This window comes from Rhinolophus sinicus, linkage group LG03, assembly GCF_036562045.2.
Source record: "Rhinolophus sinicus isolate RSC01 linkage group LG03, ASM3656204v1, whole genome shotgun sequence".
NCBI lineage: Eukaryota > Metazoa > Chordata > Mammalia > Chiroptera > Rhinolophidae > Rhinolophus > Rhinolophus sinicus.
The window spans coordinates 97048628-97336985 of record NC_133753.1 but is presented as its reverse complement, the minus strand read 5'-3'; the positions used below and the strand labels follow the sequence as shown (position 1 = coordinate 97336985).

The 288358-nt window shown below is 46.1% G+C and overlaps 4 protein-coding genes, 1 long non-coding RNA gene and 1 pseudogene across 10 annotated transcripts; 4 read left to right on the top strand and 2 right to left on the bottom strand.

Moving 5' to 3' along the window:
- Window positions 1-26739: 26739 nt before the first annotated feature.
- Window positions 26740-39960, top strand: INSYN1 (inhibitory synaptic factor 1). The gene is made up of 3 exons (XM_019736042.2): window positions 26740-28148; window positions 28540-29262; window positions 39131-39960. The coding sequence occupies exons 2-3, from the start codon at window positions 29107-29109 to the stop codon at window positions 39851-39853; spliced, it is 879 nt and encodes a 292-aa protein (XP_019591601.2). The 5' UTR covers window positions 26740-28148; window positions 28540-29106; the 3' UTR covers window positions 39854-39960.
- A 30256-nt stretch (window positions 39961-70216) lies between these two features.
- CD276 (CD276 molecule) lies at window positions 70217-99944 on the bottom strand. 4 transcript variants are annotated; one of them, XM_074328260.1, is made up of 9 exons: window positions 99807-99856; window positions 97864-98072; window positions 82841-82960; window positions 79941-80282; window positions 79483-79779; window positions 76211-76345; window positions 75219-75260; window positions 73717-73752; window positions 70217-71630 (listed from the first exon to the last, which is right to left on the bottom strand). In XM_074328260.1, exons 3-9 carry the CDS (start codon window positions 82905-82907, stop codon window positions 71608-71610), a joined length of 942 nt encoding a protein of 313 aa, XP_074184361.1. In that variant the 5' UTR covers window positions 82908-82960; window positions 97864-98072; window positions 99807-99856; the 3' UTR covers window positions 70217-71607. The 4 variants fall into 4 exon arrangements, with proteins under 4 accessions (XP_074184361.1, XP_019591598.1, XP_019591599.1 ...); XM_019736039.2 differs by lacking the exon at window positions 97864-98072 and having other exon boundaries at window positions 99807-99944; XM_019736040.2 differs by lacking the exons at window positions 97864-98072; window positions 99807-99856 and adding an exon at window positions 99214-99591.
- On the top strand, window positions 72860-76768 carry LOC141570635 (uncharacterized). The gene is made up of 3 exons (XR_012494866.1): window positions 72860-73423; window positions 73732-73776; window positions 76639-76768. It is a non-coding gene; the product is annotated as an uncharacterized LOC141570635 (long non-coding RNA).
- A 39300-nt stretch (window positions 99945-139244) lies between the features above and the next one.
- On the top strand, window positions 139245-202659 carry NPTN (neuroplastin). Of its 2 annotated transcripts, none has more exons than XM_019735938.2 (9): window positions 139245-139614; window positions 170196-170543; window positions 175345-175522; window positions 179410-179504; window positions 189399-189529; window positions 192888-193161; window positions 200343-200364; window positions 201150-201224; window positions 201659-202659. In XM_019735938.2, exons 1-8 carry the CDS (start codon window positions 139524-139526, stop codon window positions 201208-201210), a joined length of 1200 nt encoding a protein of 399 aa, XP_019591497.1. In that variant the 5' UTR covers window positions 139245-139523; the 3' UTR covers window positions 201211-201224; window positions 201659-202659. The 2 variants fall into 2 exon arrangements, with proteins under 2 accessions (XP_019591497.1, XP_019591498.1); XM_019735939.2 differs by having other exon boundaries at window positions 139380-139614; window positions 200355-200364.
- A 94-nt stretch (window positions 202660-202753) lies between these two features.
- REC114 (REC114 meiotic recombination protein) lies at window positions 202754-266368 on the bottom strand. 2 transcript variants are annotated; one of them, XM_019735926.2, is made up of 6 exons: window positions 266210-266368; window positions 253417-253506; window positions 215463-215546; window positions 209917-210108; window positions 205370-205453; window positions 202754-202918 (listed from the first exon to the last, which is right to left on the bottom strand). In XM_019735926.2, exons 1-6 carry the CDS (start codon window positions 266366-266368, stop codon window positions 202754-202756), a joined length of 774 nt encoding a protein of 257 aa, XP_019591485.2. The 2 variants fall into 2 exon arrangements, 1 of the variants encoding a protein (XP_019591485.2); XR_012494865.1 differs by lacking the exons at window positions 202754-202918; window positions 205370-205453; window positions 209917-210108; window positions 266210-266368 and adding an exon at window positions 253835-254366 and having other exon boundaries at window positions 215396-215546.
- LOC109449585 (large ribosomal subunit protein eL8) lies at window positions 241945-242733 on the top strand (annotated as a pseudogene).
- Window positions 266369-288358: the final 21990 nt, after the last annotated feature.

Genomic DNA, 288358 nt, shown 5'->3' with positions numbered 1-288358 from the left:
CATTAAAGGGAGGAGTTTGCGGTTTGTATGCTTATCACAAGGGAGGTTGGAATTTTTTTAAAGTTGAGAAGCACTGCCCAACGGGATTAATCATCATAACCGTGGTAGCTAACAGTTGTGAGCATTTGCCCCATGCCACGAATTATGCTAAGCAGTTACATACGTTATCTTTATTAATCCTCATAACAAATCTACGAGATGCTGTTACGCTCCCCATTTTACAGCTGAGGCTTAGAAGTGTACAGCGACTTACCCAGGGTCACACAGCTACTCAATGGCGGAGTGGGCTGCCGTACCCAAGCAGCCCCCTGGCTCCAGCTGCGGCTCCGGGAAAGAGTAGCCCTGGGGGGGTGGGATGTTCAGGCACCCCGTTCCAGGCGGAAGTTCTCCCTCAGGCCCCTCCCCACCCATCCTGCTCTGGAGGTCGCATGGCAGACAACTGGCATCCGTTTACTCAAGCCTGGTGGCAGCCCTGGGGCTCAGACCCTGCAGTCAGGGTCTCCATGGGCTGAGTTCAAGAACATTTCCAAGGAAAGGGCAGAGAAGTGTCCCCAACTCAAGGCACAGCGTCCAGCGCCACCCACAAGGAAGAATGCTGGGTCTGCCCTGCAAGGAAGTTCTTGACTTGTCTGCCCAGCTTCCTCTCCCTCTCCCTTGTCACTCTCGCTCAGACACTCTTGGCACCTGCCCTCTTTCTCTTCCCCTCCCCTCCTCCCTGTCCCCTGAGAGCCAAGAGCACACCCACAACTCTGCAATGGATAGAAGGGAGTTGCCGAGCCCAGCCGTGTGGTCCCAACTGCAGGTCCCTGCTGGGCCCCAGGGGAGGCAGGCCCAGGCCCCGCCCCCCGACTCACCTCTGTGAAGTCTGTACCTGGCTTCCCATTCCATCAGAATTTCATCGCACAAACTGGAAGCCCTCGTGTCTGGCTGTCACTTCCTCATCCAAAACGGTCCCAGGATTCCAGTGTGATTAAGAGATCTTTTTTTTTTAAATTAAAGTTTATTGGGGTGATTAGGAGACCACTGCCTCTACATGAGGGGGGGCACTGTGCTGAGCCCGGGGTATGTGTTACCTCACTTGTAAAAGCCTCACTGCTGTCCTCTTGAGGCGGACAATCGGAAGGCTGGAGAGGTTAAACCACTTGCCCCAATTAGAGTGCTAGAGTGCAGACAGGAAGGCTTCCTGGAGGAATAGCTTTTGAAGGTTGGGAGGGTGGCAGGAAGGCCTGGGTGGAGGGTGGCAACGCAGGAGGTGTTGAGAAGGGTGGGCATCCAGGCAGGTTGAGGCAGGTGATGTGTGAGGGGAGGGTGGGTGGAGGGGAGACGACAGTGGGTCCTGAGGTGATGGGGAGTCACTTACCGTTTAGGCCTCAGCAGTGTTGTAGGGTGGAGAGAAGGGGCCACTGTACAGCAGGGTCGGGAGTCTGGTCTGGCCCTTGACCTCAAAAGCCATCATTTCTGGCTCTGACCCAGCAGGGGAGGAGCCCAGCAGGGGGACCCTGGCCCTGGATAAGATAGCGGCCTGGCCAGGCCTCAGGCTACGCACCCAAACTCATGAGCGGCAAGCGGCCCTGACACTTGCCATGGTACAGTGGACTCAGCCACACCCCGCTGAGCCTGTTTCCTCGTTTGTGAAATGGGACAATGGTACTGTCCACGTCAGGGGGCTGGAGAAACCCACGTGACACAGCGTGTGTGTCAGCACAGGCCTGCTGTGGGTTGCCACAGGTGTCTTCCGGCCAGAGGAGGGCCTTGGATGGGCTCCTGGCCTTTTGAGGGGCTCTCAAGTCTCAGGGATGAGTACATTTATTAGGAGGGTTTCAGGCTTGCCTCCAACTTTCGAGTAGTAAGCACTTTGCCCAGAGCAGCTATCAGTTACCCTTAACCTTGATAATGGAGCTGGGCCAGACATTGCAGGGCCCCAAACCAGGGTTCCCCTGTGCCTAGACCTCTTCCCTATGACCCCCAGATGACTGTGTGGGGATGTGGGGATGGCTCAGGAAAGCTTTCACTCCTGCCCAAAACTGCTTCCTCATGCCAGTGGGTCAGACCAGCAGGCTGGAAGAGAAAACGTTTTGGGCCGCAGAGACCTGGTTTGAAATTCCACCATTTGTGCTTGGCTCTGGGCCTGGAAGGCCCATCTCAGCCTGTCAGTCCCCTCTGGGTACCCTGATTAGTCTGGAACAGCTGCCTCTAGGAGTGATTTAGATCCCTTCCCACTAGCACGTCTGTGGGTACGAGCAGGTTTGATGGTAGGAGAGCCGAGCAGAGGGTATCAGTCTCATGGGGCGAGAAATGAAGCCAAGGGTACTAAGCACTCACAGCCAGCTGGGCTGGGGCACTAATCTCAACAGCCAGCCCTCGGGTCCCTGCCTTCCCCCTTGAGTTTGGGTTGAACGTATCCCACTGCAGGAACCCCAGGAGGAAGTTCCCGGGGTGCATCTCACACACGTACATACTCACACACGCACACGCGCACAGGCACACAGGCACACACACACGGGACTCTTCCCGACTACTTCTGGGCTGAGTGAGACCCTACAGCCATCAGAGAAGAGAGAGAAGGAGAGAACAGGAGGCTGAGGCTGGCAACCCAAGTGGAGCCTCACTTGGCTATGGACTCATTTTCTCTTTCTGAAAAATGGGGAGATTTTCTGATTTCATGTGATCAGCAAATGTCCCCCACATCCTCTTCCCGGAACTGATGAAAGCACCACGAAGGACAGAGCCCTGAGACCTGTAATTCAAGACTGGGGGACTGAGCTGCGGTTGCTTCCCTGGGGAAGTGTGGCTAAATCGTGACTGGCAGGAGAGCGGACAGAAAAGGTCTGGATCCAATGTGCTGGAAGGCTGGCCTTCTGCGTTGAAGGGAGGCAGGGCTGACCTTGGCCAAAGGGGACTGGTGGGAGTGCAATATGGGTTTTTCTCTTTTCACCCAAGCACTTTGGTTTCAAGCAGATGCTGCCACAAGGTGTCACTAAAGGCCCAGAGAGGTTGACTGACTTGCCCAAGGTCACACAGGCCTTCTGATGCCTAGCCCTGGGCATTTCTCATCACACCTAGAGCGGATCTGCCCTCCAACCGAGGTTGGGTGAGGGAGCCTGGGGAAGCTCAGGGAAACCTGAAGGACCTTGCTCTGCTGTGACGTTGGAAGTAGCTTCCTGAGCTCAGGGCTCTGAGCAGTAAAGATGTGTCATATAACAGTGGAAAGAGATCTTAGTGGGGGAGGTGGGTACACACCTGGGCTCCCCGACACTGAGGGCCCCCTGCTGAAAGAGCCGTGACCACCTCATGTCATACCCAGTTCACGGTGTAACTCTACTAACCCCACTTGTCTACACACCTTCTCCAACTTCCAATGGAAGCCACTTCATAATTGGTCAGATGAAGAGGCCCAGAGGGTCTCTGCTGCGGTTTTGAGGCTTTCCTGAAACCTCTTTTCTTCAAAAGCAAGAAAGGTTCATGCAGGCTCAGGGCTCACTGCCATCTAGCACTCCTGGCCCCTCAGGGAGGCACTCAGTTTGGTCTCTTGCCTTCCTTTCTGCCTGGCTTTGGGTGGAAGCTCATTCCCCACTGGGCTCCAGGCCTCAGTTGCGGGGCACAGCTGGGCAACCATTAACACTGGTTGAATGACTGCTCAAAAAAGGTCGTTTCTGGATTGGCTGGCTCCCATGCCCGGGTCCTGAGGGCTCTGTGTTCTGGCGTGAACACCCACCTGTAGCAGACACTGCTAGCTGGTTGACCCAAGCCCCTCACACTCCTTTCTCCCCAGCTACCTTCCAGTGATTGGTCCAGAGATGGCCATGTGACCCATTTCTGGCCAATGAGATGTAAGTGAAGCACAGGGTAGAGTTTTGGGGTGCTCTTTTTAAAAGTTGCAGAACTGGCATTCCCTTTAGCATTCTCACATTCTTTCTGCTTGGAACGTGGAGCGAGGTCTGGAGTTGCTGCAGCCATCTTGCTATTATGAGGCAACAAGCATGAAGACAAAGGCTTTCGCACTACCAGTGGTGGAGGGGACGAAGGAAGGAAGCTGGGGCCTGGACTGCCCACCCCTGAACCAACTGCTGTATAGAACAGACACCTCCCGCCCCTGCTTAAGTATTAGGACACTGTTCATTAGAGTTTCTCTTACTTACAGCCATGTGCTTCCTTAATTGTTATACCACCCTCTTCCAGTTCCAAATCTGAGCTCAGGGGGCAAAAAAGGATCTCTTTCCCCGACATTGGAGTGTGCCAGGGAGGTTGGGAACCTTGGACAGCCCCTCTGGCCTAATGGGTCAACCTTTCAGGGCCTTTCTGCCCTAAGCCAGGTGTCTCTGGCAGGCTCCACACTCAACGGGGAGGGGCTGGCTTCCATCCTGGCCCTCTTGGGCTCTGATGGAGGGAGGGGTGGGCATCAGGATGCCCAATCGCAATGTCAGGACACCTAGTGTGTTCCAGGCCTACAAGGTCACAACACAGAGCAAGTGGGAAGCTCTGATATTCTACCCAATAACCCTGCCTGGCAGGGACTGGTATTACCTTCTTAAAGAGGAGGAAAATTACCAAAACTGACACAAGAAGAAATAGTAAATAGGAATGCTTCTATAAAACTCCAAAAGACCTTGAGTTTGTAAGCAAAACTTTTCTCACAGAGAAAACTCCAGGCCCAGGTGATTTTCCTGGTGAATTCTATCTAATATTTAAGAAAAATAAATAAACCTACTGTACAATGTCTTCCTGATAATAGAAAAAGATGGAATTCTTTCTAAGTCATTTTATGAGGCCTGTATCATGTTGGTATCTCAATTCCCACATCTGTAAAGTGGGGGTAATACTAAGTAGTACCTGTCTCAGCGGTACTACTAAGGGGGTTGTAAGTAGAGCCGTGGCCCCTGGCATGTGCTCAGTGTATGGTAATCATTCCCATGTGGTCAAGCCAGGATTCAGGCCCCAGCCTGTGTCCTGTCTGCTTCCCTTAGACAAAGAAAGAAAGGAGAAGAGAGCTGGTAAACCAACATGAACAGAGCCCCTATCCTATGACAGCCATGTAGCAAACTTTGTCGCATCCAACCCTCAAAGAAACTCTTCATGGTAGGTGTATCGATCCCATTTTACAGATAGGAAAGCTGAAGCTCAGAGAATCTATGACAGACTGTGTAAGGTCAAAGCCAGACCTGTCTGAAGATAAATCTCATGATTCTCTGAGCCTTGCCAATTAGGCAGGTGTACTAACCAACAGCAGTGGGGAGTTCTGAACTGGGGCTAAGCTGTCTCTGGATTTAAGGGTCCCCATCTATAAAATGGGTGGAGGAGCTGCTCCAGGTTGTTGAAAGACGGATGACATGCATTGAGTCTCCTGACAAAAACCTGCCACATCTCTCTGAAAAGTGCCCATGACCCAGCCCACTTGGGCTGTGGGACCTACCTCACACACCAGGGCTATGCCCAGCTCACCACTACCCCCTGCCCTCACACAGCAGTGCTCAGGGCATGGGGAGATGGCTCACCGGGGCAGAATCATGCCTCCTGGGTACAATGTCTTTATTGTACAAACAAAACATGAACAAATTCTCATTGCAATAAAACCAGTTCAGAAATATACTGACTAATAAGGAAGCTTGCCCTGTCCAGCCCACCTCCACTCCATTCCCCCAACCTGAGATGAACACGGTTCAAACAGCAGGACAGACCTCCTTCCAGATCTACTTCTGTTCATTCTCTCATATACATACGCATATACATATATGCACATTTGAGTTCAAGGTGATTTTCCACATGACTACAACTGTCTTTACGTATTGTTCTGCAACTCGCTTTTTGCACTTCACAATCCCATGTGTTATTTATATCATCTCTACTTCCCAAAGGATTTGAGGAGTTCCAGAGGGGTGCAGAGCAGGGTGAGAGCGGGGGCCCTGGAATGACGTGGACCTGGACTGATAACCTAGCTCTGCCGCCAGCATCTGGGTGACCTTGCGCCAGTCCCTAAACTCTCTGAGCTGCAGTTTCCTCATCTGTGAAATGGGGATAATAATAATAGAAGTTAGCCCACAGGGTCAGAGTGATGTCACTATGTGTGGTCAAAGAGGGTGTTCAGTCCTTTCAGCTCCCCAGCCTCCCTGGGCTTTGAGCACAAGGACCTAAGTGGTCTGGAGGCCAGAGCTGGCCAGACGGTCCTTAGAGCTTAGAATCCAGGGACTCGAGTCCTCCCCTTACCCCAAACAGGAGATAGAGACGCAGGGACAGCAGCATAGGGGCACGCATGGCAGACCTGGCATTGCAGCTCCGCCTTGGGTCTCTCCAGCCATACTGGATATTCTGAGGGAGGGGCTGTGTCTCCTGCTCCTCTGTGTCCCGTGGAGGTGGTAGCTGTGACATCAGTCTGGCCCTACTTTCCCTAAATAGGGGGCAAAACAAGCTTCACTTAACTAATATCTGCTGATGCTCTTTGAATGATTCCAGGATCCATCCTTCACTTCTGAAACCTGTTGGAACTTTCTTCTCCCTGTCTGGAAAGTGAGGAAACTGAGGCCAAGAAGAAGTGCTGGGCCTCTAGACATCATCTGGTCCAGCCTCCTCATCTGACTTACGGAAACAGAGCCTGAAGGGAAGAAAGTAACTGGCATGTAGACAGGTGTGGTATGTGGTGAGCTGGGGCCAGATGCTTTAGTTAATTCTCACGCAGCCCTGTGAGATGGGCGTTGGGGTTGCCCATTTCATAGGCCAGACGGCTTAGGCTGCTTTCTCAAGCAGACACCACTAGTAAGAGCCCCAGTTAGAGCTCTGCATGTGAGTGTCAGCAACCCGTGCCCTGGGATGCCCGGCTGCATTGAATGCCCTCTCTGCCCCCGATTGGCACAGTCTGTACCCGCCACGTCGTCCTGTGTCCCGCGGCTCAACCCCGACCTGCAGGACCCCTGAGGTGCTGACTTGATGTTGAGTCTGTCCTCTCACCCCAGACTGTGAGTCCCCAAGGAGAAGGGTCTGGTTCTCACTCCTCTCTGTATCCCCACCCCCAGCACGCAGCCTGGCACAGAGTGAGCCACTGTGAATGCTCATGGAAGAAAAGGAGGGAGGGAGGGAGGGAAGGAGGGATTGCAAAGCGCATGTTCTTTCCTCCTTCCCCCAGTTTCTTTGACAGTCAAGGTCAGGAGACAAGGCCCCCAGGTTTTACACCAATTTGATCTCCTTTCCCCTCCCATCACCACTGCCCCTTCCCCTCTTCCCGTCTCCCTCTCCCATATGCTACTGCCCTCCACGGCCGAGGGCAGCAGCCCCTCCCGGCCTCCCCTGCCACACTGCCCACAGCTCAGGAACTACCCTGCCAACCTCACTCCCAAGAGGGCCCAGGCCTTAGTAAGGGCTCCCTCACCAGGCCACTCGCCTTGAACAGATGACAAGGTCTTGACCACAGGCCAGGGAAGGGCTCAGGGGCCCAGACGTGCCTGGACCTTTGAAGCCGCTGATACAGTGGGACTTCCTCCACTAGTGCCACCCTCCTGCCCACTGGGAGGGCCACACTGCCTCTCCAAGGTGGGGAGGGGGCTGGGGAGACTCCCAGTGTTTGTCAGCTGGAGTACTGTAGTTGGGAAGGACTATGTTTCCATGGATACAAGCCATGGAATCTGCTGGGAGATGGGGCCATGGTGTGCACAGACACAGATCCACACGGACCTACGAGAAAAATAGCAACAGATTTGCTGAGTCATTGGCCCCACGTATTTATAGTCTCTGGCAAAGGCAGAACTGCCTATCAGAGGCTAATAATACTGCAGCAGCGTGTTAATTGCAAAGACAAGTCTTCAAGCATCCATTCAGATACCCACGACCGCTCCTTGAATAAAGAGTGTGGCCCTCAGCATGACAGCTGGCATGCATGTGAGTGTGCGTGTCTAGCAGTGTGTGTGCAGGTATGTGGAACCCAGCTAGGCACATAAAGGAAGCTCAAGCACCACATCACCCCGTCTGAATCCACCCCACAGCACTGTTACAAAGCACTCTGCCGTCACCTAAGGATGTCTAGGACCCAGCGTGCGTGGAGAGACAGGCAGGAGAGAAGGGGCTGCTGGCTGCCTCCCAGGATGGGCGTGGGGCCAGGGTACTGGTGTGCAGCCCCCAACCTTCATCCCACAGCCTGCGGGGACAGCCACAGTCCTCCAACTCTGGGCCATTGGGTAGTTAGAACGAAGGGAGGTGAACCCCACGGGGTCCCTGTACACGAGATCACACAGAGACCCCAATATAGGGAATGGAGTCATGGGAGATGGGTGTCCAGGCACCCAAGTGTTCTCTTGAATAAACACCCAAAGGCCAAATTCAACTCTGGAGGAGTCTTTGCAGCCTTACCTCTGGGAGCCAGGAAGCCCGTCTGGCTCTGACGCAGGCGGGTCACGTCCTCGCCTCCCACTACTGGCATCAGGGCCTCGTGACTCCACCCCTGACCCTGCCTTACAGCGGCACTGGCTATGCTCTTGTCCTTCACTCTGCCACTCTGGGGGCTCCGAGGACCCCAGGGCCACACGTTCCCAAACAAGGCCCCCGTGAAGACTTGTGGGTGAGAAACCAGATCCCTCCACTTCTTAGAAGGCAGTTCTCAGGTCCCCCCACGTCTGCTGAACTCCAAGCGAAATATTCCCCTGGCACAGGCTCAGGGCTCCTTGCTGGCTCTGTCCCTCTCTGGACGTGCGCCTTCTCACACAGCGCACCCCCTGGATTCAGAGGGCAGAAGATGGGGGCCCCTGAAGGGATCCTGGCCTCACTGATCCCCATCCTTGCCCAAGGCCCTGAGACCAGCCTTCCCTTTGCTTCCACTGCAACATGGCCCCTCGCCTCTGGCCCCTGGCCCAGCCTGAGGACAGAGCCTTCCAGGGGTGTGACAGCAGAGGACTGGTGTCCTCCAGGGACCCACAGAACAGCAGAGCGAGGCTGTGCAGGGAGCAGGGGCAACTGGGGTCACTGTGTGAGCGAAGCCTCAATGTCTCCCACGCCAACCCCCAAACAGCTCAGTCATTCGTGACTGAATTCACCGTATTCCAGGGAAGGGGGGAGGAGGGAGGGAGGGGAGACAAGAAGGGGACAGGCTGTCAGTCCTCACTTCTCTTCAAGAGAAGCTTGACTCAAGAGCTATTATTAATAGTAAATTAAATAGTGTGGTTATTCTGAATAATAAAGATCTCTCCTGTCCCAAGCTTCCACTGTCCTCTCTCCAGGGAAACACCTGCTGGGGCTGCGGTGTGGCATCCAGTGATGGGTGTTTGTAGGACAAAGCTGATGCCCCCTCTATGCCCAGCCCCCCCAAGAATGACTGTGGGGAGACTGGCTTTGGCTGCCCAGGTGCCCTCTGTGCTCCTGCCGAGGAGCCCAGTCTGTGCTCACCTACGGGTGAGAACCTCGGTGATGGCAACCCTGCTGGCAGAAAGTGGCTGTTCTGCTTGCGGGCTGGGTGACCTTGGGCAAGTTGTAACTGGTCAGTTCCCTCACCTGCAAAATGGGAATAATAATAATACCTACTTCAGGCTGTTGTTACAGGACTAAAGTTAACAGTTATGATACATACGAGGTCAGACAATTAAGTTCGGGAACTCATCCTAGAAAACGTGCTACATACCTCATTGCTGAATATCACTATGGTCACCCTTGAAGTACTCCCCTTGGGAAGCTATGCACCGACGCCAGTGCCTAGTCCACCCTTCAAAGCAATTTTGGAACTCTTTCTGGAATGGCCATCAGAGTGTCATTGTATTACCCTTGATGTCCTGAATGTCATCAAAATGCCTTCCTTTCAATATTTCCTTTCTCTTCAAGGAAAGAAAGAAGCCATTGGGGGCCAAATCAGGTGAGTAGGGAGGGTGTTCCAATATAGTTATTTGTTTACTGGCTAAAAACTCCCTCACAGACAGTGTCGTGTGAGCTGGTGCATTGTGGTGATGCAAGAGCCATGAACTGTTGGCGAAAAGTTCAGGTCGTTTTCATCTAATGTTTTCATGCAGCCTTTTCAGCACTTCCAAATAGTAAACTTGGTTAACTGTTTGTCCATTTGGTACAAATTCATAATGAATAATCCCTCTGATACAAAAAAGGTTAACAATATCATTGTAACAAGTTTGTGGATGTAATTGTCAGAACGCCTATACATGTGCTACACATAAAGGGCTTATAACGCAACCAGGCACCTGGTAAGCACAATGCAGGGCTGTTAAATGAGTAAGAGGCAGCCTGGCTGTTCATAGGCAGACCTGAGACCCAGGACCTCTGTGACTGACACCATTACTCACTGCAGAAAATGCCCAGGCTGAGGAGGGGATTCAGCAACTTGGTGTCTTGCTCTTCTCTGGGCCTCAGTTTCCCCACTCACCAATGGGAGACAAAGCTGCGAGGTGACAGCTATATCCCAGCCTGCTCTGACCTGTAATTCATAATATCAGCTAACATTAATTGAGCACCTACTATGTGTCAGACCGTGTGTTAAGTGCTTTCCAGTTGGTCAGTCATTTCATTTACTCCTCACTACAGCTGTATGGTGGGCACTCTGTTCCACAGATGGAGGTACTGAGGCTCAGAGAGGTTAAGTAATATGGCCAAGATCACACAGCTAGCAAGGGGTGGAGCTGGGATTTGAACCCAGGTCGGCCTGACTCCACAACCTGACCCCAGTGCCCTTTACGACATATCACTTCACCTCTCATCAGATTCTTGTCCAGGAACATGTTGTGTAACTCAAGATTAATGATGGGGGATGGGGGAATGCACAGAAGAGAAGGAGCAGGTCTGGGCTGCCCCCACCCTACCCAGGCTTAGTGGCCAAGCAGCCCTCTATTTGATATCAGCTCGTCCCAAGAGGGGAGAACTCTAACTGGCTGCCTGGTGCTGGGGGAAGGCACAAATCCTAGAGACTGGGGAGAGGAGACCCTTGGAGGAGGCCCCATGGAGAGGCAGAGGCAGAGCTGGGGCCCAGGCCCAGATCAGGTACCAGCAGGAAAGCTGAGGGGCAGGGCCCTCCCACTCGCTCCCTCCCATCTGTCCCATCTGGTCCCTCCTGGGCCCACTTGGCTGCCCTCTCCTGCATCTCCAGTGGCAGCAGCTTTTGGAGGGAACGCTCTCCCCTGGGCCCTGATGCTGTGCTAAGTCGCTGTTTATGAGGAGGAAATAAGTCCGACTGCATTTTCTAAAGAGGCTCCAGGGAGCTGCAGTCGCCTGTGAGGCCCGGACTGGGACCTCTCAGCATTGAACTGCTGCGAGTTGGGACAGTGAGCCCCGGGGTCACTGGCAGGGCGGGGCTCAGCAGGGTGTGTTCATGGACTGGTGTGGGGTACATTCAACCTAGGGTTGATGAATGGAGCCATGCTGTGGGGCTGGGAGATGGGACCCAAGAGGGGACTGGGCTGGGGCTCCTAAAGATAGAAGTGCACATGGGAACTACCTGCTGCCTGGCAGGCACCAAGGAGGGGGTGAACTCAGGGATGGTGGCATCTGGAGAGGGCCTCCTAACCTAGCCTGCCAGGCCAGGAAGCCTCCCTGCAGGGACCGCTGCATCCTGCCTGGGGAACGAAGGTGGGAAGGGCATTCCAGGCAGGGAGCAGCATGTGAGGGGTGCAGAGGCCCAGGAGGAGACACGAGTTGCCACCTGCCAGCATTTCCGCGTGCTTAGCGGGGAGAAGGTGAAGGTAACAAGGTGGGGTATTGGACAGGGCCAGTTGTAAGAGGCCTGGGGAATGAGTCTAGAAGCTTGGGTTTTCTGCTAAAAGTAATGAGGGGCCACGGAAGAGAGTCATCTGATCTGACCGGCCTTTTAAAGATCTCTCTAGGACCAGCTGCCACCCCGTCCAGCTCTCCAGAGCCCCAGCTCAAGCCCCGGGCGTCACAGCGAGCCTGCCTGAGATTGCATCTTGGATGCAAGGCCACCGCAGGGCACAATATAGATCTGTTATCCAAACCGATTTCTCTGGGGCAATGGATCTCCTTCCCATTTCACAGATGGCTACTTAAAAGTCAACAAAGTAAAGACAATTACATGTCAGAAAATCAGTCTAAATAATTAGTCATGTCAATTACTAAAAAGAGAAAAGTCACATGACAATCTTAACAGACACCAAAGACGCGTTTGATAGAATCGAACTCCCATTCTGATGAAAACAGTAAAATAAAAAGAGAACGTTCCCCTGACGTAATAAGTTTGCCACCCATAGTTGACATCATTCTTAACAACCAAACACCAGCAGGAGGCATTCGTATTCAAGTCAGAGTGGGGCAAGAATGCCTGCTATTAACACAATTGGTTTACATTGTTCTAGAAGTTCTAGCCAATGCAATCGTGCATTAAAAATAAAAAGAAGCATAATGTTCAGGAAGAAGGAAACATTGTTATCATTATTTGTTCATGATATGATTGTTTATCCAGAAAATTGAGAGAGTCTACTGAAAAATTAATGAGACCCTGAGAGAGGTCAGTAAAATGGCCAGCATCAAAATAAATGCACTTGCGGTGTATTCCAATTAGAAAACACAAAATAAAGAAATGCCTAATGTAGGTTCTTCAGTGACTCCCTTTGCCCTGAGCAGATGGAGTGAGGAAAGCACTCCAAGTTCAAGAACAAGCTCCAAGTACAGGGCCCTGGTGGGGGAGGAAAGGAAAGTGGGGCACAGAGTGACGCTGTAGCAGGCAGGCGAAGAAAGGAGGAGAAGGGTGTCCTGGAGCACCTTCCCGGGCTGGTCACAATTGGGCCCTGTTAGGGGAAGACCCAGCCATTTGGGCCTGGTTCCCAGGAAGCCTGGCAGACAGCAGCTCAGGACAGTGAGACCAGGGCAGCTCCCTATGGTTCAGTGAGCCTGTACTCACTGAGGGGAAGGACCCGCCCACTGCGGGCTCCCGGCTGGCTGCACTGGATACGAGGTAAGGGGACTGCAGACCCTGATGGAGAACCTTCATCCACTGCAGGGCACAGACTCCCAGACAGCGAGATTCTAGCTAAAAGCGTGTTGCTGAACATTTGATATGCTGATTTACAAATTGCACCTCTGGATTCATTAAAGCAGATTTCCTAAGAGAACCTATCTGTGGCAGAAGCATACCTAGCCCACCTCCAAGCCCCACTCTGATGCCAAGGGCTTACTCCCCACATCTTGGCAATGGGGTCCTGACTATTTGGGGTGGCCTGACTCCCCTGGAGGCACCCAGCAGGACCACAGGTGTGAGAGCACCGGCTCAGTCACTCCCAGGGCCCATTCTGAACAGGTAAAGCTTGTAGATTTCTCTCCTATTTCCTGTGGTGCGAGTATGACGATTCGCGTGCCTGGGTCACCTTAGAGAATGTCTGGGTTCTCCATCACTCTCCCTCAGAGAAGCCCCAGAGCGAAGGCGTGACGGCTGGCCAATATTTCAGGGTAACAAACTCTCTTGTTCCCGCCCCCTTTTCCTTTTGTCATCACTCACAGGCTCTAACTGAACTTAAGAAAATCCCTGGCCCCAAACCCAACAGTACTGCTTCTCCCGGGGGCAGGGACATCACCACCCAGGGGAAGTGTTGCCCTTTAGAGAGAGGTTTGCTGAAAAGCAGTGGAGCTTCTGTGGTGGAATTTTAGGCATGGAGACAATGTCTACGGGGCATTGAGTCCCTGAAATATGCGAGGATCACATTATTGAGTGCTTGAAAGCAGGAATTAATGAGGGGCAATGTGGCCCCTTCAGGATGGGGCCGTCTAGTGGCGGGGAGAAGGGAAGGGCAGGACAGAGGAAACAAACCATACAGAGCACCTGTCAGGTGCCTTAACTAAGATGTCCCATGAAATCCACAACCAGAGTGCGTGGGTATTTACACCTGGATTCAAACCCTGGTCACTCGAACTCCACAGCCCGTGTTCTTAAGTGCTGGCCTCTGGCTGCTCCATAGAAAACCAAGTGTCATGCAGGGTCTCAGCTCCCGTTTCCCCACACAAAAATGCAGGATATGGTGAGGCCAAAAAGGAACACCAACGAAGACATCAACGGAACTAAATTCTCACTGGCGGCTGGATTGGAGACACAGGAAGCAGGAGCCGCACGATCTGCAATCTGCCATCCACTTCTCTGCCAACCAACCCACCAATGTAGCCACGGCAGTTATATCAGTGGCTAATGGCTAACGGTAACAGCCGATGACCAACCAGTCACAGCTGATGGCCATCTACCACCTGAGCCAGCACCTTTCCACATGAGGCTGAGAGCCTGGAAACTGCTCTCTGGGACTCTGTCCCCACACCAAGCTTCTAGATGGCGAGCACAGAGTCCTCACCAGATGCCAGTCTCCTCCTCCTCCCTCTGCTCTACCTCCCACCTACCTCGGTCTTCTCATCAGTCTCGGAGCCTAGAACTACCCCGTTAATTCTTCCTACTCTTGGGGTCAGAACTGCCCTCACGTGGGTGCTCTGTGGCCATCCAGATCTATCTGTCAGGCCACACTCAGCACCACGCCCTCTGCCCTCCGGAAGGGAGTTTTTCAGGCAGGACGGGGGGGGGGGGGGGGGCACAGAAAGGCAAGGGGAGCACAGATCTCTTTTGCAGGCTCTGTCTTTGTGCCCCAGCCCCACCCTTCTTCTTCTGCAAGTTCAGTGATTAGCAAGAGCCCCCTCCCCAAGCGCAGGGCTGGGGAGAAGACTCGCCATAGGGGTGTGGGTTTGTTTGGCTTAATTCACCAAGTACCCCTGGATCCTTGGTCTTGTCACCATGGAAACCATGTGAGGTCACTGGTATCATTAAAATGGAGTGCCCAAAGTGAGTGCCCACTTGGCTCCAGTGGTCTCTGTGTAGGAGTAAGGACAGTGGGCAGTCTGAGGGGAGAGACCTAGCCCGTCCTCAGGGGTGGGTTAACCCCTTGTTGCCCAGGGTGCTGGCTGTTCAGACACAAGCTGTCTGCCTCCCTGAAGTGTTTCAGGTGTCCTCGCCTAGTAAGCAAGCATCCTGCAGCTTTGTGCACATGTGAGCAGGCGTCACACTTCACCTGGAGAAGTCAGGAAGAGCTCTTCCCGGGCAGTGGTTCTGGGTGAATGCTTGTCTAGCAGGCGGGGGAGCTGCTGTGGGAGAAGAGAGAGGGAGCCAGCGTTCTGGACCACTGCTCTAGACCCTTCTCCCTTTCAACCAAAGATGAGAGGGGGGCTGACGGTGAAGGCTGGCACAGGAGAGGAGAGCGTCAGGGCCCCTCCCCATGCCCGGGGTGCTAAGGTTGGGTCAGGTGCCACAGACCCTTCACACCTTCTTCCTCCATGCTGCCAGCAGAAGGCGGATGCCCGCTTGCATTGGAGAGGACGCAGTCCACCTGTGAGGCCGGCAGCGGGGCTGACAGCTCAGCTCCTCGTACTCTCATCCTCTGTCCTGTAGGCAACTCAGCTCCAGCCCAAGTTCCTACCAGGATCCAAAAAGTCTCTCTGTGCTACCCCCCTGGAGTCCGAATTCCTCTTGTGACTTTCAAGACCCTTCCCAGTACCCACCACACTGGGTTTCCCTCTAGCAGGTGGGTCGCCTGGCTGTTCTAGACTCCTGCTGCTTCCTTTATTCACACTGCTCCCCACACCTACGACAATCTCTCCCCCGTCGGTACCTATTTAATCCTATATGGTAGTCTTCATCCTCATCTACGCCATTTTCACCTTCATGTTTCCACAGCGCCGCAGCGCTACCATCAGAAACTTCTCCGTCACTCCATCACCACTGCCTTCAGCACCAACACTGCTCTCACCACCACGGCCCCTTCCATCACTCACGCTGTCTCTCACCACCACTATCACCCCTCAGCACTACAGCCACGGCCCCCCTGTCAGTGCCGCCACCACCATGACCATCACTAGCACTGCACTCACCACCACCACCCCTGTCACCTGTCCCTACCACCATCCTCACCACAGGACCACTCATCCCTACCGTCATGACCACTGCACTTATCAGCATCATTTGAAGGGAAATGATGCCTTTCTTCATAAAATTAACTGATCAGTCAATTAATTGATCCATTAATTTCAAATCCTCCAGTGGAGGCCGTGGAAGAACCCACATGGGGGCCCTGGATGATAAGGCCCCCATTCTTGCTCCCTGAGATTTTTTCCTCCTTTGAAGAATCTCTCACCAGTTGCCATTGTTGCCACCAAAGTGGCCATGGGGGCTGTTTCTCGACTACCCCAAGGTATAGCTGAGACAAAGCTAGAATATGTATAATAAGTGGGACGATAATATAAACTGCTGATGAGAGAGTATAAATTGGCACAGACTTTCTGAAGAGTAGTTTAACAATACGACAAAGCCTTTGGAAAGTGCATTCTCAGAAACATTACTTCTAAGAAGCTACCCTAAGAAAATAATTAGATAAATGTGAAAAGATGATGTGTAGGTGTTATAATAGCAATAACTGGAAACAGCCTAAATTCATAGAAAAAAAAAGAGATGGCTTAAAGTAACCATATGGACGACTGTGCAGCCATTTAAGCAGAAAATATAGACGTATCTATTGCTATAAAATATGCTGACGCTATACTGTTAATGAATAAAAGCAGGTTTCATATCAGCATTTGTAGAATATCTTCCTATTTCTAAAAGCATAAATGTGTTCAAGAAACAAGGGGAAAACATTTTATTTTAACAGCTGGCACTAGACTCCTTCTTAGAGATGTAACTATCTGTGTTTGGAAAAAGAAAAAACTTTCATCAGCTGTTTAGACAGATGATGGCTGCACACCACTCAGCACAAGAGAAGGAGAGGAATTAATTTTGCCCCTGAGGAAGATGGCACAGAAAGGCGCAATGATGAGAGAAGGGATGGGACAGGGAAGTGGGCATGGGGGAGCAAGGCCAAGACGGGTAACATGCCAGGACCCCTGCCCCCTGCTGGTGTGGGGGGTGGAGGATGGCCTTTCAGAGCTGTGATCATTGCCCTTTGCTGTGTGGCTGCAGGGTGGGTCATTACTTCTCCGAACGCCAGTTGGTTAGTGAAGTCTACTAAGGGCTCAGACTTTCTGAATGAGTGGCTTTCCGTTTACTGAGAATGGAATTGGAGTTTCAGGTCTGATCTACCCCAAGGTGGTTATTTCTGGTGGGGTAAATTATGGTGGTTCGCGTAATTTTTAGTTTTATGTGTATTTTCTGATTTTTCTAAAATAAACTTTAAAGCAAAAAGTAAGTTTCAGGGACCATGTTGGGAATACACCAGACAGTCAGATGGAACTGGATGATCTGGGTTAAAACGTATGGCCTATGTCTTCCCACCACAGACCCCCAAGCTGCTGCACATTGTAGGCATGGTCTTAATGCCCCCCAGCACCACCCAGGCACATCCATCTAGATGTCTCAGCATTTTGAAACCTGGTCCCCAAAGAGTAACATTATGGGAGACACAGGGAATCCCCACTCTGGTGCCTAAACTTAGACCCATCTTCTTATTCTGCTCTCTGCTCAGAGGACCCACATCTTCCCATGTGGGTAACAAAAGGAATGACCCTTCTTCAGGGGGTGCCCTGCAACTCACAAGGACTTAGGCATGTGAGCTTGCAGGACATAGTACTAAGGAACCGCCCCAGCAGTTCTACTGGTCACACAAAAGACGCACACACAACAGCAGTGGTCTCTAGGTGCACCACCGTCACCACCATCATCGTTACCTCCACCACGGCCAGCCTCCTTCCTATGCCATCAGTGTACATACATCCAGCTCTGCCTACATTCAGGGTTAGCTTGACGTGGGCCTGAAAAGGCACAAAGAAAGGAAAGTGGGGGGAGGGCTGTTTTGTCCCCATCTCCTGACATGTCTCTGATCCCCACAAAACCGTGTGCAGTTCATTCACTTGGTATTCAATGAAATAATGTAGCTGGTAACGAATTTGCTTTGCATTCAGTTGGATAACACTGTTAGTTATGAATGTACAATTTGCAGAGGGATAGGCTTTTTTTCCGAGGCGTCAGAGAAGCTGTTGCTTACAAACTTGTAATTTGCTGCTGCAAATCCATCTGTAAATGACACTATGGCAAGCTGAAAATCTCCCAGGCACAAGGAATACAACCTCAGAATTAAATTGTGTGTTTGACAAGAAGCTGCTGCTCTGTCCTGCCCTGGCCGGGGGAGCGGGGTGGAGGGGGAGGGAGGACCGACGCGCCCTTCCTCCTGGGTTCAGCCTGAGCCTGGCCTGTGTCTTCCATCAGTTCAGCTCCCACCCCTGTACCCACCAGCAGTCCAGGACCCCGCCCCTGCTCTTCTCCTTCCACATCCAGAAGGGGGTGGGGCCAACGGCCCAGCCAAGTTCGCACAGCTTCCTGGGGGAAAGCGCAGACTGGCTCAGCCAGCGTGGGCATAATCTGGGCTGTGGAATGAACACAGAACCCCACTGTCCACTTTTCCTAACTCTTTATGGGCCTTTGTCTCCCATCATTGATGAAACCCCAACCCTCTTAGGAGTGTTTCCCCCAGATCTGTCAGCCAGAGTATGGATAGGCAGTCTGTTTAGGAAAGTGCCCCCTTAACCAGGATTGAGCCCAGATGAGGGGTTAAGAGGATGGGCAAGGAATTGAGCCAGGGCCCAAAAGGACAGAATTGGGTGGGTGGGTGGGGGGCAGTGACCTGTGAGAGCTCAGCCCACAGACTACATGGGGCCAAACCTCTTTGCCTCAACTCTTTCTGGGCTCTTGTAGTTTACACCTTTTGTTTTGTCTTATTTCCTTTTGTGCTTCTCTCACTTATTTGCCGATTTATTCTTTTTTAGTAAAAATTTCTTTTAAACTTTAAGCTTCTTTAACTTGGGATGAAAATAAAGAAGGGGCTCAATCCATAGATGGGACGAAAAATAAAATTGGTGGTTGGTAGGAAGGCAGAGCTGGAAAGGAATTTGGGGCACGCATCAGCAATCAATCAATACACATTCACACTACTCCCTCCCCACCACGTGCCAGACACTGAGCAAGAAGACAGGAACCAAGGAATAAATAAGAGGCTTAGCAGGGAGGCAGGCCATTGTATAAACAGCTAAGGGAAGGTGTGATCACTGCTTTGCTAAAGAGAATCTCTGTGCTATGGGGCCCCATGGCAGAGTCACCAAAAGTAGTCCAAAAGGGTTTAACATGAGACCTGCTACTAACAAGCTATGTGACCTCAAGCAAGTTGCTTAACCATCCTGAGCTCCTTCAGTTGTCAATCAGTATTTGCTGAGCATTTGTATTGCAGCCAACAAGAGGGATGTATATACATTCTAGCAAGGAATGCAGATGTGACAACCCATGGGGCATGGGCTCGTCTAGGGGAGGCTTCTGGGAAGGCTTTCCTAAGGATTGAAATTTAAGCCAAGGCCTCAAGGATGAGTAGTTGGGCCGAAGAAGGCGTAAGAGTGCACCAGACAGAGGGAACTGTATGTGCCAAAGTCCAGGGGCAAGAAATGTGTGCGTCCAAGGCCCTGAGAGGTCAGTGTGACTGAAGGGCAAGAATGATGGGAGGTGAGGCGAGAGGGCCGGTGGGAGAGGGATGGGGCAGTATGACCCAGGGACTGGGGATACTGAGAATTTGGGACTTTAGGAAACTGTGGGACACGTGAGGGATTTTAAGCAGGGGAATGATATGTCTGACTCAAAGCTCTTCGAAATCCTTGTGTCTGTGGTGGGACGCAAACCTTGGAGAGGACCTGAGAGCATGGGTAGGGACTGGATTTCATTGTCTGGGGAGAGATGAGGGTACCTCAGACAGGGGCGGCAGCACAGAATCAAGACAGGAGAAGGATCCAGGAGGCAGAACGAGAAAACAGGCGGATTCCAGGTTGAGGAGTGAGGGAAGGTATAAAGAAAGATTCCCAGAGTTTCTGTAAGAGCAGCTGAGATGGGGGCCCCAGCGGGAAGACATGTTTAGGAAACATCCCAAGTTCAGTTTGGAATCTGAGCAGCCCAGGAGGCAGGAGGATCTGTGAGTCTGGAACTTGGAGGGAATCCAGGCCGGGATGTGTATTTGAAATGAGGGCCCTATAGGTCGTAACAGCAACCACAGGAGAGGAGGAATGATAGAGGGGGAAGAGAGAGGGGTGAGAATGAAAAGGCATAGTACTGAGCCTTGAGCAACACGGCGTGCACAGATGGGCAGGGTGGGACACCGGCAGAGGCAGCTGAGGGCCAGCGGTGACTCGGCAGCGAGTAGAAACTCATGGAGGCTTGGCATCCCTGAAGCTAAGGGAAGAGAGGCGGTTGATTGTCCCGAATGCAGTGGGAAGACAGGTCAGATCAGGACTTGTGGACAGAGCACCTCGGAGGTCACCAGTGACCTTAGCATTGAAGTTTTGTTAGGGAAGGAGTGGAGGCGGACTCCAGACCACAAAAGGACAAGGAATGAATGAGCTGGGGAAAGAGAGGCAGGAAATGGGGACAACTCTTGGGGTAAGGCTGGCAGGGGAAAGAGGAAAGATGGAAAGGCAGGGGAGATGGAGGGGGGAGGGAGAGGGAAGGGGTGGGGGGTGGAGAGAGAGAGAGAGAGAGAGAGAGAGAGAGAGAGAGATTTAACTGACAGGAGAGCAAAGAGTGAAGGATAATGGACAGCATAAGATTCCCCAGAAGACAGGAGGGGACGACAACACTGTTCTCCCATGCTGTGGGCAGACTAATTGAGGATTCTTTGTGTGAAAATACTCTGCAAAATATCATCCTCCTAGAATATCCCAACATCCCATTTTTGGAAGAGGAAGCAGAGGCACAGAGAGGGTATATGAATGGTCTAAATCACACAGCAGGGCTTTGCATACAGCTTCTTTCCTGAGAAGAGCAGGGTCTGAGCATTAGAGGTTCCAGAGAGAGGTGTGAAGGCTCAGGATGTGTCTTGAGGGGACCCCTGAGCTCTGAGCCCTGCTCCTTCCCTCAAGATTTTCCCATCTCAGGTCACCTTTAAAATATTTTGTTTAAAAACAAATAGGTATTTTAGAGATTCGATATTCAAAAAAATCTGTCTTGAGAACTGACTACAGCAGGCGCTGCTACACATTGAGGACATGGCGGTTTCTGCTCTCCAGCGGCTCATGGTCTGGTGGGAGAGTGTGAGAGTCACGAGACAGTGCAATGTGGCAAGTGCTGTCCTTGCGGTGGATGAGGGCTCTATGGTGGCACACAGGAGGACCCTCACACTGGGAGAAGATTTCAGGGGGACCTAGCGGTTAGCCTGGAGGAGAAAGGTGAGAAAGGGAGCATTCAGGGCAAAGAGGAGAGCAAGTATAAGGAGGGGAGCAGGGAAAAGCTGCACATAGCTCAGTCTGGCAGAAGCAGAGGGAACCAGAGGCAGCAGAGAGGAGGTTGGAGGGATGGATGAGGCCAAGTGCCTGAGAAGACATGAATGCTAAACTAAGGGGACTGGACTTGCCTTGTGGGGACCAGGCTCCACGGAAGGTCATAAACAGGGAGCTCAGGAAGCTGATACCAGCAACAGTGGACTCTGCAGGGACGTCTGAAGGTGGGCAGACCCATTAGTTGGCCATCAGCTGATACAGAAGGTGATGGGTACAAAAAGGGCCTGGTCATCAGTAGAGAGAAGAAGAAATCTGTCTACACGATGTGAAGTGGGTAGAATCAAGAAGAATTAGTGACAAATTAGACGTAAGAGAATGGGAGTTTAGGGTGACCTCAAGTTTCTGGCCTGTGTGGAGGGGTGGAGGGTAACGCCATCCTTTGCGACAGGGAAGACAAAGAGGACATGTTCGGGGGGGAGTGATGGGTTCTGACTTGGGTACGCTGAGTTTGAGGTGCCTGGAGGACATCCTCATGGAAATGTGCAGTGGCAGGTGGCAATATAGTCGAAAGCTTTGGAGAGGTCTTTTCTGGAAATAGCAAATTGGATGTCAAAACTTTTAGGTAGTGTGGAAGAGCTCCTTTGAGGGAGGTCTGTGGAGTGACAAGAGCGTCTAGGTGAGACTCCCACAGATCACCAACATTTAAGGGACCGAGGCAGAAGAAGGCCTCTTGAAGCTGGCTGAGAAGCAGCACCCAGGCAGGCGGAAGAGAATCGGGACAAACCCGTTGTGATGCCCCAGAGGAGAGGGCGCCAGGAAGCAGGACAAGCTTAGCAGGGTCAGACACCAGAAAGGGCTCACCTTGGACAGAGGACAAAAAGTGTCCTCTGGTCTCAGCAAGACCAAGGTCTTGCTCGGTGAAGGTGATCCCAGCAATGGAAGCTTATCAGGTTTGAGGAGTGATACAAAGTGAACAAGAGGAAGCAGCCAGTGTGGAAACATCTTTGAAGAACTTTTCCTCAACAGGAGAGATTTCAGTGGGCAGGAAGCTGACAGAAGTGTCCCCAGACCTGGCTTCCCCAATATAAGCTCCCCACTGCCCAACCAGTCATTTTCTCCTCTGTCTGAAAAGGCCTTTCCTAGGAGGCTCAGGTATAGATTCTCTTTTATTGGGGGATTTTTTCATGAACAATTTGCTTATGGCATTATGCACTCATCCCACCTTTGTGTTCAGAAAATTTCCCTAGGCCCCAAATGTCAATAATAATAGCTAATATTTATGGAACACCTACTAAGCCCTGTGCTGAATATGTGACATGGACTGTTTTATTCAGTCCTCAAGACAATTATCAGGAAGGTATTTACAGAGAGGGAAGATTCAGTGAGTCACGTGGTCGTGGGAAAGCTGGCCAGATCCTTCCAACTCTATCACCTAAATGCTAGCGTCTCTAATGTCTCTATTGTCTCTTTCAGACGGCTAAACATGCTCATTCTAACTCAGGCACCACCTCTCCGGTGCCAGGACCCACTCCTTCTGAGAATTCAGCCTGTAGATGGGATCTGTGTTCCTTCCCAACCTGCGTGCCAGTCTCAGTCCAGCACAGTCAGCCACAATGGATGGCAGGCTAAGATAAAGAGCTGCCATTTTTCCAGCTCCTACCTCCCTGCACCCTCACCTCGGGCATGTGCTTGATGCATCTTGTTCCTCATTTTATTCCATTTTCAAGGCAACTGTATGCAGTCACTATTATTTTGCCTACTTTACAGATAAGGAACCTCAAATTCAGAGAGGGCAGGTAACTTGCCCAGGATCACACAGCCTGTGAATGGCAGAACTGGGACCCAAATCCAAGTCTGCCTGATGCAATAACCTCCCAAATACCCACCCTCCCCTCCGCGGCCACAGGGCAGCGGCTCCTTACCCTCTGGTTTCAGGATCTTTGGACATCCTCTCCCCCATGTGGAAGTTCAATCATTTAGTAGATCGTCTGTTCATTTAATATTCCCGGAATGCACTCATCAGACTCCCATTGGCTGTGCGAGACAGAAACTGACCAAAGCAGCTGGGGCAATGAAGAAATTTATTGGCTCTTACAGATGGATAGGATGTTATTGCAGCTCCCAGGACTGAAAGAAGGACTGCAGGAACCGAGGTATAAGAGCCAAAATCAGGACTCGGTGCTGCCATCATGCTCTCTAAATTTCTCCTCCCTCTGTAGCCTTGTTTGGCTCTTACATTTAGTGGGAAAGATGCCTTGTCCACAGCCTCAGGCCCATAGCATCCAGCTTTGTGCCCTGTAGGAAGGAGGCTCCCTCCTCCCAGCATCTACATATCAATCCCAGGGAAAGCCTCTGATTGGCCTTGTTTGGGTAATGTGCCCACCTCTTGGGCCAATCACCAGTGCTGGAGGATGGGCTTCCATGATTGGTGCTGTCTGGGTCACATGCCGACCTGCTGACACTGGTGTGGGCACAATGGGTGTAGTGGAACTTTAACAAACAACCCATCAGGTCTATGTGATGACAGGGAGGAATTTCCCAAAGGAAGGGATGCCAGAAGTGGGACGACTGAAAACAGGCCAAAGTAAATTCACTGGCTGTCACACTCCACTCCACTGGTCTATGTGAGAGACAGAACAGACACAACACAGACACCGTCGTGGGAGCTCACAGTCTCATAAGAAAATAAGGCTTACAGACAAGAAGCTATTAATAAGAGCTGAGAGCAACTACCATCTATGGAGCACTTACCAGGTGCCCAGTTTTGGACCAAGTACTTCCACGTTCATTGTCCTATTCCTACTCACAATGACCCTGGAAAGTAGGTACGCTTATTTTTCTCAGTCAAAGAGACAGTAGAAAACAACCTTTCTTTTTTCCCTTTTTTGGCATAATAGTAAATACGGGGGGAAAAAATGTTTATGGGCTCCTTATGCTCACTCAGAGAGGTTAAGTGACTTGCCTAAGGTCACACAGCTAGCACGTTAAATGAACATCCTGGGAAACACTTGGTTAAGGGCCAAGAGTGCTTCTGTTTCTTTCTGTTGACTAAAGGGCCAGGGAAGGCTAACGGGTGGTGGGTAGTGGATCTAAGCAGAAATCTGAAGGATGGGACATCTGGGTCGGTAGACACAGAGGTTGGAGGGAAGAGAGGATGGGTCAATTTTCAAACACTGAGGAAGGCAAGCCTGAGAACCACCCAGAACCTATCTGTTCCCTCTCTGTGGTAGCCCTGTGGAGATTTACAATTAGAGACCCACTCTGAGATTCCTCTTCTCCAGCCTGCTCTGACCAGCCCAACCCTTCTTCATAGGACATATGCACCGGTCCCTCCCCTCCTCTGGATATACCCAGTGAATTGAGGTCTTGACAGTTTGATCCACACAGATGACAGAAGAAATGTCACCTCCCTTTTTAAAAACACCTTACTTCTATTAATGAGATCCAAGATCAATTAGGTATTTAGCAGTCACATCCCATCCTCTCAAACTGAATTCATTGTCCCCTAACACCCCCAGTTCAAACCCACCTTCCCCAAACTGGACATGGGCAGATGGTTTCATGGATCTAAGACTAGAAACTCATTTTCTTTCCTCAGGTTCAGCCCATTTTGATGTTGGTCATCCCTTAACATTACAGCTTCCACAAAAGCCATCAGTGGGACTGTATGGTTCCACTTATATGAGGTACCTAAGAGTAATCACACTCACAGACACAGAAAGTGGAATGGTGGTTGCGAGGGGCCAGGGGCAGGGAGCAAGAATGGGCAGTTATTGTGTGTACTGGGTGTAGAGTTTCAGCTTTTCGAGATGAAGAGTTCTGGAGATGGATGGTGGTGACAAATGCACAACAATCACTGCCACTGGAATTCCAGTCGCCCGTGGGCCAGCCTCAAGCCACCACCCAGCCCCATCGGCCTTGAGTCCTCACCCATCACCAGTTCAAGATCTCCACACCCCTGTCATTTGAACTTTGGACGATGACACCTCTGCTCACTAACTCCTATTCTTCACCAGTCACTCAGCTCTCAATGTACAGTGATTTGACTGCTAATACTTTCCTTTCCTTCCCCCCAAAACCTACCAGTGGCCTCCTACGGACCAAGGCCAGTGGACACTTTCCATCCCTTTCTCACAGCTGCTTCCTTGGACACTTGGGCACATGATTTCTCCAAACCCTCTCCTCCTGGACCTGTATGATGTCCTACTCTCCTACCTCCCCGACTGCTCCTGTCCATCTTCCTCAGAGATTTCCCCAAGGCTCTAGCCTGGATCTACTGCTTTTGTTTCTACAAAAGCTAGATTCTACAGACTAGTCTACACAGTTTGCCTGCTCAAGCTCATCCCCTCTAATGATGATTTAAAAAAAAAAAAAATACTCTCAAGCCCAGGCTTAGACTCATATACTCAACTGTCTTCAGGATGTCTCCACCTGTCCCAAATTGGACTCCTCTTCACCCCAGACCTGTTCTTCCCTCCCTGTTCTCTAACTCAACTGCTGGTACTACAATCTACCCAGGCTCCCAAGCTATCACCCTGGGGCATCCTGGAATCTCCCTCCCTCTCAAAGTTCAACCAGTCTCTAAGTACTGCCATGTTCTCCTCAATTGTTTCTCAAAGCATCCCCTCCTTCCCACCCCTGCTGCTGCCCCAGCTTCTCCCCTCTCAGCTCCATTCGTGTAACAGCCTCCTAACTGGGCTCCCCACTGTGGCCTGGCCCTCAGGTCCACCAGCCACATGCCCTGGAGGGATATCTTGGGAGGACAAGCAGGGCAGGTTCCCCTCTGCTCCAGGAGAAAATCCAAGCTCCTAACCATCGCCTTGCCTAGGGGTCTCTCCAGGATCTGGTCTTCCTTTAATCCACTTTCCACAGAGCTGTCAAAATGGTGTCTCTAAAGGGCCACAATTGGCTCAAACTCGTGCTCCCCTCACTTCTGCTTCTGAGCTCTGCTCTCCCCTCCTCCCTGCTTGGAATGCTCCACCCTACCTCCCCCAGGACGACAGTCACCAGGGTGACTCCTACTTCCCTTTGCCAAGCGGCTCAGGGTTGGCTCCTCAGACAGCATGCCAGGCCCCGCCAAAAGGTTGCTCCCTGCCCTTCCCTGCCCTCCCCCCACCCCCTACCAGTGCTTCTAGAACTTGCCTTTGTCCCGTATTTACCACCCCTCAGTTTACTCAGGAATGTCCCCCCATGAGCTGTGAGCTTGTGCAAATGCTGCTTTCCTTCCTGTAACCCCAGAGGTTAGTTTGGGGTCTGGTACACAGAAGGTGTGGAATACATGTTGAGTAAGCGGATGAATAACTGAACGAAGTGACCTGTGTCTAACGCATAGCTGTCATCTGCCGAGCTCCCAACTCTCAGCCGCTCCCAGCCCAGAGCTTGGCACCATAGGTACTCGGTAAAGGTTGTCCGTATTTTATTTTCTGAATCAATCTGATTTAAGGCAATATCTAGGGTTGTTTGAGGTATGGTGGGGGAAGGGGAGAATCTGGATGTGGGAAACTTAGCCAAAAGGGAAGCGTGGGGTGCACTGCAGTGGGGGAAGGGGCAATGGGGGTGTCTCGAAAGGTAGGAAGGAACTAAGTCTGTAGCCCGCTGACTGCGGGGCACCGAGCTAATCTGTCTCTAGCCCCGCCAACTCAGGACATCTCCCCGTCACCGGGGTTGGAAGAACCCGCTAGGCGCTCGCGATCGGTCCTCGGAGGCGTGTGTGTCGCTTTAAAAGCTCCCTCCCGGAGCGCGGGGCCGGCCCTTCCCTGCCGGCACCGAGCGCTCGGAGCCGCGGAGCCGGGCGGCCTTGGAGGGAGCAGCGCCCGCCCGGGCGGCCAGTCGGGCGGGGAGCGCGGGGCAGGCGGGGGACTGCCGAGCGCGGGCGGCGGGCGGCGGGCGGCGCGGCGCTCGAGGAGCGGGCCCAGGCCGCGCAGCCCGGCGGGGCAGGACAGGGAGAGGCCGCAGAGGGAGGCCCAGCTCCAGCTGGCGCCTGTGTGCCCGGCCGGCAGCTACCTGACGCCCGGGGCTGGCGAGGCAGCGAGCCCGGAGGGAGCCGGCGGGAGGCGGCGGCCGCGAGGCGGAGGCTGCGAGCCCCGTGCGCCCTACCCGGCTGGGCGGCCGCGCGCCCTCTCCTCCCTCCCCTCTCCTCGCCGCGCCTCCTCCTCTTGCTTGTGTCGCCTCCTCTCTTCCGCCCGGCGCCGCTCTCGTCCGCGCCCCGGCCCCGAACCCAGCTGGGCCGGGCCCCCTGTCTTGCGCGCTCTCGGCCAGGCCCCGCGGGGACCGGTCCCGCGACGGACGCCGCCCCTCCCTAGGGGCCCAGCGGCTTCTGGACCTTTCCGACCGTGGACTGAGAGGTGGGAGCGCTCTCGCCGCCCGCGGAGCCCTGGGCTGGGCTGCGCGGACCCTCGCTGCTGCCCCGGACGCCGCCGGCGCGGGAGCGCGGACATCCTGGGTCCAGGCTGAGCGCGCGTCCCGGGCGCCCAGCGGTGCCAGCTCACTCAGGGCAGGGCAGACCCCGCGGGGCCCGGCGCCGGCGGTTCTGGACTGGACAGAGCGAAGCCCGGACTGTGCCGAGCCTGGGGAACGCCGGGCGCGGGTTGAGGGGATCCCGGCATCTTCGGATCCCTCCGACTTTGGCTAGCGAGCTGGGACCGGCCCGGCGTCGCCTCGGTCGCCCTGCGCCCGGGTCACCTGTGGCCTCGGAGCCCCGGGCCCGCCGGACCCTCGCTCCCTCCCCACCCGGAGCCCGACGGGGGTTAGGGGAGATTTTTCCGGCCCCCATTCTGGGAGCGCAGAGGCCCCGCCCCCTCCCACCGCCCAGATGTCTCCCCGGTGGGTTCTGAGGACCTCCCTGAGGGCAGGGGCTGAAGGGTCCAGAGAGAGAAGCCCGCCCTAGGGAGCCTGGGGGGCCCCCCAACCTCGTCTTGGGGCTTGGCCCCCGACGCTGCTCGGAAGGCAAGCCGGTGCCCCCACCTTCGGTGAGTCCTGGAGCGGCGCAGGGGTTCTGAGAGAAGGCGGGACTGGGGAAGGGAGGGTCTGCTGGGAACGGGGCCACCCTGAGAGCACTACCAAGGAAAATACAAGACTGGAGAGACCCTCTGGTGAATCTGACGGGCCAGGCCTAGCTGGGGAGGGGTGGTTGGGGGGAGCTGGAGTGCGGTGCCCCATTGCAGGCTGAGGACTTCTGCCTTTAAAGCAGGGGCTCCCTCTTTGCCTTCTGTAGACCATCTGCCTCTACCACCCCTCCCCACAAAGGAAAAAAAATCCCCAGAGAGGAAGGGTGCAGGCTGGGGAGAGGAGGGAGGCAGCAGCATTGCTGGCTGGTGCTGCAGCCTAGGAGGGCTGACGCCAGGCTCGCTCTCTCTGCAGGGGGCTGCCCTCCTCCAATCCAGTTCCCTTCCCAGAGCTACCTACGTCTGGAGCCCCTTCCACCTCTGGAAGACCCCAGCCACCATCCCTCTGCAGGTGTCAGTTGCATCCGGAGACCTCCACCTTGCAACTGCCCAGGAGTTGTGAGAGGATTGCTGCTGCCTTCCCCCGAACCCAAGGGCATCTCTTACCCTTAGTCCCTGCAGAGTCATCCCCCTGCCTCTGTGTCCAGGCTCAGCCAGACATCAGCCCAGCACACCCACAGGCACTTCAAGTCCTGGAGGCCACTCCTGAGACCATAGGCCCCTCCCCCTGCCCTCCTGTGTCCTCACCTTGACCCTCTCTGTCAGATTCTGTCTACCTCTGGGTGTCCCATTCCCCACCCAGAGGCAGAGGAGGTGGAGTGACAGGGGCCAGGGGCTGGGTGAGGGCCACCCAGGGCCAGGGTGGGCTGGGGGGCCGTTAAGATGTGGAGCTCTGCCTGGCCGAGGGGGGCTCCGTGGAGGCAGACGCAGTGTGTGCCCCGCTGGGGGGAGTATGGGCAAGCCTGCGGCCACGTGGTAAAGGATGAACATTCGGGGCACCCCGGACCTCGGGCAGCCCAGTGACGACCCCAGCAGTGGTGGTGAGCGCGAGCGGATTCGACAGCGCATGAAGATGGTCATCGGGCAGCTCGAGGGCATCCTGCGGGAGCTAAAGGAGGTGGCCACGGAGCTCAGGGAGGTGAGTGAGCGGCCAGACGGACCTTAGGCCAGTTTTCCTGGGCCTGGCACAAAAATGTCCTCTCATATGTATGTTTCAGTGTGTGTGTGCGTGTGTGTACGCAAACTGTGCACGCGTGTCACTCTGCTGCGTGCCTCCTCCTTGTTCTCCTTTCCCCAAATCCACTTTGCTAAAAACCTTCCCCTAGCCCAGAGCTGGAAGGGTCTTGATGTTGCAGAGACTGCTTGAGCAGCATGTTGTGGGCCCTTGGCTCTGTGGTTAGTACTTGCGGATGCCAGGGTGCCCATACCACTGAGTGCCACCATAGCTTCTTTATGGAAGACCCTCCTCTGGAACCTAAGATGACCTTTGACCCCACCATCTGCCTTCCAGATTCTGAGCTGGTCACAAGGGGCTCTGGAAAGTGTCGATGGCTCTAATGGGGCAGTCCCCACTGCTTGGGGGCCCAGCTCAGAGCAGTCCCCAGAGATCTTAGATACTCAGAACCCTTGATCCTGGAAATATTAAAACCAGCTACTGTCTTTCCCCAAAAATAAGACCTAGCCAGACCATCAGCTCTAATGCATCATTTGGAGCAAAAATTAATATAACACCCCATCTTATTTTACTATGATATAACGCCAGGTCTTTATAATATAATATAATATAATATAATATAATATAATATAATATAATATAATATAATACCGGGTCTTATATTAATTTTTGCTCCAAAAGATGCATTAGAACTGATGGTCTGGCTGGGCCTTATTTTCGGGGAAACACGGTGTGTCCTCCCTGCTCTGAGGCAGGAATGGGTCCAGGGGGTTGCTAGTGGGTATCAGAGTTCATGTCTACATTGGCAGGGGCAGGAATCTCCTCTAAAGGGATGTATTCCCATCCCACAATTCTGAATGTTTTTTCCAAGGCTGAAAAGTTACCAAGAGACCGAGGGATGTGTGCCCCTTTCTGTCTCTCTAAGTGGAGCCTGGTTTAATTACCGCTTCCCACATTGCGGGGGAATGAGGTACACATGTCCTTGGCCCTGCCCCTTGAGCTGTGTTTGAGCCCAAAATGCATGACCAGCGTTCTGAGCCGCTGGCCTGAATTTGCACACTGGGTACCATTACGCAAGCCAGGTGGGCTTTAGGCAAATTTCAACTCCTCGTAACCAGGGCCCCTGCAGAGATGGCAGGGAGAGTGATTGAACCAGAGTTATGGGCTCGAGTTCTCCCCAGCAAGCTGGGTGGGAAAGATGGGGGCTCTGGGTACCAAATCCGGACTGGCAAAGTGGCCTTCCAGCCGGGCCCGAGAGCCAAGGAGCTGGGGGTGTTTGGAGGGAGGTTGTCGGGAGTGGAGATGCCAGGACCGGAGCTGAGGTTGGGTGGCAGCCCCTCTGCCCGTCAGCCTTGTGGAGCCTGCCAGGAAGGCCTTCTTTAGGAGGCAGGAATGGGTGCTGCTGCAGGTGGAGAGGTGGTGGTGCTTCTGCGTGTGGACTGGGCTGGCCAGGATCTGGGCTGAACATCTCTGGGAAATAGTGGTGGTCACGGCCAGATGCCTCTGAGCAACCCCTCCTCTCCAACCTCATTGGTCCAAAGGACAACCATCACCTCTTCGTCCCTCCGCCACCCCCATCTTATTTCAGATGTTTTGTAGTTCTGTCAGTCATGGGAACTGTCCAAAGTTTCCGTTTGGGGCAGGGGCATGGGTCCTATGCCCCAGCAGGCCCACCCAGAAAGAGCCAGGACTGACTCTAAGCCTGGAAGTCAGCTTTGATACAGCACAGAGCCTACTCCTAAGTGACCAACTTCCAGGCATCTGCCCCCCGCCCCAGCATAGCCAGCTAGAGCTGGAAGGCATCTCACAGGCCATCCGGACGAGCCCTGTCCATGTACTGCTGATGAATCTGAAGCCCAGACAGGAATAGGGGCTTGTGCAGAGGCCACAGAGCCTCTGACCTAAGAGGTTGCAGATCTAAGCCTAGAACCCAGGTTCCTGGCGCCTGCTCTGGGCTTCAGCAGGTGGGCTAATGGGCAACCTTTGCCATTGTGTTAGGGACCTTCTAGAGCTCATACTTTATGCCCATGCTGCAGATGCTCTGAGAGGGGGCCCATGGCGGGGGGGGGGGGGCAGAAAGATCAAAAGCACTAGGATTTACTTGCAGATCTTTGAGCTGCCCCCTCCCTCCCTTCTCAGCGTGCACCTCACCCACTCCCATGTCCTGAGCAGCACAGCTTCAGGTTCAGGCTGTGCAGCCCAGAAGCCTGAGCCAGGACAGAGAAAGACGAGTCCCCTCCCCCATACCCCCTGGAGGCCATGTGCCTTCACCCAAGACTTTGGCAGGTTGCTAAGGCAACCAGAATCTACCCCGTATGCCACCACATGCCTGCTGCCAATGGCACCCAGCTGGGAGGGGGGACAGGCCTCAGAGCTTCCCCACCCCCTAGGCAGGGTCTGGACATGGGGTGATGGCCAGAGGGAAGTGTTGGGGAAGGTGAGGCCCAGGCAGGAGAAGAGATGCCATCGCTGACTTCCTGTGGGATGGGATTTGTTGGGAATGGGGTTACTAAGTAGGGGCGCCCGGCTCTGGTTTGGGGTAAAGGGCTGTAGCCTCCCTGGAACCTGTGATTTTGGCTCTTGATCCTCCAAGGGGGCTGTAAAGCTGGACCTGCCTGGCTCTCCTGCTCAGTCCCTTTGTGTGGCATTTTTCAATGGGGGTGGGGGCGTGGGGAGGCCCCAGGTTGAGAGGGTTGTCTCATCACACCCCACTCCCCAGGCAGCACCAGCTCAGGGCTCACCAGCCAGGTTCCGATCCCCAAGCAAGTCAGGTGGGGGGAGGAAGGCAAGATGCACATGCAAGACTGCCAGGGAACAGCACAGGGTGCCTGACGGAGGTGCAAGGCCAGCAGAGGCACGGCTTAGCTGTACCCCTCTGCCATCTGCCCCCTTCTCCATCGGCCGCTCTCTTCCCCAGGCACCACTGATCATGGCAGAGCCCCCTCATCCTCGAGCATGTCGCCTGAGATCCATAGAACGATAACAGGCACTAAAGCCCTTCCTCCCCAGGCCCCTAAGCTTCAGTCTGCTCATCTCTGAAATGGGGATGATGATAATTTACACCTCAGAGTGATCTTACAAGGATTTATTGGGAGCTTGGCATGCAGTGGGGGGGCCAACACCTACTCACACCCCTAAAGTATTTGGAATTCCCTCTCCATATCTCCCACCATCCTCCCAAATCCTTCTGCAGCTCTGCCTCCATCTCTCCAGGTGGACAGGGAGCAAGTCCTGTCCCATGGTGGGGAGAGTAGTTTTGTGTTCTAAGGGAGGTGAGGAATGTAAAAGTGCCTTGAAAGCTAAAATTGTGCTGCAGAGGCATGTGACGGTCAATTGTTAATGAGCCCTCATTGCTCCGAGGTTCCCCAGTGTTCCGGGACGCCAGGCCAGACCCAGCACGCTCTCTAAGCTCCTCAGAATTCTGTGGATCTTATTTAGAGATGCAGCACAGCCTATGGGCTAAGAGCATGGAATTTTTTGCAGCCAGATGTCTCTGGTTCAAATATGAGCTCCGCCCCCTTAGCTGTGTGAACTTGGGCAAGTTACTTTACCTCTCTGTGCTTCTGTTTTCTATCTGTGAAATGAGGATACAGAAGTTTATGCCTCCCATCCCCCACCAGCCCTAGGGTGGGTGTGAGAATTAAATGAGAAATTATATAAAATGAACTTAGCACAGTGATGGGCCCAGAACAAACTCCATATCTGTTAGATATTATTGATGACCTATTCTAGCACTGCCCTGTTCCTCAGCTCCTTATAAGGCCTTGCTCTTTTGGAGTCACATCGGCTTCTTGGCCATGATCAGGGAGGTCAGAGCCAGGACCCTGGCCTCCTGGCTGGCACCCTGAGGTAGGCAGTCCCACCGTCTTCCATCAGGGAAAGGGAAGAGAGAATGAGGTGGGAAGTGGGTCTCCAATAAGATGGCTTTTGAACAGAGACCCAAAGAAAATGAGGGTCCAAGTCAAATGGATATCTAGGGGCTGAGCCTCCAGGCAGGGGGCGTAGTCAACGTAAAAGTCCTGGGGGGGAAGTGTGCTCGGCATGGTCACGAGCAGCAGGAAGCCCGTGCCGCTGGAGTGGAGTGAACGTGGAGGAGAAGAGTGGGAGGTAAGGTCGCAGAGGGAGCAGGGAGGCCGGGCACAGAATCTGGATTTTGTCCTCAGTGAGAATCCCACATGCTCTCCAGGAATCTCCTGGCTGTGTTTCAGGGTGGGAACCTGTCTCCCACTGCTCTCTCTGTCCCTTACCAACCAGGAGTCCCCAAGGGCAGGGGTAGGGGCCCTCATCCTTGGCCCCCCAGATGTTGAGCGTACCTTGAGCAAGTACTTAGCCTCCTCCTCTTGGTTGCCCCCCCAAAGATGTCACTCAGCATGGGGACTCACGATATTCCTGTGTCTACCGCTGGTGTCCCTCGCCCCTCACTGGCTCTTGGGTAGGACGTAGCTTAAGACATAGTTGCAGGCTGTGGCCTAAATACCTGAGGAGGTGGCGGAATGGACACAACCCTTCTGTAGCCTGAGTGCTGGGGCTGACCCCCCACCTGATTTGCTTCGGGACCAGGCACAGTGGCAGTTGTGCCAGCCTGTGGGCAAGGTGCTGCATAGGAGGTGGCCAGGGAAGCCAGAGGCTGTGCGGGCATGAGATAAATAGGGCCCAGCCAGGAAGCAGCTGGAGCAGGAGAGGCTGGGGACCAGGAGCTGTGCCAAAGTGGGTCAGCTCCATCACCCGCAGCTCAGCAAGAATTGTGCGGAGTTTTTCTTCTTCTTTTTTCTCGCCTCCCTTTCCCCTTTGCGTTGTCCTCCTCCTCCGGACAGATTCCCGAAGCTCTCTGGCCAATTAGGCCAAACTGCAGGAGGAGAGTCATGAATCACAGTCAACGCACGCCCCCTCCCCCACACCACAGCCCCCAGAAAGACAATAAATAACGTAATCGCAGAATTAAAAAATAATCAGTGGTCATAAATAATGCAGAATCCCCAGTTATGTAACCAGCTGCTTGGGGAGCTGGGAGGGAGGGGAGGAGCGAGCAGCTTGTCAAACAAGGTGAGGGGGCCAGAGGGGAGGTGGGAGGACAGGAGATACAGGTTGTGGGACTCCCAGGTCCTTGGTCCTGGCTCCTGGGCCTTATGGAACACAGATACGTTTTTCTTGAAGGAGGGCTCAGCCAGGGCTGGAGGGAAGGCTGGGGCAGGCAGTATTGGGGTGTCCAGGACCGTAGAACTCTCTCTGAAAAGGAGCCTCCAGCAGTTTGTATTAAGCTTTCTCAACTCATCCACTCAGTCAATGGCTGTATTTGTAAAGAGGGTGCCCATCCTTGTACCAAACTGGGATGCGGTGGTGAGCAACGCATGTCCTGGCCCACCCGCCATGGGACTCAGTGTCTCACGAGGAGACACACATCAACCACATTATAACACGCACACTCATAACACGGTAGCAGTGATAAATACTGGATATTCTGTTAAGGATGGGAATGGGGTGTTTTGAGAGCTTTTCCCAGGGAAGCTGTCCTCAATTGGGGTTCAATGAAGCCTTCCTTATGGAAGTGAGATGGAGTGGGAAAGGAAGGAGGCATTCAGGTGAGGCCAGAGCAGAAGTGAGCTCAGTGCGGTGTCCAGCGGCGGTGAGGAGGCAGGCCTGCCGGGGTGGAGAGCAAAGGGCCCTTGGCCAGATTTGGTGTGGGGTGGTGTTTGGGAGGCTCAGGAGTTTGGGGAGCAGTGAAGTGCTGGAAGCAGAGGGGTGCTGTGGTCCTGTCAGCTGACTAGGAAGTTCCCTGGATGCAGCGGGAGCCAGTGGGGAGACTAGATGGGTGTGGGTGCAGTTGTTCAGGCGAGGGGAGCTGAGGCTGTGAGCAGGACAGAGATGGGGACACACTTGGGACAGGACCTGGGACCTCCCAGCAGGTTCTGTCTCAGCCCTCAGCCCTGCCCTTCACCTCTAGTGTCCCTCTTGCCCCCTCTCGAGCAGGTAATTCATGTTCTTAGGGACCAGGCCCAGGAGTCAGGACTCCCGACTTTTGGTCTCAGCTTGGCTCCTTCTACTGTCCAGGCCTCAGTTTCCCTATGAGCAAGCACAGTGAGATGGCGCACTGACCCAGACAGTGAGAAGGTGGACTTAATGTGATCTCCAGTCACTCTGGCTTTGAAGCTCTGGGATTCTGTCATTTGTATGGTTCCATTCTCTCTCTCCCCCTCTCTTTCCTTCTGTGTATATAATTATTTTCCCTGCACTCCAAGACAATCTCAAATTACATGTAGGCAAAATGATTATTAAATCTCAGAGAGAAATCACAGATTTCAAGACATCCAAAGCAAATAGGCAGGTAGCATGGGGCCTGCCTCACCCCTGCCCTCCCACTTGCCCCATGAAATAAGGGACCAGGAACCACTGAACTGACCAGGCCCTGCATATAATCTGGGTACCCACCTCACTCCCTTTTCTGATCCTTACGTATGTCATTTATCAAGTGGCCATGAGCTGTCCCACCTAACGGACTGAGCTAGATTTGCCTCTGGGCCTCAACCATTTGGCTTTTAGAAACTCTTCTACTTTTGTCCAGAGACAGCCTTATTGTAGGGAATGTAGTGCCACTCATGTGCTGAGGTTTGAAAGGTCCACTACGTCCCCTAATTCCACCATGGGCCCTGGAAATGTCCCCATCAGGGCGTCATTCCTTTGGTGAAGAACTGACTGCCTCCAGCTCCTGGGCCTGTGCCAGGGGTCTGGTCATGTGTTAGCATGCTGGGTATTGGGAGTCTGCGTTGTTTTACAGTCTTTCTGTGCATCGAGTCACCTCACACAGCCCTAACACTAGGTACTAATAGAGTTCTTTGATGAAGAAATGTGCACACAGAGACACTGAGTAACTTGGCTAAGGTCACAAAGCCGGTAGGCTGTGAGCCAGGGCCGGACCCTAGGGGAGGTTCCAAATTCCCAGGTTCTTAGGTGCGCGCGGTGCCGACTCTGCAGCTTAATACACATTCAGCTCTGTTGGATCCCCAGCCCCCGGGTGAGGAGAAGAACATCATCCCACTCGACAGGGGAGGAAAACGAGACCTGAAGAGGGGATATTACCTGCCTCAGGCTGCTTAGCCAGGATGTGGCAGACTTGGGACTTGAACCCAGGCCCCGGTCTTCCTCTTCCATCCACACCCCTAGGGTGGAACCAGAGAAGGGCATTCTCAGACAGAAGGGGAGGGCCCAAATGTGAAGGGCACCTGCGCAGGTGGCCAGCAAGCGCCTCTTGGCTGGGGAAAGTGTGTCTGCACCTAACGGCTTCAGGGCGCCTGGCCTGTGCACCCTGGGTCTTCCTCACAGGGCATTGGGACCCCAGCTTTTCAGCCTGGACTGGCCTCAGCCAACCCTGGGAGGGAGGGAGGGAAGGAAGGAGCGAGCAGCTTTGTCAAACCAGGGGAGGGGGCCAGAGGGGAGGTGGGAGGACAGGAGATACAGGTTGTGGGACTCCCAGGTCCTCGGTCCTGGCTCCTGGGCCTTATGGAACACAGACGCGTTTTTCTTGAAGGAGGGCTCAGCCAGGGCTGGAGGGAAGGCTGGGGCAGGCAATATTGGGGTGTCCAGGACCGTAGAACACTTTGCCATCACAGCCAAGTCATTTAGCTCCAGATTCCTACAGGCATTGCCCCCTCTTAAGCAGCAGAAGGCGCTCAGCAGCCGGCTTGAGCAGGGGAGTCTAATTGAGGGCGAGGCTGACCAGAGGTGCAGGGCCATGCCCAGTACTAGTTCTTCATCAGCTAAAATCCCCACGACCTAGGCCCGTGGTTCTCAGAGTGTGTCTCCAAACACCAGGAAGCCTGTTAGATCTGCACCTTCTCGAGCCTCACCCAGAACCTACTGACTCAGAAATTCGGGGAGTGGGCTGATCTCATACACTCCAGTTTGAGAACCCCCACTCTAGGCCAGGGTCCCCACCAGCTCTCAGGTGGGGCTTAGGTTGAACGAGGGCTTCTAGGGGATGTGCGCTTCTCTGTGGTGGGGGAGACACTGGGTTGGGGGATGTCAGAAGAGGTGGCCAGATTGGAGGGTGGGGCCCTATGCCCGTTGCCTGCCCAAGCCTGGAAATCGCAGCAGCACTCAGAGCGCGGTGCAGTCTTGCAGGACATGGCGGAGGCAGGGATCTCAGCACCCCCAGTGCCTGGTGCCCCGGAGATGATGATCTCAGGCGGAAAGCCTGACACATAGTAGGTGCTCAGAGATGGGAGATGATGTCCCTTTCATCACCAGCACCCACAGAGCCCTGTCACTGCCCTTCGCATTGTTCCTTATGAAGCTGTGGTGAGGTGGGCAGGGCTGGGGTTATCAGACCCACTTGGTGGCGAATGAAGTTGAGGTCCAGAGAGGTTGTGACTCACCCAGAGACACACAAAGCAGTGTCTAAGCTGAGTCTGGAACCCAAGTGTCTTTTCTGCAGGCCTCAGCCAAGTGTTCCAGCCACCCTGGCCTGGGGCTGTGGGCAGTGGGCATCCCTCGGCATGGACACCCCAAAACAGCTCCTCAAGTCGCTCCTATAAACAGAGTCCTAGACTCTCAGAGAGGGAAGGAACCTTGGAGATCAACTAGTTCACCCAACTCCCCATTTACAGATTGAGGAACTGAAACCTGGATATACACAACCCTACACGCCCCCACCCACATCTCAGAGCTGCCCAGGAGACAGAGAAGGAGCAAGAGGGAAACTGACTGACCAGCTCATCTGCATGGGACCCCCTGACCCCAACCAAGCAGATGGCCGGCTGACCCAGACTCCTGGCCCTGCAGTTTTGCCCTCGCTTTCCTCGTTAGCTTTGGGGCACTCCCTACCCCCACTCCTCTGCAAACACCTAGCACATCGCTGAACAGCAGGAGTCCTCAGCGAAGTTTTCTTGATTAGGGACTTCATTAAGTAATTAATTCATTGACTGTTCTGACCCCAGGTAAGAACACTGGAAAGCTGGCCCTGGGCTTGGTGACTCACTCTGAATGGCTTTGTGTCTGGGTGTCTTGGCCCCCGCAGTTTACTTTTGTTGTTTTGCTGTTTTTGTATTTGGCCTGAAGCTTGTCTCCTCGTCTTGATTGTGTCTGACGGGGTCTCCCTATTTCTCTCACTATCTTTGTCCCTGATTCATGCGCTCACAGTGGCCTAGGCCAGGGGGTGCCCTGAGGCAGGGCTTCCATGTGTGGGTGGGCAAGGTGCAGTGACCTTGAAGCTGAGCTGCCCCCCTACGCCAAGAGCATTTAACAGGCAGCTCAGGCCCAGGATGGATTTGATTTTTATTGCTTACCAAACAATGCTTGTTTTATTCTTTCCCTAACAAGCCAGATTGCTCTCTAGTGGGGTACATGGGGGTAGGGTGGTGGAGACTCTTGGGGACAGTCACTGATGAGCTGCACAGGCTGGTCCAGGATGCTTCCTGGTCACCCCATATCATTTTCTCTCTGAGAGTGGGTGGACCTCTCATCTGTCCACTGAGTGGACTGGCTGGAGTCTCTCAGCCCTCTTTAAATTGTCCCCTCTCAGTCAAAGGAAGATAAAGCTCTGAGCAACAAGGCTAGCCCCAGAATAGCAACTGGCTTTGGGGGGCAAGGGTGTGTGAATGGATGGAGTGCAGGGCTGGAAGGCAGTCCCCCCAAGAGACTGAGGAGTAGAAAATGGGAATGACCCCAGAATGAGCTGTATTTACTCTGGTCTAGTTTGGGCCCCTCACAGGGCACACAAGCCTGTGACCTCCAGTCCAGTCACCATCCTGTGGGGTCATGAGCCCGGGGATGGGTGCATGCTCACCCCTAGGTGATATCTGGCCTGGCTGCTCTCACTCCTCTGCCCTTCCCTGGCCAGGTGGTGAACCAGATTGACAAGCTAACGTCAGACTTTGACTTTGAGCTGGAGCCAGATGACTGGACCACGGCCACTGTGAGCAGCACATCCAGCAGCGACAAGGTGGGCGTGGGCGGCCCCTTTGACCTGGGCCACCTGGACTTCATGACGGCCGACATGCTGTCAGACAGCTGGGAGTTCCACTCCTTCCTAGACGTCTCCACGCCCTCTGACTCTGTGGACGGCCCCGAGCCCACGCGGCTGGGGGCTGGCCCTGACTACCGGCTCATGAACGGTGGCCTGCCCATCCCCAATGGGCCACAGGTGGAGACCCCGGACTCGTCCAGCGAGGAGGCCTTCAGCACTGGCCCAGCCAAGGGCCAGCTTCCCCAGCGGACCCCGGGCACGCGGGAAAGGGTGCGCTTCAGTGACAAAGTGCTTTACCATGCTTTGTGTTGTGACGATGAGGAGGGCGATGGCGAGGAAGCAGCGGCAGAGGAGGAGGGGGGCCTGTCCCTGGAGCCTCCCCGCACAGAGGCCCATGCGGGTCCCCTCAAGACCTCCCCAGCCCCCTACAAGCCGCGGCGCTCTCCACTGACTGGCCGCCACTCAGGCCCCACCTTGGCCCCTGAGCAGACCCGAAGGGTCACGAGGAACAGCAGCACCCAAACGGTGTCAGACAAGAGCACGCAGACGACGCTGCCCTACACGGCCACCAGACAGAAAGCCAAGGGCAAAAACTAGGGGCCAGGGAGGGCACTGAGAGGGTGGGCACATAGAGTTATAAATATATATATACATATATATATTTAAACAAATGCAGTCATAATAAAATGTAAAAATGCTAAGGATCCAGCCCCGCAGACCCCATAGCTTCCCCAGAGTTCATTGTAGACACCAAGATACCTCCTAGGTCCCAGATGCTGTGCCCAGAAACTCCCTCCCTCCCCACTCATTGCAGGGCTCCTGAAGGGGGTGTCTGAAAGGAGGTAAATTAGGTGGGGGAGGTCTAACCCGGGGCTCCTGAGTCTAGCTGTTGGCCTGGGCCATGTCCTGGGGGATTCATCCCGGGGAGGGTAGGCTCTCAAGCAGCGGTGTCCGAGACGGGGGTAACAGCATGAGTGGAGGAGACCATAGCACCCAGTGTCGGGGGTGGCATCACTCCAGCTGGGCCAAAGACCATTTGCCTTCTACTCTATGGCAGGCTTTGCCTCTCCTTGCCAAAGGCAAACCTACCCGGATATGTACAACCCCACCCACCCCTACCCCCAACCTCAGGGTTGCCCAGGACACAGAGAAGGAGCAAGCTGCTCTCATGGGGTGACCTTCTGTGCTGGGAACCTCGGCCTGCACAGATCCTGGAGGACCAGGCTGGGCTGAGCAGGAGTTTGGAGAGACTGGACATCTCCCAAACCCTTCCACTCCATGCTCAGCCTGGTCTCTAGGGATCAAAGACTCACGGCAGAGCCTCAGTCAGTCCCTGACCTTGCTGGGAACACTACTGAGGTCCATGTGAGAAAACAGGCAGCAGCCGCCATGGGGCCGTGAGCCAGGGCCAGAGAGGCTCCTGACCCCTGTCAGCAGGCAGGCAGCCCCAGGGAGGAATGGCCTCACTCTTCCCTTGCTCCTCCACACTGGGACCCTGAGCCTGCCTTGGCAGGTCTTGAATGACACCAACAGGGACAAGATGAGAGCCTAGAGGTACCAGGGCTTCACCTGGGGCAGGTCCACACAAGGATGACATCTGAATATCCTCGGGATAATAATCCCAATCACTGCTCACATTTATTGAGCAGGTCTCTATGCCACTACTATGCCGAGTCATTTTATAGCATCATCGCATTTAATCTTCAACCTGACAAGACAGGAAATATTGCTATCCCCATTTTTCTAAATGAGAAGACTGAGGTTCAGAGAGGTTAAGAAACTGGCCCAAAGTTACAGAGTCGGTTCCACCCTGCCCTCCATAAGCCTGTTTTCCAGGCTATTCCTGGCTCTGCTATCTAGTAGCTGTGTGACCTTGGACAAGTCCATTTGCCTCTCTGAGCCTATCTACCTCATCTATAAAATGGGTCTGATAGTGTTCACCTACCTCACCAGCTGCTGTGGGGCTTCGACAAGATGGGGAGTGTGAAAGCACTGGGTAAATGCGTAGTCTCTGGTCCTGTATTGTGGTCAGTGGGCCGAGCCCAGATTCCAATATCTTCCAGGACAGTGAGCCTGAGTGGGGTGGGAAAGAGGCCAGTCCCACCTCCTGGGAGCCGTCTCTGGGTCACTGCTTGGCCTTGTCCCCCACAGCAGCTGAGATGGCCACACCGTGGTTCTCTCCCACTTGCTCGGAGCAGGGAGGTGGTGGCGGTGGCACTGCGAAGGCATCACTCCTCAGGGCGTACCTGCTGCACATTCAATTAAGGCAGATTTACAGCCTGCCAGCGTCTGTCGGTGTGTGTGTGGGGGGGCTCTCTGCTCCTCACGTGGGGGCCCCGGAGAGCCTGGCCAGCAGCCTGGCAGCACCACCATGGAGCCAGAGGAGGTGCTGTCCCACCCCGTGGGTGGGGAGACAGACAGACTGCACTGGCCACTCTGGAGTGCATGCTGAGGGTGCTGTCAGGATGAGATGGGCCAGGCCTAGGAGGCCTGCTCTGCAGTGTAGGGCTCTCCCTCGGGCCCTAAAAAGCCAGCCAGGGTGCAGCCTGCAGGGTGGAAATCCTACAGGGTAGGGGTGTGTGGCTAGCTGTTCCCACCCAGGCCTGAGAGCCAGGGGTCAGCTCCATCAGTCCCAGGACACTCTCTGGCAGTTGGTGTTGATCAGGGATAGGACACTGGCTCAAGGATGAATGCTGAGGACCCCCGAGGGAGGGCCAGAGGACAGTGAGAAGGGGTGGACGAGGGCAGGTCCCACCTGGGTATGGGCACAGCTGGCTCGAGAAGAGATGTGTGGGACTTGCTTTTGCTCTCCAATGGCAAGCCTGTAGACTTACAGTCTCTCAGCTTACAACAGTCAGGGAGAAGAAATCTACAGAGTAGATTTCTCCCTTTCACCAAGGAAGAAACTGAGGCCCAGGGCAGGGGTGTCTGAGAGGGCCCTGGGTAGGGCACTGTCCTCTCCTGGGAGACCCCACCCCAGTCTGCTCCATGTGACTGCATGTGGCTATGCTAACGTTGGCCACCTGACTCCTTGCCCCAAATGGGGCCGTGGTGCGAGGGTGTCCTAGAGGAGTGGGGGCTGGGTCAAGGTTCTAGAAAAGCCAAAAAGTTTATGCCACACCCAGCCTGGGCCTGTGACAGAGGCAGATCCCCGTGGCCTTCTTATAACTCGAAAGGCAGAATGTCGCCACTTAGGCCAAGAACTGTGGCTGTGAGAGCTGTGGAGCTGAGTACGCTGCTTAGAGTAGTGAGCTCCCTGTCCTGCAGGCAGAAACAACCCTCGGGCGTCCCCGGCCTGCCTGCTCCTCCAGATACATCCCTCACCGCTCTTCCCCACTTCCAGCCTCTGCCGGTTTCTGGGTTTCCTCATCCCGAACGTCTCAGCAGGTCTCCCTGTTTCCAGGAAGTCTTATTTCACTGACCGCCTACTTGAGCTCAGGCTTGAGACAACCGGTGCTGTGGGGAGGCAGCGGCTGGTGGGTGCTGTGACACAGAGAGGACTCGTAATCATAGTAGCTCACGTTTGTTGAACACGTACTATGCACCTAAGCATGTGACTTATCTCATTTATTCCTCACAGCAAATATGAAATTAGTAATTATATTTATGCCTGTTTTCCAGATGAGGAAACTGAGGCTCTGAGACGTTAATAGATTGCCTAAGGGCACAGGCTAGATTCAGCACCAGAATTCACCAAACTCAGTGCCTTGGCTCTCAAACATCCGCTGCAGTCAGATCCGTGCTGGAGCCTGTGCTCTGGTCTCTGGGTATGAGGGAGGGGCTGGGGGTCTGACAACCAGGCAGCCGTTGGCAGGGTGTGGGTGCTGGCAGCAGCAAACCTGGAAATGCCATTCATTCTTTGGAGAGCTTGGCTACCATTAACGGCCCTTGACACAGAGCCTGGCATTAAGTGGATTAAGGGTTCAATAAATGTTTGTTGAATGAATGAATGAGCCCTATTTGCAGAGGGAGCATTCATTCAATCAGCTTTTATTGCAGACCTCCTACATGTCAGGTCTCATGTTGCTTGTGCACACACACAACTCTCCTGGGAGGGTCTGGTCTGGTGTAGCCCAACACCCAGATGCAGTTAAAATGAAGGGGTGTGGGGTTTCAGTGCTGGGAATCCAGAGAGGGGTGGTAGGTCTAGCCTGTGTCCCTGGGAAAGAAGCCATGAGCATGAGATAGAAGGCTGGCTTGGTGAGGAGACCACTCTGGGACGTGGGGAGCGGGGAGTGGTCCTCAGCCTGATACCACTTGAATGGGGTGGGAACACTGCAGTGTCTCCAATGTCTGAGAATGAGGAGGCCTCACTGTCTCCATTTTATAGGCAAGGGACAGTCTATGTAATCCACAGAAGTCGGAAGGGACCGAGGGGCAAAAAGTGGGGCACACTATTCAGACATCCCAGCACCATCCCCCACCCTTAGAGACACAGTGAGGCCCTCTTAATGGAAGGGAAATGAGCAGGGGGAAGCTGGGAATTCAAGGCAGATCCAGCCCTCCACCCTCCTAGGTTCCCTTTCTCTGTTTCCCCCTGTTTCCTGCCACCCTCCCACCTATCTCCCATCCTCCAGCTGGAACTTGTGTAAAAAAACTGACACGTATTGACCACCTGGTATATGCCAGGCACTGTGCCGCATCCTCTGACTAACACAGATTTAGTTGTGCCCAGCACATAATAGGTTACTCAGTAATTACCTGTTGAATAAACGGATGAACCACAATCTCCATTTTACAGGTGAGGAAGCTGATGAACAAACAAGGAATGTTCAAAGTTGCAGAGTCAGAAATCAGTGGAACTGGGGATTTGAGATTGTTATTATTTATTATTTATACTGCATCAGAGCTGCTATTTCTAGAACACCTACAATTTGATGCATTAAGCACTTGGCATAAATTATCTTACCTACTTTACCACAACCTTCCAAGTAACTGAGACAATTACCATTTTACGAGTGAGAAAATGGAAACTCAGAGAGGTGTGCTATCCTGCCTCAAAATAACCAGCTCCTTAGTGCAGAAATAGTATCTAAATCTAGACTTCACCTTGCTTAGCACACTCGTATTTTCAGGGCACTGAGAATCCCTGCGAGTAGAGACACTGCCAGAGTTCACGTTCGCCCTCCGCACAGCTGAACAGTGTTCACCAGGGCTCAGGCCCTGCTTCTCCGACTCAGACCTGGGGCCCCGGAAGCATTAGCCCAGACTCCTAGAACCCACCCTAGGTTTCCTGTGGGCCTGGGGCCCTGACCAGATGACCAGCCAATCTGTGGCAGACCCTAGAAGACTAGGCTGCCCTCAGTCCCTTTCTGGCCTTCACTGAACTGGCTTTAGTTAGGGACCAGAGTATCCAGGAAAGCTTCTGGGAGGAGGAGGGATCTGAAATGGAATTCCCTTGTGATAGAGTAGAACTTGGGCGCCTGGAAGTGGGAACTAAGGGCAAGTGGAACTTTACCAAGGAGGCTGGGGTGGCTGTCCAGTGGACAGTGGAGAGGGGCCTTGCTGAAGCAGAGGGTCGAAGACGGGAAAATATGAGCATCTGCAGCAAGGGACGTGAGAGTCCCACGGCACCCTCAGAGCCACTCCATCCTCTTGACTGTAGGAGAAGGAATTGGAATTTCCTGTCTAGTCTGAGGCTGGGAGAAGAGATTTAAGAGAGCTCAGCAGAGAGGGACCCACTGTAATGAACAGATAAGAATAGCACATAATTAGCACATTGGTAAGTCAAATAGATATGCTAAAGCCCTTGAAAGTCATTGTATCTTACAAGTAGGTTAAACATCTCTCCTGCAGCGCATTCTCACTGGACCTCTCTTTCCCCAGTGGGGGTGGGGCGCTGGGGCCACACCATCCTGTTCCAGGTAAATAGCTGAGATCTAATGAGACCTGACTCTGCCCACCTGCTTGTCCTAAATCCCAGCTACAAAGGGGAGCCCAGCTGCTGTCACCTCCTGCCTCTCCCACTGTACCTATCTACAGCCATACCAGCCAAGGAGATTGAGGACGGTGACCCCAGGCCCATGCCGTCCACTGTGCTTGATCAGATATGACTCTCTGCCAGGAATGCTCAAGCTCATGTACCTGCCAGCGGCTCTCAGTTCCCTGTTTACGCTGTTCCTTCTCCTGTCCCTGCTGGGTCTGTGTCACCATACTGTGGCCCAGCAGGCCATCTTAGAAGCACCATGGAAACCCTGTCTCCAGGTGTCAGCTCACCTGCCAAGTCACTCTACTCTACCCATGCTCTACCTCAAGAAGGCAGGATAAGTTGAGGGTCAACCTGAGGAAGAACTGTGGAAAGTGGCCTGGGAGCCCTGATTTTTTCAAGGTGTCCTTGTGGCCACTGGTAGGGCCTTCCCCAGAGACCTCCATAAGGATGGAGAATTTTCCCTGAGCCAAGTGGTAGACTGCTTGTGGGAGGGGTCCTAAAGGCGGTAGTAATGGCTACATCCGCCTGCTGTAGATCCAGGCATCCTCTTAAAAGGGCCCAAGCACAGACTCATTTGGTGAGGTGGCGAAGGGAAGGAACTCACTGATGACCCAGGAGTGCAGGAATGTGTGTGAGGGTGGGGGAAGGACAGGTCAGGGAAGCCCAGGGGGCACTCTGAGAACTTCTCTTGCCCAGAGACACCCCCCCCCCCAGACCAAGCTGACCTTATTCACCCTCCAATTTCCTGGGTATTTTTCTTCCTGTCATCCAGAGGTTGCAAATTGGTGGCCTGCACACCTGTTTTGCCGCCCACACATAGTTTTGTTTTAAAGAGAATTATACAGAGACTTCTGGTCAAAATGGTGGAGTAGGTAACTGCTGTGCTTGCATCCTCCCATGATCACATCAAAATTACAACCAAATTATAGAAATAACCACCCTGGAGAGCCACCTGAAGACTAGCTGAACAGAACTCTTATAATTAAGGATATAAAGAAGAAGACACACCCACAGTGGTAGGAGTGGTGGCGAAGTGAAATGAGCTGACCCATGAGGCAGTTAAGAATTGGGAGGAATATCTCCACTGCAGAGGCCCCTGCTGAGAAGCAACAGGTCCCAGCCCTACACCAGGCTCCCCAGCCCAGAGCCCCAGTGTCAGAAAGAGAAGTCCCCACAACATCTGGTTATGAAAATTATCAGGGATTTCATCAGAGTGAGATGGAGGGCTGCTGTAGATCCAGGAATCCTCTTAAAGGGCCCAAGCACAGACTCATTTGTTCATGAACACTGGCCCTAAGTTTCAGTGAAGGGACAGCAGCTCTAAAAGGGAGGAACTGAATTGTCTGACTTCAGGGCTAGGGATGGAGAGGCAGCTCTCTTCCAGAGAGAAGTGGTGGCAAGCACCATTGCTTCTTTGTTGAGCTCTCCCTCCACCCAGCTGGCAGGCAAGGTGGGCACCAAATCTGAATCTCCATCAACCTGGTTAACACTGCTTGCCTAACTCTGGTGATTCCCTGAGACCTCACCTGATACAACTCAGCACTGACCCAAACCACTTTCAGTGGCTGTTCCTCACAAGCAGCCTGATTCAGCTGCTTCAGATGAAGACTACAATAACTGAAATGAAGAATACATTAGATGGCATCAATGGCACATTAGATGAAGCAGAGGATCAGATTAGCAATTTGGAAGACAAGGTAGCAGAAAACATCCAATCAGAACAGCAAAAAGAAGAAAAAAATCCAAAAAATTAGGATAGTTTAAGGGACCTCTGGGACAAAATCAAACATAACAACATTTGCATTATACAGGTATCAGAAGGAGAAGACAGAGCAAGAAATTGAAAACCTATTTGAAGAAATAATGACAGAAAACTCCCCTAACCTGGAGAAGGAAATAGATATACAAGCCCAGGAAACACAGAGAGTCCCAAACAAAAAGAACCCAAAGGGGCCCACACCAAGATACATGATAATTGAAATGCCAAAGTTTAAAGAAAAAGGGAGAATCTTTAAAGTAGCAAGAGAAAAGCAGTTAGTTATCCACAAGGGAGCTCCCATGAGACTGTCAGCTGATTACTCAACAGAAACTTTGCAGGCCAGAAGGTATTAGCAGGAAATAGTCAAAGTGATGAAAAGCAAGGACCTACAACCAATATTACTCTACCCAGCAAGGCAATTTAGAATCAAAGAAGAGATAGTGAGCGTCTGAGACAAGAAAAACAGAAAGGACTTCACCATGAAACCAGTATTATAAGAAATATTACATGGACTTCTTTAATAATACGAAGAAGAAGAAGAAGGAGAAGGAGAAGGAGAAGGAGAAGGAGAAGGAGAAGGAGAAGGAGAAGGAGAAGGAGAAGGAGAAGGAGAAGGAGAAGGAGAAGAAGAAGAAGAAGGAGAAGAAGAAGAAATAAAAAATATGAATAATAACATGGTAATAACTACACACCTATCAATAATCATTTTAAATGGAAATGGAGTAAATGCTCCAATCAAAAGATAGAGGGTGGCTCAATGGATTTAAAAAAAAAGAAACCCATACATATGCTGCCTACAAGAAACCCACTTCAGATCGAAAAACACACAGATTGAAAGTAAAGGATGGTAAAAAAAAATATTTCATGCAAATGGAAATGAAAAAGAAAAAAGCTGGGGTACCAATAGTTATATCAGACAAAATAGACTTTAAAACAAAGCCTGTAACAAAAGACAAAGAAGGACATTTCATAATTATAAAAGCATTAATCCAACAAGAGGATATAATCATTGTAAATATTTATGCACCCAATATAAGAGAACCTAAATATATAAATCAAATACTGATAGACTTAAAGGAAGAGATCAACAGTAATACAGTAATAGTAGGGGCTTTCACACCCCATTGACATCAATGGATAGATCATCTAAACAGAAAATCAAGGAAACCGTGGCCTTAAAGACACTTTCAATCAAAGATGGATTTGATAGATGTTTTTAGAACATTTCTCCCAAAAGCAGCAGAATGTACATTATTTTTAAGCACACATGGAACATTTTTCAGGATAGAATAGACCACATGTTAGGCGACAAAACAAGTCTCAGTAAATTTAAGGTTAACATCAGATCAAACATATTCTCCAATCACAATGGTATGAAACTACAACTCAATTAAAGAAGAAAATTGAAAACCACATAAACACATGGAGGCTAAATAACATGCTACCATAAATACTAATGGGTTAATAACAAAATCAAGGAAGAAATCAAAACATACTTGAGACAAAAGAAAATGAAAACACAATGACTCAAATCTGTGGGACACAGCCAAAACCATTCTAAGAGGGAAATTCATAGCAATAAAGGCCTACCTCAAGAAACAACAAAAATCTCAAATAAATAATCTAACCCTACACCTAAAGGAACTAGAAAAAGAAGAACAAAAAAACCCAAAGTGAGTAGAAGGAAGAAAATAATAAGTATCAGAGTGAAAATAAACAAAATAGTCTAAATAAAGTACAAACGATGAATAAAATCAAGAGCTGTTTCTTTGAAAAGATAAATAAAGCTGATAAACCTTTAACTAGACTCATCAAGAAAAAAGAGAGAGGACCCGAAAAAATAAAATCAAACGAAAGCAGAGAAGTGAGAACCAACACCACAGAAATACAAAGGATTGCAAGAAAATGCTGTAAACAATTATATGTCAACAAATTGAACAACCTGGAAGAAATGGATATATTCCTAGAAACATAAAATCTTCCAAGACCAAATGAAAAAGAAACAGAATATCTGAGCAAAAATACTAAGAAAACACTAACAAAATCACATCAGTAGTCAAAAAACTCCCAACAAATAAAAGTTCTGGACCAGATGGTTTCACAGGTGAATTTTACCAAACATCCAAAGAAGAATTAACACCTATCCTTCTCAAACTATTCCAAAATTTTCAAGAGGAGGGAACACTCTCAAGCTCATTTTATGAGGCCAGTATTACTCTGATTCTAAAATGAGAGAAAGACATTACAAAAAAAGAAAATTATAGGCCAATATTCCTAATGAACATAGATGCAAAAATCCTCAACAAAATATTAGCAAACTGAATTCAGCAATACATTAAAACGATTGTACACCACAATCAAGTGAGATTTATTTCTGGGATGCAAGGATGGTTCAATATCCACAAATAAATTAATGTGATACACCACATAAACAAAATGAAGGATAAAAATCATATGATCATATCAATAGATGTAGAAAAAGCATTTTGTGAAATCCAGCATTCACTTATGATAAAAACGTTCAGCAAAGTGGGAATAGAGGGAACACACCTCAACATAATAAAAGCCATATATGACAAACCCACAGCTGACATCCTACTCAATGGTGAAAAGCTAAAAGCATTTTCCTTAAGATCAGGAACAGGATATGAATGTCCACTAGCACCATTTCTATTCGACATAATAGTGGAAGTCCTAGCCACAGCAAGCAGACAAGAAACAGAAATAAAAGGCATCCACATTAGAAAGGAAGAAGTAAAACCATCATTATTTGCACATGACATGACACTGTATAGAGAGAACCCTAAAGATTCTACCAAAAAACTACTAGAACTGATAAATGAATTCGGTAAAGTAGCAGGATACAAAATTAATACTCAGAAAGCAGTTGAATTTTTATACACTAATAATGAACTTTCAGAAAGAGAAATTAAGGAAACAATTTCATTTACAATTGAATAAAAAAAATACCTAGAAATAAATCTAACCAAGGAGGTAAAAGACCTGTACTTGGCAAATTATAAGACACTGAAGAAATAAACTGAAGAAGATACAAATAAATGGAAGCATACACTATGCTCATGGATTGGAATAATTAACATTGTTAAAATGTCCATACTACCCAAAGCAATCTATAGATTCAATACAGTCCCTATCTAAATTCCAATGGCATTTTTCACAGAATTAGAACAAATAATCCTAAACTTTATATGGAACCACAAAAGACCCCAAATAGCCAAAACAATCTTGAGAAAGAAGAATAAAGTTGGAGGTATCACGCTACTTGATATCCAACTATACTACAAGACTACAATGATCAAAACAGCATGGTACTGGCATAAAAACAGACACACAGATCAACGGAACAGAATAAAGAGCCAGAAATAAACCCATGCTTATATAGTCGGTTAACCTGTCATGAAGGAGGAAAGAATATACAGTGGGATGAGGGCAGTCTCTTTAATAAATGGTGTTGGGAAAACTGGACAGATACATGCAAAAAACTGGAACTGGACCACTTTCTTACAGCATATACAAGAATAACTCAAAATGGATTAAATACTTCAATATAAGACCCCAAACCATAAAACTCCTAGAAGAAAATGTAGGCAGTAAACTCTCTGATATCGCTCTTAGTAATATTTTTTTCAGCTATATCTCCCTGGGCAAGGGAAACAAAAGAAAAAATAAACAAATGGGACTACATTAAACTAAAAAGCTTTTGCACAGCGAAGGTAACTATCGACAAAATGAAGACAACCTACTGAATGGGAGAAGATATTCACCAATGATACATCCAATAAGGGGCTAATATCTAAAATATATAAGGAACTCATACAACTTAACACCAAAAAAACCAAACAATCTAATTAAAAAGTGGGCAGAGAACCTGAATAGACATTTCTCCAAAGAGGACATACAGATGGCAAACAGACATATGAAAAAATGCTCAACGTCACTAATCATCAGAGAAATGCAAATTAAAACCACAGTGAGATATCACCTCACACCTGTCAGAATGGCCATGATTGATAAATCAACAAACAACAAGTGCTGGTGAGAATGTGGAGAAAAGGGAACCCTTGTGCACTGTTGGTAAGATTGCAAACAGGTGCAGCAACTATGGAAAACAGTATGGAGTTTGCTCAAAATACTAAAAATAGAGCTTACTTATGACCCAGCAACTCCACTTCTTGGCATTTATCCGAAGAAATCTAAACCACGAATTTGAAAAGCTATCTGCAGCCTTATGTTCATTGCGGCATCATTTACAATAGCCAAGATATGGAAGCAACCTAAATGCCCGTCTACAGATGACTGGATAAAGAAGAGGTGGTACATATACAATGGAGTAGTACTCCGCCATAAAAAAGAATGAAATCTTACCATTTGTGAACACATGGATGAACCTAGAGATATTATGCTAAGTGAAATAAGACAGACAGAGAATGACAAATACCATATGATTGCACTTACATGTGTAATCTAGAAAACAAAATAAAGGAACTGTCATGCGGGAGACTCTGCTCGCTGCGCCATTTGTCATGCAGGGCAGCCTGCGGGGTCTCTGCTCCCGCTCCCCATACAAGAACGCAGGATATGGTGAGGCCAAAAAGGAACACCCACGGAGCCATAGATGGGGGAGTCATACCACTATATTCTCTCTGGAGGCACTATACTCTCACTGGAGGCTGGATCCACACTGTCCGCAAACCGCCATCCACGCTTGCCAGCCCAGCCGCCATCTTCTTGCTAGCCCCCATTCTTTCTCTCTTCCTCTCTCTGCTAGCGTAGCCACAGCAGTTATATTAGTGGCCAATGGCTCACTGGTTACAGCTGACGGCCAACTAGCCACAGCTGATGGCCATCCAATCACAGTTGATGGCCATTTACTACCTGAGCCAGCACCTGTCTATGTGAGGCTGAGAGCCTGGAAACTACTTTCTGGGGCTCTGCTCCCACAGGAACAAACAAAACAGAAACAAAGCCATAGATACAGAGAACAAACTGATGGCTGACAGATGGGAGGGGTTAGCGGACTAGGTGAAAAAAGTGGCCGTTAAAAGTAGTCATGGGGATGTAAAGTACAGCACAGGGAATATAGTCAATCACATTGTAATAACTATGAGTGGTGTTCGGTAGGTACCAGACTTACTGGGGGATCACTTTGTAAGGTATACTCATGTGGGGGCAGAGCCCCAGAAAGCAGTTTCCAGGCTCTCGGCCTCACGTAGACGGGTGCCTGGCTCAGGTAGTAAATGGCCATAAACTGTGATTGCATGGCCATCAGCTGTGGCTAGTTGGCCGTCAGCTGTAACCAGTGAGCCATTGGCCACTAATATAACTGCTGTGGCTACGCTAGGAGAGAGGAAGAGAGAAAGATGGGGGCTAGCAAGAAGATGGCGGCTGGGCTGGCAAGCGTGGATGGCGGTTTGCGGACAGTGTGGATCCAGCCTCCAGTGAGAGTATAGTGCCGCCAGAGAGAATATAGTGGTATGACTCCCCTACCTATGGCTCCGTGGGTGTTCCTTTTTGGCCTCACCATATCCTGTGTTATGTGGGGAGCGGGAGCAGAGACCCCCAAGGCCGCCCCGCAGGACAAATGGCGCAGCGAGCAGGGTATGGTGCCGGCCAAAGCTCTCCAAAGGACGGTGGAGCAGTTTATGCGTGTGAACACCCAGTCTGAGGAAGACCAGGAGGAGCAGCTGCCAGAGAGCTGGACCCCCGTGGAGGGGTGGGAGGACGTGGACGGTTCTCCCACCAGCACAGGAAAAGCCATGCAGCTGCTGGAGAGATGGAGCCCCGTGGAGAGGTGGAAAGATGTGGACGGTTCCCCAACCAGCACAGGCCGGAGAAAGCGAAGGTCGTTGCAGCCCTGTGGGCCGGGGAAGTTCCTGCTCAGGCAGCCCGGATGCAGGACTTATAGTCCCAGGAGGTAACGCTTGCTGAGTCCTCCGTGGGAGATAGGGTGAGGTCAAGGTCATCCCTCACCCCAGGACAGCCCTGGTGAATGACTATGGACTATGGGGAATTGCCTTCCATCCCTAATTTAATGGACCGCTTGACTGTTTGTTTGGGAACTGTTGTTAGTGGAACTGGGGGATATTTGCTTTTGTCTCTTGACTGGCCGCCATTGAGAATATGTAAGCACCTTGATTGTGAGTCGCTGTTGTTCCAGCAGGGTACCCTGAGAGGCACAGAGAGAGTGGCAGTGCCCTGAGAAGCCCTGGCTGTGTCCAGGAAGTCTGGCTGATCCCTGAAGATACCCTGGCTGTGCCCAGGAAGTCGGGCTGTTCCCAGAGAGAGTGGCAGTGCCCTGAGAGCCCTGGCTGTGTCCAGGAAGTGTGGCTGTGGCAGTGCCCTGAAAGCCCTGGCTGAGTCCAGGAAGTGTGGCTGTGCCCACAGAGAGTGGCAGTGCCCTGAGAGCCCTGGCTGTGTCCAGGAAGTGTGGCTGTGCCCACAGAGAGTGGCAGTGCCCTGAGAAATCCTAGCTGTGCCCGGGGAAACTGGTGGTACCCTAAGAAGTCCAGGAAGTCTGGCCGTGCCCAGAAGTACTGGTGGTGCCCTGAGAAACCCTGGCTGTGTCTGGGAAGACAGGTGGTACCCTAAGAAGTCCAGGAAGTCTGGCCGTGCCCAGAAGCACTGGTGGTGCCCTGAGAAACCCTGGCTGTGTCCGGGAAGACAGGTGGTACCCTAAGAAGTCCAGGAAGTCTGGCCGTGCCCAGAAGCACTGGTGGTGCCCTGAGAAACCCTGGCTGTGCCCAGAGAGCCTGGCTATGTCCAGGATATTGCATTCACCCCCAGGCTCCTCGCACAGGTCCCCTCGCGGAAGACGCTTGTCACGTAGATTGTGAGGCGAGAGCCTGTAGGGGTGGAGTGTGGGGGCAGAGCCCCAGAAAGCAGTTTCCAGGCTCTCGGCCTCACATAGACAGGTGCTGGCTCAGGTAGTAAATGGCCAACTGTGATTGCATGGCCATCAGCTGTGGCTAGTTGGCCGTCAGCTGTAACCAGTGAGCCATTGGCCACTAATATAACTGCTGTGGCTACGCTAGAAGAGAGAAGGGGAAAGGAGGAAGAATGGGGGCTAGCAAGAAGATGGCGGCTGGGCTGGCAAGCGTGGATGGCGGTTTGCGGACAGTGCGGATCCAGCCTCCAGTGAGAGTATAGTGCCCAGAGAGAGAATATAGTGGTATGACTCCCCTACCTATGGCTCCGTGGGTGTTCCTTTTTGGCCTCACCATATCCTGCGTTCTTGGGTGGGGAGTGGGAGCAGAGACCCTGCAGGCCATCCCGCACGACAAATGGCGCAGCGAGCAGGGTCTCCCGCATGACACTCATATACGGATGTTGCCAAAAAATGCATATGCATTTTAAGAAAGGAAAACTGTATTAAAATTGTAATACTCGATATATACCGATAACGAAAGATAAATACAAGTCACGTTTGACGTCTGTGATTACAAGAGGTGCTCAAAGTGGTTACCATCAGCGTCCAGACACTTCTGATTATGGAGAACTACTGCTTGAGCAACACTGACCAAAGTGTCCACTTGTATCCATTTTTTTGGTACCCCCCGTAGATAGCTAATCACTATGTGTCGTGCGGGGAAGCCTGCGGGGTCTCTGCTCCCGCTCCCCACATAAGAACGCAGGACATGGTGAGGCCAAAAAGGAACACCCACGGAGCCATAGGTAGGGGAGCCATACCACTATATTCTCTCTGGCGGCACTATACTCTCACTGGAGGCTGGATCCACACTGTCCGCAAACCGCCATCCACACTTGCCAGCCCAGCCGCCATCTTCTTGCTAGCCCCCATTCTTCTCTCTCCTCTCCTCTGCTAGCGTAGCCACAGCAGTTATATTAGTGGCCAATGGCTCACTGGTTACAGCTGACGGCCAACTAGCCACAGCTGACGGCCATCTACTACCCGAGCCAGCACTCCTCCACGTGAGGCCGAGAGCCTGTAAACTACTTTCTGGGGCTCTGCCCCCACACTATGTTGTTCACCTGGAACTAATATAATATTGTATATCAACTGTAATTGAAAAAAATTTTTTTTAATTCTTAAAATTCAAAAGAGAAATGGTTTGAAGCCCAGCTCTGGCCAGAATCATGTCGGGAACGGGGCCAGGCCTTCACCCATCTGGGCTGTTCATTTCAACACACGTTACTGAGCACCTGCTATGCATTAAGTGTGGGGCAGGGCACAGGTAGACTCTGACACAGCCCTCAGGGGTTCAGGATCCAGTGGGGAGACAGATAAGGGGGAAGGGCCCTCAGTGCAGTGATGGGGTTATGAGGGAGGGGAGTGAGCACAAGGGCTGTGTGAGCCCGGGAAGGCTCAGGGGAGCGTGAAGAGTCACATCAGAAAGGTGTCACGGAGGCAGGACCAGCCACATAATCTGTAAGGTCCAGTGCAAAACGGGAATGCAAGGCCTCTTGCTCAGATTTCAAGATGGCAGTAGCAGAGCGTTAAAGCCCCCACGGGGCCCTTCTCAGACTGGGGCCTGTGGGACTGGGCGGATTGACACGCAGGAAGTCGCCTTGCTTACATGACAGGTGGTGACACCTGAGCGGAGTCGGAAGGATGGGCGTGAGCATTGTGAATGTGCTGGCGGCCGTGACCCAGCCCAGTGTGTGCTGGGACCTGGCCTCCCTGTACTATTCCCAGAGGCTCGTTTCCTCAGGCCTGGGTCTGAACCTGTCCAGGGGCTGAGGCAGCCCACACGAGGTTTCCCAGGCTGCAGGAATCACGTGAGGGTACCAGCTGTCCTTTCCTGGCAGGGGCCGGGGCTGGGAGTGGGGGACACAATCATTTTAATCTGACATTACAGACTTCCCACTCATTGGGAGTTAAAACAGCCTTTTTTCTTAAGAAATAAAAATAGTTGGGTATCTTTTTTTGTAATGTATTTGGTAAATAAATAAACATACAAAAGCGAAGTGAAAAAATAGAGAATTATGCATAAAAACACAAATTTCAGGTTTCTTGGGGAAAATTCCCTCATTTTTGCTCTAAAAAATTAAGCCTTAAAGCAATCAGTAGATCTGACAACAGTGGGCTGGAATCCCACAGAGAAAAGTCAGCAGAAGCTGAGCAGCAGGCCCCTCCCGGTGGTGTAGGCACTCAGTGGCCCCCCAGCCCCCCACTTCCCACCTGCCCACCGGGGCCTTCACACAGTTACAGTGGCTCCTGCAGGCGGCTGAGTCTGTTTCCTCTGCTGCTCCCACCTGCCCTCAATTCATCTCTCATCGTGCCCTTTCCTTTCTGCCCCTGCTGAGTCTTGAATATACCTTCCCTCCACCCTCGTTACTGCACCGAGATTTGTTTCCCTGTACAGCTGTCTCCTCCAGTGGATGGCGAGCCCTCTGAGGGCAGGAATCGTTGACGTGCTGCCTGGAGCTGGCTAAGGCTTGACACAGGAGGTGCTCACTGAGTGCATATGCTCAGGCCCTCAGCAGCCCTCCTTCACCCTCGGGACTTAGCTCCTCTCCAGACCCAGAGTGGGGGCCATGATGCCCAGTCTTTCCCAAAGGAGGGGGTGTCATTGTGGGTCTCAGGGGAACAAGGGAGCTGAACTCCCTGCTCTTTGAGGCGCTGACCTCTATTGGAAGCGCTGACCTCTATTGGAAGCGCTCACCTCATTTTTCTTTGTTTTCTAATTCAGAGGCATCATTGCAGGGCTGAGGGATGATTTCATAATTTTTAATAAAGGAATCTTGGAGTCAAATAGCCCTTGTAGCTATTCCATCAATCCACTGGAGCACCAGCCGCAGAGACAACTCATTCACCAAGTAATTGCCATCGTTCAAGTGTTGGATGGAACATTGTGAGATGTCAGTTAAGTGAAATTTTGCTTTATCAAGTGCTTTTGTCCCGTAAGGCTTATATAGTCTAAGGCCCAGTGACGCTTCAGATAAGCAGGTCTACTTAAATACACCAGTATCTGCATTCCCCAGCTCTCCGCTGCTGGTGGCTTTGGGGGGCTGCCCCAGAAGACCCCCTGGGACAACCTGCTGCCAGCCCTGCCCCTTAGCCCCCTCTGCCCCTGTCCCAGCCCTCTCAGAGCTTCCTTCACTGGGGACTGTCGAGGGCACCTGCCAGGACAACTGCACAACTCCAGGGACACCCATCCCGTGTAGAATGTTCCCTCAGCACAGCTCCCGGTAGTATAGCACGGGAATGGTGTCCCTTAGAATTGTGCAATCTGGTGGTTCTGGCATCCGCAGGGGCCCACAGGGACATGTGGCCAGGCCATCAGGGCGTCCCAGACCCCAGATTCAGTGCGTGCTCATGCTTCTGAGCTCCAGCTGCCAGGATACCCTCACCTCACACTCTGTGGTCCAGACAGTTTCCAATGTGGGACAGAGCAGGGGGCAGGGTGGCGAGTAATGGGGTTCCTGTCCTAGCCACAGACTAGTCCCAAGAAGACCATAATTCGCACCCCACTCCCACCCCTGGCAGAGACGGCCTCCCCAAATTCCAGATGGCAGAGAATAGGATCGGTGGCAACCCGGGCCCAGGAGAGCACCGTCCAGGGTCTGATGCCCACGGCCAGATGTATAAACCTCCGGTACCCTGAAATGGCAGGTGGGGCCAGACCAGAGGAGCTGTCCTACAAGTGACACAGGGTGAGGTCACAGGCTTTGCAGCCAGAGACACCTGGATCTGAATTAAGGCTCCATCTCCTACTTGCGCTATGACTTAAGTTACTTAACTTCTTGAAGCTTTATTTTCTTCAGCATAAGACCCACCCAACAGCTCTGCTGTGAAGGCTCAGTGATAACACACGTGAAGGCCCTGTCTGGGGCCTGGCAGGATGTGCACCAACAGTGCATATTTTCTTCCCTCTCGAGGGTCTCAGCCTCCCTGTCTTACTGGGCCTAGGAAATGACCTGAGCTCAGGAGCGAGGTTCTCGTGAGACCTTCCTGTGGCTACTCCTGGAGTCAGTTTTTGAGATCCAGAGGGGGATGGTACCTGCCCGTATATCATCACACAGACGTGAGGAAGGTGGTACCAGAGCAGACCATCCCCAGATGGCTTTGCTGGAAGTGGGCCCAGCAGAGCCTGTGACATCCTGGGGTTTTAATTAACAAGCTGTCTGTTAGAAAACATTTATCTCCCCCACCTTGTAGATGACCACTCTTGTGGGCAGAAACCTCCCTTGTGCCCTAGAGACTTCAGGGACAGGACAGAGGCCTACTAGCTTGGACTCAAAACAGGAAATCTACACTGTTGTGGGGGGCAGAAAGGCATGGCCTAAGCAGCCCCTGGAGATGGAAGGGGAAAGTGGGAGAGGTAGGGTGCAGAGGGCAGTGCAGGGGCTCTAGCACACACCGGAGATTTACCTCATCTCTGGTGACCTTGGGCCACTCCCTGTGTTGTGAGGACCTTGTGCCCACCTGCCATCAGACAAATGGGTCATTGTGTCAGGGTCCCTTCCCAGGGTCCATCTCTGCCTGCTGCCTCCTCTGACTGGCAGCCTCTTGCTGCCTCCATCCTCTGACTGGCAGCCTCTTGCTGCCTCCATCCTCTGACTGGCAGCCTCTTGCTGCCTCCATCCTCTGACTGGCAGCCTCTTTCTGCCTCCATCCTCTGACTGGCAGCCTCTTGCTGCTTCCATCCTCTGACTTGCAGCCTCTTGCTGCCTCCATTCTCTGACTTGCAGCCTCTTGCTGCCTCCATCTAATGTTGCCTGTGCCTCACAGTGGATGCCAGTGATGGATGGGCGAGGCCCGCCCTGCTTACCAGGGCTCCTCAGCTCTCTTCTCACTAAGACCTCTAGGGGTGTGGCTGTAGGAGGGCCTGGGGTCTGATCTCCCTGCTGGAAGCCCAGAAAGCACACCTCACTCCAGGTTGTCACTACATGCTCCTGCACCGTCCTCTGGATGTCAGGGAGCTCCAGGTCTGTGATGAGAGGGAAAGGGAGCTTCCCGTTCTAGGAACTCACCTTCTTCTGTCCCCAACCCCACCTCCTTTATTCCTCCTCGATTCATCAGATGCAAAGCAAGCATGGTCCAGTCACCCTTCCCCAGGAAGCTGACACTTCTCTGCTTTTTAAAGATGTGCCTCTGGGCTGTGGATACAGCAATAGAGAACGGCTGGCTGTAGGGAGTGAATCACTCTTTCACCTGATGGCCCCAGTGAACAGTGGTTCCTCGGGTGGCTGGATGAGATAAGGGCTTAGTCTACATGCAGAGCTGGGGCTCAGGGAAAGGCCAAGGGTAGGACTCAGTCCGTGACCAGGGTCAGAGCTCAGTCGGCTCTCCCAGACTCAGTTGCCTGATCTCTAGTGTAGACCATTCTTCACATACAAAATGCAAAACGACTTGTCACTTTCCTGCCTTAAAACCTTTTGTGAACAAAACAAACTTCAGTGGTTCCTTGTGGCCTCTAGGACTGCAAAGCGGGGCATCTGAAACCCTCCGTAGGCTGGTGTCCCATCTGTGCAGCTTTCGTTCACGGCAAGCCCTAACGAGCCTGGCTCCTCATGCATGTGTGTTCCCCAAGGCTGTCTCCCCTCATGGGACTGACCTGCTCCTGCTCAGTGTTATGTAGTGGTTTGAATCTCGAGCTCTGAAGTCCAGCAAGGCTGGGTTCAAACCCTTGTTACTGAACAGAAAGAGTTCGTCCACCGGCCCGAGCAGAACCGAACACTGCACACAGAGAACCACAGTGGGGAAAGACTGGCTATTTTACTATGAATGGCGCCACCAGGGGACCAGGAAGTCATTGCTCAAAAGCTCGAACTCCATGATGGTTTATAGACAAGGGGTTTCATAGAGCAAAGTCAGAGTTGCCATGAGTCAGGAGTTTGGGGTCGTGGGTTTTGCTAATTGGTCAAGAGTGAGGTAAGGACAGTAAATCATAATTTCAGGTCTTGAGGTCAGCTTCGGTGTCCCCCAGTCTGGTTTCATGGGGACATGGCCTTGGGTTGCTCTGCTTTAGGGCTCAGGAGCTGAAACAAAGCTTAAGCCCTGGTGTTAGTTTTAGCTTAATAGAAACCCATACCTGCTTAGTCAAAGCCTGGCCACTGTTTCTAGCTGCCTCAGGGGGTAAATTACCAGTAAGGCCAATGGCTGAGGCTCACAGGGCGTGCTGGGAAGAAACTGAATAGAGGGCTGGGGCTATGTATTAACTCAAAATCATATAACAACTCAGGAGCCCTGCCTTTATCGCCTGCTTGCCGTGGGACTTCGGGCAAATCGCTGAGGCTCACAGGGCACAGTTACAACGCCCATGCATGGGCCGGGGTGAGGCTTTCAGGGGTAGCCCACACACAGGTTTTAACACATATCACTCATTTGAATCATTCCTGCTTCCCCATTGTGTTGGACATATCTCATTGGCACTCAACGTCCCATTCCTTCCCCTCTTAGTGGTCTTGCTGTGAACAATGGCTGTGGCCAGAAAGCTAAAAGCAACACTTCTTGGCCCCTTTGCAGCTGAGGCTCTGTGTATGAGCCAGGTTCCAGCAATTAGAGACAATTTGGCAAGACTCGACTCATTTGGGGGGCTCTCTGGCTGCTGTGGGCTCTTTTCTGCCAAGAAAGCTGGTTGCAGAAATACAGCAGCATTTCGGTGTTCAGTCTTCAGACTCCTGGGTGTGGAGAGGCAGCGACAGCACCAAGTCCTTGAAACCAATGGTTCCAGTGATTTCTCCCCTATACCCTGTATTCTTTTTGCTGCTAAGGGGATTGCCACAAATTTAGAGGCTTAAAACTACTCAGATTATTCTCCTAAATCTCTGGAGGTCAGCGTCAGTCCCACCAGATTAAGATCAAGGATGGCAGGCCTGCATTCCTTCTGGAGGCTCTAGGGGAGAATGCACTTCCTGGCCTTTCCCAGTTTCTAGAGACCCCTTGCATTCCTTGGCTCACAGCTTCTTCCTCCGTCTTCGAGCCAGTTCCTACTTCTATCATCCGATCTCTTTTTTTTTTTCCCCTTGGCTCTGCTCTTCTGCCGCCCTCTTATAAGGACCCTTGTGGTTCTATTGAGCCCACCTGGATAACCCAGGCTACTCCCTCCATCTCAAAATCCTTAGTTAACCACACCTGCAAAGTCTCCTCTTCCATGTAAGATAACATTCCCAGATCCCGGGAATCAGGATGTGGATATTCAACCTACCCCATGTCTTTCTGACTGTGGCCAAGGTACGTACCAGCCTGCTGGCTGGTCAGTCTGTCGTTCTCTGGGAAGTCACTCCTAGAGACCCAGCCTCAAGCCTGCTCCTTCAGCCATGCCCATGATTTTTGAACATCCAGCACTCTGTATTCAACCCCTTTCTGCCTGAAATACAGTAGCTTCTGTTTCCTGCTCCCAACAATGACTAAAATACTAAGTATCCTTCAGGACACCATTTAAATATCACCATCTTTGGGCAGCCTTCTCCACTTCCTCCAGGGTTCCTTGCTCCCTTCTCGGGACCCTATGGCTCCTCCAAATCAAATTTGTATCAATGTTCATGTCCCTAGTGGCTCACGACCTCTCCATCCAGCTACAGCACAGGAGCTCTCACAAAGGAGGCCCTCAGCTGAGAGCAGCTTCCTGAGCACCGAGTCTTGGATGCAGGCAGAGGCAGGCATGCCCTGGGGAGGATGGGGGTCAGCCGGGGACGGGGAAGGGGTGGCAGCCAGGCAGCCAGCCACACAAGGAAGGAAACCTGGGAGAGGAATCCATCTCGGCCTCACAAACCACCCAGGCTCAGAGGCAACACAAAATGTGAAATTGTACGTCCTGTGGCTCCAGGGCTGTTGCCCAATCTGGGGCATCATGGGCCTGAATCTAGAATGCAGAAACGCTGTTGTGTGACAGAAGGGACAGGTCCCCATACACAGGAGAGTGTGGAGGGTCAAATCTAGAAAATAACCAATGAACAGAGGGGTAAGTCTCCCTTGACTAGCGGCAGAACAGGCAACAAGCCAAATGGTGTCCTCACCCGCGGTAGGCACTGAGACACTTCACCTGGGACAGGACAAGCGGTCCAGCCTCATAACCCAGATGGGCATGCCCATATCTGGGTGTAAATAGGGCAAGGAAACTGTTCCTTGAAAGTGTCAGATGAATGCGACAAATCAAGGAAAACGTTGCAAGCCACCTTCGATGACATGGCTATGGAGAGGGGATGCAATAGGGGAAAGCAGCCCCGCAGAAGGCCAACTCTGCTGACAGACAGGAACGGAAGAGCCCCGAAGTGGAAAACCCCAAGGTCCTGCCCTCTCTGTGGCTGTTGCATCTGTAACATTGGGCAGACACCTGCCCCACCTGGGCCTCAGTCTCCTCCACCGTATAGTGGGAACAGTAGACTTTGCGCCAAAGGGCTTATGGAAATATAGAAAACAGGTAAGAGCTGTGCAAAGTTAGGGGTCAGGAAGGGAGGAGGAGTGGGAGGTACAGATCCTGGGCCATGGCAAGAAAGGGGCTCTGGCTGCGGCTGGAGGCTTGGGAGGCCGGAGGCATCACTAAGGAGGTTTCACAGGCAGGGCTGGGCATGAGTGAGCTTAAGGGACTGGTCCTCCCCCATCCCAATGCTCAGCACACTTCAAATTAATAATTAAAATGCTTCCTGTCAGATTCCAGCCTGATACGTAATTAGAGCAGCTCCAGGCTTTAGGCGATGATAATGAAAACAGTTCCTGTTAGAAAGAGACTTTTCTGGGGATGAGCTGGGTGAGGATAGAACCCTCCTCCCCAGATTTCTCCATGAGGTCCTCCCGTCCATCTGCACCCCAGATAGATAGGACAGGGGTTCTCCTTCTACCCTGGGGAGGGGCAGGGCTGTGGGCAGGAGCATCCATTTCCCCACCTGTACCAGGAGGAGGTTGGACAAGGTGCCATTCTAGCTGACATGAGAGGCCAACACAGGGATTTGTGCAAGAAGGGCAGGTAAGGGCTCCTTGGCATTTCAACAGTCAGACAGACAAATCTGGGGACCATCTACAGATCCCGAATCCCGTCTCCCCAACATGTGCACATAAGGTGTTGCTATCACAGCCTTTCCTCCTCAGGAGGAGCCCAGCTCAGCCACCTGCCAGTCAAGGCACCCCAGTCCCCTTCCCCCAACCCATGACATCTGTCACTTCCTTCTAGAGCACAACACTTCCCCACTCCTATCGACAAGAGGGGACACAGACCCAGCAGTCCAAGCTCTCAGCTTCTGGGCTTCTCAGTTGCCCAGGGCCAGCGCTTGGACATGCTGTCATTGGTTTTAGAGAAACTTCCAGTTTTCAGGCTCTTCCCTGGTCAGGAGCTCTTCCAGAGTCTCAGCCAGACTGCTCACTCCCTTGACCCCTTTCCCCAGAGTCCAGTCCTCGAGCCCTGTCCAATGGTCACCAAGCCTGGCCCCGCCAAGCGAGGGAAGGGGTCCCCACTGCTTAGCTCATTCAGGGAGAGCCCTGAGCACCCACTTGGGGCTTCACTCTGTGGACCAGCCGTGAGGAGCCGGGAATCAGAGCTCATGCCAAAGTTACCTCTTAGAAGAAAATTGTTTTAAATGTTGTGCTACTTCGTCGAATTTGCCTTCATACATATTTTAAAGGCGTTTATTAGGAAAACCACAGGAGAAGAGAGGAGGCTGCCGAAGGTGGGAGGAGGGGTCCCCGCTGCCGCCACCACCACCAGTAAAGCTTTTACTCCTTCAGAGGGGCTGACCTGGTGGGGGCTGCAAAAAGGAAGAGCCCACTTTGTTGGGCGACCCCACCCCTTGCAGGAGGCTGAGCCAACCCCATGTTCCTGTCCTTGGATGGAGCCCCACAGGGCTGCATAACAGAGTCCTATGGACATGGCCCTGAGAGGGGGCGGGGGCTTCCTGGGTCCTCCTCTGAGCTCTGCTCCCAATTGCTGGGCGTTTCCTCCGCTTCTCTGAGCTCAGTGATACAGCGGAGGAGACCAGGAGGTCCCTTCCTGGGCAGGCTGATGTTTCGAGATTTGTGGATGCTGTCTTATGCTCTCCTCTCCCACGCCCTCATCTACTCCCCCTGCCCCACTCACAACCATCCATGGCCCCATCAGACCAGCAGCTGCAGAGCCAGGTGCACAGAGCCAGGCAAACATGCCCAGGAGCACGTTGGCCTGCCTCACCCCACTACAGCTGGCATGGAGAGCCCGGCTCAGGCCGGGAGGGGGTAAGAATGGTGTCTGCCTGCTGCCCCATCTGCCCTCTGCTGGGGGTGGGGCAGGGAGGGAGGCACCATGGCTGACCGATGCAGCTGCTCTCCTTGAGAAAGAGCCTCCTTCTCTTCCCCAAGCCAGAGCCAACAAGCCAATTAAAGCCTGAGAACGCAGAATCGATCTGCAGGTCATGGGATGACATTGATCTGTAGGGCTGGTGCCCGGGCCGTGGCTGCTTCCTTGTGTGCCTGGAGTGTCTCCATTGCTTTCGTCCTCTGAACGGTGAGCAACCTCCCACCCCATCTCCACCCTACCCACACATCCTGTTTCACTGCCTTTCCCCGTTCTGTTGGTCTCAGGGCAAATCTCTCTGTTTTGCCCGGGCTGAGGCTGATGCCATCTGCTCAGACCTAGCCACTCACACTGGGTCGTAAGTGCAGGTGGGGCCTCTGTCTTGTGGGTGATCTCTTTCCATCTCCGTCAGCCGGGGAAGAGGGGCACCGCTCTTGGCCCTGTTTTACAGACGCAGCCTGCAAGGTCTCAGCATTCAGCAGCCAGCTCTCCAAGGGTTAACAGGTGGTGTTGCCCTCACAGAGGCGCAGCCAGCGGCCACACAGAGCTTAGGGAAGCTTCTCTGATAAATATAAATAGAGAATGACTTGCAATTACCGTATCAATTGTTTCTGGGCAAATCGGGGCTTCTAAGAGATTTTAAAATAGATTATTGCATAAAATAGGTTAAGCACCCGTTTACATCACTCATTCGCCGGGAAGTCCTGTTTTCAGGGGTAGTGCACTTGCAGAAGCAAACAGCAGCCTGGTCCTTTCCGTTCAGACACTGGATTCACATGGTTTGGGTGCTTCCCTGTCTGCACTGTGTCCAGGACAGGGGCTGCTCTGGACCCTGGGCTGGGTCGGGCAAATCCAGACCTGCTCTGGGGAGAAGGAGATCAACTCCCAGAAAACAATGAAGGAGCCAGCGCTTGGTTGTGGATGTGAAACCCCGGGAGCTGCGTGGAAGGCAGTGTGTAGGATTTGCATGGGCAGAGGAGACAGAGGGCAGATCCAACCAGGGGAAGAGCTTGAGCAAGGGCTTCTAGCCAAGACTGCATATGGTCCCTGCAACTTCTTCCCTCCGTCACTCACCTCTGTCCCCGTGCCCCTCATCAGCCATCCTCCTAACAGAGCAGAACGCACTCTTCTCCCAGCACTGCAGAGCCCATTTAACAAATGCCCAGAGTCCAGAATCCCTGAGTGCAAGCACATTCTCCTGTTGGGCTGACCCAGATCCTCCTGGCTTCAGCGGGCAGGCGGACACTCAGATGGGCAGCATTGATAGAGGCGCCAAGAAAATCAGCACCCCAGTCAGACCTCCGGGGTCACCAAGGCCCTCGGCATGGTCACTCAGAGACACTGAGCTCCCTCTGCGACCTGGCCAGCTCTGGGGTCCCAGGAGGTTTGCCATCATGAGCACATGGACTTTGAAGCAATCCTGAAAGCTAGAGGAACAAGAAAGCAGTGTGTTCATTCACTAGCAGCAAATCACACTAAATTATTTTAGCAAATAAGGCAAAATGTCAGTTCCGTGGGGCTGGCAGAGAAACATGCTGGCCCTTCCTCCCAGCACCCCGAGACTGAGGGTCACATGCCACAGGAAGTGTTTAGGAGAGGACAATGAAACACAAGAGGCAGGAAGGGAACTAAACAGGGTGCCTGGGGAGCCTGATGGCCTATGAATTAGGGGACTAGATAGGTAAACCCTGGACAGACAAATTTTGAGCCTGAAGAAGGACGAGAGGCCAGAGACCCTGCAGGAGGGTGGCGGGGACAGTGACGAAGGACAGAGGTTCTGCTCTGGTCACTCTGGATGCAGCAGGTCTGAAGAGCAGTGGAGGCCCCAGGACATCCTGGTGCAGAAGCAAGTGTGAGAAAGGGAGGGAAGAAAGCAGGATGAGCGCGAAGCCTGCTTTCTTGAGGCTGGCACACGCGCACAGCCTGACGGCTGCCGGGAGCAGGACAGATGGTCCTTCCGTCATAAAGAACACGATGTTAGAGGGAGGGAGGGAGCCAGACCCAGCCGCATGACCGCACATCTGGAGGCCTGGGGGCGACAAGGAAGAGGACAGAGAAAGGGAAGAGGATGGGGAGGACCCCCCATTTCCTATACTGAATGAAAGGAACTGAGCCAGCATTCATGGCACCCCATCCTTCATCTCTTCTCCAGAGCCTGGGTGCCTGGTTGACTGAGGGCAAGGATTCGAGGTTCCTGCTCTCCCCTGGGCCCCACAAACAGGGAACAGGGCCCCCTCTTCTCCACACTAAATACAATTGTGTCCCTCAACCTTCCTTGCACCTGTATTTTCTGTGCATCCTTTAGTGAGAAAACAAACACCCCTTCTTGGTCTGATTCAGTGATCCCTGAGAACACCTGGCTTATTTCAGGTGCCCGGCCTCAAAGGTCTCTGCTCAGGGCTGTCCTCCAAATCCCACTGTGTGTTAACTTGTAAGGTAGGCCAGAGCCCCTGGGCTATTCCCATGACATATTTAGCGATGATCTCAACCAACTGCACCAGAACTTCCAGGCATGGAACCCAGGCACCTCTATTATTCTAAATCTCCTAAGTGACTCCAATGTGCAGACAAGGTTAAGAACCACTAGACTAATGGGACCCAGAGCCATATCACTAGGAGCATAGTACTCATGATCAAGGAGGTGAGAGGCTGATCTACTATGAGCTAAAATGTTGCAATCCATGCCAGGGCTTCAATCTGAAAGGACAATGATGAAACATGTCCAGAGCATGGCAATCAGGGGATGGAGAAATCATATCAGCTGAGGGAGGTTGAAGGGAGGGGTCTATTTTGCTGCTCGGATGCTGGGGAAAGGCTGGGGGCAATGGCCACAGGCGCTCTGTCTCTGCAGGATGAGATGTGTCTGCCCCATGAGCCCCAAGGTTTCCTGAACTATAACAAGCACCACCTCATTAGTGGTGAAATAGCACCACCATAAATCCCTGCAGCTGGTGGCATCAGGTGGTGGGTTAGGAACGCTCTCAAACACAGTGCAGGGGATTTCATTTGCCCTGAGGCACCTGTACCCAGCGAGGAGCTGACGAACCTGCCCCATCCATTACGATCAGGTGTTCCAGGTTAGAATGCAGGACTCAGCCCAGCCCCAGCTCACACTCAGATGGCAGCTCTGCTCCCACCTGCCCAGCAGGAGGCAGACTCACTGCAGAACCAGGGTCCACAAAAAGTGAAGTTAGCTCCAGGGGGACTGAGGCAGTTGCTGAAGGGGCAGCGGTCCAGAGAGAGGAAGGGGAGGAAGAGATGGCGTCACTGCTGAGTCAGGCTCCACGTCAGGTCCCTGAGCAGCTGGTGTGGGAATTCCCAGAACCTTTTCTGCCGTGTCTAGAATTGGCTTTGCTGGTGGCCGTAAGCATTCTTTGCTTTCAGATTCTTGCTGCCACAGGGACTGGCTAAAAAGGCAGCCCAAAAAATTGGCAACTCTACCCACATTTAAAATGCACAGGCCTGTGACCCCGAGATCCCACTTCTGGGGCTCCATACTGTAGAAATTCTAGCAGAAGTCTGCATTGTTTGTATTCAAACTGCACATAGGAACTGGCAAAACAGTCTAGAACGGTAGTACTATGTAGCTATTTAAAAAGAATGAGGGAGGTCTTTGTAAGAAGCTAGACACAAAATAGTATATACTATAGGACCCCACGCATATGAAGTTTAAGAACAAGGAAAAAGAATCCATGGTGTAGGGGCCAGAATAGTATCTCTCGTGGGCTATTGACTGGGAAGTGACACCAGGGAACTTTCTGGATTCTGAAAGTGTTTTATATCTTGACCTCGGTGATGGTGACACAGGTAGAGGTACTTGTGTGAAAATTCACAGAGCTACACACTGAAGACTAGTGTCTTTTAAACACTAGGTGTATGTTACATCAGGATATAAAAAAGTAAAGGAAGCGAAGCACTGACTTGGGAAAATGGTAAAGAAAAACCAAGAAAGTTGTAAAATAATATGTATGACTTCAGTTTGTAAATGTGTAAGCCTGGGGAAAAGTCTGGAAAGACAGCAAACCTTTAATCGTGCTTCCCTCTGCGTGGGGGGCTGGAGGCGAGGACCACTTTACACATTTCTCTGTCGTGCGCATTTGTAATGTCTGACTCTGCTGCCCCCCCCACGCCACTCCCCCCCCCCACCCCCCCCACCCCCCGTTTCTGGCTCCGCACTCCATGCCAGCCCTCGCTCCTGCTTCTCTGTGGGTCCCTTGCCCGTGGAGGCCTGGGTTTTAGGCGTCTTGGGGAAAACTTTGGCTCCACATCTCAGTTTAAGACTTGGGCTTTGCAACAGGATTTGTAGACATTCCCCTGCTGAGTCCGCCAGGGCCTCTGCTCATGGGCCCCCACGGACCAGCGTCCTGGAACTCAGCAACCACCTCCTGGGAGGAGCAAGGTCAGGTGCCTCCCCCTGAACAGACCCTGTGCAAGGCTCCGTTCATGTCTGAGAGCAGAAGCAGAGCCCTCTGAAGGAAGAAACAAGCAGGTGGGGAAAGGCAGGGTGACTCAGGGCCATTAATTGGCCTTCACAGCCTTGGTTACAAATGATCCTGGAGGTAAATTCCGGTCACACCTCAAGCCAGGCAAATGAACCTTTGCTCTGTCCCCTCTTTAATATGGATGTGACACCTGCAGGTTACAGCTTGTCGCACTGTGAGAATTATTTCTCCATTAAAATGCAGGAGTTGGAACCTTGCCCAGAAAGGGCAGCTAAAAATACTGCTCTCTGGGGCACTTGTCACTGGGGACTTAGTGGCCACTTTCCTCACCTTTCAGCACCCCCAACCCTTCCCAGCAAGTCCCTCACCTGCTGGGTGGCTCCCACAAGCCTTGATACAGCATCACATCTGAGCCCTGACCCCGCCCTGTCTGAAAGCAGCTGCACTGGCCACCATGCCTGTTTTACAGATGAGCAAACGGAGCCTTTCAGACAGCGAGTTCTGGGTCATGGTGCTCTATCACAACGTCGCCCGCCTGGGTGAGAGCGTGGGGTCCTGACCGCAGGGAAGGAAACACAAGCCCTCCCGTGTGCCCCGCACTTTACAGAGTTTGCAGTGTCTTCCTACCCAACCCTCACGGTGATCCAGTCAGAACTATCACCCCACTTCCTAGGGGTAGAAGCCCAGGGAGGTGACAAACGGGGAGTGGGAGGGGCAAAGGCAGAGCCTCCCGTGGATTTTGGCTCTAAAACCCACCAGGAATACCACTGGCAGGACTACAAGCAAGTGGTGGGACCGTCTCACTCCCAGAGCCATCGACTTTATACCAAGTGCTTCCTCCAGTTTGTCAAGAATGTCACATAGTTTTCAGAAGAGGACTCATCACCCCTGCTTAATGCATAAGGGAATTAAGGTTCAGACGTATGAAGGACCTAGTCACACGTTAGTAGCAGACCCAAGAACAAAAGTCGTGTCCGGACCCTGTCCTGGCTCCTCCTACCACTCCAGAGCCTGCGCAGCTCGGGGACTGACTGGCTGAGACCCCAGGAGCCCCCACGTCCCTGAACCTGGTTCTCTGGAAGCCTGCTTGCCTGCCACATTCACCCCTCGTCTCAAGTCTTTGGAGGTGAAAGGGGTTGAAAACCTCAGGCCCACTTTTTATGTAAGAAAAGTAGGGTCAGGCAAGCTAAACACCTTGCTCAGGGTCACAGGGCAGAACGAGGTACTGGAACAGGGCCTCTGCCTCAGGCCCGGTGCCCATTCCCCTGGGTCAGCCAAGAACAGCCGCAGAACCTCTTTCCTGGTGTCAGCTTCTCACTGCATCTCAGCCTCCCCATCTGCAAAATGGGTCCTTAACAGAGGCTCTCAACAAGCCCAGGGCCGGAGTCTTCAGAGACAAAGAAATTAGGGGGCGCTTCCAGGAGTGGATGGAGCCTACAGAGCGACCAAAGGGCCTGGCTCTCTGCACTGCCAACTTCCCTTTACCAAGAAGGAAACTGAGGCTTGGGAGGGGACCACATGGCCGCAGAGACCCAGAGTAGTAAGGATGGTGAGAAAGGAGACCCAGCTGGATGTCCGGGAGGGAATCCTTCCTGCCGAGTCCTGATGGCCGCCCTGTTTCCTCACACTTGGCAGAGAAAACACTTTCCACAAAGACATTTATTTTTCCCCAAATACACCCCCAGTTAACAAAATTCCTCAGAGTTCCACATTTAAATTAGAAATTTAATTTCCCTTGCTGGTGCAGGGAGATGTCAGTAGGAGATCAGAACGTCAGAAGTGTACTCCCCTGGAGGCTGGGGCTGGCCAGGGCCAAGCCGGGGGTCCTGCCGGGCCCCAGAATAGCACCGTGGTGGGGAGGAGGGGCTGCCCTGCCCCTGAGGCCCCAGGCGTCCCCTGTGCTGGGCTCTAGGCACCTGCTGGGCCTTGACTGCCTGCCCACCTTCTCATCCCGGAACCGTCATCTTTTCCAGTTGTGGAGAGAAGGTCCATCCCTCTCTGCATTTCTGCCCCTGTCCCACCCCACCCCCACCACTCTGGGGAAGGCCTAGGGAGAGGATGGAGGTGAGCTACCCAGGGAGCTGTGGGCACAGAAGGGGGATACAGTAGGGAACAAGGCAGGAGCCCCCCTCATGAACCGTTGTTTCCTCACAGGTTTCCAGCTGAAGGGAGAGCTCCTTGAGGGAGCAGCTTGTCTTTTCACAAAGGGTCCCCCACACCTAACAGTGCTGACACCCATGGGTGCTCAGTGAACATTACTTGAATGGCTAAACAAAAGGAAAGGCAGGAAAAGCAGAGGGACAGAGGCCCAGTGTGACCAGCACATAGTTCCCGTGGGGAGGGTGGGCAGGGAGGGGCTCCAGGACACAGCCCAGGGGCCATAGGAGACCAGGACAGGGGATGTCTATACGTGTTCCAGCACGTGCCCCTGTGTGTCTCCACGTGCTTGGGGAGGGGGCCTGTCCTCACTTAGTGGGGAGGCCAAGGCCAAAGTTGGGGCCAGATGTGGGAGGAGGCAGGGGAGATGCCGACGGACTCAGGAAATGCTGAGGCTGCAGGGACCCCTCTGAGGGGACGGGATTAAGGTCGGGGAGGCTGAAAAGTGATGATTAGTGTATCAGGGCCACTGGAGAAACAAGGCCAAGGGTGACCTTGTATCATGTCTTTGGAGAAGTGTGACTATTCTGTCCTCTGGAGAAAAGAGGCAGCCAGATGGTCCATGTGCCATATCCCCTGGAGAAATAAGGTGGTGGGGTGGTCCGTGTATTGTGTCCATCAGAATAAGGCAGCAGGATGATTTACGTGTCATGTCACTGGAGAAATAAGGCAGCAGGATGACTGGGAGTCGTGTCCATCGGAGAAATAAGGCTGCAGAATTGTCTGTGTGTGGCGTCCTTTGCAGAATGAGTAGGCCCGCTAGGGTGGGAACCATCTAGTGGGGGCAGGGAAACCCCAGCCCGGGGCTCACACTGAGGCCCCACTGCAGCTGTCGGTGGGACCCCAGGGCAGGGGCAGCAGCTCCCCGGTCCTTGTGGTCAGGCTATTTCTTGTCCATCATCTGTATTTCGTCATGGGAAGAAAAAGGGGGGGAAGCATTAAATGCAGGCATTCTACTCTTGGGAGTATGCCAGAACCCCAGGCATACAGTCACAGGCTTCAGGGTTGGCGGTCTGTGAGTGGCCACAGCAGCCCGACTAGCACCCCCAAGGCTAAGTGCTGCCCTACAGACCCAAACAGACACCAACACAGGAGCTGAGTGGCAGACCGACCACGAAGGTGTCTTGGGGGACTGCCCGTGCCTCGCTGGCGTCACTCAGTCCCCGTGGTGGTCTACTCACCCTGCACACTTCCCTCCCACCGGCCCCTCTGCCGGGCACACTTTTCCCTTCCCATCTCCCCCTGCCTGTCCAGTGATCCATCTTCCCCAGCCAGGCCCACTTCCCTCCGCTAGCAGGAAACCCTCTGCCACTTCCCCTTCCCCCACTGATTTCCCCAGGAGCCGTGCTGTGCAGAGCCTCCTTCCCCTAACCCGCTGGCCCCATGTGGATGGCTGCCCTGTGGATCTATAGCCCGGCCTCACTCCCCCTCCTGGCCTGGATGGAGAGTTTAGAAGGAGGACCTGGGCATGTGTGAACCTGCCCCACCCTCTCCCATTCTTTGGACTCTGTCGGTCCAGGCAAGTAGCTCTCCCTTCTGGGGACAGTGGGGGCCAGGCTGCCACGCTGAGGGCAGGACCAGGAAGCCACTGGTCTGCACACTTAGGCCACATTTTCCAGCAGACCCCTTCAGAAACCAAGCTGACATTTTGATCTCCATCTACTTAACCCACCTATGCTTCATTTGGTTCCGAACAACAGGGAGAGGGGGACCTCATCTCCACCCCTCCGGACCCCAGCCTAGGCCTCCACTACTGCCGCGGAACATTCTACAGCGTTTGAAAGGCCTTGCTTTACAGAGCATTTCTGCACCACCCTCACAAGCATCTTGTGAGGGAGGTGTGAGGGATTTCGCTGCATTCCACAGATGAGGAAACAACCCCAGAAGGTCAGGGGCAGAGACTAGAACCGAGAGCTCCTGTCCCACCCAGGGGACTCTCCCTGCTGTACGGTGCTGCCTTTCTGAAGACCTCTTACTGCCTCTCATGACAGTCTGTCACCCAGCTTTTCATCATAGATTTTGCGCAGTTCCTGAGGTCCCCTTCCCCCCACCCCCCACCCCTGGAAGTTCTCTGACGACAGGGCCCATGGTCTTCCCTCCTCCTCAGAGGAAAGCTGCACCAGGGCTGAGCATCCAGGAATTCCTAACAGGGACACCAAGCGACCTGAAAATGATTTAGGGGTCTATAACCCGCGGCAACCAACTTTGGTTTTCTAGGTGGAAGCCACTCAGATCTAGTGGCAAGTCTGCATCAAAGAATAGATTATTCAAAATACACGCAGATACATATATACATACACACACAAACATAGATACATAAAGGTGGCTGTTGGTTACTTTCAGTAAGGAAGAAGCTCAAACTAACGGCATACCAACCAATTCCTAATGTAACAGCTTGTTATAATAATATGAATAATAATAATTAGCACTTACTAACCACCCACTCTGTACCAGGTGGCTGCCAAACTGAAAACCACATTTCCTAGTCTCACTTGCGTTAGGAGTCATGTGGTAAGTTCTGACCAATGGGGTGTAAGCAGGAGTGCCATGAGCTATTTCTAGTCAAGCCCTAGAAACAACTGTATCTCCCTTTCTTCTTTCCCCCCTGGTTGGGGTGGGCAGAGGGCATGGGAGCTGAAGAAGCCACGCTGGACTTGGGGGTGGAAGCGTCGAGCTGAAGGGGGCAGAAACCAGGTAAATGGGAGCTGGTTCCAGGGCACCGGAGACTTAGGATGCCCTGTGCTTAGACTGTAAGACAAGGGAGCTGCTGTCCTGGCTAAGCCTCTGTCATGTCTGTATCCTCGTAGAGCGGCCGGGACCTTAGTTACTCTGCCCTCTGCCGTTTCACCAGGTGGGGTCGAGGCTGCTCTTCTGGGAAGGGCGCCTCAGGTCCCCAGGGAAGGGTGGTAACCACCGCCCACAACCTTCCCTGCTCCCTACACACAGGTGCTCAAACACACACAATCTCAAGCACCACGTGTCATTACCTTCTTTGTTTTCAGAGTGCTTCAGAGGCCGCAGAACTGCAAAAAAGGAAGGAGCACACGGTGAGGAACCATGGAAAGTGGTGAGCTAGGGGTGGGGCAGAGGGACAGGAGCTGAGGCAGAAGTGACGGGGAGTGGGGCTGGGAGGAGGAGGAGGCGGCAGGAGGGAGTAGTGAGAGGGCAGGGACAACATCGCAGCACCAGGACCGGGCCTTAGGCTGCTGTCCCAAGCCCCAGCTTCATTCTGCGGCTTGTTGCTCCCCTCTGTGGGTCTCAGTTTTCTGCATCTATGGAATGGGAACAACTGCCTGCCCTCCAGTGAGCTAGAGATGTGGAGGTACACTGATCCTGCTCTACAAATCAGGGTGAAGTAAGGAGCTAGAGGAGGCTGCAGACGTCCCCAGATCGACCGCGGATCATGTGGAACTGATACCAAATCTCTAAGCCACCGCTTCTCCCCACTCCCTCCCTTCTGTCAACTACATCTGCCTCTGAGCATGAAAAATGAGGCCTGATCCCAGAGCTTTCTCCACATCCGGACACCAGGGGCAGAGAATTAATTGGCATAATTTACAGCAGTCCCAGGTGTCAATCTCCTGCCCTTCCTTCTGCGGGGGTGGGGAGGAGACTGGTGTCAATGGTTCCATCCCCAATGGCTCAGCAGGAAGCCACCTCTCCCAGCCCAGGAACAGAAGGCAGTGAGATGGCCATGGGACACCAGCGCCTGGCCAGCCACCCCACGCTAGGCTCCCAGTTTGTGTCCCCACAAACCCCCTTCAAAGGTTTGACCTTTGCAAACCCCCTTCCTACCCAGTCACTCCAGAGAGCTTCAAACCAACTCTCTGGCGCCACTGGGGCGAGGTCAGGATGACATTTTACAGATGCAAAAATGAAGCCCAGACAGGCAAAGCCCTTGGACCGGAGCTACCCAACCTCTCACCAGGATGGGACGACCTTAAACCGGCTGACTAGTAACAGACTCGAAGGCACTGAGCCCTTGCAAGGTGCCAGATATAGTACTAGGCCCTTTAGAAACGGTATTGCATCCAATTAAATCCACACACAAATGAAGGGAGGCAGTTATTAAGAGGAAACTGAGACACACAGATAGGGAAACCGAGGCCCAGAGAAGCAAAGTGACCAACTCAAGGCCACTCGGCTTAAATGACTGGGAGCTAGAACTTAGGCCACCTGTGTCCTGGGCTCTCACTCCTCTCCTAGGAAGCCACCAGACCCCACAGTGCGGGTCCCTCAGGGTGGAGCCGGCTGGTAGATGGGTGAAGGTGGGCAGGAGAGGTGAAGGGGCACTTGGGAAGGAGTCGGGGGGCCCCACCTGCAGGCCTCACACTGAGCAGAGACCAGACTCACCTGTGTGGGGAGCCGGTCCACAGGACACGCTTTATTCAAACCTCCAGCAAACGTGGCTCTGCCCGGTCCTGTGATTCTCCTCCCCGTCCCTGTGTCCTGCCCTCAGCAATAAGGGCAGCTCCAAGCTCAGACTTACCCGTCTTGGATCCTTCTCCATCCCCATCCTGGTCCTCAGCTCCTGGAAGAGCAAACAAACTTTCTCAGTTCTGTTTTCACCACTGCGCTTCCCCAGCTGGGGGTGGGGAAGGACCAGCTCCTCGCCTCTCCCAGTCTGCCGACCCATCGCCTCACCCAAGCACTCATTCACCGACCCAGCCAGCCGCCAGCCTCCCACATGGACACACATCCACCTACCAGCCCGCCCAGCCACCTGCTACGCAGGCAGTCACCTGACTGCCACCTGACCAGCCCCTTCCCGTTCACATATTCACTGTCCTTCCTGACGCCCAGTCACCTCCCATCTCTATCATCTACTTTCTTGTTACCCAAGAAGACATCTCTTTATCACGTACCACCCACCAGGGTCACCTCACCCACTCACCAATGTCCACGCCCTCACCCACCACTCACCAGAGTCAACTTACTCACCTACCAAGGTCAAGCCACCCATCTACTGTCATCTCACCACCTCCAGTCACGAACGTCAGCTCATCCTGACCCCAGCCCAGCACACTGCAGCGGCTTCAGACCCTGCCCCCTGAGGCAGATGCACCCTCGCACAGTGACACCAAACCCACGACACAGTCACACTTGTGCTGTTAAATTTCCATGCTCTAAACCTGTACTCTCACTCACAGACACACTCATGGGACTTCCACTCTCACAGTTATACTCGTTTGCACAGATACATTCATCCCCTCCTCACACTTCAGCCTTACATGTCCACCACTCACTTCCAGTCACACTCATATACATACGCATTCTGCCATATTTGCACACTCACACAGGCTCACACTTGTTCACACACAAAGACATATTCAGCCTCAAGGCCACACATACCACCTAGCCCCATTTGCACAGCCACACTCATTCTGTCACTGGGAAGTGACACTCATGTGATGTCATGGACACACCAATACCCCCAAAGACACACCACACACATGCACACACACACCCCCTCTTGCTCACCTGCATTCTCCTCCTCGCAGCTCTGTTTGATCTTTCTCCAGCACACGTAGGCCAGGGCCACCAGCAGTGCAACAAGACAGACAGAGAGACCCACGGTCACCCACAGGGCCTCCGCAGGGAATGTCATGGGCTGTCCTGGCAGGAGAAGTGGGGAGAATGGGAGAAATCATCCTGTCTGGCCCCCTTGGCCATGAGGATAGCATCCTCTGGCTCCAAGGTGGAAATGGGGGGCTCCTGCCCTCGCTGGGCCCCAACACTATGAAGAGGGCTCACTGAAGTTTGCATCCAGACACCTGTAAACCCTGCGCCAGCCATGGCTGGAGTGGACGCGCCTCAGCCTGGCAGGGCTGAAGGGTCTGCAGTTGATGTTGCTCAAGACTCTTCCATGGCTCCCTGCTGACACGAGAATAATGCTTCCATCTTCTTAGCATGACTCAAGGACCTTGATGATCTGCGGCCGCTTACCCTCCCCTGGCCTTTGTACGCAATTCTACTATGGGAACCTGTGCTCCAGCAGAACTGGTATCCTGACCCCCACTCCCTGCATCCATGCTGTGTGTCTGCAGAGAAAACCACCCCTTCCGGCCTCCACAGCACTGCTGTCAGCTCCCCACCTCAAAAGTGCTCCCCAGCTCCCCGCCTAGCTTAGGCTCCGCCTCCTCGGGAGGCCCTCCCTGACGACCCCTGCCCATTGGTGACAGTTCCCACCCTACAGATCAGAAGTTGGCAAACAAAGGCCTGCCAGCCAAATCTGGCCTGTGGCCTGTGTTTGTACAGCCCATGACCTAATCACGGTTTTTACATTTGTAAAGGGTTACAAAAAAATGGAAAAGGAGGAACAGAAGGAGAAGAAAAAGAAGCAGCAGCAAGAGATGCTGTGTGGCCCACAAAGCCTGAAATACACGTAGTTGCTATCCAACCCTTTATAGAAAGTGTTCGCAGACCCTGCGTATGGAAGAGGGTAGGCATGACGGCACCAAAGTAAGACTTGTCAGGGGATGTTTCCATGAAACACTGAGGGCCCTCCTGTTAACTGTCTCGGCAGACGGAAGGAGTGGAGGTGCCCACAGCTGGGGGAGGGTCAGCAGCTGTTCTGTGCACACCACCCTCCAGCCCAGTCTCTGGACCTATGCTGCATCCTGGGCCTTGGGGACAACAAATCTAACCAAACATAGTGCTGCTTCCCGTGCTCTATGGAGACCACGAACGCCCAGGGCATCCGCAGCTGGCATCAGAAGGTACCAGAAGTGCTGACAGCAGTGCCATGAACCCTTCAATAGGGAGGCCCTGGCACAGATGCAAGCATTTGCAGATGTGACCTTCAGCTGGCATGGCTGGCAAAGCTGCCGCTCTGGACATTGGAAGCGAAGGGACCCACCACCCCGATCAGCAGCGGACATCAGGGGTCAGGAGAGCCAGCCAGTCCATAAAGCACTCGGGAAAAGCCCCGGGGGAACCCAGGGTGGGGCTCCTGCAGCAGCAGAGAGAGCAGAGCCACAGAAATATCCAAGGAGCGAGGGGCTTCCTTCTGTGTTCGCTCCTAGGCTGGTGTCGGTGCTTGGAACCAGCAGCAGAGAGAGCAGAGCCACAGAAATATCCAAGGAGCGAGGGGCTTCCTTCTGTGTTCGCTCTTAGGCTGGTGTTGGTGCTTGGAACACAAGTCAGACTCACCCTCATTGAACCAGTAAAGGACAAAGCAGGACTCGGACCTACTTCTTCAGGTTTCACATCCAGCACCTGCCCCATGAAGCCCCCTCCACACTGTGCACTTCACTAACCGCCAGCAGGTGTGGGAGAGACTAGTCCAGGGACGGAAAGTCTGAATCCTAGAATGTTTACAAAGCTCAAAACTGCCCGAAGCGAAATAAAGGCCAAGGGCTCCAAAGTGGGCCAGATCTGCTCTAACAAACACAGGCAGCTGGGTGGTGGGGAGGATAGAACATTAGGCTGAGAGGCAAAAAGTTGAATTCAGGTCCTGGTTCATCTGCTCACTACAGGGTGCTGGAGCCAAGGTCCACAGGCCCCCAGGCATGAGTATAAAGGGGCCACGAACCCTCAACACTTAAATGCAAAGTACTGCATTTATCATTCATCCAGTTTTCAAAGAGGCGCCTGAAGCCCAGAAGAGCCACAGCCACTGTGCTGGTCTGTGGTCTCGGGAAAGTTCTCTCTTCTCTCGGGGCTTCAGTTTCCTCCTCTGTGAAACAAAAGCACTTAAAATGTTAGTTACTGAAGTTTAAAATAAAGATTTTTCTCTTTGGTTGGGTAAATGTTCTCCTATATTGATAAGTCTTTTCTGCACAGCACGGCAAATATCCAACCCAGCGCAGTGTGCCAATTACCAGGAGGTCCACAGATCCTTTAAAGTCCCCTCACTCCCACGGGTCCCTGGAGAATTCTCATGACCACTCCAGTCAATCTCACTCTGATAGTTCTTATTGTCTGCTGTCCTTTCAAGGGTCAAGGAGACCCCTCAGAACACCCAAGAGCCCAGGGTAGTGACTTTCCCACAAAGAGCACAGACCAAGGGGGTCTGTACCCAGGAAGAGGGTAGGGTCAATCTTGGGGCTTGGGGCAGGATGCACCCTTGCCAGATGGAAATGTCTAAAAGAGAAGAATTAGCCTGAATGCCTAGGACACAAGGGGTGCCCACTAAGGTAGGCACTCAAGAGAGGGAAAGGATATGTGGGCTAGGACCCCAAAACCAGAGGTTGAGAGAATTGCTAAATGGGTGTCGTTGAGCTAGTGTTTGACCACATAGCAGCAGCCATTCCAACTGCTGCCGGGGTTGAGAGCTCAATTCTAGCAGAGCTGACACTGATGGGGTGCCGGGGACTGACCACCTGTAGAGGCCCAGCTGTCTCGCAGGGCCTCAGAATCATGGTGCCCATGGATGGACAGCACCTGCCCAGCCCCCAGAGAAGGTCCCATAGGAAAGCACTGCCTCCCCACGTCCCTGGGGCCATGCCTTGGGACTGCCCCAGAACTCCCGCTCACACCTCAGATTCCAGGCAGGGACTCAGTTCCCTATATAAGAAGCACAAGTGCCACCTAAGGTGCTCCTAGGAGGGCAAATATTACAAACACTTCTTATCAGCTCTTAAGGCAAGTTCCTTAAGGACTTCTTGGGGGCGAGTGTGAGACACCTCAAGTGTAGGAAAATGGTGCTTCAAAAGTCTCCTGAGTACCCAAACTCACCTAAATTCCAGCTCAGGTATAGAAAAAAGGGGGTGGCTCCCTCCATCCCTCCCAGCTGTTCTCCTGACCCCTACCTGTGATGGTGACAGAGCCATGAGCGTCCTGCTTCAGCACCGGGTTGCGCACCAGGCAGCTGTAGGTGCCATTAGCGCCCAGCACCACTCTCAGGACGCTGTGCACGTCGAACAAACCCTGATCGTTGGCCATCTGCGAAGTGGTCACATTGCCAGTAAAGGGCGCACCCTGTCCATCCTGCCAGAACACCTCGGCCTCGGGGTAGCCCCGGTAGCTGGAACACGTGATGGTCACCAAGTCCCCAGGCCGTAAGTCTTTGTTGGGCTCCAGGGTCATGCTGGGCTTTGAGTAGGGGGCTGAAAGGGGGCAAAGAGTAGAGGTCAAGGTAAGGCAAGGGCAGGGGTACAGCAGAGGAACAGGGCGCCTGGGGCTGTGACTACAAGTCAGCCCTGGGCAAGGTAGGGGCTTGGGAAGTGTGAGGAGTGTCAAAGACAGGGCGCCCCCTCCCGGCGCTCACCTGCCACCTGCAGGCTGACCGCGGCGCTGCCGAAGTCCCGGATGCTCACGAAGCAGGTGAAGCTGCCCTCGTCGGCCACGCGCACGCCCTGCAGCCGCAGGGACGCGTTGCCCTGCGCTAGCAGGTCTGAGAAGAGCGAGGTGCGGTTGGCATAGGCGCTGCCCTGGTCCTGGCCCTCGGCGAAGCTGTGCACCAGCTGCTTGGTGTCTGTCCGCTGCCAGATGAGGTTGAGCTGCGCAAGGCTGAAGCCGGGCTCGGGGGAGAAGGAGCAGCGCAGGGTGGCGTCAGCGCCCACCAGGGCCACCACAGGGTCCTCCGGGACCTGGACCTCCAAGGCGGTGCCTGAGGGTGGAGTCGGTGGGTGGGGCGGTGAGGAGGGGCGGGACACTTCCGGCCTCCCTAGTCCCCTTCTCTTTTTGGGTTATCTCCAAGCCCCATTCAAGCGTCCTTTAAGGCCTGAGACCTAACTTCATTTTTTTGCCTGCTGTCCTCATTCCATCAGCACCAATACAGTAAGCATCTACTATTTGCCAATTCTAAGAGTTAGGAATGCAACAGAGAATAAGACCAAAGGCACCGCCCTTCAAAGCTGACATTTTAATGGGAGAGAGAGACATACTAGCACACAAATTCCCATTAGCATTTGATTAGGGGTAGGAAGGAAGAAAGGGAACCAATGGATTAGAAAGTAAGGTGGGAGCTTTTCAAAAACCTGGCAGGTACTTTACACTCTCTATGCTGCATTTTCCCATACCCATACACGGAGGGCGCCAAAAAAAGTGTATACACATTTTAAGAAAGGAAAACTGTATTAAAATTGTAATACTCAATATATACTGATAACAAAAGATGAATGCAAATCACTTTGGCTGTCTGCAATTACAAGAGGTGCTCAAAGTGGTTACCATCAGCGTCCAGACATTTCTGATGATGGCAAACTACTGCTTGAGCAACGTTGACCAAAGTGTCCACTTGTATACATTTTTTGGCACCCAGGTATTCTTTATAAATTGGAAAGGAGAGTCTAAAAAAGTATACACCAAAATGTTAATAGTGGTTTTCTCTAGATGAGAAAGGATCACAAGTGCTTTTTCTTTTCTTAAATAAACATTAGTTTTTTTATACAAGAAAGAAAGGTATACTCATACCTTTAGGTATGATAGTAAGGCACATTCTTGGAGCTATTAAGCTAAGATTGAAAGGGAATAATAAAGAGCCTGACATACAAAGAGCCAGTGTAAAAGTTCCAGGTAGAAGGAACAGCAGGTGAGAAGGCCCTGAGGCAAGACCCAGCTCGCTATGGGGCAGGATCATGAAGCTGTCAGTATGGCTGAAGCAGCCGGCTGGGAGAGCGTTGTGAGACTGGTAAGGAATGTTAGGTTTTCTACAGCAATGGGAAGTCATTGGCGGGGGGGTAGTTAATCAGGCATAATCTGTGTAATAATGCTTAAAACTCACTCTGCCTCCTCTGGAGGATAGAGTAGGAAGCTATTTCAGTGGTCCCTAGAAGAAGTAAGGATGGCTTAGCTTTAGAGGGTGGCAGTGGTGATGGAGAGAATGGGACAGATTCAAGGTTCATTTAGGAGGGAGAGTGGACAGGGTTTGTTGATGGATTTGAGGTGAGGGGAACACAGGAGCACGGATCCCAGCAGCCTCCATTCCCAGGGACAGGGCCTGGGCATAGCCAAAGACAGCCACCCCCCCTAGCCCCATGGCATGTTCCTCTGCCCCACCCTGCCCTCCATCCGGTGCATTTACCCTGCAGCCTCCTCACCCTGTCACCTCTGGCTCCATTCCAGCTTTTCTTCTAGAGCCCTGGAAAGTTAGGCAGGGGTCCCCAATAGCCTTTCTTTTGGAGAGGAATGCCCCCTAACCTGGCATTGCCATTCTTGGATAATGGTTAGATCAAGGGTGTGGTTAGGGCACCAGCAAAGCAGGCACACTCAAAAGTGTGAAGATCAAACAGTCTTGACACAAAACTTACTGAATATAGCACCTAGAAAGGTTTCCTGCATTTAGAAAAATAACATTTTATGGTAGTATTTTTATTGTAAATTACACACAGAGAGGGGGTATCATAATCTTTGCAGTGAATAGAGATCTCTAAAGGTCTTAAGCCGGCCTTGGATCTCTCACTGAAACCCAAGCCTTCCAACTGGAGAAAAGATGGACCAGGGTGTCCCTTTTAGGGGATATTTGGGGGAGGAAACCTGAGGAATCACCCAAACAAAGCGCTTTCTCTAGAGAAACAAGAACAGCAGTGGCTAGAGATGCTTCCTCTTTGTGACCACGAGATGGCGCCAGACACTCAGCTTTGTCTGCCCCATGGAGGAAGAAGGTGGTCCCTGCTCCGAACAGAGGCACTGATTAAGGTTTGAAATATGAGATGAGGATATTGTTAGGAAAGTAGCTGCCATTGTTGAATGCCAACTCTGTGCCAAACACTGTGTGGAGAGATTTATATCATTTATTCCACATGGTGACTGGCACCAATCCTGGCATTAGGGATAGACCTTGTTCTTTGAGCAGGGCAAGCCAAAGACAAATAAATATAAATGTCAGGAGATAAACGCTGGGAAGAAGCGTGAGGAACGGCCAGAGATGGGGAGGGATGTGTTGTTTTATACCAGGTAGCCAGGAAAGCCTTGCTGAGGAGGTGGCATTTGACATATTAGTGCTCACACTACCATTTTGTGGAAGAGGAAATGGAGGCTAAGAAATGTGAAGTAAGTTGCCTGTTGGATCCTGGAGGTGGAAATGAGTATGGACAGGGGACAAGGGAGATTGGGAGGAGGTTTGCCCAAACCCTGCATCCCTGCTGAAGCAGGGTCCCTGCTGCAGAGCCCGGATGGGGGTGTGCACCCCTCCCCCACCGCCAGCCCCCACACTGCACTGCTCACCTGTGAGGCAGAAGCACAGCACTCCCAGGGCGGTGGCCACACGCACACCTGTGCCAGGGCTGCCCATCTTCCTCTGAGGCAGCTGACAGCTGGGGTCTCAGCGGCAAACGGCTGCCCTGCCTGTGAGGAGAGGAAGTGAGGCCTTTGTCTCAAAAGGCCCCCCCAGGTGCTTCTCACTTCATCTCCCCGGGCCAGCTAGGGCCGAGGCTGACCTGCAGGCCAGGAGGTCCTCCTCCCACACCCCACAAGGCTCCCAGCTGAGGGAGCTCTGAGAGGTGCTGGCAGGAGGGACCTGAGTCACTGGGGAGCCTAGACCAGGGGAGGTGGCTGGGACCCACCCTTTCAGAACTAAGATGCACCTGTAAGGAAGAGGCAAGGCGACAGGTAAAGGCGCGGTCAGCCTGCCGGTGCAAGGATGTGCACAGATCAGTTTGGGGAGAGGGGAGCTGAGGCTGGAGCCGGACTTAGAGGCAGGTAGGCGCCAGCAAAGATTCTGGAATAGGGGAGAGGATAGGGCTGGGGCTGCGCTTCACAAAGACTACCCTGAAGGCACCACAGGGTAAGCGAATGAGGAGCCGGACAGGAGATGAAGCAGGTCGGGGTGAGAGTGACAGCGCTGGAGGATGTGCGGACAGAGAAAGGGAGCAGTCAGGGGGCCACGGTTTTGAGCCCAGTGACTCATGGAGACAGAGAACATGGAAGGGGTCAGTGCAGAGCATGTGAAATTAGCAGGGTTTGCAGAAACTTCCAAGGGCGAGTTCTAGGAGGCAGCTGGGTGTATGAGTGCGGCCCGAGAGAGAGGATGTTTGCTACTTTAACACGTGTAGGTTGAGTGACCAAGATGCACTGGAAATGGAAGAGGCCAGGACTGGAGCTGACCGCCCAGGCTGGAGTCCGAACTGAGTGAGAGGTAAGAATGTGCCCACAAGTCAGACCTCAGCTGGGGCCCAGACCTCCCTGGGTCCAGCCCTGCTCCCAGCCCTGGCTGAGCAGGCGGCTCCCACCGTCCCCGTCCCACAGCTGCTGCCTGATTGTCCCTGCCACTTCCCCATCAAGCCACATAGCTGGTGCTGGTCTATGTTACAAACTCAGACCGACAGTAACCATGCAGAATGGTCTGAACACAGAAATTCCTAACTAAAAGCGGACCATGGCTGGTAGTCACATCCTTGGCCTGTGGCTTCCTTGACAGAGGTCAATCTTTACAGTAACTGAGCCTGTTTATTATCTTGTTACATCTAAGATGACATACTTTTGAAATGTCAGACTCCTTTTCCAGACCCCTCAGGGCACAACGCACCTGAGCATGAGACCACAGAACCCCTCATCGTTATCTTGTTCCCCAAATACCACCTCTCTGTGCTGTATAAGTTAATTATTAGCTATCCTGTACCCACCAATGTAAAAGAGGTACGTGTGTCCATTTTACTTTTTATCCAATCCCAGAGATTTCCCCGCTTTGCTTTCTCCCGCCCCCTTCCTCCACCACCCATGGATTTCATGTAACCCTCCTCCTTTGATTCTAATGTATAAAATAAGCTGCAAAACTGCCATTTCCTGCAAGATTTTCTTAATCAGTTGAGATTTTGCTTCCTGGCAATTGTCATCAGTTTGGCTCAAATAAACTCATAAAAATTCTCTACAGGTTTGAACGTTTCTTACGTCCCACAGAGATCAACAAGCCTATAAACGAGTCCACATTCTTATTATATAACCACCTGGGGAGACAGGCTGCACTACTGGATCCCATCTTGCAGGAGAGAAAATCCTAAAGCCCAGATCAGCGAAGTGACATCATAATGTGATGTAATTTGCCGGTCAGCACAGCCACAGCCGAGAGGGGTTTGGGTTCCCAACCACAACTGTGTGCTCTCTCACGGAGCGAAACTCAACAGCCACATGGATTCCAGCCACAGGCACCAGACCTCAACCCTTCCAATCCCAGCCAGGCACCTCCCCCCACCCCCCACACCCCCAGCAGCTGGCTGGAGGGAGTCCCTCAGCCAAACCGGGTGCATCCTGCCAGCCCAGCTCCCAGCTATCCACAGTGGGGAAGCCGGGAGCAGCCACTTCCTTCCCAGACGCTTCCAGTCCAAAGCCTGGCGCATGCTGAGTCAGCAGCCTCCCCGCTCCATTCATAACGGCGCCCCTGGCCGGCACCACATCCTGCCTATAGAGCCACGAGGCCCACAGGAAAAGCGTGCCTGCCTGCCTGCCTGCCTCCCAAGGAAACACCCAAGACTAAGGATTAAGAAGCTCCCAGATTCCAAGTCTCCCTGCCTCACTTTCACCCCCAGACAAACCAAGTCCCATCTGCTTCCTGGGACCCATCCCTCCTCCCCACTCCCCCACTTCCTGTCCCCCTGGAGCTCACACCTGCAGCTCCCACCCTGACCTGTGCGGCCAGCTCCCTCTCACCCTCCTCCCGCCCTCCTCACTGGCTGGCCCTGCTATCTGCACTCTGTCCCCACCACCAACCCCGTGCTCTACAGTACTTCCTCTTAGGATCCAAGACAAGAACCCGGCCCTCTGCTCAAGAACCTCCCATGGCTCCCCATTTACTACCCAAGTTAACCCACAGTCCCCTGCCCAGCACTTATGACCTTTCTTATAACTGTCTCCTCCACACATCAAGCTAATCCCTGCCACTGGGGTCTCTTGGGAATATCTGCCAGGCACTGTGAATGTGGGAGATCAGGGAGCACCTGTCCTGATCAGACCTAGCAGGGCCCCCCCCAAGGGCCGAGCTGTCCTCTCCTGTGGGAGGATGAGGGGGGTGTTGGGCTGGCTCCCTTTGACTCCTTTCCTAAACTCTGGATCCAGGAAAGTTCCCACCTTCATGGCTTACCCTGGAGAGAAGCCTGACAGCCCAGGACCAAGGAGACCTGAGAATTCCACAGCACCCAGAGGCTCCACCACGGCAGCTGGGCCCCCAAGAGCAGAGGGCAGAAGGAAGAAGTACATCTGGGAGAGGAGGTACAGCTCAGGGAATGGGAACATGGCCCAGGAATAGAAAGCCAATCACTGTGTGGGGATGTGGGGACAATGGGGACGCCCCATAGAGATGCACAGACCTCATGCAGCATTCACACCACCCACCAGCCTTCTCTACAAAGGGGAATTCTCACCCTCAGGCAGGACCTGCCCAGCAGTCAGCACATGTGAGTCACCAACCAGCCAACCCTCTCTCCTCCTCCCCTTTCCCAGTCCCAGCTAATGTAGGAACTCCAAGGAGCCCTGCCAGGAAAAACCAGGGTGCCTTGGCTTTCTCAGAGAATCAGGACTGAAGGGCCCAGACCACCTTTGGCCTGAGGGTGCAGCAGGCACATCTTACCCCAGCACAGGCGGGGCCACAGAGAAGCTCCTGAAGGATAACCCAAGATGTGCCCCCATAAAACCCAAACCAAAATGCAAGGGCTGAGACTGGGTTGTACACCAAGATGCACTGGACCTGGGGGTACCCAAGAGGGACTCCTGGCCCCCACCGTGTTCACCAGCAGCACCCCTGAACCTCCTGCCTCCTCCAATCCCTGCAGGGGCTGTTTGAGCAACACTTCCCACAAACAGGGCAAGAAAGGTCAATCTACGCTAACTGGCACCACTTCTGAAAGTACCAGGTCAGCCCCGCGATCCAGCCATGCCTGAAGCAGCCTGTACACCTACACTGCCCAGGTACTTGAGCCAATCTTTTTTTTTTTTTTCTTAAGCCAGTTTGAGCTAAGTTTCTATTACCTGCAATCAAAGGAGTCCTTGAACACACACCCAATCATGTCTTCAGTAACTCATTTAACTATTAGGAAGGTACTGGGGACAGAGCGATGACTAAAATCAAGGAGCGAGGGGGACATGCACAGAAATCGCTGCTGCTCCGTAGAGTGTAGTATGTAAGATGCAGTGAGGCTACCTGGAGGCTCCTCAGAGACAAGCTAACCCAAAAGGTGAGTCCTGAAAAATGATTAGCACTCCCCAGGTAGACAGACTGAGAAAGGGGACCCCCTCCCCAGCCCCACGAAACCTGTCTTCCTGGCACTGCCTGGCTGACTCTCAGCCAGCTCTCTTTGAAAAGGTAGAAAGTGAGCCCAAAATGTGGGGTGCTAGTCCTAGCTCTGACACTACTTTGCTGTGCAATGTTAACAGGTGACTTCCCCTCTCTAAGCTCAATGTTCCCATCTATAAAAGAAGAGCTTTGCTGGATCCTAGTAGGACTTCATTAGTATGTGAAGTCTTTGTGTACTATATACCTAAGGCCTAGCCACTTAGCTGCCACATGGGTCATACAGAAATATACAAAACCACTGTGACAGACACCACTCATTTTCCCCTTACAAATAAACTCCTCTGCCTTAGAATCTCTAGTTAGGCACATGACCCCTCAGCCAGGACTACAGATCCCAACCTGCCTTGCCGCTGGATATGGCCATGTGACCATTTGCTGGCTAATAGGATGTGAGAGGAACTGATATGTACAATCCTGGCTCATGTCCTCAAAGAGAGGGCACATACCCTCTCTTTTCTCCTCCCCCTTCCCACTGGCTGGAGCGCAGCTGTGGGGAGCCAGATGTGGGGAGCCGTCTGGGACCACGCTGCCAAGACAATACCCTGGGGACTGCAGAGCAGCAAGACAGAAGGCCCCTGAGAGGCTGCAGTGTCAGCCCTGGGCATACCTGGATTGTCAAACAGGGGAGAAATAAGCATCTATTCTAGCTTAAGTCCCTGTTATTTTGGGTCTGTCTTACAGGACCTGAAGTGACTAATTCAGGAAGCCATCTCTGCTTTACTTTCCCTTCTTCCCTCCCCACTCTTCTCACCCCATGAAAATGGCCACTGCTCAGAACAGCAAAAGAAACCACATCTAAAATAGGTATTTCAAAATATGAACTAGACACTACCTTATCAGGGTCACTTAGTGATGCCTGGCTCAGATCCAGAGATATTTCAAGGGTAAACGTGCTGGGCTTGGGATTCTTTGTATGGGAGGGAGGGGCTGAACGAGTCAAGGTTGGCTGAAGGATTGAACAAATGGGCGCGTTCGGGCATGCATAACAGATGGGGAGACCGGAAACGAAGCATGTTTGGGGGAAGCAGTTCCTACTGGGCTTGAGCTATGGATCATCCAGGCCAAAATGCCTGACGGACTGTAGGACACACAGAGCTGGAGCTCTCAGGACAGAGAGGGACAAGGGAGCCACCCACACATCGGTGGTAACGGAAGCCAAAGTTGGGGTCACCGAGGGAGATCATGGAGTGAGAAGAGGTCCCCCAACAAATTCTGGGGAAACTGCAGAAGTTAACGGTCAGATATCGAAACAGGCAACCTCTCTCCAACCCCCCCCCAACCTCTGTCCCCTCCAGTGATGGACACCCACTACCTCCCGTCAGTCCACTGGCTTTTGGGCAGTTCCCATCGGTGGAAAGCTCTACCTCACACTGAGCCAAAATCTGTCTTGTACAGCCCACGTCAGTCCTCATTCAACCCCTTGGACCATGCAGAACCAGTCTGCCCCCTGCCTCCCTCATAACAGCCCTGCAAGTATTCGACCCTCCTCTCTCTTGATGAGGTCACCCTGGGGCAGCCATGTCATACCCTTCGCCACCATGACACAAAATAATAAGCTATCAACACTATGGCCAACAACCAAAGTTCTTTCCATGTATTGCTGCTGATCGACGTCTTTGCCGTCCTCTTGTGATTTGGGGAAGAGGCGGGGCTTTAGAGGATGCTCCACTTGTTACTATTACATTCCATCCAGTTCAGCTGACTCCATCACTCCAACTGCCACGATCTTTTTTTTTTTAAATTGTGGCAAAATATACATAACGCGAACTTTACCATTTTAACCATTTTTAAGTGTACAATTCAGTGGCATTAAGTACAGTCACAGTGTGGTGTAACCATGCCATGATCTTATGATCTTATAAAGCACTGTTTTGACAGTTCCTGGTGCACAAAAGGTACTCAGTAATTTTTTAGTGGATGAAAAAAGAAACATTGAATGAATGTCATCCAGAATGGTTGCTCTCCTCTCCCTGCTTTGTTTCTTGTGTCTTCCAGGTCCTTGGGGAGAAGACAGGAATGGGAAAGCCCGCAGCGCTAGGGTCTTCCCTGGATCAGTGTCCACACAATCTTTAGGGATTACTCAACTGAGTCTCCCTACTTGTGCGGCCACCCAGCTGCCTACCTGTCCGTCTCAGCCCCACGGCTGTCATGCGTCGTGTTACTGCTTCTGGCGGGAAACCAATCACATGGAGAGGAACCAGAAGAAAGGCTCATCTGAAGAAGACAGACTGATCATTGTTCCAGGACTTTGTCAGGGATTAAGGGCAAGATCCCCAATCTGTTTTCCCACAATCTACTGTCTTGCCCATAAAACTGGTGATTTGAGCATGGAGAGTCTCCCAGCGTTCATCTATCTATTCATGCGACATTTGTGTCCTGGAGCATTGTACCAGGCACTACAAGTAGAGATGGAGAGACAGACATACAAACATACAATCATAAATGTTCTCGTTCTTCAGTTGGTTCATAAATTACCCATGTTACTGTATTATTTTGTTTGCAGCAAATAATAATAATTTAAAAAGCCTACGATGCACCAGCTTCTGTTCTAAGTGCTTTTACACATATTAAATCAGGCACTATTATTATCCCATTTCACAAATGAGGAAATTCAGGCACAGAAAGTCATAATGACTTGCCCAAGGTTACAGAGCTGCTAGGTGGTAGATTTGAAATACCACATTTTTATAATAAAAGCAGGAAAATGGTTTGGGGGAAAATATGTAATTAAAATAGAATATGACCAGTTCTTTCATGCAGGTTTCTCTCAGGTATTGTGGGAGCAGGGGCTCAAGCAATTTGCTGGAGGAGTGGGAGGCTTCGGAGGGCCTCATAGAGGAGGAGGCGGTTCAGCGATCTGGCACAGGGGTCACAGAGGAGGGAGCAACAAGACTCCTGGGAGAGGCTGTCAGGAGCTGAGGCGAGGGAGGCAGTCGGCGTAAGGACCCGGCGGGGGTCGGGTAAGGACCGTGGGTTCAGTCCGGACTTAGTGGGTACTGCAAGGCTAACACCCACACCTCGTAGTGTCTCCCCCAGGCTGTCCTGAAATATCCCTGACAGCTTCTCAGAGATCTTATCTCCAAGTTCGCTCAGCACCAGGCCAGGCCGTCCCGGGGGCCAGAAGACAAACCCACTTAAAGTGATTCTCACCTCCCCACCGGGCCCCCACCCACTTCAGTTCCTTCTTCGCAGTTTCCGCTCCTTCTTTCCTTGACAAAGAAGCAAAAAGATGCTCAGCAAATCTCTGTCTTTAGTCGCCAGTCTTGAGCCTCTTACTTATTTCGCTCCACATCCTTTATTCTAGAGTGCCTCCCTCTCGTTCTAGACTGGCTCCTTCTGATAACAGCTCCCCACTTTCCTGCAGGGAACCCAGTTCATTTGGTGCTGCTGGGGCTGACCCCAAGCCTCAGGCCTCAGCACGTGACCAGCCCCACTCACTGGAGACCTCCCTACCCCCTCCCCAGTGGGTGGCCTGGGACGGGGCCTGGGAGCCAAGCCGCACCCAGAGACTTCCCAGGGTGCTCCTCCTGGAGCTACGGAAAGGGAAAGGACTCCCGAGCTGAGGTTGCTAAGAAGGATGTGCTCTGGGCTGTTAGCAATGCATCTGTCAGCTGCCGGCAACATAAAGAATTGACCCAAACAAACAGAGGCAGAGAGGAAAGCTAGCGGGACACAGAGCCCTGAGAACATCATCGAAGCTCCTAGGCCTGAAGCAAGCTGCACACCTGGAATGCCAGACACTTGAGCCGGTTATTTGTTCTTTCTTAAGCCAATCTGAGCTAGGTTTCTATTACCTGCAACTGAAGGCATCCTTGTATATATATATACATTCATTCATGTATCCAGTAATTCAGTCGACTATTCACTGAGTGCCTGTTAGGCAGACACTGGGGACAGGGAAATGACTAAACTACGTGTCTGTCCTCCAGGAGGGTGCCTTCCAACAGGGAAAGTGGACATGCACACAAATCACTGTAGCTCAGTATACTGTACTGTTTAAGATGCAGTGACGACTACTTGGAGGCACCTCGGATCCTTGGGAATCCCAAAGCTGAACCCTGAAAATTGACCCACAGCCCCCGGGGTGGTCAGGTTGGGAAAGCCCATTCCAGGCAGAGGGAGACACCTGTGCAAAGGCAGTGAGGTAGGAAGCAGCACGGTGAGCTGGAGGAACTGCAAGCAATTCAGTACGGACCAACATGAGGCGCAAGGTGGTGATTACAGGAGGAGGAGAAGCTACCGGCGGGAGGGGGCTGGAGCAGGACGTTTTGTTCGGACTTCGTGCGAAAGAGATGAGAAAGAAAGGGTTTAAAGCAGAGAAGTACCATTATTGCTATAGCTAGGCTCAACCTTGATTAATAAGTCATGTTAACCTTGCTGAGGAGGTTTACATTTTAGAAGGAGATATTTGAAAAGGGCAATGGTTTACGCAAAATAAGAAAGAAAAAGTTGATGGTGGAATTTTGGTCATCAAAGAATTTTTTTCTGGAACTGCTCAAAACACCCCACTCCACTTGTATGTGGCCCCACTCCTGGCCCTAGAGGAAGGCTCGAGTCAGGCAGGGGTCAGCAAAGGTCCGGACAGAAAATAGTTTAGGCTTTGTATGCAATCCAGTATCTGTCACAACTCCTTGCAGTAACAGGGGAGCAGTTGTATATTATGTATAACGGGATGAACAGAGATGTTGCAATAGAACTTTATTTATGGACACTCACACTTGAATTGCATGTAATTGTCACGAATCACATGATTTTTTCCAACCATTAGAAATGTAAAACCCATTCTGAGCTTGTAGGCTATATAAAAACGAGCAGCAGACGATTTGGCCCATGGGCCATAGTTTTAGAAACTGATTTACAGAAGCACTAGCACCACTAGTGCTTCAGTCACCCAGATAGCAGCACAAATGAGAAACAATGGGGCGTGGGTGTTTTAACTGTGACCATTAACTATACGGCACGTCTACATAATGGAACATCACACAGCTTTGAAAAGAACATTTACTACTACGAAGTCCAGGACGTATTGTTGAGTGAACAGACTGTATCGCGAGTTGTATGACCAAGTTTCTGTATTAACAAAATGTCAAACCCTGTGGTCCCAGATCTAGTCACCTCTCTCTCGGTATCACCCATATTTCACAGCAGGCCCCTCCTTCTCCAGTGCTGAACCCCCTACATCTTCTAGGCGCTCTCCTCAACTCTCCCTATTATGTTTTTCCTGGATGATTTCATCCACTCTCTGGTTTCCAATATCATTTATATCCTGGCAACTACCAAATTAACTTCTCTAGTCCACACCTCCCATCTGATCTCCAAACTTAAACCCGACTGTTTCCTAAACATCTGTTCCAGTGACTCAGAGGCATCTCCCTCTGCACATGTGCCTCATCAAACTCCTGATTTCTCCCCCAAACCTGTTCCTCCCCAGCGCTGCCCACTGCAAAAGGCACCACTCTCCACCTTCTGCTCAAGCCAGAAACCTGAGTTTCTCTCACCTCTACAATCCATCACCAAGAACAGCCATTCCTCACCCCCAAACACATCCCAGGGCTCTGCAATCCACAGCAGCCTGAGGACCAAATCCAGCCCACCACCTCTTTTTGTTCAGCTCACCAGTTAAGAAAGGTTTTACTTTTTAAAATGGTTGGGGGAAAATCAAAAGAAAAAGATTATTTTGTGGCACAAGGAAATTATGTCAAATTCACATTTCAGCATCTGTAAATAGTTTCATCAGCACACAGCACAGTCCGTTCATCTACATGTTGTCTGCGGCTGCTTCTCCACTACGACAGCAGAACAAGCACTTGCAAATACTTTCTGGCGCCTTGCAGAAAATGCTTGCTGACCCTCATAAATCTTTTCTCTCTCTCCACTTCCACTTCTCTCTCTGGTCTGACAAGTTAGCATCGTCTCTTGCCTGGATGACCACAAAAGCCTGTTCACCAGTCTCCCCACTTCCTCTGTTGTCCCCCCCACCCAATTCTATACTCCAATCTATAATCTATACTCCACACAGCAGCCAGAATAACTGCATCACGTACTCACGTTCAATATTTTATCCCAGGACTGTTCCTCTTACTTGGAATAAGATCCCAGCTCCTCCACGGCCCTACCTGGTCTGGCCTTGCTCACCTCCCCAGACTCGCCTCCCTCCTTACCTCCCCACCCCCACCCCCAAGGGCCTTCCAGTTCCCTTGCAAACATAGTTCCTTCTTCCTGGGTGGATGGGCAACACCTCTCCATCCTGAGATTCACCTTGGCAGAAAAGCAGGGTCAGAGCTCAGCCACTCTAGTCCGTGTTATTCATTGCCCAGTCTGTTTTCTTCTTGTCATACTGGAACCTTCCTGAGCAGGAACTAAGTCTGCTTTATTTACTATTGTATTCTTAATTCTAGCAAAGGCTGGCACATAGTGAGAGCTCAGTGCATTGTTCAGTGAATGAATAAATACATGAATGAATGAAGGAATGAATGCATATGTGATTAGGTAGATAGAGAGATGGATGGATGGATGTTTGTATGAGGTGTGATTGAAAAATACAGTGAATGTTTAAATTTTAAAAATGTATTACAAAAAAAGACATATTGCCATTAATCCCCCTCAAAATACTCCCTCTTGCTTCAAACACACTTATCACATCATTCTTGCCACTTTCTGAAGCAGTTCTGGAAATCCATTTTCGTGAGTGTCTACTTCATCCTCCATCACGACAAACCTCTGTGTCACACATCGCTTCTGGTACGGCAATTTCTGTCCAATAAAAACATTACAACGTGTCCTCATCCACCGTATTCATCGGATCTGGCATCATGCGACTTCTGGTTCTTCCCCAAAGTCAAAATGACCATGAAAGGAAAACGTTTGGAATCAATTCAGGACATGGAGGCAGCCATGACAGCACAACTAAAGACACCCACGAAAGAGGACTTCCAGAACTGTCTCATAAAGTGGCAAGAACGATGGGATTTGTGTTTGAAGTGAGGGGGAGTATTTTGAGGGGGATTAATGACAATGTGTCTTTTACTGTACTAATTTTTTTTATTAAACATTCACCGTATTGTTTGATCACATCTCGTATATGGGAAAAGGGTCTGGAAATGTGACAGCGAACCCAACCCTAGGGCATGGGAATGAGGGTACAAGTCTACTTTCTTTTTCTAGTCGATAACACTTCTGTGACTAGGACAATGAGAATGTACTTGTTTTGCAATTAACAAAAGGCAAAAGGAAAACAGCAACACCAAAGATGTATGTGACTTTTAGACCAGGCTCCATCACTCGCGCGCTAGGTTCCCTCAAGCAAACCCATTGCCTCTCTGAGTCTTCATCTCCTCAACCATCAAAGAAGGCCCCCAGCCACCATCCTGTGCTGTGACCACGTACTGGGCCGGCACAGTCACAGGGGACTTCATGGAAGAAGTGAGCCCTGGTGTCTCAGAAGATGACTTTGGACTTGGAGATACAGGTTCAAATCCAGACTCTGTCGCTTCCTAGTCATACGACTTTGGGAAAACAGCCTCTCTGAGCCTCACTTTGCCCATTTGTAAAATAGGGAATATAAATTCTATCCTCATAGGATGATCTCAGGACTACACTGAGCAAACTGTCTAAACTGACTTACTGAACATAGGTGCTCTATACATGGGTGGGCGTTTGGGGAGAGAAGGGAGGTCTCCAGAGTTCCCTGGGAACTGCCCCATGCTGACCTTCCCTTTTCCTGATGACCTGAGGCGGTTCAGGCCTTTTGTGTTCAAGGCTGTCTGTCCACTGGGCACCACTCCCCAGTCCCGTGATCTCACCCAAAAGAAATCAATTCTTCCTCTCAAAGTGATTTGTGTGAGTCAGGACAGCAGTGTGTCATCAGGGCCAGCCCAGCAAAGCAGGGCCAAGGTTTTCTTGGCCTCCTCCGCCTGCTTCCCTTGTGGCTTTAGAATAACATGAAAGAGAGGAGAACAGGATAGAGAAGAGCCCCTAGGCTTTCTAAGTCACACGTCCCCACCACAGCGCCCTCTCCACACTGAAGTCAGGGCAGCAGAATGGGAGGTGGCAAAACCAGAGAACCAGCCCATCTCTGTGGGTCCGAGAGCGTGCTGAGACTTCTCCTGCAGCAGCTGGTCTGCCTTTCACACCTCTTATGGCTAGGAGGCCACCCCAAAATGAGTTTGCATCTTCTAGGGCTCAACACCACTTGACAAGGCAGCATGACAACATCTCAGAACTGGAAGTGTGTGCAGAGGCCACACACACACACACACACACACACACACACCACTGGAGACACAGAACCCTGAAGAAAGTGAAGCTATGCTGAGCTCAGAAGAGGTTCAGCCAGAAGAAGGGATGGGAACAAGGGGAGTGGAGAGAGGGAGAGAAGAGATGAGAGATCGTAAGACCACATCAGAGGGTGGATCCCTGGCAGGCCTGTGGCACACACATCTGCATTCACTCAGCCTCTAGGTGCCCACCTAAATGTCTGGAAATCCATCCTTTCCAGAAGCCTTTCCAAACTTCACCCCAGGAAAGACCCACTTTCTCCAGATGTGTTCTGTCTAAACACCTCCCTGCCTCCAAGTTCTATAGGTTTCTGCCCTGACAGAGGCTCATCCCAGTAGAACAGCTCCACCAACCCTGTCTCCCTAAGCACCAGCCCCTCTGGCTCTCCAGGGATTCCCCCTCAGGAGTGCAGCAGGCTCCCCTAGTCCACAGAGCTTGAGGCCGCTTGGAGTTCACCTGGTCCAGTACCCACCTCCATGCCCATCGTATGGATGAGAATATGAGCCCAAGTGACTCAGTTATCAGTCACCATTGGAGGTGACTGGGAGCTGGCAAGTGCCTCCAGGGCTCAATTCCTGTTAAATGGACTCATAGGGCTGCCTTGTCTGCCCCAGGGTACAGCTTGGGCTCAGGTGCAGGCAGGCCTGGATTCAAACTCTGACTCAGAAGTCTTGCGAGACAGGCGACCAGGTATAAATGACTTAACCCCCCTGAGACTTGATTCCACATCTCTAAAACAGGTTCAGTCCTTACTCCACAGGGCTGCTGAGAGAATAAAATAAGACGAGACACAGAGAAGACTTAGGAAAGCACCCAGCACCCCAACAGTGGTAACAACGGTCACTGCGATTGTTATCATTGCCATGGGCCTGGGGCAAGGCCTCACTGAGCCTCCCTTTTCCCTCCCACCTCACTCTCTGCAGCAGAGACTCCCTCTGTCAGGCCATGTATTATATCTAGGTCCCTGGGACCATTACTGCTCCTATGACCTCCTTTCCACCTAGAAGCCCACCAGCACCCGGCTCCAAAGTAGCAAACGCACAATTCGGCTACATCTCTGTGTCCAGCTCATCCCTAGTGGTCCTCTCCCCCTTCCTCCTTCCAGAAGCCAGGTCACAGCACCGCACATCCTGGGCTCCAGCCCCTGCTGCCCTGCTGCTGCCACCTCCGCAGTACAGGGCCTCTCCCTCAAGCACGCACTCCGGTGTCTCCCCTGAGGGGGGATCCCAGTTCCTCGGTAACTATGTTGACTTTAGGGTGACATGGGAGTCCTGCCTCCCAGAGGGAGTCTCTCTCCCTGCTCCAAGGCTCCAAGGCTCACAACAAAAAATGCTTCTCGTTCCACACTCCCAGTGGGTTGCCCTCCAACATACTCCCAAAGCCTCAATGCCTTGGGAAGGCCCAACGCCCAAAGGCATTAGGGATGTAGAGGAGGTATCCATTCTCTGGACCACAAAGAGAAGGACAGGGAGAATGGGGCAGCTGGCAGGGGCACGCATGTGCTGAGGGTCCGGCTTCTGGAAGGGCAACAACTCCCAGCAATGGGCTTCCAGGACGGCTAGTCTCTGAGACACCCCAGTCAGGCCCGCCCTCTCCCAGCTCCCCAGGTGAGTCCTCTCTGCCTCACTGTGGGGACCCTTGGCACATCTGCCAGGCTACAGAACGAGGGATGAAGCCCACGCCTGCCTCCAGAGTGGCAGAAAAAGCCTGTTCTGGAGACAGACTGCATCCCTGCCCCAGCATTTGCCAGCTGTGTGTCTTTTGGGCGTGTGAGTTGCCCTTTCTGAGCTTCTGTTTCCCCATCTACACAACAGAGTTAATGATACCCTATCTCATAGGACTGCAATGATTAAATGAGATGACATCTACTGAGCATCTACCCTGAAAACATGAAAACCCCATGCTTCTATCTGGAACCTCATACTGCAGGGGAAGCAGAACTAGGGGTGGCAAGTGAGGGAGGGTGGCACAGCAGCACATGTGGCCCTTTTCCTGATGTTTGATTCATTCTGCGCCAACAAGACCAAAGGAAATTTCTCAAGGATGACATGTGCCCACCCTCTTCCCTCCCCTCCAGGTCTTGGCTGTGTCTTCCTTCTTTTGCTGGTGGACACCCCCTGTCATTCCTGGGGGTGGCGTGAGGCGTGGGAAAAGGACAGCAGTGAGAAGTTGCCACCCACTCAGAGGGCAGGCTCTCAGGCTGTGAATCATCTTGCCTGCCTTTCTTCCCTTTCCTGACCCCATGAGTCAGGGTCCCAGGCTCAGGCACTGTGTGACCACCATCTTGGAGGCCACCTGGATTTGGGCCATTTTCTTCACCAGCCCAAACCCTGCACATCTAAGCAAGAAGCAGCGAGCCACAGGCCCGATGCCGGTCCTACAACACTTCCCAGGAGGCCCTCTGGGTGCTGTGGAGTTCCAGATCACAGCTCTATGATCCCACCGCATCTCTGACCCCAAATGGTATTATCGGGCGGGTGTGAAACCCAAATCCTCCTCCAAAGAATGAAGTTACGTGACTCTGGAGAGGACCACAGGATTGGGGAACTCCCACAGGAAGGCTCAGAAGTCAGCCTCACCAGTATAAGGATATAGCCTCAGAAGGGACAACACTTCTCTAACTGGCCTTTCCACAAACATTCAAGCACCCAGACGTCAGGCATCTGAGCATCCCAGACATCCAGCTGACCTGCTCCCATCAGGTGCCCTGCAGAGCTGAAGAGGACCAGGGACAGGAAGGAAAGCACTCCTCAAGTCTGGCACTCTTCTCAGCCTCAGGCTCGCGTGACACAGGCTGCTGATCTCTAACAAACTGGATGGCCGGGATCTCAGAGCACAGGAGTGGAGTAAATTGGAAAACTCAGGGCAGGTAGGCAGAAGAAACCACCAGTGAGGTCACTGAAGAGAGGAAAGAACTCCAAAGGTCAGTCATGGGACCAATAACAGCATCGCTGAAGCCACCAAGTTCAAAGCTCACCCCCTCCAGAGTGCCCTCGCCTTTCAGCATCTCAGTGCAAAAACACGCTCACAGAGCAGTCATGAAGAAAAATGAGTGTCCTGATGTCAGCCTCTGCTGTATGTCACACGAGGAGAAAGACTTCCACACTCAACAGTTAACAGAAGAGTTGCTTAAGCTCGGGAACTTCAGATGTCAGGGAAATGTGCTCACCCCAAAAGAGTCCTATTCCCCAAAGAGCTGGAGCTATGAGCCACCACTTACACCCCACATCCCCGCAGCCCCTCCCTGCCACTCAGATCCACCTGACCCATCCGACATGTTTAAACTTCAATTTCGAGTTTAGGCTTCCATTTCCCTCAGCCTCCAAAAATGCCCCAACTATGTGCAGGCCCCCAAACTGCAAGGAAGGCTGTACAGCATCAGATTTCCTAGGGATTTCTGGGAGGCCGGAGGGCATTAGCTAGGAGGCTGAACTAAATAAAGAACTCTCTTAAAGACAAGCGGGCTTCAATACTTTCTAAAGCAGAAGCTAACTGCTGAAGACACCAGTAAGAAAAGGATCTGGGGCCTCATCTGAATGACGAAATCAGACACTTTTACAATTATCTACAGCCTATTTGAAGGTAAATAGTTTTTCTCAATTAAGTCAAACCAACCCTCTCCACCTCCCAATTATTTTTGCTTTACTATTTGTTTGACGTTTTCCCTTAACAACAGATCCTGTATCTGAGTCACCCATCACGCATATCTCATTAGGGCGGGTTTCCCTTAGATGTAAAACCCCTTTTCTGGCAGTTCACTGCCTTAGGCCCCCAAACCTGCCAATTCGCTGACTAAACAGCAAGTGAGGGCCTTGGGACCTGCGATTCACTCCCCTACCCTCCAGTGTGCCCCCACCTGGTTCCTACCTTACGTCCACCGGTGTCCATCTCCTCTCCACCCTACTGCACCCACCATCTACCTGAGACTTCCCGGGCCCAAACCGCCCCACCTCTGCGCCCTCCGGTTCCTTGGCCTCCGGCTGCTTCCTCCCCTCCCCCAACACCTATTTACCCCTTCAGGCAGGCCAGCTGTCCCTACCTGTTCCCAGACTCTGTCCCCCTCACGCCCACTGCTGCCCGTGGAGGTCCTCCCGTCATCCACTCCTTCATCCTTCAGGCCAAGCAGAGTGGACCGGAACCACTCGCTCTCGTCTCCCTGGCAGCTCCCTCTCCTCAGAACTCGCGGTCAGGGTGTTTTCCTCTTCCCTCCCAGCTCCAGCTAGCGGGGCACGCTTTCCAGAATCACCGACACAGTGACAGATCTGCCTCCATGCCCCCTTACAACCCGGGCCTCCGTAATCACGACCACACTCGCAGCCTCCTCCAGGGCGTCCGGGGTGAAGGCAGGTCGCACAGTGCCCCAGCCCCCTGGGCCCGAGGGAGGGGGAGGCAAAGTTGGGGGCGGGGTTGGATTCCAGTCTCCCCCAGCTGGTCTGGGCCCGGGAGTCGGAGAAGCCGCCCGAGTTCCGGGTGCTCACGGCGCGGAGGGCAGCCCGGGACTGGAAAGGGGGCCGGGGTGGGGGCGCCCTGCGAGGGGGCGCGGGGGACGCCGCACTGCCCGCTCCAGCCGCGCTGCAGCAAGCATGGGCCGCAGACAAAGGCCTCCGGCGCCCGCGCCACGCAAGCACTCACCGCGCCGCGCCCACTCCGGGGATCCAGAACTCGGCAGAGCCGCGGAGTCGCTGTTGTCGCCGCCGCCGCCGCCTCGAGGCCGGGCCCGAATGGGGGCCGGGGGCGGCCAGGGAGCCCGAGGGGCGGGGCGGGCTGGAGAAAGCCTCGGGCCGGGAAAGGCGGCCGGGTGCGCCCAGAGGCGGGATTGGCCCCGCCGCGGCGGTTTGGGGCCAAGGCCTGAGCCCGCCCGCTGGGCAGGGCACTGGGCCTGGACCCCGCCCCTGACCCCAGTCAGACCACGCGGGGAGACCTGGCGCTTCGGGAAGGGGGAGCTGGTCTAATCGCTGCCCCTCCCCCACCCCGTTCCCACAGTCCCAGGATCCAAAGTTTATTTTCTGCGAGGGGAACAGGTGACCGGTCCTGACTCCCCCGCCCCACCCCTATACCCCACCACACCCCACCCCCACTCTCCAGGCTTCTGGCGGCAGAGCGGGAGCTCAGATCCCGCTCTCCGACCTCAGGTCTATATTTTCTCTAGGCATCAGACTGGTATCGTGGCCTGGAAAGGGTTAACTCTACTGCGAGGAATTAAGAGCTGTGGGGAGCGGGAGCGCTCTATAAATACAGCGTCGTGGGCGTCTGAGCCAACCGCAGCGTAATTTCCACGGAGCTGGTTTCCCTCTTTTCTTTCCACCCACGGCCCCCCGGCCAGCCCTGCACCCAGACTCAAGCCAGGCGCTGGCCATACCAGGCTCCAACCAAGGGAGCAGCTCTTACCCTGGTGGCCTTGGGCTCTGTCCTTATAGGACCCAGCTCCAGCCTGGGAGGAGATGCGGGTCAGGCTTGGACCTCCAGCCTAGGAGGAGAGGGGCCAGCCTCTCCCTGGGCTCATCCCGACCCTGCACCTGTCCTGTGACCTGTTCTCTACCATTACAGGTGGTAGGTAGGTAGCAGCTCCAGTGTAACGGCTTCTGTGGGCCCCGGTCTTCCATGCTGGTCTCTTTGAATCCTCACAACAGTCCACCAGGTAGATAATATTATCCCCATTTTTGCAGATGAGAAAACCGAGGCTCTAACCTTGTGCTTTTGCCAAACCCACCACCAAGTGGCAGCAGAAGTATGGGGGAGGGCTTAGGAAATATGCAAGAATCATGCGTCTCTGCGTGTCAGCCACTGTTTTAAGCCCTTTGCCATTTTATCTCATTTTGTCTTCACAACAACTCAGTGAGGTAAATGCTATTATTATTCTCACCTTTACAAATAAGGAAATTAAGACATAAAGAGATTAAGTAACTTGCTTGAGGATATCCAACTATTAAGTGGAGGAACCAGGATTTGCCCCCTTGAAGTTAGTGCTGAATTCAAATTTAACTCTGTGCTGTGTGTGTGTGTGTGTGTGTGTGTGTGTGTGTGTGTGTGTATGTGTGTGTTAGTGGTACATGGGTACGTGTATTTGTGAACACATGTGAGTAACTCTGTATCTGACTCTGTGCACATGCGTTTCTGAATGTAAGTTTGGTAGCAGCTGTGTCTGTCTGCCTGCTCCTGGTATGGGGGCAGAGAGTGGGACATCGAGGCCTGCGTCCGGTCCAGCATCCCTAGAGGTCATCAGTCCCCCAATCAGCACCATTCCCCTGCCCTGTCTGGCCCGCTGCATGCAAACAGCAATATCAGTACTAATATTGTTTTCAGTTGGGCTTGAGACAATGTGACCAAGTATCTTCGGGACATCTGAGCATAGTCGCAGGCCTGGTATGAACACAGAAGGCTTAACTGCCCGATGGTGAGAACAGGTTCTTCAGCCTGGGGTGTTCTTAATCCGACAGTTCTTTGTATCAATCCCTAATTTCTGAGGCAGGACCACAGACTTCCCTTCCTAGCTCCCTTACCCTCCCTGCCTTCTCTCAGCCCACTGTCACTCTCTTCTGGAGAAATACAGTGTGTGATGGAAGTGGCCCCTCTTGGACCATGCATCTCTTGTGTGCTGCTAGGTCTCCACGCAGGTCACTGCTGGGGGAACCCCCGTCCGAGATGAGCAGGCTGTGTGAGCTGCAGCGTCACCAGTCAGCGGCTGAGGCTCAGTCCTCTGATAGCGTCTCACCATTCTGCTTCTGCCACCAGACATGGGGCTCTCTTCCCACTGGCCCACTTCACCCAAGCTTACTACCTCAGATGTGGGATATTAGTTCTTATTGGCTTCACTGCTTTTCCACCTTTGTGGCTAATGGTTGCTAATGAATACAATCTTGCGTTTGTTTACTTAAAGCAGGTCAGCACAATGACATATTTGGCAGCTCATCTTCTTTCCTCATTTCCCATGATGAGATCATCGCAAACATGACTGCTAAAGAAATCGCTACAACCAGACTCTCCAAGGAAACCCGACCCCTCCACAGACCATCGGTGATGGGCCTTGGGTTTCCAAATGGGGACTTTAGCAGCAGCTACAACTTTTCCTGTTCAGGAAGATTGGTGGCCACCCCTGAGGAATGACCCCAGCCACCAAGTTTCTCCCCTGAGCTTAGAAATTCCCCAATCAGCCCTCATTCTATTGAGGTCAGAATTGCTGTCAAAATATGGTCCCTTTCCATCACTCTCCCCGCTCTGTAAATATTCACACAGTCCAATTCCTTTCACTTCTGCAGTGGATCTCTCAAACTGGACAAGTCCACTTACTTCCCCAAGTCTCCTGGCACAGGTGTCAACTTCAACCCTGGTCTGCTCTGACGTGTGCTGCCCAGTGTTCTCTCTTTGTCCCAGGTGATATCTCCCCAGGCATTGTGAGAGCTTCCTCAGGGCAGAAACCCAAAGTCCCCATTGTTATTCCCTCACCCGCCCCCCACCCTCTACCCCTGGTTGAGAAACTTGACCTTGCAAAGTTGAACTCTGGAGTGAATGCTTTAACCCTGGCTGGTGGGAGTGAGAAGCAGACTGTACAGTAGGCTAGAAACCACGACCTCCCAGCCTGCCCAGTATGGGCCAGCTGTTCTGGGCCTCTGCCTCCTCTTCCTCCCAAACAGTCCTCCCCAGTCTCCTCTATCACCCATTGAGCCAGCGGCTGTTTCTCACTGAGAGCAGCAGAGGGATTCCCTCCTCTGCCATGTAGCAGGCAGGACTAATGAAGCACACTAGCACCACGGACAAGTGGCCTGCAAAGCCAGGAAGGAACTAACAGTTGGCCTCCAAATTCCCTGCTCTTATTTTTTTAATTAAAAATATTTTCAGTGCAGCCACTATGGAAATAAGTATGGAGGTATCTCAAAAAATTGGAAATGGAACTACCTTATGACCCAGCAATTTCATTCTTAGGTATCTATCCAGAGAAATCCAAGATGCTAATTCGAAAAACCATATGCACCCCTATGTTTATTGCAGTGTTGTTCACAATAGCCAAGACATGGAAACAACTGAAATGCCCATCAGTAGACGACTGGATTTAAAAACTGGTACATTTATACAATGGAGTATTACTCAGCTATAAAGAAGAATGAAATCTTACCATTTGCAACGATATGGATGGACCTAGAGAACATTATGCTTAGTGAAATAAATCAGTCGGAGAAAAACAAATACCGTATGATCTCACTTATATGTGGAATCGAAAGAACTGAATTAATGAGCAAAGTAAACAGAAATAGTCTCAGATACAGAGGAAAAACTGATGGTTGCTAGAAGGGAAGAGGGTGGGGATGAGGGAGAAGGGGAAGGGATTAGACAGCATATATTGGTAACTACAATATTGCCACAGGGATATGAAAGACAGTTTGGGGAATATAATCAATAATGTAAAGATTTTGTAGGGTGTCAGATGGGCACATGTCTCATTAGGGAGACCACTTCATGGACGGTGTAGGTGCCTGACCAACGCACTGTACACCTGAAGCTGAAGCTGAATAATATTGTATGTCAACTATAATTTAATATATATATATAGTCACAGGATACGGAGTACAGCATAGGGAATAGAGTCAATGGAATTGTAATAGATATATGTGATGTCAGAGGGGCAATGGACTGGGGGAGGAGGTTATCACTTTGTGAGGGGTGAAATGTCTAACTATTGCATTGTTTTGTACACCTGAAACTAATTAAAAAAATTTTTTTCAATTACAGATAACATACAATATTATATTAGTTTCTGGTGTACAACATATTGATTAGACGTTTATGTAACTTACAAAGTGATCACTCTGATAAGTCTAGTATACACCTGGCACCGTACATAGTTATTACAGTATTATTGACTACATTCCCTATGCTGTACTTTACATCCCTGTGACTATTTTTATAACTGGCAATTAGTATTTCTTAATCCCTTCACTTTTTCACCCATCTCTCAATGCCCCTCCCATCTGGCAACCATCCAAGTGTTCACTGTATCTGTGAGTTTGTTTGTTCATTAATTCTGTTTTTCAGATTCCACATATAATGAAATCATATGGTATTTGTCTTTGTCTGACATATTTCACTTAGCATAATACCCTCTAGGTCCATCCATGTTGTCACAAATGGCAAGATTTCATTCTATTTAATGGCCGACTAATAATGGTCAATTAATCTATGACAAAGGAGGCAAGAATATACAATGGGGTAAAGACAGTCTCTTCAATAAATGGTGTTGGGAAAACTGAACAGACACATGCAAAAGAACATAACTGGATCACTTTCTTATACCACATACAAGAATAAATTCAAAATGGATTAAAGACTTAAATGTAAGACCCAAAACCTTCAAACTCCTATTAGAAAACATAGGCAGTAAACTCTCTGACATTGTTCTTATCAATATCTTTTTGGATATGACTCCTTGGGCAAGGGAAACAAAAGAAAAAATCAACAAATGGACTACATCAAACTAAAGAGTTTTTGCACAGCAAAGGAAACCAGCAACAAAACGAAAAGTCAACCTACTGAATGGGAAAAGATATTCACCAATGACACATCTGATAAGGGGTTAATATCTAAAATATATAAGGAACTCATACAACTTAACACCAAAAAAATCAAACAATACAGTTTAATAATGGTCAGGGGACCTGAGGAGACATTTCTCCCCGCTCTTTTTGACACAGGCACTTACTACCCTTCGCCCCCTCCTGGTCGTAAGCGGAAATGCAGCTGAAAAGGACATCCATCCTAGGTCTACAAAGATGCTGGTCAATGCCAGTCTTGGAGTAGGAGGAGGAAGTCGGGCGGGGGGAACAGTGTGACCTGGGCTGTGGAGGTCAGGGAAGGGTTCCCAGAGAAGGTGGGCTTATAGCTGTCCTTGAAACATAGAAAGAATTTGACAAGTGAACAGCATCAGGGACTTGCCCAGGTCTGGCATTTCTCTGACAATGCACAATTGGGAAGATTGTCCTTGTGGTACACTTCATGGGTCTGAGGCCAGGAGAGGAGTCAGCTGATAGAGGCAGAAGGGGAAACCACCCTTTAGAAGAGCAGAATTGGGAGGGGAGAAAAAGCGTCTGGGCCCTCATCCTCTGCCTGACCCCTAGTGCTGTGGGAGAGGGGTGAGTGCTCCTGCTGAGGCCGCCTTCCTCTCGCGCACTCTCAACTACTCAAGGGTATCACTGCAGCCACTCTCCCTCTCCCCTACATCGTCGACCTTTTCACTCTCTTCCCTGATTCAATCAATTTCTTTCCTGAAATACTTTCTGCTTCGAGAACTCCCTTGTCTTGCTTTTCTTCTCACCTCACTGCTTGCTCCTTCTATCTCCTATGCTGGGTCCTTCTCTTCTCCCCAACTCCTTCATGTGGGAGAACCCCAGGACTCAGCACTCAGAACTCTTTTATTCTGGGTCTACACCCACTCCCTTGGTCATCTCATCCCTTCAACTCTCCAATTCAAACCTCCAACTTGGACTGTCCCTGAATTCTGTGTTTCCAACTGTCTACTAGACATCTCCATTTGTCTCTAATTAAACTCATAATTTCCATTTCACCCCTCCACCACCAAAGAAACCAGATCAACACAAAACCAAAATTAACCATTTCTCTTAGAGCCTTCCCAACTCAGGTGATGGCAACTCCATTCTTCCAAGTAACTCAGGCCAAAAATCTTGTAGTTGTCCTTGATATTTCTCTTCCTTGCGAATCCCACATCACCAATCCCACTGGATCTACCTTCAAAATATATTCAGAAACTGATGACCTCTCTTCATCTCCAAGTTACCCCCGGTCCAAGCCATTCCCATCACTTGCCTGTATTGCAATAGCCTCCTAATTGGTCTTTTTGCTTCCATCTTTTCTCTCTACAGTTTACTTTCTACACAGCAGCTGGAGTGATCCTTTAAAACATGGGCAAATTGTTATTCCTCCACTCAAATTTCTCCAGGGTAAAAGTTGAGTCTTTAAATTGGCCTATACAGCCCACATGACCTGCCCCCCTGCTATCCTTCTGATCTCATATCCTGCCCTGGTCCCTCTTTTTTCCTTTACTTCATGCTCTTTTCCCAGCTGTTCCTTGAATTCACCAGGCCTGTCTGCCTCAGGACCTTTGCACTTGCTCTCCCTCCTGACTGGGACACTCTTACCTCAGTTTTCCATATAACTAATTTCCTTGCTTTCTCCAGGTCTCTCTGTTCAAATGTTACCTTACCAGGGAGGCCTTCCCTGACCACCCAATATAAAGTGATACCCACCTAACCACCATCCCTAGTCGTCCCAAACTTCTTTACTCTGTTTGATTTTTCCCACTTAGCACTTAATTATTCTCTATCAATATTGTGTATTTGTCGTTTATGCATTTATTTTCTATCTCCCTCCATACAATATAAGTTCCATGAGAGTTGGGACTTTCTTTTGTTCACTACTGTGCTCCTGCACCTAGACTAGAGCCCGGCACATAGTAGGTGTTCAATTAGAGCTTATTTAGTGGATGGCTGGGTGAATGGAAGGACCAGTAGTTGAAGAGCACGTGGATGAGAAAAGATTGCAGTGCTTTTCTCAAGATCTGAATATGTTTATGTATTCGTGGAAAGGTAGAAAGACAGAGGAAGAAGATAAGTACCCTGAATAAGAAGGGGTATGATACTTGGCACAGAGAGACCTTTGAAAAGACAGAAAGGGACAGGATTCAGAGCGTGGGGAGAGCCACTCCTTCTTTGGACAGGAGGGAAGAGGTGACAATGGGGTAATAAGAATGAGAGATGGAAGATCAGTGGAGGCCCCACAAAAGGCATGGGAAGTATAAGGCAAGCTCATCTCCTGAGAGCAAGGGAAGCGAGAGTGGGAGGAGCCTAAGAAAAAGGGTGACCGTTTTGGATCGTGGCTGTGAACAATGGGAGAGATGGATCCTCCGGGACACATAGCATGGTTTTTAAGCAGTGACGAGAGATCACAGTTTGGAACAGCAATAATCACATGCCCTCTCCCCCTCTGCTTTGGGACTGCAGACATGATCATGACAGGGCAGAGAGCTGTTATAGGGACGAAGGACCCCCAGCCGTGTGGTCCAGAGTCTGTGCCCTACCTCATGACCCATGTTTCTTCAGCTGCTCTCTCACCGTGACTGAAACCACCTGACCCCCGCTCCTTCCCAAGGTCTGGCTTCCTTATGACTATAATTCAACCCAAGTGTGTTGGGATGGGTTCTTGGGAAGCAGACTCTGAAATGGAGGTTAGTGTGCTGGAAGTTCAATAGGGATGGTCCTAGGCTCGATGCCAGGGGAGAAAAGGGAGGAAACAGGACTGGGCAGAGGGAGAAGTTGGGCCACAGTACAGTTTGTTTGTTTGTGTGGTTTTTCATGTTTCTCACTGCCTCTTTGATCAGGTTTTTATTCAAACCGAGCTGTCCAAAGTGATTTGACCTTTAAGGAATAAACAAGTTTTAAGGTTATGCCTCAGGCTTCTTTCCTTCTGTGGCGGGTTTCTTTTCTGCGGGCATTGTCTCAGCGGCTGTTTTCTTGGTAGCAGCAGCCTTTTGTCCCCCCAAAGGCTTCTTCTGTCTCGTAACGCCAATAGCCTTCATTCCTTTCTTCCCACTCGCTGGCTTCTTGCCGGGAACCCCCTTCTCCTCTGACACGACTTCTAGCACCGCTGCGGCTTTATCCACCGGAGTTGTTGGTGCTCGGCCTGGTGAAGGATGGGTTCCAGCGCATGGTCTCTGCATGGAGGTTTAGCTTCAACGTGATTCTTAGGTTTTTCAGTGGGTTCTCCTTCAGGACTCTGCAATGAATCGTCTCGCACTGGGCTCGGAGGGCTCTTTGGATCTCTGGGCATTTCCAGATCCTGCTCAGGTCTGCACTGAGCGTCTTGTGCATGGGAAGGTGGCAGTTACTCTTGAAGGAGGCAGCTTTGTCAAGTGCCACATGGCTCATCCAACTTGCAGAAAGCACTGTCAGCCCAAATGCAGAAATGGACGCCATGCCCAGCAGGAGCACGTGTCAAAGTGCTCGGTTTGCTTACATCAAGCACAGTGATTCCAGGGGTGTTTCTGAAGGCTTTGATGATGCCACTGTCCTCACTAGAGATGATGCAAGGTCCCCTGAGCTGGCTACGACGACGGTTTCTCATTTTGCCCTTGCCAGCTGTCATTCACTGAGAGGTGCAGACCTTGTTGATATCATTCCAGGCCTTAAGCTTCTTAAGCAGCAAAACAGCCTCCTTAGTTTCTGTAGACTTCAACTTTACCTTCAAGCACCTAAGAAGTTCAGGAACTTCCTTAATACGATGACCTTCAGACATGACCAGCGCTGGGAAGGCTGAGGATGCCAGGGCAGAGCAGATGGCATATTGTGTCTGTGCTGTGTTCAGTCTGCAGTGCCAACAGTGGCAGATTTTTGTTGGTGCACACGTGCGGCCCCACGACACATATTGCCATGGCACCCTGGCTAGAACGATGAGTCCCACCACCTTGAACTCTGGGAATTCGAGCCACAGCTCTTCCAGGACCCCATGACTCAGCACGGCTAATTCACTGACAGCGTAGGGCTGGCTCTCCATTGTTTCTGCACAAGTTGGTGTGAACAACTTCACACCATCTGGTCAAATGGGAGCCTTGAACACAGCAGGCAAAGTGACATTTTTGCCAGATGATTCCCCCTTTTCAGAGTACACCAATATCAGTGCCATGGCGGGGAGAGGGGATGGCCAGCTCTCCTCAACCCGGTGGCTCCCACAGGAAAAGGATACAGTCTTAACAACTGACCTGCCCACCCCCACAGGGCACTCTGGAGCTAGGGTGACCTCCTTAGAGTTGTTCTGTGTTGGGGCCAGGGTTGGCCTTTTATAGCCAAGCACTGAACAGTCAGCGGTCTCTTGGGAAGGGGGGATGGCGTGATCCAGTTACTTTCTTCAGCAGCGGCAATTCCCAAAGAAGGCTTACAGCTGAGAGATGTCTTCCTGCGGTACTGCCAACAGCCAGGGGAGTAAGTCCTTCAGTCGTGAGGGGGTCCTGGCAGCCCACCACGGCATCCATCACAGTCACGCATATTCAGTTAGCCCTTCCTCTATGCCTGACCCAGGGTCTCCCTCAAACTCAGTAGGGGGCTTAGAAGCTTCAGGAACTTACCTGAGGCACCTGGGTACAGGTATCAGACTCCTGCAGAGGAGTAAGAGGCTTTGGGTTCTAATCCTAGGTCAGCTACTGACTCACTGTGTGACAACAGGCAAGTCTTCGTCCTCTCTCAGCCTCAGTTTCCCTATCTGCATTATGAGGTTTGAGCGGAGGTCCTTGCCCAGTACGCTATGGATTTATATACCTAAAATCACGGATGGCAAGGAGTGAGGTCTGCCTGTGCCTCATTCTTAGACTCCAAAGTCCCACCCATCACCCCAGCCCTCTCAGTTCTAGAGCTGTCAGGCTCAGGCTTTTATGGCCAAGGGGCCCAGGCTGAATAATCAAATACAAGTCTAAGGACAGATTTAGAAGAGAATGAGCATCCAGTGTCCTTTTGATTCCCCTGGCCCTTCTCAGAGTGGATTTAGCTCTTCCCTGAAGCACGATGGCTTCTACCCCTACAAAGAGACCTCACTGAATATTTGAAGGGCAAGATTCTTTGAGGTCCTTCAGTTTATCACTGTGTTCTGGCATCAAAGGCCACACAGAGGCACCCCTATCTCCTACAGAGTCACATTAGTCATCAGCAGCTTCTGGAATCTTCAGGGCCCCTGAAAGGCCAGAGGGCAAGATCAAAGTAACATGGAAGTCTGCTTTTGTTTTGGGAAGAACAAGAAATCTTTAAATCGCCCCTCACTCTGTGTCCCCACCCCCTGCCACCAGGCTTACATTTCTCAGGGTAGTCCTGCGTTCATCCAGTCTCGTTGCTCATTATGGGAATTGTTTTTGTAGCTGGTTTATGCTTTTTTTTTTTTCTAAGAGGAAACAGTTTTCATTTCTCAGCTGTATATTTTGCTCTCTGGAAACCAGGAAGAATATGGTGCCACCACCCATATTTCCAAATTAATGGGAAATGTAAAGAAGGGAAGGAGCTGGGCGGCAGGATGACTCAGTTGGTTAGAGCACGAGCTCTTAAGAGAAGGGTTGCCGGTTCGATTCCTACCTGGGCCAGTGAGCTGCGCCCTCCACAACTAGATTGAAGCTGCCACTGAGCTTCCAGAGGGGCAGCCGGATGGGATGGCTCAGTTGGATAGAGCGCGAGCTCTCAACAACAAGGTCGCCGGTTCAATTCCCGCATGGGATGGTGGGCTGTGTCCCCTGCAACTAAAGATTGAAAACAGCAACTGGATTTGGAGCTGAGCTGCGCCCTCCACAACCAGATTGAAGGACAACGACTTGGAGCTGATGGGGCCTGGAGAAACACACTGTTCCCCAACATTCCCCAATAAAAAATAAAAAATAAAGAAAGTATGAAAATGACTGCATTAAAAAAAAAGAAGAAGAAGGAAAGGAGCCAAACACAGCCCATGGGAGGTGGAAAGGCCCTCAAACATTGTCTAGTCTAGTCACTCCCATTTTACAGATGGGATAAATGGGGGAAAGAGTATGAGACCCCAACTTCTTACTAAGTATGAGAGCCTTCAGATGAAGAGAGGGACGCTTTTCAGAACATAGTCTTGCATTTGAAATGACAGAATAGATACACAAATAACTTGTAAAGCAATCAGTATATGATCGAAATAGAAAATAAGATGAACCATTAGCAGACCAGGGGAATTTCTAGAGATGAAAATCAGATCGGCATGTCAGATTCCTATCTTGATGCTGAATTAAGTGGACTGCAGATTCCCTCCCCCAAACTCAACCCTGGAGACACTGTTTATAAGAGAGAGGGGTGACATATCCTAGAACCTAACCCCTGGAGAAACCAGAAGCTAGATAGGTCCCAGTCTGGGTGAATACTGGAGCATAGAGATGGAGACAGCTGCATATCAAGAGTGAATGACATTCAGTATTATTTTGTATTACTTTCAAGTGTACAGCATAGTGGTTAGACATTTATATAATTTAAGACATGATCCCCCTGACTAGTACCACCTGGCACTGTACATAGTTGTCACCATATCATTGATTATGTTCCCGATACTTTACATCCCCATGACTATTTTATAACTACCAATTTGTATTTCTTAATGCCTTCACCTTTTCACCCTGCCCCCAACGTCACTCCCATCTATCACCCTGATAGATCTAGTATCATTATAGATGCTAGTATGGTGCTAGATGACCATATGGTGCTAGTATCTGGCACCATACCTAGTTATTACAATATTATTGACTGTATTCCTTATGCTATGCCCTACATCCCCATGACTACTGTGTAACAGCCAGTTTGTACTTCTTAATCCCTTTCCCTTTTCCCCAACCCCTAACCCCCCTCCCATCTTAAAGAAGTCCCTCTAAGATTCCTTGTAATACTGGTTTGGTGGTGATGAACTCCTTTAGCTTTTTCTTGTCTGGGAAGCTCTTTGTCTGGCCTTTGATTCTAAATGGTAGCTTTACTGGGTAATCTTGGTTGTAGGTCCTTAATTGTCATCACTTTGAATATTTCCTGCCAATCCCTTCTGGCCTGCAGAGTTTCTGGTGAGAAGTCAGCTGACAGTCTAATGGGGGCTTCCTTGAATGTCAACTCTAATTGAAAAATTGAAAACGTCGGGAAAGGTCAATAATATTGTGATAGCGTGGTACCGTGTCAGATGTTTGCTGGACTTACCATGGTGATCACTTCTTTGCATAGGGAATATAATCAATAATGTGGTAATAACGCCATATAGCGCCAGATGGGTATGGCTGAATAACTATGATGTACACCTGAAACTAATAGAATATTGTATGTCAGCTGTGTTTTAATAAAAAAATCTTATTGAAAAAAAAAAGAGTGACTGAGAATCTGGGACAAGGCTCTCTAATCGTGGACTTTTCTTTCCTCCACAATTCTCCAGGTGTATGGTAGGTAGCCTGCCCTATCACCTCTGTGGGCAGCACCAGCTGGAAATGGAAAGGTATCCTCAAGGCAGTTCTGCAGGCAGTTAAGGAGGGAAATAGATTCAATAAATGAAGGCAGGCAGGCAGCCACTGATGAGTCTCTACTTCCTCTTCCACACCTTGGTTGCGATCAGTGAACCCACAGAGAGAGGCAGCTCTTAGGAAAAAGGAGTGACAGGGGCAAAGCTCAGAGATGTTCTTTAGAAGGCAGCGTTCTCGGGTTTACCTGTGGACAGTGAAAAACAGAACAGGTGCGCAGAGGTTCTATACCCTGGGGCACTCGCCCAATAAAGAAGCCAAAGCTGAAATCTGGTCTTTAATCTCACTCCTCCTCCCAAAGTACACATCATTGGCCAAGAGACTTGACACTTCCAGATGAACATGAGCTCAGAGCCAAAGACAGCCACCAAACGAATGACTAGCAGAAGTAAAATGAATAGACTTGGCAGAAGAAGAATTTACAATAAGGACAACACGTATCTTCAGGACATAAGGGAGGGCATTGTAAATAAGAAGCAAGAAGGGCAATTGCAGAAAATACCTAGAAATGTTAAGAATGGCAAATATTATCATTGATCATTAAAACAATTCAGTAAATGGGATAAAGAGCAAACTGTATTTAGTCAAAGAATAGATGTGAGAGTTGGAAGATCAGTAAGGACAGAAACCAACATAAATAATATATCCAGGAAGGATTTAGAAATGGAAAATATAAAGAAACGAAAAGAGATATGAATGACAACATAAGTACCTACATCCATTTAACAGGAGTCTCAAAAAAAAAAAGAAAGAAACAGAAGATAAAACATTTAAAGATACGATGTCCAATTATTTCCTATACTTAAATATGAGACCTCAGATTGAAAAGAACCCATGAAGCACGGCTGGTTTTCTCCCACAGAACATTTGCTGAGTGCTTGAGTGGCAAAGGAAGCTGGGGGCGGGGTGGGGGGTGCTGCAGAATAACAAAGTGAAATTTCCCATAGACTCACAGTGCTTAGGAGACAAAGTTCTACTGGGGGGGGGGAAGGTGTCAAACACACATCTGGCCTCCTTCTCATGATATTCGCAAATTTTGAAGCTATGTTTGTTGGGAAGCTTAAAAGCTAAGTGCAAAACTCTGAAAGGCATAAATGAATTTTCCACAGTGTCTTATGGCTGAGGAGGTAGAGACTTGACTAGATCTCAATCAAACCAGAGGGAGACTGAGTCTAACAGGGTTACAACCTAACCACAATCTAGTTCATTTTCTAATCATATTGTTGTGATTGGCCCCTTATCTTATCTGCCTAATAAGGAAAGGGTAAAATCTATCTGGGTACAAATATCATCATCTTCAGTCTCAGTCCATTTATATAAAATCTCTGTTTTACAATATAGAATTATAAAAGGCACATGACGAGGCAGGAAAATGTGGTCACACATTCTTAGGAGAAGAAAAGATAATAGAAGAAGACCCACAAATGACTTAAATATTGCAATTAGCAAAAAGGGCATTTTAAATAACTTACAAATATGTTAAAGAGAAAACTAGAAACTATGACAAAATGGTTCATAGGAAAACTTCAACAGAGAATTGTAATCTACGAAATTATCAAATGGACTTTCTAGAACTGCAATGTACAATATCTCAAATTACAAATTTATTGGGTGGATTTAACAGTAACAGACAGGATTAGTAAATTCAAAGGTCAATACATCTAAATTTCCAAACTGAAGCCCACAGAGAAAAAAGAATGCAAAGAACCAAGTACAAGAGACATGTGGGAAACTATCTAATGTTCAAAAGTGTGCACTTGGAGTCCCAGAAGAGAGGAGAGAGACAGAGCAGAATTGGAAGAGAAAATGACCACAAACTTTGCCAAAATTATAAAAAATATCAATGTACAAATTCAAGATGCTCAGTGAAACCCAAGCAGAATAAACACAAAGAAAACCACACAAGCACTTACTGGTCAAATAGCTGAAAGTCAAAACTAAGTAGCAAATCTTAAAAACAACCAGAGAATCAAGACATTTTACTTTCAAAGGAGCAATAGTAAGATCTGATAATTTTGCATCGAAACTATGGAAACTAGATGAAACTAAATGACACCTTTAAGCTGTTGAAAGAAGAAACCTGCCAACATATAATTCTATCTCCAGCAAAAATACTCTTCAAAATATGAAGGCAAAATAAAGACATTTTCAAACAAACAAGTACAAAAAAACTATTGGTGAAATAGTTTTGTGCTATTGGTGAAAGGATAATTAAATAAACCAATGGAATCAAACAGAGAGTCCAGACTAGACACACACATACACGTATATAGTCAAATGATTTTTGATTTAAAAAAATGTCAAAGCAATTCAGTGGAAAGGAAAATATCCTCAACAAATGGTGATGAAACAATTGAATATTCATCTGGGAAATAAAGGACATTCACCCCTACCTCACACTACAAAAACCAATTTAAGATGGATCATGGACCTAAAATAATGAAACTCCTACAAGTGCTAGAAGAATATCTTTGTGACCTTTGAGTAAGCAATAATTTCTTAGGGAGGATCTAAAAAGTATAAACCACAAAAAAGATTGATAATTGTCTTCATCAAAATTAAAAAGCTTCTATTCATAACAAAGCACCATCAAAAAAAAAAAAAATATGCAAGCTACAGACAGAAAAAGTATTCACAACACTTTTATCCAATGAAGGGCTTGTATCACAACATACAAAAAAGTCTTGCAACTGAATTATAAAAATACAAACAACACAATTTTTTAAATGGGAAAAAACTCAGACATTTCACAGAATAAAATATATAAATGACCAATAAATAGATGGGAAAAAGTGCTTAAAATCATTAGCCACCAGAGAAATGCCAATTAAAGCAACAATCAGGTGCTACTACATTCCTGATAGAATGGCTAAAATGAAAAAGATTTTACAATTTATAACACTAAGTGCTGTAGAAGATGTGGAGCCACTGGAACTCTCGTGCATTGCTGGTGGAATTGCAAAATGAAGTAATCACTTTGGAAAACTGATGGTTTCTTAAAAAGTTACATATATATCAACCCTATGACCCAACAATTCCACTGCTAAAGAAATAAAAACATATGTACACAAAAGTCTTGCATAACAATGTTCATAGCGGTTTTATTCATAATCATTCCAAACTGAAAACAATCCAGATGCCCATCAAAAGGAGAATAAGCAAACTGTGGTTTAGTCATACAATGAAATACTACTAAGTAATAAAAAGAAATAGACTGCTGATGTAAATGACTACATGGAAGAATCTCAAAAACATTATGCTGAAAGAAACCGGACACATAAAAGTACATTGTGTTCTGGGTGGTGAACACACAATGTGATGTATAGATGCTGTATTACAGATTTGTACACTTGAAACCTATGTAACTTTACTAACTATTGTCACGCCAATAAACTTGAATTTTTATAAAAAAGTACATTGTGTTATAATTCCATTTGCATGAAATTCTAGAATGGGCAAAATTAATAATGATAAAAATTAGAACAGTGATTGTTTCTGGAGGGGGCGAGAGTGACTGTGCAGGAGCATGAGGGGACTTTCTGAGGTGAAGGAAACATTAGTGTCGAGCAAAACTAATTAAATACTTCATTGAAGATTCTTCTTTTTCACTCAGTGTAACTTATACCTCAATGAAAAAAAGTGCTTGATAAAGGCACACACCCTTTAGAATGATTATACAAACAAGCCAGGGATGGACAATACCTTACTGTTCAACCCAGGCAACGTAATAATACAATGAAAACGTGAAGAATGAGATTTGAGGTTTGGAAAAGAAGAGACAAAGATAGCATTATTTTCAAATAATAGAAGTAATCATATGCATAGAAAACTCAACAGAATATAAGACAATTTTTTAGAATGAATAAGCCCTGTTGCAATATTAACAAAATCTAGAAACAGTAGCATTCCTCTACAACAGCTTTTACCAACTAGAAAAATGTAATATGAACTCAGATACCATTCACAATAGCAACAACAAAAAAATAGATAACATATAGAAATTGACCTATCAAAGAATGTACAAGAAAAACTTTAAAACTCTAATAAAAGACAAAATGAAGACTAGAATATACCAGAATATATGGTATATCTCTGTGGAGAGATATACCATAGTAAAGAATGGGAAATTTTAACCTCACAAAGATGTAAATAAGTCTTCAAATTAATTGATAATAATTCTATTTAGAATTTATATAAAAAATTTAGAAACTTAAAAAATTGATTCTTAAATGTATAGGGAAGAATAGAAGATCATGGATAATTAAGACACCTTTGAGGAAGAACAAAGATTCTCCCTAATCCATATTAATGCATCATACAAAACCTTAGTACTAAAAATAGTGTAGAACTGGAATTGAAACATACAGGTCAATGGAACAGAAACAAATGTGATGAATTTGAAATGACAAAGATGGAATCATAAATCAGTGGAGAAATAATGAATTTTATAGTTGATGATATTGAGAATATTGGCTTATTTTAAGGATTAAAACACAAGATCTCTACTTCACACCTTAAAAAACAAAGAACTCTAGGTGCATTAAAAATCTAAATGTAGAAAGTATAATGTGGAGTTAACAGAAGAAAGTGTATGATCACATTTTGTGACTTTGGGGTGGGTAATGATTTTTAAACAAGAGGACCAATGCAGAAACTTTAATCTGGAAAAATTGGTGAATTGATCTACATCCACATAAAGGATTGCTACTCAGTGGTGAAACCCATAGACGAAGTTAACAGATGAGTGGTGGGGAGAGATTTGCAATGTTTGAAACTGATGAGGGAGCAATAGCTTGCAGACGCTATCAGGAATTCTAACCATCGACAACAAAATGATAGGAACCACAATAAAAATTGACAAAGTATGTGAGATAGTCATTAGTTCCATTCACCAAATATTTCTGATTCTCTGCCTCAGTGTATGATAGGATTATACTTTTCTGCTTCCTTGAAGTTAGGTGTGGCCATGTAACTTGCTTAGTCAATGAAATTTCAGTGGCAGTGACAGGGTCACATGTAAGCAGAAGCTTAAGAGCTATCGTGGGTTTAACACATTTTCTTTCCCTTTAGCGTGGTGACAAGCGATGTGGCCCAGAAATTCGACTTTGTGATTTTAAGGCATTAAGATAATATGGTTGTCTGCCACGCTGGCATCATTTAGTCTATCCTGACTTATACAGAAGCGGGGTCCTACATCTAAAATAGGTGGCAATGGCTTAGGAGCTGGTCACCAGATGGAAGGAAACTACTATGAGAGATGTTGGAAGGATAGCAATTCATCTTATGTGGCAGCAAAATATTGGCTAAAACTGTCACCTGCAGAAACTTGGAAGGTAGATCTATACCTAACAAACATGCAACCCTAGAGGAAGGGAAGAGAATAGTGAGCATTAGTTTCTGCTGACTGCATTTGCTCGGAAAATAATGGGTACATTTCTAGGCAGGAATGGAAGAAAATTGAGGGGGACCAGAAAAATTGGGGTTTTACAGAGTTGGAAGTGAAAGCTCCTTCTCAACCCTAACAGTAAAAAGAAAAATGAGAAAGACTTGGAAGGACAAAGACCAGTTAAAATCTCAGGCTTTTGACGAGGACCAAGTTTATTGCCATTTCGTCCATTGATTAAAACCCTTGAATGGACAAAGATGTTTCCAAGTAGGGGTCCGACTAAAGGTGAGGTATTCAGTAACTCCTTTTAATGTGACAAGATAGCTCTGGGAAAAGAGACTAAATGTGCAGCAATTCCACAACAGCATAATAAGCTCAATACTTCACCTGCAATTAAGAGAAAGGGAAGGGGTGGGGAATAGGATGAGAAAGAGATGGAGCAAATTCGGAAAGTACCTCTAGAAAATAACTGTGGATGAGCGCTGCCATATGGAACTGAGTGGAATCAAGTAAATATGAAGCCTACTAAGTTTTGGGTTTTGTTTAAACTTTTATTTATTTTAAGTATGTTTTTACAGGACCCATCAGCTCCAAGTCAAGTAGTTGTTTCAATCTAGTCGTGGAGGGTGCAGCTCACAGTGGACAATGTGGGGATCGAACTGGCAACCCTGGTGTTATGAACATCCCACTCTATTTTTTTTTCTTTATGAGTTTCAGGTGCACAAAACAATGTAATAGTTAGACATTTATCATTTATATCCCTCGCACAGTGACAGCCCCCTTCCTGCCATCTACTACCCCTGACATTGCACACAGCCATTACATCTCCACTGTCTCTGTTCCTAAAATATATATATATATATATATATATATATATATATATATATATATATACACATATATATAAACTTGTAGTTGACATTCAATATTGTTCAGCTCCAGCTTCAGGTGTACAGTGCAGTGATCAGGCATCTACATCATCCCTGAGGTCATCTCCCTAATAAAACAAATGTCCATCGGATACCCGACAAAATCTTTACAACACTATTGATTATATTCCCCAAATTAACTTTCATAACCACGTGTCCATCTTATGGTTACTGACTGTGCTTTCTAATCCCCTCACCTTCCCCCTTATCCCCATCTAGCAACCCTCAGTTTTTCCTCCATGTCTCTGAAACTGTTTCTGATTAGTTCATTCATTTATTCTTTTCTTTAGATTCCACATATAAGTGAGAGCATATGGTATTTGTCTTTCTCTGTCTGATATATTTCACTTAGCATAATGTTCTCTAGGTCCATCCATGTTGTTGCAAATGGTAGGATTTCATTCTTCTTTATGGCTGCATAATAGTCCATTGTATAAATGTACCACAGTTTATGCACCCCTATGTTTATTGCAGCGCTATACACAATAGCCAAGACATGGAAACAACCAAAATGCCCATCGGTAGATGTTTGGATTAAGAAACTGTGGTGCATCCCGCTCTAACCAACTGAGCTAACTGGCTGCCCCCAAGGGCTACTGAGCTTTAAAAGAGCATTGTATTTCCAAAGAACTGATGAGTGTGAACCTTAAAAATCTGTAACCCTTTGAGCCTTAAAATGACTCCGGGGCCCCCAAACAATCAATGGGCAGGAAATGTGCTGATGCGATGTCAGATAAGGCCAAGAGGATGATGGGGAGCAAAGAATCTCTCAGAAGGCAGAGCCAGGTGTTACAAAGAACAAAGGACAAGGTAGCTACTCCCAGGGCAGGAAATCAGGGCTAAAACAAAGAACATATGCATCCATGGGTCAGAAGGTAGGGAATTCGTAGGAAACCAGAATGTGTCACCACATTGACATAAGGATTATTTTGAGCTGAAGGCAATCAAGAAGGAGTAAATACAAGAAAAACTACCTTCCCTCCTTCTATTTGCCTAAAAGCAGAACATAAATTTTCAAGGGGTCCCTCCTCCCTCTCTATCAGGAAGGACAAAGGTTAATCATCAGAGGCACTTTTAGACCCTATCAGCCTGGAATCACCAGAGGAATCAACATAACAAACTTTACTAACTAGCCTCTATCTACCATTAGTTTCCCATATATTAACCTTCCCACTGTTTGCCACCCTAGGAAGCCTGAAAAATATTTTATTTTGTCCTGTAATTTCTCTACAAAGTTATTGTTCTTCGTTGGAGCTGTATAAGCTGGCATTCTAAACTACCTCTTTGAGTTATTCTTCCCTCACTTTTTCCATGTATATGTGAAAAACACATGTTAATAAACTTCTGTTTTTCTCTTATTAAGCTGTCTTTTGTTACAGGGGCCCCAGCTGAAAACCTCAAAGGGTAGAAGGAAAAAATGTTTCTACCCTACAAATGTTTAGACAACTCCCTTAGGTAGGGAGAGATTGTATTTTTTTATGAGGGGAAAAAACAAACAAACCAAATATTTGTTGACCAGAAAGACAGATAACGGTTATTAGTGCTGTTCACCAACTATTTCCAGTTCTCCTCCTTCTGGACACACAGTAGGATTGTACTTTCCCACACTCTTGAAGTTAAATACAGCCATGTAACTAGCTATGGCAATGAAATGTGAGTGGAATGATGTGTGTCATCTCTGGGTGGAAGCCCCAGAGCCGATGCAAGATGCACCATGTTCTCTTTTCCTCTGGGATAATGACGGCCAACGTCCAAGACCACAGTTGCTCCATCCTCCTGGGTTCCTGCGTGGCTGAGGACCACCGCCCCACTGATAAATCAATATGGCCATGGAACACGAACAAGAAACAAACATGTCTTCCTTTAAGCCAACAAGATTTTTTGGTTGTTTGTTAGAGCAGCATAATTTAGTATATTCTGACTAATATAATAGGCAATTTGCAAAGGGGAAATCCAAATGGTTAACATGTAAATAGAGACGCATAAGAAATAAAACAGCAATGAAATACTACATGTCCATCAGACAGGCAAAAATTAAAAAGGAGAGAAATAGCAAGTGTTAAAATATATGGGGAAATAGGAGTCCCAATGAAGTGCTTGTGAGAATTTGAAGAGGGCTGGAGGTAACCGAGGTATCCAACACCAGAGAATAAATAAATGAATAAATGTAATGGAGGATTATCATGGAATACCAAGCTGCATTCTGAAACATTAATTGGATATCCATAGAATATCCAATTATAGTATTTTCAAATATGTGTTCAAATATTTAGGATATATATTTAAAACACAATGTTGGCTAAAAAAAGAAATGAAACAAATCTTTTTGTACCTTTTACATAAGTTAAAAAGACAGAAATACATGAAGCAAAAATACATTCATTTTATACAGAAGAATAGGAGTTAAGATGATGCATGAAGACCAAAAGAAATAATAGTAATGACGATAATAATAACAGAACATTGTAGACTGATGATAATTACTATGAATTGAGAATTCAATCCAATGTACCAGAGGTTCACACTGAATGAAGGTGGCATTCAATTGAGGGAGAGAGCACAGCAAAGAAATTCACATCCTAAACAAACACAGCAGAGATTTGAAATGTGAGTTAGAGATGCTTTTTCTCAAAGAGCTTCAAGGAGTCAGCAGGGGCAGGGAGCACGAGTGGGCCGAGCGGGGAGTGACTAATTAAAGGTCTGCCCTGGAACAACCAGCCAGTCATTGTCTCCCCTCTCTATATATAGAGCAGCTGGCTGCAGTGTTTGGCCTCAGGATAAAGCCAGGATTACCACTCTCTAATCAAACTGGAAAATCTGCCTGAGGGGGACTCCTAGTCAGCTCTTGGGACCAAGCATCAGATTAGACCCAAGACAATTCTGTACATTTGCAATATAAATGAAGGAAAAGAAGAAAGAAATAAAGAAATGCAGTCTACTCATCATTGAAATAGCACTCACCTCTAGAGTAAAGCCTTTTTTAGCAAGTGTGGGAGCAAATCTGATTATTCCTGACCCAGAGTATTCCATCAATCCAGCAATTAAGGAAAGAGGCCAGTAGCGGAAATGGAACTTCAATTGTTAAGAGAGTGAAAATAAGCTATGCAATTGTCCCCCCTTATCCACAGGGAATGCAGTCAATGACCCCTAGTGCGTTCCTGAAACCGTGGATAGTGATGAATCTCATATATGCTATGTTTTCTCCTATACATACAAACCTATGATAAACTTTAATTTACAAAATAGGTGCAGCAAAAGATTAACAATAATAATTTATAATCAAATAGAACAATTATAACAATAAAATAAGAGTTACTACAAGACTACAGCAGTTGATCCGGTAAGGTTATTAAGTGATGAATGGGCAGGTGTCCTACTCATGAATGGGCAGGTTTGTCAAGGTGGATATACTTGACAAAGGGAAGATTCATGCCCAGGTGGGACAGAGGGGGACAGCACGAGATTTCTTCACTCTATGCAGAACTGTGCATAATTTAGAACTTATTGTTTATTTGTTTTGTTTTTTTCCATGTAATATTGTGGGGGCAGAGCCCCAGAAAGTAGTTTTCAGGCTCTCGGCCTCACATAGACAGGTGCTGGCTCAGGTAATAAATGGCCATCAGCTGTGATTGGATGGCCATCAGCTGTGGCTTGTTGGCCGTCAGCTGTAACCAGTGAGCCATTGGCCACTAATGTAACTGCTGTGGCTACGCTAGCAGCAAATGGGGGCTAGCAAGAAGATGGTGGCTGAACCTGCAAGCTGCGCAGTGAGGGTTGAGAATTGTGTGGCTCCTGTTTCCTGTGTCTCCAACCCAGCCACCAGCGAGAATATAGTGGTATGACTCCCCTGCCTATGGCTCCGTGGGTGTTCCTTTTGGGCCTCACCATGTCCTGCGTTCTTATGTGGGGAGCGGGAGCAGAGACCCCGCCGGACTCCCCGCACGACAAATATACATGACTTTTTTAGGTTTTTGGTATGTACATTAAGAATTGTGTACAAATTGACATGTCTGTGTGCTTATCCTCAAAACAACCAATAAAATCTTGATTATGAAAGAGAAAAAAAAGAATCACTAGACATTAGGAAAACCAATAGCATGAAAGAGAGAAACCAAGATGAACAAATAGGACATTCAACCCTGGAGAAAACAAAGTTCATTCAGGAGACACTGGACTTCATATTTTAAAAAAAGTGAACTAGTGTCCTTGGAGATAATCAAGGGAAAACTGCATCTATAAAGTCAGCATACACTGCTATGAAAACATAGCAATAGGAGAACAACAACAATAACAACCAAAAAAAACTCTTGACATTTATAAAGCTAACTGCCAGTTAAAATGTAAAATTAAATATTGGAGGTCAATAATGGAAGGACATGGTTGAAGACCAGTTAAAGGTCTGAATGATAAAGTCAAGGACATCTTTCAGAATGAAGACCATACAAATAGAGAAGCAGAATAGTAGAGAAAAAAAAGAGCTGTGGAAGGTAGATCTAGAACAATGTTGTGCGATAGAGCTTTCTGTGATGATAGGAATGTCCATTCTGTGCTGCCTAGTACAGTCACCGCTAGTCACGTGTGACTATCAACAAGTTGAAATGTGGCTAATGCCATTGAAGACCTGAATTTTGAATTTTATTTCATTTTAATTAACTAGAGTTTAAATGTCAATAGCCACATGTGGCTGGTGGCGATCATATTGGCCAGCACAGCTATAGAAGGTCAGTTGTATGCTTCTTAGGCATCCAGGAGGGCATGATAATAAATCAGATCAATAAACAATACAGAAACTCTTATAACTTGACAACAAACCAAAGAACCTAATCCGAAAATGGACAAAAGGCGTGAATAGAAATTTCTCCAGAGAAAATAACCATATAGCCAATAAGCACATGAAAAGATGTTCAACATCACTAGTTATTAGGGAAATGAAAATTAAAACCACAACGAGAAATGACTTCACACCCATTAGGATGTCTCCTATCAAACAAACAAACAAACAAATAAACAAACAAACTTAGAAAATAACGAGTGTTAGTGAGGCTATGGAGAAATTGGAACCTTTATGCACTATTGGTGGGAACCTTTATGCACTACAGCTGCTGTGGAAAACGGTTTGGCAGGTCCTCAAAAGTTAAACATAGAATTACCACATGATACAGCAATCCCACTTCTAGGTACAAACCCAAAAGAATTGAAGCAGGGCCTCAAATAGATATTTGTTCATTAATCTTCATTATTGACAACAGCCAAAAGGTAGAAATAACCCAATGTACACCAACAGGTGAACAAATAAACAAAATGTGGTATATACACACAATGGAATATTATTCGGCCTTAACAAGGAATGAAATTCTGATATAACATGGATGAACCTTGAAAATATTATGCAACAACATGAATGAAACTTGAAAACATTATGCTAGTGAAATAAGCCGGACACAAAAGATCAAATATCGTATTAGGTTGGTGCAAAAGTAATTGCGGTTCTTGCAATTATTCTTTTTTTTTTAAAAAAAAGATTTTATTGGCGAAGGGGAACAGGACTTTATTGGGGAACAGTGTGTACTTCCAGGACTTTTTTTCCCAAGTCAAGTTTTTGTCCTTTCAATCTTAGTTGTGGAGGGTGCCGTTCAGCTTCAAGTTGTTGTCCTTTCAGTCTTAGTTGTGGAGGGCGCAGCTCAGCTCCAGGTCCAGTTGCCGTGGCTAGTTGCAGGGGGCGCAGCCCACCCTCCCTTGCGGGAGTTGAACCAGCAACCTTGTTGTTGAGAGGATGCGCTCCAACCAACTGAGCCATGTGGGAGGCAGCTCAGCTCAAGGTGCTGTGTTCAATCTTAGTTGCAGGGGGCGGAGCCCACCATCCCTTGCGGGACTCGAGGAACCGAACTGGCAACCTTGTGGTTGAGAGCCCACTGGCCCATGTGGGAATCGAACTGGAAGCCTTCAGAGTTAGGAGCATGGAGCTCCAACCGCCTGAGCCACAGGGTCGGCCCCTTGCAATTATTTTTAACCTTTTAAACTGCAATTACTTTTGCACCAACTTAATATGATCCCACTTACATGCAGTACTAAGAATAGGCAAGTTCATAGAGACAGTAAGTAGATTAGAAGTTACCAGGGATTTGGGGGAGGAAGGAATGAGAAGTTACTATTTAATGAGTACAGAGTTTATGTTGAAGATGATGAAAAATTCTGGACAGAGATGGTGGTAATGGTTGCACAACATTGTGAATGAACTCGATAACACTGAATTACACACTTCAAAAATGGTGAAAATGGCAAATTTTACATCATGTGTATTTTGTCACAATAAAAATATGTTTACACAGAGAAACCACAAATACTAAGAATAAGAAACATGTTAAAATTAAAGATAAAAAGGTAATTGTAAGGGTAATAAGAACTTAGGACATATAATTTCTTTTTTAATATTTTTTTTTATTGGGGAATATTGGAAAACAGTGTGTTTCTCCAGGTCTCATCAGCTCCAAGTCACTGTCCTTCAATCTAATTGTGTAGGGCACAGCTCAGCTCCAAGTCCAGTCGCCATTTTCAATCTTAGTTGCAGGGGGCACAGCCCACCGTCCCATGAGGGAATTGAACCAGCAACCTTGTTGTTCAGAGCTCCTGCTCTAACCAACTGAGCTATCTGGCCACCCAGGACATATAATTTTTCATGAATAAATTTAAAAGAACAGATGATTTTCTAGGAAATACATAAAGTACCAAAACTGCCTCAAGAAGAGGCAGAAAAACTAGACAAATAGATAATGCCAAAAAAGGAGTCAAAGAACTACCTTCCCTTCACTTGCCCTGCCCTCCCCACCAAACCTCAGGCCCACAGATTTTTACATGCAAGTATTTTCACACCTTCGAGGAAAAAGTATTTCCTGTAATATTTATGTCAGTGCTTTCCAACTTGACTGCACATTTAAATTACCTGTGTATGTTTTAAAATACATATATAAATTCCCTGACCTCCCAACTCATTGAAGTAGAGTCTCCAAAGTTTGGGCTGGAAATCTACTTTTTTCCATTAAGATTTTTTTTTTTAAATTTCAAAAGTTATATATAGTGATTGTGAAAAAAAATACAACAATACAGATATGTATAATATAAGAATTAAGTATCCCCATTTCCCTCCCTAATCCCACTCTTTGAGTTAACAAATATTATCATTTATGTATATTCTTTTATTCTTTCTTATGTCTTTGTGTTTACTTGAAGATAAATGGAATCTATTCTTAAAAAAAAAAAAAAAAAATGAGTCCCAGATGACTATGATGCAGTAAATCCTTGGACCAATGTTTGGATGAACTTAAACTATTCCAGAGCATGGAAAAAACATGGAATATGAGCCAACCATTTTTTAAACCCTGAACCCCAAACCAAAGAAAGATCACATAGAGAAAAAACAATGGTTAGAATAATCTCATTGATGAAGGCAGATGAAAATTAAAAATAAAATACCAGCAAAGATGGTGGATTAAGCACACACACTTGTCTTCTCTCCCTCCTGAAAATCCATTAATGTGAGAGTAAAGGTAAATTAACCTAGGAGAATGAGACTGTACCATCACCAAGCAAGAGACTTTCTAAGATTTCTGGAAAACAGTAGGTGGAAAAAAGTTATTGATGGATGAGATGTAGAAGTGGGTCCACTGTCCAGAATAAACAAAGGAAGGACCTGTAGCTGAGGAGGGAGCTGGTATGCCCAGCAGAGCCCAAGAGTCAGCAGGTGAGGAAAGAAGACTTACAAGGAGAGCTAAAAGGGGGTTAAGTGGAAGTCTTTCTATAAACAACTTCCCAAGAAGCCCTCCTTAGACAACTCCCCCAATATCTCTACTCATTCAGAGCTAACCCAGAGAGGATTAGCCACAGAGAATAAAGGTTGCTAGGTGGGTAATGATTTCAGAATAAAGTCCTTTCCTTTTGAGGCCTTCCCCTCCCTCACGCCCCCAATTCTGAAAATCATCTCCAAGTCCAGTCTTGCTACAATAACAAACCTCATGCTTACGCCTGGAGCCTCTGATCAGCCTTTCCCTTCAGACAGATACTGAACAGGTAAGCAGACCTAGACTCATGCAGCATTCACACCAACTACAAAGAGAACCAACATGGTTGCTCCCTCTTAAATACAAAAAAGCAAATATAGATCACCACACATACAAATAAAAGAAAAAGATCAGGATTAAAATATATACCAGGGGTGCCAAAAAGATGGATGCAAGTGGACACTTTGGTCAACGTTGCTCAAGCAGTAGTTTGCCCTAATCAGAAGTTTCTGGACGCTGATGGTAACCACTTTGAGCACCTCTTGCAATTGCAGAAGTCAAACGTGACCTGTATTCATATTTTGTTATCGGTATATATTGAGATTACAATTTTAATACAGTTTTCTTAAAATGTGTAAACATTTTTTTGGCACCCTCTGTGTTAAACAAATTGGCCCAAGAAGAACAAAGAATGCAGAGAATATAAAACCTTTAAAAGCTACATATTCAGAGACATTTTGAAAGATAATATATCCACAAAATAAGTACAGATTGCTATGATAAAAGAGCAATCACAAAATAAGAAATTGCTCTTAAAAATTTAAATATAATTATTAGAAATGTAATAGAAGAATTGGCAAATAAACAAAATCTCTTAGAACACAGAGCAAAAAGCAAAAGGCATGGGAAATATGAGAGAAAAAGAGAAAGAGAATCAATCCAAAAGTTCAAACAGTCAGAAAGGGAGGAAAAAACAAAAACAAAAACATGGAAGGTAAGAATTTATCCCAAGTAGTAAAGAGACTGGTTTTCAAATTAAAAGATCCCAGCAAGTATTGAGCATAATGTGTGAAAAAGATCCACATCTTGACATATCATCACAAAATTTTAGAACACCAAAAAATAAGTGCAATTTAAAAATTTTCCAAAATACTTTAAAAAAGCCTCTTACATTGGTGGAAAATCAAGTTAATACTCTTCATCAGTAACATTAAATTTGAAAAGAAAATGGAACAATGTTTAAACAATCCTGAGGGGAAATTATTTTCAAGCTAGAGTTGTGTAACAAACTATCAAATAAGTATGAGAACAAAATAAGGACTTTTCAGATATTCAAAGACTAAGAACGTTTACCCTCTCAATACTCTTTAGGAGAGAGAATCTTGAGGACACAATGAAGCAAAATGAAGGTAAAAACATGGCAGAGAAAGACGTTGGATTCTTGATGTAGTCTCTGAAAATACAACTAATGGCAGCTTAACTAAATATAGTTTTATTTTTCTCACATAACAAAACATCTGGTATGGGCATTTAACAACTGGTTTAGCAGCTCAGGGATGTCATAAAGTTTCTAGGCACCTTCTTTTTCCAGTTCTGCCAACTCTAGCATTCGATCTTCATCTTCTCTGTCACAAGATGGCTGCAGCAACTTCAAACATCACATCTCCATTCCCAGAGAGAAAAGGAAGGAGTAAGTGTGAAAACCAAACTTATTCCCATTAAAGAGATTTTCCTGAGGCCCTACTCAGAAATTTTCATCTATGTCTCATTAGTTAAGATCAAATGGATCACATATGGCCATCCTCACTAAAAAGGAACCTAAAGAGAAAAGCATTTTTTAGCTTAGCATATTGCTTTTCCTTCCCTGGGGGAAAAAAGTGAGGTTCTCATTTTAATAGTAATAAAGGAGAAAAAATACGGGGCAGGCAGCCAACAGTGTTTTTCACATAAAACACTATTTTGGCTCTAAGAAACAGAAACTACCTTAAGCAATAAAGAATTGGAAACTCCAGATGTAGGGATTCCAGAATTAGTTGATTCATTAACTTTGTGATATGATCTGGAGCCCAGGTTCTTTCCATATCTCTGCTCTGCCATCTCTTAGCATTAGTTTAACCTGAAGCTAATAGCAAGATGGCTGCCACAATTTCAGGTATAATATCTACATATATCAATGCCCAGAGGAAGAACAACATTACCTAGGAGGTCAAAATATCCCCTTATAAAGGTGATGTTGGAGAACATGGATTAGTCTAGTAGACAGATGAGCTTGCTAATAACATTTTAATCCTGATTTGGCAGATTTATCCGGTCAAATACCTGACTCCTGTCTGTCTCAACTGCTCCAAAGTTGAGGGCTAGTATTAGCCCCTAAAAATCCCATCTCTAAGACAGGGGAGAGCTTAATTTGGCTGTCGAGTTGCCCTGCCCCCTCTCTGCACTGGCCATCCAAGTAGAGATGGTACCCAAGGTGCTTCCTGAAGAAATGATGAGCACCTCAAATTCCTGGCCAGGGGATGAGCCAATCTTACACCAACCTCAGCAGATATTGCCCAAGGAAATTGCTTTATCAGCCGACAAGACTCATGCTGTTGGAAGAGGGTCATCACAGGCCATTGTCAAGATGGCAATGCAGCCACCATCAGCATATGCCCTTTGGAGTCTGAAGGATTTAGTTTCAAATTCTATTTGGCAGAATTACCCCCTAACTGGAGACACTGAACATGTCAATCTCCTTTCTGAGCCTCAGTTATCTTGTTTATGAAATGGAGTTCCGATAACCAAGTAAAATAATGGGCTAATACATGTGGAAACTTTTTGTGACCTGTGAAAAAATATAAGAGATTGTTATGATGAGTTCCTGTTCTAGATGGAGAGAGTGGATGTGGAAATAAGTTAAATTAACCCATCGTGCAAGGCTTGCTAACAGTTTTCAATGGTACAGAGAAGGAGACTTATAGGTGTGGATGGAAAAGAGGGGTTATGGAGCAAACCTGACAAACTCAGGAGGCTGCTTGGCAGGCCTGAGAGGCTTTGTGATGATAAATTCCTAACGGGGCATGGTGGTGGGTAGTCACATTTCAGGCCTATAGAGTCCTTAATAAATGGTTAATCTTTGCCTTAAGCGAGCCCTGTCCACTGTTTTTGTGCATCTAAGATACTGTACCCTTGGAATGTCAGGAACCATCTTTTCCAGACCCCTCAGGGGCATAACCACCTGCATTAGGGCACGACTCCTTGTCATCTTATTGCCCATATACCATCTCTATGTGCTGTAAATGTTAAATGTTAACTATTAGGTTGGTATAAAAGTAATTGTGGTTTTTGCAATTATTTTTAACCTTCTAAACTGCAGTTACTTTTGTAGCAACCTAATATCTTGTGCCCACCAATGGAAAACAAGTATGTATCTCTCCATGTTACTTTTAATCCACTTCTAGATACTTCCCCTTTGCTTTCTTTCACTTCCTTAATCTACCACCAATGGATTTCATGTATCCTTCCTTATATTTTCTCCTTTGATTCTAAATGTATGAAAGAAAACACACGCAAAACTACCATTGTCTGGAGTATTTTCTCAACCTGTTGAGATCTTGCTTCTGGGCATGTCCTCAGTTACCAGCTCAAATAAACTCATGAAGTCTGCTTCTGGTAAAGCCCCTCAGAGATGGTCTAATCAGCCCTCCCCTTTGTCCCATGGCGCCAGTTCCTGGAACTGACTGTTGCCCAGCTCCAGGCGAGCATGTACAGTGCTTTCCCCTCTCCGGGCGGGTCATGCACCAGGACGCTACTCATCCTGCCCTGTTCTGCATAATCTTTCAGTGCCCGCCATAGGTGCGGAGGATATCCAGGTCCTCCTGCTGATGCCCAAGACGTGCTTCGTAGGTAAGTCCCCTTAATAAACTCTTGATGTCCTGCTGGGGCTGTCAGCTTCTTTCTTTGGTCTCTTGGCCCCAGGAAATTTTTGTAACAGTGCTGGTCACCCAGCCTTGGCAATCACTAGGGTCTCCTTGTGCTGCGGGGGGACTGGTCCTCCCTCCCCACCCACCACATTGTTCTCGGTTCTCTATGCTTCCTTCACTTACTTTCCCCTTAGAGACAGCAGCCACCACACAATGGCCTTAGGTAGGAGAGGGCTCCAGCCCATTCCTGGCAGCATAGTTGAGCCTGGGGAGGGGGATAGCTAAACAAGTTGTTATTAATAGAAGGAAATGGTGATAGAAAGTAACAAATGATCAGGCTTCTAGAGAGCACAGGTTAATTATTCACGCTGCTTCTGTGGAGAGATTTCCTTTACTCCCAACCAAGGAGGTTCTGGACTAGATTTTGTTAAAGAAATGAACCTGCAGGTTTCCTCATAGGTGACCATACTCTCAAGTCCTTGCCATGGTCTTCAGGGCATTGCTGATCGGAGCACCACAGCCCTCTTTCAGTGCCTCCCTTCTTTCAGTACCTGCCCCCTTGCTCTCTGAGTTTCAGGCACACTGGGTGTGGGGAGCCATGGTTGCAGTTAACTTTAAAGCCTTAACAGAATGGCTCGGTTTATGCTTAACCTATTTCCTCCCCCTGAAGCAATTGTCTCTGCCTGCATCTGGAGAGTGCTTGCATGTTGCTCAGGAATGTGGTGGGAGTGGCCAGTTCCCAGAACAGAAGGCTGATGCCTATCAGGGCAATTGATAAGATAATTACATTTGGGAGTTTCAGTAAATTTTGTGTCTCCTGTGTTAAAGTTAAAGATTTACTGTTAACTAGGTAATGCATTTTTGTGCTTGTTAAACTGCACGTCCACAGAAGGTATAAATTCTGGGGACAGAATAAACTCAGCGTCTTCAGGATCACTGAAGTCCGTGATCGCCATCATCATATGTGTGAGTGTCTTTTTTTCATTCCCACTCCCCTTGTCAGGAACCATTCGACTCGTGGCGGCTGGCCCGCTACAACTGGGCTTCTCTGCAGACCTCAACATGCTCCTCCCCACGGCAGACCCTTCACTCGTGCAGTTCCACCCACCTGGAACAGGCCTCCTCTGCCTCTGCCTGCTCCATCTTTGCCTGGTTAACTCTTAAGCCTCCTTCAAAGCACAGCTTCTCTGTCCCTTCCTCCGGGAGTCTTTCTTGTGACAACTTCTTCTACTCCAGACTCAGGTTTCCCTATATTGCATTTTCTTAGCATCTGACATGTCTACTTTTAGCACAGAACAAAATTATAATTAAGTAAGGAATTGTATCATTATTGTTCAATGTCTGTGTTCCCTACTATAATATAAGGTGTTCAGCATTATAAACTCATCCCCTTGCACAGAGTAGCCACTCAAAATTGGTTGAATGAATGAGGAATGAATGAATGGTGAATAAAGATGGCTTCCCAGGACAAGTGGGATTAGAGGTGGGCCTTCAGGCAGGACTGGACTCCATCCTCAGAGTGGCAGAGTGGAAGGAGCACTGGACTGAGAGTCAGGAGTCTCAGTTCTGGGTCCAGCTGTGTGACTCATCTCAAGACATATTCACTAAGTACCCACGGCATGGCAGGTACGACGTTATGCACTGGAGATATCGTAGTGAACAAAATGGTTATGGTTTCCTCCTCCTGGAGGTCTAGAGAAGGAGCCAGATGCAAGTCAAATAACCACACAAATAGATGTAAAATCTCAGCTGTGGTTAGTGATATGAGAAAGAAGTACATGGAGCAATGAGTGTATGTACTGAGTTATGGGGCCCAGAAGAGGTTTCCCTGATAATGGGATGGTTTTGTTGTGCATTTTTTATGAGGTATAATTTCAATAAATTTTCACAAATATACATAAGATGTCTGACAATTACGTTTGCAAACTTGCCACCGTGCACTTACATTGGCAGCACTGTACAAACAGCTGGGTAAGGTTTCATAACCTTGGTATATCAGTGTCTCACAGCTGTGTTCCTGTCGACGTGTGGCGGTGTCCTGCCGAGCGGTGTTCATTGTTGTTGTTGCATGTTTTTGTGTGCTGTCATGAGAATGTTGAATTATAACAATGAAAACTTGTTAAACTTGGCAAGAGTGGAAGTGAAATCAGGAACATGTTAGTCCAAGTTTATGGGGATAATGCCATGAAGAAAACGGCAGTGTTCAAATGGATTAAACGTTCTTCTGAGGGGAGAGAACGCTTCACTGATTAACAGAGGTCAGGCAGCCAGTAACGAGCAGAACTGACAAAAACATTGCAAAAATTCATTAAATTGTGTGTCAAAATCATTCGCTGACTGTGAGAAGCATAGCAGACCAAGTAAACATCAATAGAGAAACAGTTAGGAAAATCTTAACTGAAAATCTTGGCATGAGAGAGGTGTGTGCAAAAATGGTCCCAAAGGAGCTCACCGATGAACAAAAGCAAAGGAGAGCTAAAGTTTGCCAAGACCTTTTGGAGAGGCAAGACGATGTTTTGGGCTGTGTTATCACTGGTGATGAAACATGGGTGTACCAATACAACCCTGAAACAAAACGTCAAAGTGCACAATGGCAGTCAACCAATTCTCCATGACCAAAAAAATTCTGTCAGTCCAAATCAAGAGTCAAAAGGATGTTGCTAACCATTTTTGACCTCAAAGGGATTATTCATTATGAATTTGTACCAACTGGACAAACAGTTAACCAAGTTTACTATTTGGAAGTGCTGAAAAGGCTGTGCGAAAAAGTTAGACAAAAATGACCTGAATTTTTCACCAACAATTCATGGCTCTTGCATCACGACAATGCACCAGCTCACATGGCACTGTCTGTGAGGAGTTTTTAGCTAGTAAACAAATAACTGTATTGGAACACCCTCCCTACTCACCTGATCTGGCCCCCAATGACGTCTTTCTTTACCTGAAGATAAAGGAAATATTTAAAGGAAGATATTCTGATGACATTCAGGACATCAAGGGTAACACAATGACAGCTCTGATAGCCATTCTAGAAAAAGAGTTCCAAAATTGCTTTGAAGGGTGGACTAGGCCCAGGTGTCAGTGCATAGCTTCCCAAGGGGAGTACTTCAAAGGTGACCATAGTGAATTTCAGCAATGAGAGATGCAGCACTTTTTCTAGGATGAGTTTGTGAACTTAATTGTCAGATCGCATATATCTGTGTAACCATCACCCAGATCAACACATAGAAAATTTCCATCACCCTAGAAAGTTCCCACATGCCTCTTTCCAGTCAATATTCCAAGAAACCACTGAAACTGATCTGATTTTTATCAATATGAGGTGTGATCAAACAATATGGTGAATGTTTAAATACAAAAAAATTATTACAGTAAAAGACACATTGCCATTAATCCCCCCTCAAATATTCCTGCTCACTTCAAATGCACTCATTCCATTGTTTTCCCACTTTCTGAAGCAGTTCTGGAAATCCTCTTTCATGAGTGTCTTTAGTTGTGCTGTCGTGGCTGCCTCCTTGTCCTGAATCAATATGTTTTCCTTTCATGGTCATTTTGACTTTGGGGAAGAGCCAGGAGTCACATGGGGCCAGATCCAGTCAATAAGGTGGATGAGGACACATCATAATGTTTTTATTGGACAGAAATTGCTATATAACAGAAGTGATATGTGACACGGAGCGCTGTCATGATGGAGGATGATTTACAGCACACTTTAAAACACACTTTCTCTCAACCGGAGCTCATGCCTGACTGACTGCACCGAACAAGTTGAAACTTGTCACATACAGTTACTAAGGCTTGATGCGTCGCATCCCATATTAAAGGTCCCTGCCTTTCCGTTGGATGGCACTCGGCAACAGCATTCATCTATTTTGTCTCCAAGTCACACATCGTTTCTGGTACAGCAATTTTCTATCCAATAAAAGCATTACGGTGTGTCCTCATCCACCTTATTCACCGGATCTGGCACCGTGCGACTTCTGGTTTTTTCCCAAAGTCAAAATCACCACGAAAGGAAAATGTTTTGAATCAATTCAGGACACGGAGGCAGCCATGACAGCGCAACTAAAGACACTCACGAGTAGTGAGTAGTGCTCCATTGTATGACTATACTAGTTTGTTTATCCATTCATGTGTTGATAAATATTTGGGTTGTTTCCTATTTTGGATATTGGGAATAAAGTTGCTATGAACATTCTTGTACAAATTATTTTATGAACATATATTTTCATTTCTCTTGGGCATTGAGGATATAAGAGTAGAACTACTGGTCATAGACTTGTATGTTTAACTTTATGAGAAACTGCCAAATAGTTCTCCAAAGTAGTTCTGCCATTTTATATACGTACCATACTAGCAGTGTATGGGAGTTCCAGTTGCTCTGCATCCCCACCATCATTTGGTATCATCAGTTTTTTTTCATTATTAAATTAAGTGTGTGTGTGTGTGTGTGTGTGTGTGAAGTGGTATCTCACTGGGGTTTTAATTTTCATGTTAAGGAGGGATGATTTGAAGCTTACATCCAAAAGATTAGAATTAGACCAGGCAAAGAGGACAGAGTGTTGAGCATTCTGGGCAAAGAGAACGGAATGTGCAAAAGCCTCAAGGTGAGAAGGACTTTGGGGAAGAGCACTGTCAACACATAGAAGATACCAGGACAATCACAAAGAACTGAAAGGGAGTGTGGCGTAGGGTGAGGCTGGTGAGGGGAGCCGTGGGAAGCACCAAACCATTCATCTTCAAGGGATCATGTGGGCTTGGGTAATGCACACGCCAGCCGTCACCAGAGGGCACTTCAAAAAAGAAAAAAAGGTGTCCTGGGCTGTATAAAACCCCAGGAATTACATATTTTCCGGGAAGTAGGGAAAGAGGCTCATAATGACCAAAATGGAATTTCTTGTCATCTCAGCAGAAAGGTGCTCAGAATGGATTAAATATGATTAAATATGATTTAGAGAAATAAAAGAAATGAGCATTTCTTGGATGTGATCATTGTGATTGCAAATTCATGATTACCTGCTTACTGCATATGGAAGAGTAGGATTGCCAGGTGGTGCTGAGTGCCCATTTGAGGTTTGAGACCAGGAATTCAAAATGAAGTCACTCAGCCTGCATGTGACTTTTCTCTGGTAACATCCAGCTGCTCAGACGCAGACACGAAATCTCATCTCAGACGGTAGTGTTTAGCCAGGCTGTCGTTTTTCCAGAAAAGTGTGTTGGAGATTGAGGTAAGTAAGGACATGATTATAATGATGAATCATGGGCTCTATGCTGGGCCCGGGGGAAATGAAGGACGGACAACGAGAACTGGCGGGATGAACGGATTAGAAGTCCTGTTGAGGTGGAATAATTACAGCAAATGGGATCCTAGCTCTCGGAATGGAAAGGATAGGTGGTAAATGGAGAGTGAAATATTTTCATATTTCAAAGACAGAGCCATTTTGGCAGTGATTAAAGTGTTGAAGGTGTAACCTTGGAAGGGGTGGCTCAGTTGAGGAGAAGGTAGTTGGAGGTGAGAGGATCAAAGGACTGAGAGGCCAGGGTATTGAATATATCATCAATATGGATATTGAACTCATCCATGAAGTTCAAGATTGGTGCTAGGAGTTGGAAAGGGTAGGGAAAAAAAGGTAGTAAGGAGGTCAGAAGATACCAGGGTGGTATAGCTGAATGGAAAGGGTGGTATATCTGAAGGGAAAGAAATTCAAAGGAGCAGAGATCTTTGCAAGAGGGACGAGGGGAACCATTAGGACGTTCAAAATCAACTCTACCAACACTGCTATCATTTTCACCGACATCCTTCAATGGCTGAATGCAGCACACGGAACAAAACCACTGGAAGTCTTTCACTTTGGAATGCGTTACCACACATAGGTCTTGCCACCAGGAGGTGCTGTCAGTACTGGAAAGACTGGAAAGCCCACCTCCAAGCAGTCCCTGGAGGCCAGGAAAGTGTCTCAGCCTGAGCACGGAGGACTCCTAGGGCTCTTGTTAGATATTGCAAGGAGCTAGCCCTCCTCCCACACAGCTGCATTTGACAGTAGAGAGATTTTTAAGTGTATGTAAATGTTAAAAAAAGAAAGAAAAAAGCCAAATTCGTAAATTTCTTTAAAGAATTACTGCGTTATGAGGTTTTATTTATCATGTGTTTTGCTCAAAAAGGGGTCTAAAAGTACAGCTACTGTCATGTAGGATTTGATGACATGTTTTCCCCTGGGTTTTAAAAGGATTCCTCATAACTTCCGGCTTTGAGAGTTGATTGGTAACACTATACTTAAAACTTTTCTCTCTGAATCCACTTTTGTAAGAAGCACGGCAAGTGCTGGAGATCACAGAGTTGGAGTTGGAATTATAGCAGCAGTAGCAATATTATTTATTATCGTTATTATCAACATTTGAGTGTTTACTGTGCACCAGAAACATAACTGGTCTAAACAGTATACATAAATGTACTCATTTGTTCCTTTTATAATCTTATGAGGTAGTATAGGGACCAGGCCCACAGGCAGATGATCTTGCTGGCAATCTAGGTCTCCCTGCATCTTGAGACGCTGTGTGCATGAGAGCGGGCCTGCAGGACCTGCCAGCTGAGCCCTCCTGTGGGATGCTCTTTGCTTTGCTGGACCCGCATAACCTGGCTTCTTCTCCGCCTGAGTGTGGAGCCACCAGAGACTCTCCCGGGTCAGTAAGTCTCAGTAAATCCATGTCCTAACTCAGCCACCTGGTGCGTGCCTTGGGCTTGCGGCTTCTCAGGCACAAACCTTAGAACAACTCAGATTCAATCCGAACAAGTAGGTACTATCATCAACCCCATTTGACAGATAAATAGGATTCAGAGAGATTAGGTCATTTGTCCAAGGCTACACAGCTTAGTAGAGGGTGGTGGTGGTTGTGGGATCAACCTGAATTTGATCTTTCCCCTGACCGGAGTAGTTCAGGTTATGCAGTAGTAGAAAAGATTTCTGAATCTCAGTAATTTAGACACTACCTGTTCTATGTAGTTTGGCAGAGCTTAATAATACTCTGGGCTTATTGTATTAACTCAGGGACCCCAGAATGACAGTTTCATTTTCACACGTGCTTTCATCATCACGATCACTAATTACCATACGGGCAAGAGTATGCTACAGTGTCTGCAACTGAAATGCAATGAGTGTGCTTGAAAATGATGCATGTCACGTGTCACTGGCCAAAACAAATCACATGTCACTCCCAACTTCAAGAGGGAAATGCACTCCCGCCATGAACCTAGAAGAGGCAACCCAGATTATTTGGTATTGATGATTATAGCAAACACTCTTCGGCGGGTCACACCTCTTTTAGACTCAGTTTCCCTACCCACAAAATGAGCATAATCATTTTGTAAGGATCCCTTGTTGTAAGGATCAAATAGGGATGTTAGTTACCATTATGAGGCAGAGTAGTTCATGCGATCAAAAATTTCCATGAGCTGAAAATCGTGGTCCCACCACAGATGGCTCTGTAGTCCTCCATACCGAGGGCTGTCTTCGGAATGGCCTTTGTCCAACCTTTTTCCATGTGAACCTTTTGTCACCCTCATACCTGAGGTTGTGGAGGCTGTAGTTTTCATTTCAATCAACGACATGCCATAGCTGTAGTTCCAGTGCTGGCTAGAAAGTTCAGTCTGGAGCCATCAGCTGTTCAGTTCATGTTGAAAACTTGTGACTACTTTGGCTTGCGTGTGCGAGGCTCATGGTCAGTGCTCCTTCCTCCAGGTTTTCAGAGCCCTCAGGTCACCAGGACTGTTAACTAGGCTCCTCTCAGTGTCCCTCCACAGACTCTCCCCAGGGTGTCTTCTATGAGTCAGGGATCAGCTAAATCACAGAAACTCCCTTGTCAACCAAGGAATGACAACCAAGGGTAGGTGTCATGCGGGGACTCTGGTCCCGCTCCCCGCACAAGAACGCAGGACATGGCGAGGCCAAAAAGGAACACCCACGGAGCCATAGATAGGGGAGTCATACCATTATGGTCTTGCTGGCAGCTGGGTTGGAGACACAGGAAGCAGGACTTGCTCGATCTACAACCCGCTGTCCACTTCTCTGCCAACCAACCCCCTAGCATAGCCACAGCAGTTATATCCGTGACTAATGGCTAACCTATTGATGGCCATCTAATTACAGCTGACGGCCATCTACTACCCAAGTCAGCACCTTTCCACGTGAGGCCGAGAGCCTGGAAACTGCTCTCTGGGATTCTGCCCCCACAGTAGGGAAAAAAAAAACCCTTAAAAAGATCCTTTCCTGAACTTCCATGCACACAATGCCAGAGCACTTTGCTGGCTGCTTTGCTATGGGTCGTTTTGCTAGGTCATTCGTCCTCTTCCTCGCTTTTCTGAGACTAGGTTGTGAACTTCATCTAGGTTTCACAGCAGGTGTGAAAACCTGGTACACCGCAGGTACTATAAATATTCGCGGTATGAAAATGCTTCTGAATATTCTTCATATTAATTAGTACCTGGTGACTTCCTCATAGAATTTAGTGTCTAACTAAACTCGAGCAATTAGGCTAGAACTTCAGGCCCTGAGATTTTTATGAGGCTAAAACAAGGCCAAATGGGGGGGGGGAGGGGAGGATAGACGGCAAGGGAGCAGGGGTGAGGCGGAAAAGCACAAGGTAGTGACGAGCACGGGGAGTGCACACCTAGCGCGGAAGGTTACAGCAGTAGGTAACAGAGGGAGGTAGGAGCTCGATGCCGGTCGAGGGTCTAAGAGGGTCTCAGGTCAAAGTCCAGAAGGAAGAAATAGCAGGACTTTGGGACCCGACAATGAGGAAGGCATAAAACAGGCGGTAGTGCGTCAAATACCGCAGCCAAGAGCGCCAACAACTGAAAGGGTGGAGGAAATACATTAGGCTCCCAAAACTTGCTCTTATTTATGGGCGCTCCCGTCCCACCGAAGGATTAGCAGGAGGCGGACTTCCCACTTCCCAGGCTGAGAGAGCCGGAGGAACCCCGCCTCGCTCCGTCACGTGGCCAGAAGCGCTCTTGGCACGTGACCTACCTTGAGCTTGGCCAATCAGCCTCTGCAGGGGCGGGGACGCGACGGCCGAGGGGCGGGAGCATCAGTTGAGGTCGCCTCTTCTCGCGAGCCTTGAGGCCATCACTCCTCAGCCGCCCACCACCAGGAGCGCAGGTCTCGCGAGGTTTGGGCGCTGCGGCGGTAGGAGGAGGACGGCGAAGGACGGAGCTGAGCCCCAGCTGCCTCCCTCGCTCACTCCCTCGCGCGCTCGCCCGCCCCCTCCCTCCCTCCCCTCCCTTCCCGGCCCCGGCCCATTCGCTAGTCGCTCTTCTGCCGGTAGGATGTCGGGCTCGTCGCTGCCCAGCGGCCTGGCCCTTTCGCTGTTGCTGGTTTCTGGCTCCCTCCTCCCAGGGCCAGGCGCCGCTCAGAACGGTAAGCAGGGCGCCGGGGGCGGGCTGGGCGGGGGCTGAGGGACGCCGGCGGCCGTCCGGGGCCTCAGGGGGTGCCGGAGCAAGGGCAAGGGGGCCGTTGGGGAGTCCGAGGGGCCGCGGACCCGAGGGGAGGAGAGGCCGGTCGGGAGTTGGAAGCGCGGTTGTGAGAACCGGAGGCGCCTGTGCGAGAGGTGGGGGCGCCCGCTGAGAGCCTGAGGTGTGTTGCTGACTTCGAGGTGCCGCCTCGTGGGGCTCCTCACTCCGAGCCGGCAGGGACACCCAGGAAGCCGACGTGAGGAGCTGGAGTAGCGGAGGCGGATGAGGAGGGAGCGCAGCTTTTAAAGAAGGCGGCAGGAGGCCGACCGGCATTGTGTTTAAGGCGACCGGAGTGGTGTCGGCAGGATCGGCGAGAGAGCCGGGGTCCCTGCCGCAGGGTCGGCTCGGGCTCTGCTGGGGCCCCGTAAGACTGGTGACATCCTTACACTACGGGCGGCGCTGGGGGGAAGGGGGCCCGGAGAACACCCTGCCGAGTACTGGAGCCTACGGAGGGGGAAGAATCGGGAAACCTCGGTGTGGAGGTGGCGGGGAAGCGGGTGCAAAGCTAAGGTGGTGGGTGACTGCTGTCGGGGATCTGGAAAGGGAAGCAGCGGTGACTCCGCACGAGGTGCGAGAGAAGAGGCCGGGTTTGCTGAGGAGGGTGGAGTGTTGGGCATCCTAGGGCACTGGTTGGGAGAGCGAAAAGGAGTTTCTAAATAAGGAGAGAAAAAATGAGCAGAGGACGGGGAGAAAGGGTTGAGACTGAGGTAAGGGAATACTTATTGGAGAAAGAGGGGTGCCTGGTTATAGAGATGGGGGTGGGAGGACAGAATAAGGGAAGGGAGTGAAACGTAGGAAGCCGGGTGTGATGCTGAGGTGCAGTGTCGGGGTTATCAGGGGAGGGAGCCGCTGGGTGGGGGCGAGCGCGGTGATGTCGGGCCTTCGTAAGTCGGGACACACGCAGCTGGGCTGCCGCGGTGGGATTGAGGACAGGGCCTGGAGAGAGCGAGGTGGACGACGTGGGTTTTTCAGATCTAAAAGTTTCAAGACAGGAGAGACGTTATTTCTGAGGAACATAAAAGTCCCTGAGATGTGTGCAGTGAACGGTGGAAACGAGAAAATTGGGTTTTGAACTAAAGCTCTTTAGAGACGATGGAGAAATGGTGGGAAGTCATGGTGATAGGGGATGTGATCTAGACAAAAAAGATTCTGATTGTTGAAGGCTTGTGTTACAATTCAGCCGCTGAATTGATCTTTCAGAGGTGAGGCTAGAAGTATGGTGAACCGGTGTCTGCTCTTGTGGGAACAGCCTTTAAGAGGTTTAAAACAGTACTGGAGAGGGAACTATATGTTATTTTTGCTAATCCTTCAGTGTGTCTATGTTGTTAACGCTAGAACAATTTAAAATTACTCTTGTTGGAATAGCTGTAATTTAAATGACTCAATTTAAAAAATAAAGTTGGTGTTAAGCATCCTAAGGAGAATCTAGGCTCAAAAGGTTGAAGATTATAGTGACAATACATCAGTAAAGGATTGAAAAAGCATCATCGGTTTAAATATAAGTGTTTGCTGTACCAAATTGTTCCAGTCAGATCTTATGTATGCTTCATGGCCTTGAATTCTCCATGCAGGGGTCAGGAAGGAAAAGTCTCTAGCATTGAATATGTAAAGTATATTGGGTATTTCTTTCTGTTTTTCTCCAAAGCATAAGCCACTGTGGAAGACAGGGTATAGTTAAACTGATTTTGTCTTACCAGTTTCAGTGTTTCCCCGAAAATAAGACCTAGCTGGACCATCAGCTCTAATGCGTCTTTTGGAGCAAAAATTAATATAAGACCCGGTATTATATTATATATTATATTATACCCGGTCTTATAGTAAAATAAGACCAGGTCTTATATTAATTTTTGCTCCAAAAGACTCATTAGAGCTGATGGTTCAGCTAGGTCTTTTTTTCAGGGAAGAAAAGGTTTTAGTCTGTGTTAACAATATGCCTTAAAAAAGCCTAATACTAATTTCAACTATTCGATTTGTGGAAATAGCATGGTTTCGTTTGGCTCCATAGGTGAGAGATTCTTGATCTTAACATATTTGATCTCTATGCTGACATAGCATCTTTCAATGATTGATAATATAGGGAAATTTTAGTTTCTTAGCAACCAAAGCAAGGTATTTGGATAGGCCTTCAGAGACTCATCTGGTTGTTCTCAGTGGTATGTGTTCTAAATACAGCAACCTTTTCCTTGAAATGAGCTTGAATTCGATCACGTGACATGAGTGGTGAAATGAAGTTGACCCAAATGAATGTAAATTTAATTCAAGGAAGAAATAGCTGCTATTTGAGTTTGAGTCCACATAGGTAAGGATGCTATTTTATAGCTTTCTACAACGTAAGATTTAAGCTTTCAACTGCTATTAGCCCTGTTAGCTAATAGTCTGACCTCATGTCATGGAATTTGTATTTTTTTATAGTATTTCGCTAATGGATACCATGCTCTGTATGATGTTGAAATGTTAGAAATGTTAGATTATCTATTCAAAATGATGACTTAAAAAAAACCCCAAAACCTACATGTTTCTGCATTGGATATGTGGTAATTTAAATTGAGTGTAGATGGATGTTTTTCAAAAGGTCTCTCATTCTTAAAATGAAGAATTTGGACTAGACCCTCAAGGTCTCTTCCACCTGTGACCCATTAACCATAGTGATAAAAGGCTTTCATTCAGATAGATTTTGTTTCCCATCCAAATATTTAAACTTGTAGGACCACAGTTTCAAGTAAAATTCTTATATAAGATGTTGATTTTTGTATGTATCAAGAAAAATGTTCATTTTAAAGGAAGAAGCTTGTCCTAAAATGATAAGACATTCAAAACTTTAGACTAAAATTAATATTGAATGAGTGTAAACCAAGGCAGTGTTATATGGTCATCAAGAGCACAGACTTTGGATCCTGATAGACTTGAGTTGGAGTCCCAGCTCTCTGTCACTAAGTGACCTTGAGTAAGGTGCTTAATTCTTCCAAGCCTCAAGTTTTATCATCTGTAAAATGTGGTTTATAATAATGCCAATCCTGTAGGGATGATGTGAGGATTAAATGAAATAATGGCCATGAAGCACTTACTAGGTTTTTTTCCTGGTGTGTAGTGAGTCACAGCAGGGAGTAAATTTTTACTATATGTAACACTTGTTACTATATGTAACGTGTTACTATATGTTACTGTAGTGTAACATATGCTACATTACTACCCTATGTAGCATCATAGTACTATATTGTATGTACTAAATGTTTGCTCACTATAGTGAGTGTTAGCTATTACTATTATCCTTAAAAAAGGAGCATTATTAAGTACTTATTTTTCTTTATGTATATGTTGAATACTTTGTTAATGCTACTCACTGTCATCTTGAATAAAGTTAAGTAGGCCATTTGAAGACCCGGAACAGAGAGATTTATGGTTTCGCATATGTAAGTTTTTAAGGAAAGTGACCAGCATCACTGCAGTCTCAGATTCTGGTGAGGAAGCTCGTATTTCCATTTCACTGTCTGGGAGGTTTTGTGGCTTTCTTTTTCTTTCAGTGAACTAACTATTTTTTCATAGAATCCCATTGTTGTGAATAAGAAATAGAATGTAGTGCCTGGTACCCGCTGGAAGTGTTGGATATGTTAGCTGATAAATGAATGTGGAGTGAAGTGTACAAGTGTAATCAGACTGAAGTAGTATGAAGTTGGGTAATTAACACAGTTTAGTGGGAGAAAAACGGAGTCTAATGAATCTTTTTATTAATGAGCTAAATTTTAAGAAACCATTTCGCTTGACTGATACTAGATAGTTGTGAACATTGTGCTTTGTGTTATAACAGTGCCAGTGTCTTCATAATCCTTTCATAATTCATGAATCCTTTTCTGTCAAGTGCTGTTTGCTTCAGTGGTTTGGCAATTTTCTTTCCCTGAGTACATTTTTAGATGTGTATTTGCTATTGATTATGCATCTCCTCTTTGGGTGAACTGAAGTGAGCAGCAGAAAACAGATGTTGTTATCTATGGCAGCTGTACACAAATGACATGCCACATGTCAAACAACAGATCTTACACGATAAATCCAAATAAAAATTTAAATGACCAGAAGAGTTTGCCTTGAAGTAAAGCATTTCCTAAAGATATCATAAGCCTCCAGTCTCTTAGGCAACTGACCAGTGTCACTGCTGACATGATGGAACCACCCAGGCATGAGAAATTGGTTAGGCGTCTGGGGTAAAAAGGCCATGTTACTACATCAGAACCTGTTGCTTTTCAAGGTTACTGCATCCAAATTAGAAAGAGATGCAGTTGGGTTTTTGTGTTGCCAGACATAATAGAGCATAACCTATTAATATACCAAAGTTTAAAACAACAAAAGGAAATAAAAGCTCTTAAATATAAATGTGCTCCATAGTCCAAACATTTGCCATGAATTAGTATTGAAGTTCATTACAGGTCTGACTTTATGTGAGTTATACAAATCCTCATGAGAAATTGGACTATTTTGTCTTGAAGGAATCCTTTTGTTTTTCTCATTAAAACAATTTTGATGTGAAACATTTTCTGTTGATATTGATAAAAGGCAAAATGTTATTGTATTGTCCTTATTTTCATTTTTTTAATAAAAATTATTTAACTGGGCCTGTAAAGATGATCAGATCTGATTAGAAAAGTGTTTTGTCAATTTGGACATTGCTTTTCATTTATTTAGTTTGAGGTACTTTTTCAAAGTAAGATGTTTCATATGTAAAATCTGAGTCTTTGCTGGATGTATGTATGTGAAGGTGTTTTTTACAAGAGAATTGGGAAGTATATAAGGTGCTAATATCTATATAAATAAGTACATAGAAAAACAGTGAAGGACTTAAATATACAGGAGATGTTAAATGAAAGTTTGAATAAAATTATGCAAAGAAATTTTGGAAGAAATGAATTCTGTGAAAAAATTTTTGATGCATTCTATTTAATTTACTGTTTGTAGTGAGAACACAGTCTGGATAGGATCAGAAGTAGAGAATGAAGTAAGAGACAGAGAAAGAGAAGAAAGGCTATAGTTACAGTAGTACAAGGAGAAAAGCAGGAAGCAAGAGTGAGGAATGAGTTTTCTTTTGAGGAACATCTGGAAAAATAGAATCTATCAGAAAGAGTAGACCAGAGACCTCTAAAATAAATTCACAATTGAAAATTAAAATAATAGTGCGAAATCATCTGTGAACAGTTGGCTTGGATTTTAGGGGATCTTTTAAAAACAACATTATTTTGAATGCATTTTTAAAAATAGCATTGATGATATGGAGTTTAGTTTTAAGTACCTTAGATAAATGCCTTTTAAAATTTGTGAGGTTTTTGTGCATCCCCCCCACCCCCAAATCCCCAATTTTAGTTGGTAAGGATTAGCTTTGGGAAAGCCGGCAACCTCTCCAGTAAAATTAGTTGATTGTATTACATTTTGTAGGCATAAATTTCTCCCTGAATTTAAAGTGAAATACTGTGGTGATCCTATGTAAAAACATTATTCCAATGGTATTGATGTCTAAATTTAAAAAATTAAATAAGGAAGTAAAATGTATCTGTTTTGCAAGAGTTTATTCAATTTAGGAAAGAGAATCGAGATTTGTGCCTAATTTTAACTTACTATGTTATCTAAAATTGAAAGTATGCCTAATTTTCTTTTTTGCTTGCTTTTGTATATATACAAAATATACATTTATTAATCAAGCCTAATTAGCCTTGAGGTTATTTTTTACTTGACTGCTCAGAATTCTGTGGAAATGGAGTTTACTGAATATTTAAAGAATCTCCTTAGTATCTACGTTTATTTACATACAGTAAGTTAGTGGGAGACGTGGTTAATGTTCCTTAAACACCTGCTGGTTTTTTGTTTTGTTTCTTGTTTTTGTTGTGTTTCAAATTAAAAAACAACAGCACACAATCTAGTCTTATCTTTTCATTGAAGCAGATTGTGGTCAGCTTGCATGGAAACATCTTGTGTTAACTTCCTTGTACTAAAAAGTACTGAATGGTATTCTTTTGCATTTCTGAAAATAATTATGGAATGTTTTAAGCCTAGCCTTTTTTCCAAATAATCTTAATTTCTGGAACTTTACGGTATGCTTTAGGGTATTTTCCAGTAGTACATCAGTTGGAATATGCTTTGCTTCACTTTGTTTTATCTTGGTTTATATCATTATTACACCCAACTATTGCTTCAAATCGACTAGACTGAAATATAAATGAGATGATGTGAAACCACTCTGAAAATGTCAGGGTTCTATGTATTATGTAAGGTTCTATTACTAGAAAACATTAAGTTCCAAATTGTACAAATAGTTTTAATCATATCCAAGTGTATACTCACATTCTAAAAGTGATTAAATATAAAATACAAGACAAAATGTTAAGCCCTTGTTTGATAGAATAACAAGGCAAAATGTTCCATATACAGTGAGATACACTAAAAAAAGGTAAGTGTGTGCTTGCATATGTTATAAGTTATTATGCCATTGATTCTTCTTTTCTTCCTCATAGTATCAGAAAACCACTGGACTAGGTGATGTCTAAGTCCCCTTCCAATTCTAAAATTACACAACTCGATTGCCGTTACAGCTTAGGTACTGCCTCTAATGGGTAAAGGGCCTAGAGACAGAATATTTTGTTTTAGTAAGTTTTTAGAAACTTTTTGGAAATAGGGAAAATTGACTTTGAGGCTTGCACTGTTTTGATATCCAACTGCCTGTAAACCTACTTCAGACAACACTTATACATAGTTCTTGTTTCAAGGAAGGCAGAATGGTGTCTGTTATATAGATCTCATGTTAACCTTGCTGGGAAAATTGCCAGAGTGAATTAAACAATTAAGAAATGAAAATCACTGCCAGGTAGGTAGATATTTTGTGTACTCTCCGTTGGTTGAAAAGTAGTTGACTATTGAAGAGGCAGTGAAGAGACAGTGAAGCACGCTTAACTAATTGTATTTTCATGTTATCTTTTGAGGAGGTTTGTTTTCTGTTATGACTTTGTTTCTTCTGTCCCTTATGTATTTTTTAAAGACCTCTAAACCTGTCCATTATAGTTGAACAAGGCACCCCAAGTGTTACCTGAATTAAATATGAGGAAGTTCCTCGATTGTTATTCCTTACAAGGGACGTGTCAGTCTCAATTTAAATATTTATTCATTATACTTACTTGTATCTTAATAATAGGTCCATTTCCTTGCTTATTTTTCTTTTACATTTTTGTTAGAATTTCAAACATGTAAAGAAGAGTGGTTAATGTAATAAACTCCCATATAATTAAATTATCTAGTTATCAACCATATCCTTGCTGCTTATTAGTTTAAAAATAACCTGAAAAGTTTACATTACAAACTAAAAATTTCTAGGTGCTGAAATGTATTAGTAGAGATTAGCTAATATCAGTAAAACAAATAATTTGGTTTTGATGTAATCATGTTGAAATGACTTTAAAAATATAAAAGGTCTTTAAAAAAAGGCTTTCAAACTTTTGTTTGTGACTCAGAGAAACAGATTTTATTTGTGACTATGTCATGCAGAAATATGTAATGTTTTGTGAAACAATACCTATCCTTAACTCTGCAGTGTATTTTAAGAAAATTGTTGTCTTTCTAAATGATTTCATTATTGGCCATGAGACTCATGTTTGAAAAACAGAGCATTTTCAGGTATTGAATAGTTTTGTTTTTTGTTTGTTTTGTTTTATTTTTTATATGCCATGCAGTCCGGAACAATCTGATGATTTTTATAAACATGGTAAGGATTTATCAGTAATACCAACAGGTACTGTTAGTAGTCATTATTAGTAAAGAAAATATGTAGCATTATTGAATTAATACATTAGCCCTTAGTCATATACTATTGATTTTTTATTCTATTTGAACTTGGGGAAAAGGGGAGGCTACAGTAATTTGAATATCATAATCAAAGCACAAGTTTTCCAGTATGTTTTGTTCTTTCTTTCACATTAGAGCTTATGTTCCTTATTCCCTAGCCCCCACCCACCCCCCGCCTGTGAGTTACATGTTGAATGTGGGGGCTGGGAGCACTACTGTTTAGTCCGAGCTGAATGCTTACTCTGATGCTGTTGTCTGAGGCGCGTTTCTGTTGCGCACAGGATGACGTGAACACTGGCCAAGTGAATGGAGGGAGAGGGCAAGTGGAACCATCACTGAAGAAGCATTTGCCTTTCATGTTAAGATCCTAGAGACTCTCACTTGTAGTCATTGCTTCTTGGAGACTGAAAAAAACGCAACAAGATGTCCTGTGTTGGCAACTATCTGTGAAATACTTTTTAATCCATAGATTGAAGATACATGCTAAATTTAATTACGGATTTTTTGATTGAAGAAGTATGTTCAATTTAATAAGTTTTTGATTATACAAGTTTAGTAGATTAGAAAATGTTGTGGAGCAACTAGAAGAAAATAGCAAAGCATCTCCAGCATTGAAATTACATTTGTTAATGCCTAATCTCAAATCATTCCCCAAGGAAGATGAAATAAATGGCGTTAACGCACACCAGGAAACTGCTACCTAGAAAAGAACAACTATGAAAAGGTTTCAAATAACTTGCAGTGAACTGTCATTGAATTACCCCTCAGCAAATAATAGTGATCACATATCAAAATTATGGTGCTATTAACAGTGTAATTGTTTTCTTCCTAGGATTGAACTCCAAATAATTATGAACACTTTCCAACCACATTTAGAAAAAGACGCAGATAATTCTACCTTGATAGTAGCGTAAGACTTAGAAGAAAAGCCTGAAGAGCTAAATTTAGGAAAAGGGAGCACTAAGGGGGATGTGATTATCTATTAATACCTTCAAGGTATCAGTGTAAATGAAGTAAGGGAATTAGGTAGTCTCCAAAGATGGATGGGCTGTATCAAAGAGCAGTGGCCTAGAGCACAGGGAAGAAAAGCATAGGTTCAGTGTTAAGGTGATTTTAATGAAACTAGCAGAAGAGGAGAGTTATTTGCACTCACTCTGTCAGAGCCATTGTAAGTAGGGCAGAGAGCTGGTTGAGGGGAATCTCATAAATCAAAAGGGAGATATCTCTTATATCTGGTACTGTGGTCCTCCCTTATCTGCGGGGTGTATGTTCCAAGACCCCCAGGAGATTCCTGAAACTGCGGATAGCACCAAGCCCTACATATACTGTGTTTTCCCTATACATACGTACCTATGATGAAGTTTAATTTATAAATTAGGCGATTTCATGGATAGAAGATTCATTCTTACTGTAGACCATAGCAACCTCGGCATATGATTATTTTCTTTCCTATTAAGTTGCAAACATTCACCTTTTCACTTAAAGGAAGCACTTTAAGGCTTCTCTTTGGCGTATTTGAATTGCCAGCATCACTCCTCTTGCACTTTGGGGACATTATTGTGTAAAACAAGGGTCACTTGAACACTTGATACCAGAACAGCTCATCTGATAACCTAGCCCACTGCTAAGTACTGACTGATGGGTTGCATGTACACCATGGATATGCTGGACAAAGGGATGGTTCACGTCCTGGGAAAGATGGAGCCGGATGGCGCGAGATTTCATCACACTACACAGAAGGGCATGCAATTTAAAACTTAATGAATTGTTTATTTGTGGAATTTTCCATTTAATATTTTCAGATTGCTGTTGACCATGGGTAACTGAAACCATGTAAAGTGAAACCGTGGATAAGGGGGTTACTGCTGTACTTGTTTAGGAGGGAGGCTCAACAGGAGAAAAAACCTGTATAGAAATGAATATGAAGTGAAATGGACTTTCCAGAAGTTTTGAAGGATCAGAAATTAGTTTGTTTCTAACTCCAAAGTTCTATGATTATGAATTCAAGAAAAAAGTAGATTAACTTCCGAATTCATTAAAATGAATTTTAATTCTGCTTGTAATACTTAAAACAGGATTCTGTTTATTATAACCTTCATAAGCAACTTTTTTGTTTATTACCACAAACTTACACTGTCAATTATTTCTACTCTGTGTTTGTTTAACACAGACGCATAAGCTTCATGAAAGTTCATTCACTAGACTGGATAGAACCTACTAAAAGCTTAACCTTTGATTCTTAGAAATTAGGCTTTTCCTTTTATACGGTAAATGTCAGGTATTAAGAAAGGCTTATTATCAGGAAAAGCACACTTCCAGACTCTCAAGACTTCGTCAGTCAAAATTCTGCTGTGCTGGAAGCCCCAGCTTGTTCTGAGTGGGAGCTGGTGCTGTAATGCTTGGGTAGAGATGGGCGCTCACTTGAATTAGTTCAGAGATTGCAGGGTTGCCACATAAAATGCAGGACACCCAGTTATGTTTGAATTTCAGATAAACAGCAAAGCATTTTTATTTGTAAATCTGGCAACCCTAGTCTTTTTTGCTATTTTGGCCCCCCTTCAGAACTTAAATGACAGAGTCTTGTAATTTGGTGAGTTTTTGTGTATTAAAATAAATCTTTTAAAAGTAGATTTAATATGAGCAAAATCCTGTTACATTGTAAATTTTGTATGAGAAAATATAGTTTAGAATAGTATTGTTTTATTCTGGTGACGTCACCTTTCTGTATGTTATCGATTGTACTACCTTATATTTGACAGTAAGTTTTTCATTCTCTAAACATTAGAGTTGTTTTCAGGAAGGATATGAACAGTGATTTAGGCTGGTTTTTTTTGGTTTGTTTAGCAATTTCCCTTTTCTCTCCTTACCTAAAATCTTTTTAAATTTAGGGCACTATTGGCTGAGAGTAAAAGGTGTTTCTGAGGCTGTTGGTTCAAAGATGGTCCTTTTTCAGAGTTTTGCTTGGGGGCTGCATTCCTGGCTTAGAAGACCCGAAAGGGTGAATGGAGATGTGACTAGCCACACCCTTTTCCTCCTCGTGGGTTCAGAATGATTTTCATTTGCTGAATTATAACTACCTGATTTAGAGAGTCAGAGAAAGTGGATGTTAGCTCTGCAGACTAGGTATGTGATTTCTTTACAGCTAAATTTCAGTACTAAGAAAAACCATGGTTTCATGAGCTTTATTATAAGGCCTTTTAACCAGGGATATGTCAAACTGTGTATCAGTTAATTCAGTGTAAGAGACATACCTTCTGTCCTTTTCGTGTGAACTGGGATGAGGTGGCTACAAGAATAACAAGAGTAGAATAATGTAATAGGTTCCAGGGTGAATGACAATAAGTAACATAAAGCATAATCAAAACTATACTTGTACATATTTGTTTGAAATATATTCAAGGCAATTTTAAGAAATGTTAAAAATAACTCAGTTTTTATGAAATGAGAAAATTAGTATAGTTTAAATTTGATGCCTAAACTCAGTTGCCGAGAATATTACAGGATAAGTAAATTGGTATGCTCTGTCACCATTGTAAATGTAAAATGTAAATAAAAAAACTGTTAAAAAGGTCATTGTGTGGGGTAGTGTAGTTGAGTAGAAAGCACTCGATTTGGCAGTAGCCCAAATCATATTTTCATTTTAGTTTCTATGGTTTCTATTTTTTAAATTAGTGTAACTCTTAATCCATAAGGTTTTTATGCAATTAAATGGTAATGTATGGAAAAGTACTTTTTAAACTGCTATATTGTAAAGTGGCATGTATGTATGGCTTGTAGGGCCTGGTACTTACAACTTGTTTATCTTTAACAGGTTAACTGCAGCTCTGGTAGTTCATAGGAAAGAGGAAAATAAAGTACTAAAGAGAAGGGCCAGATTATTTCAGAGTTTGTTTTGATGAATGATGACTGTATAAAATGTGCATTTTAGGTGGTTGTTAGCAGATGAGCCTTTTCACTGAATTAGCACCTCTGTTAGGAAAGGTCAGTATTGACTTTCTGTCATCTTTGAAGTGTGCCTTCCAGGACTGCTCTCATCTCAAGTGACATCGAAATACGAATTACGGGGACTCCCTGTTACTCCTCACCCGGTGGCCTCCCTCCCCCAGGAGGTGACAGAAAGTAAAGTCAGGTATCTGTTTTTGTGTCCTCTGCTCAGAACGCATTTTTGTGATTTCCTGTAACTATTCCGATGTGACATTCACTACACGTTACTAAGAAAAATATAAATAATGCCCTAAACGTAATGTAAAGGAGGAAATAACTTAGAATAAAGTACTTATTTCAGTCCGCAAGTGCTCAGGCGTGGCGGCTAAGAAGGGGATGAAGAGGCTGCTGTTTATATCCCTGTAGAAAAAACAAGAATGTGCCAGCTGCAGATGCAGACTGATCTCGTTTTGCTATAATGGTGACTCAAATACTACAGGTGGCATTGCTGTTCATAATGTAATTTTCTGAAAAGGTGAACAACTCTTGGTAAAGTTCCAAACGAAACAAAGTACAGTCTTTCCTCACTTTTCCACAGTAATTGCATTCCTGGAAAATGGAGTGATCATTAAAACCCTGCCAGAATGCATTTAAAACTGAGTTAGGTTCTAGGCTCAGGACAAGTTTGAATGCCATTTGAAAGTTGTATAGGAAGAGGGACAATTCTTGGTTGTCCAGGACTTTTCCTACTTTGTGGGGTATTGAGGACCCCTGCTCCCAACCCACTAACGTCCAGTAGTGCCATGTCAGTCATTGTGTCACCCCAAATACACACATTTCCAAAATGCTCCGTAAAAGGCAGAGTAGCCCTGGTAGAAAATGTCTCACCTTTGTCCTGTACTTGCAAGTGTCCTCTGATCCAGGATGATAGCACCTAGTCCCCAGGACGACCCCTGGTCAGAGCTACCCCTCTTCTAGGAATGGGATGGCAAGGAACGCAGCTGTTCCCTTTTTTCCCTTCCTTTTGTTAACATGCATTAAAGCAGGGGTTGCAAACTCATTTAGGGCAGGACTAGGCAAGTATTGTTGGCTAAACAGGAGAGTACAATATATGCTTAGATTGAAAATGGAAAGTTGAACTTCTAAAAATACTGTGCTGGTTAAATAAAACTGTTACAAGGACCCCATTTTGTATCCTCTTCACCAAAGGATTTTATTACGAATTTTGAAGCCCGAGAGATTGGAGTCCTGATGTTAGTTCTGTTAATCTCGGACTCCTCTGTTTGTTAGCAATGACACATGCCCCACAGGATGGCGGCTGGAATGAGATTGCAGGCATACACCACCCAGCACCATCCCTGGCACGATGCACGCTTGCTAAGGTTTTCTCTCTTCCACTAATACCCTGTCAGTCATCTGGGTTTATTTTTAACCTGTTGGAAAGCAGACTGTGTTTTACAGTGAAATGGTTATGAAATTGAAATTTCTAGTATGGGGGACATTAGTACCTTCTTATTTTTAACAGAAGCAAAGAAGTAGTTAATTATTTTTTTTTATTAACACACAACCTACCTCCCATTTAAGGCATTTGGAACCTGATCATTTTAAGCTACTTGGAGCATGATCCTTATAACACTAAACATGCTGATTCCAAACTATTTCAGTAGATCGACCTCCTCAGTCCTTCCCAGTTAGCTCTCAGCCTTAGCATAACAATGACCATTATTTAGCAGGGTAGTTACTTTTGAAGTGCTGTGGGAGCAGGTAATTTTGCTAGTACTGCAGTACTTTATTGCACCTTCAAAATTAGATTATTCCATAAAAAGACATAGTTGTTGCTTGAGTTAGAAATTTAGCAACGTGATTTTTACTAGGAAACTAATGTATGATTTTTTCCCAATTGTCCAGTGACTGTTTTGAAAGGTCCACATTTGCTTGGTTCTTATAAAATGCTTTAGAGGCATATACAGCTTTCTGTACATTTTGTTTTCCCAGTTTAGCAGCAGAAAGTTTAAATAAATTTTTCCTTTAGTAGTTAAGATAATGATCTAAATGGTTAAAGCAATATAAGAAACATGCTTTATTCCTGTCCTCTAATTCTGTTGCTTATCTTTGTTTTCCTTTACAACATGATTTTGAGTCCTTAGAGTTCCATGCTTTAGTTATATATGCATATTATTTTCAATAAAGTCCTTTTCTCCACTATTTTTTCCTCTCTTAGTTTCTTCTTACCTATACCTACTTTGCCTTGTTCCTTCTTCTGGTATCTTCCTTTGTTTTTAGGTAAACATTTGGCACCTTTAAATTTTTTGTCCTGTTTTATTTAAATCCTTTTGAGGCAGAGGGGTGGCAAATTCTATTATATTGTAAAATACAAAGTTCAGTTTAGTTGTCTGGTTTTTGAGCTGGAGTGTTTGCATATTGTGAATTCTGCGTATTTTTGCGTTTCCTAGTAGCTGTTTAATGGTTCTCTTTATGTAGTGGTGATTTTTCTAACATGCTTTTTAAATCTTTTAATCCCCAGAGGGTCATAATGTCCATATTTCAGAAAGAGATCAGCTATTCTTCGAGGCCTAGTTACAAAGGAAATTAATTTCTGATGAAACTGAGGACATCAAGGCAGGAAGAACTCCAGGCGGGCAACTAGTAATGAATATTGGTGAACTATGAGGTACTTGCTGTCGGCTGGTAAATTTTAGTGCCTCCCTGCTAGGCTCCCACTTACTGTGGCGTGCACAGGAAACATTCTGAAATGTCTGCCCACGGAGCATAGAATTTGCTACCCAGTGACAGGTAGACATTAAAATTCAATTAATGGGGTGGGGGTGGTGCTAGGGGTAATCCGAATTTATAGCTGTAGGATGGAAGGGCAGATTTGGATGTGCATTAAAGAAAAGAAAACCCCTCTGGAGTGTATACCAAAGTAGTTGTTCTTACTGTAGGAACAACATGAAGCTATAGTGACAGTTGCTCACAAATTACCAGTAGACGGATGAGCCTGCTGGCCTTTGTATTTCAGTAGCAGGTATATATAGTTTAGCAGCTTTTAAAAGTCAGAATGGGAAAGAATTTGAGTGGAATGTGTTTTTAGTAGTTTCTGAGGGTGTCATCTTACTGCTATTCTGCAACACTATTCGTTTGTCACTGAAAGAGCTCTAGAATTCTATCAAGTCTTAAACTCTCAAAATACACCACTGGAAAAACTTGACAGGCCCAATAGGACCAGGTGAGCCTGAGGCAGTAACCAGATATGTCAGCTTGCCAGCCATCTCTGCCTAGAATTTAGTGAAGCTTTCATAGGGTTGAATTTTCAAAGAATAGATACACGTAACTACAGGAGGGAATATTAACAGACAGAGGATGAATGAACCTTTCTGTCTCAGTGGTTAACCAACATTTTGACGGAATTATTTCATTTAAGTTTTTGAAAAAGGGGAAAGTTACTGGATTTTTAAAAATTATGAAAAGACTTGCTTGCATGATAATTTCAAGTAATACCCCGATGTTTAAAGTAAAATACTAAAGTTCCTCTTTGTACCCTTGATGCCCGCTTCCCAGGAATAAGCACTGTTAGTTTCTTGTGTATCTTTTCAAAGCAAACAAGTAGTGTAGACATATCATTTACAGACTGTAATACTGTAGTAGTATTAATTGTTGTAATGCATCTCGGTATTGGTAGCCTTCCTATTTTGAATATAGTAATTGGAGTGTCAGATATTTTTATTTATATAAGCTTATGGAGCCTCTGGAATACATCTGGTGTTGCTAATTGTCTCTGAAGGGAATTATGTGGATGATGAGTGAATTCTTGATGTAGAAATTGGCCCACTGAGAGGCCTCTTCTCATTTCAAATGGAAACGCTTCATTAAATGTTAGAGAACAATGTCTTACTGTACTTTCATCTTCAGGCGTATTTTTTGGTGGAAGTCTAGAGTGTTCACACATGTAACAGGTTAGCTATGTGCATCATTCCTGGGACAACTGCTGATTTTTAGTGAAAGCATTCTGGATACAATTTTGGTGCCCCTTTTCAAGAGAAGCAGTGCTATTTTGCTGGTGTTTGGGACACTGCGTAGGTAAGTAATGTAACCCAATCATCCACCTCACTGTGGAATTACGAGGTAATGAAGACCTGAAACAGATTATGAGAGTGCAGATACATAGTCGTTACGAAAGGAGAGGTAATAGGTTTGGATTGTTGACTGAATATGGCGATTTCCTGGAGAGTCGGAGGGAGCAGAGTTTCGTGGATAGAACATTAGTGAACAGGATTCAATAAGGGTCCTACAACTAAATTACAGCTTCTTTAGACCATAGTATATCTAACTGTTAGATTGGGGCAAGAATTAGATTTAGGAGTTTTCAACCTTTAGCAGCAGTTTTTTATATTTTTAATTAAAAAAATAAGTGGAATTTCAGTTTATTAATTAGGTAAAAGTAGAGCTGTTTGGGGAAGAGTGAGTCCCCTAGTTGTTCCGAAGAATCCTTAGGGTCGGAGGAGCAGGGTTTTTAATTGATAAAATGGGGGACCCTTTTATAGACCTGAAGTTTTTGCCCAAGGATGTTTTCTTACCTTTGGTTCACAGTCTGCTTGGTCAGTCTTGATATCTGCATGGAAGAGTTCTTATAGATACTTTGCAAAGTTGATGATTAAAATATTTGCGTTAATACATGTGTCTATGTTTGAAATAAGACCAAAAGAAAAGATGATCCCTTTGAGGAAGAACCTATAAAACAGCACACAAAGATAATCACCCTGTGCAAAATGGACTTGGTAAAATAATTTTTATCGCAAGGTTTGTCAGCCTCTTTGTGAGAAGAGCTGTCTGTCCTTTGCCCAGGTGTTGAACTTCAAGAATACACATGTGACAGGGCGCTGCAGAAGTGTGCTGTTAAGTCCCCGCTTGGGCAAGGATCAGAAGTGCTATTAGTTTTCATCCCTTGGTGGAAAGTACATCTTAAGGGTGTGTGGTTTTAGGAACCAGCTTGGAGATCTGCCCCTAAGAACTGGAGGTCCGGTTTACTGGGAAGGAGTGCTTAAAACAGTAGGTGACAGTTAGCCATGCCAAATGTTTTTTAAACTTACAGGCCCGCATAGAATTTCCACATGGGTAACTTAGATAACGGGGTGGTGTGTAGTGATAGAGGCCTGAACTGCTTACACTGAGGAGAAAGATGTAGAACGTGCTGTGTGACCGTCATTCTAAGATAAACATGTTTTTGAATTAAATCATGTACATGGATATGACTTAGTTCTAATTGTCCATAGTAAACAGAGCGTCATTACCAGCGAGGCAGTCAGCACATGTCATGTTTTGAGCCCTGGAATTAGAACTGCCCGCCCGGGGGGGCATCCTCTGCACACCTGGAGAACAGTAACAGCCCTAAGGGGGAGGCTGTGTTCTTGTGGTGAATTATACCATCCACTTCGGGCTCTGCCTGACCTGTGGAAACAATCAGTACAGAGTAGCTGCTGTCATAATGAATTTGCTTTCACAGACACTCACTTCTGTATCGAGCAATCTGGAAATTTTTTTAAAGAACAGTTAGAAAATATCCTACTCCCTGCCCTTCGCCCCACAGATGCTTCTCTTAAAGGTTATTTTTGCAAAGAAACAGATTTCTGGGCAGTTTGGTTTTGATTCTAAGAGGTTTACAGGGAATTTGAACTTCCTTCTCCTTTAGAATTGATGATGGACAGCATCGGGACCTAATCTGGAAAAGAGTGGGAAAGTTGCATTCTAACTAAAATAAAATCTCCAATCAAAATCTATTTTACACTCAGTTTTTATTCTCTTGCTTGTTAGGATGAGTGCATGGATAGCAAGAAAACAAACTGACATTAGGGATTTGATTTTTTTTTTTTTTAAATAAAAATAACGTCTAAAAATAGCTTCTAAAAATAACTTCTAGGTGGTAAATTCAAATATACCGTAGTCTGGTCTCCTAGAATTTATGATTCTGTTGGTACTCAGGAAATGGCTCTGATATAAAAAACTCCCCTGATCAAAGAAAGATGGTTTCATTTATTACACTGTTCATTTACATACTAATGATTACTAGTACATTTTAAGTTAATAGGTTGAAATTTAATGAAAGGGTTTATCCTTAATCCTCGATTAATGAGAATTGTTTTTCTTACCATTCTTTGGACAAATATTGAGCATATGTGCAGCAAGGCATTGTGGGAATATAAAATTACAGACATCCTGATTTCCAAATAACTTATAATCTTTTAAAATATACTTTCTTGGGCGGCTGGTTAGCTTGATTAGAATGTGTGCTCTTGACATCAAGGTTGCTGGTTTCATTCCCACATGGGCCAGTGAGCTGCATCCTCCACAGCTAGACTGAAGACCACAACGAGCTGAGCTGCTGGTGGGCGGCCGGACGGCTCAGGTGGTTGGAGCGCGAGCTCTCAACAACAAGGCTGCCGGTTCGTCTCCCGCATGGGATGGTGGGCTGCGCCCCCTGCAACTAGATAGAAAGTGACGACTGGACGTGGAGCTGAGCTGCGCCCTCCACAACTAGATTGAAGGACAACTTGACTTGGAGCTGATGGGTCCTGGAAAAAATACAGTTACCCAATGAAATAAGAAAAAAACAAAACAAAAACAACAACTATATATATATATATACACACACACACACACACACACACACATACATATATATATATACACACACACACACTTTTTCACAAACTCAGTATTCCCTAGGCTCTTCATGAGTTCATAGAATACTGCATTTCAATTAATTTACCATTTATAGCATGTAGACTTACAGAATATTAGAGCTGAAAGAATCTTAGAAATCATTGATTTCAATCTGATTGTACACACAAGGGAACTGACGTTTTGGGTTTTAACATATGTGTCATATTTGTTATATGTATAGCATCGTATGTTATTAGATGGAATAGTTTCTATACATTAATATACCTTTTTTAAAGTCACAATTTAAATTGATATGTCTAGCATTTTATTACCCTGCAGTTTGGTATTAATTTCTGAAACAGTATCAGAGAGTACCTGATAATACGTTCTAGAGAGTCAGTGCTAGCCTACAGTCTTGGCCTGTTCTGTGCCTGAGTTTATAATTTTACTAGGTATGATAATATTCTCAGACTAAATAGAAAACTACCATTTGCAAATATTAGGGTTCATTGATCTTTGTATAGTACCATTTGAAATCAGGGAAGTAGGGCTTGATTATATACTGCGTACTTTACAGTAAAGCAAGAGATTCTGGTTAATGGGGAAGTTATTTGAGCGAATGGGGGTATAGCTATGAAATACCGTGTTTCCCCGAAAATAAGACCTAACCGGAAAATAAGTCCTAGCATGATTTTTCAGGATGACATCCCCTGAACATAAGCCCTAATGCGTCTTTTGGAGCAAACCTTAATATGAGACCCGCTCTTATTTTTGGGGAAACGTGGTAATACTGAATGTAGGAGAATAGGGCTAAGGATTTATCAGTTTTGAGAGAGAGAGAGAGAGAGAGAGAGAGAGAGAGAGAAACAACTCAGGAATTTGGAGGTACTTTGTAGGACTAGAAACATGTAAATTTGAGACAGTTATTTAACAATCAAAGGGGTTCTTAGAAAATTATTGCTCAGAGTTCTTGGGAAAAGTTTGTAAATCACAAATATACTATGTTTAGAATTGGAATTTAATTGACCTGGAGTTTTACTCTGGGATAGCTCCACTCTAGTTGCTTGATCTTATACAACACAACCTCCAGGTTCCCCATAATGGTAACAGCAAGTTGAATGTATGTTAAGTGTCCATTTAAGAGGGGTGTGAGGGGATGGGATGGGGGAGGTGGGGTGAAATTGCTTATTGTTTTCACAAGGATTTGCTGGTGTCCTTTTTTTTTCTTGTCCTGTTTAAATGTAACACTTTCTTCATGTTACTACCCCTTTTGGGGATGCAAGTGAAATTCCTGGAATGAATTATAATTACATAAATTATTGAGAATTTGGGGCGAACAGTGTGTAAAAGCAAATATTCCTTGAACTCATTTGTTTAATTTCACCATTTAAATAATTTTGCCAGTGTCGTGACTTAAAATAGTGAGAAAGTTTGCAATTTCAGCATATTGTCAGTATGGCCCATAGGTGAGTCAAATTTGTCTCATTTCATAATTTTTAAAAAGTTCACAGTAAGACTCTGTAGTTCTATTGAATGTCCTCAATTTTTTAAATTGAGAGATCATTGGGGCCAAGAGGGGTAAAAGAAATTTCCCATTCCGTGGCATTGTTGAAGTGGGGAATCTCTTGGTCACTTTCCTGGGTGTTGCTGGTCTTATTTTTCCAAAAACCATGTCTGGTTAATCTTTACAGAAATATTGAAGAGGACCAGAAAAGTAGGAAACAGAACATAAACATAGCAGTACTTCATAAACTTTTATCACAGTCAAAAATAGGAGGTACTATTCCTGTGGACTTTTTCTCTAGAATCATTTGGCCTGTGTCAAATTGGCTTTTTTTATTTGTTTGCTTTTCAGTACTCTACTGTAGAGTGGGGTAAGAGTTGGGATGATAGCCTTAGGGTTTAGGCTGAGATTGCATACATTTTCCTTTCTAAAAGTTGAGAAAATTTGGTTGGGATTAAGTATGAACTTTTTCCCAAGAAAAAGCATTTCCCATGATTATCTTTGAACCGAATGTGTGTACTGCTTTTATGAAAGGTTAAGGAGTCTTTGTAAAGGCTAATAGCACCGTGTTTCCCCGAAACTACGACCTAGCCGGACCATCAGCTCTAATGCGTCTTTTGCAGCAAAAATTAATATAAGACCGGATATAAGAATATTATACCTGGTATATTATATATTACCCAGTATTATATATTATACCCAGTATTGCGTTGTACTGTATTATATTAGATTAGATTAGATCCGGTCTTATAGTAAAATAAGACCAGGTCTTATATTAATTTTTGCTGCAAAAGACGCATTAGAGCTGATGGTCCATTTTCGGGGAAACACGGTGGTTCAGACTCATTTTCCATTTGGATTCTTGAAGGAGTTTCCTAACTCTCTTTTTACTTCTCATCCGTCCTTCATAATGCCACCAGTCAGATCAGTCACACAGCTTGTTCTGTAGAAAAAAACTCAAGCTGCTTAGCCTATGGGATGTTTGTCATTTTCCCTAAATTACGAGGTTTTGAGACTATATAGACTATCTTATATTTCTGAGTAGCATGAGTGCTGAATAGGTGCTTGGCATATAAAAGTGATAAAAAACGTTGGATTTTTTCAGCTTTGTCTAGAACTACTCATTCCTGCTACTTCTCAACACTGTGTTTATAACTGTTTCCTTTTAGAGCAAGGGCAACCTCCCTCCCCTCTCCCCACAACTGACAAGGCTAGACCCAGATTTTATGCATAAGCTTTCTGTGTGCACATGAACCCTCTCCCCCCGCAAAATTAGTTATTTCTTCTGTTTCTGTTTTCTTTCGTACATCTGTTAAAAGTGGTCATTATCAGTTGTATTTTAATTATTTTCTGTCTCATGTCTTACAAGTTTGTGCTCTCTTTAGGAGCAAAGTTTATTTTAATTGTCCCTGTACACAGTCCTTAGTAAATTGGCCCTTAATAAATGGTAAATTGAGTTAAAAGCATGCTTTCAATTTGTAGATTGATAAATGGAACAAATACAGGATAAAAGTCAGTATGCAGTCATAGTGAATGACAGTTTTTTAGCTACATTCCCTCTTTTGGTTATGAACACAGACTCAGCTACTAGGAGAATCTTTATATAGTTCAGAAATATCTACATGGCTCCTGAGCCTTTACTTTCCTTCTGTTGAAAAAGCTGAAAAAGTTAATTTCAAGCTAAGTCGTTAGTTGTTGGAATGTGGTCTGTAGACCAGCACTGCAGCTCGCCTGCAGACTTGTTAGAAATGCGCTTTCCTGGGCCGCGCTCACACCCACTGCATTAGAGTCTCTGAAGTTGGGGCCCAGCAGTCTGCACTATTCTAGGATTCTGCCACCTAAGAAAAGGTTTGCCTTTTATGTATAATAACAGAGTTTCCAGTGTGGTTTCTACTGTAAACTATTTGTATTTTGGAAATAATTCATCAGCTGGGAAGACTGGGACTATATTAACCAACATCCTGGGATGTGAGTCCAAGATTGAATTTTCCTGTGTACAAAGTATTGGACACTGTGACTTCTGGGAATGGTTGTTTAAAAGAAGGTCGGGGAGGGGCTTCCCACCTCTTTCAGTTAAAATGTCTTCTAGATTATATCCAGACTATCAGCTTGGACTACTTGTGTTCATCATGCTTGTGAGATACAGGAGGATGAAAGAATGAGATGAGTTGTATTATTTGCTGGAAGAATTAGCTGAATTGTGTTATCTTGAACATTTAAATCCTGATTGGTGATATATTGTCAGGGACAGAGAAGTGAGCTGTTATCAAAAATTATACTGAATCTATAGACAAGTGAATTTCACACAAAAAGTGATTAGTGGAGATTAGCTTTTGATTAGTAATTACCCATGGCTTTGAGAATGGTTTATTTAACTGGAGTATTTAGCCTTTCTAGCATATTGTTTTCATTTTGCCTTTAATAAATCCTAACGAGGGTCAGCTGAGGCATACTTTTAAAATGCTCTGTAACTGTTCCCTCCCCCCTACACCCCCTACCCCCACAAAAGAAAAATTGTTTCTGGCTTCAGAGTTCCATTTGGGTGTAATTCTAGATTGGCCCACAGCTATTTTTGACAGTCTCTTGGGACAAGAGAGCTTGTATGAGCATTTCCTTAAATATGTAAGGGTTTCATTGTTTAAAACCAAACCTTTCATTAAGAACACTCTTTGAGATACAGCTGGTTTACATGCATTTGTCTGTTTCCTTTGGATGAGACAGCCTTGGTTTTTAATGGCTAGCAAAACTAGCTTTCCCTTTGTGTGCTGACCAACAGCTGGAGTACTATTTGTGGGGTTTTTAGGTAGGTTTTCTAAACTTTCCTAAAAAGACTAGTTTGACAGCAGTTTGTGTATTTTTCCATTGGACACATCCTTAGTTTTTAAAAATTAAGGTTATGGTCAGTTTGATGTCACAGTCAAATGGGACCTGATCTATATTTAGCCTCACTTTCTTTGCTCAAGATTAAATTAAAATGCCTCATTCTTCCTTGGCTTGAGGCAGAAATGTTTAGTTTCAAGGAGTGTCTTTAATACTGAAGCTTAAAAGCGTAGACTAAGTGGCTAGGATTTTCTGATCAATAATGTATAAGTAGAGTTTTCAGCCCTTGTTCAAGGATATAGGGTCACAGGCAAGTGTTGCTGAGCCCTGGAGCATGAAGAAATGTGAGGGGTCATTTCTGAGCTGATTGTTCCTTTGCTGTTAAAAATTTCCAGACCCTTCTATTGCTTAGATCATGTGTCAAATTCTGTTTTCATAAGACCTTTTTTTAAACCAGAATTTCAATTTTTAAAATTAATTGCTGGAAACTACCTTATTTAATGTCACTTTCAATTTGAAACTTGTTGAAATTCTTTGGGTCAGTTGTTTTCATTGCTTTTTTTCTTTTGGGAGCTGGAAAAATTCAGAAAAAGCACAATTAGACGTGTGCGAGTCTCTGAGCCCTGTCCCCACCACCCCACTTTCTCCCACACGGCTTTGGAGGTACCTCAACAGAACACCCAGGCTGGCTTAGACCATCTGTTAAATTGCAGAGCAGCGTGCTTGTATAAAAGGCCATCTTATATTATATTTATAGCTGCACCGGTTACAGAGTAATTCTACATACATTTTTCATGTGACTCTCTCCATGAGGTTGAAGAAGTTGAAGAATCCAACCCAGAGGCTGTAAACCACGGCTCCTTTCTCTGTAAGGCGTGCTCTACGCCTGAGAGAGCCTCCGCTATCTGTCCACTCACCCAACAGCCGGACAGTCAAGACTCAGGCTGTATAATCTGGGGTCTGGGACACCCCGTATTATATACAAAATTTTGTTTGTATGTGTTTTCTGGGATGAAAGAAGCACATAGCTTTTTATCATACTTACAACTTTGTTTTGGTCATGGACTTTTAGACCGAAGGATCCAGGTAGATCATGCTTAGACTGTGGGTAGGAATCGACAACAGGACTGAGTGAAAATCCTTGTTGAAGAACAGCCATAACAGATGCGCATCCCTCACCTGTCCTAAGGTAACCTGCCATTTGCATAGAGCTTTACAGTGACAGACAGAACTCGTCCACAGGTAGCACAGGGCTCACGCTATACCGTGCTAAGTAGGAGGCATCCTTGCCATTTGAAGAAACTGCTCCAAGGGTTTAAGTTATGGAGGTAATGATGTAAAAGCTGACATTCCGTTTTAGACCAAAACTAATCTGACATGATCCAAAATCCTGTAAGTACCATTCTGTCTTACATTTTGTGAATTTACAGTTTGGCTTGCCTAATATTCAGTATCTTCCCATATAGCATTGCTGAACAGCTTGATTTGTTATTGGTGGGTTTATTATTTTTTGTTTTTAAGGAGAATTTTGCCTCTTTTTACTCTCATTACCTGTTGGCTTTCCACATTGTTCATAATATCAGATTTAATCGCTTATAACTCTGTAATAACATTTGTTAACTCTCTGAGTCGTGTGGCTGTTTTCATCCCCCCCCCCCCCATTCTAGTTGGCTCTGAGGATAGGATGGAATGAAGAATTCTTTTCATTGCCTTTTGCAATTAGTATTTCTATTCTGGTTCTCAGGCTAAGGTTAATTTTTGTTGTTTCTTGAAGAAGTTTGAATTCTAAGTTGTAATTCATTTGGATGTGAAGTTTTTGCTTCCCAGTCTGAAGGCTACTGCATGTGGCCTATTAAGCATCATCTCTCTGGAGACATAAGAATGCTGGCATTACTGGCTGCCTACTGTATGCCAGGCCTGTTTTCAGCTGTTATTTAATATAATCCTCACAGTAACCCTGTGAGGTTGCCGCTATCATTGGCCCCATTCTGCAGATCAGGGAGAGACTCCGAGAGTTTGTCTTCTGCCTAAGACAGTGATGGTATCTCCAGGCGACCTGCTTTCAATCACTAAACTACATACTGTGTTTCCCTGAAAATAAGACCGAGCCGGACCATCAACTGTAATGCGTCTTTTGGAGCAAAAATTAATATAAGACCTGGTCTTATTTTACTATACTGTAAGACCGGATCTAATCTAATCTAATACAGTACAATGCAATACGGGGTATAGTATATAATACAATATAATACTGGGTAATATAATATAATATAATACTGGGTATAACATAATATAATACAATATAATATAATACAATACCAGGTCTTATATTAATTTTTGCTCCAAAAGACGCATTAGAGCTAATTGTCCAGCTAGGTCTTATTTTTGGGGAAACACCGTAGTCTCTTTTGAACTCGGTTTTCCTATTTCTCCAAAGCAGAAGGCTGGCTAAAATATGCCCGGCAGATTCCTTTAGCTGTTGCGATGGTATAATTTCAGAATAAAGGGTGGGCCTGAGTTTAGAGGCTAGTGATGAGGACAGTGTTAATTTCCAAGCCTTTGTTATGTCTGCCTGATAGAGGCAGCTGTGAAAGGAATAGGTTTGAATTGGGAAAATGCTTTGTAATTGCTGCCATCTCTGTCTACAGATCAGACTAATCCATGAGATCAGACCCATATACCTCCTTCTGGCAGCGAATGAGGTTACCCCATTTCCATCTACTCGCAGCACCTCGGGCCTGCCTTACCCTTTTGGGTACACACGGAATGAGTGCATATGGACTTATGACCTGCCTGTGGTGTTAAGAATAGTTGTAAGTGACTTGTTTCTTAAATTAACAGTAAAGGTAGGCAGGCTGTGTAGTAGCCTGTGTATACAGCCTTGTAGCTGTTCGGAGTTATTTGGACAGATTTGAAATACTGTGCCCATAGCCACAATATTAGTTTGTCCCTCTCAGTCTTCTTTTTGAGGTACGTGATTAGAGAGAGAGGTGGGGATGGGGGCTGGGGAAATACTCCTGTGTCCTTGGCTGTCAGTTCCTCTTTGTTATGAGGCATAAAGCCACCTATAGGGAATTAGTGGTACAGAGGGGCTTGAAGGTAACAGGTGTTAAAAAAAAAAGTGAAAGGTGACAAAAGCGGGCTAGATTTAAAGGCCTGGCCTTGGCAGTAGTAAGCTGAGAGAGAAGGAGACAGTGATTGCCCTGGAGGTAAAAGAATTTTGGCTGTAAAAAATTACGGATGGTCCCTCCTCTGTGGAGTGATGCTAGTTCTTTGCTTCCTTAGGGCGTATGTAAAAGCAGATTTCTTGGGATTGGACTCAGTTTGCTCTTCCGTGTTCCCTTTTGCTGAGAACTCTCAGCTACATATTTACACATCCAGTTTTTCCTGCCAGGGAGCGCCTCCTTTCTCTGGTTGCTGGCCCTAGTTGTCATCTTTGCCTCCCATCCCACACCCCCAGTTATGCAGGTTTCCATTATGCTTTTCCCTGTACTCTGCCTGCCACCCTCCCCCAAGCCAGGGACCAACCACCGTGTCCCTCTTTATCACTGTTGAGCTGATTGCACTGATGCTAGTATTTTTCTCAAACCTGTCTGACATCTGAGCCCAGTTAAGTGTTGCAGTGGGTAGAGATGATGGCAGGGAAGGGGCGGGAGGTGGCTTTTCTGAAGTTAAGCGTTTCCTAAACTATTGGATGACCTTTGGCTCAGAGATCAAACAGATGCTTCTGCTGGCCTCCCAGCCTGAGGCAGATGTGTGCTCTTGTGTGAGGGCTCACATTGGTGTGAACGCCCTTGTAATGACAGGGTGGGCAGGGAGTCAGGCTCTGAGCTGCCTGCCTCCTGATGCTGCTGCTCTGGCCCGCTGGTTCTCTTTTCCTGAATTGGAGCTAATTTTGGATGGATAATGAGATAGATGGTTGCTACAAATAACTGTCCCTTGCTAATTGTGATTTCACAGTACAGACATACCTTGTTTTATTGCGCTTGGCAGATATTGTGTTTTTTACAAATTGAGGGCAAGACCCTACAGCAGCAAAAAGATTTTGACTGGCTTTATTGTGATACTTTGTTGCAGTGGTCTGGAACCCAGGGTTGCTTTTGTTTTTTTCCTTTAACCTCCTGCTAGGAGAAGAAATAGATGTATTTTCATGTTTTTGGTGAGTGCTCAGCTGTCAAGGAATCCTCTGCTTAACTTTGTTTAGAGGCAGTGTGGTGTGCTGGGAAGAAGTGTAGACTAAGCTGAAGACCTGTGTTCTTACGTGGTGGTGGGCAAGTCAGGAACCTGTATCTACATCTGCCCTACGAAACTGAAATTATGTAACAAAATGAGATGTGATGTGTGTGTGGAAGCACTTTGTAAAATGTTAGGTTTAAGAAATTTCAGGTGCCGCCCGCCCTTTATTCATTTGGCACTGACCACAAAACCAGAGAAATGCATCTACTGTGTTTCCCCCAAAATAAGACGGGTTCTTACATTAACTTTTGCTCCAAAAGAGTCATCAGGGCTTATGTTCAGGGGATGTCCTCCTGAGAAATCATGCTGGGGCTTATTTTCCAGTTAGGTCTTATTTTCGGGGAAACGTGGTAATGTCTTTTAAAACTCCTCCTCCTCTGAAGCTAGCTCTCTCAAGAGCGATGGACTTGTCAGAACTAGGGGAAGTTTTGCTTCAGAACCACCTTCTGTTTTCTCACTTTTCTCCTCCCCCACCCCCGCCCCCCACACATGCGCAACGCGCATTAGGAACTCTGTTCCTCTATCTCCGTTCTTTACTAGGATTATAATTTTAAGGAGCCTGTGATCACGCTGTGCTGTGCATTCCAATGGAGGGTCCGCACTTTTCCTCGCCATAAATAATCAATTCATTTTAAGTGGTGACAAAAAATATTTTCAACTTTCAAATAACTACAAACAACTTTTCCAGTCTAGTAAGGCACATTGATTGTAGTTGTGGAAAGTGTTAGGAGACCATACTTTGGCTTTGGATGCACCTGGATTCCACGCCAGACTTTTTCACTATTAGTTTGTGAGTGTGGGCAAAGTACTGAACTTTTTTGGGCCTTAGTTCCCACATCTTTAAGGGGATTATAATGGCATATACCTTACAAGGCTGTTGTGAGGATTGAGATAAAGTGCTTAGCGCATTGTTTAACACATAATTAGAAAATATGTTACTTGTTGATAATACGTCTGATAATAATAGCTTTCAAAGAGCACAGATAGATGTCTGATAGTGTTTTAAAGGATTTTTAATCTTATTTTTAGATAAATTTGTTGCAATGTACATCATATAATTTACTAATTCAAAGGATGTTTTCCTGTATGTAGGTGAAAAATGAGACCAAGGCGACTCAGCACCTTCTTCCTCAGGAGTGTTGCCAGTGCTGTGCGCTGGGTATTGGCTTAGGCAGTTCCTCCGCTGCTTAGGGATTGTGTGGTGGTGGGATTCGTGATTCCACTGGAATTGGATGGGTTTTTGGTGGTTCTCGGCACATTAGCAGGCATGCCTTTTTCATTAGGGTGGTCAGGAGATTGAGAAACAGGCTTAAATCTGTCTGCTTTGAAGTGCAATTCAGAAGAAGGAAAACAATACAAAACAAACCCACTAACAGATATATCTAGAACATAATCAAGTAGCTAATCAGCATTTGAGAGGACATAAGCTCCCCCAGTTCACAGAGAATGTGAGAATAAGGGCCTTTGTGATTTCCACTTAATGATCGAGAGTATGATTAAAACAGTAATAACTCTACTGCTTTTGAGAAATTGACTGGTAACCAGTTTTCTCTGGTTTTTGAACCAGTAATGAAGTGAACGAAACCAGCTTCCTTTACTTTTCATCTATATGAGTTGGTATTGACTTTGGCAGGTGGGCAGGTGGCGGTTTGTGAGACTCAGACCTGACTCCTTGGGTACCATGTTACCTGAAAGTGAGCTCAGGTCTTCCTGCGGTGGCTTGGTGTCTCCTGGGGAATTCTAGAACTTGCCCTGCTTCTGAGAAGGACATCTTCCTGGCTTCTTAGGCGCTCTGGTAGATAGCTCCTTATAAGGAGCTGACACTGACCTGAAGAGGTAGCTTAGAATGGATTCCCAAAGCAGAGCACTGAGTCTAAGGCTGTTCGTCACTGTATTCCTTCTTCCCCGGATTCTGGATGCTGTGTGATTTGAAAGACTAGTATGAATTTGGAGGTCTTAACCTCTACTTGAGTAAGTAGGGTACCTCCCTTAGGGTTCGGTGGTCCATGGGGTGAAGTTTATCTCCAGAGGCAAATACTGCTATGGGTATAAACAGAAAATTGTCCACTAAGTGCCCTCCGTTTGCAGCTATCCCAGTTGCATCCTTGGCATCTGGACTGTAGGAAAACTGTTCATTTAATTCGTACCTTTCCTCGGGGGTGTTTTCAGTCTGATGTTGGTAGATCCTGGCCCCATGCTCTGCTCACTGCAGAGGGGCTGGCTTGGTCCCAAGAGGAATTGCCCAGCCACTCAGTACCTACCGTGTCTTAGCTTCTTGCCGTGTACCATGGGACATTGCCTGAACTGGTAGGAATGCGGAATGAACTATAGGCGGGGTAAATACTGAGAGACTGTACGCTTGCACTGTGATTTCATTTTCTCTGGACCCCACTCGAAGTTCTTCATGTAAGCCTGGAATTTGTTTTTGTTTTTGTCTTTTTTTACTTTCTGCCGTTGCTGCCTTGTCTTATGGAAGTGTGACCTCAAGCAAATTTTGGGCAAGTGAAAGTAGGTTTCAACTTTAATTACTGGGCAGTGCCTGGCAATGTTATTGAGGCCTAGCCTTCACCATAGAGTTTAATTCATCATTATGCATTTTTCATTCTTTTTGAGCTGGCCCCTTGGAGCCAGGCAACTAAACTATGTAAAGAGAGTCTGTGAGTACCACAGTTATTTTTAAGACTGACTTTTCAGGAGGATTTTCTAGTTGTATGGACTTCCAGGATTATGGAGGGCATAGTCCCTCCATTCACTGCCATAGTCGGGTTGCTGTTACTGTTGGTTCCGCTCCTGAGCTGACACCCGTAGTAATTCTCACTCTGACTACAGACTGTCTTGTTCTCCTGTGCCTAAGGGTCTGCTTTCAGGTGGAGGCTGCCTAATCAGGACAGTGGGTGGTTTGTGGGTAATAGGCCTAGGGAAGAACAGGATGTGGGGAAAATCGAACCTGAACTCAGGATGGAATCCTACAGGAGAGAGAGGTTTGCTCCGCTTTCAGTTGAAATTTGAACTCCCAAGACAGTGTGTCAGTAGGTCAGTTACTACTTCTTATCGAGGCCCACAAAAGACACTGTGTCTCTAACAAAATGTTCATCCAAAAGAGAATTCCTGACTTGGCGGATAAACCTACTGCCACCTCCGGTTATCTTTCATCGCTTGTCTGAGTTTGAAAAGGTAATGATTTGTGCCTTAAGGAAAGAGACGCTTCCCCGAGCCCCCAGACTTGCTCACTTCTACCAGCTGGGCCCATTGCTCGACCGCTTTCTAGAGGGCTTGCTTCTGCCTGGCCAGCACCTGTGCTGCCCCAGCTTATAATTAGCCTGCCTTTGCTTTGTAAGCTTCCCAGGGTGGTTCTTCTTCTGAAAGCTTGTATGAAATGCTATTTACTGTCTCTTCATAGTTTAAAAATGAATCCTTTTTGTTCTTTGCAACTCATTTGCTTTTTTCTTTTCTTTAAATTACTATTAACACCTGTTGATTCTTTTTTTTTCTGATTGGCCTGTCACTGCATTCCTGCTCCCCCCTCCCTCTAGCTGGGTTTGTCAAGTCGCCCATGTCAGAAACTAAGCTCACTGGGGACGCCTTTGAGCTGTACTGTGACGTGGTCGGGAGCCCCACGCCAGAGATCCAGTGGTGGTACGCAGAAGTCAACCGAGCAGAGTCTTTCAGACAGCTGTGGGACGGTGCTCGGAAGCGCCGTGTCACCGTAAACACCGCCTACGGGTCAAACGGCGTGAGTGTGCTGAGAATAACCCGGCTCACCTTGGAGGACTCTGGGACTTACGAGTGCAGGGCCAGCAACGACCCCAAGAGGAATGACTTGAGGCAAAACCCCTCCATAACATGGATTCGAGCCCAGGCCACCATAAGCGTCCTGCAGAGTGAGTCCAGCACCCTACAGTAGCAGTACTGTAGTCCTTAGAGGTGGCCCGATGCCCCTTCCCTTCTGCTTCCTTCCCTCTTCCCCGGCTATGACCACTCACCCCACCCCTGTCTCGTTTTTTCAAACCCACGACCCTACTGGTTGTAGTGTACGAAAACATCTGTGGCAACTTTTTTTCCCTTCTTTGCCGTCCTCCTTACCTCCCTTACTCCTCACCCCTTCTCTGTGTCTTTCTCCTCAGGAACAAAGAACTTGGGGAAATGCGTAACTATCCAAAATCAAAATCATCTGCATTGGGAAGAGGTGGGGAGGGAATACTGGGGAGGCTTAAAAAAAAAAAAAAAAAAAAACCACTCAAAACTTCCCCAAACCAGGCAGTCAAACCAGGGTAGTGTTGAATTGTTTCTTTCCTTCCCCTTTAATTTTGTAGTAGGTGTCCTGCTATCCTTTTGCTGATTTATTCTCTGGTGCCTTTCTAGTTTTGTTTCTCTCCCCAATCTAACTACTTTTTATTTCTTCTGTTCATCTGTTTGAAGCTCTCTGAATAGCTGCCTTCACCTCTGTGGTTTTCAGTTTGTGTCTGCCCAGCCTCTCCCCTCACTGTGACTCGGTGTCATCCTGTCTGTGATGGGGGTGTCACCGTGGATGCGATGTGGTGATGTGTGTTGGTTGTCGGGTGGCATGTTGCTTGGATATTCCTGTAGTCCCAGCTCTTTCTTTTCTAAAACAGTGGCATGTGCTTCTCTGATATCAGCCCTGCACTGCTGTACGCTCCTCACTGGTCCTGCCATCTGGTCTCCTGTCCTCTGAAAAGCAGCAGCCTGACATTGCCTCCATGCGTCTTGCTATGGAGGAGCCAGGGGACTCTAAGCGGCAAAGTATGTTCTTAGAACCCATCGTGCTGTTTCGAAGTCAGTTGCATCTAATCCCTGTTCACAACCGGTTTGACTCTGAGGGCTGATGGTTGGCACCGTGTCCTCGTTCCAGAGGCTGGTTACCCCAGAAATAGTTGGGAAGCCACTCACATTAGCCTCTTCTTGTGTCTTGAAAAAAAGAGGAAAGTAGATTCCAGCCCTGTTCCTCTGAGCGGTGAGGGTGAGCTGAGCGGCTGGCTCAGAGTCCTGCCCTCATCTGGGTGGCAGGTACAAGGGAAACCCCGACCGGTAGACAAGGCTCTTTTGTTTCCGGGACGTCTCTTGCTGCTTGTATGGTGGGAGCAGCTGGAGGGAGAAGCCATCACAGAGCCGAGCTCCCAGCCACGGAGACTTCTAGTCCCATATCTGACCTGATTCTAATGGAGGGAATTCTCTAGTTAACGGAAAGGTTTACTGCATTTTTCACCTTCTCTTCAAGGACCCAGAGACCTATAGCCAGTTCTGGCTTAAAGAACTCACTGATTTAGAGAAAGTAAATAAAAATAGTAAAATACATTTAGGAGGAATTTGGAAAAAACACAGTAGGTTATATGACATGGGCTCTGAATCTATATAGTTATATGGAAAACAGCAAATTAGTTATCTGCCCTTTATAGTAACTCAGAAGATGCCTATGAAGCAAAGAGGCTGCTGCAGTCGGCACTATTGGATCAGAGAAGCTGCTTCTGGAAAGGGGAAAAGAAAACTTTGTCTGTGTGAAAATGGGGAACTTTAACCCAGCAATTTTTCTTTTATTTAACAGTTTTTTTCCCTTGCACGCCTCCTTCTCCTGCCCCCTTGCTCCTTTCCTTATAAAAGCAGAATGACCCAAGTGGCCACAGAGGTGTGCAGAAGTTGGTAGGCATGGACTGGGCCGGGCATTTGATATTTATTCCCGGAGCCTGACACAAGTAAACTCACAGTTAAAGATCATGCCTTGGGGATAGGAGGAGATAAGACTTTGGGGTAACTACCTACCAGTCCCAAGAGTATACAGCATTCCCTGGTGTACTTGGAAATAGGCTTCCTTTCTTACAGGGGTCTGCATGTGGTTGGATGAAACCCTGGCTAGTTGGGTCTCTCCCCAGACTTCCTATCAGTCAGTTAACCCCACTTAATTTGGAGAGAGCCAGGCTGCTGCTTCCTTTTTTTTAAACACCCTGAATTGCATCCTGACTAGATCGTTTTATTATCTCAGCATCCCCAGGGATATTTGCCTCCAGGGGGACGTTGAAGTCTTCCAAGAATGACCTACTGGCAGTGCTTTGCTCCAAAGCTCCTTGAGAAACGTAGGACAGGAAGCAAAATGTGTCCAATGTTTAGGGACCAAGGCCATAGCATCGTTCTTCTACATGTGAATGATGGCTAGCATGAGGGTCTCCTGCCCCCCGCTTCTAAGGAGGAGTCTGTGGCAGGTAAATTTTGAGCTCCTAAATGGTCATCTTTCTTGGACTTTCATGGGCATTGCTCGGCCACAGAAATAAAAGCCCCACCTTCATCCTGGTGCAGAATGCAGAGGTGGCCCGTGGCCGAGGAGGTTGGTCTGGCACTGGTTTCCACATACAACCGTCACAGGAGGTGACCTCACTGCCCTCCTGGGGTGCAGAATCCTATTGAAACCTATTTCAGATGCCCACTCGCTCCCCGCTGACTCTCCTGGATCTTTAACACTTAAGGGCACAAACGCTTTCCTTTGTCTTCTAAGAATTCTTGACAGAGAGTCCACCAGGTTGCTGTCGTCAACTTCTTAATGTCCCTGAGCGCAGTGGTCCTGTGTATCGCCACAGGTAAGAGCAGCTTTACATCGGCCTCCTTGTACGGAACCATCCGGAAGCTGTCAGCCTCATCCTCAGAGCTGCCCTTTCTCAGTGCAGCCTGAGAGGAAGAACCAGGGGGAGGGTCCCACATGGGACAGAAAATGAAATTGGGTAATAAAAATTCAGTAAAAACCTGCAAGTGTGTTTGGGTTTTAATGTTGCCTTTATATTTTTTAATTTCTGTGGAGTACTGGTTCTCTTTCTCTTTTGTTTTGCTTGGTTTTGATTTTCCTTGGAATTGTGATGCTTTCTGCTGATGGTGTGTGTGCGCCTTCCGTTGCAGGGTTCCCAGCTGCTCTGCTCCACTTACGGCCCAGGGACTTGGCTTCTGTCCAGTGTGTTTTGGAAACCTTGGGACACCACTGCGCTAACGTGCTCACGTGCATCTGCTTCTGTCTTAGTGGCTGCCACGCCTCCATTATCTGTACATAGAGACCCTGTTTGGTGTTACCAATAAGGACCAGTGCTGAGTGGAAGATAACCATGTCCTGCCAGAATTGGACAATAGTGAGAACCAGTTTAATGGAGCAAACCTGAGGCTTTGCTTCCTCTGTCACACGCCTCTCTGATGATAGGAGCTGTGCAGCCAGCGGTGCTACCTCGGTGAGGACGTCCTTGGGCATTACGTTTTCCACGTGTCCATGGCTTCTCCATCCTCTCCCCTCCCTGCTCAGTGAACACAGCATGTTCCAGGGCGGGAGAGAGTGCTGTCCTCAGGCTTAGGCCTCACAGGCCGTGTCAGTGAGCTGCTACAGGCTGGGAGAGCAAGCAGCCAGTACAGGGAAGTTGGAAGTCAGGAAGGGAGTTCTGGGATTTCTGGGAACGAACAGGCAAGCAAACAAGTACCTTTAATTGTGGATGGGAAAGGATGGCTAACTTAGACTTCACCTGAAAACGTTTGACCCAAAGTGGAAAAAGAGCTAAGCTTGGGAAAGGATTAAAGATAACCAACAACAGCAAAAGACACAGAAACATCTTGAATTTAATATAATGATGGAATTCAAAGTGCTTTAAGGTTGAACCTTCCAGGGATGATATAGTGTGCCTTAAAAATTTTCTTTCCATTGTGTTATAATATTTGTGATCCCAGGTTATCTTAGCCCAGGATAGAACCAGAAGATAAAATATGTAACTTACCCTTGGGTGGAAGGTGTGGGGGTATATTGGGGTTGGGGGCAGGGCTAGAGGATTCAGTCAGATGTGTTTTCTAGACCAAGCTCTGCCACTAATAATAATTGTGGCCTTGCAGAAGGCTTTTTACCTTTTCTAGCTCTTAAAGAGTGAGATTCCATGAACTCTGAGAGCCTTTCAGCTTGAAAATTTTAGGAGCCCATGATACCAACACATGTTGCATTCTAGTTCTACTTAATTATCTCAGAATGGAATGTGTTTTAAGGTATAATTCTGAAAGAAATTTGTTTTGGGAATAAATATGGGCTGGAGAGAACTGATGGTTCCCTAAGAATTTTCCCTCGGCAAAATTTGGAAAATGCAGTAGATTTCCAACAGGAAATTTGCTTTTAGGATCTACATTGTCTTTTTCTGTATAATTAATGGCCATGGCTGGTTTGCCATAGGTTTATCAGATTTAAATGTGGGCGAACCCATACATGTGTTATCTGATTATTGCTACTATTGTTCCAAAGCCTAGTGTCTCCGTAGAGAGTTTATTAGTTACATAAATGATACTGACTTTGTCTTCAGAACTGCAAGGTGGAGCCTGGTTTTCTATTTGAGGCCGAATTGGTTGGTGGTTCTTATATCATAAAACGGTGGTATTCAAAAGTGTAAGTGGATTGTTGCCAGTACAAGCACCTGTAATACTCCCATTCTTTTCACGTCTAGGCCAACTGGTCTTCAGGCTGTTGTCTGCGCTAGTGGTCATTTGCTTATAATCATTGTTTTTCCTTTCTTGACTTTCTCCAAAGTGATAAAGTGAAATTCCTCATGTGGTCCTGTCTGCCCTCCCTCTTCTTCTAGTCTCCCCATCCTTCCCCATCCAACTTTCAGGCCAGGGCTGCCGAGAATGGAAGGCTGTGGCCCCTATCATTGTGCACTCTTATTACAGAGCCGAGGATTGTCAACAGTGAGGAGATCATTCTTCGTACTGAAGACAGCCCTCATCCCCCCATCATCCTGCAGTGTAACCTCACCTCCAGCTCTCATGTCCTGGAATACAGCTACTGGACAAAGAATGGGGTAGAACTAACTGCCACTCGTAAGAATGCCAGCAACATGGAATACAGGTGAGAGGCTAGCAGATTCTGGGAAGATGGGAGGGAGTGTGGCGGAGCTTACTTGACGTTCATAATCTATGATTATGCTGTGTGACAGACGTGAGATATATACGGGCCTCCTTTGGAGGGCCTAATAGTATATATGTGGCGTGAGGCCCAGGAATCGATAAACGATTTCCAAATGATTCAGCCAGGTTGGCAAGCCGTAGATGATCCCCTCGCTATGACAATAGAGGAACTGAGGACATAGCGAATGATTAGCTCAGGGTAACAATGCTAGTTGATAGAAAAGTCACAATTAGAATGCAGGTCTCTTGACTTGATCCAGTGGTTTGAGGAATCAGATTGAAATCTGCTTTAGGACTCTTAGAGTAAGATCACCCTAAGTGTTCTTTCCACTGGGTGGGCTTCCTAGTGAATTACCTTTTAGGAGTGTTTAATATAAACACAACCTTCACAGGACCTGTGGATCAGGGCTTTTAGTGAATCTGGAATAAGGATGGTAGCCTGGAAATACCCTTGAAGAAAGGGAGATATTTGCCGGCCGAAGTTACCAGCCGGCCGAAGTTACCCAAAGATTTGGTGCTTTTTTGGAATATCTAGTAACACACGGCACCTCACCTTTCAGAATAGTTTGTTCCTGGTTGAAAACTGATCTGGAAAAGGGTCAGCTGATCCTGCCTGGCAGCGTGGTGCAGCTCAGAGGAAGAGTGTACTGGGATGAGATGAGGAAACAACGTGTGCCCAGTGGTTGCAGGGCATTCTACAGTATTTTGCAGAATTGAGATCATTTTATACCCCTTGTTTAACTGATCCACATTAATTTGTGGATCCTCCTCCCTTTTTTGGGGGTGAGGAAACTAAAGACTCAAATAACCTGACTGCTTTCAAGGCCAAATTCTGTATCTAGTAAGTTTCAGAACCAAGGTCTTCTGACTTTTCGGGAATCTAGGTCATTGTTGTTGTTTTTTTGCTGCACATTACTATTTAGTGGTAAGTTAGTTAATCTATCTCCACTATAGTTTCTTCTGATACAAAATTGGACATATAGCCTTAGCTATATCCTTATAGTTTGGAAAAGGTTAGCTCCATAGAGATGTTGGGTAGAATAAAAGGCATTATTTCTTGGGGCGGCTGGATGGCTCAGTTGGTTAGAGCGTGAGCTCTAAACAACAAGATTGCTGGTTCAATTCCCGCATGGATGGTGGGCTGCGCGCCCTGCAACTAAGATTAAAAACGGCCACTGGACTTGGAGCTGAGCTATACCCTCCACAACTAGATTGAAGGACAACGGCTTGACTTGGACCTGATGGGCCCTGGAGAAACACACTGTTCCCCAATTTTTTTAAAAAAGGCATTATTTCTTAGTCTATCCATTAATTTACAAGTTTGTTTTTTAATAAAATCTCTTTCAAGGTACCAGACATCCAGTCATGGTTCTCTTGGGTCTTGTACTGTGTCACACACAAAGCTTTGAACTGTAACTTTATAAAGTTTGAGCCTGACTTTATAAAAGACCTCAATTTGCTCAGCTTATTTAAAGCTCTCCAGGGCGTTCTGCGTTGTCAGAGTTTTTCATGGAATCTGTGTTCTCACACATTTTGTGGAATAACAACTGATGAGTCCCTTGGGCTCCCTGATACGTCAGCCATAGGGCCAGTCTCAGGCGCTGCTTCTGCTTAGCCTGTAGTGCACATTTTCTGTTGGCTTCAGTTACTTCCCAATAGCTAGTTGAAGATGTGCATGGCCTCATCTTCCCCAGTCTTCTCAAGGAACTTGGAGTCAGTCTGAGCCCTAAAAATAGAGCTTCTGCTCTTTCTTCAAATTCTGGAACATTTGCTTAGAGCAGCTGACTTTTTTTCCTGTTGGGAGCATATTGATTTAAGAGGCACTTGTGTCAAATTGAGAAGACTCTTGACTCCTCTCTGAGACTGTCACACTGAGGCCGTCCTAGGGATGGGCAGTGTCTCCTCACCCAGAGTCTCTTAACCTGTGTTTTCTTTTTTGGAATGGACAGTAAGATGGATAAATGTGTTGGGCCAGTCAGTGGTCGTGGTTAGGAATTTTTCTCAGACATTTACTGGTGCAGTGGAGAGGTGACCATCACAAGTATATTTTAACCACTGAGCCAAACGAGCTATATTATGTTTACCCTCTGATCTGGAGGCTGTTGTTTCTCTGTTTTCTGTAATTACACACCAGCTTTGCCGCACGTTTCGGGGTGTGTATTGGCCAGACTGGACTGAGCTTGTGCGAAGCTGGTCCGCAGGGCAAGCAAGCTTGTTTGGGATCGCTGTGCAGGATTTGGAGGAAGTGCTGATCTGGCCGTCACACGTCCTTCTTACAGCCCTTCCTGTCACTCGGTCTGAATCTGTGCACAGCTGTGCACTCGGAGTTTGTGTTCATTTGTTTGTGTATTCATCGCTCTACTGTATTCCAGGTCCCGGGCTGTGTGCCTGTCCACATAGAACTTGGTCTGTTGGGAAAACGGACATTCATCAAGCAGTCACATAAATATATAATTATATGATGTGATAAGTGCTGTGAAGAATTACAGTGTAGTATGAGAACGAATGTCAGGGAGGGGATGTCATTAGGTTAGGGGTGGGAGGAAAGTGACATGTAATCCAAGACCTGTGGAAAGGAGTTGAGGTAGGCTAAGAATGACGGGAAGAGCATTAGATATAAAGAACCCTCTTGTGTCAAGGTTTTGAGGTAGGAACAAGCTTGGCACATTGAAAGACTACAAAGAGGGTCGGCCCGGTGGCTCAGGCGGTTAGAGCTCCATGCTCCTAACTCTGAAGGCTGCCAGTTCGATTCCCACATGGGCCAGTGGGCTCTCAACCACAAGGTTGCCAGTTCAATTCCTCAAGTCCCGCAAGGGATGGTGGGCTCTGCCCCCTGCATCTAAGATTGAACACGGCACCTTGAGCTGAGCTGCCGCTGAGCTCCCGGATGGCTCAGTTGGTTGGAGCACGTCCTCTCAACCACAAGGTTGCCGGTTCAACTCCTGCAAGGGATGGTGGGCTGCGCCCCCTGCAACTAGAAACAGCAACTGGACCTGGAGCTGAGCTGCGCCCTCCACAACTAAGACTGAAAGAACAACAACTTGACTTGGAAAAAAGTCCTGGACATACATAAAAGTTCCCCAATAAAGTCCTGTTCTCCTTCCCCAATAAAAAAAAAATCTTAAAAAAAAAAAGGAAGACTACAAAGAGACCATGGGGGCTGAGAAGGGGCTGGGAAGTGGCCGAGATGGGGCTAAGGAGTTGGCAGGGCCAGATCCTGCCGTGCCTGGAGGCTTAGCTGTGTCTAAAGTCCTTAAAAGTTCAGCTGCATCTCTGGCTACCGTTTGGATGGCAGATTTCCCCCCTCCTACCCCCTTGCCCCCGGGCCATCTCTGGGTCTTGATAGTGGGTAGACTTATTGAAGGAATGCTGCTAAAATACAGGGTAGGAAGAAGAGCATTTCTCGAAGCAGGCTTTAGGGAAGGAAGCTCAGACAAAGATTTGGCTTTCTCCTGTTTATGTGTATTTGACTAGAACCACCAGGTGAGCAAGAAATTTTCCTGAGAGCTCCACCCTCTGTATGAAGACAGCATGGAGTGCTTGTACAGCCCTCTGTTCTGATGACTTCTTTGTCGTGTATTCCTCCCAATAGACTGGAGCCCCTTAAGGTTAGGGACCATGTATCACTCCACCTTTGTATTCCTGGCACCCAGTCAGGAATAAAGCATTCACGGGTTGGGATACACGGGCGGGGGTTCCCCCTTTAGTTAGGAGGAGATAAATGGGTTCAGGGGCGCGAGTTGGAGAGCAGGATCCCTTGATGGTCCTTTTGTTGTATGTTTTGACTGTACTCAGCTTCCTCACTTGATTTTTTTCTCATCTCTGCAGGATCAGTAAGCCGAGAGCTGATGACTCCGGCGAATACCACTGTGTGTATCACTTCGTCAGCGCTCCTAAAGCAAACGCCACCATCGAAGTGAAAGGTACAAGCACAGAGGCTGCGTGTGGGCCTCGCTCTTCTAAGCTCTGCTTTGGTCCGGACCCGTCTGCAGGTCTTCTTGTTTCCGTTGTGGGAGGCAGTATCACGTCACGGTTAGGGCCCAGGCGCAGAAGCTAAGACCCACACCCCCATCACCTAATCGTCGTGTGACTGCAGATTACTGACTTCCCTGTGCTTCCATGTCTTCATTTGTAAAACCTACCTCATGGCTCTGTTAGGATTAAATAGTTAATATGTAGATTGAACCATGTGAAATTGCCGTTTTTGTATGTTAAAAATGTTTGAATGTTGGCAGCTTCAGATGGTTCAACCTCATGTAAAGCTCTTAGACTAGTGCCTTCTGAATATTGCTACATAGGTCTCTCCAGTGGTCCAGCAGGATTTGGCAAGGACAGTGCAGGATCAACATAAACTTTCTGGGTAATTCATTAGAATTTTAATAGAAACTGGGTGCATAGCATCTTAAAAATGAGGCTGTAGCTGGAAGTTTCTAGAAAGACCAATAGAATTATAAGAGTTGGAGCTGCTTAAGTTAGGTCATTGATCCCAGCTTTCCTGTGTTATTTCAAAGAAGCAGCTGAGATCCAGAAAGGTGAAACCACCTGCTCTGTTCACACAGTGAGTTTGTGGCAGTGCTAGCCAGCAGAGAGCTCAGGTCTTGATGCCCAGTCTCGTGTTTTTCCTTTTTATAAAATGACCATAGGGAGTTGGGGGCTGCTGTTTGACGTCAGACTAAAGAGATGAGGGTTTTGGTGTTTTTCATTAGGAAGGACACAATCTTGTTCTTTAAATGCTCAGGGTAGTCCCTAGAGGCTGGAAGGATAAGCTTAGGAAACAGGAAGGGCCTTTATAGCAGGTATTTAGGTGTTCCTTAAAACATTTGGAAGACTGAAAAATTCAAGTTCAAGAAAGGTTTAGATACATTCAAAGTTTCTCTTTTATGGTGTTTCTACATGCACGTAGTGTCTTGGTGACACAGCCCTAACTGGGAGTTGACAGGACGTCGGTGGTGCCTCCACGTTGGATTCTAAACGCCTGAAGGGGTTGAGTCACTCCCCCCCACTGTGTGGCTCCAGTCCACACAGGCCAGAGAACCTGGGATTTGATTAATTCAGTGGCTATTCTTGGAGAGATCTGGGTTTCTCTCTGTTTTGAGGAGTGCCACATGTGTTCAACATGAGGATGAAGGTGTGAGAAAGCATGTTCTCAGCCAGCCAAGGGCTTCCCACTGGCATGAGCTGAGCTACATGGGGAGACTCCTCCATGTAAGACCTGAGGCCCTGCAACATTCCAGGCTGAGCCTTTGGGACCAAGTCCAAGTGCAGAGGGAACAGGGTGGGTGAGAGAAGGTAAGTGGTCTGTCTAGTTAATAATAGTTCTCTCCAAGCCTAAGGGATAATTTCGTACAATTGAAAGTCCTCACTATAATCATATTGATTTGGCGTTAATGATTTCTAAGCAGCACTGTCAGGAGTGGAAACAGAGGTGGTTTGGCCATTGGTTTGGCTGCTCGAGAAGGTGGGCTTCAGTGGCACCAGAGCATCGTTCTGCACGTTCTGTTGAGCAGACATGAAGTAGTGATCTGGAGGGCGGGGAGAGGAGGCTGCAGCCAGCGCGTTTGCAGAGGGAGTCACAGCTCACAGGTCCCTCGCCCTGGGGAAGCTGTGCACTGGGCACGGATGGGTTTGTGCAGCAGCCCTGGGAGGAAGCTTGGGCAGGTGGCGATGCCCTCGTTTTAAAGCTGTAGACCTTACGAGAATTCTGTTTTGTGACCGGCTTGGACAGATATGTAAGTCTGCCAAGTCAGGAAATTCATAAGGAAGTCTGGTCTTTCCCTCTTCCCTGTCCTCTAATGAGAGAGAGAGAGAGAGAGACCCAAAGCATTTTTATATAAACTCTCATTTCTTCAGTGCCTCCAGGGTGGGGTAAGAGATAGTTATCTTTTTATAGCTGTGATTTGAACAATCTGCTGAGTAATAGGTGAGAGGTGGTTATACTGGAGAATAGAGAAGTTCAGGGAACATAAGTGACCCTGCTGAAAGGAGTCTGAGAATCTTCATTTGTGTTTTAAGTAAATCGGCATTTCAGAAGAGCAATGTAATTCAGACCGCACAGGCTCGTATGTGTTTCTTTAGCCCCTGCCCTACACTCAGCCTTTTTCTTCCCCATGTGGCCTTTCCTGCACTTCAGACTCCCTGAGGGGTTGTTTGGGCTCAGCACTGTGGGGGGTGAGGGACTTGGGCTAGCCAGGGACCAGGCATTATATGTCACATTATATGACATAGAAAAGAAAAGAAGCCAAAGAAAAGAAGGCTACAGGCATCAGAGGGACGGCCACATGTCTGGGAAGAGACCTGTGATGGCAGTGCGTTTCCATCCTGGCCTGTAGCCCCCTGTCAAGCAAAGAGTGTGGAGGGTGGTAGTGTGGCCGTGTAGTGAGGAAGAGCTTGTGTATCTCAAGCAGGGTTTCTTTTTTTCCCTTTGTCTTTTTTAAAGGACGAGAATGAGGCACTGTGTAAACAGGGAGATACTGTTACTGTTCAGGATTACATTTCTTAGCTATTTGGCAGGTGACCTGAGCATCTGCTGGAGGTATGTGGAGCAGGGCTGGCTGGGGAGAGCAGCACCAGTATCTAGACTTAGTGGGACCACTGCTCCTGCCTCTCTGGGGACCTGCTTGGATAACTGGAGGCATGGTTCCCCAGCTTTTCGTGTGTTCTGGAGACTCCACACCTTATCACAGCATTTGTAAATGAATAGGTGTTGGATTTTCCGTCCCTGTAATTCTTTAACCTTTCTAACCCTTCCTCCCTCCCTCTTCACTTTTCTTCCTTTTCTTAAAAAAAAAAAAAAAAAGTGCTCATGAGTGCAAACAAATTTTCTATGTAATTTGCAAGGATAAAAAGAGAAAGTCCCTGTCACAACTCTCACGCCCTGTCCTCATCCCTCGGCCATTTTGACTAATCCAAGGAGCAAGGAGTTGGTTGGCGCTTTATTGCTGCTTTTAGAAAAGGTCTTTGGTGGCCATCCGGCCTGCAGCACCGTGCGGCGCCTGCTGTGAATGGGTCATCCCAGTGCCCGGAGGCTTCGCGTCTCCCGTCTCAGGCCCATCATTGCCACGGGGCGTTGCCCATGAGATTCCATCTTTTGGTGGCTCCGATATCCAGATGGAGCTTGTTTTTGTCCTCCCTACTTCTTAGCTTTCTGTCTGTTTAAATATTCTGAGTAACTGTTAGTGTTTCTACAAGTGAACTTGCCCTGCATCCCTGTTTCCTGCTGTCACTTGTAAGGCCACGTGACATGTCCGAGTTCAGACTGGCCGTGAGGACGAATGTCACTGTGAAGAGTGGTAATGCACATCTCACATCTGTGCAGCACTTCCAGCGAGCAGAGCAGGTTCATAGCGGTTTATTCGTTTGGTAGGTGGCTGGTTTGACAGGTGGGGATGCTTAGAGGTTGTGATATCCTTCAGGTCAGAGCTGATACTGAGCTGATACTGGCTCAGAACTGCCGTACTTGAAAACTCTTTGAAAGCGTAAGAGTCTCTTGAAGCTGCTGGAACATTCTGAACATCAACTTTAGCTCGGATAACCATACCTGTGCCTTCTTGTCCTCTCTTCAGGGTGCTACCCTGATCTTCCTTTCCTTAATTAGACTAAGAATGGCTAACATGGCTGTGCACATACTGTGTGCCGGGTACTGTGCTCGGTGCATTGCTCGTTCTTTTCCTCTCCTTTAATCATCACGATTTTCTGAGCTAAATATTATTATCGCCACTTTCCAGGTGACAAAATTGAGGCTCAGGGGAATTAAATGACATGCCCAGAGTTAAGGGGCCTCACTCAGGCTCTCAGGCCAGAGCCCGTGCCCCAAAGCACTAAGCGTTGTGGCTGTATTCTGCGCATAACAGTTAAAAGGCCTCAGCCAGAGAGTTAGAAGAAATGGCCTCTAATCCTGGTCCTGCCATTAAACTCACTGCGACCCTGACCAGTCTTCCCTGCCTTGTGCCTCAGCTGCCCCGTGTGTGATGAAGTAGGATGAGATAAATGCTCTTTAAGGCTCTGTAAGGCTCTGTGAGGTTTGTGGTTCCTTTCAGTGGACACGAGAGGCTGAGTCATTGAAGGAAATGATTTCTAAGCTACTTTCCTAGTGGTCCTGTCAGCTTTTCAGCTTTGAGGTTGTCACCTTGGTGCCCCTCCCCACTTGTGTCACTCATCTTTCTCTTACGAGACACCCCCTCCGTGTAGTTCCCTGATTTCAAACACTGGTGCCAGGAACGGTGTTAGAGCCGTGGTTCTGAGGTTTGATTGATGTGCCTGAAATACGGCCTGGGCATCAGGCTCATTCAAAGCGCTCTAGGTGCTTGTAGTACACCCAAGGTTAGGGTCACCGTCTTGGAGATTTCAGTGCCTCCTACACAGGGGTTTCACCTGCAGGAAAGGGAGAAGCCTCACCTGCTTCAGGAGGCAGCACAAGTCCCAGACTGCTCTGGTCTACACAACCCAGGGTGAACCTACTCTGTGGAAAAGTCTGACTGAGCCAAAAGCCAGCACCCTTCTTGCTTCCATCTTGACCAGTCTCGTATTGCTTGTTGGGCTTAGCCTTTGGCTGGCAGTCAATCTTAACTTCCCCTCTACCTTTAGCCAGACCTCTAATTTGCTGATAGCAAAGATGAGGTGTCTTTGGGATTTGATATTTTGCATAAAGGAAGCAGAGAGACCATCTATCCAATATCATTATGTTTACTTGGAAACAGCCCACCCATTTCTTGGAAGATGAGTTGCGAAATTATGAATTTACTTTGAAAAGTGAGTACCAAATAAGCAGTCCATGTAAGAGCCCCATACCTTTCTCAGCTCTGTTGTGTTTATGAGGTCTGACAATTAAGTTCGAGAACTTATTGCAACGATGTTGCTAACCGTTTTTGATTATCAGACGGATTGTTCATTACGTTATTTGTACCAACTGGACAAACAATTAACCATGTTGACTTTTTGGAAGTGCTGAAAAGGCTGTGTGAAAAAGTTAGACGACCTGAACTTTCCACCTACAATTCATGGCTCTTGCATCACGACAACGCATCAGATCACACAGTGCTGTCTGTGAGGGAGTTTTTAGCCAGTAAACAAATAACTGTATTGGAACACTCTCCCTACTCACCTGATCTGGCCCCTAGTGACTTCTTTCTTTACCTGAAGATAAATGAAATCTCGAAAGGAAGATATTTGGATAACATTCAGGACATTAAGGGTTATATGACAACAGCTCTGATGGCCATTCCAGAAAAAGAGTTCCAAAATTGCTTTGAGGGGTAAACTAGGTGTGGCGTCGGTGCATCGCTTCCCAAGGGGAGCACTTCGAAGGTGACCACAGTGATGTTCAGCAATGAGGTACGTAGCACTTCTAGGAGGAGTTTGCGAACTTAATTGTCAGACCTCGTATTCATCATCAACTTCAGCTGAGCATACCTCCATTGTCTAAGTTGACATTTTTTATAGCCAGCAGCCTGGCAGAGAAGCTGGATGCTTTGCTCTAAGTGCGGGCCACTCAGGCAACAGAGAGTACTGAGGAACATGCCCTTGTCCTCAGCCCAAGGCCCAGGTAATAAAACTGGGTCAGGTGTTGCTGGGTGACTAAGAGTCTTTTGGAACTCCTGCGCTGCCATTCGTTAGGATGCTGGAAGGATATATATTAACTAATGTGTTAGGCCAAAGGTGGAGTTTATTCCTAGTGGGTTTGTGATCTCTTTGACGGTCTCTTTGTTACCTCCTCACCACATCTATCCTCATTCTTGCCACCAGTCTGTGCCTCCTGAGAGGGTCCAGGGAAGCAAGGAGTGTTTGCTGTGTCAGATCCTCAGACCTGCCTTCAGCCCAGTGAGACCTGGTTAGCAGTTCCTTACTAAATGGCAAGCCCATGTGAGGTGAGGCACCTTAATCAATATCAGTAGGCCATTAATCAGTATGATTTGTCAGTATCTGACCCGATTAAACCTTATTAGAGTTACAAAGTCCTGCTTTTATCAGCAAACAAGGAGAGAACACATAATAATTAGCATCTCTTTGATTTCTTAGAACTCAGAATGCCAGAGTCTAAGCCTAGCCTTTTACATGCCCTGACAAATAGTTTAATTTAAATGTGTATTTTTGACCCTGAACTTCAGTTAGGTGCCAGAATGACATACAGATGTAATTTAATCCTCTCAAGACCTGTGACGTATGTGGGTAATAGTCCCATTTTACAAAAGTGAACACAAACTCAAAGGTCTTAAGTGACCCACCTTAGGTTCCTCAGTTGGTGAGTCATAGTGTCCATAGAGCCCAGATCTCTCTGATTTATTAAAGTCCAGAGCGCTTTTCTTTACGTTATAATATATGGAGTAGTTAATCTCTAACAGGGGACTCAGTCTTGCCGCAGGTCTAGTGTGTTCTAGTCCATCTACAAGCACAGATAACATTTGGGCAATTTGCTGTGCATTTACCAGTAATGCATGTTGTATATTTTTATTTTTATGGACTCTCTTCTAGTTTGGTTTATTTCCCCTCTCATATGGTAAAGTATAAAAAGCATGGCCTCTAGAGTCAGACGGGCCTGAATTTGGATTCTAGCTTCACCATTTACTAGCAGTCTAATTTTAGATGTTAAATCACGTTTCCAAACTTGAGTTTTCCAATCTATAAAAATGGACTAATGTCTGCTTCATCGGGTGGCCATGTTTTCTTATCTATTGCTGACTAATAAATTACCCCAAAACGTAGTGGCTTAACACAGCAAACACTTATCACCTCATAGATTCTGTGGGTCAGGAATGAGGGAGCTGATTAGGGGGTGGTTCTGCCTCAGGGTCTGTCAGGCTCTCGGCCGGGGCTGCAGTCATCTGAAAGCTTGACTGGGGTGGAGGATGTTTCCCAGGAGACCTTCGTGCCTCAGACACGGGCCGCAGAGGTGTTGGAGCCTCGTCCTAGCACGGCAGCTAACCTCTCCCACAGGGAGCAAGGAGGAAACCTCGTCTTTTGTGAATTGGTGTCTGAGCTGGTGCACCTTTACGTCTTTGTTTTGTTTATTAAAATCCAGTTACTAAGTCCAGTCCACATGCCAGTGGAGGGAGCTTAGGCTCCACCTCCTGAAGGGAAGAGGTCAGAATTTGTGGACTATTTGAAAGTCACTACAGGTGGACCTTGAGCCGTAAAGGTGCCTCTCTGACCACTGCTGACATGTGCTCTGAGAGCCTGGTTGCCTTTCCTGCTGTGGGCCTGCTGTCCTGCTCAGCCGGTCGGGCAGGAACAGGCTTTCCAATTGAGCAGCTACCATGAAGGATCGAGAGAAGTGACAGAAAGTTTTCATTGACCCAAAGGCTGACGTGGTCGTCGCTCTAATCGCTCCCTGTAGGCGGAGTGCTGTGGGCTGGGTTAGTGTCTCTGCGCAGTATGTGAGTGATACTTGACCATCCAAGGCCGGGGCACAAGGGCGTTATTCTTTTGAGTACATCAGGTGGAAGGGATATTCCTAAGCTTCACTCGCTGCTTTGCTAAACTGAGGAGAAAGCAGCAGTAGATCTCACCGCTGAAAACATTCTTGTAGGCTTGCACGGTGTGAGCATGGGTTAGCTAAGTTCCTCCTTCGTTACGTGCCTAGTGGCGTTCTCTTCCTAAACACCAAGGCAGACGGAGACCAGCCCTACTCCTCTCCGGGTCGTGACCTTCAAGTCTTGGGTTCATTCTTGACACCTTTTTCTCTCACATCCCACGTGTAGTCCATTAACAAATACATGAACTCAGCCTATAAAATATCCAGAACCTCCTCCTTCCTGCTCCTGTTCTCATCCAGACCACCCTCCTTTTGCCTGGATGACCCTAAAACCTCCTCATTGGTCTTGCTTCCGCTGTTGTTTCTCTGCAGCTGTCTCCACATAGTAGCCAGTGGGAGCTTGGTAAAACCTACAGCCCCTTCCATACCAGCACTGAGTGTTCACCAGTGCCCTCCCAGCTGACTCAGAGTCAAGGCCGTCCTCCGAGGCCTACAGTGTCCTCTCTGACCCGGCTCCGTTCTCGCTGATGGCCTCTCCTGCTCGCTTCCCTTGCTCACTGTTTCTGACAAACTCCGCCGTGCCGTCCCTTGGACATAACAAGCACACTTCTGCCTCCAGGCTTCTGCTTTTCCCTCTGCGTGGCATGTTCTTCCTGCAGATGTATGAGTGGCCTACGCCCTTATTTTCTTCCTGTGTTAAAATTCGCCTTCTCAGAAAGGCCTTCCCCCATAGCTGTCGGCCCTGGCATGTAGTGGGTGCTCAGCAAATGTTTGTCAGAGGCGGGAACCACAGCGAGAGGCAGCGTGCGGTGCTCTTCTGCGCCTGTGCCTCCCAGCTCCCCCAGGGTGGTGTGCTAGCTACTGTGTGGCCATGGGCTCCCTCCTTGGAGTGCTTAAGAGGCTCCTTATGCTTTTACTGGCTGAGGAAATCTGTGAGGAAGGGTAAGCAGGTCAAACAGTAGGACTGAGAAATGACCCCGTGGCAGTGGGGGACGTCTGGCATGCTGGGCACAGGATGAAGTCAGCCTCACCCACTCCCTTCTGTACTGAGGAATTTTACCTGGAAAAACAAAAAGGAATTGGCTTTATAACGTCCTGTCTAGAAAACACCTCCCCCTGAGTGGTACTGAGCAGCCTGGTTGGCAAGCAGTGGTTATGGAGACAGCGAGGGCTTGCTCAGTCCTTTCCTGGGCAGGGGTTCCTGGGGCTGGCCCGGGAAGCATTCTGAGAAAGCAGCTCTTTGGGTTGTGTTTAAGCCAGGAAAGCCAGGCCAGTCCGCGGGGGAGCATGGGATGGACAATTCCACAGGCTTTTACAGTCCCAGAACGAACGTTTTGACATCTATCCAAGGACACTGGATGTAGGCAGGGGCAAGAGTTATCTCCATTTGATAATAGGTGTAGAGCTGAAGCCCAGAGTAATTTAAGAACCAGCAAAGCTGGAACTGGGACCAGGCCTATTCGTTCTCTTTCCTATCTTGCCAACAAAGTGACGTTTGGCCTACTTAGAGTTGTGTTGCTTTCAGATTACTGTAACTGGTGAGGTATGGTGGAAAATATAGTTAACATCAAAGAAGGCCAGGTTCAAAGAATTGGCCTCCATCTCAGGCTTCTTGGATCCTTGACGCTTACCTAATTTTTAAACCACAGGTGCTGTTTATTTCTTAAGTGATCCCTAAAAGCAGAAAAGACCAACAGCCCCTGGCATGTCAGGAAATCCCCCCAAGATGGGGTTCATTGAGATTACTGTAAATCAAGTGTACCAGTCAGATTCTTAAGCTGTTAATGAAAGTTCTTGGGACACGAGTTGAATTTCCTGTGGATTTCTTGCTTGCCCTTGAGGAGGCCAGTGTGCTGGGTTCCCTGTCTCGGGAGAGCCTTGGCCATGGATATTCGTCAGATAACTTCTCCAGGCATTCGCTGTTTTCACATACCTCGCAGCGGGACTTGATTTTAGTTGTTTGATCTCAGGGATCCCTCATTCTCTCAAGGGAGTATATGACATTGGACATAATTCGTAATTATTGTTAGTGTGGGTGTTTTGGAAAAACCATGACTGGTAGAGGAGATGATGGCATAATTTAGGGCAGTTGAGCCTGTGCCCTTTGAGTAGGTTAGAGAAGCACCTACGCAATTAGTGGAACTTCACACGGGGTAATCCTGGTGTCCGCTTGGGCTGCTTTAGTGGACAGGAGGGCAGTGGTGGGGTTGGTGCCATTGCTCTTCTGTCACCTGAAATGCATGTTATCCAAGCTGACCTGGAGGGTGGGCCGGGCTCTGAGCAGTAGGTGGGGCCTCGGATCTGTTCAGAGTTGGCTTCCATGGTGACCGTTCAACACTCTCTCTCACAGCTGCCCCTGATATCACTGGCCATAAACGGAGCGAGAACAAGAATGAAGGGCAGGATGCCATGATGTACTGCAAGTCTGTGGGCTACCCCTACCCAGAGTGGGTGTGGCACAAGAAGAACGGTCCGCCCCTGGTGAGTAGAGGGCAGCCCGGGGTCTGTGAACCCTGGATATCTCCTGTCGAGGTTCAGATGTTTGGGCCAGTGGCTGCAACTGCCGTGCTGGCCTGGCTTAGGCCACCCTTTCTCGAGTCATGAACCTGGAGGTCACTGCCAGGCTGTCGAGCATGGAATCCCCGCACATGATGCATTACAGCTGTCTGTCTCATGAGGGACAGACTGCTTGCCTTCAAGACAGGAAGGATACTGGAAGCTAACTCTAAGCTGAAAACTTTTTCTATTCTACCCTAAAGAAAATACTGTTCTTGAAGTGTTTTTAACGTACCTTTCTTGTCTGGGGGGAAGACAACGGAATGAGAACAATTATTAGACTATTCCTGGAGCACAGGAAGTACTGCTTAGGAGCTGCGGCAGCCTGACGAGGCCCACAGGCCGCCTCACACATTGGACATCTGGTCAAAGGAAACATCTTTTCCCATCTGTGCCGTGACTCTTGATAGTATTGGGAGAGGCAAAGCTTTAGAATGTCACTTTCTCTGATTTCATGGCGTTTGACCAGTCTCCTTGCCTGTCAGAGGAACGCCATGCGTTCCTCCTGTACTGAGGCCTTGCACATCCAGCACTGTACCTCTCAGGCGTCCCGGAGTCAGTCCTCAGAAGCAGAAGGGACCCTAATCCAGGCTCTTCAGACCAGGTATAAATTAGGGACAAAACCAAGGATCAAATCCAAGTTTTATATTTTAAGTCCATTTTCCTTCCCATCTCATGACCTCTCTCAACAATAATATGTCAAGTGGTGATAAGGACTAGATTTCAGGAGCCTTGAATAAGGAGAGGAGGGTGAGGAATGGAGAGGTGACGATGCTGTGCTGAGTATTCTCAGAGCAGGTCCTGAAAGATCAACAAAACAGTCAGCATTCTGAGGTGCTGACAGGGAAGGGCCCGTTTGGCTTTACCTGGGCCCAGGTGGGAGGACCCTTGAGTTTCTGTCAGAGCAGATTGGGAGTCCTCAGTGGGGATTTGCGTCTCTCCTGTTCTCATGCCCATGAACTCTTTTGAGAAACATTTAAAATAAAACATGATTACTTCCTCTTGCTTTCAAGCTGTATATCATTTGGGAGACAAAACTTTTAACGAAAGGGGGAGGGGGAAAAGAAAAGCTATTTCTAGGTTGATGCCTTTGAAAACCATTTTGTTGAACAGCCTAAACTTTGTTGAGTGCTGAAATAAAATGCTTTCAACTTGTTCTAGACACTAATTTCGCAATTCTCTAACTTGCTTTTCTGGTCAAACTGTAGCTTTGTTGGACTCCTTTGCGTTTAGTCCAGTTCATTCCAGTTTCTCCTCCTGTCCCCTGCAAGGGGCATGGAGGATTGTCCTCTCTCTGTCTCTGGGCTCTGCTTCTGTGGGGGTGGCAAGGGTGACAGGTCTCACTCATCTGACTCTTCTTATCGTCCACTCTTGGTTGTTGCTGCGTCTGTGGCCTCACCTGACTGGCCTCTGTGTGGCAGGTAGTCAGGTGCTGGACCTTGTGGGAGTTCTTTAGATGGCAGTTCTCAGATATGAGAGAACTCTGAGGGAACTTCTCTGATGCTTCCTTAGCTCCAGCCATAGGGGAGCTGGTTCTGAGCTGCTCACCTGGAAGGCGGGGGCCCCCTAACGTGGAGGAAACAGGAACAGCATGACTTCACATGTGGGAGTGTGGGCTGCTCTGCCTTCTCTCCCAATCATCCTTACTCCCAGATTGAGAGGCATAGTCTCCTGCCTGAACAAATCCCCACTGGAGGAAGAGAGTTTTCTTCTTGGTACCGCCCAGTCTTGGAGTGATTCTCTTGGTGCCTGTTCTACTTGGCTATCGGGTGGAAGGCTACAGAGCCAAGTGTAACTCTTTTCCTGTTACCTCCAGTCCTGTCTCCTCATTTATAGACTGGGGAGGGGTGTTATGGTTTAGGTCATGATGGGATAAGATAGCTGGCTCCCTTTCAATAAGCCCGGGAAGGGCTATCTGCCCCACCACCTGTTTGTGCCATTTTTTTTTTTAAGATTATGGGGTATTTTTATGCCTCCCTCCTTAGCCATCAATTCCGTGACAGTAGGACAAATCACACGCAATATCTTATGCATTGGTTGAAAAGGTGAAAGTTTCTTGCATATGATAGTATTGAAAAAATAGCCATTGAGGGCGTGTGGGCCAAAGATGACACTAATTACCTCTGGTCATAAGTGCAAGACATGGAACTAGTGAGTGAGTAGAGAGAGCAGGGGGTAGAGAAAGGTGGCAGCTTTACAAGGCTTAGAGTTGACGTTTCACAGAGTAACTCTCTTTTGAAGGCTTTGAGTTGCCCATTTCAGCCATATGCACACTCAGGTGAAGACATGCTGTGTGCTATGGCTGGACATCACTCGGGCCATCTTCCCGTTTCCTCTCTACTCCTTCTGACTAGGCTCTGGTCGTTGCGTAACAGCTGACACATGAGTCAGTTTTCCCCTGCAGTAACCCTTGAGGCCGGCGGCGCTGCAGGCAGCCCCGCTCCACACAGACCCGGTTACGCAGCCTCGTCTGCCTCCCCACGTGCTGGAGCAGTCCTGCCCTCCTTGCTCAGCTCTCCTTCCCCACAGTTTAGTTCAAATGTTAGCTCTTAAGCTCTCCCTGTGTCTTTCTGGCCATGGCCACTCACTGTGCCCCACAGTGCTCTCCACGTGCCCTCTGTCGGGCTTCCGTCCTTTCCCATAACCACCCCCTTGGAGGTCTGGTTCTGCCTTGGAGCCATCCTCCTCGTTCATTTCTGTGCCATACTTTTCCCCGTTCTATCTCACCTTCCCCTTCTCAGGATGAAGAGCGTAGTGTATGTTAGTATTCGTTCAGTGAAGAAACTTTCCTTTAACCCTATAGTTCTGTACGGAAAGGGAAACTCTTATTACTAGGAGCGCATTCCTAGCACTGTTTGTAGAGGAAGTTGAAGGAGGCTTTCCAGACTTCTCCTGTGTGAAGTAGCTATGCTGACCCGGAAGTCATCAGACAGGCCTGAGGTCACAGCCCTCCTCTAGCCTCTCCTGTGACCGTCACTGCTGGGCTCTGAAGTCGTGTTTCCTGCGCGGAGGCAGCCTCTCCCAGGTCTGCCGGGCAGGCCCTCCGTTCTCTCAGACGAGAGAAGGAGTGGGGAGGACCAGCGGCGGGGGCTTTACTCCTGTCAGGAGCGTGTTGATACTGCGGAGAGGTCGTGATGAGGGTGCCACGTTCCTGGGGCAGAGGCGGGCTAGACACTGCTCCCTTGTCCCAGCCAGTGTCCTGCTGAGAACGCACTGCGTCCCTCGGCCCAGGCTCGGCCTCCCTCACTGTCCTGTGTGTTCTCACCCTCCTGGCCCCGAGCAGGATATCGTCAACACCTCTGGCCGCTTCTTCATCGTCAGCAAAGACAACTACACCGAGCTGAGCATCATGAACCTCCAGATCACAGAAGACCCTGGTGAATACGAATGTAATGCCACCAACGCCATTGGCAGTAACTCCGCCGTCACCATCCTCAGGGTACGCAGCCACCTGGCCCCGCTCTGGCCCTTCTTGGGAATTCTGGCTGAAATCATCATTCTCGTGGTGATCATTGTTGTGTACGAGAAGAGGAAGAGGCCGGATGAAGTTCCTGACGGTAAGAGCACCCCTACAGAACAGCTGTGATGTTGGGGTTGGTCCGGTGGGTGGTGTCCAAGCACCCAGAAGGGACTCTCAGGAGGTTGGGATTCAGTCCCAAAAGGAGAGAAGGAGCAATCTTACACTGGTTTCTCATCGCCTCCCCGAGGATCCGCCACCCAGAGCTCTAATTATTAGCCTTGTCCTTCCATGTGGGTGTTCTCCAAAGCCCGGTCCCGTCTGCCCTCAGACCCCTGTGGGGAGCGGGCAGCTGGCAGTCTCTGTTCAGTTCTGTGCTCCTTCAGGACAGATCATCAGGCAGAGTGAGCATAAGGAGCACCCAAGTCAAGCCTAGAAGCCACCCCACGATCGCAGGCCACCCGGCCCTCAGGTGGATGGAAGGCATCTAACTGGTTGTCACAGGGTTGCGTGGTGTGACCCCGGTTCAGCCAGCCTGTTCTCGGGAAGAGCCGTGGGAACAGGCCAGCCTGTGGTTCCCTCTGTTGCTTCCTTTAGTAGGTTTTCAAGGTTCTAGGTGCGGCTGGCACCTACCTACCGTTCGACTTTTCTGTGCCTCACAGACCAGAATGGTGGAGAGTGTCTGATGTTTAAGACAGAGACAGCTACACAGTGCCGCCTGAGTCCATGCCCGAGGGGCGCCGCCAGGCTGACCTAGCACCAGAGAAGGGCTTGCTCGTGGCAGCAGGCCCGGAGAACTGTTGAGCTTTGGGGGGAGCAAGACTCTTAGATTATTGGACGCGCTCAGAATCAGAAACCCTGGGAACCTGTGGTATGATTTTTGTTCTGGATGTTCCGTTTCTAATCCTGTGGTTACAGTCAGCAGGAGCTATGGCGGACTGTGTCAGGTACCTCAGGTCCTAACTGGCTCCCCCCCACCCCGCCCTGTAGCATCACCAGCAAAACCAAACTGATGGGCCAGCCGCCATTGCCGCCACTTGCCTGTCACTAGAGAGAAGGGGGAGGCCGAGCTGGGTGCTGGTACGATGCCAGCTGTAGTCGGGCCGTTCTGGGCCTGTGCCCGTGCCCTGGTCCCATGTCCTGCCACCACAGTTGTCCTTGTCCCTTTGGCTGACCAGTGGGACGGCAGCGGCCACTGTGTGTAGGGCAGAGCACTGCGTAGGGGTGGCGCTCCCTCAGAGTGCAGCCATGAAGGCTGTTGCGGACTCGGACCCTCTGGGAGCAGCAGCCACTTCCCGTCTTTTCCTTCCTTCTCCGCGGCTCTGCATTCTCTGCCTGCACTAAGTAGAGTCAGTATCGTATGAGACTGGTGAAGGATTTTTGTTAACACGATGGATGATCAATGTGAGTGGGAAGCGCTGGTGGGGTCCCCTCCAGCTGCCACTGCAAATGACCTAAATGCAGGAGAGGGACAGGCGTCATGCCTCAGGCTGGCCTCTGTAAGGAGGGTATCCAGGCGGGAATTCCCGCCTGTTCTCAGGAATTTTTTTCGCTTTCCCGTTCCTGAATCCCGAGATTCAGAGATATAAACTGTTTTCTGTTCTCTATGATGAATCGTTTCCACAAAGTAACGGCCGATACTACCAACCACGTAGGTTCAAGGAGCCAATTTTCCCGATTTCCTGACCAAATTTTATCAGAATTCAGGAATGAAAAAAAATTCCCGAGAATGGGCGGGAATTCCCGCCCGGAAACCTTAGTGATAAATAGGAAAACTGTCTAAGAGATACAATATGAGTGGTACGTTTATTGGGTATTATTGGGTTCAAGAAGCTGATTTTCCCGATTTCCCAACCAACTTTTCTTGGGATTTGGGAATGGGAAAAGTGAAAAAACTTCCTGAGAATGGTAGGAATTCCCACCTGGAAACCCTATCTGTAACTAAGCGCCCGTTGCCTGCAACGTGAGAGCGGTCCCAGGATCCTGTGGAGTGAAACTGCCTTCTCGGGTTCTCATATGTGGCCAGTTCTCGGGCCTGCCACCCTTTGGGCGCCCACGGCAGAGGAGCACTGTTCAGAGCTGGGAGCAGAACCCGCTGACTGGGGCCAGCGCCGGCTCTTTGGAGCAGTTGTGCCTCACTCCTAAAAAGGCCTTTTCCGTCCCCGTCAGAATGCTTTGGTTTTGCTGACTGCCACCTTTCTCAGCCCTCTGGAAAGGTTGAGAAGCAAAAAGTCAGGTAGCAATAGGCAAAGATGGGCTTCAAAACCACATCTTTGAGACAGGCTCCTACTGTGTCAGCAGAGCGAGGCACCAGCTGGGCACGTCCCTGGTCCCTGTCAGAGCCGTGGCTGGCCCCTTGCAGGAAGCCCTCGTTTACCAGGCCGCTTCCCCAGCCGGGGTGCAAGACCATCAGGCTCCATGGCTATTGAATTCAAATGGGGCCAGTTTGTTCTAGGAGACAGCTGTGGCCGGCACATCTTCTGAACAGCTTCCTGGAGGGAAGGTACCTCTTTTAAGCTAAATTATAGACAGTGGATGAATCCTGCTTTTATAAACGACATGACTGCAGGGTAGGTGCAAAGTAAACCCCCTTACCTTATTTCTTGGAAGAATGATGCAGGCAGCCTTTACTTTGTTGTTGTTGAATTGGGGTGAAAGATCTGGGATGCTGGAATTACTGCAGTGTTTGCCTTCCCTCCACTCCCGTGCTGGCAGCCGGTATGGCCCAGGCTCCACTGCCCCTCTCCACACGCCTGCCCTGCGCCAGCGTTTCCATCCCATAGTTTCCTCCATTGTCTCTCTGCCTCCTTTTCTCCAGCTCCTCCTCTGCCTCCCCCTCTTTCCTGCTGCTCTCCTGAAGTAATCATTAAACAAGCACACAGCAAGTTGATTGTTCCTCAGTGAGTTTTCCTTAGGCTGTGGCTTTTTCTTTTTGGGCCAGTTTTCCCTCAACTCCAATGCAGCTTGTGTAGGAGCGGACTTACCACATATGCTTTCTTTCCGTCTGCGCCTCCCCATATTTACAGAGAGGCATATACTCCTTTTTGGAATGAGTGATTTCAAAACATGTCTAGTAGAACTTCGGAGTTTTAGAGGTGATGAAGTTTTACCTATTAGATAATCATCTGGCTCTGTGCTGACTTCTTTATGCCATTGTGAAAATGGATTTTTATAGGCCTGACATGCTTTTTCTCTGCCAAATAGGTACTTTATTGTCAAGATAGCCCTACGATCTATTTCTGACTCACTGAACTTTTTTATTTTCTTTTTTTTCTGGATTTTTTTTAAAAAGTTTATTGGGGTGACAATTGTTTACAGTAAAGTTAAGTAGATTTCAGGTGTACAATTCTGTAATACATCATCTATATGTATCACATTGTGTGTTCAGAACTTTATTCATATTAAAAAATTCATATAAAAATCTATTCATATTTGGGCAGTCTGTGAGTTCTTGGTAACTCAGCCCATTATTAGAAAAGTACTAAGTGAATATTTTAAAGGTATGAAAACACAAATTTGAACTTACAGAGTTTAGTCTGAATATATTTTACTAGAAAAGCAGATATTGCTTTAGATTTCTCACATAGAAAATACTTAAGAGTTAAGGTTTCGCTGCTTCCAGAAAAAAAAAGGCCCACGTCTTTTTGTCTGCTGGGGTGTATGTGCTCGGCACGTCTTGTAAGTGAGGCACACCCAGGTCCCGTTAAGCCTCTGAGGGTCTCGGGACTGGTGCGCAGTGGCTTGTCTTGGAGATGGATTATCTGCATGTCACCTTTTACTTGCAGTGTTTTCAGGAACAGGTAAATCCTGGACCCAAATAAGGGCTTCATTTTTTCACTTTACTTACCTCTTGACTACATTCTCTGAAAACACTCACTGGTAATTGTGTGAAGGACTCGGCCCAGCAGCTCCTTGCCGGCCACGCACTGGGAGCACACCTGCTGTGTGGCGGCCCTGCTGACTGAACCCAGAGAGAGACGCCTGTGCTTTCAAGTCTCCCCTTCCCAGTCTCCTGCAGAGATGGGGTGTGGGTCTGCTTAGTGGCCGGGGCCTTCCGTTGACTGCACATTTCAGTGACCGCAAATGAAAAAAAATAGATGGTTTAAGAAAAGGGCTGGTATGAAAAAGAGTTTTCTGTTTTCACGTGAGGGGGATAATTTTTATCAGCAAGTCAAGGGGCTCTTCCTTTAAGTTCCTCTGGGTAGAGACGAGATTTGAGGTTTTGGTGGGGGTCATTTTTAGTCACTCTGATATATCCAGACTCTTAGACACTTTGAATTAAGAGCTGTTCTAATGTTCTAAAATCTATTAGTTGGGCAGAATATTAATATTTGGTAACATATGAAGCTTTCCAACATGTCAGGAATATTGAAAAAGAAATGCGACTTTTTAAAACGATGTGCAACACACATTCGTTGTCTCTTAACTAGGGGACATTTGAGTCAGTAACAAGTTACCTTTTGGAAAAAATACAGTAGGACCTAACAAGGAAGGAAATTGGAAGTAACTGCTTTCCTCTTTCTTGATTAATCTACTCTGCTGAGATCACACAGAATTTAAGTGTGTTTAGAAACTATAAAACCCCACCTTCAGTGGCACGATGGCCGTGAGCAAGGAGCTTTGACCAGACTGTCCACTCCTGGTCCTTTTGACTTTAAAGCCATGTTCTTGGAGGTGATACTGTCTCAGGTAATCCATTATCTACTAGGCATAGCTGAGGCCCCTCCAGATTGAGGCGGGTGTAGGGAGTGAGAACTGGAGTGCATCCCGTTGGGAAGACGGGATTCAGATAAATGTGTGTGTGCAGCGGCTCCCCCGGGAACCTCACTCGTAAGATGGATTCCAGAAGCATCTTGTTTCCCCTCTCCCGGGGTCCTCTTCCTCTCAGCTAGCCAGTGGCTCTAACACCCAGGTGGAGAGAATAGTCATTGATGAATAAGCAGCTGTCTTTTGGCTGAGGGTTTGGGGGTATGTTGATATTTGTCGGTTACTATGACTTCTTTTTTTTCCCCCCTCAATTGCATCAAACCCTTAAAACATGGTGGTAAGTGAGCGATATGCATGCTTTTGGAGTTTGTTTAATCTCCGCTTCAGTCTATACGGTGCACAGTTCATAATGTTAACACTTTTCAAGTTTACTTCATTCACTTTCACAACTAATTTGGATTTCAGTTTGCTGTTTAATCCTCATTTACTTTGATTTTTGTACCTTTTTTCTGTAGTTCTGTTCTTTCCCTCTCTCCCGATTTCTGTTAGGGGTCAAGTTGGTTTTTGTCTGACCTGTAAGGGAAGAGTGGTGCTTTCTTCAGATAGCAGTTCAGTCCAGGAAAATTGGAAACATGAAGCTCTTTGCTCCTTGAAAATGTGAAAGTGGATTTGGGAAGACAGCGATGAGGGAGGGGCTCGTGTGATTGAGACACTTGTGGGAATCCCCACTGCGCCCACTGGCAGGCATGGCAGCCACGCCGAGCTGCCCGCCCACTGACCCCTCCTGAGCCCCATGCATGTCGGCTTGTTGGCTGGACAGTGGCGTCCCCACTGAGACACCAGGGCAGCCCCACTCCGAAGGGAAGGAGAGCTCGGTGTGACTTGCTGGGCTCGGTGCTGATAGCGTCATGCTTTGAAGAGAATTAGCCTGGCTACTGCGATTCCCCCTCCCCTGCTTTTTCTTTCCAAGTTGGGAGTAGATTGGTGATACTGTTGAATCAGCTATCTTGCTTTAGCATTTTGTATTTCTGGGTACACAGCCAGAGCACTAAAACCATTCTGAGTTTGCTCTGGTGTCTTCTCCTTTACGTCCCTGAGTGCTTGGTTGCTAGCATGTAGCTGAGCTGGCTTGGCCGGGATGTGACAGCATTAGGGTGTCATGGCGAGGGAGGATTTAGGCTGGGCATGTGTCTTACTACCGACCAGTCTTTGTAGATCTCCACCGCGCACAGCACTCAGACGTCTTGGGTGTCCTTGAGTCCTAATTTGTTCTCTGTTTGATAGTGTACTTTTGTTGTTAGAATCCTGTAGACACTGGTGTGTCGCTAGACTATTGTTTTGGCTGATCAGTCATTGGTTTGTGGTTAGTTTTGTTTCGTTTTGTTTTTTCAATCTTTTTTTGCTCCCGTCACTGTGTGTGCTGGCGGTGGCTTTGCCTCTCCGTTGCCTCCCTCAAAGGACCAGGTGGAGCAATGTCTCCCTCTGACAGACATTCCTCCTGATGCGTGCTCCTGCGGCGGGCGCCTCCACTGAGACTGTAACCTCCATACTGCTTCATGTGCACCGAGCCCTTGTGGAATCCTGCTGACAGGTTTTCTGGACCATTCTGAACCAGTTAGTCCACCCTGCTTTTGTAAAAGAAGAAGCAACTAAGAGTATTTACTGGTTCCTTCCCCTTTGTGGGCTTTTTTTCTTTACAAACCATTGTTATATCCCTGCTTAAAGGGGACCAAGTTGCCCTTAGTTGAAACAGGAAAGAAAAACTTACAAATCAGTATCATAATACCAATTTAAGAAGGCTTCTAAACTCAGATAATGGAAGCTTTTTTGATTAAAACAAACAAAACATGCCTCCTGGCTTACCTGGGTGGGGTCTGGTTCTGGCCAGGGTACAGCCGTGAGCCTGTGTATCTGAAGTCTTTCCAGAGGGATGTCACCACTCGTCAGCTTCTCCTGTGTCAGAACACCCTCTGGGGTGCATGCACTTGTTGCTGACCCAGAATCGGGTACAACTGTGTGGCTTCCCCTTTCTCAGTCTCATTCTCCAGACTGAAGACTCCCTTAAAGATTACAAAACAGCGAGAACAGGTCCTCTGGGGACGTGAGGATGTGGCTAAATGAATAGAACACACACATCCGTCTGTATCGCAGGACTGAGCTAAAATGGTGCATGCATTCACCACAAGAAAACAAACAGCAGGATTTTACAACTGAAATGTTGGTTTGTCTTCTCATCTCTCTAAGAGTGAAGCACTGGAACTTGGGGACAAGATGAATATAATGATATTGCAGCCTATCTGTCCACTACAGTTGCAGTTTTTCATGACAAGCATTCAAAGTGTTAACTAAAACCATTGAAACAACATACCTGCCATTAAAAACGCGAATCTAGAAGTAATAACTCCATGAGTGTTTTGCACCTCCAGACGGAATGGCCTTGAGTAAATGCTATGAACAGCCATGTCTGCCACTTGCCATTTGCTGTGCTTGTGATCCGTATGCAGAGAGAGTCTCACGATTTTCTTTCTTTTCCTGTCTCCCAATGGATTCTTAAAAACCTGAACGCCTGTGTAGACGATGAACCAGCTGGGCCAATGTGAGTACTGTATTGAACATTGATTCAATGGTTTGTGATGGAATTATTGTGCTCGTGTGGTTTACTGACATGGAGTAGCTGAGACGATGGGGAGGACAGTGAGCGGAAACGAACGGTGCAGTGTAGGCCGTCAGCCTGCCAAGCAGCTGACGGTGGCCGTCTGACTCCCAGGCCAGGCAGCACAGTCTGTGGCAGCCACATAAAGGGGAACACCGTGCAGAAAGAAACACTGTTTAAAGTCTTGCATTTCCCATCTGCTTCAGTTGATAATGTGGGGAAATGACCAGGATATCTGAGACTTCAGGTTTTGTTCAAGTTAATTTCAAGCTGGGCTATAGTGTAAACCAACTATGTGGCCCCGTTAACACTTCTGTGTATCCAAGAGATGGAACTGCAATTTTGGATCAATCCAAGATGAGCAGAATCTCCTAGGGTGGGGGACTAAGGAGTGAGAGGCAGGCAGAGGGCACAGCGCTGCCTGTTGTAACTGAGTAGCTCCGATCACTTGAGAAGAGAGACAGTGGGGTTCAGTGGAGAAGAACCACTGTTCTCACCTTTATAATAATTAGGTGATAGTTTATTGCTCAGAGGGAAAGTGAGCTGTATGCTGTCTGCCATGGGAGTCAAAAGGGTCTGTTGATTGAAGGTGTGGAGGCACTTTCCACAGGGAACCATGCAGTAAACTCCTGAGGACACCAGGGATGGCATAAGTGAGAGTCCTGTTTCCATGTGTTACTCTTTCAAAAGTGCTACTGACTTTAACTCTTGTCATTTTCCCTCCAAAGGAAAACCAACTCTACCAACAATCACAAAGATAAAAACTTGCGCCAGAGAAACACAAATTAAGTCCTACTTAGAATGTAAGTATGGCCTTCCTTACAGGTCTCCTCTCCCACGAATGTGCCTCTGCTGACCTTGTACCGCTCTGCGGCGCGTGCTGTCACGCTGCATGACCCGCACCCGTGGAACCCCTGTCCGCCCCGTGTCGCGCTGGAAAGGAGCATTTTCCAGCTGCGTTCTTGCACATATTTATATAAATGCCATTTCAGAATATGTATGGTTTCCTTATAGCCTTAGAAAGAGGGAAAGATTAAATTGTCACCTTAGGTGGATTATTCCCTGAGGCCAGTCAGCCCCCCTTCGCCTCTGCCAGCCGGGCGCATGGAGACCCGAGTGTCACACCACATCTCTGAGCGTGCTGTTTGAGACAGAGCTTTGTTTTGTGTGGCACTTGGTGTGGTTTTCAGCAACAGCGCACATTCCCTTTTAACTTCCAAATACTCTTTCTCCACAGTACTTCAGGTTCCTGAAACTGGTGGCAACATGACCTGCTAAATTTTCCGCTGGGACCTCTGGGTCTGTCCCCTCTAAGCGAGCGGCACCACAGTGACTGTGTAAAGCATGCCTTATTCAGCCTCTCCCGCAGGGCGGCCGCGCCAGGTACCTTGTAAACAGTGCTTCAGTGTAGAAGGTGTAAACTACTTTGGGCTTGATGTGCTGTGAATGTTGCTTTCTTTTCCTTTATTCAAATATTTAAATAGAAGTGAAAAGGCCCCATGAGGATTGGCTCGTGCATGCGCCATTTTTAATGCAGCTATTAAATTGGCCAACGTCTAAAATGCACTGCTGCCATCTAGTGATGCATTTTTGTAAAGTACAGCAAACCTGCAGATATATACAGTATATAAATATATATATATATATTTATATTTTGGGGGTGGGAGAAATCCAAAATAAAATGAAAGCTTGTTTCATTTTTAAGCTGCTGATATTCATTCCTTATTGTATGTTGTCAGAAGAGGAAATTGTGCGGTTCTGGTACATAAAGATGAGTAATATAAACTGAAATCCATCATTTCAAGGGCTTAACCTATGACTGACAAGAAGCCGGGACAGTTCACTGAATGATACAATGAATTGCAGTATATATGTATGATTGCTTTTCAAGTGATTCTTTTTTCTTTTGTTAAATCATGTAAATTCTTAAATCCTTTTGCACAGATGTGCTGAACCTTATTGTACATTCAATTAAGGCAAACTTTTATAATTTACTTTTTGTTTTCAGTGACCTTGAAATGTTCTAGCATGGTATTCTATGCAACTAGCTGTTCTTTGGGGTTGACACTATTTTTCACATGATTTTATGGGGTGAACGTAGACTTCTCACCCGGCAGGGCTCTCACGGTCTGTTAACCGTGGATGCATGTGCTTGTGTTTCGTGTAATTGTTGAAGTGCAATGATGTATAAAAAAGTGGATTCACCTGTTTTTAAAAATAAAACATTGATAAAAGGTGTTTGGAATAATCTTTATTGTAGTATTTTCTCTTATCTTAAGGAGGTAGTATTTTTCAATGCTTTCAAGCTCTTTAGTTCTCAGTATACACAGTGCTAATTCCCCAGCCCCGTCAGCTTTTTCAGTTCCCTTTCCACCTCTTCCACAAAGGCTGGGAAGTGCTGGTCCAAGAGGCACAGGCGCAGGAAGGGGCCTAACCCTTCCACGCTCCACGCAGGTTGTTCGTAGACAAGGGGCAGCTCCTCTGATGTCAGGAGACACTGTGGGAGCCCAGAGAGTAGCTTGTTAGAGGCTGCAGGCAGAGGCCACAGCCGGATCCACAGAACACAGAAAAGCTTTGCCTTAAGGAAAGACTGGGGAAACACGCATTACAAATGACTGCTCATCTTAGCTTTACCGAGTTCCTTTACATAATGTTTCCAAATATACATAAGTGTGATAAACTTGTATCCTTACATATTTCAAGTGTATTAATGAGATGATTTGCAAAGTTAAGACCCTGCTTTAACGGAGCATACCCTGCTAACATTTAGTGGATTGGTAAGAAACCTGTCAGGGAGTGAACTTCACTAGCTTAGTTCCTCTTCCCCACCTCACAGGTGGGGGAATGGGTGTGAGCAGTTCACCACGTGGAAGCAGGTTCTGAATGTAAAGACGAGCGGTCACCCCAAGGACACAGCTCACCTGTGCCTGTTCCTGGTCCTGCCCAAGAGGTTTGACAAATAGAGAAAAACATGTGACCATCAGTACAATCGAGACACAAAACATTTCCATCACCCCCCAGAACACCCCTGCATGCCGCCTCCTCTTGTTGTCAAGCCCTTACCCCTGTGACCACTTCTACTCCAGACCGTACAGCTGTGCCTTTTCCAGACGGTCACATAAATGAAGTCACATACTGTTGGGCATTTTTTCACATTTATTTGCCACCTGTATGTCTTTGGTAATTTGCACTGTTTTAAAACCAGTTGAATAAGTTGCCGATACTTAAATATTAGGAGAGTTCAAATAAGAGTCTGACTGTGCTTGGCACTTGCGACGACTGGGGTCTGGCTCCAGCTACGCTCGGTTCTTTGCTGCGTTCGTCTTAATTACTCCTGAGATGAATTCTATTAGGTAGGTGGCTTCACACCCTCTCTATGGACGGCAGGGGCTGCTGTGCACTGTACAACTGACATCCCTCCAGGAACTCTAATCTACAATGAAGTGTACTTTTCTCAACTGAAACCAGCTTGTCAGACTCTCCCTAGAGGTAGAAGGAAGAGAATGAAAGTGACAAGGAGCCTGTTCTCCAGTCAGAGCCACTGGCAGCGTGGCCGTTTATTTCCTTCCAAACTAGTGTGTGTTTACTACAAAAATCAAGTTATGCATGCTGCTTTGCAGCCTTTTAAAAATTTAATGTACTGTGACTGTCTTTTTATGTCAATAGATGGGGATATACATCACTTTCACTGACTGCATGTGTATCCCACTTGCGGTCATTCCACATTGGAACCACTCTCTCCTCTCAGAGAACGAGTCCCAATTCTGTGACTGCAGACAACACTGACCAGCGTCCTTACTTAGGACTGTAGCTGAAACAAGGACAGGTAGTGAGATACAACATTAAATTGGACCTGTATTGCTAAATTGCTTTCCAAAACGTTTGACTTCTATTCATAGAAAGACTTTTCCAGAAGGTGAGAGCAAACAAGTAACATGTCTGAGCTCCCAGTCTGGTGCTTTTTCGTGTTTTGCATGGTTCTTCTATACTGTGTAAACAAACCAGGCTAAGATGCACCTTTTATAGCAGCAGCCATCGCCAGAATCACACCCTGCCTGTTCCATGTGTTTCTGTGCGTCTGCTGTGCTCACCACTCCGGTTTAGCTAACTTCTGACCCTGTGCAGACCGGGCCTGTGATGTCTGCCCTACCGCTGGCCAGCGGCCTGTACACTTTCCTGTCATAGTTGCTGAGTTATTAAAAGAAACCTTGAAAGTGTTGTGTTTTTTTTTTAATGATTGTCCATTTATTTTGAGTTAGTGGCAAGCCAGGTAGAGAAAACACGTATATTTTCTTTTTCATACCACTGTTAGCACAGTTTGATACATTAAAAAGGAAATTTATCCTTGAATATGGATGAATTCCATATTCCTATGGGCAGTGTTGTGGAAAGTGTAAGCTGTTGGCCCAAGCGCCTGCTGTCCGCGCCATGGGCAGTGAGGCAGCAGGGACCTGAGCTCCCTGCAGAGCAGATGCCAGGTGACAGACTGAAGGGATGGGTTTTGCAGGACTCGGGGTGAGCGCTGCGAGGTGTGTGGGGACAGCTGAATCCCCCCGGGTCTCCCCACATCCCGCTGAGGTCTCAGCACTGAAACCTTGCCCCTACAGAAACCACCAATGATCCGACTCCACATTCATACCGAAACTTCTCAAAATAGTCCCCAAATTTCACTTAAATTGACATTCTTCTCTTTATTCCTCTTTTGGGGAAAGCGATCAATTCTGTGTCTCCCCCATTTACAGGCTGACACTCTGGGCATAGCTCCTCTTCCTCAGGAGCACAGTTCAGTCTCACCTCACGTAGTCACAGCAGGCAGAGGAAGATGGCCTGTCTTCCCGTCCTGTACGGTAAGACTGCAGGCTGCTGGTCCAGAACGAGGGAGTGAACAGGGACACAGCCTCAGGATCACTGTTTCGTGACAAGACAACAACATGGAAACAGGCCCTACCTGCGCTACACGGGTCACCGAGGTCCTTCCTGGGGCGCTCGTGCCGGCCGGTACACACTGCTGCTGCTCCGGCTGCTGCTGGCACTAAGGAAACACCCTGCAATTAGGAGCCTAGCTGAGCAGAATCATAAACAACAGGCCATGAAAGAACTGGAAACAAGCGTCGTGCTCACAGAGGAGACACAGGAAGGATGGTGGAGTCCCTGGATGTGTGTGCTGCCCTGTCCACAGCACAGACACGCACAGTTTAGGTTGGGCTCCTGCTCTGCCAGGGCTTCCCCCATATTTGACAGGCTCTTACTGCTGCCTCTGCCCCACGCCACGTGTCCTCTGGGACCACGTGTCCTCCGGGACCACGTGCCCAGCTTCTGATGACCATGGTTTGTCACCTGGAAATTACTAAAGTAATACAAGCTCATTGCCAAAAAGCAAAGCAGGGAAAAATCCCCTACAATTGCCAGATAACCATATGTTTTTAATAAAACTGGGTTTGAAAAAAAGCTTATTAGACCTTCTGAGGGAGGGATTTCTTAGCCACTGCGGTGACAGAGGGCCGGGAGCCACAAAGGACAAGGCAGAGGTCTGGCCTCAGAGCCCACAGCAGTGAGAGCCTGACCGGAAGCTGGGACTGAAGGAGAGCGAGGCCTGGGATGGAGGCCTGTCAGGACCGCAGGCTGGTGGGGGCCGTGCCGAGCACGACTGCAGGAAGGTTCCAGAGTGCACGCTGTTCCAGAGGAAGCTGTCAGGTGAGGGCGGGTGGGGAGCACGCAGGCGGGAACCACGAACGAGGTATAGAAGGAGCCCGAGGGGCTGGGCTCAGCGCCGCTTCCCCTCAGCCTCCCCCAGCCCCCCCAGGCCTGGCAGGACACCCAGGGCAGCGGCAGCTGCAGTGCTCATCTCCAGGCAGGTGTCCCGCGCTGGGTGTGAGCTGTGGTGTCGGGAGAGACCTCTGCCTACCAGCCATGTGTGCAGCTGCCAGAAGTCACAAGTGCCAGGTTCTGTTTCTGGTCCTACATGGACGCTGACTGGTGCTACTCAGTAAGGATGAGCAGAAAAGTTCGTCTGGACACGTCAAAAATGGGGGGGGGGGCAGAGAGGAAGCAACGAACAAACAAAACTAGTCAAGGTCACTCACAAATCAAAATGAGCAAAAAGGAAACGAATCAGGAGTCCTCAGGTGAGACCCATTTCTGTCTTCAGTTTCCTCATCTATAAAAATAAAAGACTAATGCCTAGTGTTTTCTTCCAGCTCTGATATTTGATGTTTTTGTAGGATACATATCAATTCAGCTAACATTGCGTTTTTCAAACAACTGGGAAAGACACCAACCAAAAGCCGTGTATCACCAACACTAAACAGAAGCCACATGTGACAAAGTACCTGTGACTGGGGGCGGGGGGCTCCAGGATTAGACCAAGTGCACACAGGGAGGAGGGTTCTGTGCACAGCAGCTGGAGCCCCCCCAGACCTGTGCTAACTGAGAAGAGTTCACCTAGGAACTGCCCCCCTTTTTCCTGTTTTTCCTGCCCCTCGCTCCATGGTCTGGGCTGTCCCAGAAGCCCTCTCAGATTGAGAAACACCTGGTTAAGCCACAATTAGCAAGATTACAAAACTGATGAAAAGTAAAAACGAAATATGAGCCAGGAAATGATTCAAGAACTTGAAATAGACATGAAATTATCTTGATCTGCAAAAAAGCTATTTTAGAGAAATACATAGTTATTGGGAAAATGACAGCAGACTGCAGGAGGTGTCTGGAACTTGGCCACAGCTCTACCTGGTGAGGGAGCAAATCTGCAGGGCAGCAGCTGCGGGCACGCCTCGGGCTGGAACGTTAGGAAGAGCAGGGTCTGGGCCCAGCTTCACAAGGTCTGCACCCCGGGGAGGCACCCCAGTGACATGTTTTCTCTGCTCTGCCGCTGCACTCCCTCTACCGCCCTGTGGACTCCGGTGCTAACACTTGCTAACTGACCAGGATGCTTATAGTTCATTGGCAAGAGAAGGCGGATCTGAGAGGTAACAGGACTGGCCTTACGAGGAATAATGGATAGTGTTATTTAGGCATTGACCAGGCGCCATCCTAGGTGCTTTCTACACATACTGCAGCTCAATCTCCCCATTTCACAGGAGGGGTTCAGTGACGTGTATGAGATGCAGCTACTAACTGGGCCATGATTCAAACCTAGATCTGTTTTGATTCCAAAGCCTGTGGCCTTTGCACAGTGCTCTCATCTGCTCAGAACAGCAAACCACGGCTTGGAGGAGTCCCTGAATACAGAATCGAGAGAAGACACGACATCTTCCCAGCCCCCTTCCCAGCCCCTTTGGGGATATTTCTACCTGGATATGTGAACTGACCTTTAAAATCGGAGCTGGAGCCTTCATTTGCTGCTGGAGCGCATAGCGCTAGCCTGCATTTGTTACATGTGTTACAGCTTATCTTTTTATATTTAGATAATTGTGCAGCTGATTTTTCTTCATGACCTTCATAAGGCCCAGACCCAGTTCCCAAATTCTGGGACCCTATTGGGTTCCTGTTGCACCCCATGCACTGGGTACTATAACCTGAATCTAACAACGGGTCAATGAAACCTACAAAAATGGGCATGTATTCAAAGGGCAAAGGATGATAAGCAACAAAGTACCTTACGATAAACCAGTCCCAGCTGCAGGGAGGGACCTTAAAGAATACAGCAGGGGCTGAGGACGCATAATGTTTCAAACAAGACCAGGGTTTATAAGAAAAACAGCTTTAGCGTTGACACCTTCACAAGAAAAGATCATGCAGAAACAAACGAAGGGAAAGAATTCTAAAACACTGAGATCTGATTTGGCAAACAACACATTCAAGAGGAAATCATATAGCACTTGCTTAAAGAAAAGGACTTCATGATAATGTAAATTTATGTTTGCCCTAAATTATGATTGACAAGAAACTTGGTGATAAAACAGCAACAATGAATTCTCTTGGTCCAGTGAGTTTAAGGAGACCTAACAGAATAAAGTGATGGAAAGCCATGTTTGGAAAATGATTTCTTAAAGTAGAAAATAAAAAACTCAGCTTGAAACTGGAATTTCATCCCAAAAGCAGAGATAGATGCTTACTCTAGTAGCATTTGGGACCATGCCAAAGGATGCCAGAATGTGGACTCCTGGGAGAAATTCTGTCACGATTCTCTGACTTTTGATCACAAACTCCTTTACACGCTTACAAATTCATGAGGCCCTCAAACAGCTTTTGTCTGACACCTATCTATCTGATTTTTATGTTAGAAGGTAAAACAAAAATTTTAAATATTAATTTATTTAAAAATAAACCGTCTGTTTAATGCTTAAAACATTTTTATGAAAAATAACTATTTCCTAAACCAAAATCATAGTGATTGTTGCAGACGCCTTTAGTGTCTAGCTTAATGGAACACAGGTGGAATGTCCTGTCTCTTTCTGCTTCAATCTGCTGACACATGTTGCTTTGGCTGAAGTCCATGAAGAAAGTCTGGCTTCACAAAGATACACAGGCAGAGGCGACAGAAGCATTGCAAAACAGCCTTTTCAGATCATTGTGGACATTCTTTGATATGACACCAAAACTCAGCAAGTGGCAGTTTCTTAAAGGTTCGTTGCGACACAGAATTTGAAATCCTGGCCACGAACTCTTACATTAAACCCGTGGTCTCTTCTGCACTTTGAATGGATCTCTTATCCATGCGTGATTTTGAAGCAGCATGCATTTGGCCGTTGGGAAAATACTGGTTCACTGAACTACACAGATCTTCCAAATGTTGAAACATTTTGTTGTGTCATTTAGAAAATCAAATTCATTAACAGCACCATCAGAAAAGTTTTCTGGGTTAGGAAGCGTAAAGCTCAAGTGGCTCATACAAGTTATCCAAGATTCTATTAATCACTTTTACTTGAGAGGTTTGTTTCATCATGTTGATAAGTACTATCAGTTGTTTTCCTGAAACGACAGGGCCACTTTATTCATTTTTGAGACAATATCCACCAAATACCCAAATCTGAATAACCAGTTTGTCCGTTCTTTCAAGTGATGATGGAGTTTCACGAAGACAGGCCAGTTGAGCTGCCAGCCCAGTCAGTCACACAGGTGCTGCCCCAGGACGGCCGGCCGTCAGAAGGCAGGGCTCTAAGGCTCCTTCCTGCAGGTGACAGGTGACGAATGTGGCGCCTACTGGCACAGCTGGAACAGCTGCCTTCGTTCGGGTTAAGGTGACAGCAGGTTCACACACAGTGCTTTTGTCCCATTAACGCAAATATGGACAAAGTGAAAAGGGCAAATGTCTTAATAGTATTACAAAAATTACATGGGCTTTGTGGAGCCCTGCAAAGGTTTCAGGGAGGGGTCCGTGGAAATGGGCACCAAGTTCTTTGATCACCTCGCTCCAGAGTGACAGGCAGAACGCAGCTGGGCCCCCGTCCCAGTGGACCTGCTAGGATCACGTTCACTAGGTCACTCAGTATTCTCAGCACCTGCTAACCGACACGGCCCCCCGATGACCGGCCGCCGCCCCACGAGCCTACTCACTCCGTGCTGCAGGGCGGCGCTCCGCTCGTGGCCCGCCCCCGGGCTCCCCCGCGCCCGGAGCTGCCGGCTGGCCCCGTCGGGCTCCCGGACCGCGGTGTACTGGGCCAGGCTCTGCACACAGCTGCGGCAGTGCTCCAGCGCCCGCTCCGGCGACGCGCCACCAAACTGCACCCGGAACATGCGGCTCTTGTCCTGGTGACAAATGAGAAGTTATTCTCAGTGACCCCTGTCGTGTCACTTCACTTGTGCGTTCTGTAGGCGAGTGGCCCCCTTTGCTCCGAGGGGAAGGGGAGGGGTGAGGAGCATGACCCTAGGCTGTCGGTGTGGGGAAGGAGAGCCAGCAGTAACTCGTTTTCTCCCCACTTGTGGGCGCTGCTCCTCATACTAAAGTCATTTCCCTCAGGGCCCTGAGGAGGTGACCATACTGACTGAAGCAAAAGATAAATGTGTTTTCTTCCTTTGGAATAAAGATTTCATAGGTTTTAATTCCTTAGGTGAAAAATCAGTGAAGATAATACCACATATACCTCGCTCCAGAAAAATTTTCTACACCTGAGTATATAAAAGAGGTAGATGCCACATTCAACAAGCCTGTGAATTTAGAAAACAAGCCTGAAGCTCATGGATGTCACGTTCATAAGTTGTGATGTCCTTTATGCTTAGAGGCCAGACGACCATACAAATCACACGTGGCCTTTAATTTGCTGTGTAAGTTACACGCCTTGACTAATCAGCAAAGGTGGGAAAAATGCAATTAAAAAGTTTTAAATCTGGCAACTACATCACATTTATTTGATTGTAAGTTTAAAAACAGGACTGCATTGTAACAATAACAACAATAAACCCATTATTTTAATGGAAGTAGTTTCCTCTTTTTCTAATATAATATTCTGCCTACTTTAGAGAAGTCAGTTTACACAAAAGCCACTCCAAATAGGATTGTATGTATTGTGTACCTTTATTCAATTGCTTCTGTAAAGAAATTCAGATGCACACTTCGCATAATGACAGCACTTTCCACTTACTAAATCCACAAATCACTGCTAACGGCAAAATATATCTTACCGCAGTCAGCAAACTCCTCTAAGTTCCTCTAAGCCAACATTCCTTGATTCTCCTGTTCACAGTTCACACTATTCAAATGTTTGGATAAAACCATCAGGCAAAGCCTGTGCTGAGGTCACAGCAAACTCCTGCCATGGCTGTGTGGTGCCACATGTCACATTTGGAAGAACAGACACTGCTACCCCTTCCTGTCACTGTTGGAGTCTCTACATTTTTTTAATTCATTTAATTTTTCCCCCGAGTATAAAAGTGACCCAGTATTATTACCCCCTCCAACAATGAAAAAATATGGAAAGGAAATATTCTGATATATACGTATGTTAGAACATATCTACTCATACATAACTATATTATATGTCATATATAGGTTATATATTATATATTTTACACTACTGTCTTGTTACCTATTTTTTATTTAACAATAAATATAAAAATAGAAGTATATTTCATTACTTTTATTGGCTACAGAGTATTCCTTTAGCTGACCCCCTACTGACAAACATTTACTGTTACTTCCAGCCTTTCTCCCGGTTACAAACACGGAGCTTTGGTGAGCACGCTAGTCCACACATCTCTGTACACAAATGCCTGAAAACAGACTCGCCTGCTCAGAGGCCCCGTGTGTCGTGGTCCCCAAAGCCATCCTGTCTGGGACGAGGCTGGTACCACTTCCCTCCCAGCAAGCATCCCTGTGCCCATTTCCCGGTGCCCTCCAGGGAGTCCTATGCTTTGAAATGTTTTTAACCTACAAGGTTAACATAGATTTTTAACTTAGAATTTCATTTCTTTGATTACAAGTGAGGTTGAGTGTTTTTCTTATACTGATTGGTCATTTGCAATTTCTCTTTAGTTAGTGCCTGTTCATTTCCTTAGCCACTTTTCTCATGGATGAACAATCCCCAAATGACTGAGTATCACTGACAGCTCCTTTCCCTGAGGAAGCGGAAGAACTGAAGAGAGAACAACACATTCAATGTCTGGTGAGAGTGTGTCTTCCTTTGTGAAACTTGGCTGGTTTATTGTTTACAACTACTAAGCTGTTTCCAACTCACCTAGGACAGACTCTGTATGAAGACAGCTATATGAAGTACCTCTATATTAGCTATTTCTATCATGATTCTGTAATTACACAACCTTTTGAGAAACAATAACATTCAAAGTTATACCTCATAGCTAGATGACAAATTATACGCAGAAACAGACAATTAAGTATATAAACAGGGCGAAAATCTCAGACCAATTATGTAAGTCTAGTAGCGTCTACCTAAGAATGAGTTTGGACAGTTAGGGTTTCTTTGGAATGTAGTTCCAAGCAATAACGGGAGACTGGCTGTCTGACAGCCTGACTGAAGCCTTGCTCCACGTTTCCTTTGGTAAAATTCTCAGATAGAACTGAGCTTATCATCTGAAGCCAGAAATGCCAGGTCAGTGCATGAGGAGCTAAGATAAACCATCAGGAAAAATCTGAACATGAGTTATAAGCACAATGGAAAACTTGCCCCTGGGTTAACAAAAAGGACACTTACATTGAAAATCCTGATGAGATTTATTTTTATGCCATAATTAAAAGTAAAAAGGACTTTTTAATTCATTTGCTGTGAACTGTTGTGGGTGTGGGACCAGCCTATTTCTCGTCTCCAGCCCTCCTCCCAGTCTTGACGTGGCTTCTTTATATCCTTAGTTATAACACTGCTGTTCAGCTACACTTTAGATAGTTCTCCAGGTTGACTGTGCTGTAATTTAGTTGTAATTTTGGTATGTTCATGGGATGAGGCAAGCACAGCATTTGCATATTCTGCCATCTTGGATCTCTCCCCCTCTTTTTGCTGTTCTGACTGGGTGTTTTCTGCTACCTTACTTTCCAAATTGCTAATGTGACCCTCTGCTTCATCTAATCTGCCGTTGATTCCCTCTAATGCATTCTTCATTTCAGTTATTGTATTCTTCATTTATGACTGGTTCTTTTTTATGTTTCCTATCTCCATTTTTATGTTTCCTGTCTCTCTGTTGCAGTTCTCACCGAGATCACTGAGCATCCTTACAACCAGTGTTTTGAACTCTGCATCTTATAGATTGCTTGTCTCCATTCTGTTTAGTTCTTTTTCTGAGTTTTGCTTTGTTTAATTTGGGACACGTTTCTTTGTCTCCTTGTTTTGGCCATGGGGAGATTCTTAAGCCACAGGCTGTATAGCTGACGTTACAGTCTCAGCACCATGTAGGCGGAGAGCCAAGGAGTCAGCAGAGACCTCACAGACCCACCAGCTTTGGCTGCGGGTTTTACATCCTCGCTCAGATCTGGAAGACGTCTCCTATCACTGCTAGGACCCGAACCAGAGCAGTTCTCCCACCTCGCGTAGTGACTTCCTCTATTGTAGAAGATGAGGGAGGGAGTACAGAGAAAAGACTTCATCAGAGAAGGGACTGCAGCGTTTTCTTTCATTCTTTGCTTTGAAACCAAAGCCTAGGCCAGAAGAAATCGTGAAAAAATTCTTCAGTGAGTTACTGGGGTGAGAAGTAAAGAGGACAGTGGTTTGGATTTACTCCTTTGAACTAAAATTCCTTCAGAAAGGGAATTATGTGTCAACTATTAGCCAATCTGACATGACCATTTTGATCAGAATTACTGAAAAAAAGAAAGTACAAATAGGCAGAACTTATACAATCTACTTATTTCAGCCAGATAGTAAAGAAGTATAATCTTCATTACCACACAGAATTCAAGTTATTTTGAATTGCTGTTAAAGGAATGAAAATTTTATTTCAAAGTACTTCTTCCATTTGTCAGTTGAAACAATGGTGTTTGTTACATAATACTTGGTTCATTAAAGTCATCTAAGGCAAGAAACACCAAAGATACGCTTTGCCAGGTAAGGCAAAAAGCAGAATCTGTTGGTTCAATATTAATATATCAAGTCAATAGATCAAAGGGAAAAACCCATATCTTGACAGGTGTCTAAAAGCTTTTGATAAAATTTAATATGTGATCCTGATAAAAGTATTATTAAATAAACTATAACTGAAAGAGTATCTCAATCAACAGCCAAAAGTGTTTTTTCCTCCCCCCTCTAATTCAAGCCGTTGTTCTCAGTCTGGTTGCAGAGGTTGCAGCTCTCTGGCCCATGCTGGTGTTATGAACATTGCAATGACTGGCCCATGTGGGAATCGAACCGGCGACCTCAGTGCTCCAACCGCCACCTGAGCCACGCGCCCCAGAAGTGTTCTTAATGTCTAAATACTATTGCCCATTCAGGTCAGTGAGGTATCCAGAACAGCGCCATAGCTATGTAACTACGTGTTCTGGAAGGTCTAGATAATTTAGTGCGGTGAAGAAAGTACAGTGATCTCCATTGACGAACATTTCGGTTTACGAACGCCATATATTTTATGCATCTATGGTATCATTAGATAGTAAAACTCATGCTAAATTTGCAGTTTTAGGGGTGGATTTTAAAGGCCTGGAACAGATTAATCCATTTTGCGTTACTTTCTATGGGGAAACCATGCCTCAGTTTTCGAACGTTTCAGAACTCGAATGTCTTTCGGAATGGATTACGTTCGAAAACTGAGGTACCACTGTAGTAAGTGTAAACTACTGCAAATAAATACAATTATCATTGCAGATTATAAAATTACTTCAATGTTATATATATTCAATACATGAATATTATATAATTATGTATCTACACCAATGACATAAACACATATTTCTATGTAACATGTAACTGTACATGTCTATAACATGTAATCTCCATATGTACAGTATCTAAACACTCTGAAGAGGAAAATTAGGCAAAAGCAGTAGGCAGGTGATTCACAGAAAAAATATAGATGGCGAACAAACACACAAAAAATGTTTTCTCATTAGTTACTAAAGAAATGCAAATTAAAGGAAGATGCTCATTTTTGCCTATCAAATTGGAAACTAGTTTTTAAATTTAAATTTTACCACTGTGTTGGAGAGGATTTGGATAAACGAGCATTCTTACACATTGCTAGTGCTGTAGAAATGGACAACCTACCTGGAGGGAAAATTTACAAAATAAATGTTCACAATTCTAGGACTTCCAAATAAACCCTTATGAAAATCAAAACATATTTATAATAGTGAGAGTTGGGGATTAGTTAACAAAATCATGGCGCATCTGAACAGTAAAATGCTATGTAGCCATGAAAAATCACATTTTCAAAGACTAAGAACTGCCGTGGTATAACGCTTGTGACACGGTGTTCCATGACAACGGAACAGGATACAGAGCACTGTTATATACCACAGTCTCGTATTTATTAATCACCTCTGACAGGCACTGTTCATTGCCATGAGCCCATCCACACAGAGGCTGGAGAAGCCAAACACTCATTTTGCTCCTCTCGACATGTTGGGATGACCCCATTTCTCCTGCAAAAAGCAGCTCCTGCACCCCCCCATCCGCACACAGAAGCGGAGAAGATGCTCAAAAGCAGTCGCCCACACAGCATCTTGCCTTTATCGTCGTTCCAAACAGCAGACAATCCATGCGTCTTACAATCTTCAACCAGTTCTTGCTACCAATGAGTGAAAACCCTTCCTGCAACAAAATAATTAAGCAAAATTAGCAACAGAAAAAAAACGGGACATGCAGAGTCGCTGCAGGGCAGCGGCGTCCCATCAGAAAGCTGTCTGATGATTTGTTCTCTGATTGAAGCACAGTAGAAACGACAGTATCAACACCGCCGAGGCCGCCCCCTCCAGTGAGTCCCTGTTTCCTCGTGCTCTTCCTGCACGATCCACACCAACCCGTACCTTTTATTCCTTTTCTTAATCTTTTCAGATTGAAAAACGACAAACTATTAGAGACAGTAAATGTCCAGTCATATTTGCTATCATGCTCTTCTGTGCCTCTAGAATTTGCCAAAATAGGAACTTACATTCTTGAAAGCCAAGGCTTTCCATTATATTAATGATTAACTTATCTGACACATCCCTACTACAGAGTGAGCTTTCTCTTCACAAGAATCTTATTTTCGGATTCCTATGAATGGGAAAAATGAAGCCATTTGTTTTCAGATGCCGAATGTTTAGTTCTTCATTTCAATCTGAAAAAAACAAGGCAAAGAGAAAAAGGCAGTAGCAGGCACACCAGTCTTAAAACAGGGACAACAGTTGGGTCCTAAAGGTGGAACGACGATCTTTTTCTGCAGCTTAATAAACAGCATTGACTGTCTAATGGCTATGGCAGCTGATGGCTCCAATGATGTCAGTGCATCTCCTCAGCTAAGCAGCCCGTTAAGTTAGACGGTGTTCGGCATTTAGGGAAATAACCCAGGGAACTGGAAAGCTGACAGTGTGGAAAACCCGCGTGCACACTGCTTTTCTACCTTGAAATGTTAGTCCGCCCAGCCAGGGAAGGCTGCTGTGGGAACCTGAGAAATCTCTAAGTCTTGGAAAACAAGCAAATGCTGTCTCTTACCCATGGAAACCCTCACAAAAATCTCTGTTCCTAAATCTGAAGATGATGAAACTTCTATCAAAATGTACAGCCCACGAAAACTGTGTAGGTTAATTCCTTGACATTTTCATTAGAAAAAAGAATCAATTCCAAAATGCTGATTCTCAGAGTTTTATCATTAATAGTTTTTTTTTTAAACAGAAAAAGAAGTTAGGAAACCATTTGTGATTTCTTCTTAAAACTCTCTTGGAATTAGCAAGACAATTTGCTCATTATTATATCCAAAAACAGGTAAATGTTGTAGCTATAAATGGCAGTATATGGGGAAACTGCACTCACACCCATTGATGATGGGAATGCAAACTGGTCCACCTGTTATGGAGGGCAATTTGGCAATACCAAAATTACATACTCATTACATTACATATTACATATGCAAAATTACATATGCATTCACTCTTTAATCCAGCAACCCCAATATCGGGAATTCATTTCGCAGATCAACCGGTATATGCATGAAGGGATGTGTGGACAAGGTCAAGCATTTCTGCATTTTTAATGGTAAGAGATTAGAAACAACTTAAGTATGCACCAATAGTGGGCTGGTTAAACAAAGTGTGGTACCCTATAGACTGGAATACTATAAAACTGTGAAATGTAATGGATGGTCTATTAGCAGCGCTGCCCAGTAGAAATATAATTTGAGCCATATATGTAATTTAGTCATATTTTAAAAACAAAAAGAAACTGGTAAAATTTTAATATTTTATTTAAGATATCAAAAATTATTTCAACATGTAAACAGTATAAAACATTATTAAGATAGTACAACAATATGTAAATTAAGCCTTTAAACTCACACCATAGCTCAATTTGGAGGCTGTATTTTCCATGGTAAAAGTGAAATGCAGTTCTACCAAAACAATAGAGTTGAGTTTAATGGTGAAATATTTTATACTGCTTCCATCTTAAAACCAAAACTTAAATAAAATTCGACATTCTGTCTTTGGTTGACCAGCCATATTTCAAGGGCTCAGGAGCCACAGGTGGCCCCTGGTTCTGTACGTATTGATGTCTAAGGCACACGGTTCAGCAGAAAAAGCAAGCTACAGAGCAACGTCCACAGCTCACGACTTTTGGTGTAAGAAAGGGAGGGCACACACATTGTGTACAGTCACGTGCTGCGTAATAACATTTTGGTCACCAATGGTCACCAATGGGCCACGTTGTGTACAGTGGCCCCCTAGTATCATGCTCGATTCCTGCTTTCTTCACTCCTCCCGCAGCACCATTCACTCCCCAAGTCTTAGAGATCTCCCCCCAAACAGCTCTTTCATGTGACCCTTCCCCCCATTTACACTGCCACTGCCACATCAGGCTGCCCCCAGTTCTCCCCAGAATTATGCAGTATCTTCCTTCCTCCAGGCCCAATTTCAATCTATCTGTGCTTCTGCCAGAGTAGTCTTTGTAAAGCCAAAGTGCGGTGACGTCGCTGCCTTGCCGTCATGCCCTCCTCCACACCCCGCCACAAGATACACCTGCAGGTCAAGCCCAGGTTCCTCAGTGCATATCCATCTCTCACACTGGGCTTCTGCCTTTCAGGAGCGATTGTTTCCTCCAGCTCTCGTACAAAGCCTGTACTAGAACCACACACTCCCTGCAGTTCCACAAACATGTCATGCTCCTCACACCTTGATTTCATTGTCCAGATCATTTCTGAACTGGCCTTCCTCTTTCACACATCTTTTAAAACTCAGCTTTATCTCAACCATCCTCACAAGGCAAAGTTGGCCGACAGCTCAGGATCTTGTACCTTCAGGCTACATTATAACTAGTTCCATTTCTTCCTCCCTGGGTCAGCGCCAGCAGCACGCAGATGGAGCCAGTGCCGTGCTGAGTGGGGACCGGCTGGGCCTGCCTCGCTGACAGCACCCCTCAGCTGAACCACTTTCTGGCTCTTCTTTGTCAGTTCGTCCACACCATTTTGCCTCAGACTTCACATATCTCTTTTCTCTGCCTCTTCCCCTGGATTTTTTGCTTAATTAGCCCCTAATCATTGTTCATTTACCTCTAATCTCAACTGGGTCACCCTGTTACACCTTCCCATAGCACTCTCCTTTTTTCTGTCATAGCATTTCTCTGTGTACGCGTAGTGATTATTTGCTTAACATCTATCTCTCACTGGACTATTAGCCCCATGCAGGCAGGGGCTATGTCTGCTTTACTCACGACTGTTCACATGGCACCTATTGTAGTGTTTGACACAAGAAGATGCTTCAATAAGTTTTACTGAGTGAATGAATTAAAGAAGGAAACTCTTTATTCAAATTATCTCGTGCCAGTAACATTTCTTGGGGGCAATGAGGGTCACCAATGTATTACCTGTCCAATGACACAGGACATCTTCCGTTTGACTTATACTAATTATGTTCAAGATTCAGAAAGAGCTTTTTCATTTACATGCTTTGGGATTTCGTAAAGAAGCCTGTGTACCTAATTGCTTGCCATTCATCTGTTCCCAGGGTTTAATAACTGATGTCCCTAGCCACCTCTTTGAAAACACACCTCCTTGAGTCTCCTTTAAGGCTGATCTAGCTGGTGAATCAGTTTAGCTCAGCTGACGCCTCCCCACCCCCCAGCAGTCAGACAGCTTGGGGACCTGCTGCACCTGCTGTCCCCACCGCACACCACTGAGCTTCTACTGGGCCGGCCACTCTGCTAGAGGCTGAAAAGGCACTGAATCTGCCCAAGGGGACAATGCAACAGAATCACCCCAGGAGCTTCTCCCCTTGGTTCTGGGGGTACTGGTTCCCCACCCAGTAAAAATCACTGCCGTAAAAGCCACTGTTAACTGATGATAGTCTGCTATACTCCTTGGAGGTGCTGGGATGGGAAAAGGGCTGGGAATTGACAGTACAGGGTGGGAAGGAAAAGAGAGGGGACTGCTCTAGGGATCGCTAGATTAGCAGCAGACAAAAGGAGCCGATGCCAAGAAATCATGTCCGGGACAGAGCACTGTGGAAGCTAAGAGGGGCGAGAATCGCAAGTAGAGAACAGTCAGCAGTGTCAGGGGACGCAGTAAAACTCAGGTCTAACAAGTCTGCACTGAGTTCAGCCGTCCAGGGGGGTGTGCACTGCAGCGTCTGTGCGCGTGTCTGTCAGCTGCCCTGCCCGCGCTTTCCAGCTGCCACGGTACCGTGTACTCCCTGGAGCAAGGACTGTGTTTGCATCTTTGTATTTTGCCTGTCTGTTGAATAAAAAGAAAGAGTGCTAATACCTGACACCCCCGTTTCCTCTGATCACACTTTGACCCATCCTTTCATGCCGTCCAGCTCTGGCACAGTCTCCCTGGCACTGGCGCCGTGGCCAGAATGCCACGTGGTTCCAAGGTGAGGCGCCACACCATACTTTTATATACAGTGAGGTGAGCTTTTGGTTTCAAGCATTATAAATTATGAGCTTCCATTCTACATTTTAGGCATCCGTGTCCTCCTTGGCTTCTGTTTTCATAAGTAATTAAGGTTAAAAGAAGGGAGAAAAAGACCTAAACAATGGATGCAGAGATTAGATGTAGACAATCTGACATGCAAAGATGGGGGAAACGCTGCCTGTGCCTTCACCCTAACCAAACCCATTTCCCTTGCTGTTGATTCTACCACTGAGGGTTTTTTAGACATCTCTCAGTTCTGACCTTACCTACCGGTTTGCGCAGGCAGCCCGGGGGCAGCACGGGCATCACTGGCATTTACTCGGTCCTTAGGCTTAAAAACATACCCAGATATGATCCTAAGTGCTTTGAAGAAAACAGCATTTTACTTTTATGGGAACAACTGGAAATGTTCATGCCTGTTACTGATACCCTGATTCGGAGGAAAACAGCATAGAAAAGCATGGTTACAAAAATAACTTGATGACTAACCAGGGACAATCCACGTCGTCCCCAAGCCCAGAGCACCAAAAAGGCTTCTTGATGAATGTGAGGTGTTTAGGTGCCAGGTGATTTATTTAAAAATTAGGTCCTGGCTTAAGCTTCAGCGTTCTGCTTCTGACTCACTTTCCCTGGAGCTCAGGGTTTGTGAGGTTCAAATTACACTGAAAACAGGAAAAACATATCCATGATAAAGGAGCTGCTACAGAATATGAAGATTATATGCAGAGAGACGAAAGCAAGCAAAAGAACTGGGGTTTTTTAAAATTAAATTTTCAATAATCATCACCAACTGTTATTTATTAAGCTAATAAAAGGGAGCAATAAGGTAGATAACAAGAAATAATTTATAGCTGGGTTTGAGGATTAGATTTTGATCTTGGATTTGAATATGAGTATTTCTGCTATATTCAGAAATACACAGTATTGTGCTTGGAGGAGAAATAATCGTCCTACTCAGAGGACGTCTCCACACTTAGCATGAAGATAAACAAACAACAGCCTGCCTCGGACTGAGACGGCTCAAACGAACATGCCCATTCAATAACCGACGTTAGTTTGGAGTTTGAATTTTCCTGACTTACAAGGGATATATAAGCAGTTTGGTTTTGTAGTGCAACAGCCTGTTCGGAAGGAGTAAGATAAATAAAATGAATGAATAATGTTAACCCGGAGGAGCACTATATTTTAGAATGTTTAACATCTAGAAACCACGCTGTTAGGAAAAGTCACAATTTGTTCCAAGAATATTTATTAAGGATCTATTATGTCCCAGGCTCTGTGCCAGGTTCTACAACTGACTCCTGAGGATCCAAGTCCCGGAGGGACCTGACTGACAGCCTAGAGGAAATGCAACAAACAACCACTTAACAGTAACAATCAATGTGGCAAGTTACATGTTTCTACAGAAGCACCGAAAAGAGGCATTCGAGTATAAGGCCCAGAGGAAATGACCCTTGAACTGATTTTTTAAAAACTTTTATTTTGAAATAATTGATCAGCTTTTATCTCTGTAATATAGATTTTCGAACACACACAAAAGTAGAGAAAACAGTAAAATAGTATGATTTCATTTCACTCACACCCATAACTCCCACTGCCCGCGTTATTCTGAAGCAAATCCAGACATCTGTAAATATTTCAGAGTGCATCTCTAAAAACTAAGGACTTTTCTTAAAACATAAACACAAAACCATTATCATGCCTTTAAAAATTTCCTCTAGGCACTACTTAGGCCAACAAATACTCAGTTATGTGCACGAGGAAAGAACGGCCCGGGGTCTACACACACCAGTCACATCAGGCTGCTCATGCTTTCATTCCGTTTTCTGCATTCGCACTGATTTCCATCTTCTCTGCTATTGGCTATTTAGAGGTGTGGTAAACTCTCCCACTATGATGGTGATTCATCGGTTTCTTCTTACGTATTTTTTATATGTTAAAAAAAATACTTAGCCCAGTCATTACCTCTGCTAAGAAGACTTTCTTTATATGTGGCCCGTCCTGAAAGAGAGACCCATTCTCGTTGTTCCCGTATCTCGTTCACACTGTTGTCACAGGCAGCACTCTGTCCCGTGTGCTGCCTGGTCAGTGAGATCCGTGAGAACAAAGAACACACTGCATACCTTTTCATCCCTTAGCCCACGTATGACACTCAAACGCCTGACGGAGGTCCAAAGGTACAACGTTCCGTTATGAAATGAGTCCTGGGGACGTAACGTACAGAATGGTGACCACAGCTAGTACTGTCTTGCCTATTTGAAAGCTGCTAAGACAGCAGATCTTAAAAGTTCTCATCACAAGAAAAAAAATGTAACTCTGTAAGGTGAGAGATGTTAACTAGACTTATTTTGGTGATCATTTTACAATGTATACAAATATTGAAGCATTATGTTGTACACCTGAAACTAATATAATGTTATATGTCAATTATACTTCAGTAAAAAATTTAAAATGACACTCCATAGGCACTTATAGATGTTTACTGCATAAATGAAAAAAATGTCCAATGGCATACAAGTGTGTTGATTTCTTATAAACAAGTATAATGATGAATTACAAATGTCCTAGAAACTAGATTAAAAGTACTCTTTTAAAAGGCAGTTACTAATGACATGTAACACAAGTGGACTGTTTAAGAGAAGACCAGGAAAAAGCTTCACGGATCATACAATCAACGCCACTGCAAAGTAAAACCATCACGGAGTTCAGAGGCATGGCCAGGGTGTGGGGCGGGGGTGGTGTTAGGTACAGCTTCGGAGAAATTCAACCCCTAAAATCCCCTTGCCTTTGGCTCTTATGAAATACAATACATTAGTCTTTAAGGAACATCTGTGTACATAACTTATGGAAATAGTCAATGTGTCTTTTAAAAAAATTTAATTGTGGTAAAAAGGTACATAACATCAAATCTACCATCTGAACGTTTTTTAAGTGCACCGTTCAGTGATATTAAGTGTATTCACATTGTTGTGCAACAGATCTGGACGTTTTCATCTTGCAAAACAAACTTTGTACCCACTAAACAACAACTCATTTCCCCCACCCCCAGCCCCTGGCAACCACCATCCTACTTCCTGTCCCTATAAATGTGACTACTCTAGGGACCTCATACAGTATTTATCTTTGGTGACTTGGTTAGTTCACTGAGCACAACGTCCTCAAGGCGCCTCCATGTTGTAGCGCGTGCCAGCATTTCCTTCTTTTTTAGAACAATGCTCCACCGTGTGTACAGACCATACTTTGTTTATTCATTCATCTGTCGATGGACACTCAGGTTGCTCCCACCTGTTGCCCACTGTGAATAATGGTAGTGTGAACATGGGGTATCAAATACCTCGGGCGGCCTGCTTTCAGTACTTTTGGATACAAGCCCAGAGTGGGATTGCTGGATCATATGGCAGTTCTAGTTTTAATTTCTTGAGGAATCATCAGACTGTCTCCCACAGTCGTGCACCATTTTACATCCCACCGACGTTCCAGTTTCTCCACATCCTCAACATTTTGTTTTGTTGGTGTTGTTTACAGTAGTCACTCTTGTATCTGATGTGTCATCCCGTTGCGGTTTTGATTTGCATTTCTCTAATTAGTGATGGTGAGCATCTTTTCATGTGCTTGTTGGTCTCAATGTGTCTTTAAGATTAATTACTACGCAGCTCCCCAAACCAGTAGTCGCACATGCAGCAAGAATAATTACAACCTTTCTCTAGCCACAAAAATGAGCCCCAGGGGTTCATTCTGTAAGTAATAGTAGCACATCGATCCAGTCTTCCTTTAGGCCAAGAAGATTACCTACAAAGTATATTGCAGAAACACGTAGTCATACATAGTGGGCCCCAAACATCGTTCACAGCTGAAACAGATGTCTGTGGTTTTCACCTGCCCAGCACACGTGCATTCTTCCTTCTTCTGGGACCACAGCTTGATTTCTCTGGGGAAGCCACCCCTCCCTTACTCACAGCCCATGTGACTCAGACAAGACTACTTTTTTACGGGGCTCAACTCCAGGGGTGAGCAGGGGACCCAGGCCTGGCCAGTCAGCGTATCTAATTGCTTCAAACCAAAGTGATTATTTATGGATAAGCATGTGATACAAATTAGTAAAATCCAAGTCAATCATGAAATTTTTTGCTAGAACTAGGAAGGAGTACTCTTTTAATCAGGATTGTAAGCATAAGAGAAGCCTGAAGTTGCCAGGGGTCACCGGGAGAGATCCTTCCTCCGAGGAAAGCAGAGCTGAGAGACAGAGAATTAGATAATGATATTGTAAGATAGAGAATTTGATAATCATATTGTTTGAGCCCCTGGATTCAATGTGCCAGAGGCCACTCCTATCCGTGGACATTTCATTTCCATGAGACAGTAAGTTATTTATTTGTTTAAAGGATATTGAGTTTCTGTGATTTGCAACCCCCCAGATTTAATTAATACATAGCTTAAGACAAGCATAATTCACTTAAACAACTCAATTACCTATCCAAATTTCCCTGTCCAGTTTCCATACCATTTTAAGGTAAGAGGGGCAGGGGGGTTGTAGATGAGGGTAAAGCGGGTCAAATATACAGTGATGGAAGGAGAACTGACTCTGGGTGGTGAGCACACAATACAATAAATAGATGTATTATAGAAATGTACACTTGAAACCTATATAATTTTACTAACCAATGTCACCCCAATAAATTTAAAAAACTCCACATCTTCTCATTTAACAACATACAAATTAACAAATTTTTTATTTTACTCTCACTCAATGTCTTGGCAGTATTCACCATGGCTATCCACCTTTTCCTGTTTGAAACATGCCTGCCCTGGCTTCTATGAGCCCACACTCTCCACGCTTTCTTCCTGCCCCTAACAGCTCCTTCCCTTATTCTCTTCAACCTTTCCTTTGTTCATTTTTTGCAACCTCTCCCAGGCTCTCTTCACCACGTACACAGCCTCGATTACTATTTAAATACCTATGATTCCCGAATCGTATCTCTAGCGCAAACCTCTCTCTGACCTTCAGAGATCCATGAGGTTAATTGTTATACAGTAAATGAGGACATGTGGAACTGCCATTTCTGCTTGAGCGTCTCAAAGACACCTCCAGTTCAAACTGCAAAACCAGAGCCATGGTCACACACACACACCTGCTGCCAGGCCTGGCTCTTCGCTGAGCTCCCTAACCACAATGAATGACGCCCCCTTCAGTGGAGCTGCACAAGCCAGAAATCTAGAAGTTTCCTTCATATCTCTCCCCTCGCTGCCCCCATTCCCAAACCACCACTAGCGGTTTGATTTTAGCTTTTAAGTATCTCTTCAATCAGTCCATTTCTTTCCACCCTGGTAGAAGCTGCCATCTTCTTTCCTGATTTACTAAAATAGCTTCGTAAAGCAGGCTGCCTAACCTTACACACACCTCCTCTTCTTTACACTGAGATATTGTTTTTATCTAAAATCACAACTGGTCTTATCACTCCCCTGCTCAGAATCCGTCAATGGTGTCCTATTTCTCTCAGGACAGAAACTAAATCTTTTATATGGTCTACAGAAGACTAAGTGGGAAGGGTGAAGTATATAAACATCTATATATTGAGTTCATAACTAGCAGACTCTGGAAGATCATGAACTGCCAAGAAATCCTAAGGAACCGTTAGGACCTCTTAGGACAAAGGTCCATGGCCACAGCTGCCGCTTCCATTCTGATGACGTTCTCTCAGCCCCACCCCCTCCGTGCCCTCCCCCATCTGGATGCTGGGTGCAATGGAATTGGAGGATGTGGTCTTAGAAAACGACTGCAGTTCTGGAGCCGATCAACGCCTCTCACAGCACGTGTCTTTGCGGAAGCCCTGGCCCAGAACCCACCTCACATCCCTGCGTCACTGTGCTCTCCAAGGCTTTGCTGCTCCACCTTCACTTTCTGTTCCTCAGGATTCAGCCTGGCAGGAACCCTGGGAAACCTTTACATATCTATGCTCTGATTTTACAGTTTAACTCTCAAAGGGAAATTTATTTCTCTTCTTTCCAGGTTACGGGTGGGTGCCTCTCTAAAGCCCTGGATACTTAGAACACTAATAATCAGAACCTTAATTTTACTTGTAGTATAAAAGCTATAGAAACTAGTCTTTATGTTCAGTTCCCTATGAAGAAAGTGGTTTGTAGACAAAATAAAAAGGGAGCTGTTACGTGCCTTCCCCAGCATCCCATATTCACAAAGGGTTAGTCCAGGTCCTAGTGTGGGCTGCTGCGAAAACACCATACACTGAGTGGCTTACACAACAGACATTTCTCTCTGCCAGTTCTGGAGGCTGGAAGTCCAAGATCAAGATATCGACAGGCTTGGTGTCTGGTGAGGACCCGCTTCCTGGCTTGTACACAGCCACCTTCTTTTCGTTTGTTCACACAGCCTTTTCTCATGGGCCAGGTGGGGGGCCGGGGTGGGGGAGAGCCAGACAGAGCCCGAGTCTCTCTTCCTCTTCTTATAAGGGCACCAATCCCATCATGAGGACCCTCATGACCTCATCTAACCCCAATCACCTCCCAAAGGCCCCACCTCCAAATACCATCACATTGGGAGTTAGGGCTTCAACATAGGAATTTAGAGATGGACATAATTTAGTCTATAAAGCCCATAAAAGTCATCTTCAGAATTCATAAGCAACGTCACCAAGACAATAACTACAGCAACCCTGTAGGAATACAGATCTTTTTATATTTGCTGAGATAGGTAAACATTTTTAAATTTAAAAATAATATAATCATACTATAGAGCTACTGAAAAAGAAATCTCTGACTCTCAAACTTATACTAAAAATAATAACAGATAACACAGTAAGTTGTTTGAATAGATTAATATATCTAAAGAAAAAATCTATCAGAGAGTATCAAAGGCAAATATTGGTAGTACCCATGCAAGCACTTGCTAGAAAAAAGAGTTTTAGCCACTGTACTTAAAATTATTTTACTTACAACAAATGTTTCTCTTTTTTTAAAAAAAAATTTTATTGGGGAATATTGGGGAACAGTGTGTTTTTCCAGGACCCATCAGCTCCAAGTCAAGTTGTTGTTTTCAATCTTGTTGTGGAGGGCGCAGCTCGCTGGCCCATGAGGGAATCGAACCAGTGACCTGGGTGTCATAAGCACTGCGCTCTAACCACTGAGCAAACCGGCCACCCCAAATGTTTTCTCATTTTAAAGTATTTCCTTTTAGTTTTTCTTTACATTTTGTGTTATTAAAGCATACACATATTCTGAACTGTGCCTTTTTCACTTAACGTTATTATATCACAAGCATTTTTCATGCTGTTACATTTTCGTGAGGGTAATTTTTAATGCCTGCCATTGGATCCAACAATTTTTAAAAAAGCATTACTTCAGTGGTGGGTCTATAGATACCTCCATTGTATCCCCCGTATGAATAACACTGTGATGAACATTTCTGAATGTGCAGTTTTTTTATATTTTAGATTGTCATCTTAAGACAGATTCAGAGAAATGGAAGTGAGTTAAATGTTACCAACTGTGCTCTGTGATGGGGCGGGGGGTTCTTGACAATATTGGCAAATGAGGAAAACATTTTAGGGAAACAATGTACTGTGCCACCAGCAGTATGAGCATACTAGTTTCATCACAGTCTTATCAACACATTGTATATTAAAACTTAATTTTCCCTTATTAAAGAAACTAAAACATTGTGTATTTTAATACCTGCATCTTTGACCACTAGTTACTCTGTTCATTCATTCATTCCTTCATTCAGCAAGTAGGCCTCTCTCTGTGTGCCAGACACTGTGACGGACTCTGGGAAAAATGACAAGAGACACACTCTCTGACCTCAGAGAGCTTGCAGTTTAGAGGCAGAGACAGAAAGTAAGCGCCGCCACAGGGGCAGGTGCAGGAAGCTGCAGGGACACACAGAGATGGCACTTGGAAACAACTTCCTCCGAAAGCGCCGCTGAGCTTCATGCTGAGCTCCTGAGACTGGACCTATTTCTGTATGTTTGTTTATTCATTCTGTTTTCCTGTTTTGTCAACTGGTTGCTTGTGGATGTTTGCTCACCTAGCTGTGACCCTCTAGTCTTCGTTAATTTGTGTGAGCTCTTTGTTATAATAAAACATCATTTTGTGCTCTAAATATTGTTTCTAGGCTTTTAACATAAAATACCCTTATGTGTGTGTATATACATATAGATACCATATCTATTTAATATGCAATGGAAAAAATCAATAGTAAAAAACATTTCAAAGTAAAGAGTAAGTCCTCTTCCCGTCTTTGTCCTGCAGCCACTCAGTTCCCCTCCTGGACAACCACTGAAACCTGCAGATGTACTCTACGCATATACAAAAGCAGATATGTATACATGATATACTGGGGGTGCCAAAAAATGGATACAAGTGAACACTTTGGTCAGCGTTGCTCAAGCAGTAGGTCGCCGTAATCAGAAGTGTCTGGACGCTGATGGGAACCACTTTGAGCACCTCTTGTAACTGCAGAAGTCAGACGTGACTTGTGTTCATCTTTTGTTATCGGTATATATTGAGTATTACAATTTTAATAGTTTTTTCCTTTCTTAAAATGTGTGTACATTTTTTTGGCACCCTCTGTATTTATCTAAGTTATACACACAGGGTTTCCATTTCTGTGGATTGCCTCTTTATATCCTTTGCCCATTTATAATTGAGTTATAATTTATTTTATTAATTGAAATTGTAGACATTCTTTATATATCCAAGAAGTAAACATTTTGTCTTAAGTTGAAATTTATTTCTGTTGTCATGTTTATTTTCTTTTAAAAAAAACCTCTGTTTATAGTATTTTCTCCACGCAGAAAGCATTGATTTTTTTTATGCAGCAAACTTTATCAATCTTTTCTTTTATAGATTCTGGGTTTTGATATCTGATTTAGAAAGGCCTTCCTCCCTACATTTAAAAATTTTTCTAGTTTGGTTATGTATTTTGTGGGACATACCAAAGTTTTCCACTTTATTTTTTTAAAGATTTTATTGGGGAAGGGGAACAGGACTTTATTGGGAACAGTGTGTCCTTCCAGGACTTTTTCCAAGTCAAGTTGTTGTCCCTTCAATCTTAGTTGTGGAGGGCACAGCTCAGCTCCAGGTGCAGTTGCCATTGCTAGTTGCAGCAGGCGCTGCCCACCATCCTTTGTGGGACTAGAGGAATCAAACTGGCAACCTTTCGTTTGAGAGGATGCTCTCCAACCAACTAAGCCATCCGGGAGCTCAGCGGCAGCTCAGCTCAAGGTGCCGTGTTCAATCTTAGTTGCAGGGGGCAGAGCCCACCATCCCTTGCTGGATTCGAGGAATTGAACTGGCAACCTTGTGGTTGAGAGTCCACTGGCCCATGTGGGAATCGAACCGGCAGCCTTCGGAGTTAGGAGCATGGAGCTCTAACCGCCTGTGCCACCGGGCCGGCCCAAAGTTTTCCACTTTTATGTAGTCAGTATCTCTTCATCTTTTTCTGGGCGATTTAGAAAATCCATTCTGAGGTCAGAGAGTTATGGAGTTAGTCACAGACTTATGTAAGTACCTTCCCCTCAGCCCTGTATCACTTATGTTCCCGGGGCCTCTAGGTCTGCCATGCTCATTGGCTCTTCAGGCTTCTAAGGCAGGATTCATAAAACCCATTCATTCATTTACATTTATCCCTCAAAATATTCACAACTGTAACAACAATGCTTCTACAAATGACTGAATTTAATTTTGATAAAAATATACATATATGGTTGAATTAAACTATAATCCTTATCAAACCAAGTTTATCCACATTGTTCATAGTTCACATCAATTTCTGATCCAATTCTTGAATTATTAAATGTAGCACGTTCTCCGGCATTGATTTCTAGTGGCACTTAAGCCATGTTATCAGCACCACAGGCATCTTTTTAAACTTTTAATTTGTAGATTTCACAAGTGGTAGTAATTAGAACATGCAGTGAACCAGCTGAGCCAGGTGTAATGCCACCTCTTATGTTTCAGTACAGTCAGACAACACCAACTGACATTAACAGTAGAATCAAGACAACATGGCAAAGCTTTAAAAAAAGAGAAGGAAGGGTCATAATTCAGAGTCCTATTTCTCAGTTCACACTGTCTTCCATTAACAGAAACTGTGTGACAAAAGACCAAATATAAAAAGTAAAAGCTTTCAGCTTCTAAGAAATAACACAACTTTCCTTACCTTTAATATATGGAGCCTACTATATGTTTTCTGCATAAAAGAACTAAATCAATATGAAAATATTTGCTTGTAAGAACAAAAAAAGCAGTGGGATGTTAATTCTGTCAGTTCAGAAAAGACGCTCTGCACAAACCACCTCTTCAGGCATGCCCTCCTCAAGTGTTCCATCGGTAGAGATGAAAATAAAAAGAAAGCCTTTTCACATTAGGAGTGCAATGTTCTGAGAGCTACAAGGTAGACTAGGAATTTTCTATAATTTATAACCAGGTTAAGAGGAGAACTGGAGCTGAATGCTGGATAAGAAAAGAAAAGGTCCTAGTAGGGCCAGGGCATTGGTTAAAAGAATAACAATAAAAGGATCCCAACTAGCCTGCACCACACAGATGGTCGGAAAACTGACGTACACAGCAACAGGACAAAAAACTCTTCATAAGAATCTTGGTGGATTTAGCATATTTGAGACAAACTGGATGCGAACATACAGTATGATCTGACTGATAACACATACATATTTAATGGGTAAACTTATATTGACCAAATGTCAAACCAAAGTGTAAAGAAATTTAAAAACTTTGATACATGAGGAATACCACAACCACGCTGAACGTGAAATCATTCTTGAACATTTGTTGGGTTCCTGCCACATGGCAGGAGCTGTGAAGGTAAGTGGGATTCAAAGGTAAGACATAGTGAGAGCTAACAGACGAGTGAGGAAGATAAACAGGTAGGAGTTTTCCAGGCAGAGAAGGAAAAAAACAGTCATTCCAGGAGGTGAGGACAGCAAATACAACTGTACAGAGGAGTGAAGGAATGTGACATGAGCAAGGAGAGAACGCCACTTATCAGTAGTTGGGCAAGATAACAGGATGAAACAAATTTTTCAATTTTTTTTGCCCGACAAATTTTTAATATTAAAAACTTCCTTAAATGGAATCTGTTATTACTTAATTGTGGTAAAATGATATTACTGAGGAAATTAAGTTTTCAGCCTGATATTTTATTTTCATTACTTTTTCCGTAAGATTTGTTGTTCAATAATGATATGCATACAAATGTTAGAGTCTATGTTAACAAAAATTACTCTCCTTACTAAGATCACTCTTAGAGTTGTACTTCTTACAACAGAACTCTCTTAAATCCTGAGCATATTTACAGAAGAATATGATTGTAATCAAACTTATTTCACAGGAAAGTAAACAGCACTGACTGTGTACATTTAAGTATTTACTGCTCCCGTCATTACACTGCATCTTCGCACCTGCTCTCTGATTATCTGATAAATATTTATTCTGAAAAATAAAACAAGACCAGCTTGCTTAAAGATGTATCAATTCTGCCTTTCCTCAATAATAAAACTAGCATAGACCAACAGGATGAAGTCTGACCATTTATTTTGGACTTTCCACAGATTTTTACTTTTACTACCCTTCCTCTAATGGAAGAAAAATGACAAGGAATATTTGAGTCAAGTGCATCTTGCCTTAAATTCTCCTGCAGTCACGTGCTGCATGAGGACAGCTGGTCAATGACGGAGGATTTTATGATGGTGGTGCCGTACGATCGTAAGGGAGCTGGAGAATCCCTGTCACCTAGTGATGTCACAGCCATGCAACGCATTACTCCCATGTTTGTGTGACACTGTAACAACCTACTGCGCTGCCAGTCGTATACAAGCACAGCACACACAATTACACAATACGGGATCACGATAATAAATGACTACGGTGCTGGTTTATGTATTTACTATACTACAGTCTCTGTCGTTAGAGTACTCTTTCTACTTACTAAAAGTTTGCTGTCAGACGGAATGCCGTGCTACCCCAGCAGCAGCCTCATGCAGCGTCTCGATTGCATCATTTTCTCTGGTGCTTGATTGAACCTCATGTTTTGTACAGTAACCTGCTGCTCAGGCTTGTAGCCCAGGAGCGACAGGCGACACCATCTGCCTAGGTGTGTAGTGGGCAGTGCCATCTAGGTGTGTAAGTGCACTGCACAATGTTCGCACAATGACGAAAGCGCCCAATGACGCACTTCTCAGAACATGTCGCTGACGTTACCTGGCACGTGACTGTAAACACTTCCACATTACATGTAATAAAAATTTGTTTCTTTTACATTTCAGCTAACATTTACTCAATTAGACTGAATATTATACCCTCACGTAAGGCTACAATAAGATACACTCTCAGCAAAAGTTGTGTTTTGGGTGTGTTTTTTGGTTCCAAACGTCGTATCTCATTTACATGGATATTTTTATCCAGGTCCTGAAAATGGCGTCATGGACATGCCTTAAATTCTCAGATAATTTCTGGGCAGTGAATCACTGCCTCCCAAAATTACGACTCCTGTCAAATGGGTAGTAAGTCCGATGACTCCCTCCCTCAACCCGTCATGACACAAAGTGGGCCCATCCACAGACTGTTGTGCATTCTAGGGCCAGAGGTGCTGGGGCGAACAGGCAGGCAGGGATTCAAATGCTATTATTTAGAGGGAGCAGGAGGAATACGGAGCAACTCCCAGTTTCCAACTCGAGTAACCAAAAAATGGGGAACCAGCAGAAAAATACTTGAAGAAAGCAGGCTGTTTTTTTAAATTGTGGTACAAATTACATAGAGCAAAGCACACAAATAAGTTTACAGCTTGACACATTTTATACACACATAGATTTAACCATCACCCACAGCAAGCTGGAACCAGTCCAGGATCTAGAAGCTCCCTCACACGCAGTCTCACCTAGTCAATAACGTCCCCACCTGCTCCGGCCAGAGGTGCCACTCGTCTGACTTCTGTCACTGCAGATTAGTTTTGCCTCTTCTCGAACATATGTATTCTTTTGTCTCTGGCTTCTTTGCGGAGAAATGTGTATTTTTATGTATATATTTCTGGGAAGCAGGGGAGGATGGGGTGATGGCATGTGGGAATGAGGAAGATATGAGGTTGGTTTATTAGTTTCCATATTTATGAAACGCCTGTTATGTGTCAGTGTCTACACGCGGCACAGAGAATACCCGGTAAAAAGGGATTGATACCTACCCTTAAAGGACTTATCATCTAGACAGGGAGACAGGTAATGAGTAATTACAAGCATTCTAAGAGCAGATGGTCCTGGTGCCAAGAACACAGGAAAGGCGCTGCTCCCTTTGCCCGGGGAGGTCACATAAGACTCCAGAAAGGACTGCGCTGAAAAAAACAAGTTGAAAGATTTGCTAACTGCTGCTAATGTGCAGTTGGGTGATGGATGCCTGGGGATTCCTTATATGACTCTCTCCTTTTGTGTATGCTTGACAACAACTATAAGAAAAGTTTAAATTGTGCCGTAAAGCATGAATAGGAGACAACAAGACAGTGAGATAAGAGCCAGGTAGAGAAATATTTAAAGCAGAATGAGAAGGAAAACTACAGAGTTTCCAGGGAGGTGCAGGAAGGAGGACCGAGAAGCCAGGCGGGGGCTGGATGGGTGAGGTCCTCACATTCCGCGCTACGGAAGCTGGGCTTCCTTCCACCTGAGCAGCTGGGAGCCACGAAGCCTCATAAGCAAGAGAACAATCTGCTGAGACTCGTATTTCACAACAGTCATTCGGATGCCAGTACAGACACTACCTAAGAGAAGAAAGGAAAGTGATCAGAGGCAGGTTACTGAAGTAACCCTGGCAGGAGATAAGGAGGGACAAAAGTCTATAATTATTTCAAAACAGAAATTTAATTTAATAAAAAAGAAGAGCGATAATAAGGTCCTAAACTGAGGTAATGGTGGTAAAGATGAAGGGAACACAGTGTTAAAAATACTTTGTTTTTCACATGATTTATTGAAAATTAGGCTGTTGTTCTTTGTCAACGCAGATGAGAGATTTAGCCCACAGGGCTGCATGACATAGCAAATGGTCAAATTGAATTCCTGGTGAATATTTAATTTTTCTATTTAAATTTCTCTACATGGCCTTGCAGCAATTACAAATATTTTCTCGTATTTCCCCCTCTGAAGGGGTTTCAGTGGGACTAAATAAAAGGACTCAGGGTAATAGACTGAGAGCGCTAACAGCTCGGCCGGTGCTCCGTGAGTGCTAGATGTCCCGGTCACCTGGAGAGTTTCAGGCACTTGGGAGACCAGGTGAGAACAGCAGTGGGACAGCTCAGAGTGTCATCATGCAGACAAGTCACCAGCCAAAGGCCAACAAAAAATAAGGAAATATCGAGCTAAAAGCAAAAGCTAAGCTGAAGTCAAATGTTTGAAGTCCATAGTATTTATTGTTGATTTTGATGTGTCTGTGAATTTTACAAAACATCCGTCCTCAAAATAACTGGCATAAAACAGCAATCTTGAATAGCTTCAATACCTGCTAGCTTTTGTAAACACACACAACAAGGCAGGTCTCCTACTCTTTCGCTGTGTAAGGGAACCCGGAAGACGCCGACTGACAACAGCCACCTGCTTTAATGCCATCGTTCACTGGGATATGTTCTTTATTGCGTCCTGCTTCACGCCTCTACTTGGCCGTGTTCCTCAACATGAGGCAAAAAAAGCTCGCTGTGGTGGCAAGTCTTGGGTTTCCTCAGTCACAAAGCTTGGACAAAGTGGAAACTCACTGACTCTTCCCTGACTCTGCAGTTCAAATCCTGCTCTCTCTCCTCCCCATCCGCATCACTAGTAACTGCTGAAGTCAGGAGGTCTCATTAGAATTTGCCACCTCACCATGCTCAGCCGTGCTGACCTACTCAGCAGCTTAGTCTACTATTTTTTGCCTGATGATTGTAACGGGAAGAAAGAAAAGCTACATCCCCAAAGACAAACTCTGCCCCCCACCCCCCCAAAAAAAACCTTAAATCACAAATTTAGTGTTCAATAGCTCCTCTAAATACCTAGAGCAAACAGGATGGAGAAAAAAATGATCCCGGGCAGTGGATATGTGTATGGATTCAGAAACTTAGTAAGACAAAGTCACGCCAAGGACGCCTGCACACAGAGCTGTCACAGGTACCTAAGACTCTCAAAGCAAACTGGACAAAGAGCCAAGAGGAATAACACTCACAGTGCCTGACGGTGTGGCGTGCTTCACACATCCTCAGTAAAGCGCACCAGGTATATAACATTTCCAAAGCAAACAACAGGTTAAGTGCAGGAAAAAATGAACTTAATGTCATTTTTATAAGTCACATTTAACCTGGCAACATATTTTGTTACGTGAAACAAGGGAGTTTTCAAATCGAATAATCAAAGAAATACATTTCCTATTGCATAATAGTCTAGGGAATTCAGGAAGCTATTTATTGTACACAGCACAATGTGAGAATGTGTGCTGCTCTGTATGTCTACGATTTCCTCTTGGCTGTCTTCTGCCTCTGATCTCCATACAACTGTTTCTCTCCACGTCCATTCTCGGTCCTCCCTATAGCAGTAAGTGAGCAGTCTCAAGGAATTAACTCTTAAGTTTGTCCCTGAAAACAGCCTCTATTCTCTGACCACCCATAGGCATTTAACAACAAAATTATGACAACGTTACCAGTATATCATATTTCATAGTTTGCAAATCTATTTTACATACAGCAGGGCAGATGTGATTTCCATTTTACTATTGAGGGCACTGAAGGTGAGAATAGTTGAATATTTTGCCTATAGTTAAATTTCACGGTACACAGGGAAATTAAAGAACCTTGATATTCTAACTCATAAAATGGTGCTAGTGGCAAAGTAAATAATAATAGTAATGGATGATAATCTGCAGAATAAAGTAAATATCCATGAGTCCATGCTGATATAATCAAGTAAATGAATAAATAAATGAGGGAAACAGGCGGCCCTTTCCTACAATAGAATTCCAGTTAATAAATGTGGAAAGAATCATGGAAATAGAAAAATCACCATTTGGCAAACACCACAGTCATCACTGTGGGAGGCAAGAACCATCATGGGACTCTGAAATTAGTGGGCAAGTGGACAATGAGAATCAGGAAACTTACACACCTCACAATATCTTCCCACAAGATGCTTATTAATTACAACGGGAAGAAGAGTAACCTCTCAGTGGAGAAAGCTGGCAGATACCACTGTAACCAAGCGGCCAAGGTGATCAGTACTGGTAATGAGACGTATCGGCATCATGTACCTCCTGAGACGATGAACTGGGAAAGGCTGAACTCTCTGTTTATCACACATTCTACACAATGACTGGCCAGTTGCCTCAGTGTCAAGGTCATAAAAGACAAAGACTGAGGAACTGTCCCAGGTTGGAGGCACTCAAGGAGACACGATGACTAAATGTAATATGGGGTGCCATGACCCCCTGGGCCAGCAAGAGGACAGGGGACCCCTGGAGCAATAGGACGAGGTCTGTACCTTAGTTAGTACAGTGTCAGTGGTAACGCCCGGCTTTTATCACTGTTCTGCGCGACACGGTAACATTTGGGAAAGCTGGGTGAAGCGTATATGGGAATTCCTGGTACTAATTTTGCCACTTTTTGGTAAGCTTGAAATTATTTCCAAACAAAACATTTTCTAAAAGATTATGGCTTTGGTGCTCATAACCTAAACCACATCATTTGGAACTAGACTTTCTTTGTTTCCAGTGTATTGATTTTGTCTCCTCAATGAGCTCCACCAAAGGATTAAACATTCACAAGTATTGAATCATTTTAAAGGTTTAAAAAGGAGGGTTTAAGTAGTAATAGTCAAAGTAAAATCTGCTCATATCCCCTTAGTTAATGACTAGTGATATAAAAAAATGACAGCTTTTTTCCAACAATAATAAAAGATTTACCATTTTAAAAGAATCCAAGTAACATTGATCTAATTGAAAGTAGCATAGACGAACAAAGGAGGGAAAGAAACCTTATACCCAAGGTGTTTTCAGAAAGACCCTCAATTCCATAGCCTTTTGCAAGAGCAGGAATCCGGGTGCCTGGCTGAGGACCAGGACTAAACCCAGGCCAGTAATTTGAGGGGAGTAAATATGGCTGCAAATTAAACCAAGAATTATTTGGTCGCAGTCAAAAATAATAAGAGAAGCAAGGAAACTTTTCCAAAGATTTTTCTCTGTAAAAAATTTTAAGACTGTGGTATTTACAGTGTTTTGTTTTGATGACATTGCCGATGAGACAGATAACTGGTGAGCTACATGCGGATGCAAACTTTCATCATAGCCACAAGAAGCAACTTGAATTTAGCCTCAAAGAAGTACTTTTCTTCCAAACTACAAATCTAGTAAACTAAATGGGAGCACTAAAAATAAAGACATAATCTATAAAATCTCACAAATACGTCTGGCAATGAGATGTTAGGAAATGAGAAAAGGAGGGGGGCTGGGGGCTCTTGGGTCTTAAGCGTCAAAATTATTCTCTTTGTGAGTAGCTAATCTCCTTTCAAAAGCATTATCTCCAAGTTATGACTCACTTTAGAGAAAAGAGAAAAGATGAGAAAGAGAAGAAATGGTCAATACTATTGGCTTCATGAGTTTAAGATTTTCTAAGTTTTACTAAATACTAAACAGAAGCTCTGTTAAAAGCTGTCAAGAATCAGTCCCTAAAGAAAGCATAACGAGTACACAGAAGGCCACAATGAAGCACCACAGAACAAAAGTATAATCACAGTTTTAAAAACAAAGCAGGCTGGATAAGTCCTTCAATTCCCTACCAGAGCTATTACCACATCAGTGAAGCTAGATGTGCACTCACTTTCCACTTAGCATATCCAAGCAGCTCAAGCTCAGGTCAAAGACCGCCCAAGTACAGTGCCTCACTCGTCTGATCCACTATAGTAGTAAGTGAATTCTTTTCATCTACATAAATGGCCTTCAATTGTATTTGGATATTCTAGCCCACTGACAGCCCATCACCCAATTACTAAAACATAACCTCATCCGAGGTACGATGAACTTCCAAACACCACAGGAAATTGCAAAAGTTGAACTGTTTGTTACCCTGTGGTGAGAAAAGGTACATTTTGGTGGAATGCTTAAAGTGTTTCAGTGGAACAAGAAAATCAGAAAAATAATCTGAAATGTTTTATACTTCCAGATATGACAATATCTTAAATCGAGGCATTTAACTCACGCCTTCATCCCATCACAATTAAAATGCTAAAACAAACCTCAAACAGGACAGAACTACATCAATGCTAGAAACTAGGAATGGATGTCATTCATATGACAAAACTGTTGAAAAATTTCTGCAAGACATGGTAAGACAGATCTGGACAGAAGAAGGACGTCAAGAGCCAATAGTGACTTATCTTCCTGAGAAAGGATCGTTGTGACAGCAGAGGAGATACTGGCAAAAACACAATTAATAAGAAGCTAGGGAATGGGTGGGCCATAGGGAAAAATAAGAAACCCTCCATCTGGAGTCCGTATGACCAACAGCAATCAAGGGTACTGGAAGCAACTTTGCCCAGGATGTGCATTGCAGCATATCAAACAAGGATCTAGGAAATCTAAGAATTTCTCCCAGAAATGGTGGGCAGATGTATCGGGAAGGTAGACGGATAACTATAGTTCACAACTGGCCTTGTGGCTAGCACAATACCCATTCCTCATAGAAGACATTAGAGACATTTACACCCCCGACAGGCTCCCAATCCACTCCTCTCAGGCTTCTGGGATGATGGACAGAAATGTAAATTTCTATTAACCAAGTCTCTTATGTAATACTTGACAGGAAAATCTATTAGTATTCAAGGACAGTGAGGTTATTGCAGACGCATTCATCCACACAAATTGCAGACACATTCAACTCTAGATGAGACTTCTCCAAGCATAAGGATGAATAAAAGTTAAAGAAGAAGAAAGAGGAAGAGGAGAAGGAGGGGAAAGAGAACGGGTGTGCAGGGTGGGGTGTTAGCAGAGGAGAAGGAGAAAACAAGAAAGAGAAAAAACCATCCTGGGTCTACGAGATCATTCTGCTACAACAATAAGAGAGGAAAATAAAACACTCGAGACAGATAAAAAAGCATACAGTTTTGGGGAAAAACCTGGAGACAGAAGTAAATTTTAATTAAAATTGCACTACACGAAATTTAATACATTTAAAAAAAAAACAGGTTCTTTGAAACAAGATGAAAGATCAGATCTAGGGTAACAGATTGAGGTTTGGTTAAGAGCAAGGCAGATGCAAATAGGAAGCTGAAATAAGAAAGAAATAAGAAGAATAAAAGATACAATAGTAGAAAAATGTAATAGAATAAAAAATGTAACAATAGCAAAAGTAAAAATGACGTTAATGACAACCCAACAGAAAAATGAGCAGATTTCAAGACACTTCACAAAAAAGAACATCCAGATGACCAATAAACATAAGGAAAAATACACAATTTCCTTAGTAATTAGAAACACAGAAATTAAAACCATAATGAGGCATCACAACACGCCTACCAAAATTGCCAAAATAAAAACAAAGTACCAAGCATTGCCAAGAATGTGGAGCATTCTCAGACCTTATTAGTGGCAGTGTAAATTGGGCGCAATCACTTTGGAAACCTCTTCGGCAGCATGAGCTGAACAAAGGAATAACCTGTGACCTGTCTGTCCCTCAGCGATGCAGCAGCAGCAGCACTTAGGAGTTTGTTAGAAAAGCAAAATCTCAGAACACACCCAATACCTGCCAATTCACAATCAGCCTTTTACTAAGAGCCCAAGTAATTTATATGCAGATCAAAATATGAGAAGTGCTGTCCTATAATTCATCTATTCTACTTCAAAGTCATCCACTGCACTCCTAGTTATATGCCCAACAAAAATACATACAAGTATTCACCAAAAGATAGTTACTAGAATGTTCACAGCAGCACTATTTACTTTTTAATTTTTAAAAATATTATTAGTTTTTAAAAAATTTTTCAGTTACAGTTGGCATACATTATATTAGTTTCAGGACTTCAACACAGTGATTACACATTTATATAACTTACGAAGTTATAGAAGTCTAGTACCCACCTGACACCATACATAGTTATTACAATATTATTGATTATATTCCTTATGCTGCACTTTACATGTCCATAACTCCTTTTATAACTGACAATTTGTACATGTTAATCTCTTCCCCCTTTTCTCCCTTCCCCCACAACTTCCCATTGCAACTAACCATGTTCTCTGTATCTATGAGTTTGTTCCTGTTAATTTATTTTGTTTTTTTAGATTCCACATATAAGTGAAATCATGTGGTATTTGTCTTCCTCTGTCTGACTTAAATGGCAAGATTTCTTTTTTTTTTTTACAGCTGAGTAATATTCCATTGTATATATGTACCACATCTTCTTTATACATTCCTCTTTCGATGGACACCTAGGTTGCTTTCATATCTGGGCTATTGTAAATAATGCTGCAATGAACATAGGCATGCATATATCTAATTAGTGTTTTCATTTTCTTTGAATAAACACCTAGAAGAATTGCTGGGTCGTATTGCAGTTCTAGTTTTAATTTTTTGAGGAACCTCCATACTGTTTTCCATAGTGGCTGTACCAATTTGCAATCCCACCCACAGTGCACGAGGGTTCCCTTTTCTCCACATCCTCACCAACACTTGTTGTTTGTTGATTTGATGATGGCCATTCCGACAGGTGTGAGGTATGAAGATATTTCATTGTGGTTTTAATTTGCATTTCTCTGATAATTAGTGATGTTGAGCATCTTTTCATGTTTACTGGCCATCTGTATGACCTGACATGTCTATTCAGGTCCTCTGCCCATTTTTAATCAGACTTTTTTGTTTTTTGGGTTTTTTTGCTGTTAAGTTGTATGAGTTCCTTGCCTATTTTGGATATTAACCCTTTATCAGATATGTCATTGGCGAATATGTTCTCCCATTCAGTAGTTTGTCTTTTCGTTTTGTTGATGGTTTCCTTTGCTGTGTAAAAATTCTTTATTTGATGTAGTTCTATTTTTTGTTCTTTTGTTCCCCTTGCTTGAGGAGAACTATCCAAAAAAATATATTACTAAGAGCGATGTCAAAGAGTTTACTGTCTATGTTTTCCTCTAAAAGTTTTACGGTTTCGGGTCTTACATTTATTTACGTCGTTAACCCTTTTTGAGTTGATTCTTGTATGTTGTGTAAGAAATTGATCCACTTTCATTCTTTTACATGTGTCTGTCCGGTTTTTTCAATACCATTTATTAAAGAGACTGTCACTTCATTGTATATTTTTGCCTCCTTTGTCAGATTAATATGACCATATAGGCTTGGGTTTATTTCTGGGTTCTCTATTACTGTGTTCCATTGATGTATGTGTTCGTTTTTATTCTGTTTTGATTGTCTTGTAGTACAGTTTGATATCAGGTAGTGTGATACTCCAACTTTGTTCTTCTTTCTCAAAAAAGCTTTGGCTATTTGGGGTCTTTTGTGAATCTATGTAAAGGTTAGAATAATTTGGTCTAGTTCTGTGAAAAATGCCATTGGTATTTTGGTAGGAATTGCACTGAATCTATAGATTAGTTTGGGTTGTCTGGATGCTTTAACAATGTTAATTTTTCCTATCCATCAGCACAGTCTAGTCTTCCATTTATTTGTTATCTTTCTCTATTCTTTCTTCAATGTCTTATGTTTTCCGAGTACAGGTCTCTTCTCTCCTTAGCTAAATTTACTCCTAGGTATTTAATTCTTTTTAATGCAATTGTAAATGGGATTCCTTTCTTAATTTCTCTTTCATGATAGTTCATTATTGGTGCATAAAAATGCAACCGATTTTTGAATATTGATATTTCATCCTCCTGCTTTACTGAATTCATTTTTGTGGATTCTTTAGGGTTCTGTATATACCATCTAGTATCATGTCATCTGCAAATAATTATAGTTTTACTTCTTTTCTAATTTGGATGCCCTTTATATATTTTTCTTGTCCGATTGCTCTGTTGACTTCCAATACTATGTTGAATAAAAGTGGTGACACTGTTTTGTCTCGTCCCTGATAGTAAAGAAAAGCTTTCATTCTCCTCCTGCTGCCCAAGATGCTGAAAGGAAAGAAGGCTAAGGGGGAAAAGGTGGCGCCAGCCCCTGCTGTCATGAAGAAGCAGAAGGCCAAGAAGGTGGTAAATCCCGTTTGAGAAAAGGCCAAGATTTTGGCATTGGAAAGGACATCCATCCCCAAAGGGACCTCACCCGCTTTGTCAAACGGCCCTGGTACAGGGTATGGCTGCAGCGGCAAAGAGCTATTCTCTGTAAGTGCCCAAAAGTGCCTCCTGCCATTAATGAACTCACCCAGGGCTTGGACTGCCAGACAGCGACTCAGCTGCTTCAGCTGGCCCACGCGTACAGACCAGAGACAAAGCAAGTGAGGAAGCAGACTGTTGGCTCGGGCTGAGAAAAAAACTCCCGGCAAAGGGGGTGTCCCCACCAAGAGGCCATGTGTCCTCTGAGCAGGGCTTCACATTGTCACCACTTTGGTGGGGAATGAGAAGGCTCAGCTGCTGGTGACAGCACAGGAGGTGATCCCATTGAGCTGGTGGTCTTCCTGCCTGCCCTGGGCCATAAGACGGGGGTTCCCTTCTGCACTATCAAGGGCAAGGCCAGACGGGCACCTAGTCCACAGGAAGACGTGCATCACGTGGTCTTCACACAGGTTAACTCAGAAGGGAGCACTAACTAAGCTGGTGGAAGCTACCCAGACCAATTCCAACGATAGATATGATGAGATCTGTTGTCACTGGGGAGGCAACATCCTGGGCCCCAAATCAGGGGCTCATATTGCCACACTGGAAAAGGCAAAGGCTAAAGAACTGGCCACCAAGCTGGGCTGAGCGTACACTGTTGAGTTTTCTGTACATAAAAGTAATACAAATTCTTCTTCAGCCAGTGTTAAAAAAGCTTTTAGCTTTTCACTATTGCGTATGATGTTAGCTGGGTTTACCATATATGGCCTTTATTATGTTGAGGTACGTTCCCTCTATTCCCACTTTGCTGAGAGTTTTTATCATAAGAGGATGCTGGATTTTGTCAAACGCTTTTTCTGAACTTATTGATATGATCATATGATTTATTTTCCATTTTGTTCATGTGGTGCATCACATTAATTGATTTGTGGATTTTGAACCAGGCTTGCATCCCAGGAATAAATTGCACTTGATCATGATGTATGATCTTTTTAACGTATTGCTCAATTTGGTTTGCTAATATTTTGTTCAGTATTTTTGCATCTATGTTCATCAGGGATATTGGCCTATAACTTCCTCACTTCCTCCCACCTTCCTTCCCTCCCTCCCACCTTCCCTCCCTCCCTCCCTCCCTCCCTCCCTCCCTCCCTCCCTCCCTCCCTCCTTTCCTTTCTTTTTTGTAGTATCTTTGTCTGGTTTTGATATCAGGGTAATGTTGGCCTTATAAAATGAGTTTGGGAACCTTCCTTCCTCTTGAATTTTTTTGAAATAGTTTGAGAAGAATAGGTATGAATTCTTTGAATATTTTGTAAAATTTCCTTTGAAGCTATCTGGTCCAAAACTTTTGTTTGTTGGGAGTCTGTAAACCTTTCAGAGATTTTAGGAAACTGCACAGCATGAGCTGAAGCAGCACATTTGTGTGGAAAAGCTGCTGAAAGATGTTTGGACAGAGTGTGTGAGCTGGATAGTGTTGGGTCTCAGGGAATCACCAGGATGGAGTGAATTGTGTTAACCAGGTTAATGGAGAGTTCAGATTTGGTGCCTACCTGGGTCTGTAGGCTGGGTTGGGGGTGGGGTCAACAAAGGAACAATGGTGCTTGCCAGCACTTCCATCCATCCAGGAGAGAGCTACCCTGACCCCTGCCTCTCCAACCATCACCCTGAAGCTAGTCAATTCATTTCCTCCCCATATGATACTGGTACTTTTCAAGCCACTGCCCCTGCACTGGGACTCTGAGCAAATGAGTTTGTGAGCAAGTAAGTCTGTGCAGGAGCTTTGAGGTCCCCAGACACAAATCTCACTGATTTTCACAGCCAGATGTTATGGGGACTTTTCTTCCCTGCAACGGAGTCTCGGGCTAGGGGGCCCAGCATGGGGCTGGGACCTCTTGCTCCTCTGGGGGGACCTCTGAGGTCCAGATACCCTCCCAATTCTTAATGGTCACAGGTGGGCGTGGGACCAGCCCATTCCATGTCTCTGCCCTTCCTACCAGTCTTAGCATGGCTTCTTTATGTCCTTAGTTATAGGGATATAACTGTTCAGCTAGTCTTCAGGTGGTTCTCAATGATAAGTTCTATAATTTAGTTGTAATTTTGTTGTGGTCATGGAAGGAGGCGAGCACAACATCTATCTACTCTGCCATCTTGATCAGAAGTCCCTGCACTATTTCTAATAGCTAAAAATTAAAAATTACTCAAACACCCATGGATACACAATGGACAAGTAAATTGTGATATAGTCACCAAATAAGAATGGACAATCTATAACTGCATACAATATGGACAAGACTCATATATAATAATGAGTAAAAGAAGACATACAAAAACAAGTCCTGTACTATTCATTTTATATAAAGTACAAAAACAGGCAGAACTAATCTGTATTGTCAGAAATCAGAATAGTGATTAACCTTTGGGAGGGGGGTAGTATACAGTAGTGAGCAGGAGGGAACATGAGAGAGGCTCATGGGTACTCAAATGTTCTGTTTCTTAGGTACAAACTGCCACCTATAAAATAAATAAGTCCTGGGCTGTAATGCACAGCATGGTGACTATAGTTAATAATACTGTCTTGCATATTTGAAAGTTGCTAAGAGAGTAGATCTAAAAAGTTCTCATCACAAGAAAAAATTGTTGTAACTATGTAAGGTGACGGATGTTAACTAGACATACTGTGGTAATTATTCCACAATACATACAAATATCAAGTAATTATGTTGCATACCTGAAACTAACATAATGTTGCATATCAATTATAACTTGAAAAAAGTTCTCTTTCTTAACCCGGCCAAGAAGCATATGAAAGATGCGCTGCACCAGTTTCCCAGGAACTTAGAATTAGACCACAATGACGTACCACTACACAACACTAGAATACCTGAAATTATAAAAATTGACAATACCAAGCGTTAGCAAGAAGGTAGAGCAATATGGACTATCCAGCAGAGCTGTTGGGAAAGCAAAATCATACAACCACGTTGAAAACTAGTACAGCAGTTTCTTCTAAAATTAAATATACACTTACCATGGAACCCAGCAATTTTACTCCTAGGTTTACACCCAAGAGAAATTAAAACATATGTCCACACAAAGACTTGTATACAAATGTTCATAGCAGCTTTATTCATAATTGCCCCAAGCCAGAAATAATCCAAATATCCATCAACAGGTGAATGAATAAACAAATTATGGTGAATCCATAAAATAAAATTCTAATCAGCAATCAAAGAGAACGTGATACACACAGCAACATGGACAATTCTCAAAAACATTTTTCTGTGTAAAAGAAGCCAGACACAAAGAGTACACACTATATAATCTCATTTACTTTGTTAGCAAATCAAAACTAATTGTAATGACAAAAAGCAGAGCAGAAAGGCAGAAAGTGGTTGCCTGGCAATGGAGGTAGGTGGGCATGAGGAAATTTTGGGGCTAAAAGAAATGTTTCATATAATAATTATGATGGTGGTTTATACAGTTGTATACATTTATCAAAAGTCAGTGAGTACATTTTATTCTATATAAGTTATATGCTAATAAAATTCATTTTCTAAAAAGCCACTGACAAATCAAGAAAAAAGACTTCAACATACAAAGAGTAAGTATTCGTACTCTAGAGAGAAAATGCCAGTAATACCAACAACAAAACCTCAGTATCCCGATAGAAAATGTGAAGAACACTGTGGATTTCCAGAATGCTGAAAAGCTCACAGAAACACTTGAGCACTGACTGCTTTCAATTAGGAAAAAACACAGATGTGAATCCAGTACTTGTAAACATTCCCTTACCCAGAAGCTAACTGATAAATGTTTCCAGTGTGGTAACATAAGTCACAAGTATAAAAGGGTTATGGTTTAGCAAACGGTGAGTTTTTCCAGAGCCTGGCAAAAACCAGTGTCATCAAACAACAGGATTAGGGAAAGCTGTGCTGAGATTCCCTGTATCTGCTGCAGTCATGTGTGGTCACCTCACTTCTAATAAGATTATATTCCCTTTGCCAATGAAGCAAGGAACATAATCTAACTCTAATGTGTATGAGTGAGCTTTCTCCTTTCACCCACCGAATTGCATCATTTGGTGTCAGAAGTGAGACTGGCACAGACATACCACACCACCCTTGTTGGTATGAAGTGTTGGAAGGCGTGTTGGCAAGGCAAGTGAGGGAACTGCTGCCTGAGGAAGTCTGGGTGGAGACGAGATAGATCAGAGCAGTTATGTGAGTATTTTTCTGAGTAGTCGTAAGAGTGGAGTCTACACACTATTCTTTTACTTCTGATGAGTTGAACCCAATGTATAATTTAAAGGGGGAAAGTTAAGATAGTCTAAGGCATAATTAACTGGTATCTCACTAACGAAGGTGGTGAGGATGATCACAGACTCTTAAGGAGAACTGAGAAGCCAGGGAGATGAGAGCGGTGTGAGGCATACGGAGGACCCTGTCACACGCCTCTCAGATGGGTAGTCAGCAGCTTTTCAGGTTAGTAATGCATAAGAGCTAGTTTATTTAAATTAGGAAAAGTATAAAAATAGATAAGTGAAGTGCTTCAACTCTTGCTAACCCAACTCTGTACGAGAAATAACAAAACGCACACACAAAGGGATATTCATTGATATCGATGGTTTTAAATATGGGAAGATAGTGATAATAAAGTTATGAAGAGCTCTGTCTTTCTCAATATTTCCTGAAAAAGTGGCCAAAGAAAAGACTGGTTCTAATTTAAAGAGTTTAAGTGAATGGCTTGATTTTAAATGTTTGTGTTAAATCTTTCCTCACAGAAAATTCTGAAGTTGAGACTGTGATTTGGACAAATATTTTTAAAACTAACTAGGTTAAAATTAGTGTCGGAAGGTTCCAATTTCACTTAAATAGGAGTATAATATTTTCACTGGTAAACAGTAAGACAATTTCTTTTGGGAGAATAGTTAGGTTGGGTGTGAAAAGTAAAAAGGAAAACAAAACAAAAACTATGAACCCCATCATTTCCCGGACGACCCATATTTCCCAAGAAAACAGAATTCAAATAGTCTCAAGATCATTTAACTTCTGTGTTTAAGACATAATTTTATTTAGGTGAAGACATTTGTGCTGGATCAGAACCAACTGAGACAAAAAGGAATGGCTAGAAATAGAGGCTAAAGTCTAAGGAAATAATTACCCCCATTTGGATATTTTTAGAACCTTGGCTTGAGACTTTGACTTTTGGAACCTCTGATCTGAGAAGGCAGATGCTGATAAAAGGTGGATCTTTACAGAATTACAATTAAAAACAGAGTATGTTTTTAAATTTAAAGAAACATCACAAAAGGAGTTATGAATTTTTTTAAAAGCATGTGAGAAAGGGGAAATGGATGGCAGTCACTGAGGGGTCAGTTCACTATGACCCGGAGCTCCGGCACCGGGGGGAGGGGCCAAGCAGAACTGAGAGGCAGCAAAGAAGCAAAGCAGCAGACGGCAGGAGAATCTTACACTTGAGGGTACAGCAAGCAGCAGAACTCTGTCCCCCACGCCTCTGTGTCCCACCCTGAAAAGGGCTCACAGTGCTCATCACATACCTCGCCTAATTTGAAAAAAGAAACAAGGGAGAAGAAGGAAATCACATGAGACCCAGAAGCTACATTCACTAGCTGGTGTATGTGTACTGTGTTCTATGTTTGGACAGGTATTATAAGTTTTTAAAAAGCCTACAACTCAAAAACCAAATCAGAAAATAGGCAAAGGACTTGAATGGATATTTCTCCCAAGAAGACATACAAATTGCCAAGAAGTACATGAAAACATATTTAACCTCACTAATCAGCAGGGAAATGCAACTCAAACCCACAAAGAAATACTACCTCACTTGAATGCAGGTGCTTACTGAACAAGCAAAATGGAAACCTTTGGTGTTATTGGACATGAAGCTATAGTTTAATCTGAAGTATTGAGTTCCCATGGATCTCCTAGGAGGTGGCAATCAGAAAACTAAGAAATTAAAGGGAAATTAAGTTAAATAGCTGCCCAGGTCCAAGCAGAAAGCCCAAAGTCTTGTTGACCTATTTGGACTTCTGCAAAATCATATCACAGAGATGGCTGCCACTGGGCCCTAGCAATCAGCTTCCCTGAAATAAATGACTTTGTTTTGGTTTTGCAGCTTCCACAAAAATGTGATAGTACAAATATAGTATATTTTAATCCACGCCAACAATTGGATTCCCCTACTAAAACGGAAGTGGTTAAAACTTTCCATGGCTGTCCTGTCCCTACCTTTTATGGGAAAAATTCTAAAAATATATCACCACCCAGAATAGTATGAGGGGAGAGGGTATATAAATGTAATACTAACATGAAATTGCAACTGAAATGTATTATAATCCAAATCTGTTTGTTCTTCTAAGTTTTGGTTCTTATGAAACAGAAAAAATACTATGAATAAATTGCATGAGCTGACAAAAACTTTTTTAATTTAGGGGTTAAAATGCTTTAAAGATATATGTATTTTTATTTTCGTCACACTTATACATGTACATAATTTTAAAAATCAAATACTTCTTCAATAAAGGTTGATTCAGTTAATAAATGAATATTTTAAAAATTTATTGTATCAACAGAACTAAAAAAATGAAACCATCTCAACAGATCCAGAAAAAGCATTCAACAAATTTCAACTCCTAGTCATGATTAAACTAGATTAAATATGATTAAACGCCTATTCAGCAAACTAGAATAGAAGGGAACTTCCTCAACCTCATAAAGGGTATCTACAAAAACCCTACAACTAACATTACACTTATTGATGAAAAGACAATGCCTTCCGCCTAACATCAAGAAGAAGGCAACTCTTGCCATCTCTACTCAACATTGCAAACAATGTCCTCGCCACTGTATTGTGGGGAAAGCGACGGGGGAGAGTGTAGAGACTGGAAAGGAAGAATGGAAAATCACGTATTCACAGACAACAGGTCATCAATGTAGAAAATCCTACAAAAAATCTACAAAAAGCTGTAGAACTAATAAATGAGTTCAGTAATATCACAGGATACAAGGTCAACATGAAAAAAATCAATGGTCTTTCTACACACAAGCAACAAACTATTAGATACTGAGATTTATAAAACTCTATTTAGAGTCACATAAAAACTATGAAGTATTTGTGGATAAACTTAGCTAAATATGTGCAAGACCTATCGTGGAAATTACAAAACATAGCTGAGAGAAAGTATATAAAAAAATAGAATAAATAAAAAATATAAATAAATGCAGAGTTATAACATGTTCATGGATCTGAAGACTCAATATTAAGATGTTAATTCTCCTCAAAATGACTTACAGATTAGGGGCCGGCCCGGTGGCTCAGGCGGTTGGAGCTCCGTGCTCCTAACTCCGAAGGCTGCCGGTTCCATTCCCACATGGGCCAGTGGGCTCTCAACCACAAGGTTGCCAGTTCAATTCCTTGAGTCCCGCTAAGGGATGGTGGGCTCTGTCCCCTGCAACTAAGATTGAACACAGCACCTTGAGCTGAGCTGCCTCCTGGATGGCTCAGTTGTTGGTTGGAGCGCAGGCTCTCAACCACAAGGTTGCCAGTTCAATTCCTCGACTCCCACAAGGGATGGTGGGCAGCGCCCCCTGCAACTAAAATTGAACACAGCACCTTGAGCTAAGCTGCCGCTGAGCTCCCGGATGGCTCAGTTGGTTGGAGCGTGTCCTCTCAACCACAAGGTTGCTGGTTCGACTCCCGCAAAGGATGGTGGGCTGTGCCCCCTGCAACTAGCAACAGCAACTGGACCTGGAGCTGAGCTGCGCCCTCCACAACTAAGACTGAGGGACAGCAACTTGGAGCTGAACGGCGCCCTCCACGACTGGGATTGAAAGAACAACTTGACTTGGGGAAAAAAAAAGTCTTGGAGGTACACACTGTTTCCCAGTGAAGTCCTGTTCTCCTTCCCCAATAAAATCTTTAAAAAAAAAAAAGATTTACAGATTAAAAGCAATCCCAATCAAAACCCCAGCAGTCTTTTTTGTAGAAAAGCTGATTCTAAAATTTATATGTAAATGCAAATGACCTAGAATAGCCAGAACAACTTTGAAAAATAACACAGTTGACGGCATTATACCACTGATGTCAAAAATTACAAAAAAAGCTAAAGTAATCAAGACAGTGTGTCATTGGACTAAGAACAGATATATAGGTCAACAGAACAGAAAAGAGGGTCCAGAAATGGACCCACACATACATGATAAATGGATTTTCAACAAAGGTGCCGAGGTAATTCAACAAGAAAACGCTAGCTTTTCAATTAATAGTGCTGCAACAATTGTCATCTGCATGCAAAAAAATCAACCCCGACCCAATTAACTCAATGGTTCCAGAAGTAGATTCCTGAGATCCATGATTATATTCCACATTTCAATACCACACTGCTTTCATTGAGGGGAAGAAGGCAAGCTTCACAAATTAATAATAATAATATTAAATAATACTAAAAATTCAAAATGGGCCATAAGCTTAAATGTAAGAGCTAAGACTATAAAAATTCCAGAAGAAAACAGGAAAATGTCATTGCAATCTTGTAGTAGACAAAAATTCCATAAATAGCATACAAAAAAGCATGAATAAAAAAATAAAAAAATTGGACTACAAAATTTTAGGTTTCTGCTTCAAAAGACAGTGCTAAGAAATGAAAAGACAAGCCACAGAGTGGGAGAAATATCTGCAGAATACATTTCTGATAAAAGAGCTGTAATCAGAGTAAGAACTCTTAAAATTCAAATATAAAAAGACAAAATTAAAAATGGTTAAAAGATATGAACAGACCCTTCATCAATAAGATATACAAATAGCAAATACATGAAAAGATGTTCGATAGCCTTAGTCATTAAGAGAATGCAAATGAAAACCACCATGAGCTACCACTACACACCCACTAAAACAGTTAAACTTAAAAAGACTGACAATACCAAGTGTTGGTGAGGACGTGAAACAACTGGAACTGTCATCGTTGCTTCTGGGACTGTAACTTTGCAAAACAGTTCTGCAGTTTCTCATAAAGTTAAACACAGATAGACCATACGACTCAGCAAGTTCCTCTCTTGGGAATTTACCAAAGAAAAATGAAAATACATGTTCACATAAATGCTCGTATACAAATGTTTGTGTCAACATCATTCATGATAGCCAAAAATGTAAACAACCCAAATGTCTATCAAAAGTTGAACGGATAAGGGGCGGCCGGATGGCTCACTTGGTTAGAGCGTGAGCTCTCAACAAGGTTGCCGGTTCAATTCCCGCATGGATGGTGGGCTGCGCCCCCTGCAACTAAGATTGAAAACAGGCAACTGGACCTGGAGCTGAGCTGCGCCCTCCACAACTAGATTGAAGGACAATGACTTGGAGCTGATGGGCCCTGGAGAAACACACTGTTCCCCAATATTTCCCAATAAAAAACGTAAAAGAGTTGAATGGATAAGCAAATTAGGTTTACGCATACAATGGGATACTATTCAGTAATGAAAAGGAATGAACGGTACGGATGAATCTCAAAAAGGTTACCCTAAGTGGAAGAAGCCAGATACAAAAGAGTACGTATTGTATGATTTCATATATATGAAATTCAAGAAAAGGCAAAACTATGATGACAGAAAGCAGAGCAGCGGTTTCACTAGGTGCCGAGTGGAGGCAGAGGAAACTGACTGCAAAGGGGCAGGAGGAGATTTTGGGGGTTAAATGAAATGTTCATATGATTGTGGTGGTGGTTATACAACTATATACATTGATCAAAAGACATCAAACTGAACACTTAAAATTAGTGAATTTTATTTTATGTAAATTATACTTCAGTAAAGGTGATTTTTAAGTAGAGTTTGAAGATTTTAAAAAATATTACTCAATATCTACGTTATATATACATATGCAACCTACTCCAAATTGTAGTTATTCTTATTTCTCATAGTAGGTATCTTATAACTTGATAAACTTGGTTTTATAACTGCAGTGCGAAAATCATTCTATCCATATGTACGATACAAAGAAACCTTTACCATTTTATAACAACATTTACCACTGGTGCAAACAGATGGTGCAGAGACAAAGCACAGGGTGGCCCCCTGTTGACTGAGGAAGCCAAATGGCTTTAATGTCACCATTCAGCGAAGACCCACAATATTGACAGGGAGAACTAGCTGCGTTCTAGGCATCCTTCAGTCCACCATCTGGAATGTTCTTTACTGGAAGCTGAAGAGAAATCTTATCTCTTGCAACTGATGCACAAACTCTAACAATGGCAGATAAAGCAAAACAGTCCAACCAGGGCTGCAGTTTTGAAAGTCACAGGAACACAAAGGTGACTCTGCAGGTCACCTCACATTCAAGGATAAGGCACTATTCCTCTTAATGGAGAGATGAGCCGTCACAGTGCACGACTGTGGGGTGCTGCCATCACTTATAATACAATATGTAAGGGAGTCACCAAAAATTCATGTCTTTTAAACATATTTGACCTATTTGTTTATTGTTATTTCTTCCTACTAGAATGATGACACACTACAATGACAGGGATTTTTGTTTCTGCTGTTCACTGCTATCCCGGGCACCCAGAACAATGCCTAGCATATAGCAATTGCTCAATAAATATTTGTTTAATGACTAAATTATGCCTCTGTAGATATTCAGTAAATATTTGTAGAAATTTGTATCTATGTAGATATTATTCACAACTAAATGATGTAATAACCTTCCCTTACATTTCCTTTCTTATACAATTTCTTTGATTGGAAGTTAATAATTGTCTTGTTTCCTCAATCATTTTTGTTTCTAAATACCAATTAAACTTTCAAGCACGATGATTCTTATTTTCTTTTATATATTTCTTCATTACAAAAATTTCCTATAGTATCGGTGTGTATTTAGAATAAAGACCAAATGCTTCTTTATACAATTAGAGTCGGATAGAGGGCTATATCAAGTAACAATAGCATGCTTCAACTTTTCTTTTAGCTATTTCTTCAAATCTATTCCTCTGTCTATGCTCTTTACCCTATCTGGAAAATCCTCCACACATTTCTCTATAAATATAGCCTGTTTTCAACACAATCTCCCCAATTAAGACTCCTTTTCAACACTGGTTAATTTCAATCCTTTGATCCACTTCAACTCCCAACAAAAACCTTAAACCCCTTTAGGGCAGGCAATATGCAGTATGTTTTTCCCACTGTTACAGAACATTCCATAAATGCTTATTTGCTGAATCTGATGGATTTCAGTGAGACTAAAGAAGCATGAGGAAACAAAAGTTAATGTAAAGCTACAAAGATAAAGAAAGAAATTTGCATATTCAACTATATGCATAAAACCTACCAGTAGTGTCTGTCCTTGGGAAATGAAGAAATGACCTGATACAACTATGGTGAGAACAAGATACCCAGATTCTTCACTGGAGTCAAAAACCTTAGGGGGGGGGGGGGAGAGAGAGAGAGAGAGAGAGAGAGAGAGAGAGAGATTTATTTCTGTAATAGTAATAAACTTATCATACTGATAACCAAACTATCTTCTCACATTGATATTCCTACCCCGGTGGTTCCTTTCTTCCCACTTAATCTGTAATCATTCCCTTACAGTTTCAAGTTTATCCTCATATAAGGGCTAACAGTCAGGCTTCTTCAAAATGTAACAAAAACCAGTATTTTGAAACAGAAAGAATACTAGATTGAGAATCAAGAGATGTGGGACCCCAGCCAACCACTTTTCAGTTACATTTTAATAAATCATGCATTACCTTTGGGCCTCAATCTCCTTTCTGTAAATGGGGATAACGCTTTACCAGTGCACGTGAGACTGCACAGCCCCCGTCTCTTCAGCCACACAATGTCATATTTCATAACCCCACAGTTCCTTATTTCATAATTGCTCGAAACCTGGTGCTTTCCTTTGTATGAGCTTTAATTCCGGAAACTTCCTTCAGAGACAGCAGGTGCATATCCTTTGCCCACGTCTCCATCCCTTCCTGCACCAAGCCGTCCAGAACTCCAGTTCTCTCCTGGACTGTGAGATCACGGCCACGCACGGCAGAGGAACAAAACAGGAAGACCCGCAGTTCCTGACACTGTCAAGTGTTATACCAGTCCCACATTTTTACATGGAGAGTAATAAATATTCACCTCATTTAATCCACTGTAATTTACATTTTCTGTCACTCAGAGCCCATCTAAATCCTAATACAAAATATAACCTAATCACTCTTCCCACAAGCTGCGCGAAAGAATAACTCTCCCCCTCCACTTCTTCTGCCTCTGGCCGCCCCTCCTCCACTCCGGTTCAAGCCGTTGTTCTCAGTCTAGTTGTGTAGGACACAGCTCCCTGGCCCATGCTATTATTAGGAGCCTTGTGCTCCCTCTGCTGAGGAAGTCGGTCGCCGGTCGTTCGCCGGCCACTTGAAAAAATAACGCTTGATGACACCCTAGGTCTTTGTAAGAGAAGCAGCAGTGTCCAGCAGCATGGGGACTGGCTTCAGGGGGGCCCGAGTTTTAGAGTCAGCTCTTCCACTCCCTATGTAAAGCGTCAGCAAGCTGCTCAACACACAGGGCCTTAGCTCCCTGTCTCTAAAATGGTAATAAGACCTAAAGAGTTGTGAGAATTAAATGGGAAGAGGTTTATAAAAATACTTTCGAAAGTGTAAAGTACTATATAGTACCAGTATTACTTTGTCAACTGTTCCCTCTTCCCCGCCCTTCCTTCAGAATTGGGGCATGAGGATGCACTGACCTAGACAGTCACCCCAGAGTTTCTGATTCAGTAGGTGGAGCAGGACCCACGAATCTACATTTTCAGCAAGCACCCCCAGAGAATCTGTTGAAAGTAGTCTGCCCAACACACCTTGACAAACACTGTCTAAGGATAAGGCCCTGCCTATTGCAATCCTGTGCTTGAGTGCCCCAATTTAAGATTGTGACGAAACACAAGGACAGTTACAAAGCCTCTCCAGTGCCTAAGTGAATGCCAAGTACCCAGTAGATAATTTAATAATATTATGTTGAACTGATGAAGGGGAAAAAGACAAAGTGGAACTGAATCAAATGACCGACCCACTGTGAGTTTCCACTTCTGCTCAACATAAAGTAATTGGGACTGAATTTACCCTCCTGCCCAAAATAAACAAACAAATGAACAAAAACTAGACAAATTAGAGGAAACAATAGTTTTCAAGACACTGGATTGATGTAATAAAGGACATGATTCCTGAGAAGTAATGGCAACCAAAGGAGGTGAGCCTTAGCCTTGCACCCGATTACTTCTCGAAAAAGTTTTCAGGCTGAAGTCCTAGGAGGAGCCTAGGCAGAACCTGGCAAGGGGTCCCTGAGTTGAGGCGATAGAGTTGCGGGTCCAGGGAGGTCAGTGTGTCTAGAGTCTGCAGTTCAGAAAACGAGAGAGAGGAGAGCTACACAGAAAGTGAACTCCCGATACCTGCAGAGACCCCTTAAGTCTTCAGCACACCTGTGTGTGAGCAAACACCCAGAGCCTAGGCAAAGAGCCACCTACAAGGATTTAAGGGAATAATCCCAGAAGCTCACGCATGGCACGGAATAGTGCCTGTTCTCATTATCCAGAGTGAAAAACCTCATAATTTAAGGGACTTTGGGTACAGTACTCTGAAGAGTTTGCCTCAGGAATGGGAAAAAGATTAGCTACCCTAATCCCACCTGACAAAGCCTAAAAGACTTAAAAGGGTTAAACTGTTTTCAGATAACTTATTCCAGAAAAAAAATCTTAAGAATATTTATAGAAATACAAAAATATCCTGTACCCAACAGGGTAAAATACACAACATCAGGCATCCAAACAACAATTACAAGGCCTGTAGAGAACTACTATTTTAAAAATAATTGTTGGACTTCAGGCAAGATGGTGGAGTCAGTTAACGCTGGGCTTGCCTCCTCCTATGACAACATCAAAATTACAACTAAATTAGAACCACCTGAAGACTAGTTGAACAGAACTCCTGTAACTAAGGATATAAAGAAGAAATCATGCCAAGACTGGTAGGAGGGACAGAGACAGAAAACGGGCTGGCCCCATACCCACGTGTGGCAGTAAGGAATTCTCAGCTATGGAGGTTTCCATGAGGAGTGAGGGGTCCCAGCCCCACACTGGGCTCCTCAGCCCAGACTACCAGTGCCAGGAAGAGGAATCCTCACCCCTGGCTGTGAAAATCAGCAAGGATTCCATCCAGAGGAGAAAGGGCTGCTGGAGTCCCATGCATTCCACTTAAAGGGCCCGAGAGCAGACTTACTCGCTGACAGACTAACTTGCTCTGAGTTCCAGTGCTGGGGCAGCACTTGAAAGCACCAGGGAGCTATAAGGAGGAACTGACTTGTCTGACTTTAGAGCGAGGGCTGGAGGGGCACCTCTCTCTGAGACCAAACTGCTGGCAGGCACCGTTGTTCCTTGTTGAGCCCTTCCCCCACAGAGCCAGCAGGCAGATGCTATTGTTCCTTTGCTGACCCCATCTGCATCCAGCCTGCAGGCGCAGGTGGGCACCAAGTCTGATTCTCCATCAAACTCACCTCACCTTGGTGATTCTCTCAGAACCTGCTTTACCTAACCCATGCACCAGCCCAAACCTCTTTCAGTGGCTGTTCCCTACAAGTTGCCAGCCTCAGCCCATGCTGCTGACTGTCCTAAAATCTTTCAAAGGTCCACAAACACCAAACAGGCAGTGGCTGTCTGTGGTGTGCCCTATAACTCTTCTTAAGCAGCCCCCGGCACTAGTGCCTGTCGGCCTCAGTACACAGCATAGCCTCTCCCAGGTGCCTCCAAGCCCACTACAGGTAGCTACCAAAAACAGATCACTCTGTAGCTCCAACCAGATAGCCCCAGCCTGGGCACAGGCAGTGACTGACATATGTCTGTATTGGAGCTCCTCTCAAGAGGCTCCAGAACCAAGAAACCCAGTGGCTGGCTTCAGACCACATCAGAGCACCAATCAATTAGCTCCACAAATGACACACCCAAAGGGTGGACTCAGCAGGCACCAGAGCCCCACTACAGCATATCCCACAATGTGGGGTCAACTCCTGCACAACAGCTTATCCTCTGAAGTCACGGTCAAAACTCACAGACAGTTAGCCTGAGGGTCAATTCCACTCAGTGATGGCCAACAGCAGTCAAGGACCAACTACAACAGGAGGGCACACACAACCCACACCAAGGACACTCCTGGAGCACCCAGCTCGGGTGACCAGGGAAAGCATACCACTGGGTTCCACAGGACACCTACCACATAAGGCCACCTACCAAAGACTAGGAGACCTAGCAGATCTATCCAATACATAGAAACACACAGAGGGAGGCAGCCAAAATGAGGAAACAAAAAACATGTCCCCAAAACAGAACAAATCTCCAGAAAAAGAACTAAACAAAATGGAGGCAAATAACCCACCAGACATAGAGTTTAAAACACTGATTATAAGGATGCTCAATGAATTTGGTAGAAGAATAGATGAACTCAGTGAGAATTTACAGAAAGAGATAGGAACCATAAAAAAGAACCAGTCAAAAACGCAGAATACAACAACTGAAATGAAGAATTCATTACAGGGAATCAACAGATTAGATGAAGCAGACACTGAATCAGCAATTTAGAAGATACGGTAGCAGAAAACATGCAATCAGAACAGCAAAAAGAAAAAAAATTTAAAATGAGGTTGGTTAAGGGACCTCTGGGACAACATCAGGTGTACAACATCATAGGGGTACCAGAAGGAGAAGAGAAAGAGCAAGGGATTGAAAACCTATTTGAAGAAATAATGATGGTAAACTTCTCTAATCTGGCAAAGGAAATAGACATACAAGTCCAGGAAGCACAGAGTCCCAAACAAGATGAACCCAAATAGGCCCACACCAAGACACACATCCTAATTAAAATACCAAAGGTTAAAGAAAAAGAGAGAATCTTAAAAGTAGCCAGAGAAAAGCAGTCAATTACCTACAAGGGAGCTCCCATAAGACTGTCAGCTTATTTCTCAACAAAAACTTTGCAGGCCAGAAGGGATTGGCATGAAATATTCAAAGTGATGAAAATCAAAGACTGTGAGAAAGATGTTAGGAAAATCTGCCTTCATTGGCTGATATTATCTTTTGTCTGTTAGCTTTTTGTTCCCTTGTTCCCCCACATGAGAGACTGCATGTGAGGTATTGGTTAGCTTAGGGTGAAGAAAATTTCTCCCTGGAGGTTCCTAAAAAAATTATGAATAGAATAACCGTATGACCCAGCAATCCCTCTCCTGGGTATCTACCCAAAAAATCTGAAAACATTTATACATAAAGACACTTGTGCTCCAATGTTCATTGCAGCTTTATTTACGGTGGCCAAGACATGGAAACAACCAAAATGTCCTTCGATAGATGAATGGATAAAGAAGTTGTGATATATATACACAATGGAATACTATTCGGCAGTAAGAAAAGATGAAATAGGACCATTTGTGACAACATGGATGGATCTTAAGATTATAATGCTAAGCGAAATAAGTCAGACAGAAAAAGCAGAGAACCATATGATTTCACTGATATGTGATATATAAACCAAAAACGACAAAAGAACAAGACAAACAAATGAGAAACAAAAACTCATAGACACAGACAACTCATAGACACTCTGGTTTAGTGGTTACCAGAGGGTAAGGGGGGTGGGAGTGGTAGAAGAGGGTAAAGAGGATCAAATATATGGTGATGGAAGGAGAACTGACTCTGGGTAGTGAACACACAATGGGGTTTATAGATGATGTAATACAGAATTGTACACCTGAAATCTATGTAATTTCGCTAACAATTGTCACCCCAATAAATTTTTTTTAAAAAAGAAAGAAATGAGAAAAAAAACCCCACAACAACACCTTTTGCAATTGCAACAAAGAGAATAAAATACCTAAGAATAAAGTTAACAAAGGATGTGAAGGTCCTATATACTGAAAACTACATATTATTAAAGAAACTGAAGACAACACAAAGAAATGGAAAAATATTCCATGTTCATGGACTGGAAGAATCAACACAGTTAAAATAGCTGTATTATCCAACTGGAAGAATCAACAGTTAAAACAGCCATGTTACCCAAAGCAATGTACAGATTTAATGCAATCCCCATCAAAATCCCAATGGCGTTTTTTAAAAAAATAGAACAAAAAACATCAGATTTGTATGGTATCACAATAGACCTCGAATAGCCAAAGCAATCCTAAGAAAAAAGAACAGAGCTGGAGGTATCACACTCCCTGACTTCAATTTATACTGTAAAGTGATAATAATCAAAACAGCATGGTATTGGCATAAAAAAACTGACACAGAGACCAATGGAATAAAACTGAGAACCCAGATATAAACCCACATATACGGGGCAAATAATATTAGACAAAGGAGCCAACAGCATACAATGGAGAAAAGACAGCCTCTTCAATAACTGGTGCTGGGAAAATTGGAAAGTCACATGCAAAAGAATGAAACTAGTCTGTTATCTGTCACCATATATCAAAACGAAATAAAAACAAATCAAAGACCTACACATAAGACCCGAAACAATAAATTGTATAGAAAAAAGCATAGGTACGAAACTTACGGACCTTGGGTTCAGAGAGGATTTTATGAATTTGACCTCAAAGGCAAGGGAAATAAAAGCAAAAATAAATGAATGGGACTATATCAAACTAAAAAGCTTCTGCGCAGCAAAAGAAACAGCCAACAAAACAGAGAGAACCAACCGAATGGGAGAAGATATTTGCAAACAACACCTCCAATAAGGGGCTAATATCCAAAATATGTAAAGAACTCATACAACTCAACAACAAAAAAACAAACAATCCAATTAAAAAATGGGCAGAGGACCTGAACAGACATCTCCCAAGAAGACAAACAAATCATAAACAGATGTATGAAAAAATGCTCAACTTCACTATTAGGGAAATGCAAATCAAAACCACAATGAGATACCACCTTGTACCTGTTAGAATGGCTGTTATCAACAAGACAAGTAATAACAAGTATTGGAGAGGTTGTGGAGAAAAAGGAACGCTCATACACTGCTGGTGGGAATGTAAAGTGATACAGCCACTATAGAAAACAGTATGCAGGTTCCTCAAAAAATTAAGAATAGAATTACCATACGATCCAGCAATCTCTCTTGGGTACCTACCCAAAATGCCTGAAAACATTTATCCATAAAGCTGTATGTACCCCTATGTTCACTGCAGCACTATTCACAGTGGTGAAGACATGGAAACAAGTGTCCTTCAACAGATGATTGGATAAAGAAGATATGGTACATATATACAATGGAATATTACTTGGCATAAGAAAAGATGAAATATTGTTATTTGCAACAACATGGATGGATATTGAGGTTATCATGCTAAGCAAAATAGGTCAGACAGAAAAACTTGAGAACCATATGACTTCACTCATATGTGGGATATAAAACTGAAAGCAACAAAAGAACAAAACAAACAAAAAATCACAGACACAGTTTAGTGGTTACCAGAGGGTAATGGGGGAGGGGGATGGTACAAAAGGATAAAGGGGATCAAATATATGGCGATGGAAGGAGAACTGACTGGGTGGTGAACACACAATGCAATATATAGATGATGTATTATAGAAACGTACACTTGAAACCTATATAATTTTACTAACGAATGTCACCCCAATAAATTTACTTTAAAAATTTTTAAATGGCAGTAACTACAAATATATCAATAATTACTTTAACTGTAAATGGATTAAATATTCCAATCAAAAGACATAGGGTGGCTGATTGGACAAAAAAACAAGACCCAATCATATGCTGCCTACAAGAGACCCATGTCAGATTGAAACACATATGCAGACTGAAAAGTAAAGGCATGGAAAAAAAATATTTCATGCAAATGGAAATTTTAAAAAGCTGGGGTAACAATACTTATATCAGGCAAAACAGACTTTGAAACAAAGGCTATATCAGGAGACAATGAAGGATAGTTCATATACAAGAGCCAAGATGTGGAAGCAACCTAAGTGTCCATTAATAGAGGACAGGATAAAGAAGATGTGATACGTATATAGAATGCATATAGGCCACAAAAAAGAATGAAATCTTACCATTTGCAACAACACAGTTGAACCTAGAGGGTATTATGCTAAGTGAAATAAGTCAGACAGAGAAGGACAAATACTATATGATTTCACGTATATGTGGACTCTAAAAAAAAAAAAATGAACAAAATAAATGAACACTCAAAACAGAAACAATTCATAGATACGGAGAATAAACTAATGGTTGCCAGATGAGAGAGGGGTTAAGGACTGGGTAAAAAAGGTGAAAGGATTAAGAAGTACAAATTGGCAGATACAAAATAGTGACGGGAATGTAAAGTACAGCATAGGGAATATAGTCAATAATATTGTAAAAAATATGTATGATGCCAGGTGGGTACTAGACTTATCAGGGGATCAGTTCATAAATTATATAAATATTTAACCACTATGCTGTACACCTGAAACTAATATAATATTGAATGTTAACTGTAATTGAAAATTTTTTGTAATTTTTAATTAAAAAAATAAAACAAAAAATAATAATTATCATGGAGTTTTAATGAATCTTAAATTATCCATTAAAAATACTATTATTTGTATCATTTTTACCCTGTATGTTAATATCCAAATTCCTCACATAACTGAGACACATAATTGAACTGCTATTCCCCATATGAAATATTAACACTTCTAAGACAAACAACATAGTGGTTAAAAGCACATCTTTTGGAGATAGGAAAACCAGGGTCTGAATTCTTTCTTCTCACTTATTATCTCTGTGTCCCTGGATAAGCCACTGAACCTCTCTGAGTTTTAATTCACTTACCTATAAAATGGGTATCATATTTGCTTCATAGGGCCATTATAAGAAATGTACCAAAGCAAACACTTATAAATAGTAGCTATCATGTCATAATTATTACATTATCATAAAGGAAGTTCAGAGAAGTTACCATTCAAACATTTACTAAGCACCTATCATATGCTAGAAAATATGTAAGCACTAGGAATAAAATTTAAAAAAAGGACAGTTAAGAAGACCCAAAGTATATCTTATGCTGAACTCACACTTAAAAGTTCATTTCAAGTACACACTTCATATTCTGTTTCTTAATTTCTAAGTAGGGCAATTATTTTACATTCTTCCTATAAAAATTAAGGAATGTTATCCTTTTGAAAGGAAAAAAATAAAACGTCGAAAATAAGATTGAAAATAGGACGTTGTCAGGTTCAACCAGTTAGGGCATATCTGAGAAATCCGTGGAATCTGAAAAATGTGGTAAAACTTTAAAAGCAACCGGCAATTAAAACCACCTTTCAAAATTATTCTCGAATTAGTAGACTAAATTATATTCAGACATAAAAAACACAAAAATGGACCAATCTGTTATTATGATCATCTTTTTCAGAAGGGCTGGGCTAACAGATGTAAGGAATTAAAATCAAGTTCAAGTTTGTATTTCAAAAATTTGCTCATTCCACTTAAATGACAGATGGCTTAAATATTAACCCCATTAATAAAATGGCTGCATATTCATTATGAACCTGATTGCTTTACCGCATTCATTTTATTAATTTGATTACCTGGCTGCCCATTTCATTCAAGGTCTTCTAAACCCTTGCTTTTCAAAGTGCGGTCCTAGAATAAACAGCATCAGCATCACCTGGAAACTTGTTAGAACTACAGAATTTTATTCCCCATACTAGCCCTACTGAGTCAGAATTTGCATTAAAAAAAAAATCCCCAAGTGATTTCTGTACACACTGAAGTCTGAGTAGCATAGTACTAAACCGTTGATTTCTTTCTTTTAGCATCACGAAAAGTTTATTTGCTTCCAAATGGTGGTTTATTTGTCTCCAGATAGTACATTTTAATAATAATAATTCAATTCAGATGAATAAATCAAATCAATAGACACATATATATTAGATAGTCTATATAAAATATTTGTGTCCCAGACTTGACCTAACCTCTCAACTAGGACTTCACATCTTAAAAGTCTCGTTGTTCTAGTCATTTTTTCTCTTGAGTCAACAACATTTTTGCCTCAGCATATGGCCACATGATGAAAGTCTTCTCTGTAATTAAACAACTAAAATACTAGGAGCAGATTCTTCACATAATTTCAGAAAAAAAAAAGAAAAACTCAAAACAGGTTCAACCAAGGTTGAGCCTGAAAGTTCCCTAGAGAAAACCAATGACCAGAATGACTCTGCCCTCCACAACAATATATTTTTATGCTTTACCTAACATTTTTTTTACTGTAGGTAGCACATATTTTTAAAATAAGAAATTCACATGGGACTTAGTGCAGTTCTTTATATAGCTCATCTTCTATTATTACTATTGCACAATAGTCACAGTGCACATAAAATAGAACAAATCTTGTTTTCTCTTTCGTTTCTCCAAAAAAAATGACAGACCTAGGCTGAAACTGATCCCAGCAGGTAGGATGGTTCGGCATAGATTCAAAGGAAGGTACAAATGTTCACTTTTCAAAAGCACTGCAAAAGCCAACCTCATCTCTTTTCACTGTAGCCGTGGCTTTATGCCAAACATTTGAAAACTGTTGAAAAGTGCTGTTCTGTATAAGCAATTATGAAGAGCTTTGCAAAAAGAAGGGGGACAATTGCAATAACTATCAACTCCTTAGAATGGTCAAATGCCCATGGCCTCTGGGTTGCAGGATAAGAATCTAAGAGTTACTGGCTTCCTCTGAGCCAATGCACCCACCCAGAGGCCTGAGGAGAAAGGGTTTGGAGGGTGTTAAGAGAAGGTATCAAAGAATCTCTTGGGCAGTCTCAAAAATTACATATGCCCTCAAACATCCCCAGTTTTTAAATAAGATCCTATTATTGATTAGTCACCCTTGAATTTAACTTTTTGTTCACCTCATTTTGCATTTGCAGCCTATATAACAGCATTCCACAAAAGTACAACTAGGTATTTGATGCCTTTTTTGTGGTCCTAGATATACTGATTTCAAGCTTCAAATAGTGCCCCTGGCTCTAATATTCTAGAATTTGGTGAGCAATTCATTAAGCTGTCTCTACTCACATTCACAGCCCAGTCCCTCAGAAGAACTGTCCGTGCACACTGGCTTCACTTCCTCACCTAAATCACTCTTCAGCCCACCACTCTGGCTGCCACCTTTTCCCAATACTGAACCTTCTCTTGGTAAAGACCTACAGACCTTCATGTTGCTAAACCCAATGGACATGCCTTAGTCATCATTTTGCCTCGCTTTGCAGCATCATTCAACAAAGTTAATTGTTCTCTCCCTCTTGAAATAACTTTTGGTAGCTTCGATGGACCTGCATTCTCCTGGTTGCCTCCCAACTCTGTCCCTTGTCAATCTTTAGGACTGTGTCTCCTCTACCTGACCTACAAATGCTACCTTGGGGCTTGGTCCTGGAATCTCATACAATCTCATGACTAGAAGCATCCCCTTCACACTGACATGCCAATTGCACATTTACATCTCCAGACCAGGTCTTTCTTCTGAGTCTAGACCGGTACATCCAACTACATATTCAACAGCTCCACTTGGATGCTTCATAAATATATTTAAACTCAATACATTCAAAACTGAAGTCTTGGATCTTTCCCTCACTGTTCCTCCTTCAATGTTTCCCATCCCCAAACCATCTACCCAGCTGTTCCTGCTAGAAACCCAGGAGTCCTTTACTTTCACCACTTGTACCCAGTCAGTCTCCAAGTCCTTCTCTTTTGGCCTCCAAAATGTAGCTTTAATATGCCCAGTTTCCCACCTCTACTGCCATCCTCCACTCTCACCCCCGCCCTCCAGTCTAAGCCATCATCTCTCGCCTACCACATGGCAATAGCACTCTAAGTCATCTTCCTGGATCTACTCATATTCCCCTTCAATTTCTTCTCCACACCTCAGCCAGAGTGATCTTTCAAAGATGGAAATGCTTCTACTTAACACCCATCAGTGGCTTCCTACTGATTCTAGGATAATGTTCATAAGGCACCTGCCTACCTCTCCAGACAACCTCATCTCACGCTATTATTCCCTGTGTTCTCTATAAGCCCCCGCCTTACTCTTTTTTTTCCTGTCTGCTACACATGCTGAGGCTTCCCCAGGTGCAAGGCCTAGGAACATGTTGGATCCTCTGCCTGGAATATTTGTTTCTTTTACTTGTCTTCTACCCACTGCTGCCCAGACCACACCAACACACACACTCACATGCATAAGCCAAAACCCCAGGGTCCACGTGCAAGAGCCAAACTAGACCAAAAGGAACTGAATGCTAGCAACCTGTGGTGTTAAAACAGAACATAGGACAAAAACGTGATAAAAGCAAACCCTCATGTAACTTTATACAAGGCACTGTTTTAGGTGATTTGTGTATATACATATATATATATATATATATATATATATATATATATATATATACATACACACATATATATACATATAAAATACAACAATCTTATGAAGTAGGTACTATTATGATCTCTATGTTAAGATAAACAAGGTACAGAGAGGCTAACTTCACCAAAGTCCCAGAAATTGTGTGGCAAAGCCAGGGCTCAAACTTAGACGGCTTCTGTGTGAAGGCTTGACTGCCTGTAGCCTGACAACTTGGTTAGGGACTGTTCAACCCCCCCTTCCACACAAGGGATGTGGAACTGGTTTACATAATAATGGTTTTTGGATAAACTCTCCACTAGATTAAAAACATAAATGAGGGGAGGGACCACTTATACCTTCTTCACTGATACATCCCCAGCCATCTGAATAAAATCTAAAACATCACTGATGCTCTATATAAATATCTACTGAATATATGAATGTTTGCTGCTCCCTTGCATAATTATTTGAGAATGTACTGGGTTCCAATCATGTCTTATATTATTATCTACCTACCTATCTATCTATCTATCTACTCATGTTCTATGTTAGCTATCGGCTAACCATTCCTGCCAGTCCCTCCGTGTCACCTCCTCCTGTTCGTGTGGCCTTGGGGGACTAGCAGCGTGGCGACAGCGGCCTGTCTTCCCTCCTTCCTGGGGGAGGGGGTTAAGAGCCTCGAGGTCTTTCCCGCTCTCAGGCCTCACCTTCCACGTGGGGGAAGAAGCCATCCCAGCTTCCAGGCCAGACCCAGGTGGCTCTCCCGTGCCCGAGGGCATAAAGCGGCCATACCGCTGCAAAGGCCACTGCACTGCGTCTCCACCAGGAAGGCCGAGACCCGACAGCTCCTTTCCCGCCTCCGCCATGTCCAGCCTTCTGGCGTAGGCAGCTGCGGGCGCCTGCTAATCAGCGCAGCTAACCAATCAGGAAGCGAGATGACCCAAGGCCCACCCTTCCGTCTAGTGCAAGCCAATGGGAAGGCCCCGAAGCTCCTGCAGGGGGCTCTCGGGTTGTGGGTGTCTTTGTCCTTTGTGCTCCTCTCCTCTGAGGCAAACTGGAGGTGGTAACTTGTACCTTGAAGCAGGGCCGTGCCGCTTATCATTGGTCATTGGCCATCCCCTTTGCAGCACTCAGGCCCTCCCCTTCCCTCAGGCAGCCCCTGTCACCGTCCAGCGCTGAGGCATTTCCAAAAAACTGGCTAACTCCTTGTAATTTCTACACGCTGGACTAGGCCGCTCTCCCATGCTGTCTGGACAAGTGTGGTCTTCCTCACAGCCACCTTTCAGATGACAACGTCCCTGCCCACTTCTCACCCACCACAACACAGCCCCAATTCCACCCGCCATTCCGGAAATCGGGTTATTTCCTCATCCTCCTGCAGTCCCCTGGACGTAACTGCTTCCAGACCGTCACGTTCTCTCCAAAGGAGAGGAGCAAGTGGGTGGGATGCTGCCAGAAATAAAAAGTGTGCCCCAGTCAAACTAAATGACAGGTCCGGGTGATTTATAGTCGACGAAGCACTTCTACATCTGTTATTTCATTTGTCCTCCCAATAACCTTGGTGATGAATTAAAGAAGCAAAACAGATTATTTCCCCCATTGAATACATGGAAGCAATATAAGGTCCTGAGAGTACAAGCGATTTGTCCAAGAGTACACAGCCAGAGTAGAACTGTGGACGTCACAATCTCTAAATGTGTCCACCCCATTTGCAAAGAATTTAAGTATTCATCCAGTCTGTGTCAAATCAGAAGCAATGTATACAGAAGATGGAGGCTATATTAACCAAACTCATAAACTAAAGTTATAATGCACACAGTTTTTAAAACTATGCATGCCAAAGGGTATTAAATGCATAGACAATGGTTAGAGAGGTGATAATTTATTCACTGTACACATGACTGATTAAATATCAGCAGTGTGTAGCTATGCTAGTCACCACAGGGGTTACAGAAATGGGTAAGGCAGGCATCTAGCCTTTTAGGACCTCAGGATCTAATAAGGAAGATGGAGAGATACTTACGATACCTGACAGTTAATGCCACGTGAAAGGTATAAACCACGTGCTCAAAGGATTCAGAGGCAGTAAACATCTATGAATAGGAATGGCAGGGAATACAAAAGAAACCAGTATTCTGTATGGAGGGCAAGTTGAGAAGCCAAAGTTGTAGAGATGAAGAGAGTGACATAGGGCCAGAATGCAAGGTTTTTAAGGAAGATGAGGCCACAAAGGTGAGTTGGGCAGAAAAGCACTGAACAGCAGCTAAGGAGAGTGAATTTTAGTTGGTAGGTAGTGAGGAGCATGGAAAAACAATTTTATTATTTTTTTAAGATTTTATTGGGGAAGGGAAACAGGACTTTATTGGAGAACAGTGTGTACTTCCAGGCCTTTTTTCCAAGTCAAGTTGTTGTCCTTTCAATCTTAGTTGTGGAGGGCGCAGCTCAGCTCCAGGTCCAGTTGCCGTTGCTAGTTCCAGGGGGCACAGCCCACCATCCCTTGAAGGACTCGAGGAATTGAACCGGCAACCTTGTGGTTGAGAGGATGCACTCCAACCAACTGAGCCATCCGGGAGCTCAGCGGCAGCTCAGCTCAAGGTGCCGTGTTCAATCTTAGTTCCAGGGGCGCTGCTCACCATCCCTTGCGGGACTCTAGGAGATGAACCGGCAGCCTTGTGGTTGAGAGCCCACTGGCCCATGTGGGAATCGAACCGGCAGCCTTCAGAGTTAGGAGCATGGAGCTCTAACCGCCTGGGCCACCAGGCTGGCCCAACAATTTTTTTTTTTAATTAAAGTTTACTGGGGTGAAAATGGTTAACAAAGTTACATAGATTTCAGGTGTATAATTTTGTAATACATCATCTATATATCACATTGTATGTTCACCACCCAGAGTCAGTTCTCTTTCCATCACCATACATTTGATCCCCTTTTCCCTCATCTACCACCCCTTTCCCCCCTTGGAATATTTGCATAGGGCAGTGGCAGTATTATAATGGTTGTCCAGACAGGCTAATCTTTCAGGGGCATATAGAATAAACTGCATTCAAGGCAAGGGATATTTGTTACTTATGTTTCCATTAGTCCAGTAGAGCTTGAAGGGGTCAGATTTCAGAAACCTTTTTTGAAGGTCCTTACGTGACACAGCAGTACTGCATTTAATATAGTAGTAAGTGGTCAGAAACTTGGTTTCCATCCCTGTTCCACCACTTGCCAGCTGTGTGACCTTGGGGAAGTCACTTAACCTCTCTGTAAAATAGGGTTAGTAAATACCTACCTTACAGGGTCATAGGGAAGGAAAAATAAGATCAGATGTGGGGAAATGCTAGGTAAATTACAAAGTGGCACATGTGTTGGTTTTTCTTTTTGCAGGGTTAGAATGACTTTCTATGGCTCCCTGCAGGCAGGAGGATGGGAGCGAGAGTCTGACATTCGGTCTCAGAGGCGCTCACCTTCCAGGGCCAGGGCTGCGGATGCTGTCAGACACCCTTCACAGGAGCAGATGGCACTCGCAGTTGGACTCCTGTCACTGCCCAAGGACACCCGGGGCCCTGCTGCGTTCCCACCTGCAAGCTCCCTTCCTAGACAATGCACCTGTGCTTGAGTTTCTGGGGCCACCAGCATCTGCCAAGAACAGATCATATCTGCAAAGGGAGATAGAAAGCCACAGCTTATGACAGAGGCTCTTAAAAAAAAACCAAAAAAAAAATCCCCTACGATATTAAAAATGCAATTTGAGCATTCAAGAGTTCTCAGCTGCTGTAGGTGCTGGGGATGCAGTAGGGAACAAACACGTGTGGCTTCTGCCCTCCTGAAGCTTGCAGTCTAGTGGGAAGGCAGAATGTGGAGGAAATTACTCCCTATTTGTAATGGTTTGTGTCTTAAAGATAAATCTGTAATATTTCTTAGGGTATATAATTCTATACAGTAAAAAGCACAGATCTCATATGTTCAGGCAGGTGATATTTGACACCTATGTTCTCAAGTAACCATCCAAAACAAGATAATGAACATTTTCAGAAGCCCCAAGTTCCCCTAGGAGTTTCTCCTTCCAGTTAATCTCCAACTCCCAGGGGCAACTGCTGGTCTGATTTTTATCACTATTGCTTAGCTTTCCTGTTCCTGGACTTGATATATATGAAACCACACAGAATGTGCTCTTTTATATCTGCTTCTTTTGCTCAGTGTAATTTTGTCTTTTAGCTTCACCCATGTTGTTATGTGTATCAGTAGCTCATCCCTTTTTACTGCTGAATAACATTCTATTGCATGATAATATCACAATTTGGTCTTCACCTGTTGATGGACATTTGGATTGTTTTTTGTTTGTTTTCAAGCTGCTATGAAAATTTTTGTAGATATGTGCTATCATTTATTCTTCTATATATATGTAGGAGTGGAATTGCTGGGTTCTAACTCTATTTTTTAAAAAAAACAACACCAAAGATTTCCATAGTGGTTGTACCATTTGCACTCCTGCCAGCAAAATATGACAGTTCCGGTTGTCCTTCTGTCATTTGCATTGCCAGTCCTTTTAGTTTTAGCAACTCTAGTGGATGTATAGTGGTATCTCACTGTGGTTTTTATTTGCATTTCCCTGACGATGAATAATGTTAAGCCCCATTTCAAAGGGCTTACTGGCCATTGTATATCCTGTTATAAGTGTCTGTTCAAATATTTTGCCATTATTGATTTGTAGGAGTTCTTTACATATTCTAGATCCAAGTTTTTGGTGAGATATGTGTATTGAAAGTATTTTTCCTATTCTATGACTTTCCCTTTCATTTTCTTAACAATGTTTTTCAAATAGCAGAAGTATTTCATTCTGAGTGACGTCCAATTTATTAATTTTTCAGGTGCTTTTTATTAGTGCTTTTCGTGTCCTATCTAAGAACTCTTTGGTTACCCTAAGGTTGTACACGTATTCTCCTATGTTTTCTTCCAGGTATTTTATAGTTCTAACTTTTACATCTAGGCACATGCTCTTCCTTGCATTAAACTGTTTGTGTGAAATGAAGTAGGAATCAAGGTTCATTTTCACCATAGGGTTATAGAATTTAAGTTACACAGGAACAGCCTTCAACCAATGACTGATGGAAATACCCCAATTCCCTCACTCCTCAGGTGCGATAACTCTAAGATTTGCATGAAGCCCCGTCTCCCAGAGCTCACCAGTGGGATCAGGCTCCAGTTACCATGATGTAACTTGCTTGGTAATGATTCCTTTTTGACTAACTTCCTTTCCCTGTCTACCACCCTTAGCAGTGTCTCCCAGGATTACTTTTCAAATAGATTCCTTGCACTTGAATCTTTGTCCCAGGGTCAGCTTTTGGGAAAACCCAAACTAAGACAGTGACAAACAAGGCAGATGTTTAGCCATTAGATGTTTAGATGTTAGTTACATACAAGAAGATGATCCAAAAGGCATTAAGAGGAAGGAGAGGTCGCTCTGTCATTCAGACCCTCAAATGCCTTGCTGACCAGTCACACAGAATAATAGCACTTGTATCAGGACTAACGAATGACCGGTGACTCTGAGCTAACACATCCCCCTCTTAGGAGACCCTGACCAGTTTTAAAAAAACAAAAACAAACCTAGCCCCTATAGTTAAAAAAAGAAAAAGAAAAAAGAGGTCATTTACTTCATGGAACATTTCTTGCTCTCAAATCCTTTTACCGTGTAACTCTACTTTGCAGGTGGCTTAAATGACAGAGGTGCTGGCTGCCTGAGCTGTGAGCACCACCGCTGGAGGCGGGCTGCAGGACTGATTTTGGCATCCTAGCACATCCCTTTCAAAGCAGACCAGGCATCCCGTACATCCCCTCTCCCTGGGATACTGAGTCAGGAAAGGAAGAGATGGCTTCAGTGTCTCTTAGATCAGAGAGAAGTATGCATCCTTATTCTGCCTGCCGTGTCCCTCAGCAACAATTCTGGGGACCACACAGAGTGATTGAGAACTGATGGTGGCCGTGGGGTTTCCCAGAAAAGCCATGTTTGCATCAGTCAAGCCAGATGTGGTGTCTCCATAATGTCAGACCTGGGGCAGCTGTGTCAGAAGGGGGTGCTTCTGGGGAACTCTAACTCACTGCGAGAGAGCAATTATTTTCACGTTTCTACTTTGTCTCCATTTCAGGTCATTGAAAGGATTTCCACGTGGCTGGGCACAGACAATCCCAACCTGTCCCAGGCTGCTGATTATTGGCACAACACGAAGAGAGGTTGACACTGACTTTTCCCATTTATTAAAAACACGCAGAATAATAAGCTAAGTAAAAAAAAAAAAAAAAAGTTTGCCAGCTGGTAAATTTACAAAGCTGGTTTAGAGGCAGAAATAAGAATTTCAAGCAAACCCTAAAGAAAGATTATGAACTCATGCCTTGAAGAGAGGGATTATATTTTATTTATGTTGGAATCCAGAGCTCTGACATATGGTAGGTTCTCAATTTTTTTAAATGAAAGAGTTGCAAATTTTAATATGGAAGAGTGAAAGGGATGATTTAAAAATCACTTGGATGGGCTATAGGGCTACCATTGGGGAAATGGTCAATAACTCTTTCCCATCCTTATCTCCACACAAGTTGGAAGAACTTCAGCTGTATCATAAAGACTCAGAGTTAAAGCTAAGGAAGAAATTTTTGTATCACAAAATCGTAATCTGATAGCTGGTATATTTGGGACATTTATAATCCTGAAGCCTGCAAATACGTAGCAGTCAAACAGGAGCATAGGTGGGAAGACCCCTCTGAAGTCTCCTCCAATTTCATGCATCGCGTATTCCATCATTTGTTGCCCGATCCAGGTGAAGTCATTTAACCCCCTCTGCAGAGCTAGGCTGCGGTGTTTGCAATTTATGCCTCAGAGGACGGATGAAAGCATCGGAAAGAAAACACTTTGTGCTGGAGGATGACTCAGCAGAAGCATTTCTGAGCTTAGTTGTTGAGAATATTTTGAATAATTGACTCTGCAGCCATTGTGACTGCACCCCCAGCAGATGTAGGTTAGGACTGACTCCCAGCAGAGGCTGGGAAGTCCAAGTTGTTGGGGGGCTGTGGGGGCAGAGCCCCAGAAAGTAGTTTACAGGCTCTCGGCCTCACGTGGAGGGGTGCTGGCTCGGGTAGTAGATGGCCATCAGCTGTGACTGATTGGCCGTCAGCTGTAGCCATTGAGCCACTAATATAACTGCTGCGGCTACGAAGGAGAGCCGAGGAGAGTGGAGGAGAGTGAAAGAGGGTCGCCGGTGGGTTGCAGACAAAAGGGACAGCAGGTTGCACGTCCAGTGAACCCAGTCTCCAGTGAGACCGTAGTGGTATGACTCCCCTGCCTATGGCTCCGTGGGTGTTCCTTTTTGGCCTCACCATATCCTGCGTTCTTGTATGGGGAGCGGGACCAGAGACCCCGCAGGCTTCCCCGCACGACAAATGGCGCAGCGAGCAGGGTGTGGTGCTGGCCAAGGCCTACCGAAGGATGGTGAAGCAGTTTTTGCATGTAAAAGCTCAGCTTCGGGAGGCCCGTGAAGAGCGACACCGGGAATGGGAGGCACGGTCTACCTGGGAGACTCAAACCTCCAGATGGCATTCTGCCCTGTTGGCCAGAGCAAGTGTCGTCTTCCTTTTGTTGATCTGCTGCTGCCGTGGGCTCCTAGAGTTGTGGACATCTTACACCGAGGCCTCCACCCACTCAGACACCTGGCACGGTGAGCAGGATTCCGACCAGGTAGGAATGGCGTCTGACTCTGGGCAGGAGGATGTGTGGCCCCCACACAGTGTATGGTGTCCGGTGGCCACTGTTCTCAGGAGTTGAACCCCCAAGGAGGGGTGGGAGGACATGGACGGCTCTCCGGCGAGCGTGGAGAGGGCCCTACAGGCTCTGGCTGAGCAGTTGCCGGAGGAGGAGAAGGCTACAGCCGGCCGCGTGGGCTGGATGTTCCTCACGGCTTTGAGTCTCAACACGGAAAATGCGCTTAATGAAGTGGCCCAGGTGCCTGACCAGGTGTCCCGGTTGGACGCGCTGGAAGCCCGGGTCCGCCTGTTAGAACAGGGGCCCCAAGGTGGAGACTCTGAGGCAGAGGCGGAGGAAGCAAGTGGAGACAATGTAGCTCCCAACCCCCAAGCCCGGCCAATCTTGAAGCAAAGGGTAAAACGTGAGCAACCTTTGGGCCCCGGGGGGGTTGCTGCCGGCAACCCAGCTGTGACTGAGTTCACGACCTACACCCCTTACACTCCCACTGAGTTGCAGGAGCTGGGGAGGCGGTACAGACAGCGCCCTGGAGAGCCAGTCTCGGCTTGGCTCTTACGTTTATGGGATGAGGGAGCAGACAACATTCTCTGCTCCCCAGGCGAGATGGAAAAGCTAGCCTTCGTGACAGTGCATCCGTCCCTGCGACAAAGGTTACAAAACTGCCATAGGTTGGCCAACAACCAGGGCAACCATTCTCTAATGGCGTGGCTCACGGCTGCGGTACGCACCGTATGGGAACAGGCTGGCGAGCTGCCAGACACTGTGAGTCAATGGCAGTCATATACAGAACTTACGCAAATAATCCGTGAAATGGGTATGAGACATGCTATTTTTAACCTCAACATGCAGGGCCCAGATGACGAGCTTTTTACTGCCAGCATGAGAGATCTGGTTTTGGACACTGCACCTGCGAGTGCTTTTGGATCCTTGGTTGCTATTCTTACACCGTATGTAGGGCGACGGATCCATGAAGTTACAACTGCCATGGCCACCCTAGGGGATGTTGAAAGCCGGAGGCGAAGGAAGTTAAGACAGGAGGTCCGCACAGTTGAGACCTGGAAGCCCAAACCAAAGGTAAAGGGGCGAGGTCGCGGGCCTCAGAGAGTAACACGCGCACAGATGTGGCGTGATCTCGTGGCAGCAGGGGTTGATCAGGAAAAAATAGACCAGCAACCCAACGCACTAATGCTTGAACTTTGGAAACAGTTGCGTCCGGAACAACAATTCCAGAGAAACATAAGGGAGGAGTCTGGCAAAGCGCGACCCGTGTCCCTCCAGGACTTCATGCAGCCGCTTGAGGCTGACCCCTTGCAGCTTGATTAGGGGTGGGGCCAAGGTACCCGGTCAGAGGGGACGAGCAGGGACCGGAGGCCCCACGTGGAACTGTCCATACATTGGTCCCCTTCGAATGTACAGAGGGTTTTGGCTCTAGTTGACACTGGTGCTGACTGCAGTCTCGTTTATGGGAACCCAGAACTGTTCCCCGGACCAGCAGTCTGCATTGATGGCTACGGGGGAAAAACTGTGACTGTGAAAGCCGTTTCCTTACCACTGGGTATAGGAAGGCTCCCTCCTCGTACCTACAAGGTTTATGTCTCCCCCGTTCCGGAGTATATTCTAGGGGTGGACGTGCTACATGGCCTCAGCTTACAGACGTCGGTAGGAGAGTTCCGTCTCCGGATCCGGGTGGTGAAAGCGGTGACACGCGGGCATGCTCACCACCCTCCTCAAGCGTTGCCACAGCCCTGGCGCGTGGTTACAGTGTGACAGTACCGCCTGCCAGGAGGGCAGGAGGAGATTGGTCGTACAATACTGGAATTGGAGAAGGCACATATTGTGAGGCCAACGCACAGTCCCTTTAACTCCCCAGTATGGCCTGTCAAGAAGCCAGATGGGACCTGGCGAATGACTGTGGACTATAGGGAGTTAAATAAGGTGACGCCACCCTTGCACGCTGCAGTGCCTTCAATTCATGATTTAATGGATCGTCTGACTGTCCGCCTGGGGACATATCACTATGTAGTGGACTTGGCCAATGCTTTTTTCTCCATTGACATTGCACCCGAGTGTCAAGAGCAGTTTGCTTTTACGTGGGATGGGCGTCAGTGGACTTTTCAAGTCCTTCCGCAAGGATACTTGCACAGCCCCACTATCTGCCACGGGCTTGTGGCCCAGGATTTGGCACAGTGGGATCACCCATCCTCTGTGGCCTTGTTTCATTATGTTGATGACATTCTGTTAACCTCAGATTCTCTTTCTGATTTAGAGCAAGCAGCTCCCTCTCTTCTCCGCCACCTGAAGTCACGCAGCTGGGCGGTGAATGAGGAAAAGGTCCAAGGCCCTGGCTTATCCGTCAAGTTTTTGGGTGTTGTGTGGTCGGGTAAGACAAAGGTTATACCTGAGGCAATCATTGACAAAATACAAGCCTTTCCCCGGCCGACCAAGGTCTCCCAACTGCAGACGTATTTGGGTCTGCTAGGATATTGGCGGGCATTTGTACCCCATTTAGCACAAATGGCAAGGCCCTTGTACAATATGATAAAAAAGGGGGCCTCATGGGATTGGACAGAGGCTATAGAGCAAGCCTTCATTGCCACAAAACGGGCAGTGCAGCAGGCACAGGCTCTGCAAGTAGTGGACCCCGGCCGCCCATTTGAACTTGATGTTCATGTAACCCAAGAGGGGTACGGATGGGGCCTCTGGCAACGGCAGGAGCGTCTCCGGTTGCCAGTGGGATTTTGGTCCCAATTATGGAAAGAAGCGGAGGTCCGCTACTCTCTAATAGAGAAACAGCTGGCTGCTGTGTATGCAGCCCTAGTGGCCACAGAAGCCATCACAGGAACGGCACGCGTGTTGGTTAGAACAACGTATCCTGTCCAGGGGTGGGTCCGTACGTGGACCCAGGGACCCAAAACGGGGGTGGCACAGACCACCACCCTCGCCAAGTGGGGTGCCTACTTGGAGCAACGTAGCAGCCTTAGTTCAAGCCCTTTGAGCACAGAGCTACAACAGGTCCTGGGGCCTGTGGAGCTTGTAGCGCAGGCTGAGCCAAGTGCTCTGCCTAGAGGGGAGGACTTGGAGCCCTCGCCCTACAGGGAAGGACAGTCCCCAGTACCTGAGGATGCCTGGTTTACTGATGGTTCTAGCCGAGGGGCTGCAGCTGTTTGGACGGCTATTGGTGTGCAGCCCAAAACAGACACCATTTGGTTTGATACTGGGACGGGCCAGAGTAGCCAGTGGGCTGAATTACGGGCTGTGTGGATGGTGATCAGCCACGAGCCTGGGCCCCTAGTTATTTGCACTGACAGCTGGGCGGTGTTCCGGGGCCTAACGTTGTGGCTGCCTACATGGAAACACCAAAACTGGTTGGTGGGACACCGTCCACTGTGGGGTCAAGCCATGTGGCAGGACCTCTGGGACCTAGGGCAGAAAAGGAGGTGACCTTAATGCATGTCACAGGTCACTCCCCCTTAGTGTCCCCAGGTAATGATGAAGCAGACGCCCTAGCACGGGTACGATGGTTAGAGCGGGCTCCTGCCACTGATGTGGCCCATTGGCTGCATAGGAAATTGCAGCACGCTGGAAGCCGAACCATGTGGCAGGTGAGCAGACGCTGGGGCCTGCCTTTGAAATGGCAGGAGATAGCAGATGCCTGCTATGACTGTGCCGTCTGTGCCCAGGACAGCCCCCAAAGGCGGAGGCTCCCCTGGGAGACACAGCAGATTACGCGAGGGAGGGTGCCCCTCACTCGCTGGCAAGTGGATTACATTGGACCCCTGCCTAAGGCCCGCAATGCGATATATGCATTTACAGCAGTGGACACTGCTACGGGGTTGATGTTTGCTTGGCCCTGTCCGCTGCGGATCAGCGGCATACAGTGGTTGCCCTTACACGGCTGTGCGCCCTCTATGGGCGCCCCCAAGTCATTGAAAGTGACAGGGGTACCCATTTTACGGGGCAAGAAGTGCAGCGCTGGGCTGCCAGGATGGACGTGCAATGGTTGTTTCACACCCCGTACAATCCACAAGCAGCTGGCATGATTGAACGTTATAATGGTCTTTTGAAGCAAGGTCTCCGGGTGTCAAAACACCCTCCCACGATGCGTGACTGGGCCTCGCGTCTATGGGACGTCCTGAGAGTCCTGAATGAGAGACCACGGAAGGGAGGGCCCGCGCCAGTAGAAGCTCTGCTACATCGAACGGCCGCTCCCATTCAATTACAAGTTACCACCAGTGAGACTCTGTTAAAGCCAGGCTACGGCAGAAATGGGAACATTTTGCTGCCAGCACCCACATGCTTGAAAGCAGGGGAACGGCAGCAATGGACTTGGCCCTGGCAGGTCAAAAGCCCCACTGTCGGTGGTTGGGTCTGATAGCCCCATGGGGGGCCGGTTTGACTCATGATTTGCAAGTGACGCCAGGGGTGGTGGCTGAGTGGCCACCTCAAGTGACTGTAGTATACAGAGGTCCCGATACCGGGATGATTTTGCGAGGAAACTATGTGCTCTCACTATGGCCTATTATGGGGTCCCCTGTTCTGTTACATGTTGAAACTATGCAAGGGACCCCAAGCACTGCCATAAAGGTTTGGTACCACAAAACGGGAAAGGTGCCAGTGGCAGCGACCCTGCTTTCCCCGGACAAAATCCTCCCAGATGGAAGGGATTTGCCATTGTTGGTTCCTAAGAATACTGATGCTTTTCGTCCATAGGTGTCAGTAGGCTAATATGGCACAGGCACCCTAATGGAAGACGCTTGTTGCCTAGATTGTGAGGCGAGACCATTTAGGGGTGGAGTGTGGGGACAGAGCCCCAGAGAGTAGTTTACAGGCTCTTGGGCTCACATGGAGGGGTGCTGGCTCGGGTGGTAGATGGCCGTCAGCTGCGGCTGGTTGGCCGTCAGCTGTAGCCATTGAGCCACTAATATAACTGCTGCGGCTACGAAGGAGAGCCGAGGAGAGTGGAGGAGAGTGAAAGAGGGTCGCCGGTGGGTTGCAGACAAAAGGGACAGCAGGTCGCACGTCCAGTGAACCCAGTCTCCAGTGAGACCGTAGTGGTATGACTCCCCTGCCTATGGCTCCGTGGGTGTTCCTTTTTGGCCTCACCATATCCTGCGTTCTTGTATGGGGAGCGGGACCAGACACCCCGCAGGCTTCCCCGCACGACAGGGGCCCAGAGAGGCTGGGGGAGGTTGTCCTGTTTCCTCACACTGAATGAAAGCTTCAGTCCTGAGGGCATCACAATATGCTTATGAATGAAAATAAATTTCCCTGGGGAATAATTTTAACAATAAATTGAGAGGCCCAGAGAAAGAGTGAAAATTTTGTTTGAATGGTCATTTGAGTTCAGCTAATTTGTTCATTCATTCATTCGGCAAATACTTTTTGGACTTACTCAGTGCCAGACATTAAGCAAGGTAACAGAGAAACAAATCTGAACAGGACACAGCTCTTCTTTTGAAAATGCTTGTAATCTGGTAGACAGACCGACACAACGACAAATAATTTGCAGTATAATGTGAAAGATGCTCAATAAAGGTAGGAACCTGGTATTGTGTTGGTGCAAAGAAGGAGGGATAACAGTCAAACAGCAGCACATAAGAAACTGTACAGAAGGGTGGAGACTTTTTGCCTTGTGATAAAATTCACATAATATAAAATTCATGATTTTAACCATTTTAACGTGTACAATTCAGCAGCATTTTCTACACTTACACTGTTGTACAACCATCACCAATATCTAGTTCCAGAACATTTTCCTCATCCCAAAAGGAAACTCTACACCCACGAGCAGTCACTCCCCGTTTCTCCCTCCCCCTGCTCTTGGAAAACACCAATCTACTATCTGTCTCTGTGAATCTGCCTGTTTTGGAAATTTCATATAAATAGGATCATACAACATATGGCCTTTTGGGTTTGGCTTCTTTTACTCAGCAGAATGTGTTCTGGGTTCATCCATGTAGTATAACATGTATCAGTAATTCTTTTTAATGGTTAAATAGGTAAATAATGGAATAACTAATATTCCATTGTATAGATATACCACATTTTGTTTACCATTCATCAATTGATGGACATTTGGGTTGTTTCCATCTCAGTGGGGACTCTTGAAAAGTACTTTATTTATGTCAGAATAAAAATGGCTTTGCTACGTATCCTCTGATAAAACAAAGCAGTAGAGACATCCAGGCAGGATAGTGTAGTTAAGTTCCCTCCTCAACTTCTCCCGTTTCCAGACACATAGCAATGACAGGTCAAATATAAAAAGAGATAACCAAAAGACAGGGCAAGCATCTCTGGAACCAGAAATCCACAATGGTGAGCAAGGATGAAGCCAGAGCATGCTGGGCTCCAGGTCTGGAACCAGATAGTGCTGATATGAGACTGACCAGCAGAGAAATAGGAATCAAACAGCTTCACAGAAGGTACAGACGAGAGTCAGGCTCCTTGCATGAAGCCAGGAGCTGGATTGGGGTGGTATTCCTTTCAAGAGGGCTTAGAAAAGCTGCTCCTTTGCTGCTTGGTGTAACTGTTTCCAGGAAAATAGGGACCTAAGCAGGCAGGTGGATAGCCAAAGCCTCATGAACAAAACCTGAGTCGAGTCTCCTGAAGGTTCTGAGACAGGATAGCCCCAAGTTTTTGCCAGAGGAGTTATGCTGAAACAGCCCTGTAAGACTTGGTTCTGGACTAGAGCCTGGGGAGTTAGGGGAAGGCAGCCACATACCCACTCCACTACTCGAAAGGAAGGGGAAAAATGAAGAAGCAGAAAGATTCCCTTAAAATGACCTTGAAAATCAGAAGTCTAAAACACATGAGGAAATACAATTCTAGGAAAGACAACAAAGCAACAATAGGAATATGAATGAATTCATTTCTGACAAAATTAATTGTACATAGCAGACTGACAGAAATGCTTTAAAATGATCAATACTGTTATGATTTGCAACAACATAGATGAGTAATATAATATTGAAGAAAGAAGCCAGACACAAGAGTACACAATACATGCTTACATTGATAAAATGTGAAAACAGACAAACGAATCTATGATGTTAGATTTCAGGACAGTGGTTATCCTTCGAAGAGGGCCCAAAAGGAAGCTGGAAATGTTTTATTTCAGAGGCTCACAGGGAAGCTCAAGAGAGGACTCAACCCAGAGCCGCAGTGATTGGGTGCTTGTCTCTGCGCAAGAAAGAATTCAAGAGCAAGACAGATGCAGGAAAGTGAAAGTAACTTATTGAAAATCAATGTGCTGGAGAACTCAGAGAAGAGTCACCCCAGGAAGTCCTGATCATGGTATTTATACCTCCTGGGGACAGGTTTTGGTAACATCTCATTGTAGTAACCACAATGCAAATGAGATTATAATGACATTATAATTAGCTAAATGTCAGGCCCCGGTCAGAGGGATCTGCCTCGCTGGAAGAAAGTGGTTCCTGTTTTTCTGCAGCTGCAGGTACTGGATGCATTCATTTGTTACTACTGTAACCAGTGAAGCACCGCTTGTACCCTGGAGGAGGTTGTCAATTTCCTAGCCTACATGTCTTGCTTCACGTGGATGCCTGAATTGTGTGAAAAGTCACTATGTTATACATACACTCAATCCTCATTATTTGCAGATTCCATATTTGCGAATTTTCCTACTCACTAAAATGTATGTGTAATCTCCAAATCAGGACACACCACCCTTTGTGGTCATTTCCAGACATATGCATTGAGGGGGTAAATTTGATTCATCAGATGCTTATGGTCCCAGCTGAGTTCAAACAAGGCGCTGCCTGGCCTTACTGTTTCAGCTCTCATACTGTAAACAAGGGTCCTTTTGGGAGTCTACCTAGTGCCACACGGTTTGCAATGCTGTGTTTTTTGTTGGTGATGTCACTGTTTAAAATGCCCCCAAGCATGATGATGAAGTGGTACCTAGGGTTCCTAAGCTCAGGGAGTTGTGATGTGCCTTATGGAGAAAATGTGTGTTTTAGATAAGCTTCCTTCAGACATGATTTATTTACTGTGCTGTGGGCAGGGAGTTCTATATTCATGGATCAACAATATAAGTTAAAAAGGGTATCTTTAAACAGAAACACACATTATACAGGTTATGTAGTTATTGGTTGATAAAAATGTTGTGACCGAAAGCTCACAGGAACCTAACCCTGTATTTCCCCTAGGACAATAGTTTGGTATGTACTAATTCAGTGCTCAATTTAAACAGTAAAATTTCAGCATAATAACTAAGAGAGTTTATACTCCCAGACACTCGGTCAAATAAAATAATTATTAGAGAATATTTTTAATGATAGCACAGGAATTTGCTTAAAATGTAAAGAAATTTAATTATTGGCAGTAAAAAAGATACTATTTGTGATAAAAATGTAAAATGGAAACTCTAGAGAAGTGTAATACAATGGAAGATGAGAAGTATTCACAGAGTAGTAAAATTATGGCAATGTCTGAAGGTAGGATTGAAATAGTTAATAACAGTTTTGTTAGAAAAGTGAGGAATTAAGTGTGTTTATGTTTTAAAAAATTAGAGAAACTACTAAAAAATGAAAGTATGATCTATACCTTCCAAATATGTAGACTGAAAAAGGAGGATTGGGATAAATAAATAATCTATCAACAGAAAGAAAGAATAAAGAAAAAATGGTAAACAGAAATGATGCAGAGCAGTATCAGCAAGAATGCAGACTGCTGGGCTCTTGATAACACCACCTTCCCGGTTTTGATTCTCCAGCTGTAGAAGACGAAGTATTCGTCTGGGGGCATCATTCCTTCTTCCTTTTTGTTTTTCTGGTTTTTGTATACATTTGTAATCAGTTCCTTGTGTTAAATCCCTCCCTGAAGTACAAAAAAAAAAAAAGAAATGATGCATAAGCTGATACTAAAATTTTAAACATATACATATTCATAAAATGTAAATAGATTATACTCACCTATTAAAAACATTATCAGATTGGATTTTTAAAGTCTTGCTATAAGCTAGAATTAATTATATTATATAAAATTAGAGTTATCAAGTTATCAAGTAGAACATTATACTAAAAAATATCCAAGTTCTCGGATGAAACACCACACACATAGTACACACACATCTCAGAAAAATGATCACATTATAAAGTGAAACATCAATATAGTAAAATATCAAAAAAATATTAAAGACAAAGGAATAACTTAAAAGACCAAATGTATTGTCATATTAGTAAGTGTAGATATTAACTCATAAGAAGAAAAAAAGGACTATGACCACAAAGCAAAGTGAAAGAGGTTTTAACAAGTTTCCAAAGAGAAAATTTCATGAGGAAGGTAACTGATAGATTAGAGCAAGGGAAGCTGCAGCCTGGAACATACTAGGAGAATGATATAGTCTAGAAGAAAGCCAACAACCCCAGCAGAGATGGCATGTATCCCCATCCCGAGGGTAGGTGTAAGATGTGGGGGTCAAAACAGATGGCTTAACTGAAAGTCTATGAAAGGAATAGCGTCTTACAACTTGAACATAGAACACCTAACCACAGGGCATCTCTCCCTAGGCAGAAGGTTCTTTCATGAAGAAAGTGAATAACACCTATTTATGTGGCATTTGGGGACCACTCACACTTCCTATCTGATAACCTAAAGCAAAGTTCACCAGTTCTAAAGCCCAGCCTACCATGTAGCTCCAATTGCTATTTTAGTGCCTCACTATTAAATAACAACCAACAATTAATATTATCAGACATTTGAGAAAAATCTCCACCATAGTAAGGAGACTATAAGAAAGGATAAATGACCCCAGAGAACAGAGATAACAGAGAGAAGAAAAAAGATAATTAAAACCTTTTGAGAGACATGAAAAGTTATTGCAGCTGTAAAACAAGAAGAGGTTGCTATGAAAAAAGCAGCAATTAGAGAAAAGAGAGTGCTGTCAGAAAATAAAAGGTATGTTGGACAAATACAAAATAAAATAGAAGGATTGAAAAATAAAGTTGAGGAACTCTCCCAAAAAGTGGGACCAAAAGGCAAAAAGACAGAGGACATAAAAGGAGTAAGAAGAGTGTGGGAGCGCGAGTGGGACCCTGCTTAGCCACTCTGACACATGGAAAACCTGGAAATGTGACAGAGTTAACCCTTGGTGCAGTCCTTGACCATGAAGCTGGGAGTCCATGGATAAATGTGCTCATCTGTTGTTGCTGGAGTAAAGAACTCTACAGTGCTTTCTACGTGGGTCTTAAAAGAAATCTCTGGGGTATGGAGTCCCATTGGAGTTGCCTATAGCGGTGACCAGCCAGATACACATCCTTGGATTGGCTTTTCCTCCTTCCCTCTTTCACTCTTCCCAGCCCCCACCTCTATTTCCTGGGATCACTTCCCAAAATAAACTAGTTGCATGCAAGCCCTTGTCTTGGCCTCTGTTTGGGGGAAATTTAGGCTATTACGTAAAAGGTTCCCAGATTTTTCATGATTACAAAAAAATCCTGTTATATTCTTTTGTATGTTTCCATATGACCATGTGTGAGTTACTCTCTAGGGTGTAAACCTAAGAGTAGAATTGTTGAGTCACATAATGTGTGCATTTCCAATTTTATATGAAATTACCAAATTACATGTGGCAAGTTAATGTGTCAATCACGTGGTTGTACTAATTTACATTGTTGCCCATTGTTGAAAATTCCCATTTTTCCACATTCTCTTCAATATTGATGTTGTCTGATTTTAATTTTCACCGATAACATAGAGCCTCATTATTGTTTTGATATCCATTTCCTTGACCACCAATAAAATTAAGCATCTCTTCATACGCTAATTGCCCATTTTGTTTTCCTCTTATAGAATTGCTTCTTCATTTTCTTTGCCCATTTTCTATTGGGTTTGTTTGTCTTTTTGGTAGTGATTTATAGCAGTTCTTCATATATTCTAGATATTAATCCTTTATCTGTTAAATTTGTCATGAATATTTTCTTTCAGTGTTTGCTTGTCTTCTGATTTTGCCTATGATAATTCAATTTTATTTTAATGCAATCAAATCTATTTTTTCTTTTACTGATTGTGTTTTTATATCTTATTTAAGAAATCCTTCTTTTTGTGGAAGTGCATAACGATATTTCCTTATTTTTCCTTTCTCATAGTTTTACAGTTTGGTTTCACATTTAGGTCTTTAATACACCTGGAATTTATTTTCATGCAGGTGTGAGGAATCAGTGTTTTTGAGCTAACCAGCATTGAGAAGAAGCCTTTTCTTTGCTTTAAAAATGCTCGTTGCAGAGACATCTAGCCATTTTGCATAATGCACATTTGTCAGACCTAAAAATGGCAGAAAGGTAGAAAAGAAGTGGGTAAGCATGAAGAAACCAGGGATGGTGGAGGAATTTCACATTTTACCCAAATGTGAGTACTGAGACCTTGTTTGGGCAAAGCAATCATAAAAAAACACTGTGAGAAGGTTTATGGTGGGTCTCGGTTGTCTACAGTGGCACATTTGTGAATGTTTTGGATCCCCTCACCCCCTTCAGTCAGTTGAAATGTGCTCAGGAAATCTGAAAACTATGAGAAGAGAAAAGAAGTAGCTTCAGTCTGAATCAAACACAAAGAAAGGTGGTCTGCAGCAAGAAATCACATTTCAAAGACTAAGCTAAAAGATTTGGGGATTTTTTGCTATTTTGGAACACTTCATTCATTCATTCAGCAAACATATATTGAGCACCTACTCCAATCCAAGGACAATCCTGGGTGAACAGGACCTATACAGACGAATAAGGCCCTCGCCTTGCTCTTAATGAGCTCCTTTCTAGGCAACAAGACACGTGTGAGGTCTGACAATTAAGTTCGGGAACTTGTTGCAACAATGTTGCTAACCTCTTTTTTGATATCAGAGGGATTATTCATTACGAATTTGTACCAACTGGACAAACAGTTAACCAAGTTTACTATTTGGAAGTGCTGAAAAGGCTGCATGAAAAAGTTAGACGACCTGACCTTTTCGCCAACAATTCATGGCTCTTGCATCACGACAATGCATCAGCTCACACAGCACTGTCTGTGAGGGAGTTTTTAGCCAGTAAATAAATAACTGTATTGGAACACCCTCCCTACTCACCTGATCTGGCCCCCAGTGACTTCTTTCTTTACCCAAAGATAAAGGAAATATTGAAAGGAAGTCATTTTGATGACATTCAAGACATCAAAGGTAATACGATGACAGCTCTGATGGCCATTCCAGGACAAGAGTTCCAAAACTGCTTTGAAGGGTGGAGTAGGCGCTGGTGTCAGCGCATAGCTTCCCAAGGGGAGTACTTCGAAGGTGACCATAGTGATATTCAGCAATGAGGTACTAGCACTTTTTCTAGGATGAGTTCGCGAACTTAATTGTCAGACCTCATATATAAGAAAATAAATCTCCATTCTATGTGATAAACGTAACGAAAGCAACTACAGGACACCACACAAACTTAGCACAGAGTAGGGAGGAATGCACTATCTACGTTGGATAGGAGGTAGAGGTCAAGGATATATTCCTGGAGACGTGAACTGTGAGGGATCATTGAAAGTTGACAGTGTAGTTCAGTAGGTTGACAGTAAGGGGTGGACATGAAGACATTTGAAGGACGTTCCAGGTGGTGAGAGCAAAGAATGCAGACATGAGAGGCAACTGTGCCTCTGCATAGTGTGGGAGAGTTTGGAAATGTCACAGAAAACACATCTGTTTCTCCTCTTTGAGTTGAACTTGTCTTTGTTCCAAAAAAGGTACAATTTCAGCAAAGAAAACAAACATTGTCTGAAATGTACCTTCTTTTGCATATATATCTAGATTTCTTTCATTCATCCAATAAAATTTTGATTAAGCACCCACTGTGTGTCAAGTGCTAGAGATACATAAAGAAATCTTGTGAAAAGACAGGCATGTTTTAAACCTAAAACTTATACAATGTTACATGTCAATTATGTCTCAATTTCAAAACAGATGACCAGACAGAATACAGATGCCAATGAGACAGGGCCTTCAGTGGAGGGCGGTACCCGGGTCCTGCACGTGGAAAGACAGTGCCCAATTCTGCCTGGGGAGGATCAGGAAAGAGAGACCAAGGAAGGTGTCCTGGAGTGGAAACCTGAGAGGTAAATAAGTTTGCCGAGCAGAGAAGGAGGAAGGAGGCCATTCCGGTGGAGGCCACAGGATGCTTTGCTAGAAGCGTGATTGATTCTGAGGCCCCTTCCAGCTACACCGTCTCATCCACAGGGCCTGGCTCAGGGAAGAAGAGAAGAAAAGCCGTCCTTTGAAGGACAGTGGCCACTAACTGGGCCAGAGGTGGCCTCCTGACTGGTAGACAGTGCCCTGAGCACAAAGGGCTTTACCCGATTAGGAGGCTTTGGAAACTGATTTTAGCCCATCAGATTGGATCACTCAAGAAGTTGGGGAGCACAGGTTAGACTGTTCAGTAAGCGTAGCAGGACATGAAGCCCGTGCTCCAAGAGAAGAGGAAACTCAGTCCGCCCGGGTCCTGAGTAGCTTTTCGATGCCTGATCCAGTCCACATGTGTCCTTAGAATAGAGCTTCCTTGCTCAAGTAGCCCCATGACTCCAGGTCTTGCCGCCAAGCCCTGCCCACACACATGCAAAGTAATGGAGGGTCTGATAGCATAGCATTCTGGGGAACTTGGAGAAGTTTAGGGCAACTTGGGGTGAGATATAAAAAATGTCATCAGAGTTAAAATTTACTGAGCACTTAATATGAGCCAGAAACTGTTTCGAGTGCTTCACAAATATAAACTAATCTAATCCTTAAAAGAACCCCATGAAGTACTATTTGCCCCCAGTTTATTAACAAGGTAACCCAAGCACAGAGAAGTAAAACCACGCGCCCAAGTTTTCACAGGTAGTAAGTGGCAAGGATTGGAAAGCAGGCAGATTGGTTCTACAGTCTTAGAGCTTAGCCACCAAGCCACGCTGATTCTGTAGTGTTAAAGGACGACGCTGGAGAGGCCGGCAAGGGACCGGCGGAAGGCCTTGCTAAGGAGCCTGCATAATTCCACAGAGCAGTTCTGCATTTATCTGCATGAATACTGCGCTTCTGTTTGAGGATTTCATTTAGACACAGGGTCTGCTTCTAAAGCTGCTGTAGGCAATGGCAGTGCCTGAGGAATTCTGCGCTAGACGGTGATGTGGTGTGACTTACCTTTAGAAAGATCATGCCGGCAGCAGTGTACAGAATGAACCGGGATCTGTGACTAGAGGCAGAGCCGTGGCAGCAGTCTAGGTGAGAGATGAAGAGGTTTGAGGTGGAGCAGTGTAGTAGGGATGGGAGTAAGGTACACTTAGGAGGGGGACTCCATATGACAGAGGAGACTGAACGTGGAGGAAGACAGTAGGGGGCTGGGTGCCTGGGCCCTGAGCACTCCCGTGCCTACTCAAGGGCACTCCGCACACAAATGCACGTTCTGTGCATAGGGGAGTGTTAGCACACATGCCCAGACTCACAAATGCATTTCCCCACTTGGGGAGAGCACACAGCCATGTCTGCTACACTCCCTTTCTCCTCTTACCCTCTGCCAGAATCCTGCTCTGAAGCACGTTGTTGGAAGTATCTATTAACATTACAGATAGTTTTATTATAGATCTATCTATCATCTATCTGTCATCTATCTATCTACCTATGTATCTTATCTATCTATCTATCTATCTATCTATCTATCTATCTATCTATCTATCTATCATCTATCATCTATCGTGTGGCTCTTAGCCTGGGGTATCCCATCCCTCCACAAGAGGAGGTTTGAAAATGTGTGGAGGCAATTTTAGTTGCTGTATGATCTGGGCATGCTACTGACCTTTAATGCCCAGGGACAAGAGTTACTAAACATTAAGCAATAAAAAATGTCTTGCCCCAATTACCAATAGCACCACTTCTGAGAAATACTGGAAGAAACTTGTAGTCAAAGAGCCCTAGGTTTGAAGCTCAGCTCTTCCGCTTGCCACCTGGTGAAGTTAGTTAGCATTTTTGAGCCTCAATTTCTTCTCCTATATGGTGGGAATTCATTACCTGCTTCTTAGCATTTATTTTTTTTTAATTTTTTTATTTTTTTGAGGATTGAGCAAGGTAGCACAGTGCCTGACATATAGAGAGTTCTTGGTAAAAGTAGTTCCCTTTCCTCGT

Bases quoted from the DNA above. Each gene is read 5' to 3' on its own strand.
- INSYN1 (XM_019736042.2), top strand. From the start codon at position 29,107: ATGAACATTCGGGGCACCCCGGACCTCGGGCAGCCCAGTGACGACCCC. The intron at 29,263-39,130 runs GTGAGTGAGCGG...TTCCCTGGCCAG, and splicing joins TGGCCACGGAGCTCAGGGAG to GTGGTGAACCAGATTGACAA.
- REC114 (XM_019735926.2), bottom strand. From the start codon at position 266,368: ATGGCGGAGGCGGGAAAGGAGCTGTCGGGTCTCGGCCTTCCTGGTGGA. The intron at 210,109-215,462 runs GCAAGATGCTGT...ATTTGTCACCAG, and splicing joins TGTTTGGAACGACGATAAAG to GACAAGAGCCGCATGTTCCG. The intron at 205,454-209,916 runs GTGAGTAGGCTC...GTGTTTCCTTAG, and splicing joins GCGCCGCCCTGCAGCACGGA to TGCCAGCAGCAGCCGGAGCA.
- NPTN (XM_019735938.2), top strand. From the start codon at position 139,524: ATGTCGGGCTCGTCGCTGCCCAGCGGCCTGGCCCTTTCGCTGTTGCTG. The intron at 170,544-175,344 runs GTGAGTCCAGCA...CTCTTATTACAG, and splicing joins CACCATAAGCGTCCTGCAGA to AGCCGAGGATTGTCAACAGT. The intron at 189,530-192,887 runs GTGAGTAGAGGG...GGCCCCGAGCAG, and splicing joins AGAAGAACGGTCCGCCCCTG to GATATCGTCAACACCTCTGG.
- CD276 (XM_019736039.2), bottom strand. From the start codon at position 82,907: ATGGGCAGCCCTGGCACAGGTGTGCGTGTGGCCACCGCCCTGGGAGTG. The intron at 76,346-79,482 runs GTAGGGGTCAGG...TTCTCCTGCCAG, and splicing joins TGGCTCTGTCACCATCACAG to GACAGCCCATGACATTCCCT. The intron at 75,261-76,210 runs GTGAGCAAGAGG...TTGCTCTTCCAG, and splicing joins CTGCGAGGAGGAGAATGCAG to GAGCTGAGGACCAGGATGGG.